Source organism: Antechinus flavipes, chromosome 1, assembly GCF_016432865.1.
Source record: "Antechinus flavipes isolate AdamAnt ecotype Samford, QLD, Australia chromosome 1, AdamAnt_v2, whole genome shotgun sequence".
Taxonomy (NCBI): Eukaryota; Metazoa; Chordata; class Mammalia; order Dasyuromorphia; family Dasyuridae; genus Antechinus; species Antechinus flavipes.
The window spans coordinates 523,876,921-524,165,278 of NC_067398.1; the positions used below are offsets into that span (position 1 = coordinate 523,876,921).

The 288,358-nt window shown below is 32.7% G+C and overlaps 1 protein-coding gene across 1 annotated transcript; it reads right to left on the reverse strand.

The window, feature by feature from the left end:
- Window positions 1-450: 450 nt before the first annotated feature.
- RTTN (rotatin) lies at window positions 451-235,897 on the reverse strand. Its single transcript, XM_051973949.1, has 49 exons — window positions 235,654-235,897; window positions 235,303-235,490; window positions 232,864-233,065; window positions 229,775-229,864; window positions 227,228-227,318; window positions 224,062-224,176; window positions 220,321-220,471; window positions 217,212-217,377; window positions 211,798-211,967; window positions 206,075-206,190; window positions 197,850-198,023; window positions 195,286-195,498; window positions 193,996-194,108; window positions 191,343-191,469; window positions 186,468-186,593; window positions 185,812-185,928; window positions 180,472-180,611; window positions 175,639-175,810; window positions 173,317-173,416; window positions 170,264-170,352; window positions 169,801-169,918; window positions 165,153-165,249; window positions 161,480-161,548; window positions 156,269-156,457; window positions 155,449-155,688; window positions 148,361-148,505; window positions 137,041-137,195; window positions 119,203-119,422; window positions 116,642-116,770; window positions 116,070-116,168; window positions 111,774-111,932; window positions 106,396-106,467; window positions 103,403-103,592; window positions 91,591-91,682; window positions 72,711-72,807; window positions 67,671-67,863; window positions 66,528-66,618; window positions 49,048-49,201; window positions 47,438-47,575; window positions 40,777-40,988; window positions 27,153-27,258; window positions 23,901-23,998; window positions 22,188-22,265; window positions 18,272-18,398; window positions 12,883-13,085; window positions 10,933-11,200; window positions 8,417-8,520; window positions 3,887-3,956; window positions 451-868 (listed from the first exon to the last, which is right to left on the reverse strand). Exons 1-49 carry the CDS (start codon window positions 235,895-235,897, stop codon window positions 783-785), a joined length of 6,903 nt encoding a protein of 2,300 aa, XP_051829909.1. The 3' UTR covers window positions 451-782.
- Window positions 235,898-288,358: the final 52,461 nt, after the last annotated feature.

The following is a 288,358-nucleotide window of genomic DNA, read 5'->3' on the forward strand; positions in this document are numbered from 1 at the left end:
TTTTGAATTTCTAACCATCCTTCAGAGTTCAACTCAAATGCTAATTTCTCCATAAAACTTAAACTACCCAATCAGAAAATCTACTTCAACTCTCATACATTTTGTTTTTTATCTCTCAAATCAAGTATATATGTGTTTGCATAGTATTGCTCTACCTTGCTGTTATACATATAAATGTATATATATACATGCACATATATCTAATTTCTACCACTAGATTACAGATCCTAATCGATAGGAGCAACTAACTCTTACTACCTAGCTTAAGGCCAGGGACAGGATCTAAAATGCCATAAATAAAACATATATAAAATATTGAATTACTATAGATTGAAAGATAAATTTTAAGTTTTATATTAATGCCAAGTCAAGGAAAATATTATAAAATTATTTCATTTCTTATCATTTACAAGTGAGAAATCTAACAAAAGACAATTATTATTACTTCGATCAGTTTAGAATTTCTCCAATATTTTATTTTGATAAATAGGTAATAAATATGATTTTTATTTTACATAAAATTTTACATAAAAAAATATTCCAGGTTTTTTTACGTTTTTATTTTCTATCATCTTGTCAGGTGCTATTTGTGGGCTCATCGTATTATAGTAGAGTTCTGACAATCATCAGCTCTGCTTCTTGGATGACTTTAGTCTCTTCCAAAAGGCTTTGTTTGTTTTGGATAAAATGTGTACAGGAACCTGAAAGTGCACAATATTTCTTTGAACCAAGCCTTTCTAATCATGTAAGTATCTAAATCAAAATGGAACAGTTCAGGAAATTCACGTGCAGAGAAGGAGTTGCATCAGATTCTCCAGACATTTTAAATAATAGGCATTCAATGAGTCTGCATCATGGTCTGAGATAGCTGTAAAAGACAAATGAGGGAAAAAAAAAATCTGTTGAAATTAATAATATATGTGAAACGTTTAAAAGTATACCTTAACATTTATTTGGATTTTAAAGTAAAATAACAATAAAGGAAATAAATGTTTTGCCTATAAATACTGTAATATATATTTATACATATATTCTTTAATTTTCTATCTCTTAAAGGAAGACCTGTGAAGATTTTGATATCCTTTGCCTACTAAGGAAAATAGAATAAAACAACTAATTATCCCTTTTTTTTTTTTTTTTAAATAACTTTTTATTGATAGAACGCATGCCAGGGTAATTTTTTACAGCATTATCCCTTGCATTCACTTCTGTTCCGATTTTTCCCCTCCCTCCCTCCACCCCTTCCCCCAGATGGCAAGCAATCCTTTACATGTTGAATGGGTTGCAGTATATCCTAGATACAATATATGTTTGCAGAACCGAACAGTTTTCTTGTTGCACAGGGAGAATTGAATTCAGAAGGTATAAATAACCCGGGAAGAAAAACAAAAATGCAAGCAGTTTCTATTCATTTCCCAGTGTTCTTTCTCTGGGTGTAGCTGCTTCTGTCCATCTTTGATCAATTAAGGCTCTCTTTATCGAAGAGATCCACTTCCATCAGAATACATCCTCAAACAGTATCGCTGTTGAGGTATATAATGATCTCCTGATTCTGCTCATTTTACTCAGCATTAGTTCATGTAAGTCTCGCCAGTCCTCTCTGTATTCATCCTGCTGGTCATTCCTTACAGAACAATAATATTCCATAACATTCATATGCCACAATTTACTCAACCATTCTCCAATTGATGGACATCCTTTCATTTTCCAGCTTCTAGCCACTATAAACAGGGCTGCCACAAACATTTTGGCACATACAGGTCCCTTTCCTTTCTTTAGTATCTCTTTGGGATATAAGCCCAGTAGAAACACTACTGGATCAAAGGGTATGCACAGTTTGATAACTTTTTGAGCATAGTTCCAAATTGCTCTCCAGAATGGCTGGATGTGTTCACAATTCCACCAACAATGTATCAGTGTCCCTGTTTTCCCACATCCCCTCCAACATTCCCCATTATCTTTCCCTGTCATTCTAGCCAATCTGACAAGTGTGTAGTGGTATCTCAGAGTTGTCTTAATTTGCATTTCTCTGATTAATAATGATTTAGAGCATATTTTCATATGTCTATAAATAGTTTCAATTTCTTCGTCTGAGAATTGTCTGTTCATATCCTTTGACCATTTATCAATTGGAGAATGGTTTGATTTCTTATAGATTAGAATCAATTCTCTATCTATTTTGGAAATGAGGCCTTTATCAGAACCTTTGATTGTAAAAATGTTTTCCCAATTTATTGTTTCCCTTCTAATCTTGTTTGCATTTGTTTTGTTTGTACAAAAACTTTTCAATTTGATATAATCAAAATTTTCTATGTTGTGGTCAATAGTGATCTCTAGTTCTTCTTTGGTCATAAATTCCTCCCTCTTCCACAGGTCTGCGAGGTAAACTATCCTATGCTCTTCCAATTTATTTATCATCTCTTTCTTTATGCCTAGGTCATGAACCCATTTTGACCTTATCTTGGTGTACGGTGTTAAGTGTGGGTCAATGCCTAGTTTCTGCCATACTGATTTCCAATTTTCCCAGCAATTTTTGTCAAATAATGCATTCTTATCCCAGAAACTGGTGTCTTTGGGTTTGTCAAACACTATATTATTAAAGTTATTGGCTGTTTTGTCCTTTGAACCTAACCTATTCCATTGATCAACTAGTCTATTTCTTAGCCAATACCAGATGGTTTTAGTAACTGCTGCTTTATAATATAATTTTAGATCTGGTACAGCTAGGCCACCTTCATTTGATTTTTTTTTCATTAATTCCCTTGAAATTCTTGACCTTTTGTTTTTCCATATAAACTTTGTTGTTATTTTTTCTAATTCATCAAAGTAGTTTTTTGGGAGTCTGATTGGTATAGCGCTAAATAAGTAGATTAATTTAGGTAGTATTGTCATCTTTATTATATTTGCTCGCCCAATCCAAGAGCATTTAATATTTTTCCAGTTGGTTAGATCAGACTTAATTTGTGTGGAAAGTGTTTTGTAGTTTTGCTCATAAAGTTTCTGATTTTCCCTTGGCAGACAGATTCCTAAATATTTTATATAATCAGTAGTTACTTTAAATGGAATTTCTTTTTGTAACTCTAACTGTTGGGTTTTGTTAGTGATATATAAGAATGCTGATGACTTATGTGGGTTTATTTTATATCCTGTAATTATCCCTTTTGAACAAATCACAAAATATAGCCTCAAATGCATACACTTCCTCCAAGAACACTCTCTTCAACATTATGGTATTATATATCTAACCAGCTCTAAAATGTATGTTCATTGTTTGAATGATGCTTTTGAGTTCAACCACAAAAAAACAACAACAAATAAATGGGGTTCTGGAAAAGCTAAATTCGGGGTCCATGACTTAGTATAGAAAGTTGAACTAAGGATCTGAGAAAAGTTATGATTCTAGAAAAAATTTTAAAAGGCTAAGTCATGGTAAGCCCGTATCTCATAGCATGATCACACTGACAAGATGACATAATAGATACAGAAGTAATGGTCTCTTCTTGTCATAATATAATTTAATAAACTGATGTCAGATCGGAGTTTGCTATTCAAGGTCAATCGTAATTGGGCAGTAGTTCTTATCACACAAATATATCTCCTTAGCACATTTGCAAAAGAAAGAGGGTAAGAAAAAATTGACAGAGAAGAATCATAGCCAAATTTTAAGAAATGATGACATTGTAAACATTTGCCAGCAGATTTTATTGCTAAAAACTTAATGTTTAAAAGGATAGACAACCAATAATACTTATACATTTGCAAAACATCATTTTAGCAAACTGACATTTTGCTGTGCCCTACACAAAGGCATATTTACTCAGATGTCAGCATCAATGCTTACCATCTTTCAAACTATAGATAGAAATTTTTAAAGAGAGAAACTTACTTTTTTTTGCTGAAGCATAGGCTTTATCTACTTTTCTTATTATTGATGGAATTTTCAAAGTTGCTTTTGCCTGTAAAAAATACAGAGTACTCCAATAACTACATTTATTCCCACATTATGAGGTTCAAAGTATCAAGGGATACCTTCTGTCAATAATGACATATTATCAAATAAGAAGCAGATTATAATAATGCAATTAGAGATTTATGTACCATACTACAGTGTCATATTCTCTTGTTCGCTTTTCATATATCTCTCTACATTATCTCATTCCTACATTTCATAATAGTCATTTAATAAATACTTATTACCCTCTCTCTTTTTCCTCTGCTACTCTGCATTGGTTTCAGATTTTTCCAACCTATCATCATCATCATTATTATTTCATCAGAAAATCTTAAGAAGTTTTTCAACCAGCTGTCTAGGTATATTGCTATGTAATTTAAGCCACAGTAGGATTGCATAGAAATGCATGTAGAAATATAGAAATTTCTACTCGCAGAAATTAGGATGGAGACAATGAAATGTAAAACTTCAATACTATTTTATATAACATAACAAAAATAAATTGATAATGATTTCAGAATTCTTGTAGCAAAAATCACTGGGAAATTACACCATAATCATTTTGCTTCATAATCAATCCCTTTAAAAACTGCATTGTTAAGAGATGTGTGTGTGTGTGTCTCACATACATACAAACACAGAGTGCAAAATTATCCCAACCCTGCATACTTCAGCATCTTATAGTAGACTAAGGAGATTATAGGAAAATCTGCAAATAAAATTATGCAAGATGAAAATCTAAACCATGGGGTATAAAGGGGTTGTGGCTGTGGCTTAAAAAACATGGGTCAAGGCAAGGTTATAGAGATACAGGTTGAAAGACAAGCCAATCTATAATCTATCTTCTGTCACAGTGAAATAAGACAAAGATAAAATTAGTGCAAAATGAGACTAGATCTTGGACAGCCCTTGGCTGAATCTATCAGTATAAAGGTGGACCATGACCATATTCATTTGTGAAAGAAGAAGAGAGTTTTAAGTGATTCACAGACTTGAAAGGTCTGTGAGCACACCATTTTTGAGTTTGTGAAATAGAAGAGAGGGTCTAGAAATAGATTTTTTAGAGTAGAATCCAAAGAATTGAAACTCCTATAGGTTAAAATTTATTGGGCAAATTGATTCAAGAAGGATAAGATTCTTTCAATTGCTTATGACAAAAATTATTGTGATAAGGAAGAATTATTTAAGGGAATGATATGTAATCCAATAATCAACAAAACATGTAGGAGATGGACATGAAGGAAAATGACTGAGGAAGAATACAAAAAGGGATACATTACCATAAGAATTATGTCAGAAAAGCTGAAAAACAGAATGATCTAATGTTTTCTATAAAGACAGAAAGACAAAAAGCATTGACTATTTCATTTAGTTTATTTAAAACTATGCTTGGGGAAAGAAAAAGAACAAAAAGAGAAAAAGATTATGGTCTAGACAGAACTAGTGGATAAGATAAGATGATAAGACACTGGTGAGATATCTGAGCCAAAGTACGCAATTGTGTCCCAATTTATGAAAATTAAAGGAGATAATTTCTTCAAATTTTCAAGCAGTGAGTTCTATTTTGAATTCCGGCAAAAAAAAAAAAAAAAAAAAGCAGTGTACTAATAAAGAATAATTTGAAAACATTTAAAAAGAAAAACAATGATTGTTTAAGTACATTCATTAAAAACAATCTTGTCAACTAATTTTATTTTTATTTCTGATTACACAAATTAACATAGACTGGTAAATCAGGGGAATGACAAAAATAGGGCAAACATGAATTTCACTGAAACATTTGGCAAAGCCTTTCTGGATACTTTTTTTGGAGATATTGAAAAAATGTGAGCATGAACTAACCTTAAAGAGTAGTCGTTGATAATAATAACCTAGATGAAGGACTCTACTAGAATGCCTCAAAGAAATATATATCCTTAACTATATTTTCTTCAATATCTTATAAATACTTTGAATGAAGTCATACATGGCATGCTTATCAAACCAAAAGGTTAAAAAAAAATAACATGGTGGAGGAATTCTGGAAAAATTGTGACATTAATGCATTGTTGGTGGAGTTTGTGAACTGATCCAACTAGTTAAAACACAAAAGGTTTTAAACTCTACATATCTCTTTGTCCCAGGAAAATCACTTTGTAGCCCAAAGAAATTTAAAAAAAAAGTAAAAAGACCTATACATACAAAAATATTTATTGCAGCTCTTTTGGTGATGGCAAAGAATGGCAAATTGAGGGAATACCTATCAATCAGGGAATGGGTGAACAAGTTGTGATAAATGATTTTGATGGAATACTATTTTGCTGTAAAAAATGATTTATGGTGAAAACTGCTATCCACATCCATAAAAAAATTTGATGGACTCTGAATGCAGATTGAAGCACACTTTTTAAACTTTATTTTTCTTGGTTTAAAAAAAATGACTAATATAAAAATATATCTTGTATAACTTCATATATATAATTTATATCAAATTGTCTTCTCAATCGAGGTTGAGAAAGGCAGGGAGAGAGAGAATTTGGAATTAAAATTTTAAAAAATCAATGTTAAAAAATTTTTACATGTGATTGAGAAAATAAAATTGTAAAAATTAAGAGTTACATGAAACTTGGAGGAACAACTAACAAGATGGATAATAGAATCAAGAAAATCCAAGATAATAGAATCCAAGAAAATAAAAAATACAGTTTGCATAATGAGCTAAATGTAATAAAGTAGCATTTAAAAGGAATAAATGTAAAGTCCTATATTTGGTTTTAAAAATCAATTATACTGGTATATGAAAGAGAAGGAAGGACTAGCCAATAAGTAATATTGGTTAGATGGGACACAGAGTACCAGGACTACAGTTGGGAAGATCTGAGTTCAAATTTGGCCTCAGACATTAGAAGCTATGTGAACCTAAGCAAGTCACTTAACCTGTTTGATTCAGGTTTTAACTGTAATTTGAGGATAATTATAATATCTGTCTCATAGAATTGTGAGGATCCAACGAGATAACATTTGCAAAAGAAGGATCTGGCACATAGTAGGGGCTATATATGACAATAATATCTAATATTATGATATATATCATATAAATATATGATAATTTGATAATAAATGATCAGAAGAAGACATGGCTATTTCAGTAGGCTGAAAATTCAATGAATTAAGGATGTGACAATGCAGTCAAAAGATACTGTGATCCATCTCTTGGCTTCACTCAAGTACAGGCTAAAATCTCACTTTCTACAAGAAGCTTTTCCTAATTCCCCTTAAATCTAGGTTTTGCCTCTGTGGTTATTTTCTAGATATAGCTTATTTGTATATAATTGTTTTTATTTGTTTGTGAATTCCTTACCTTTCTTTTTGTATCCCTAGCACTCAGCATGGTGCACATATTAAGACATATAAAATGCTAGAATAGGAGATGGAATATATAGGCTAGGGGAGACAACAGATTTTTATGGATAATAATATAACAACCTAAAAAATGTTTGTTGACTTCTGAGGTCCCTTCCAAATATAAGACTCAATAATTCTATAAAAATACAAAATGACTAATTCCTTAAAATAGACTCTTTAACTTCCTTTAATAACTCCCAAATCATTACCATCCATATGATTCTGTTATTATCTTACATGGCCTTCATAAATATATTCTATCTCCCATTTTCAGGCACTTTAACTGGCTATCCTTCAATGAATAGAATACTTTCCTCATCTCCATCTTGTGGATTCCCTACCTTCATTTTTCATTCAAGAATCAGCTAAAATCTCACCTTCTCTAGGAAAGTGTCTTCTAATAATTACTTTGTAGTTAACCAGTATATAGCTTACTTCGATTATATTTGTTTTCATGTTGTCTCTCCCATTAAATTATAGGTTCCTTGAGGGCAGGGATTATCTTTTTTGCCTCTTTTTATATTCCTAGAGCTTAACACAGTGCCAGGCATATAGTTAGTGATTCATAAATGTTCATTGATTTACTATAATGAAAGACTAAATGTAAAGGAAACAACTTACATTAGGTACCCAATGCCTTAAAAATGGAAAATAGGATTTATTATTAAATTTGGATATGAAACTTAGTATTTTCCTAAATTGGATCAACTTCTACTACTATGCATTGTTTTACATTCTTAAAAAACTTTTAGAAAACACACTAATGTGAAAATATTTGCAAACAGTTGTTAGTTAAATGTTTGTTGAATTGAATTGTATTGTAACAATATTGCCTATAATTTACACTAACTAGGTAAACAAACTAAAAAAAGCATTATTCGAGAATAAAACACTTATTTAGTTATCAAATTTTGTTGATTTCATTTGATGTGGCTGCACTATATTAACTTTATGATCATATACAAATGATATGACTAACTTATTTCTAGGTCTTTAGTAATTCTGTATGCACTTTAGGAGCCTTGACTTCCTTTTTTTTCAAAACCCTGGTTAAATGGTTAAAAGTCATCAAAAACTAACCTTGTGATTATTGTAGATAAGAGCCCAAAGTGCAGCTGCTCCAATTCTCTGAACATTTCGGTTGTCATTTTCCAGACAAGAAGACAGCAATGAAATAACTTTATCTAATGAGGAAATAAAATTTTGTTACTACAAATACTTCATATACATCCCATTTTGTCTTTTCTGTGATTTTGGATTATATTATGATTAACACTAAAATAACAATATTAAGATATATAATAGTCTTTACATGGTCTATTGGAAAAAACTTCAAGAAAATAGACCATTAAAAAGTACATGTTCAAGGCTGGAAAGACTTACAGGAACTGATGCTAAGTGAGCAGACCAAAAATGTACACAGTAACAAGAAAATTATGTGATGATCAATTGTGATGGATTTGGCTCTTTTAAACAATGAGATGATTCAAGGCAATTCCAACAGACTTTTGATGGAAAGTGCTATCCATATCCAGAGAGAGAATATGGAGACTGAATGTGGCTCAAAATACACAATATTTTCATTTTTTCCTTTCTTGTGTTTTTTCCTTTTTAATCTGATTTTTTTGTGCTTTTTTTGCACAGCATGAAAAATATGGAAATCTGTTTAGAAGAATTGCACATGTTTAACCTATATTGGATTGCTTGCTGGCTTGAGAAGGAAGAGAAGAGAGAGGAGAGGGAAAAAACTTTGGAACACAAAGTTTTGCAAAAGTCAGTGTTGAAAACTGTCTTTGTTGTATTTGGAAAAATAAATTATTTATGAAAAAATTCACATTCACATCCAATTGACTTTTTTTTTTTAACACTTCAGCACTCCATTTTATTAATACTACAAAGAAGGTTTATAAAATGCTTTACATATATTTTCTCATTTGATAATGTGCTCAATATAGGTACAATTGGTTTAAAGAAAACCTGTTGTTCAGAAATGAGCAGAGATGATAAGTTATCTGATAACCACTACTTCCAATGTATTTTACATTTCATTTTATGTAAATTCTAAGGAAAGTATTCATGAATTCTGAATTTTTTCCATCTGCAATTTTTTTTTTTTTAACTATTGGGGAAAACTTTTTTCCAATGTAAGCTACTTCTAAGTTCATATTCTTTTAAAGTCAATGAGTAAATAAAGTCCTACTTAGAGAAACTGGAGTTACAGTCATGTTATTTTAAAAACATTAATTTTGAAAAGTGAAATGTACTTGTATACTGGTACTATAATGGATATCCACTTGAAAGATTAAGAAAATGGCAATGAAGTGTTTGGTATTTTATATGAATTGAAAATAGTAAAAAAATTAAAGTTTCATGTATAACAGACTGAGAAAAAAGTATGGCATAAATATAACCCCTAAAAGGTAATTTCATTAAGGCACTTCTACAATGTTGTCGGGAAGGATATTATTGGAAACTATTCATGTGCTAATAAATCTCTAAATATTTAAAAATAAGATAATGAAAACAAAAGTTTAATTACTAGTTTGCTCAATTGTCTTTCTAGAAACCGCTTCTGAAACTATTATTATAATTTTTTTAATTGTTGTAATTTTAAAAATTCTTCCTAGTATATGTTTCCAAAACAGTTCACTTACAACATGACAGTTATAACTGAACTGATTTTTTTCAATTTTCAATACTGAAGTCAAATTTTATCATAATCAACCTCAGATTATCTAATATAGGATTCTCTAATCAGAAGATGAAGCTTTGTTCTATTGGAAGATATAGATTTGTTGGCAGATCTTCAAAGAAACTGGTTTAGTCAAATTCCATCTTCTCAAGTTTGCTATGGCTCCCAATGAAAAAAATTTCTATTTTTGAAATGCTAGCTTCTCTGCCCCCAATAAAATTGCCTCTATTCAGGAAAATAAATGCAGGAGAACAAGTCTCACCAACATAACAGACTATTCTATGAGAACCAGCTTAAGTTTGAATAAGTTCATCACCAGAAAATTGACCATCATGTCTTGACGGTATTTTTGTTTTTCTTTTATTTTTCATAAAATTCTTCATTAAAGGATGATCAGAAACTGCATTGATAGAAGTATGCAAACTGGTAGAATCATAAAATTTTTTTATTGAAAATTACTAAAAACATCTTATACAGATGTATACGTTGTAAAACATGAAATAGAATCTCAATGATTTTCTATAAGCATATTACATGTTAACCTGTATTTTAATTCTCTTATTTTTCTTGACTAGATTGCATAGTTATGAGGACAGGAATTGTATTATATTTCATCTTTGTATCACCAATTATTAATATAGAAAATTGCAGACAACAATCTTTTATAATGTTTATTGACTTTAATTTTTTTTAAAAAGTGGAAAAAATATTGTAAGACATACCTCTCTCATCCTCTCATATTTCACACTTGCCAAAGATGACACATTTCTCCACTTGTTTCAAAAAATAAGTTACAAAATTCTTTATAAATAGCTGGTCAATAGGTAGATTATTTTAAGTGATACCCAGATAACAATATTTAACAATACCCATGTGACATACGCATACTTACTTGAATACCTACCATGAGCTAGGATCTTGGGTTTATTTGAAGGACTAAAACAGATATTATGAAGAATAAGAAGAGGTAAATGGGGACTGCTTTTGTGTTTATATTTGCTCATTTCAACAAGTAAATCTGAACAGCCACTGAGTTTCAGAATCATTTGTTGCCCATCTTCATCAGAGGAAATATTCAAAAGGAACTTCAACCAAAGAATAGCAAGATCAGGAAGATGTTTATTTTCTCCTTTCGGCAATGTCAGAGATAAAAAGTTCTGTAAGAAATTACTCTGGGGGGAGATAAAGAGAACATTATTTTCTTCGTGAGACTTAACATTTTCTTGATTATCTCACTAGTCCCTTGATGGTTAATTAGCTAGTCTTCTTATATTCTATTCTCCAATATTATTTTTCCCTTTCCACTAATATCCTCTAAGACACAAATCTGCAATATTTCTTAGTAGAAACTACAAAAGAAAATGGAAAAAAAAAACTTTTAAGATCTCACTTTTTACTAATTCTTTTTATAATGGGGAATGAGATGAACTTATTTAAGACTGATATTTTTCATTTGTGATGTGTGATTTTAGGTCCCTTGATTGATCTTCATTTATCTATTTTCTGCATATTTGGCTACTCACTAATAATCATACTATGGAAAGGATAGGAAAAGGAAATAAAATTCTTCTCTGATATCTTGATTATTGGTTAGCTGTCCTGGTTTGGTCTGGGAGCAATCTGATGAATTTATCTATGAATGTACTGCAAAGATAATGTGCCAATATTATATACTTATTCTATCTTTATTTCCTATCTGAAATCAATCAATCAATAAAATAAGCATTTGTTAAATATCTTTATGTGCAAGGCACTAAGGATACCAATCAAAAGTGAAATAATCACTCAAGTAGTTTGCAATCTTGTGGGATTGGGGAACATATTCATGTATTGTGAAGAGCTTTAAATGCAAAACAAGAATTTTTATTTTATCTTAAGGAGAATGAGGAGTCATTGAAATTATTTGAGCAGAGGAACAACAGAGTAATATATATGCTTTGAAATTATCAATTTGGCATGGTATGGAAGATGGATTAGAGAGGAGAATAGGTCACATATAATTTATAGCTGAATATAGTTTTTTCTATTATTCTTAGACTACTTAAATTATTTCTACTCAGACTTCTTTATCTACGAAAGAAAACTAGATAGCAATCCTTTTCTCTGCTTTTACATTAATGATAATAACAAGGTAAATTTAATACTATGGAGCTTCTTAGTATATAAATGAAAGAAAAGTAACAAAGGTCTCCTGATACAATTTACTGATAGAAATAGACATAACAGACTACCCAAGGATCAGTTTTCAAAATCAGGAATCTAACACAGCAGGGGTCAATTCTTTGAATATAACCAAGGTTTAGGATAATACTGTACCAATTTACAGAGTGAAGATTTTGTATTTTCATGAACTATGCAATATTAAATTCGTTTATTTAATCAATTTATAAACTAAATGAGTCCAAAATAAAATGAAAACTTAGAATGTTGGCAATATAACTGCAGCTGCTACATTAAAAACAGGGGGCGATAAGCTTTAAAAGAGGATGTTGAGGAATCCTCTGATTTCAGAAAGCACTCTGTCAATCTAAACTTGTTAACCACTTGGTGAGTTAACAGTTCTGGGATAGAATGTATTACTTTTATGATCCTAAAATATTATAAGAAATTTGTCTTGGAGCTTCACTTTTAAAAGCACAAAAAAAAAGCACAAAAAAAGTATGAAATTTAAAAATAGTTATGATTTCTGTACTCTAGTTCCCAATCATTTCTATATGCCAACTGGCTTTAAAGAAAGTGTACCTTGTTCATTTTATGAATTTCTAAAAATAGAACCCTAAATCATAATTTTGTTCCATATACTCAATCATTGGATATTTTTGTTTATGAAGCATAGTAGAGTTTAAGTGCTTACCTTTTGAATAACTCCTTTACAATCATGAGATAAGGCAACATTTGCAAGGAGTGTAAAAGCCAACTGCTGAATTGTGGGATTCTCAGAAGTCATATGGGAAACCCATTTTAAGATACAAAGCAACAAAGAGTTACTTGGTGTTCCTCTAAATGCAGGCTGACCAGGATACTGTACACAACTTGCCCCACAAAGAGAACTGCAACCTTAAAAAATGACAGTTTATTACAATTTATTCATAAGTTTTACAATCTGGTTATAAACTACTATCCATTAGCCAAAAATAATAAGCAGCAAATTACCACTGTTTGTGTGCATTTTCCTGTTCTGGGTCTAATGGTTTATTAAATTGTCTCCATTAGTGGTTCTACCATATTCTAATCCATATCTATTAAGTAGAAATTCCTTTCTCTTGCTGCCTCTCTCTCACTTTTATCCAACTTAGCTCTATTCTTTTCCAGGTTTATTTTGCCCTTACTATCCCTGTATCAAACATTATCCACTGATTCCAGCAGAACCTGATATACAATGAGCAAACCTACTTAGAAGCTCAGCCTCTTTTCTTTCCTAAATTCTTCTTATATTTTCTGTCTTAAGTAAAATTTGACTTAATCCATAATATGCTTTCCTCATGAAATTTTCAGTGGAGACTATTTCCTTTATACCCACCCTGATATACTAGAAGAAATAGGTTTCTTTTAGTAGGTTCATATCACAAATGTACTTAAGGGCATCTAGATGGCACAGTGAATGGAGTTCTGGGTCTATATAGGAGTTCAAATCAGACTCAGAGACATATTAGCTGTGTGACCCTGGAGTCTGCAAATCCAGGTGAGTACAAGGGTCATTAATTTGAAAAGTGGAGGACATGGTGGATCGGGGAAGCAATGAATTCTGTTTTAGACATATTGGGTTTAAGATGCCTCTAAGACATCAAGTTCCAAAAGGTATTTGGCTATGTGGAATCAGAACTCTGTAAACTGACTAAGACTATATATGTGGAGATTTGGGAATCATCTGAATAAAGATGAAAATTGAATATATATGAGTTAATGAAATCAATAAGTAAAAGAATCAATAGTGGTGAAGTAGGTATATAGGACACTAGATATTGATATTCTCTCAGTCACTTTTAATTGAGTATTTAATAAATATGAAGATTTTCCCCTGCTTTTAGTATCTCTTTAGATGTGTTGTAAAATGATCCCTCACTACCATCATAACTTGGTTTTCTCTAGCACAGAATTCCCTTCTTATATACATATATAAATATATTCTTAATTTTAGTTGCTTTCCCTATTTTTATTCTCTTTAGTAACAATTTTATTTTCTCTGTAAGCAAATCTGGGACTAAAGCCCAGGTATGGACTTTAATGTTTTCAACAGCTAAGAGAAAAAAGCTATAATTTTTTGTGTGATCTTTTCAGTTTTTTATGTTTTGTAAGACTAGATGGAACAGTAGATAGATTAATAGGCCTGGAATCAAGAAAACCTAAGTTCAAATCTTACTCCAGACATTTATTAGCTCTGTGATCTTGGGCAATTTGTGTCTGTGTATCTGTGTCTGTATGTTTACATATAAAATAACATAGAGATATAATTGCTGACCAATATATAAAATCATTTTATAAATAATATATGATATATTGATAAAATTATAATGTAGTAATATATTGCATATATATTATTTTTCTCACAATTACATGTTTAAACAATGTTTAATATATTTTTTCTTTAAGTTTTTGAGTTCCAAATTTTATCCCTTCTTCCTTCCTCTCCCCTCTCCCTAAGATGTTAAGAAATCAGATGTAGGATGTACATGTGCAATCATGTAAAACACTTCTACTAGGCAATTTACTTAACTTCTATTTGCCTCAGTTTCCTTAACTATAAAATGGGGATAATAATAAAAATAGCATGTCTTTCACATTGCTGCTGTGAGGATAAAATGAGACAATATTTTTAAAAAGTATTTAGCATAGTACTGACACATAGTAGGTGTTCTATTAATGCTTATTTCCTTTCCCTTCCTCTTTCAATTTTATCCCTAAAAGCTGTTAGGGTAACTTTTTTTTTTTTTTTAATAAAAGTCTCTTACCAAGTAATTCTTGAAACTGATTTTATCTTCCACTTCTCTCTTTAACAAGAAAATATTGCCCAGAATCTATCATCTTTCTCCATAAAACATCTATCAAATGAGTTCATATTCCAAATAATTATTGCTCTTAGCTGTCATATCTCAGCACTGCACAAGTAAATAAAATATCTGCTGACTAAGGGACTTTGGGTTTTTTTTTTTTTTTGCCTCCTTGTTATGTCATTTGATTTACATCAGCCAAGTTGCCTAAGGGAATCATCAGTCTGTATCTATCCACATATCATTTATTGTTATTAAAACTTGTTTAAAAATATCAGGCGGAAGTCATTTTAATTACACATATCATACCATTTTCTTTTTTATATTCTTTCTCCTAGTTTTGCACTAATATTGATTTTTCTCCAATAAGTCAGTGGTGTACCCGTATCTCCCAGAGTTTATAATGAGGATAAAGTGAAATAATATTTGTAAAGGATTTTTCCATTCTTAAAGTATTATATGAATGTGAATGCTATTCATAACATAACAATGAAATGTTATTATTAAAATAGAATCTATATCATTTTGTGGTGTCATTTGGCACTACATAGTGTTTTCTGATTCATTTGTCAAAGAAAATTTATAAGGCTTGAGTCTTTTGTGTAGTCTTTGACTTCGCATTTCTTATTTTTGATCCATATTTTCAAATACAGTCGTTAAGTATTAAAGTAAATAATAACTTAATTTGGAGGGTCTTATCATGTTCCTTGAAGAATTTCTCTAATTCTTCATTCTCTGTAACAGATGTTGGCACATGGAAATACAATTATTTTTAGTCATCTTTTTGCTAATTCTTATGTTGAGCACTGCAATATAAGAAATCAACATGACCAAGAAAATGCCAGATATAATCCATGTAGACTCAGCAAAATGTCCAAGTCTGTTATATAATTGTCACAGAAAAAAAATGAGAAGACATGGGTTAGACAATATCCAAACCTGTTGATTGGTCAGACTATTAGCAGTCATTACTGATTTAATCACAACTTTACTACTATTTAACATTTTTTGTTACTGACTTAGGAGAAAATATAGATGGCATGCTGATTTAATTTGTATATAACAAAGGGAGAAGGACTAATAGTTAATAGGTTTAAGATGTTCTTAAAAAGTAGAACTTTTTTTAAAAGAAGAAATTTAATAGGGATAAATATTTTACATTTTTTGAATGGGACAGGATTCTTTCAGAAATGTGTTAAATTAGGTGGTCTCTGGTATTTCTTTAACTTTTTTTTTGGTGAAAAATAGATATATTATAAACCCTTTTTAAAAGGAGTTATACTATAATGGGAAGTATTAAAATAAATAACTGACATGAAACAATATGAAAAATATAAAGGAGAAATCATGACAAATTTGAATAGTTCCTTTCCTCCCAAAACTATAGGAAGGAACTCAGCTGGGTAGAGATTGAGAAAGGCTTCATGAAAGAAATGGCTCCTGCTTTCAAATGATGGGAATTCAAGATAGGGAAATAAGGGATAGAATCAATTTCAGATACAAAGGGAGTATGACTGACCAATGACATAGATACAGGAGAAGATAAAAAAAAATAAGGATAAACTTAGACTAGAACTTAGAATACACAAAAATGAGTATGACAAGATCAAGGATTTATTTTCAATAAAATAGAGAATGAGGAACTAGTTTAAATAAAGGAATTATATTTTGTGACAGCAGTACATTTGTAGGAGTATTTAAGAAAAGATATGAAGGACAATTGAAAGGATAGAATGTAGAGGGCAAGTATAACAGTTAACAGATTACTACAATATTCTGGGTGATGGACAATAAAAGCTTGAATTAAGGTGAATGTGGTGAGAATAGCAAAAAAAAAAAGCCAGAAATAACAGATACAGCTGAGATAAAATTGATGGGACTAACTTGTTTGGATGTTGGGATAAGAGAAGACAAAAAACTAAAATAGCTCCATGGTAATGTGACTAAGAAGATAGTAATACCATCAATAGAAATAGAGAAATTGAAATAAGTGGCAATTTGGGGTGAGAATTTCAATTTTTAATTTAATATATTGTTAGAACAATTCAGAGAAGCACTTCAATATTCAAAGTGCTGAATTTGGGTTAAATCATCTGTTCTTCCATTTCTCCTAGTGTGTTCTTGGCAAGACACAATCATTCTGAGCTCCATTTATGATTTTTCTTCCTTCTGTTGTCAAATACAGATCCTCTCCTCTGATGAGACTGGCACCTACCCATATACATACTCATTCTAATTCCTAGCTTTATTCATGCTTATTTCTATTCCTATTCTATTCCTAGAATTTATCCCTTCCCTTCCTTCCATCTTAACCATTCTTCCTTTAATACCCAGTTGAAATCCCAACTCTTCCAAGAAAGCTTCTTTTACTAATCTAGTGTGCTGTGATTCCTCCCTTCTTGAACTTCTATCACACCTACAGTCACTCTCACACTTCAGGACTTGATTTTTCTCCAACTACTTTGTGTGTTAATTTTCTATCCTAAAGAGACAGCTCGATGAGGGGAAGGAACCATGCATCCTTCTCCTCTGTTCCCCTCACAGTACTAAGCACAGTCTTGAACCCTCATAAAACACACAGGAAATGCCTTCTGATTTGATAGATGGAAGAACCATTGTACCTCAAAAAGCATGATTGTAAGCACCAATACAAGAAGCAGGGTGAAAGCATTTGGGAACAAATTAGAGAGGATTTATGATACTTTGGAAAACATTCAATCCTTTTTTTCTTAAAACTGGAATCATTCATTCTCCTATTGCTAAATGGTTAAAGAACATGAACAATTAATTTTCAAAAACAGAAATCAAAGCTATGAATAATATGAAAAAAAATTCTCTAAATCACTGATTATAGAAATGCTAATTAAAACAACTGTGAGGTACTCATGTCTCATATGTTTGTATATGTGTGTATATATTTATATATGTGTATATATATTTCATCCTTTTTCCCTCTGACTAGAAGGTAGAACCATGAACTCCAAAACCTTTATTTAAGGAGTGAGTTAAACTCACACATCCCCTCATTTCTTACCTGGCTTCACTACTTTGCATTTTCCCCACCATGTTCCCCACACCACCCTGAATTGGGTGTTTTCTTTTCTCCCCACTTTGCCTTTTAGCCTTTTTTAATGTGTTGTCTTCCTTCATCTAATTGTAAGATTTTTGAAGGTGGGGAATCTTTGTATTTCTAACACTAAATAGAGTGATTGGCATATAATACGAGTTTAATTACTCTTTAAAGAATATATTTACCAGCTGGATAATTTGCAGTATAGACACAAAGCAACTGCAGGGCCACCTTCATCAGTGAATCATCCAACAGAAACCAAGGCCAAAAAGAATGTATTAGAGGAACAAGATGTGCTTGAAGTGCTGTTGCCTTTTGAAGAAAATAAAAAATGACTTGTGAGATAAATTAATATTATGTTATTATGTTAATAACTAATTATTAAGTGATTCTTCCCTCCTTTTCCTTTGATTTTTGTTAAGATCCCACTTCTGAAAAGATCAATCAGGCTCTGATGATTACCTCTGATGAAGGTAATCTTCTCCCAGCCCTAAGGCAACCTGTGTAGAAACAGGGGAGGTACCTTAATTTTTTGTTTACTCTGTAAACAAATGCCAGCTTCAGTCCAGGAACATATGTCCTGGTCCTAGATCCCCTCCTTTAGAGTTCAGAGCAATCTAGCCAGTAAATGAGAAAACTCTGGAGAGGTCCAGATAGAAATGGCTTCCCCCGCCCAATTTGCTGGAGGCTGCTAAGAGTCATGATCAAACCACACTCTCAGCAAGATGACATGAAAATTTTTAGATAGTTTTCTCATTAATTATCCACCAATCAGGATTCACTTCTGAGAGGAGTTTCTTATCAGAAGTAATACAAAGAGTTTCCATTTGATTTTTTGATTACTGAAACTATTGACCACCAATTTATTGATCACTGGTTAGCCTAATTCATAAATTAATCAGTAATTACCTGGAAATTCTATCTCTTCAAATTTTTCATTCACCACACTTATAGAAGTATAAAATGACTCAGAAAAAAATTATAGAATGAAATAGAATACATGAAAATTAGACAGTGAAGTAACATTGTCAACTTCTTAAAAATATCCTTTCTCTTGTGAAAATTAGCAGCAAGATACAGGAATCCTTACATATATTTCAAAGTAATTCAATATTTCTCTTCAGCAACAATAGGTACCACACTTAACTATCTAACATAGAATATATCTTTGTCAAAAACTTATTTTTGAAAGCACTTGTGATTGTGTGCTCTTTGGATAAGAATGGCTCAGAGGGAAGTTAATGGTCAAGAAGTAGACTAATATAAATAATTATGAATTCCAATTAACATCAAATTATCTTATATAGCAAATAGGGATTTTTATTATATTCTAATTATTCAAAATCAATTAAACACAAATCATACTTCATATTTTTCCTTAATGATTTGGAAACCATTTCAAAATCTTTCAGTATTTCAGATTTATTATAGTGAAAATTAATTATTGTTCATTGCATAATATTTATTTCTCAATAGGAGAATACATGTATTTTAGTCTAAAATTATATATATATGTATATATACATATATATAATTATTAAGTAATGTATCTAATTTTTTAGAAGATCGACACAAGGAAGGTTTCTTTTAATGGAATGAAAATTAAATTACAAAATTAACTCACCAAACTGAACTGATGTAAAACTTAAATTCTGATTATTTTTAAAAGTTATTCAATTTCAAGTATCAGCTTCTTCTAGAAAAATGGATGGCTCAAAAGCCAAAAAATTACTTGAGAAATTTTATAAAGAATATTCAATTATTTAAAAAAAATCCACTGATAACAGAACTGGAATAAGGACTCATTTGTTATAAAAAACAGATTAATCTAATAAATATAACTGTTTGTGACAGTGCTGGTAGAGAAAGAGGAAGAAGCATGATAATGACAACAATGCCAAAAAGATGCTTCCATAACAATGAAACATACCATAATAGAAACTGGAAATATAATATAATGGCTGAAATCCAAAAAAAAAAAAAGGAAAAGAAAAAGAAATCCCAATTAAGTATAATGGAATATTTTGCTTGATTCCTTCATTATTCAATTGTATATGCTTATCTCTCCTAATCATGAAATTTTTGAAAAAACATTTTAAAAATTAGTTTTATTTAATGTATTAACTCATTTCTGATTTGTTCTTAGCTCAAGGAACTTAAAAAGTGTTTCAATAATCTGATTGATGAGTGATTCCATATATGCCTAAATTATATTATGGGTAGTATAATCCAAAAATAATAGTTACATTAAAAAAACTAATTTATCATTATATATTTCTTTGCAGACAGAGCTTATCTAATGAACAAACTACAGTATTTCATGAAAAATACACAGGACCAATTAATAATAATAATAATTTTTAAAAAGAAAAATTTTACTTATTGATGCTTTGATTTAATAATTTTCACACACAATTCATTTCACTATTATAGTAGTGAAATGAATTGTGTGTGAAAATACATTTATGATAAAACTAATGATGTTACTGCCACGCATATAGTAGGTGTATAGTACAAACTGGGTTACAAATGAATAGTTTTAGAGAGTGACAAGAGAAAATATTCATAATCAGCTGACAAGTGGTTTTGAAAAGGATTAAATTACAGACTAATACACAAGCACATTTTCTGATAAAACTACAATACAGGACTAGATGGTGCAGTGGATAGAGTGTAGGCCCTAAAGTCAGGAGTATCTGATTTCAAATCCAGCTTCAGACACTTACCACGTCTTAGCTGTGTGACCCTGGGCAAGTCACTTAACCACAATTATCTCAGCAAAAAAAGCAAAATCAAAAACAAAACCTACAATACAAACTAATGAGATGCCTTACCTCTCCCAATGTTAAGATTTTTCTAAAGTAAGACTGCTATTTAAGGTATTATATGAAAACAAGTCTAAGATATATGATCAGAAATACAGATGAATATTTCTTGGTTCTTAGAAGTTTCAAGTGTTAGATTTTTGACAATAACTTATAATCTACTTCAGATCATATATCCTTGAAACAGTTTTCAAGTATGTTTTCTGAAAGCCATCATAATTCAAGCAATCTTGAATGTCTGCTCACACACCCAAATTGAATATAATGTAATTTTATCATGCACTACAATTCCAATGGTATTATCACATTTCCATGGCAAAGTTAGAAGGCAATATATGCAAGAAATGTTTATGAAATTATCACTCAAATTACTGTTTTTAGTATTCAAATTGAATGTGTTTTTTTTTAAAGTACTCCAAATAAAATTGATAATCAAATGGACATCAATGGCCCAAAACACTAAATCAATTTCATAATTATTTTCTGGTCAAAATAAAGCCCTTCAGGTATCACTACTCTATCTTACTTCATTTTACAGATATTGAAAAGAGAAAAACTGAATCAAATAGCTAAGGCATCAGAATTAAAACTCAAAAACTCTAGTTAAACTTAAAGAAATAATACTTCTCAACAGGCTTTATATATGCCTTTATGTATGGTATTTGAGGGGCAGTTATGTGGTGCTAGGTGGTACAGCTAAGCTTGAAGTTAGGAAGACCTGAGGTAAAATCTAGCCTTGAACACTTACTGCCTGTGTGAAGTCAATTAACCCATTTGCCTCGGTTTCCTCATCCACAAAATGAGCTGAAGAAGGAAAAACCACTAAAACTCCAAAAGAGATCCCCGAAAATCAAACAACTGTTTTTAAACAAACTTTCTCTACTGACAAACAGAAATGCAATTAAAAGATATTCTGATTAAATATCTCATATCTTATTAATATTTAACCTTTCATTCTATCTTATTAACTGTAAAATTTAAATTCCCAGAAAAAAATCAGATGTACATGAATAAGAAGTATAAGTCTGCTTCAGCTGTATGATGCCAACGCTTAAATGACAAATTTAAAGAAAGGCAAGGAAAGTATATACAATTTCGATGGATGAGAATATTTCTGATGAGGTGGATTTATTTATTAGTACTAGATTTATAAATTATTCAATTGTGCCATCTAAAACAATAAAGTTCAAGGAACTTTTTTACTTATACCCTTTATAATAGTTAAATTGCTTAGGATCATTCCTACTATCAGAAGTCTGATGGTAGCTTTACTTACTTTATATTCATTATTTTGAAAAAGGCAGTTTCTTAGCATCTGCATGGCAATGTTTAGTTCCTTCCTAAAACCATTTTCCTGTTTAAATAAAAACAAATGAAAAATACCATAAGAATAGAACACACATATTTTTATGTAGAGAGCCCATTTTTAGTTCATATTATAAAATAAAAGAACTTCAGTCATGCCTGACCACCATAACTTTGAAGATGCTGACAAGCTAACTATCTTTGAAAGATGACCATATCTCAGCAAATTCATTCAACACAAAAAAAGCTATTTCTGTTCCATCAAGCACAGAGGAATTGAGACATATAATAGGCTCCATGTTTCATTTCACTAAAGTGATACAGGTACTGTATGGTTTTCAATCACATCAGTATTGCCTGACATTCTCCATGATGACATAAGGAGTCTTACTTCAAAGAGGCACATGAAAAGAGAGCAAGAAGGACTACGATAAATATGTGTTTAATTGTTACAAATTACTTTTAAAAATAGTTTTAATCTCAATTTATAAAAAAAATTAAAATATAACTGGCCTTGGTTTGAATGTAGCTTATTATTACAATACACTATTTACTATGTCACAGGATTAATAATCACTTGCAAAATATACCAGCCTTGTAGAGTAAAAATTTGAAGAAACAGATTGTTTAGTTTCCCAAAATTCTGGAATAAATTTTATTCTAGGAGATATAAAATGTTTCGCTTGTCTATGTGATTAATGAATAATTAATGAACTTATCATTTTTCAGGCTTACTGCATCAGGAATATGACTAGTCTACAAGAGACACGTAGAGAAGGAACAGTATGGAAAAGTTGTTATTCCAGTGATACTGTTTGGCTATAAATCATAGAATCCTCTATCTTTAAAAAATCCATGGCTTATCCAAAGGGCAAAAAAGAGGTTCTTGTTGGATGTACATAAGCTGAAAACAATGAAATATGGTGCAAGAGTGACATTAGACATATGACTCGGAAAGAAGATGGTTCGATCAGTTGGAAAAAACACTGATTGACTCTTCTACTAGTGACGTAAGTTTAAGTAATGTAGGGAATGGTTTCCAGAACAATAAAAGTCTCCTCTTACTTATAGCTATAGAGAGGATTTATCATTATAGTACAATATAGACAACAGTTGATATTCACCAGATCATATGATTCAGATGGGTTGCAATCACTAGAAGAAATACTGACATCACAGAAATGCAGAACCCATGTTGAATAACAAATATGAAACTAGACATATTTAATAACTAATGTACATGCTGAAGATAATGGAATGCTGATGTATATATATGTATATACGTGAATTTTATGTATTTGCTTTGGATTAAAAACTCAGATTCATACCTCATTTTTTTTTGACTGATTAGATTGGTAGTTTGCACAGTACTATTCATAAGATCAAACATAAATGTCTTTAAATAATAGACATGATCTAAATTCCAATTAAGGGATTCTAAAATTATTATATTAAAATATAATCCCAAATCCTTAAGGCTTTGATAATATCATTTACAAATAATGCAATCTATTACTACATTCATCTCTCATCTGATTACTTATTACATATAACCAGCAAATTAATATTCAATTTATAATAAGCTTGTATTGTGTCATTTCCTAGCAAAAGAAACTAATATTGGAAAATGGACTCCAACTAAACTTATTCTTTATTATAAAAAACTTGTAGATTCTATAGTTACCTTTTTTTTTGGCCCCTTTTTCCTGGGCTTCAGGGAATCTAAGTTCAGTTGTGCATGAATGTGTTTCATCTGTTCTATGCAACTGTCTATAAGGCCAGCTGAAAGACAAAATCTCTAAGATTTTAGAACTAAATTTCCTTGACAAGCGTTAGAACTTTCATTTGAAACTAAGAACACAGAAAAGAATGTTTAGCTTTTTCACCACAGGGCTTATGATTATGAAGAAGAGAAATGGGAGAGAACTTATATGAAAAATCCACTTGTTTCTAAGACACTAAGCTACTTCAAAAATATAAGTATTATGTATTTCTAGGAGATCACAAATTAAAAGCTGAAAGGAACTTTAAAGGTCAACCAGCCTAATCCTATGATTTTATAGATAAGAAATAATAACTATAACACCTATATAATGCTTCCAGGTTTGGGAAGTATCTCACTTTGTATGCACAATAACCCTGGGTGGCAGGACCACAGAGTTGTGACATATCCAAGATTACAATACTTTAAAAAATGACAGAGCTAGGATTTAAACCCAAGTCCTCTTATTTCAAATCTAGCATTGTGTATATTACACTATTCTGCCTCTGTTATTTTACAACAATGTGTTTGTGCATCTCATTATAGCTGAAGTTAGCCCAGATGGAGAATGGGATATGGATTCAATACTTTCATTACTGATGATAACATAAGAATTGAAAGTTCGGTCAAACAAATGAAATATTTATGAAAACAGAGAAAGTTAGAAGAAAAGGTCATAAAAACTGTATGTTCACAATAATATCTGATATTTATCATTAAGTGGCTAAATTAGCTAAATTATTTCATTTAAGCTCAATACAATTGTGAGTACATACTATAGATTTTATCTTCACTTCAAAAAAAAGAAAATAGGTTCAAAGCGCTTAAGTAATTTGTCTAGAATCAATCACACATTTGGTAAATCTCGGAGGTGGGATCTGAATTTCGAGTTCTTGACTTCCAAAGCCAGCCTTTTACTTACTACATTATGGTTTTTCTCATAGTTTACTTAGGGGAATTTAAAAAAGAATGATCGTGCCGTGTAAACATCAGAAATGAATGAAATTTAAGTATAAAAAAAATGTTGTTCGCCATAAAGTGGGTAAAAGATACTTAGAAGTTTAAAGTTTAACTTTAGGAAAAAGCTCTCAAATGATAAATCCTATCTGGTATTTGTGAAGCAAAGCAAAAGAGGCAAACTGGTAGAACATTTAAAATGAACCTGCAGAGGTCAATAAAAAGTAAAAAAAACAAAAAAAAAACAAAAAACAGAGTCTGGTTAACTAATGGATATTATATCCATCATCTCTCCTTAAATGGGTTCTCTCCATAGTTTTTCCATTTGTTTGTAGGAATCAAATCTGAAGCTAGTATTTATTTACATATTTTTCTTTACTGCATATTTTTCACCTCAAAATTGGGACCCAAATTAATTTTCAGAAGGAAATATGTGCAGCTTTTCTTTGCAACATTCCTTCCCCAACTGAAGAAACATGAATGAAACCTGCTTAATGAAAAGACCATGTTTACTGACTAAAAGTAAAGTAGTTACTCTTTTTAATATATCATTTTTAGATTTGGTATATATATATATTTATCTGTTAAGATCCTTCTTTAAAAAAAAAAAGGAAGTTAAAGATAATGATAAAATGTTTAATTATTCATTTTCCTCCATTTTCATTTATTTCTCCTTCAGACAATAAATACTATGTTGAAAGAATGATGAAAAAGAACTGTAGATATAAGCTGAAAGCCCATTATCTGCAAGAATGAATATATGAAAATATACCAAGGGGAGATTTTTTTAACTAGTAGAGAGATGAACCTAATGACTTTGTAAAGTTATTTCTCTTCATTTCTTTAATTTAAATCATTTAAATCATTAAACAATACATGGTATTGGGTTATCTATCATACAGCAGATATTAAATGAAACATTAAATATCAGCATGTTAGGTCATGTCAAAGTAAATAAAGTTCATAAGAGAATCACTAATCAATAATTTATAGACAAGAATTATCCCAGTAAATAATTTTCATTTATCTCTACATACATTGTTAAAGAGCAGAATTTTGGTATTTAGTAAATATTTGTTGAATTGAATTGAGAGATAGCTACAGATTTTTTTTGGCAGAAAATCAAAATGATTTGGGTTTATTTATCCTAAAGAAGAAAGGACAAAGAAATGATGACTCTTTGCTAGTGCATAAATGGTTACTGTTAGGGCAGCTAAGTGGCACAGTGGATAGAGCACTAGCCCTAGGAACTGAATTCAAATTTGATCTCATACACTACACACTAAACTAATTGTGTGCATCTGGGCAAGTCACTTAACCCCAATGCCTTGCTTTGTACCCTCAAAAAAGTTAGTATTCTAAACATGATACTGATATGCTATTTTCCAATATTTCTTTAAAGAAAAAACCTAAAGAAAATAAATTTGATTAGAAGAAAGTTGGAATAATCCTTAAAGTTTATCTAGTCAAACCTCTTCATTTTATAGATGAGGTCCAGATACAGGTATGTCATAAATCCATATCCAATGGCTTCAAAATTGAGTATTTTTCTAAAATACATTTCATTGAGAATGAAAGACTACACATGGACAGGTTCAGTATACTGCTCACAATGATATATTACAATATTAAAACAAAAATAAGAAGTTCTTGAGCACACTGAACTGGTTTTCTATTCAGGACCTGTAGCAAGATATGGAAAAGAAGCACACAAGATGAAGAAGCAAGGAAAGCTTCCAAACTGCATCAGAAGAGTTACATACATCCACTAAAATAATTAAATATTAGAATTCTGCTTTCAGAGATCTTTAAAAGAAGGACAGAAAACAATCTTGGAAGCTTAACAAGCAATTGTACTTCAAGGTATAAGATAGACAACATGACACCAATATATCACTTTCCATAAATTTCTACACAATGAATGATGTTTAAATGTCAAATAAACAACATAAGGAGAATCCTCTAAATACTAGTATAGCATAACTTAATATCACTTATTACTTAGGACAAAGCTTGTTTATTTCAGGCAGGCACTATGTTCTGATAAATATTTAGGAAACTATAGATGCTCATAATAAATACTTTAGAATTTAGCTGAATTACAAATTTAAATTATATGTATTACTTTTAGTCTTCCAATTACACTAACATATATAATTCTCTCAAAATAACTTCCATAACACTTTGATTTGCAGTTTTCATATATTTTAAGCTTACCATTCCAGGCATATTTCTGAGCTCTTTTACTGACAGCAAGAAGTGACACCAAAACACTTATGGAAAACCTTTTCAATACATCTTTGGAGGATTGTTTTTCATAGCTCTACAAAAAATAAAAATAAATATATATTAACACAATATAATACACCACATATACACAATTACCTATCTCAGAAGGCTACAAATTCTGAAGAAAAATGATTTTTGCAATAGACTTATAACACTTGAAGTTTTAACATGGCAGTAAGATATCAACTAATTACTAAAATCAAAAGCATCATACTGTTTGATTATATAAGTGGTCTCTATGGATGGCATTACATAAAGAATTTAGAAAGTGTGAAAAATATAATACCTATACTCAAGAAGTTCTTCATCTAAAGGAGACAAGATAAATATTTAGAACTAATAAATAATACAGTACTCAGGTTACTCATGCTTCTCCACTGTGACATTCCTCCTTGGCTGTGATTTATGTCCTAGATCTTTCTCTTCTCAAGATCAAAACTTACAAAATCTGTATGAAATTCCCTTACAACTTTGGTAAGTGACTGGTTAGTTAATTTGATGAATTAATTCTTGCTTAGGTATTAATGATAAATAACTGATTCAATATATTAACTCAAGAGGAAATGGTAATGAAGGCTTTTTAAGCCAGGCAGAACCAATTAGGGAGTTATTTTCATACGGGAGATATTTTGGATTGTCAAGTCATATCACATATATTTCCATTTTCCCTACATGCATGATAAAAGGAGATAACATTTGTGAAAATACTTTGAAATCGATAAAATTAATAAGACATTATGAAATATATAAATTACCACTATGGAAAAATGGCACTTCTTTAAATGTCTAGTTGGAAGAATTAAAAAAAAAAAAACTTAATGAAGATAACACCTAAAATAAAACTTTAAAGGAATGAAAAAAGTGTTAGAAATAGGAAAGAATTAGTTAAGAACCCAACTAGAATGAAGACTGCATAAAGGGGAACAACAGGGTAGGATGGATCAATCAATAGTCTTAAAAGTCTAGGAATATAATTTTGATAGAGTAGAGACTGAAGTCACTAATTTAAGGTCTTCAATTAGCTTCAATTCAAGGATTCTTTCAAAAATAATTATTATATGCAAAGTAATATACTGTGTGTTAGAGATACAAAGAAAAAACTTAGTGTTTTCCAAAAGAAACTTTCTCAAGGATAGGGACCATGTCTTACAGTTCTTCCCCATATTACCTATGACAGTACCTTGCAATATAGCACATGCTCAAAGGCCACTTTATTGATTTGACTAACAATGATGGCTTTTGTTGTCTCAAAGAATGGAGGCTAAATAAATGCTTCAACAGTGGGAATTATATGGAATGCCTTTGTTTTCTGTAATGTTACAGAAAAAAAGAAAAGTGACTCAAGTTTGTTGATGATAATAAGTAGAAAACAAAGAATATGCAAGGTTATATATGCCATTGACTTAATCTTCTCAAATATGGTACGAGGAAAGAATTAAAGACCTGAGAATCTGTACTTAATTCCTAGGTTTGCCTCTTGGAACTGTGGGATATAGTGGAGTCAGGAGATAACATGGATTGAATGGTTGAATGAAGGATGAACTGGCGCTTAGAGAGACCTGAAGAAGGCAGACCTATCAGCAGGGTGTTGTAACTAGTCAAATTGTGAATTGACAAGTTCTTACATTAGGACAGTGGCAATATCAGATGAGAGATATAGGTATATTTGAGAGATATTGCAAAAGCAAAATCAATAATATTGGCAACAGACTGGATATGGGGAGTTTGAAATTGGTTTAAGTGATCTGCCTAAGGTCATATAAGTTCTAAGTGTCAGATGAAAGACTTGGACACAAATCTTCCTAATCTGAATAACCCCAGGTCTCTATCCAATACACAATGCACTCTCTCGCTCTTGCTCTCCACACACACAGACACACACACATACATACATACAAAGACATACACACACACACACCACAGTTATCTTTATTTTATCTCTAGATAAAATTAAATTTTATTTAGATTTTATCTTTATCTTTTAGATAGAATAGCAGATAGTATGTTGGACTTGGATTTGAAAAGATCTGAGTTTAAATTTTGCATCAGATGTAATAACTATGTGATCTTGACACAATCTCTCTGACTCATTTTCTCAAAAATGGTATAATAAAAATAGCACCTACCTCATTGGGTATTCCTCCAGTCTGCCTCAGTTGCACACAAAGCTAGTCATACCCCTTAAATTTACCATCACTCACTAATGTACCACTTTCATGTTCAAAAACTCTGAAATATTTTCTGACCATAATCAATTGACTTTTCACCTCTCCCTCTGCATTTCCTTATAAGCCACCTCAAATATCTTGATCTTTCAACTCTGTCCCGGGCCATCTCCCCTATACTTTTCCTGCTCTCATCTTGATCCCTTAGTGAACAAATTTACATTGACCTCTCTTGAGTTCCTAACCTCTTTAACATTATCATCAATTTCATCTCATGCTAGGATCATTCCCTGTCATTTGCTGTCTTTTTTTCTTACACATGGTATATCACTACCAAGATTCCTACACATGGTAGAGAAAATCATGTATGTTCTGATGGGGTCCACTACAAATTTATGTTACACAATTTCAAAAGATGTCTCATCATTACATCTTTATCAATCACTATACCACTCTTTAAAGCAACTCTTCCAACCTATGCCATTGCTCCTCAGACCTTCCATGATTCTTCCCTACCCCACCTCTATCTCTTAACGGAGAACCTGACCTCATATTTTACAGGTAAAAAAATGAGGCTATTTGCCATTCTTCCTCATTTCCTATCACTTAGGACCCTTCTGCCATTATCTCCACTTCCTCTTGTGTCTTAAATGATGAAATATCTTTATTTCTTATCAAGACTAGCCTTTCTACATGTTAAAAGGATCCAATTCCATCCTATTTCCCCTAAGAGACTATCACATCTGCCATCTCTATTATATTTTTAACCTCCCTATCTACTGGCTTGTTCCCTTTTGCCTATAAACATGTCCACATCTCTCTATCCTCAAAAACTTATCTTTTGATCCTTTTATGCCTGCTAATCATCCTATATATTCTCTGCCTTTTGTAGCTAAATTCTTTGAAAAGTCCATCTCTAATAATTGCTTCCATTTCCTCTCTTCTCACTCTCTTCTTAAGCCACCATAATCTAGCTTTTGTCCTTTTTACTAGAGCCTTATTACTGCTATTACCAACTGGTGAATCTGTCTGTCTCAAGTCGCTCCTCATTCCAATCTATCCTCTATTTGTCTCCAAAGTATGATAATGGGGTACAAGAAAAAGGCAAAAAAAAAATATTCCCTAATCTCAAGGAGTTCATAGTCTAATAGGGGAGAAAATATGTGAACAACTATATATAAACAAGATATATAGAGAAGAAACCGGCATTGTGTCAGAGGGAAAGCATTAGTATGAAGGAGGATGAGGAAAGGCTTCATGAGGAAGTTAGAACTTTAGCTGAGACCTGAAAGAACAGAGTAGAAGGTAGAGATGAGGAAGAACATTCTAAGTATAGAAAGAGGCCAAGGATTATATTCAAAAAAGAGTAAGGAGGATCCAACAAAGGAGAGAGAGATGTGGTGAAATAGGAAGAAAACGGGATATATATATAATAGTGTCACAAAAATATAGAGAAGATAATATCAATTGAGAGGAGGATCATTAACAACATCAAAGGTTGTAGAAAGACCAAGAAGGGTGAGAACTGAGAAAAGGACATTCATTAGATTTGGCAATTAAAAGGGTGTTAGTAACTTTAAAAAGTGCAGTTTCAGTTGAGGAATGAAGTCATAAACCAGAATACAAGTGGTTAAAAAGGATGTATAAGCATTGATAGTGGTGGGATTTTTGGTTTTTTGTGAGGCAATGGGATTAAGTGACTTGCCCAGGGTTATATAAGTAGTAAGTGTCAAGTGACTGAGGCTAAACCTTAAATCAGGTCCTCCTGACTGCAGGGCCAGTGCTCTATGCATTGTACTACCTAGCTATCCCTATAGGAATTGGTTGTAAATAATCTTCTCAAGAAGTTTAATCATAAATTGGAGAATAGATTTGGACTTATAGCAGGAATGGATAGATCAAGTGAGTTTTTTGAAGATGGGGAAGATATGGATATGTTTATAAATAGATAGCAGGGAAGCAATCAGCAGACAGGGAGATAATGAATAGAGAAATAATTCATTTAGATCCCTATTCTATTCCAATCAATATTAATCAATTTGATAGAATCATATCAAAGTTCTGTATATTAGACCCTAGAGCTTTAAGTTGCAGATTATAAATTCACTTGTGTAACTAAAGAAAGTTAACTAGAGGCCCTCCACCCTTGTTTTGCCTTGTGATGGTGACCAAGATCAGCAGGGCAAAGATGGAAAGTATATAGAAAATCCCACAAAATATTTTTGTACCTCCAGACCAATTACTTGTCCAGTAGGAGCACATAATTTTCTTATGACCACTTAGGTCACTGACTATGATAGCTTGCACCATTTCCTCCTGTCCAAATTAAGGACAAGCCTATCCATCTTATGTGAAGATATTCTTTCACCTAACTTGTGACCCTGCTGACAAATTGATTATTTTAGCTTATGTATCACATATCAATCAATGGATATTAGTTGTTCTAGATTATTCTAGAATGACTGGACATTTAGCCCTATAAAAATAGGGCTTTGAAGGAAGAGAGATCTCAGATCATGACAAAAATCTCAAGTTCACATGGATCTTTAATACCATGCCATTGTTTCTAACTTCTGCCTCAGTCTCTCTTATTGTAGGTAGGATAATTTTAATCTTCACATTAGACAAGGGATGATAAAGAAAACAATTCACTGGAGAAAAAAGATATAGAAGAGGATGATTTATACATGTAGAGAATTTTTCCTTGACAAGGAAAAGAAATTCTTTCACGCACTCCTGGGGAGAAAGGAGGAAATAGTAACAGAAGATATCTGAACTGGGAGGAAGATTCTGGGAAGACAGTGAAGTGGGTCAGATAATTTTAAGCTCTCCAGATTTCCCCCACAAATAGAATAAAATTGCTCTACAGGATGAACATAGACCAGTAAAAATTACATAAAACTTGGGACAGAACAGGGGCCCTATTGGGACAAACCGATCCAAAGAAAGATCCCAATGACCAGGGTTTAAGAGATGTGAAATAAAACTTCTTCAGGCTAACTCCTCAGAAACAATAAGGGGATGGGGGAAGTCCTGAGGCTAGCTGAGTTCTGAGGTAGCTTCAGCCATAATCACAGAAACTTTCACCTCCCAAACAGCAAGAGAACAGGGTCTGAGTCCTGGAAGATTGAGGGAATCAAGGGAACCTGACTGGGAACATCAGGCCCACCTGTGTAGCTGACTAGTCCTGGGAGAGAAGGAACTAGGAAACTGCTTCTGAGTGCAGAAACAATGAGGCAGGGACACAGCTGGCAACAGGCACTTGCAGGAGGGTGGGGTTCTAGGTCAGAGGGGAGAGCTCAAGTGAAGCACCATCTTCCCCCAATCCCAAGCTCAAAGATGCTTACACTAATAGTTCTTATTTAAAAAAAAAAGAAGAAGAAGAAGAAGAAGAAGAAGAAAAGGCAAAGAAGAAAAATCCAACTACAGAAACTTGCTAGTTTCTTATTTTTCAAGAAATAAGTAAGATCAGGCTTTATCTTCAGAGGACAATGAAGTTTTTAATAAATAGCCTCTTCTATCCCAAAGATAATGTTAAATGACTCCTTGCCTAGAAAGAATTTATAGAAAAATTCAAAACAAACCTGAAAAACTCAAATGAGAATTGAAGAAAAACAAAAATAAGAACTATTGAAGACAAACAAGAAGATGAAGAAAAGAATGGTTAATCAATTATAAAACGAGATACAGAGTCTTAAAGAAGAAAAGAATTCTTGAAAAGTATATTTGGGCAAGGGGAAGCCAGTGAAGTTAAAAAAGACCAAGAAATAACAAAACAAAATATAAAGAATGAAAATGCAGAAGAGAATGTGAAACCTCTTATAACAAAAAGAATAAATCTGGAAAAAAGAAGAATAATGTTATGTCACAGTTTCTTTGAACTGTTCTACTTCAGTTTTCCTGCACTAGTTTCCCTAATTGTCCTGAGTGAGTTTCCCTAAATTCTACCTCAATTTCCTTAACTGTTCTGTTTCAATCCCCTTAGTTGTAAAAACTCCCCTCTGGTTCATTAAGACTGAGGAACATTTGCTCTAAGGTTATAAATTGTCAATGTGAGATTCAAGATGAGGGGAAGATCAGACTTCCTGGCTCTTAACTCCTTCTGCCCTCAAGAATTTATGACACTATCCCCTTTGAAATATTCCAAAAGATAAGACTATTGCAGATACCTCATTGACAACTTTACTTCTGTTTATTCAGACATCCTGACTCTGGCTTTTAGTAAGAAATTTATAGCCTTCCCCATCTTGACAGAACCCAATGATTCTGTAAAGAAACTTCCTGCTCTTTTCTTTCTTTATTCGAAAAAAGATATAAAAAGACTTGGGCTGCTCCCATTCGGCACTGGATACTTTGAGATGAGAGTCCTGTCCAGTCAATTATATTCTCCAATTAATAAAATATTAAAAACTCTCTAATCTCTATCTTGCCTCAATTTCTCTGGCATTACAATAAGAGAAAATATAAGAAGACAATGACTACCTGAAAGTTGTGACCAAAAACCAAAACAAAATCTTGACACAATAATGCAAAAAAAAAAAAAAAAAAAAAAATCAAAGAAAATTGTCCTGTAGCGATAGAACAAAAGAGAAAGTAGAAATAGAAACAATCTACTGATCACCACCTCAAAAAGATCCTGCATAGAAAAAGTGCAAGAATATTATTGCCAGATTTCGAAACTCCCACATCAAAAAGAAAATCCTATAAGAAACAATAACAAAAACAAACAAATAAAGAACAAAACAATTCAAATGTGCTGGAGCTACAATTAGAATTGTATAGGATTTATCCACAGCTACAACAGACGACTACAGGTCCTGGAATAATATATATCAATAATCTAAAGAAGTAGGCCTGCAGCCAAAAAAGTATCATATCCAGAAAAACTAACCATAATATTGATTGAAAAAAAGGACATTCAATAAACTTGCAGATTTTCAGGACTTTGTCTCAACCAAACCTGAATCTAATAGAAAATTTAACATATAAGAACCAACATCAAACATTTATTTCAAGGGACTCAACAACTGTTGATGTTTTTTTCATGTAAATTTATGTTCCTTACATGTTTAAATTTGACATTAGTAATTGGGTAGCTCAAAAGAAAGACTGGGGGAGAGCTGAGTATGATCTGACTCTAAAAAGCAAAACTATGTAGGAAAAGGTAAAAATAACAATTATGCTATATGAATGAGGTGCAGAGGAAGAACCAACAGAAGCATTAGAGGGGGAAGGCGGCCTGGTAGTTCTGAAAACCTACTCTCATTGGGAATGGGTTAAATAGGGAACACTATACATATAAATCACAAAGAGTAGAAGCAACCTCCAAAATCTATAAAGAAATAAATGGAGAGAAAATAGGAAAGGAAGTATAGAAGGGTGTCTAGATTTATGGCAGTAGAACATAGTTTGTAGATTAATGGGAAAGGGATAGAGAAGAGAAAAGGGAGGCATAGGATATACTGTGGTTCAGAAGAGTGCTTAGATTAATGGGAGTGAGATAAAGTATGTAAATTAATCAAAATGGAATAAAAAGGGAAGAAAATGGAAGGGGAGAAGATAAGGGAGCAATCTATGGAGAGAGGTTAAGTAATAACAAGGCAAGTGGCAAGTTAAGATGTAGAATTAAAGTAGAAGAGTTAGTAGGGATAGATAGATATACACAAATACTATAAGGATGAGGAGTAGAGTGTATTAGGGAAAAAAAGTAGGACTAGTTATCATGGATCTCAGACAAAGTCAACTTAAAGATTAAAGCAAGAGAGAAATCTACATTGTCAGCCATATTAAAATTGTTTTAGATACATGTTTACAGATGTATAAAAGCATATGTATATATATACATACTCATGTAGATATATATGTATATATATAGATATATTTATCTGTAGATGAATATACATAGACAGAAATATAGAGAGAGAGACAGATATAGATTAACTGTAGCCTGGTTGGATGAGATGGGGAGATGAAAAGGGAAAAAAATGAATAAAGTAAAAAATGAACACAGAACAAGAGAATAACCTACAAGGAAGCAAAGATATGAATCTTCTGTGATGTTCTGCTGGGCACATGACAATTTTTTTTAATTTTTAATTATAAATTAATGTTTTATTAATATTTAAATAATAATAAATATTTTAAAAATAAGACATTTGAACTATTTGAGAAAAGTCAAGGGGCAAGATAGAGATTTCTGTGAATGGCTTAAATTTCTTTAGAAATATGAAGCAAGGTTCTTAGCTTAAAAGATAAAAAGAGACAGCTGTGGGAGATTTGATGTAGAATGAAAGGGTTTGGAAAAGCTGCTTTGGTGAGCAGGATAAATAATTGATTAGGTAGATATAAAGGGATTGTCTTGCTGCAGTTAGAGGCCAATTGACATTATATAATGTAAACTTATGGTGGTACCAATCAACACAGTTTCATCATTTTGCTCAGCTTCATTTACAGTAGGATGGTGGAAATAATCCAAGGCTGGTGTTTGGAAGGGCAATATCTTCTACAGAAGAAAAAAGGCAAGGGACTGAAGAGAAGTGTAAAGTGTAAAGATGAATTAGTTCACCAAAGAGAAGGAAGAGAATATAGTCAGTGTAGTGGTGAATGCCTGAGAAAGAATTGAAAGGTGTTGGAACTGGGAGGTGGGGATGGGCTAGGATTCATAGCAAAGATAAGCAAGTTTGGAATTACAAAGCAGAGGGAGAATTGGAAAAACAACAGAGTATTGTGGTGTTCTCTTCATAATGGTTCTCTGGGAGAGCAGGTTTCTTGGGGAGGTTTTCTGGAGGCAGCCTTAGTTTCAGTTCTAAGTAATAATCACTCCAAACACAGCCAAGAGTTAAAATCCAGTCCTTTATTGTGTTCTTCAAAGTCTTGAGCTTCAGCTCCTACCTCCCTCCAAATGAAGGGAATATGGTGGAATATGCAATGAATCTGTCTCCGCCTCCGAGAGTGGGCTTCTGTGTCTCTGTTTGGCCCTGAGAACTTCTTGCTTATATGCAGTACACTGAGTACACACCAATCATTATATCACTGGGAAACCATTATTTGTTGTAGGACTAAATCAATTCTAAACTAGATTTAAACATTGTCTCCTCAATTCCACTTAGTACCTTGTTTCAAGTTCTGGCCCATAACATCTCCTTGTAGGATCAGATCAATCATACTGAACCATGCTAAATTAAATAATTATTGTCCCTATCAATTCTAATGACTTAAAACTTTTTAAGGATTCCAACAGATTATGATCAGATAAAGGAATTTCATAGTTTGAAAACATTAATATAGAATATCTGTGGGTAATAGTAAAGGCATGACTGTTTTTATGGTAAATTAGAAGAGCAGATTATGGAAAATGAGTAAATTAAGGTTATTTGAGGTTTTATTTGAAAAAGTGTGTGTGTGTGTGTGTGTGTGTGTGTGTGTATCTGTATGCAAATATTAAAATCTCCTAGTGTGAATGTAAGAGTTGGGGAAGAAAGAAAAATTGTGAGTCAGGCACTGAACTGATTGAGGAACTAAGGAGAATGTGAGAATGTCCTGGAGGTCCATAGACACAATTACCAGAATCTTAAGTGGGTACTAAATATGGATTGAATGAACCTCAGTGAAGGAGAAGGTACTGAACAATGATGGCAGAGAGAGAGCCTTCTAAAAATGGCAGTGCAAATCAAGGAGTAATTCGATTCCATGACTAGAAAATCTGGATGGATGAATTAAAAGCACAACCAATATTCGAAAGGGCAATTAGAAAAATGGTTTCATCAGGAAGGAAGACTCAATGAGTTCCAGAAAAGAAAAAGTTTTAAGATGAAATCCAGTCTGTTTCCCTTTGAGAAGGCATTCCAGTGAGAAGAATGAAGAGTTTGGATAACTTTAGAAGATTGGTGAGATTAGGTTAAGGGGGATGGAAATAAGGAAGTTATCAGTGGGGAGAGAGTTTGAATAGAGTTTGAGTAGTAACTGGGTATTTAAATTTCTCAGTTGAGATGTGTTTCACAGAATAGGAATGTGTTAATCACTGAGTAATAAATCTGGGAAAATTATCAATGTGCAGAGGGATTCATCCTTCAATAGGGAGGTCCCTAAGGCTTTTTTTTTTTTTGATTGGGGAAGAGCTTTGTGTGGAACAAGTCTAAGCACAGACAAGGTAAATCCTAGAGAAGTATAAGTGGCTACAGATAGTATATGCCAGGAGATAGATGAAAGGAAGGCTAATTTTTCTTCAAAAAATTATCATTGCATAGATTACTTTTCTAGTTCTGTTCATTCACTCTGTATTAGTTCTTAGTAGTCTTTTCAATTTACTCTGAAATTATACATACATTCCTTATGCCACAATAGTATTCCACTACATACCTTTCATTATCCTTTCAACTTCTCTAAAATCATATTTTGATAGTCTGATTGGTAAGACACTTACAAAGTAAATTATATAACTAGTATTTTAATTTTTATTACATTAACTCAACCTTCTATTAAGCATTAATATTTCTCCAATTATTTAGGTCATATGATCATTTATAATGGATTATTCTGCTTTGGACAAGAATTATGTCATATCCTCTGACAACTTCTTAACTGGAAAATGGCTTATATTCACACCAGTTCTTCACATATGTTTGTCTATTAATCATATAATAAAACATTATTTGCCACAGGAACTGGAAAACTGAGTATCAGATGCCCATCAGGTGAAGAATAGCTGAATAAAATATGGTATATAAATGTTATGGAATATTATTGTTCTATAAGAAATGATCAGCAGGATGATTTCAGAAAGGCCTAAAGAGACTTAAATGAACTGATGCTAAGTGAAGTGAGTAGAACAAAGAGAATATTATACACGGTAACAAAAAGATGATAAAATGATCTATTCTGATGGATGTGGTTCTTTTCAACAGCAAGGTGGTTTAAGCCAATGCCAATGGTCTTGTGATGGAACAAACCATCTACACCCAGTCCAGAGAAGGATTGTAGTGACTGAGTGTGGGATCACAACACAGTATTTTCTTTTTTGTTGTTGTTGTCTGTTCTCATTTTGTTTTCTTTCTGATTTTTCCTCTTTTTGATCTGATTTTTCTTGAGCAGCGTGATAATTGTGGAAATATGTATAGAAGAATTAATTGCACATATTTAACATATATTGAATTACTTGCCACCTAGGGAGAGAGTAAAAAATTTGGGACACAAGGTTTTGCAAAAGTGAATGTTGAAAACTATGCATACGTTTTGAAAATAAAAAGCTTTTAAAAAATGATTATTTGCTACTCTACTTCCTCTCATATATCCACTGATTTTATTCATGCAAATTCATTTAAATTTTGTAGCAGAAATCGCCTACTTTTGTATTTTGCATTCTTCCTTATCACTTATTTGATTAAGAATTTCCCCCCTCTACTCATAATTGAGAAAGATCTGATCTCATTCACTTCTAATTTTTTAAAAATGTATGACTTTTTAGATTTAGGCTATATAGCCACTTTAATTTTGTTGTAGTATATTATATAAGATGTTGATCTAAATCTATTTCCTATCAAAATTTTTCCTGGCAGGTTTTTCTAAAAGAAAATGTTTTCCCCTCTAATTTACGCTCTCATGTTATCAAATGCTGAATTACCTTTCTTTATGGCTTTTTTTCCCCTTGTTTATCTAGTATAATTAATAATTAAACCCATGAGAGCTCATGAGATCACCAAAAATAATTGAGTAAAGAGAGAAAAGGGCCTATGAGAAAAGAGCAATGAGGCAAGACATGCACAAATATTCTTCAAAGGAAACAGAGGGAAGAAAAGACCTGTGTCATGGAAACCTATGGAAGAAACAAGCAGGAAAAAGGGATGATCAGAGGTGTCAAAAGCTGCAAAAAAAAAAAAAAAAAAGAAAGAAAGAAAGAAAGATGAAGACTGAGAAAAGGCCATTAGATTTGGCATTTATGATTGTTGGTAATTTTACAGAGGGTCCTCAAACTTTTTAAATAGGGGGCCAGTTCATTGTCCCTCAGACTGTTGGAGGGCCGGACTATAGTAAAAACAAAAACTTTGTTTTGTAGGCCTTTAAATAAAGAAACTTCATAGCCCTGGGTGAGGGGGATAAACGTCCTCAGCTGCCGCATCTGGCCCATGAGCCATAGTTTGGGACCACTGCTAGAATATAGTTTCAGTGGAATGATGAAATTGGAAGCCATATAGAAAGGAATTGCATGAGAAGACTGAGCTACTATAACCCAGTAGTCTTAAGCCTTTTGTCCCATAACACCACCCCATAGAAACAATTAGCATTTTATTTTATGGGGAGCAAAATCCTACCATCTATTATTCTCTCCACGCATGTATTATATAAACTCTGATTACTTAGGTATAAATAATCTCCAACATTCCTTCTTTCATTCTCATCTTCTTCAACCTAACTCCACCTATGTGTCACTCCAATCCTGTCTACTTCTTCCACTGTCCTCTCTGCAATTTCTATTTCATAATATACAAGCTTCCCTTTATTTTGAAGACACCCTAGAGGAGACAGGAGAGAATTATGCAAAGATAAATAATCAAATAACTTAAACAAATACCATCTCAAACCTCCCTTCAGAATCCAGTGGAGGCACATCAAGGCTCTATCCAAAAGCCACTAGAGACACAGTGTTCTTCAGGTCATCTTCCCTGCTTCCTGGCCCCCAAAGTCATCATCCAAAAGTAACAATTTTGGCAGAGAATGAAAATGAATCACCATGATAATCATAGATAGGCAGGTAAATTCAAAAGATCCGGGAATAGGACCCCATCACAACTACCACCACAAATGGCCCTGCTTCTAGTCTCATACTACAGCTATAGTCTAGGGAAGCAATCCTGCAACAAATGTGACCTGGCAATTACCTCTGTATTGCCTTCCCCCATCTCCTCAGCAGCCACAGCAACAGAACCCAGAAAAGAAATCGCTTGTTATTAAAGTTCTTGGTACTGCACAATAGTTCTGCTGTTATATTCTAAAGACCACTAGACTTTGCCATCTGACTTATAGTTGAAATCTATATGTATGTATTGTCTTATAACACTGTTTATTTCTAATAAAAACAATGATCATGCCTGTCATACATTTCAGTGATGATGAATGCACTTCAAAAATGATATATGATGAATAAAATTTGACCTTAATGGTTTAAGGGAGCAATGTACACAGGTAAGATCAAAACAGCAAGCTGGCCTTAAGCCCATTTATACACAGAAGTACCAAATCCATGTCTCTATGCACATGTACACATACATTTGTGAATTACATGCCAAGTTCAAAGATATTTCTGTATTTTTCTTATACTAACAACACTTAAAACATAAATACAGTAAAGATAACTGTTTCATGGAGTAATTAAAAACAATTAAAATATATACCTCAAGAATAACTTTAAAAAGTCGTTCTACAGATTCCTTATTTCCATCATCTGCATCAAGAAGTGTAGCCAATGTTGGACTATGACTTGAATTTTGTTTCTCTGATAGACATCTCTTCCCTTCTTCAGTCAGGAGAATGGAAAGGAATTGCATGCAGGCAGCATAGAGGTTAGGGTATGTGGTAGAAAAACCCACACATTTGCAAACCGTATCTAAAAGGTAAAGGAGGTAAGTTGTAAATTTTTAGATTCTCCCCAAATTGAAACAGTAAAATGAGCAAATTGATTAGGGAATTAAAAATAGTACAATGTAATATTTCTAAGGAGAGAAAAGAGAGAAAAAATTTTATAGTACATATGTTACATATGTAACTTTTAGTGATAGGAAAAAATATTATTAAATCAAGTTTATAAAAATAAATAGCAAAACCATCAAATCTTTAAAACCTATAGAATTCTCTTTAGGTGCCTATATATGTATTTGTATTAAACAGTGCCTGGCAGACTAATAAGCACATAGTATAGTGGGTATTCAATTTTTTAAAAAATTTACACAAATAGTTATATATGCCTTGTTATTTATAATGAAGAATTAGAATAAATAAAAACTAATCATACTAGTATTAATAATGATAGTTTATAAATTCTATTTAAAAATTTACAAAGTAGCTTTCTCATAAAAATCCTGTTAAGAAGCAATGAAGAATTATGCCTATTATTTATTATTATCCCTATTTATTTAAGAGGTTAAGCAACTTGTCTAAATTCACACAGCTAAGTATTAAAGTTAGAAATCAAAAGTCATCTGATTCTATGTATTGTCCTTCTCAACGTATCACATTGCTTCTAAAATATGTATTTCAGAAAATAGTTTGATATTTACAAATCATTAATTTGCCCAGGTTGCCCAATTCCATCATCCTCCAGACATTATCTACAGATTACAAAGCCTAACTGCCTTTCCCTATTACATACTACCCAAAGTATTCTCACTGGTCACCTCCAGATCCCTAGGGCTTGCTTTGCCCCTGCACATGGAACCTGACCCTCCATCTCAATCTCTCTCTCTTTCTAGACACAAACAATTGCCTGACACCATAGGACAAACACCTATAAATGAAAGAACCTCTGTAGGCAATGAAAATCTATGAGGAAAAGGACCCACACAAGCAAAAATGTTTGTAGTAATTGTTTTTGTGGTGGCAAAGAATTGGAAATTGGGGGATGCCCATCAATTAGAGAATGGTTGAAGAAATTGTGGTATATGAATGTAATGTAATACTATTCTTTATAAGAAATGATGAATAGATTTCAGAAAAAAACATGGAAAGATTTACATGAACTGATGCTGAATGAAGTAAGCAAGACCAGGAGAAGACTATATACAGTAACAGCAACATTATGTGATGATGAACTATGATAGACTTATCTCTTCTCAGCAATACAGTGACCCAAAACAATTCCAATAAATTTGTAAAAAAAAATGCCATCCACATTCAGAAAAAGAATTATGAAGACTGAATGTAGGTCAAAGCATACTATTTTCACTTTTCTTTCACATGATATTTCCCTTTTGTTCTGATTTTTCTTTCACATGACCAATATGGAAATATGTAAAATTATTATATATGTGCATATCTATATATCTACATATGACCTATATCAGGATTCTTGCTATCTTGGGAAGGATAGGAGGGGAAAAAATTTGGAACTTAAAATTTAACAACAACGAATACTGAAAACTATCTTTACATGTATTTGGAAAAAATAAAATAATTTTAAAAATTTAAAAGAAGAGAAAATACATGTGAACTCAGTCGTCAGTGACCAACATACTTCTTTTCAGTTCATTCTATATATATCTTGTTTACATATGGTTGTTTACCCATTGTCTTTCCTATTAGACTGTGAGCTCTTTAAGAGTAAATAAAGTTTTTTGCCTTTCTTTGTATTCCCAATGTTTAATATAGTAATTAGCACATAAAAGGTACTTAATAAATGCTAGCTGACCTGACTTAAATATCTACAAGCTATATCATATCTATGTATACATACTATGATTGAGAGAGGCAGAAAGGTGCCAGAGTAGACAATATGATGAAGTTGGAAGTCCCGAGTTCAAATTTTGCTTCAGATACTAGCTGTGTAATTCTGGGTCAGTCATTTAATCTCTCTTAGTCTCAGTTTCCTCATATGTAAAATGGGTATAATAATAATAATAATAATAATATCTATCTTACAGGGCTGATCTGAAGACCAAATGATATAACATATGCAAAGCATTTCATTCACCTTAAAATACTAAAGAAATGTTATTATTGTTGTTATTATCGTTAATAAACACCAGTTAATAATATATACATCAAGGAAGATGAAAGAGAGATAGAACAAAGGATAGACCACTGGAATAGGAATCAAAAAGGCCTGAGTTCAAATTTGATCGCAGACAATTATTAACTGTATGACCCTGGGCAAGTCAGTCTATCGTTGTCTGCCTTAGATTCTTCATTTTTAAATGGGATAATAATAGCACTTACTCTACTGAGTTGGAGTTTGGTTGTGAGAACCAAATTAAATAATATTTGTAAAGCACTTTGTAAACCTTACAGTACTATATTAAAGCTATTTATTATCATATTATTATTAAGGAATAGCAATCAACATATACATGATTCTGTTTCTATTTATAAGTGTATTATTGAAAGTACTTACTTAAGAAGTTCTGCTACATTGCCACCAATAACAAAGGAAAGTTGGGGTTTCACAAATATATTGTAAATTTCATACAGTTTGCATATGACTATAGATAACCATCACAGTCAATATTTCATATAACAGTGCTAATAAAGTCAAACATAAAGTCTTAAGTAAAATCAATTCATTCTAAAAAAAAAAAAACTATAGGTTACGATTTAGTCATTTATTTTTGAGCATTTCATATTCAAATATGTTTTATGCTCTGCCTAGTTCAAAAAAGAACTTATTATTATAGTCTTATTTTAAAATAATTCAAACTATTCAAACAATAAGCATTTATGAATTATTATGTGCTAGATAGTGTGCCTAAGCACAAGAGATACAGAGACATGAATGAAAGTATCTGCTTGTATTGAACATTCTAGTCATCTGTATTGAACATTCTAGTCATCTGTTGAAGTAACTTCTCATTTATTCATCATATACAAAGTTCCATCATTCACCTTTGTGCCTTTGTATCAGTTTGTATCAGACTTTTCCTGATAACTTCCTGACTTCAAGACTCAGTTCAAATTTTACTTTCTATATGGCGCCTTTCTCCATCATCCAACTGCTATTACCTCCCCCTTTCAAAGCTACCTTCCATCTATTCTGTATTCAATGTATTGATACACACACATACACACACACACACACACGTATGTTATCTCCCCCTTTAGAATGCAAGCTCCTTGAGGAAGCTGATTTTTCTTAGGATTTCCAGAACATTTCCCTTAGTTTCGTTTTCCTCATTTGCAAAATAGGTATTATAATAATAATATCTACAGTCTATAGCAAATAGTAAATATTTCATAAATGTTTGATTGACTGATCAACATTTTTACATAGTAATACTTTTCATTATGGTACAGAGGTTTCTTTAGGTTATATTCTATAAGAGAATTATTATAAACAAAATTTTAATTAATGAATCTGCTTATTGTTCTAAATAGTGACTATTTAGATAAATACCTAAATATAATCAAAAAACTCAAAGTCTACATCAATCACAATAAGTAATAAAATGTATTAAAGAAATTATTGTGATCTGGTTAGATGCCACACAGGAATTTAAGGTTCCACATTTTAACAGAAACATTGACAAAGTGGAGTACATCCATCATGTCATAGTCTTGATGGTAAGGAGTTTTTGAAATTATGCCATTTAAACATCAGCTGAGGAATGTGAATATTGGGCCTGGAGAAAAGGCTATATGATATTTATCTATAATAATAAGAAGAAGCACTGACATTTGTAGAGTGCTTTAAGGTTCATGAAACACTTCACAAACATTATCTCAATTGATTTTCAACAGTATCTCATGAGGTAGAAAGTGTAGAAATTATTATCCCCCTTCGAAAAAAAGGCAAAAAGAGGCAAACTGACTTGCCAAAGATCAATGAATCCTATTATTGTTGCTCCAAATCCAAGGTCTTTTCATTAAACCATTTGTTATTGTTGTTCAGTTGTTAATCATGTTAAACTTCTTGTGACCTTGTGGACCAAAGCATGCCAGATCTTCTGTCTCCACTTTGTTCCAAAGTCTGTCCAGACTAATGTTTATTGCTTCCACAATACTCTCTTTATCTCATCTTCTGCCATCCCCTTCTCCTTTTGCCTTCAATCTTTCCTAGTATCAGTCTTTTCCAATGAGTCCAGTCTTCTCATTATATGGCCAGAGTTTTTAACCTTCAGCTTAAGTATTTTTCCTTCCAATAAGTAGTCAAGTTAATTATTTTTAATTACTGACTGATTTGATAGTCCAAGGAACTCTCAAAAGTTCCTTGACAAAACCACAGTTTAAAAGCATCAGTTCTACAGTGCTTAGTTTTCCTTATAGTCCAACTCTAACAACCATATATTACTACAGGAAAAACATAGCTTTGTCCATATAAACTTTTGTTGGCAAGGTCATATCTTTGCTTTTTTAGTATGTTGTCCAATTTGCCATAGCTATCCTTCCAAAGAGCAAGCATCTTTTAATTTCATGGCTGCAGTTGCTGTCTGCAGTAATCTTTTTTTCCCCTCTGTATTTGCCAAGAAGTAATGGGACTATGTGCCATCATCAGTAAATTACAACTACCTTTAAATATTTCAAGGATTATCATGTAGAACATGAGTGGAACTTATTCTATTTGTCTGATTCCCTTTAATGTCAGTGCCTTCCCTCTAAGATATTTCTGGTTAATCAAATATAAATTTTGTTAATATATAGTTGTTTGCAACTCCCCTTTTCAAAGATAAGTTTCTTGAAATCAGGGCCTATTTTTGCTTTTCTTTATATCCCAGAACTTAACACAATACTTGATATATGGTAAGACTTGACTTGTCCCATAGGACAGAATTAAGAATAAGGGGCAGGCATTATAGAAGAGAGATTTCAATTAAAAATAAAGAAACTTCCTAAGAATTGGAGTTTTCCAAAACTAAACAAGAATTTTTAACATTTTTTGCATGATTCAATTGGCATTCTAGTGAAGATTTGGAAACCTTTCTCAAATTAATGTTTTTAAATGCATAACAAATAAAATCATAAAGGAAATCAACTTCCTGAAATAGAGTTATAAAAGGTTAGAAACCATAAGATAGAAAGCACTCATAAAGGAAATCAACTTCCTGAAATAGAGTTATAAAAGGTTAGAAGATAGAAGGCATTAAATCTTTTTCCTTCCTCTATCAATGAAAGTGTTTAAACTATCTGTCCAAGAAGTTGTAGATGAGGATCACATTTTGAATAGAGGTTAGGTTAGATAACCTATGAGTTTTCCCCAATACTTTAATTCTCTGATTGTGCTTTTATGTGTAAGTAAATTAAACTTAGGCAAAAGATAAATTAACTAGGAAACTAGGGAAAAATAGGCCAGTTATACAGATTAGTTTTAATTATTAAAATTGATTCTGTATTGTATGTTTGGAAGGTTTATAAATTTCCAAACATACAATTTTCTAACAGAAGCAACAGGGTAAGACACCTTTTAGTAGACCAACAGGTAATTTAGCAGCTCCTATTATCATCTACCTGAAATGACTGAAGAAAGAGAAGTTTGTTTGTCTTATATGAATAGATGGAATAACTGGTCTACATTAGAAGCCCAACTTAATATCACTGTTGTCATAGGAAGCATACTAGATTTTTCTAATATGTACAAGAAAGTTAAAGATTTTCAATGGCATAACTATCAAACAACAGGAATTCCATATGGAGGTTCAATTATAAATATACCAATAACAAGAATGTCAATAATTTTATTTCTTGTTCTCTCCCTTAATTCTGGCCCTAAGTACACTACAATATCACCATCAGATGTACAAAAGCTATGTCATGAGAACAACAAAATAACTGATTGAAATTTGAAAACAAATAATTAGTCAAAAGGATCACTAGTTATCAGAGAAATAAAAAAGCTATTACTTTTTAAATGATTCAATATATTTTGTCTTGAAATATCATTCCATTTTAACAATTTACAGTAACATACTTATTGTATTAAAATCTACTCAAAAGTTAAAAGCAAATAATATTACCAATTAAAGATGAAAATTATGAGAGTCAAACGCAGCATTCATTTTACTTTGTCATCTAAGTACTTTTGCACTCGGGTATTATTATAAGAGAATTCAAATAAAATTCCAGCAACATGGAACAGGAATACTTAAATTTGCTATTGTCTTACAAGTTCATATGGTTATGTTTGTCTTGTTAAGTTAGACTGCAAACCCCTCTAGAAAGGCATCCTTTCTCAGCTATGTTTTTATACCCATAACAGAAGTTTAAAATGCATATTGTGAACTCAATATGTATACATGTATGTGACTGTGAATGTGTAAACTATTTGACAGTGGATTACTTCTTCTCAAGTATTCAATAAAAAATACCCTTATCTATTGTTAGAAAAGTTCTAAATCATTTAAAAGTTGGAGTTACCAATGATAACGGTCCAATCCTTTGTCAGAGCTTCTGTTACAAATGGAAGGGAAGACTGACTGGTTTTTTTCAGTAAAGTAGTCAGGAAGTTAAATATATTAGTCCACGACAGATAAAATGCAAATCTTAATTCAGTATCTGTAAAATCAAATTCAGAAATTTCAATCAAATAGTATTCTGAATATGTCACATGATCATAAAAACCTTATTAAACTTTAAATAAAAGATTATGTTCTTATCATTTGGAGAAAAATGTAAATCAGTTCAATTTCAAAAGCATTTCAATCAGCTTTTCCTTTGTATTTCTGCTTTGAATAAAAGGAAAGCAAAAGAATACTTTTTTCAGGAATTCTGAAAGCACTGAAACATACATTGTTGCTATACATAAATTAGTGAAAATAAAGAGCAGCATGAAAATATAAATAAGACAAATATGCCTTTAGCTGTAAGGAGAAAAAAAGTTACAACTGAGAATTTCCTCTGTACAATATATTATAAAGATTTACCTTAGTTCTTTATTGTGCTTCTACTAATGTGCTAAAAAAAAAAAAATCTAAATTATGAAAAATATAAAGACAGGTTGAAGACGAGAAACAAGTCTTACTCTGAAGAGACCAGTTTCCTTCCTCATCCCTCAGATAATGCTAATTCTGGAGTGTGGTGGCAGTAATCTTTACTTTATATCTGCAAACAGGGAAGCCCCTTTATTAAGTATTTAAGTAAGCAGAGTCTGGCTAAGTAGCAACAATTATACTCCTGGCAAGGAGAAAGGAAATTATCACCTTTCATTGTCTTTCTCCAAGTGTTTATTTTTAAATTTATTTTTGATCCCACCCAGACTTGGAATTTCACTGATAAAGGCAATTCCAGGTAAGAAAACTTTCTCCCAACAATGATAGCTACTCTTCTATAATTTATGATTTTCCAGAGTTTTCTGAGGGTACTGAGAGATTATGTGACTTGCTTAGGATCACAGAGACAACATGGGTCCTAAGTCTTTCAGACTAAGAAATTTTTTTTCTGTATCTCAGACACTTTCCTCTTTTCCTAAAAGACTTAAAAAAAAAAAAAAATGAACATCATGTAAATTCCAAAGAAACAGGGAAGGAATTAACATAAAGGTTTTAGTTGTATAACATTACAATCAACTATCTTCACAAAATAAATATATTTCTGTTATTCAATATGTTTAAATTTTTTAAATCATGGCTTCTCTAATCTCAAAGAACATGGATGTTGTTGATAAAGAGTCATGAACAATTTTAATTAGATTACTTGTCTCCAGTATATGAGAAGTTTCTTTACCTGATGATTGTCCCAGGCCCTGAGAAAACATATCCCTATAAATTGTAGAAATCATGATATACTCTAAAAGTCAATAATACATGCTTGTTCCTATTGACACTATGTTTGCTTACTTCCCTTATTCAATTATAAAATAACATTGACTTCCTTTGAATTCTCACTTTCCTAGATCTTCTTAATTTCAGCAAGATGACTAAACAAAAATAAATAAATAGAGAACTATTTAGCACAAAACACATTTGAGTTAATTTTCTCTCTCAAGACGATTTCTCTTTCTAGACTAAAAAACAAAAATATGATGTTACCAAAGTCATCTTTAGGGCACATGGTAAGGACTATGAAGATCTTTTCCAGCAAAGGTTTTAGTAGCTCATCCTGGTTTATAGGACTGGGATCTATTAGTAAACATGACATGAGAAGTCTAGACAGAGAGCAGAAATACTCCAGTAGGAATGAAACCTGTTAAATGAAATAAGCAAAAACCAAAATTAATCATAGAATTTAATTGGAAAAGACATCAAAGATTTTCTACCTCAACTCTTTCTTTTTTATATTTGAGGAAACTGAGACTAAGATTAGCTAAGTGATATCACATATGCAAAAAGTAAAAAAGCCAGAATTCAAACCTAGGTCTTCTGACTAAAATTTTAATATTTCTACCCAAAGTAGGACATTTTAAAACATATCTAAATGAGAAATATTTTTCATTTAGTAAGTAAGACCATATCATCTCTTAGTAAAGTGAGATACATGGAACAATCCTAATTTATAAAAATAAAGGAACTCAGGCAATCATTATCCTTCAGTACATGAAAGGCAGAAAACACTGCAGATTTGATGTATTGCTAGAACGACATCAATAGCAATATTAAGATAATGGTTAATTTATTTGTGACAGCAAGTACTCAAATATGTTTTCATTGCTATCATTTAATGAAAACATAAATCTTTCTGAGATATCAGCACTTTAACAAAAAAGGAACTCTAAGTTATAGGGCTAAATTCAAATCAACTAATATTATCAATTAATGAATTTGCATTCTTCCAATATCATAAATTATATGAATGACATATATTATGGCATTGTCACAATTTGGCCTACTGTTTGGTATTGCAATTCTTAAACTTTATAGTTTATTTTTCCTTTCTCATGAATTTATTTATAGTAACATTCACATCTTCCGTTTATATTTCATGAGATTCATATTTTGAAGCTTCATTGTGCTATGCAAGTTATTATTCTGAGGTTGGTATTAGGCTCATAGTTATATAGGGAACACAAGTTATGATGTATCCTAGTAAGTTAGAAAGGTTTTGGGGTACAAACTTAGCAGTGGACTAGATGTATAATGTCTTAGGATGAGTCTAGTTAAGTTTGGACAGAGTCATCACCAGAGAACTGCCTATTAGATGTTGAACTTTTAAAGTTAGTCAAATTTATAAAGATTACTACTAAATTGTTGAGAGAAAGCCTTGTGATCCGCACTGGTAAAAAAGAATCCATACAGGTGAAATAAAAGATCCCTGAATTGGTGAAATAAAGTAATACTTATCTAAAAGTCAGATTTTTGATAATCTCAACCATCTACAACACAGATATGTAAATGAAAAAAGTATCTCAAGGATAATTATTTTTACCAAATTCAGAATTTTTCTTTCTTTCTTTTTTTTTATTAAAGTTTTTTATTTACAAAACATATGCATGGGTAATTTTTCAACACTGATCCTCGCAAAACCTTCTATTCCAAACTTTTTCTCCCTCCCTCCCACCCCCTCCCTTAAGAGGGCAGTTAGTTTAATACATATTAAATATGATAAAATATATGTTAAATCTAATATATGTATACATATTTGTAAGTTAGTATCTTGTGGCACAAGAAAAATCGGATCAAGAAGGGAAAAAAAAAACCTGAGAAAGAAAACAAAAAGCAATTAAATATCAACAGAAAGAGTGAAAATGCTATGTTGTGGTCCACACTCAGTTCCCTCAGTCTTCTGAGTGTATATGGCTCTCTTCATCACTGAACAAATGGAATTGGTTTGAATCACTTCATTGTTGAAGAGAGCCACATCCATCAGAACTGATCATCATATATTCTTCTTCTTGCCCTGTATAATGATCGCCTGGTTCTGCTCATTTCACTTAACATCAGGTCATGTAAGTCTGTCCAGGCCTCTCTGAAATTATCCTGTATATATTTTGGAAATGAGGCCTTTATCAGAACCTTTGACTGTAAAAATGTTTTCCCAGTTTATTGTTTCCCTTCAAATCTTGTCTGGGTTTGTTTTGTTTGTACAAAAACTTTTCAATTTGATATAATCAAAATTTTCTATTTTGTGGTCAAGAGTGATCTCTACTTCTTCTTTAGTCATAAATTCCTCCCTCTTCCACAGGTCTGAGAGGTAAACTATCCTATGCTCTTCCAGTTTATTTATAATCTCATTCTTTATGCCTACGTCATGAATACATTTTGACCTTATCTTGGTGTACGGTGTTAAGTGTGGGTCAATGCCTAGTTTCTGCCAGAGTTTGCCAGTTTGATAATTTTATGAGCATAGTTCCAAATTGCTCTCCAGAATGGTTGGATCTGTTCACAGTTCCACCAATAATGTATCAGTATCCCAGTTTTCCCACATTCCCTCCAGCGTTCCTCATTATCTTTTTCCTGTCATCTTAACCAACCTAACAGGTGTGTAGTGGTATCTCAGAATTGTCTTAATTTGCATTTCTCTGATCAATAGCAATTTGGAACACCCTTTCATATGAGTAGAAATAGTTTCAATTTCTTCATCTGAAAATTGTCTGTTCAAATTCTTTGACCATTTATCAATTGGGGAATGGCTTGAATTTTTATAAATTTGAGTTGATTCTCTATATATTTTAGAAATGAGGATTTTATCAGAACCTTTGAATGTAAAAATGTTTTCCCAGTTTATTGCTTCCCTTCTAATCTTGTCTGCATTAGTTTTGTTTATGCAAAACCTTTTTATTTAATAAAATCAAAATTTTTTATTTTGTGATCAGTAATGATCTCTAGTTCTTCTTTGATCATAAATTCCTTCCTCTTCCACAGGTCTGAGAGGTAAACTATACTGTGTTCCTCTAATTTATTTATAATCTCATTCTTTATGCTTAGGTCATGAACCCATTTGGACCTTATCTTTGTGTGCGGTATTAAGTGTGGGTCAATGCCTAGTTTCTGCCATACTAATTTCCAATTTTCCCAGCAGTTTTTGTCAAATAGTGAATTCTTATCTCAAAAGCTGGGGTCTTTGGGTTTGTCAAACACTAGATTAATATAGTCATTAACTATTTTGTCCTGTGAACCTAAACTATTCCACTGATCAACTAGTCTACTTAATAGCCAGTACCAACTGGTTTTGATGACTGATGCTTTAGAATATAGTTTTAGATTTGATACAGCTAGGCCACCTTTATTTTTTTTCCATTAATTCCCTTGAAATTCTTGACCTTTTGTTCCTTCAGATGAATTTTGTTATTCTTTCTAGTCAGTAAAATAGTTTCTTGGGAGTTTGATTGGCATAGCACTAAATAAATAGATTTGTTAGTCGTGTAATTTTTATTATATTCATTCAACCTATCCAAGAGCACTTAATATTTTTCCAATTGTTTAGATTTCACTTTATTTATTATATTATTATGGAAAGTGTTTTGTAGTTTTGCTCATATAGTTCCTGACTTTCCCTTGGCAGATAGATTCCCAAATATTTTCTACTATCGACAGTTATTTTAAAGGAATTTCTCTTTGTATTTCTTGCTGTTAGATTTTGTTAGTGATGTATAAAAATGTTAATGATTTATGTGGATTTATTTTGTAACCTGTAACTTAGCTAAAGTTGTGGATTATTTCTAATAGTTTTTTAGTTGATTTTCTAGGGTTCTCTAAGTATACTATCATATCATCTGCAAATAATGATAATTTGGTTACCTCATTACCTAATTTGGTTACATCATTACCTAATTCTTTTAATCTTTTTTTCTTGAATAGTAATAGTGATAGTGGGCAATTTTATTTCACCCCTGATCTTACTGGGAATGGTTACAGTTTAACCCTATTACATATGATGGTTGCTGATAGTTTTAAATAGATGCTACTGACTCTTTTAAGGAAAAGTCCATTTATTCCTATACTCCTTAGTATTTTTAATAGGAATGGATGTTGGATTTTATCAAATGCTTTTTCTGTATCTATTGAGATGATTATATGGTTTTTGTTAATTTGGTCATTGATACAGTCAATTATGCTAATAGTTTTCCTAATATTGAACCAGCCCTGCATTCCTGGTATAAATCCTACTTGGTCATGGTGTACTATCCAGGAGATGATTTTTTGTAGTCTCTTTGCTAATAAATATGTCAAGATTTTTGCATCAATATTCATTAGAGAGATTGGTCCATCATTTTCTTTCTCTGTTTCTGTCCTACCTAGTTTAGGCATCAGTACAATGTCTGTGTCATAAAAGGAATTTGGTAGGAGTCCTTCAGAATGTTTATTTCTTAGAAAGAACATTCAAATACTCAACCAGACAACTGTAGTAAGGGAACAGATATATTACACAGAACTTAATAAAATAAGAAGTAAAACAAACAAGAAACATAAAAATATAAAAGAATAGAAAGGGCATTGTACTGAGAGTCAACAGATAAACCCTTCCACAACTAAGATTCTAAAACTATCACAAATTATAGGACAAGATTCTGAGTAACTTCCCACAGGAACAAACAACCTCATATATACAGAAACATCAATAAGCTGTAAGATTCTTATAACTTCTCACTCTATATATAGTGCCCTTCAGCAAAATTCTGCTCTGATAGAGGCCACAAATATTGAGCTAGATGGGACTCAATAGTTATCTATCCCAGATTCCTTATTTGTAGATAAGGAATCTGAGACCAAAAATAGTTAAATGACTCATCAGAATCTACACAATAATAACAGATTTGAACCCATGCCCTTTGACTCCAACTCTAACATCCTTTCCATCACTCTGTCCTTCCATTCCGACAAGTTCTAACAACGGAGTACAAGTATCCTTCTACCTAGAAATAAAAATTTGATTTTGCGCCTCATTTGAGGTTCTGGTCTAGCTAAGTTTGGGTGGCCAGCAGGTTGGCCACCAAAGTGTTCACTCTGGCTGTAGCAATTCATGACACTCTTGAGATATATGTCAAGAGGTTACATTCTTATTGATGTGTACAATGCTGTAATAACTGAAGTTCATAATGTTGATCTTTAATTATCAAGAATAATTATGTTCAAAATGTTCTATTAATACTTCTATGACTTGTAAACATATTTTTTGCAAGATTTCCACTAAAAAAAGTTAAATTAAAAAAAAAAAAAAAAAAGCTTTGGGCCTAAAGGTAGAAGAATGGAAAATGTGCTCTGATGAGATGCTGATTGTTGCTCCCAGGCCACTCCAGTCCAAATCTGCCCTGAGCCCCACAGAAATCATTAATCATGGGTCTAACTAGAACAATGAGCAGGCCAGCATATTCTGTAACAACATTACCAAGTTATTACATGACAATTACCACAAAAAATAACAAAGAAATCAGGCAGTATACCAAGATTATGCAGAACAGGGCAAACTTCAATAAATCTTTTCCTCAACATGGTACCTAAACAGTTACCATCGTTTGCTGTTCGTGGGTGAATCTATACTAGATATTGTTGAGGAGTGAGGATACCTTAACTTTTGATGGGGGTCCCCAGAGCAGTGCTGCAGGTTTTGTGAAAGAAAATTTGCAGTCCCCATCTCTAAGGGAGGTCTTTGGCAGAAATGGGTTTATTATCACTAAGAAATCCCTCAGTGGGCTAGTTCCTGATTAGGAATTAGCAAAGATTGGGATATAGCGCTGAATTGTAGATGGGGATTATTGTGGGAGTTTCCCTAGAAATCAAGTAGTAGGGTAGGGATGCTTCCAACAGCCAGGAGGGGATGAGATTCAGGGTTTTTCCAACCCAAGTCCAACCCCCACCCCCTGAAAGATCAGAGATACAGTTCCTAATACATCACTATGATATCATTGTCATACATTAATGATCCCTTACATGAGCTTTTCTGTATGCATTTTGGGTAACCACATGTTCAGTTTCACTAAGTTTTTAGCTACTCCCTATGTTAGCAAACTTTTCCTTTAACCTCAATATTTACATATCTTGTGATCTAATCAAGATCATTTACTCTATAAAAATCCTTGTCTTCCTTTGTTAGGATGCTTACTCCTTCATGGAACTTGTCCCACCTACTGGGTGCTTAAATCTCATTAAAATTCCTTTGCCTAGTTTAGAAACCATGAGCCTGATTTCTTTCAAAGGCAAATCCACAATATTTAACTGATACCTCAACACTTGTATAAATTATCTAATTTTCTATTAATTGTCTAAAAATGAAGAATCATTACATTATTATTTCTTGTTCAAAGCAACACCAAAGAGATAACTTTTAATTATTTTCTTTTCCCAATAAGCATTTATTGCTTGTAATAAGCACAAAGTAACATATCACATATGCAAATACTGGTTACTTTAAACAACATCAAATGGCATACTGAATTCAGGAGAACTGGAGTTCAAATCTGGCCTTAGATACTTAACAAATGTTAAGGAAATCCTAGCTGTGTGACCCTGAGCAAGTCACTTAACCTCAATTGCCTCAGGGGAAAAAAAAAACAGAACAAAAGGCATAGTGATGGAAGAGATATAAAAACCATATGTATTTTAAATTAGTAGCAATAGATGAGTCATTAGTTTAGAGTGGTTTAATTTTAGCTGTCCACTTTTTAAGAATATTTTGTTTCCTATCCCCACCTTAACCATGTTTTCCCACCAATAAACTGCAGCTGTTCATAAATATTATATCTTATGAATGTCTCTTACATCAGGATATTGATTCCATTGTTTAACTACTTGTGAACCACTTTAACTACTTCATTAAAATGATAATTGAAATTTGACACCAAAAATAGACTACTGTACTTGATGTTATCCCAAATAAAAAGGTACAGAGTATTAATGTTGCCATTAAGATCATTCTAATAATATTTCAAAATATTATTTTTGTCCACTAAATATTAAAGTTAAAGAACTAAAGCAGCTGATTAATTTTTATAATCCTTTATGAAGCAACAGTAAAATTATAAATTGGAGTTAAATATTTATAAACATTTCCCATATCATAATTATTGTTCTTTTGAAGTTCCACACTTCTTTGTATATTAAAGCAGCTTTGGAACAACTTTGAACAATTTATCAGCCACTTACATATTCACCAGCATTTACAATATTGGTAAGCCTATTAAGGGCTGTTCATTTTGGATGATGTCAGGAAGTATTAGTCCAGCTGTGATTAACAGATTTGTTATTATATTCATAATAACTTCCAATATCCTGGATATGACACACCTAATACTCAGTAGGTCAGTGGGAAAAGAGACAAAGTAAACTGTAGTAAACTAAATAGTATTACACATATAGGTTGTAAAAGAGTAAAAACTTTTTATGGCTTTTCTTTTTGGATTATTTGTGAAATAAATGCTTATTAAAGAGTAATTAAATGTTTGAATAAAGAAATTTATTAAGCACTGATCAATGTGAGGCTAAGGGTTGTGATAAAAATACAAAAGACAAACTTTTCCCTAGTTATGGGGAAGCTGGGAAGATGGGAGGAACTAGAATATTTGAAGGTATGGTTAAGATATCCAGTAAATAAGGAGGAAAATAAAGTATGGCTGGTAACTGATTGAAATAGTGGATCATATAAGGGAGTAGTGAGTCCTCAAGACCAAACTTCCAGTGTTAACTTACTTGTAGATATTAACTTTATAGATTTAAAGAATACACACAGAGAAGAAAACAATTAGATAAAGTACAAAAACAATTTTTAAAAACACATTTAAAAGCTTGCACTTATTAACTTTTGAAAATAAACATAGAGAAAAAAATTCTGAGAAGACTGGTGGAATAAATCAGAAAACTCTGGGCTCTCCAAATGTTCCCCACAGAAGGACCTAAGACTTGAGGCATTATTCCCCATATCTTGAGATTAGAACTTGATCATACTAATAGCTGCTAAAAAATAAAACAAAAAATAAAAAAATAAAAAATAAAAATGAGCAAGGAAAGATGAAAGAACCCAATCATAGACAGGAATAGAGAAGAACAGGGTTCATACTTGAAGGAAGATAATGGAGCTAAAAAAGCCACTATTTTTCAAGAAAAAACATCAAATGATCCCAAGCAAAAAAAGATGTCTTAGAATAACTTAAAGAAAGACTTTAAAAATCAAATAAGAGAACTGAGGAAAAATTGGGGGGGAGGGGAGGTAGGAGGGAACATGTAGGCAATTCCAAAAAATTAAGATAATTATGAAAAGAAAGTCAATCAACTTGAAATAGAGAATTAAAAACTTAAGTAATTCTTTGAAAACTAGAATTGGGTAAAGAAAAGCTAAGGAAATTCTAATACACAAAGAAATAATAAAACAAAATCAAAAGAATGAAATAACAGAAAGGAATATAAAACCTCTCATTAGAAGAACAACTTATCTGGAAAATAGATCAAAGAGATATGATATAAGAATAATAAGATTGCCTGAAAATTATAGAAAAAAAAAAAAGGAATCATGATAAAGTATTACAAGAAATTACTCAGGAAAATTATCCTTAAGAACAAGAAGCCAAAGCAGAAATAGAAGTATTCACGAATCATCACCTGAAAGAGAACCCAGGAAGAAACCTTATAGGAAGAACACAGTCAAGTTTTAAAGCTCCTATGTTAAGCATAAAATACTGGGAACAATAGGAAAAAAAACAATTTAAATATAGCAGAGCTAAAGTAAGGATTACACAAGACTTAGTAGCTACTATGTCAAAGGTAATAATACTGTATTTCTTAAAGCATAAGATTTGGGGTTAGATGCAAGGGGGATAACTTACCCATCAAAGTTAAATATAATATTGAATGGGAAAAAAATAAACATTTAAGAAACTGAAAGACTTTCAGGTATTTGTGACAAACCAGGAGAACTTAGGGGAAAATTCAACATATAACATCTAGGAGAAATATATATATTAAGAACCAATTATAAGGGTCTGAATGAGGACAAATCATTTATTTCTTATACAAGAAAGTTGTACCAGTTTTTTTATGACTATCATTTTTATTTAGTTTGAAAAAAATAATAAACTGTCCTGAGTATGATGAGGTGCTTCTAAAAAAACAAAATAAAACTGTGTAGACAGAGACAAAAGGAGTAGTTATCTCATACAACTGAGGCAACAAAGGAAAAATGGCTACAGAAGATGTTAGTAGGGGAGAAGCCAGATTGTGCTGAAACCTTACTCTCAAAGGGAATGGATTAAAGAGGGAACAACATATATATCCAGAAGGATGTAAAATTCTTCTAAATTCAGAAAGAAATAAGAAGGCAAGGGAAGGGGATGATAATGGTGAGATTTTTGAAGGGATGAATAGATTAAGAAAAAAGAAGGCAAGGTAGTGAGCAAAAATAAAACAGAAAAGTGAAGAGGAATGGAGTAAATAGGGTGAGAAAGATAGTGAGGAAAAAACAAGAAGTATATTATATATTTTATATAGAGAATGTGAATGGGATGAATTTGCCTACATTTTATAGGCAATATGTGTATTTATTATACAGATTTTCTTCAAATGGAACTTTATTGTTTTATATTGAATCCTCTCTTGTGTTCTTCTATGTACCATGGCATTTTTTTTTCTTTTCTTATTTTGTAGTTAAATTTAAAATAAATTTAAATACTTTTTTTTTTTTTTTTTTTTTTTGCTGAGGCAATTGGGGTTAAGTGACTTATCCAGGGTCACGCAGCTAGGATGCGTTTAGTGATTGAGATCAGATCTGTACTCAGGTCCTCCTGACTTCAGGACTGGTGTTCTATCCACTGTGCCATCTAGCTACCCCTTAATTTAAATACTTTTTAAAAAGCAGGAGTAATAATCATAATCTCAGGCAAATTTAAAATAGATTTAATCAAAAGAGAAAAATTAGGAAACTATACTGTTGGAATCTTTACAAATTGTTAAGTCATTAGAGTTGATAGAGACAATAATTATCTAATTTAGCATGGTTCAGTATCATTGAGCTAATCCTACAAGGAGATGTTTTGGGCCAGAACCTGAAACAAGGTACTAAGTAAAACTAACTGATACAATGCTTGTGTTCACACCTTTAGAGAGCTCATATAAGCAAGAAGTATTTAAGTACTCATTGGAGTTCACAAGTATGGGAGATTCACAAGGTAAACTTTGTAACTTTGTGAATTCACCCTCCCTCGAAGCTCTTAAGGCCAGAGAGCACTCTGGGAGAAAATCTATAATCCCATTCTCTCAGAAGAGTCATATTTATAAACCCAGTCAAGAGAGTTCAGCGGAATTAGATTGGGGAGGAGCAAAAAAAGCTCTCTGGGAGAGCCAAAAGCCCTCCCTCGGAGGCAAGAAAGATTCATTACAACTTTTACCTTGGTGCTGGCTGGAGGCAGAGGCAGAAGCAAAGGACAAAGCTTCAAGAGCTCTTAGAATCAAGGAGAGAGGGGGGGCTCTAAGAAAAACTAACTGGGCTATATTGAAGGACACAATAAAAGATTTGAACTTTTAGCACCTGGCTGCATTTGGGTGATTATTACTTTCAACTGCAACTAAGGCTGCCTCCAGAAAACCTCTCCAAGAAACCTGCTTTCTCTCAGAGAGAACTATTATTTTAAAGAAGAAAAACACCACACTATACCATATATCAGATGCTAATCAATATTGTTTAGATTATTTAAAATAACTAGATAATTTAAAATAACTAGGTTAGAATATTGTTGTGGGATATGAGCTGGTGGATTTAGAAAAATATGGAAAGACTTGGACTTATAAAGGAAGGTGCGCTCCACCTTCAGAGAAACAGAGGACAACTAAAAATAAGCATAATGCTGTATTAAATATATGCATGCGAATAACTGTATGTCTATATGTATATTATATGTATATATTGTACATATGTAAATACATACATACCTATGTTTAACTGTAACCTACTTGGGGGGAGGGAGAGTTGAATAAAAGGCGAAAAAAATAAAGTTAAAAAGTAAATAGCAGAAAACAAAAGAAAATCTACAAAGAAGCAAAGAAAAGATGGACAACTATGAACACAATGTATATTTATTATACAGACTATTCTGAATTGGAAATTTATTGTTTTACATCATGTATTCTCTCTTATATTCTGCTGTGCACATGTCAATGTGATTTTTTTTTCCCTGTTCTTATTTTGTATTTAATTGTTTTTTTAAAAGAAACAATTGTTATCTATAGACAGTGACCAAATTATGTTCATAAAAACCCCAGCAAATCAGCAACTAAGATGCTCAGTCCTGACTCAGGAAAGGGCAGCACTCCAGTCCCAAATCAGAAGGTAAACTCTGGGAAACCAGGCTGTTTCTGAGAAAGAGCAGGGCAAGGCTATACCCACAAATACAAGGGACCCATGTGCTCAAAGCCAAGGCTCATAGCTGCACAGGAAGCATGGGACATCATCCCCTTACATTAGGAACAGAGCTTGACCATAAAAGTAAAAAAAAGGAGAAATACCAAAAGAAAAGGAAAGAAAAAGAGTAAGAAACAGAAAAGAACTTTGACCATAGAAACCTACTAGGGTGACAGGGCAGACCAAAACACAAATTCAGAGTAGGACAGAATGTCCACAGAAGAAATCTCAAAGAGTGAGATATATTAGTCTCAAGCCAAAAGATGCTTCTTGGAAATGCTCATAAAATACTTCAAAAGGCAAAGGAGAGAGGTAGAAGTAAAAATGGAAAAAGAAATGAGAGGTATGCAAGAGAGAGTCAACAGCTTGGAAAAGTATAGGGAAAAAAAATGACTTGAGAAAATAACTTCTTAAAAAATACAATTGGCCAAATGCAAAAAAAAAAAAATTAAATAAATCCACTAAAAAAACACTTTTAAAAGTAGAATTAATCAAATGGGAAAAGAGATTCAAAAGTTAAGTGAAGAAAATCATTCATTAAAAATTAGAATGGAATGAAAACTAATGATTATGAAACAGCAAGAATCAGTCAAACAAACTAGAAAGAATGAAAAATAGGAAAAAAAATTATGAAATAACCTCATTGGAAAAACAGCTGACCAGGGAAATGGATGCAGAAAAGAAAAATTTTAAATTATTGGTCTACTTTGAAGGCCATGACCCCCCCAAAAAAAGACCCCAGATAGCATTCTTCAAAAAATCATTAAGGAAAACTACCTTGATATTCTAGAAACAAAGGGGGAAATAAATATTCATTGAAAAAATATCTCCATCACTCTCAAAAAGAGATCCCCAAAAGAAAATCCCAATGACCAATGTAGTGAAATTCCAGAACTACAATCTCAAGGGAAAAATACTTCAAGCTACCAGACAAAAACAATTCAAATATCAAAAAGCAACAATCAGGATTACGCAGGATCTGGCAGCTTCTACAATAAAGGATCAGATGGCCTGGAATACTATATTCCCAGAAGGCAAAGGCCCTGGGATTACAACCATAAATTAACTGCCCTGAGAGACTAACCATCAACTTTCGGAGGAGGTGATGAAACTTCAGTAAAGTAAGGGACTTTTAATCATTTCAACTGAAAAAATCAGAACTAAACAGAAAATTTACTCTACAAAGATAGCACTCAAGAGAAGCACTGAAAGGTAAACAGGGTAAAAATATATATTATTTAAAGGTCAAACTATTTACATTCCTAAATGGGAAAATGATATCAGTAACTCTTGAGAACTGTATCTGAGACTTGGGCAGACATACAGAGGGGTATCAAATGGACTGAGGGTGTGATTGTTAATGGACTGTGATGTGATGACATTAAAAAAAAAAAAAAAGACATGAAAGAGTGGGAAAGATGTGTACCAGAAAATGCGGAACAGGGAGGTATAATGGGATAAATTAGATCACATGATGAAATGTAAAAGAAGGAAAGGCAATGAGCATTGTCTGAAGTTTGATCTCATCATTTTGGGTTCTCAGAATTATCTTAACCATTCAGTTCTGTATAGAAATTTATTCAGCCTTATAAAGAAGTAGGAAGAGAAAGAGAAAAGAAAAAGGAGGAGCAGGATAGAAGGGAGGGCAAAAACACTAAGGGAAAAGGTAAGAAAAGGGGGGAAGGAGTAATAGAAGATAAGGTAAGGTAAGTAAAAAAAAAAAAAAACTACTAAGTACAGGATGAAAAGAGTAAACAAACGTATATACAGAGGTGAAAATAGGATGGAAAGAAATACAGAGCTGGTAATCATGACTGAGAATGTAGATGGTATGAACTCTTCCATAAAATGAAAGCAATAGCAGAATGGATTAAAAAAACAGACTCTTACAATGTGTTGTTTACAAGAAACACGTTTGACACAGAAAGACACACACATACAGAGTAAAGCTAAAAGTCTGGAATAGCTTCAGCTGAAGTTAAAATAAAAAGCAGAGGTCGCTATTCAAATCTTAGATGAAGCAAAAGTAATAACAGATCTTATTAAAAGAGATAAGGAAGGAAAGTACATTTTTATAAAAGGTATCTTAACAATGAAGTAGTAACAAGAGTAAATTTATATCACTAAGTGATAGAGCAGCCAAATTCCTAGAGATTTTAAGTTAAAGATGGAAATAGACAATAAACCATAGTTTTTTGGAGGAACTCAACATTCTCCTCTCAGAATCAGACAACTCTAACCACAACATAAACAAGAAAGAAACCAAAGAGGTTTTAATAGAATCCTAGAAAAGCTAGATATGACAAACCTGTGAAAAAAATTGAACAGAAAGAAATACAACTTTTTCTCAGCAGTATATGGCACCTACACAAAAAGTGACCATATATTAGGGCATAAAAACCTCAAAATCAAATGCATAAGGCAGAAACAGTAAATGCTTCCTTTTCAGACAATGCAAGAAAAATTATATTCAATGAAGAAGCAGGGAAAGATGGACTAAAAATCAACTGAAAATAAAATACTCTCACTCTAAAAAGAGATCCAAAAACAATCCATAATTTCATACAAAAGAATGATGACAATAGTGAGACAACATACCAAAACCTATGGAATGAAGCCAAAGTAGTTCTTAGGGGAAATTTCATCTCTAAATAGTTACATGAATAAAATAGAGAAAGAAGAGATCATTGAATTGGATATGCAACTTAAAAAGATGGAAGAACAAATTAAAAACCCCAATTAAATACCAAATTAGAAATTCTGAAACTCAAAGGACATTAATAAAATTGAAACTAAGAAAACTATTGAACTAATAAATAAAACTAAAAGTTGGTTTTATGAAAAAAAACCAACAAAATAGCTAAACCTTTGGTTAATTTGATTAGAAAAAGGAAAGGAAAAAAATCACTAGCATCAAAACTGAAAAGGATAAACTTACCATCAATGAAAAACAAATTAAAAGCAATAACAAGGAGCTATTTTGCCCAATTGTATGGAAGCAAATCCGATAAATTGAAATAGATGAATATTTACAAAAATATAAATTGCTCAGATTAACAGAGGAGGAAATAGATTACTTAAATAGTCCCATTTTAGAAAAAGAAATTGAACAGCTCATTAATGAAGTCGCTAAGAAAAAAATCTCTGGGCTAGATGGATTCACAAGTAAATTCTATCACACATTTAAAGAACAATTAATGCCAATACTATGCAAACTATTTGAAAAAACAGGGAAAGGAAAAATAAATTAAAGGAATTAGAATAGGCAATGAGGAAATAAAATTATCACTCTTTGCAGATGATATGATGATATGCTTAAAGAATCCTAGCAAACCATCCAAAAACCTACTGGAAATAAGTAACATCTTTAGCAAAGTTGCAGAATATAAAATAAACCCACATCAACCCACATAACATAGAAATAAAAATCTAAACAATTAGAAAAATATCAATAGCTCACCGTTAGGCTGAGCTAATACAATAAAAATGACAATTCTGCCTAAATCATACCAATGAAAATGTCAAAAAAATTATTTTAGAGAACTAATAAAAATAATAACAAAATTCATCTGGAACAACAAAAGGTGAAAAATATGGAGGAGTAGCTTAACAGTACCAAAACTAAAACTATATTTTAAAGGAGAAGTCATCAAAATTATTTACCACTGGCTAATAAACAAAGTGGTAGATCAGTGGAATAGATTAGATACATATGACATAATTATTCAGGCCTATAGTACTCTAAGCCAAATTCCAGCTTCTGGAAAAAGAGCTCACTATTTGATAAAAATTGCTGACTGGAGAATGATATGTCAGAAACTTGGCACATACATAACAAAATAAGATCAAAATGGGTAACTGATTTAGGCAAAAATAATAATACCATAAACAAATTAGGAGAGCAAGGAATAATTTATCTATCAGATCTTGGTGAAGGGAGAAATTTTTGACCAAAGAAAAACTAGAGAACATTATGAATGGCAAAATGAACAACTTGGATTACATTAAACTAAAAAGTTTTTATACAAACAAAACTGACAGAAATAAGATTAAAAGGGAAATACAAAGCTGGGGAAAAGTCTGTAAAGTCAGTGTTTCTTATAAAGAATTGCCAAATTTGTAAGAATCAAGTCATGGTCAAAGGCTATGAGCTATGAAGAGGCAATTTTCAAATGAAGAAATTAAAGCAATCTCTAAATGCAAATTAAAACAACTCCAAGGTATCATCTCACACTTCTCATGTTGGCTAAAATGTCAGGAAAAGATAATGACAAATGTTGGAGGGTATGTGGGAAAACTGGGACACTAAGGCATTGTTGATGGAGTTGTGAACTGACCCAACCATTTTGGAGAGCAATCTGGAACTAAACCTAAAGGACTATAAAATTGTGCATACTCTTTGACTCAGAAGTACCACCACTAGATCTGTGTCCCAAGGAAATCATAAAGAAGAAAAAGGACCCACATGTGCAAAAATGTTTGTAGCAGCTTTTTTTTGTGGTAGCAAAAAAATGGAAAAGGAGTAGTTGCCCATCAATTAGGGAATGGTTGAATAAGTTGTGGTATATGCAGATAATGGAATATTATTGTTCAATAAAAAATGACAAATGAGCTGATTTGAGAAAGGCCTGGAAAGAGTTTCATGAATTGATGCTGAGTGAAACAAGCAGAACAAGGAATACACTGAACACAATGACAGCAAGAATATGCAATGATCAATTATGAAAGACTTGATTCTTCTCAGTGATTCAGTGATCTAAAGCAATTCCAATAGACTTTGGACTAAAAATACCTTCTGCACCCAGAAAAAGAATTATGAAGACTGAATGTAAATCAACATATGCTAAGTTCACTTCTTTTTTCTGTTTTTTTTTTCTCCCATGGTTTTTCCCTTTTGCTCTGATTTTTCTCTCCCAACATGATTCATAAAGCAATGTGTATTAAAAAAAATTTTTAAATAAAATCATATTACTCAAAAAAGAATTACAAAAGGGCATTAAGTGGCCATTTTATCAGATTATAATTGTTTTTAGCCACAATTCATAAAAATTAATTGTGATGGTATGGAGAACTTGTGACCTGCATCAGCAAAAAAAAAAAAAAAAAAAAATCTATCTATCTATCTATACACACACACACATACGAAATCTTCTGAAGTGTTAAGGAAGAATAGCAAATACAAAGATGATAGTAATTGGTTTCTGAATTTCATTACATTTTGCCATCATTTTAATATGACCAAAAAATATATAAAAAATTCAGTTAACCAAAATTTTAATATACTCCATTTACATGAAAATATAAAAAAAAAAAATCTACAGAACTGACATAGTCCAAATGACTTATTTTTAAATGAGGAAACAGAATTCTAAAGAGGTTAGGGTACTTTGCCTAACATCATATATGGGTAGGTATTGCTGGACTAGAAATCCAGGTCTTTTTAATAGTTGTTCGGTCAGGTGTGACACATGATAGCCTGGTTGTTCAGGATCAATATTAGAACAAAATGTGACTATTATAGACCTGTAACTTTTAACCAAATAAAGTTTCCTCAAAAAATGACATATAAAGGATACTCAGAAAAGATTTAGTATTGGTTCTGTCCCAAAATTATACTGACTTATGCCACAATGGAAAGTCCATCAAGTCCAAAGAACCCTTAGTTTTTATATTTTAGGACACTGGGAAGCAAGGTCAATGGTCTGAGCTTTAGTATCCTGACCAATAAATACTAAGGATTGTTTCATTACCTTCTTTTTTGTTTATTTTTTGTTTTTGTTGAGGCAATTGGGATTAAATGACTTATCCAGAGTCACACAGTTATGAAGTGTTAAGTGTCAGGTCCTCCTGGCTTCAGGGCTGGTGCTCTATCCACTGAGCCACCTAGCTGCTCCTTCATTACCTTCTTAAATAGAAATTATCCCAGGCAGCAGAACCTTCCTTATCTTAGGTCATGTATACTTAATACTAGCTGTCCAAAAAACTACAGCCAAGTATTCCAACCAGATTAGTAGTAGACATTGTTCCCACTACACTATTCCATTACTATTTTCATTATAATAACCATGATGCTTTCTATTTAAGCTAAAACTCTAAGTCTAAAATTCCAATTAGATTTTACATAATGATAAATTTACTATGAGAAGCACTGTTACACTCCAAACCATAATGTTAGCATTTTCTTAATCATGATACTTAATTTTTATTTGTAGTACTTAATTTCAAAAAATAAAGTAAGCATAAAACAACTAACCTGAGCTTTAGCATGTTCAATCGTATTTGAATAAGACAAAGGGATGCTGAGCTCTTGATTGCATTTCTCCAACAAAGTAACATTCAAAGCACTGAATATGATAGAAAAAAGAAGCATTGATACAGTTTTTGCAAAATAACAACAATTCACAATTTAAAAGTATAAAGAAACAAGGGAAGAACAAACAATAATTCAAAAGGAATTATACAAATACTATGGAAAGAAACCATGAGATGAATATATAAGGCAAAGTATTCCAAATGAGTCCTATATCCCTTAAGAAAAGATTAAAGACAGGTAGAATTCTAACCCTCATATAAAATGGAAAAGAAAGAAAAGAGACAATCTAGTGGTTGCTAAAGTAAGAATCATACATTAGATAAATCAATCATTCAATCAGCATTTACTGCTATCTGACAGGTAACATAAAAGAAATTGAGAACACAAAAAAGAAATGTGACACAGCATAAATTGGGGGAGAGCGGAGATTAGAAGAGATTTTTATTCAATGACAAGTAAAAAAGGCTATAAACAAAATAAATATTCAGTAGTAAGAAGGCAGTGAAAATAGGAGAAATCAGGATGTGTTCAGGATCCTTTTAAAGGATGTGGCATAAGCTGTGCTTCAAAGGCAACAAGAAGTTCCAAGAGGCAGAGATAAGGGACAGAAGGGAATAAGAGAAAGCAGCAGTAGTACGAGGGGTAGTTTTCTTTTTATTTTCAGGTCTCCATTTCCCCTTAGCTTAAGAAGGCCAAGGTCTCTCATTTTACCCAGGACCAAATTCAGTCCTCTTAATCTATATTTTGCCACTGAACCCAGATGGTTCTGGAGGAGAAAGTGAGGCAGGCAACCTTACACAGTCCTCCCTCACTTAAACCCAATTCACTTGAATTTCATGACATCTCTCCCTGATGACATAGTCTTCTCAAGAATGAAGGACAAACAATAAATAGGCACTTAACTGCCTATTTTAAGTAGGCTTGTTGACATGACTAAAGCTTATGAATTATCTAACTGAAAGCCATCTAATAATTTCAAATGGATTCTGAATAGAAGCATGAAGCAAGAGTAAGGAAAAAATTAATCTAGTTCCTTTATACCAGCAAACTCTATTTTTTAAGCATATAATTTTAATCTCATACCCACAGAAAGCCTTTAGGATATTGGTTTTATTGAATGCAGTTATAGTGTTCTTTGGAACAACTATCAGTAGGTTGTCCAAAAGGCTGCACATTGCTGAAAGGAGAGGAGGAGTTACAATGTACTGTTTTGACAAAGAAGCAGAAAAGGGAGAATCTTGATGACTTGAAGGTGATGTTGTGGTGTCACTCTGACCTATCACAAAAAAGGAAAAAATAAACAGAAAAATGAGGTTAAGTTTAATTTCATTTTTGATCATTTAAAATATATCTCATTTTCAGAGGGTATTAGGTGGCACAATGAATAGAATACTGCATTTGAAGTCAGAACGCCCCCAAATTCAAAATCATACCATGAATGTGTATATGTGTGACCTTGAGCAAGTGACATAATTTTTCTCTGTTTCAGTTTCCTCATCTATAAAATGAAAATAGTAAGAACACCAATCTCACAGAGCTGTTGTAATGATACACTGAGCTAATATTTGAAAAGCACTTTGCAAACCTTAAAGAGCTTTGTAATGCTACTTATTATTGGAAGCAGTATTGATCATTTTTATAACATATAACTATGTTTCATAGTATAATTTACTTATAAAGTACAAGAATAACAAACCACCTATTCACATTTTCAAAAATATGGAAACAAATTTATTTACTCAACTTAGCAATATGAAGCCATGTTGGAGGTGGAAAATGTGATCTATATAATCAATTACTTGCATTTTGAAAAAGACTCTTTCCCATAATAATCTAATAAGCTGGGAGAAAATTTTAATGTTTTGAATATTTTTTAAAGAAAAAATACAATTCAAAAATTTTAATTAATCAGAAAAAGTAATTCCCACGGATAAATTAAAATATATACTGATTAAGCAGCTTGATATATTGAAAAGAATCCTAACTTTAAAGCTGAGAAGCATGGAATCAAATCCTGCCTGGAATTTATTACCTGTGTGACAATGTGTAAATAATTTAATTTCTTTGGGTCTTGGTTTCCTCATGATAAACTGTGGGGATTGTTATCAGATAGTTACTAAGATCTCTTGTAGCTTTAAATAGATTATATATGTATATATAATTTATAATATACACAATTATATATATATGACTATATATAAACATATATACATATATATTCTTGCTACTTTAATGGACTGGAATTACCCTAATTATTTATGAGGGTCTCAATTTGATAAGAAATTGATATACTTTCTTATGTGTTAACACTTTAATCTTAAAAATTATTTTTATGTGGAAGTTAGCTGGAAGTTATTGTTATCTATATTTACTTTAGTTTGCTTTTCAGTTTCTAAATTGGCATAAAGGATTCTAGCCAGCATGAAAAATAAAACAATGATTTGTAGTTTAAAAATAAAAATATTAACAAGAAAACAATATATTGTTAGGTAACTTTTACCAAATCTCATGAAAAAAATATCGTTAATTAGATAACTTTTACCAAATATCATATATTAAAAGTATTTCATCTTGTCTAACTGCTGAATGTATATAAACTCTTCAAGTACCACACATAACAAAAGAACCATTACGTGAAATAATGAGTTTATAAGATGCCATATTCTAGTAATTCCTCTGTTAATTCTACTTCTTTACATATTTGGCTTTTTTGCATGCTATTTTCTGTAAAACTCAAGTAATTATATATTTTTATATTCTTCCTTCTTTGAACCAATTTTTAAATATTTATTTAAGACTAAATATAAAATAAGAAAAAAAATCACAGCAGAAAAAGAAAGAAAGGAAAATAAAAAACAAAACAAAATGTTGCCATATGCCCAGCCGAACATCAGGGAGGATTAAAAATATATAACAAAAAATTTCCACTTCAAAAAAGCATATATAATATAAGAAATTATATGCACGACTGTCTATCTTTTCTTTGCTTCCTTGTAGGTTATTCTTTTGTTCTCTGCTGTGCACTTTTTACTTTATCCTTTTTTCCCCCCTTTCATCTCCCCTACAATTAAATATTCATAAAGTATACATATATACATTTACATCCACACCCAAACATACATGTCTAAAAATACACATATACCCATATGCATTTACAAATATGTGGATATGCATCTAAAACAACATTAATATTGCTGACATATATAGTACATTTTTCCTCCTGTTTGAATCTTTAAGTTTAACATTATCTGAGATCAATGATTACTAGTCCTCCTTCTTTTCCTAATACATCCTACTCCTGATTCATGTAGTGTTTGTGTCTATCTCTTATTTCTATCCCTGCTAATTCTTCTATTTTAATTCTGCTCCTTAACTTCCTTGTTATTAATCTTTCTCCACTCTTGTATTCTTCCTTTATCTTCTTCCACACCCTTTCTCTCCCTCTTTATCCACTCATTAATCCACATACCCTATCCCATTACCATTAATTTAAGCACCCTTTGGTACCCCACCTTATCCTCTGTCACCATTTCCCTCTTGATAACTTTCCCATTAATCTACATAATTTGTTCCCCTGTCAGGAATCTACACATTCTTCTATACCCTACCTTATCCTATTCTCTTGCCTCTTATTTTTTTATAGATTTTGGAGGGGATTCCCTATGGTGTGTGTGTGTGTGTGTGTGTGTGTGTGTGTGTGTGTGTGTGTATTTATGTATACACACAGATGCAGTGTTCCCTATTTAATCCATCCCCAATGTGAGTAGGTTTTCAAAACTACCAGGCCTCCTTCTAATACCTCTGTATCAGTTCTTCCACTGCACCACATTTATATAGCATAACTATTTTTACTTTTTCCTAGATAGCTTTTTAGAGTCAAATCATACTCAGCTTTGCCCCAACTTTTCTTTTGAACTATTCAATTACTGATGTCAATCTTAAATGTATGGTATATATTTATAAATAGTTTGTCCTTATTGAGTTCCTTGAAAAAAATCTTTGATACTGGTTTTATATGTTAAATTTTCTATTGAGATCAGGTTTAGTTGTTCTGAAAATCTATATAAGTTCATAGAATTTCCATTTTTTTTTCATTTAATATTGTGGTTCATTTTGCTGGATATATTTTTGGTCACAGGTCTATTATATATTATATATTTACTGGTATATATAATTCTTTTATTGCAGCTGCTGATAAATCATGTACAATTCTAATTGTAGTTCCAACATACTTGAATAGGTGTTTTTTTGTTGTTTCTTATAGAATTTTCTCTTTAAGTTGGGAATTTCCTATTTTAGCAATAATATTCTTTGAAGTAGGGATGGATGAATTTTTTCTATTTCTACTTTCCCCTTGTTTTATCACTCCAGGACAATTTTCTTTGATTACTTCTTGCATTATTATGTCAAGCTTCTTTTTTGGTCACAGATTTCATGTAGTCCAATTATTTTTATGGCTTCTCTTCTTAATCTCTTCTCCAGTCTGTTGTTTTTCTTATATTTCATATTCTTTCCTATTCTTTTCTTGTAGTTTTATAGATTCATTGGCCTCCCTTTATCCAATTCTAGTTTTCTTTCCCCTTTTTGTGCATTCATTTATTTATCTTCTTCCCCAGGTACATGTAAAACAAATTTTTTTACATTTGTTTTAAAATGTTGAGTTCCAGATGTTTCCCTTTCTTCTTAATACTTCTTCCATGAAAGTCATGTTGCAAAAGAAAACATAAATCTCCCCCCCCAAAAAAAAAATCCTTTAAAAAAAAAGTATGCTTCAGTTTGTATTCAAACATAATCAGTTCTTTCTCTGGGTATGAGTAACATTTTTTAACAGAATCCCTTCAGAGTAGTCTTATATCATTGTATTGCTGAGAATAGCAAAGTCATCAACAGATCATCCTACAACTTTAATATTACTATGTATAAAGTACATTTTACTTTGCATGCGTTCATGGAGGACTTTCCAGGACTTTTTCTGATAGCATCCTGTTCATTATATCATAGAATAATAATATTCCTTCATAATCCTATACCACAATTTACTCAGCCGTTCCTCAATTGATAGGTATATCCTCAATTTACAATTCTTTCCTCTGAGAAGAGCTGCTATAAATACTTTATACATGTTTTTTTTTTCCTTTTTTTTTTTTTTTAAATCTCTGTTGGAATTTATGCCAAGTAGTGATATAATTAGGCCAAAAGATATGCATGATTTTATAGCCCTTTGGCATAGTCCATATCTTTTGATCATTTATCAATTGGGGAATGTAGCTTATCTTTTATAAATTTGACTCAGTTCATATTTGAAAAATGAGGCCTTCAGAGAAACTGCTTCAAAATTCTTTTCATAATTACTATTGCTAATTGCCCCCCATTTACTCTATTCTCTCTCTCTGTTCCCCTTGACCTTCCTCAAAAGTGTTTTCTTTCTGACTATTCCCTCCCCAATATGCCCTCTCTGCTCTCATTATTCCTGCTTCTCCTTTTTACTTCCCCTCCTACTTTTATACAGGATAAGGAACATTTTCTAGGTTGGAGGATGTATTGTCCCAAGCTTCAGGGTTTTGTGCAACTGTTTTCAGAGATCCTTTTAGGAAACTGTACTATGAGCCAGCACTGTTACTCTGATCTGAGAGAGCAAAGCAACAGAATGCTGAGACAGTCCAAAGGAAGAAGATTCTTTAATCTCCCTCAGATCAGCTATCCAGTTCCCCCTACCTGTGGGCTGAGATCTCTGGAGGTCTCTGCTGTCGCTACCATGTTTTGTGCTGCTATTCATTCAATGGCTACCAAATCCTGATCTCTCACACTCTAGTGCACTAAACTTTTTCTGCTGAATTGATTAAAATATTAATTATTGGTACCCTGATATAAAACTTTTTTTTTTCTAGTAATAAAATATTTCTGTTACTAAAAACCATTTTGGGAATTAGAATCTTAAAGGTAGATTTCTAATTCTTATTTATTTTTCAAAAGACTTATCTGACATTTGTTGTTATTATTATTATTATTATTATTATTATTATTATTACATTCCTTGCCTGAAATTAACATTTAAATATTTGTCTTGTTTAATCTGTAATTTAAAAAAAATTAGCCATTCAAATCTATACCCAAGAATGTTACCTTGAGCCATAAGACGATCTTTCAATTCAGGAATGTCTGTTGCTATCATATGTGGCAGAACATCAGCACTTTCCAATGAAGACGGCACTAGTGGAACCTAAAAACCCATAAAGAAAAATATACTTTATTATTCTTCAATGACAGGATAGGGATAATAAAACATTCATTTGATACTTCTTTATAAGAGATTTTCAAATACTTGAAAACATCATTATGTCCTTCTTAGTCTTCTATTATTTAAGCTAAATATCTCCAGTTTTTTCAATGGATCTTTGTTTGCACATTGTCTCATTAATCATCTTGTGGTACTTGTCATTCTTTTCAACTTGTCTTTTTTGAAGGGTCCAGTACATGGTTCAGGGAAGAACAGAGCAGAACTAATAGTTCATGCCTACATCATCCTGTATTTATGATATTGATATTTAAAACTCCAGTACAAAATTTCAAATTTAGTCTTAATTGATTTTATCTTACCCTTTGATTTAGATAAATGATCAAAAGATATGGACTATGTCAAAGGGCTATAAAATCATGCATATCTTTTGGCCTAATTATATCACTACTTGGCAAAATCTTTTTAGCTCTAGATTTTGTCATGCAGTGTTTTAGTTATAATTTCATGATAAATATCAAATATAAATTTTGAGAGATATATGTGCCTTTATCTAAGCCATTAATAAAAATGATCAAAGGCCAAAGAAAGATCCCTATGAAATTTCTATAAAGATCTTTTTTCTAATTTGATTTTGACCCTTTAATGATTTTTCTTTACTTTTGATCATTCAATCAGATCCCAAATTCACCTAACAATACTGTTCTATTTCTTAATCATAAATAGAAAAGGAACTCTTTTGTTAAATATTTTGCTACAATCTAAGTACACTAATGTCTACTATCCTCCTGATCTACCAACCTAGTTGTACAATCAAAGAAATAAATGAGATTAGCTGGTATATTCTGTTATTAATAAAGTCATCCTGACTTTTAGTAATCATGATTTTTCCCTTTTAGCCTTCACATGCTATTACCTTTTGTTCATTTACAGAAAAAGTGAATGACAATGTTTTTTGTCCCAAGTGACCAATCTACTAATATTCTACACTGAAGGCTGTAACAGATCCCCTGCATTCATAACCATGGTTTATGAAACATGTTATTAGAATATAGTTTCCAATCACAAGGGAGGAAAGGCTCCTGAGAGACAGGATTAAATTGCAATCCCACTATTCTTAATTGCATTATCTAATTTTAAGTCTAACATTAATTATTACACAGTAATTAATAATAAAATTATCATTATCTCAAAGTATCAGGGGTTTTTTCTGGGGAAAGGCTAGAGTGCAGGCCAAGAAAGCAATGACCATACCTCTCCCCAGATCACAATATCTTGGAAACTGAAAATTTCCAAATCCCCAGAACTTACTCTGAAAATCAGTGTCAAAAAGCTTGAAGCTTTAGAATGTCCATCCTCCTACTCCACCATTCCAAGACTATAGCCCAGAATTCACATAAAATTTCAGAACAAGAAATAAGGTAAAAAAAATAACCAAAAAACAAAAAAATCTGACCATAGAAAATGACCATGGTGATTGGTAAGATCAAGACTAATTCAAAGAAGACAATGAAGTCAAAATACCTAAAAGTAAAGCCTCAAAGAAAAAAATGAGAATTAAATGTGAATCTAACAAGAATTCTTAGAAAAGCAAAGTTGTATAAGGCAAGTGGAAGCCAATAGCTCAAAACATCAAGAAAGAACAGAATAAGAATAACAAGACATCAAGAAAGAACAGAAGTAAAAGAATTTAAAAAAAAAAAAAAAGAAAGAAAATGTGAAACATCTCATTGGAAAAATAACTGACCTCAAAAATAGATCAAGGAGAGATAAATGAAAAATTATTGGAGTACCTTAAAGTCAATATCAAAGACAGCTGCTAGACATTATTTTTTTCAAAAAATTATCAAGGAAAGTTGCCTTTAACAGACTTTAGAGGAAGATGTGGGGATGTGAGAGAGACAGAGAGAGAGAGAGAGAGCAACAGAAGAAAATAGGATAAAAGAAAATATAGTTCGTAATCATAAGTGTGAATGTGAATGAGGTGAACCATTTTCAGGAAATCCTGAAAACAGAATAAAAAAAACCAAAATGAAATAGAAACCATAATTCAACAATATGTTGTTTATAAGAAACACACTTGAAAAAGAAACACACACTGAGTTAAAATAAATGTCTGAAGAAGAATCTACTATTCTTTAGCTGAACTAAAAAAAAAAAAAAAAAGACAAAAGGTAGCTAAAATAGAAGTGATTAAAGGTGATAAATAATAAAATTATTCCTTGCTGAAAGGTACCACAATGAAGTAATATTAATAGAAAACAAATTCACCAATGAACAGCAACCAAATTCTTAAAGGAAAAGTTAATTATAGGAGGATATAGGAAAACTATTCTAGTAGGGCACCTCAACTCTCTTCCCTTTGAGCAAAATTTAACCATAACACATGAGAGGTAAGGAAATGAAAAGAATCTTAGAAAAGTTAGATACGATAGCTTAGTGGGAAAAAAAAAAAAATGAATGGGAATGGAAATGAATAGACCTTTTTTTTTTCAACTGTATATAACACCTTCACAAAAATTGATCATGTATTGAGTATAAAATTCTTACTACCAAATGTAAAAATAATAATAATAATAAGTACATACTTTTAAAGACCATATGCAAATAAAAATTATATTTAATAAGTGGCCATGGAAGGATAGTTACATTTAAAGAAATCAAATAATCCAAACCTAAAGAATGAGTGCATCAAAAAAGAAATCATAGAAACAATCATTAAACAGAATGACAATGATGACCAACATTTCAAAATGTAGCCAAAGCAGTACTTAGGGGAAATTTTATATCTCTAAATGCATATAAAAGTAAAAGACAGAAAAAGTAGATGAATGAACTGGGCATTCAATTTAAATAAAAGGGCAAATTTTTTAAAATCCTCTATTTAACATCAAATTGAAAATCCTGAAAATAAAAGGAGAGTTTAATAAAATTGGAACTAAAAAAAAAAAATTAGCTAATAAATAAAACTAGGGGCTAGTTTTATGAAAAGACCAATAAAATAGATAAATTTTATTTTTTAAAAAGAAAAAACAATTACTAGTATCAAAAATGAAAAGGGTAAATAGATAACCAATCAACATGAATTCAAAGCAATTATTAAATTATTTTTGCCAATAAAACTGATAATCTTAAGTAAAATGGATGAATATTTACAAAAATATAAACTGCCCAGATTAAAAAGAAATAAACAATTTAGAAAAAGAAATTTAGGGGCAGCTAGTAGGCGCAGTGGATAAAGCACTGGCCCTGAATTCAGGAGGACTTAAGTTCAAATCTAGCCTCAGATACTTAATAGTTACTAATTGTGTGACCCTGGACAAAAGAATGAGAGAAAGAAAGAGAAATTGAACAAGCCATCAATGAGCTCCCTAAAAAACATTCTCCAGGACAAGATGGATTCTACCAAACATTTAAGGAATCATTCATCTTAAATACTATATAAACTATTTGAAAATATAGGCAAAAGAATACTACCAAATTCTTTTGATGACACAAATGTGGTTTTGATACTTAAATCAGAGAGAGCAAAAGCAGAGAAAGAAAATTACAAACCAATTTCCTTAATTAATATTGATACACAAATTTTGAATAAAACATTAACAAGGAAATTAAAGCAATATATCACAAAGATTATACACTACAACCAGGCAAAATTTATGCCAAGAATGAAAGGCTGGTCAAACATTAGGAAAACTATCAGCATAATTGACAAAATAATAACAAAAAAGTCATTTGATACTATTAATAGATACAGAAAAAACCTTTGATAAAACATAATAGTCATTTCTATTAAAAAACCAAAACACCAGAAAGTGCAAGAATCAGTGGAACCTTTTTTAAAAAGATAAGTAATAAACTATCTGTGTAATCAGGTAGCGGACTGAGTTTGGAATCAGGAAGACTTAACTTCATTAATTCAGTGCCTCAAATACTTAATAGCTGTGTGACACTGGGCATGTCATTTGACCCTGTCTACATCATTCCTCATCTGTAAAAGTGAGCTGGAGAAAGAAATGACAAACAATTCTGCCTTTGAAAAGAAAACCCTAAAATGGTTCCCAAAGATTTAGACATGAGTGAAACAACTGAATAAAATATCTATCTAAAACCAAAAGCAATCATTATTCTGCAACAAAAATAAACTTGAAGCTTTTTTCCAGAGTGAAGTGAGGACATCTATAATCATTACTATTATTCAGTATTTTACTAAAATTGGTAGCTATAGAAATACGACAAGAAAAAAGAATTGGAGAAATTAAAATAGGCATTGAAGAAAAAATGCAACAAAATTGGAGGGAAAAAAGAAAACTGGGAAGAAATTTTTACAGCAAGATTCTCTGATAAAGGCTCATTTCTCAAATATATAGGAAACTGAGCCAAATTTTAAAAAAATATGAGCTATTGCACAGTTGATAAATTGTCAAAGAATATGGGTGGATTTCCAAAGAAGAAATCAAAGCTATCATTAGTCACATTAAAAAAATGTTTTAAATCACACTGATTATAGAGATGCAAATTAAAGTAATCCTAAAATATGACATCACACCTATCAAATTAGCTAACATGACAAAAAAGGAAAATGACAAATACTGGAAGGGATGTGGAAAAACTCAAACACTAATGCACTATTGGTAGATCTGTGAACTAGCCTAATCTTTCTGGAGAACAATTTAGAAGTATGTTCAAAGGCTTGTAAAAGTAATACAAACCTAGTAGTCCAAAGAGGTCAAAGGAAAAGGAAAAGGACCTACTTGAACAAAAATATTGATAGCAGCTCTTTTTGTGATGACAAAGATTTGAAAGTTGAGAGGATGTCTATAAATTGGAAAATGGCTGAAGCTGTGCTTTTTGATTGTGATAGAATACTATTGTACTATGAGAAATGACAAACAGGACAGTTTCAGGAAAACATGGGAAGATTTAAATTAGTTAGTGCAAATTGACATGAGTAGAATTAGAAGGATATTGTACACAGTGATAGAAATATTGTAATGATGATCAACTATGAAAAATTTAGCTACTCTGACAAATAACACTGATCTAAGACAATTTCAAAAACCACATTATGAAAAATGCTATCTACCACCTGAAAGACAATTGATAAACCTTCTAAATGAAGGCTGAAATTAACGAATAATTTTTTTTGCTTTGTTTGCATTATCTTTTATAAAATGGTTTATATGGAAATTTATTTTGCATGACTCCAAATGTACAACTGATTATCTAATTATCTGTTTTCTCAAGGAGGGAAGAAGGGTGAAAGGGAGGGAGAGAATTGGAAGTGAACATTTTGGTTTTAAAAGGAGCTTTTTTTAAATTACATTTAGTTGGAAATTATTTAATGAAGTAAATAAAAATAATTGGAAAAAAAGATGCCACGAAGGGAAAGACAAGAACAGTGATTAGTGAAACAGGTTACTGCAGAGTATCAAAAGAATGTAGGCTGTTTAAAGGGAGGTTTGAATCCTTTCTTTCTTTCTTTTTGATGTTGAGGCAATTGGGATTAAGTGACTTGTCCAAGGACACATCCAGGAAGTGTTGAGTATAAGACCAAATTTGAACTCAAGTCTTCCTGACTTCAGGGCTGGTAGTCTATCCACTACACCAACTAGTTTCTCCAGGGATGATTGAATTCTAAAGAAAAGCTAAAGACAGGTTTTAAAATTGTCCTTGTGTCTGAATAAAGACATTATACTACTGAGAATTAGCTTAAAGGAGGGCTGTAAGAGGTAATGTTTTTATAAATTAATTTGTGCTTTCAAGACAGTATCTTGAAAAGGAAGTAATACTTATGAGAAAGAACTATATCTTGAAATTTTCAGAACTTTTATTTTCATATGATCAATTTCTAATTGAAATGGTAATTAAATAGATTTAAGTAAATAAAAATGGGAGAGAGAAGAGAAACAAATTATCTTTTGCCATCCATTTATGTGATGAAGTTCAATTTGGGTTTAGAGCAGCCACTCTGTTTCTGCTTTCTGTGTACCAGCTGAATATAATCCTTGTTTATTCCCAAGTTGTCAAAAGGACTATACTATATTGCTTTCAGCTATGCTTCAATGTGTTTCTAAAATATCTTTTCCATAAGCCTCCCATTTATTAACTGCACTAAAATAGTTTCTTATGCTAAATATGGAAAATATTATTTTTAATAGTGTTAGGGACCAGAAATCATTAACATAAGTGCAGTGCACTATACTGTACATCTTCCAAATAGCACTACATCCTGCCAAAAGAAAGGACTGGAATGAGCTAAGCTCATTCTAAGTTCTATTACTGTATTTAAAAGTACATGTTATTTTTCAATGCAGAAACCTAATTTAAAATTTTTTAAAAAGTGAACAAAATCGCATAAAGAATTTCTCTCTATGGAAGAAAAGACTAAGTTTGATCTCCCAGTTTAAGACAACCTAAGATGATATCTTATCTACACATATTTCATTTGAGTAAATCAGAAGGGGAAGGGGTGGGGGTGGGGGGAGGACATCAATTTATTTTCTTTGAAACTATTGTCTTCCTGAATACTGGATCATATCCACTTCTGGGCAGAACCACAGTTTAAACTGCCAACACACCTCAAACTCTATGCTCAATTTCACACCAAATTTTTCTATAGCTCATAATTTTACAACTACCTATGATCAAAATCCTTCTAAAGGAGGAGATAGCTATTCTACTTTTCTAATTCATTAAGACATTCTTCATAAATTAATTCAGGCAAAAAAATTTTTTTCAATCTAGTAGCCAATTTAATCTGAACTTACCTAGGAATTAAAATGGAACGTTAGTGGAAGATGAACAAAATAGTTAAGTTTCTTTTCAGATAATACATAGGGGGCATTCTTTACTAGAATGAACTCAGAAAAAAAAAAAATGTTTACTCTCCCTGACCCCAGAAAATCTTCCTACCAACAAGCAAAAACATACCTATTGCTCATCTCTCCTGATTTTAAATACAATCATGGTGAAATTTTTAGGAAATTGGAAATACACTAATTGAAAAACACTTTAGCCACTACATACAGATTTTGGAACTACGATAGAAAGATACAATCCAATGTCACCCTCAAAATAAAAATAGGAGCCACTAAATCACATATAAGGCTTCCTGACAAATACATATTAACTTAGAAAAACACATATTAACATTATCTATTTTATTGTATTTTTATTTATTTTGCTAAATATTTCCCAATTATATTTTAATCTGGTTCAGATCACACTGTAGCCCTGTAGCATATTTGACACTTCTGATGTAGAAAAAAGAATGGAAAGGAGAGAGATTTAAGTCAATTAAACCAATTAGAAGACTACCATTAGTCCAGGCATAAGGGAAGAATCTGAACTGGAGTATTCATGATGTAAAAGAAAAGAGGATAAATGTAAGAAATAATATAAAAGTAGAACTGGAAAGACTGATGCTGATTACATATAAATGGTTCAGTCCCTTTTGAATTATTATGAATTTTGTTGAGGAATAGGATTCAGGAGTTTACTTCAGTTAACACAAATGTGACATCAGTATTAAATGAAAGTAAAACCTTGTTGAATAGTATCTGAAAAAATGAGAATCTGTAAAACTTTGTCACCAAGAAAATATTTCTTCAGTTCTCAAAATAATATGCTTCTTGTGATAAATAATTACTAATCATTTAAATGACAACAAATAACAATGAAGCAATTGATATTTTTAAAAAGGAATTTTTCAAATCCTTAGTATCTAGTAAGTAGAAAGTAGAAGTGACATTTGAACTGAATAGGATTTTAGCAGATGAATATAGAGAAGAGCATTCCATACAGAAGGAACAATGTTCTTCTTAGAAGATAGATAGCGGACTATAGGTACAAAATTTTGTATAACAGACATAAGTGTTATATGCATTTGCTTGGCTTACCTATTATCTTCTCATTCAAAGAAAAAGATCTATGGAATGGTTAGGTATGATAAGAGTAATGAGCTAATAACAATAACAAAAATTAATAAAACTTTTTTACTAATTTTTTTTTGGTGTGTTTTTTTAATGGCAGAAAACAGCTTTAAATCATTAAAGTTTAGGATAGAGGAGAGAAAAATCAAACCATGTAAATTTTTATTAAGTTTTTTTGAAAGCATTCAGAGAAAGACTGGTAGGGTCCCAGGAATTAAAAACTCTATAGAGAAAGTCAATCTAAGAGAGATGGGAAGCTTTCAAACATGAAATAATGAATAAACAAAAAAGAAACAATTCCAAGGAAAGGGGAGAAATTGTCTGAAGTCAACAGATATGGACACAAAATTCTTCAATCAACATGCTGTAAAAAGAAATAGAGAAGAGACAGAAGTAGTGGCAGATATAAAATTAAGAACAGCTACAAAAGCATGGCACAGTAGTTTTAAGACTGCTTAAGATTAAAATGGGTTGTAACTAGCAATAAAAACTAAGCTTTAAAAAGTCAGTTGCTCTTTGTTGTTGTTTCTTTTAACCTATAATAAAAGAAGAATCAATCAATAAGAATTTATTAAGAATTTACCTTATTTTAGGGACTGTGCTAAGAGCTGGGCATAAAAAGACAAAAAAAAAACAATCCTCAATTCAAGGAATTTACATTTTTTAGATGCATAAAAAGGCACAAGGCAGTTATGGAAGGTTTAGAGATGATACTGGAGACTGGTGGAATCAGGAAAAGCAGAACTTGGTGGTCAAGCTACGTCTTACACGAATCCAGGCATTCTAAAAGGAGAAGGTGAGGAGGGTAAAAGCATTGCAAGTGTGGGCAACAATCAGTGCAAAGTCATAATAATCAAATGGGTGAGAAACACAAAAGAATGATATGACCAGACCAATGGGTAGACAAAAAGAGTCATATAATGAGGCTGGAAAGATAGTTATTGGCTTATGTTGTAAAGAGTTTTAGTAGAAAATCAAAGAAGGATTAAGTCTACTGTTTGAAATAAATAGAACAGTGATACAGGTGGTAGAGAGAAGATACGACTAACAATTCAATATTCTTACTTTCCTTCTGTTTTCTCTGAAAGGTAGACGGATTATAAATGGCAGAATAAAGATGAATAATAAATACGTAATACTAAGATCAGAAGAGATATAGAAGAGAACACTTAGCTATCCTTGCTAAGATCAAGCCCCTAAATCCAGATAAAAAAACATTCTGGGTTATTGAAAAAGTTGCTAGATATGAGTCATTATGATTTTTGTCACCTCATCATTTTAACAAATAGATTTTACTGCCATCTTTTATTTCACATCATCTACGTTTTTCAAAGAATACATCTGCTCTTCTCTAAATTCCACCCTATTGTATAAAAAAGTATAAAAGGGGGATAATGGGGAACCCTATTAAACAAAAATAACCAACACATCAAAAAAAAAAAAAGTCCAGCATTTTGGGCAATGTTCGATAATCATATTTCTCCACTTCTGCAAAGAAGCATATTATAACTTCAATTTTTAGAGAATTGAAGGCATTTCAAAACTTAAGAAGTTCATATTTCTTTCACAAAAGGGAATAAAAGAGAGTCTACAATTGACACATCAGTGAGCTCGACATATTATTTGTATTATACACAAAAGTCACAAAAGCTAAAAACATAGGGCCAAGCAATATCACTTAAGCAATTTTGACTTGAAAGAAGAACAATTTTGTGATCTGCATAGCAGGTATAATGTTTGGCTTTCTAGAGCGAAAGAACAATAAAGAGCCTGAGACTATCTCTCCATTTTTCAAATTATCAGAGAAAACAATATGTTCCTAAAAGAGGGCTTCTTCAAAAGAAAAAAATAATATGAAAAAGTATAAAAGAATGCTATCCGATGTCTGGATGGTGGAAGGTGGAAGAATTTGATTCTATTTATCAAACATTACTAAGTTCCTACTTTGTTTTCATCATGTTTTTGCTCATGCTTATTCAAGTACCCCAAAACAAAAAGACCAAATGCACTATGAAATCATATTTATTTCTGCTCAATAAAATCAGTTCCTTTTTTTGCTCCCAATTGAGACACTATGAGACATCTTTTCATCTTTTTTTTTTAATCTTCTGATTTTATTTATAGTGAAAATGTCAATATTTATGTGGTTCAGTTCCTCTCTTAGAGTATCAAGTTATTGGGCAAAGATCTTACAGAGTACAACAATTGATTTATGTGTATAAATGTTATAAAAACTTTGTGATGCTTAGCACCTTTTGCTCCCTTTTTCACAAAATTAGAATTATCACTGTGGGCAACTCAGGGCTAAGGATCACTTTTTAACTTTTATCAATTTCATGGGTTTTCCTTTTTGGACTACTGTAACAGTTTGTTCATACTGGGCTGCCAGCCATTAAGTCTCTCCCCACTGCAGTTCATCCTCCACTCAGCTATCTAAGTGATTTTCTTAACATGAAGGTTCAACCATGTAATACCCTTCCCCCTATTCCATAAATTTTGGTGGCATTCTGTCACCTCTAAGGTTAAATATAAAATTCTGTTTGGCATTCCGAGTTCTTCACTGACTAGAACCTCCTGTCCCCATATGCCCCATAAAGATACACCCTTCTGCCCCATTCCCACATATTCTTCAAACCAATGATACTGGCTTCCTTGCTTTTCCTTGAACAAGACATCTTCCATCTTCCAACAGTCAAATAGACTTTGGGAAACTTGGTGAGAGGGTCTTAATCACAGCAAATCACCAACTTAGACCCGCAATCCTGGCTTAGTAGAGTAGTACAGCAGGGGGGCAACTTTCAGTCCCAGCTCAGAAGATAAACTCTGAGAAACCAGGCTATTTCCTGAAAAGAGCAGGCAAAACTACCCCCTGAAAATTATTGGACTTCTGAGCTCAAAGACCACAGAAAGCTATTATGGTGATAGGGCAGACTAAAACACCAACTCAGATGAGGACAAAATTTCCACAGAAGCAATCTCAAAGGAAGGAAAAAAATTGTCTGAAGAAAAACTTCTTTAAAAAGTAGAATTAAACAAATGGAAAAAGAGATACAAAAGAATGATATGACCAGACCAATGGGTAGACAAAAAGAGTCATATAATGAGGCTGGAAAGATAGTTATTGGCTTATGTTGTAAAGAGTTTTAGTAGAAAATCAAAGAAGGATTAAGTCTACTGTTTGAAATAAATAGAACAGTGATACAGGTGGTAGAGAGAAGATACGACTAACAATTCAATATTCTTACTTTCCTTCTGTTTTCTCTGAAAGGTAGACGGATTATAAATGGCAGAATAAAGATGAATAATAAATACGTAATACTAAGATCAGAAGAGATATAGAAGAGAACACTTAGCTATCCTTGCTAAGATCAAGCCCCTAAATCTAGATAAAAAAACATTCTGGGTTATTGAAAAAGTTGCTAGATATGAGTCATTATGATTTTTGTCACCTCATCATTTTAACAAATAGATTTTACTGCCATCTTTTATTTCACATCATCTACGTTTTTCAAAGAATACATCTGCTCTTCTCTAAATTCCACCCTATTGTATAAAAAAGTATAAAAGGGGGATAATGGGGAACCCTATTAAACAAAAATAACCAACACATCAAAAAAAAAAAAAAGTCCAGCATTTTGGGCAATGTTCGATAATCATATTTCTCCACTTCTGCAAAGAAGCATATTATAACTTCAATTTTTAGAGAATTGAAGGCATTTCAAAACTTAAGAAGTTCATATTTCTTTCACAAAAGGGAATAAAAGAGAGTCTACAATTGACACATCAGTGAGCTCGACATATTATTTGTATTATACACAAAAGTCACAAAAGCTAAAAACATAGGGCCAAGCAATATCACTTAAGCAATTTTGACTTGAAAGAAGAACAATTTTGTGATCTGCATAGCAGGTATAATGTTTGGCTTTCTAGAGCGAAAGAACAATAAAGAGCCTGAGACTATCTCTCCATTTTTCAAATTATCAGAGAAAACAATATGTTCCTAAAAGAGGGCTTCTTCAAGAAAAAAATAATATGAAAAAGTATAAAAGAATGCTATCCGATGTCTGGATGGTGGAAGGTGGAAGAATTTGATTCTATTTATCAAACATTACTAAGTTCCTACTTTGTTTTCATCATGTTTTTGCTCATGCTTATTCAAGTACCCCAAAACAAAAAGACCAAATGCACTATGAAATCATATTTATTTCTGCTCAATAAAATCAGTTCCTTTATTTTGCTCCCAATTGAGACACTATGAGACATCTTTTCATCTTTTTTTTTAATCTTCTGATTTTATTTATAGTGAAAATGTCAATATTTATGTGGTTCAGTTCCTCTCTTAGAGTATCAAGTTATTGGGCAAAGATCTTACAGAGTACAACAATTGATTTATGTGTATAAATGTTATAAAAACTTTGTGATGCTTAGCACCTTTTGCTCCCTTTTTCACAAAATTAGAATTATCACTGTGGGCAACTCAGGGCTAAGGATCACTTTTTAACTTTTATCAATTTCATGGGTTTTCCTTTTTGGACTACTGTAACAGTTTGTTCATACTGGGCTGCCAGCCATTAAGTCTCTCCCCACTGCAGTTCATCCTCCACTCAGCTATCTAAGTGATTTTCTTAACATGAAGGTTCAACCATGTAATACCCTTCCCCCTATTCCATAAATTTTGGTGGCATTCTGTCACCTCTAAGGTTAAATATAAAATTCTGTTTGGCATTCCGAGTTCTTCACTGACTAGAACCTCCTGTCCCCATATGCCCCATAAAGATACACCCTTCTGCCCCATTCCCACATATTCTTCAAACCAATGATACTGGCTTCCTTGCTTTTCCTTGAACAAGACATCTTCCATCTTCCAACAGTCAAATAGACTTTGGGAAACTTGGTGAGAGGGTCTTAATCACAGCAAATCACCAACTTAGACCCGCAATCCTGGCTTAGTAGAGTAGTACAGCAGGGGGGCAACTTTCAGTCCCAGCTCAGAAGATAAACTCTGAGAAACCAGGCTATTTCCTGAAAAGAGCAGGCAAAACTACCCCCTGAAAATTATTGGACTTCTGAGCTCAAAGACCACAGAAAGCTATTATGGTGATAGGGCAGACTAAAACACCAACTCAGATGAGGACAAAATTTCCACAGAAGCAATCTCAAAGGAAGGAAAAAAATTGTCTGAAGAAAAACTTCTTTAAAAAGTAGAATTAAACAAATGGAAAAAGAGATACAAAAGCTAATAGAAGAAAATCACACATTAAAAACTAGAATGGAACAAATGGAAGCTAATGATTCTGTGAGATAGCAAGAATCGGTCAAACTAAAAAAAATGAAAAAAATGGAAGAAAATGTGAAATACTTCATTAGAAAAACAGCTGCCTTGGAAAATAAATCCAGAAGAGAATATATAAAAATTATTGTCCTACTTGAAGATCATAATCAAAAATAGAGCCTGCATAGCATTCTTCGAAAGATCATTAAGGAAAACTGCCCTAATATTTTAGAAACAGAGGGAAATATTCATTGAAAGAATCCATTGATCATCTTCAGAAAGAGATCCCAAAGGAAAGCCCCAAGGAACATTGTTACAAAACTCCAGAAGAACAAGCTCAAGGAAAAAATACTGCAAGCTGCCAGACAAAAAACAATTCAAATATCAACAGTCAGAATTACCCAGAATCTGGCAGCCTCTACAACAGAGGATCAGAGGGCCTGGAATACTATATTCTAGAAATTAAAGGGACCTAAGGTTATAACTATTAACTACCCAGAAAGACTCAGCATCAACTTTCAGGGGAGGTAATGAAGCTTCAGCGAAATAGGAGACTTTCAATCATGTCTATTGAAAAAACAGAACTAAACAGAAAATTCAATCTATAAACACAGGACTTAAGAGAAGCACTGAAAAGCAAATAGGATAAACATCATCATGATACACTAGAATTTGAAGAGAACTTGAAGATACATCCTTCAAGAATGGCTCGTAAGATATGCATCAAAACAGAATTTAAACTCAAAGGCTAGAAGCTCTTTAGACATAGAAAGGAACTTAGCACACATTTGGTCCAACTCGAAAATTTTACAGATGAGGAAAACTGAATATCATAAAGAACACATGACTTGCCCAGGGTCACAAAAAAATTAATTAATAAACAAGACTAAAAAGCCTATCTCTTAACTTCTAGTATTATATTAATTATATTAAGGGGCCTTACTTGAATATTTCAAAACTATACCACTATGAGATATGAAAAGGAGATGAGGATAACCAAAGAAAGAGAACTTTTCATTTTCATTTTCCACTAAATAACAAGTCAACTCTAAGATGAATAAGATTCCTAAAGAGCCAGAAAGATTTTATAAATAATAGGTTTATAAAGAACAGACTAACCTTAAAGTTTAATTATACTGGCAGATCAAAGCAAATTTGTAAGTACACTTTGCCTAGCTAACATTTGTTGAAAGTTTTTCTTGTTATTTTGGTGGGCACTATGTAGTAATCTAGCTAATAATACAATAAAATGGATTCAGAAATAATTGAATTACCAAACCCAAAGAGGTGACATTAATGATTTGATGTCACCTTGAAAGATTAATTAATATGACTGTGGGATCTAGTTTGGCCTTATAATACTGAATGTTTTATCAGTGACCTGGATAAAGTCATATTTTGTGAATCTGCAGATGGCCCCCAACTAGGAAGGATTACAAGAATCAGAATTCAAAAAATCTTGAGAGATTACACTGTAAGAATTCTCATCTAAAAATAAGAAATTGAAGTTGTATCTATGATTTCACTGGTATGGCAAGATAAGAATAAGCACTTATCATTACCAACAATGTGCTAATGATAACACTTAGTGCTTTATAATTATTACTTCATTTGATCCTCACAATAACCCTGAGAGACAGGTATTATTATTCCCATTTTACAATTGAGGAAAATGAGACAAGGTTATATGTCTTGTACAGCATTAGACAGATAATAAGTGTCTGAGATCATCTGGAATGCTCTACCACAGGTTAGGCAGTCCATGTGAACATAGGGGATAGATTCTTTGAGTTTGCACAACTCACAACCTTTCTATGATACAGGAAACTCCCTCTAGAAATATGGATTAGTACCTTCTCTGCCTCAGGAAATCACCTAGAACACTGAGAGATTAAGTGGCTTGTACAGGGTCACAAAACTAATATATGTCAGAGATGTGATTTTAACTCAGATTCAAATCTTCCTAAATTCAAGGCTAACTTTCTATCCATATATCAAAGGATTTCTCATATGTTCTAATAGTACATAATTGAATAGAGATCAACATGAAGCCTTATATTTAGATTCAAAGTCATGTTTCTGGCATGTACTAGGCATATTACAATGATGGGTTATTTAACCTCTCAGTCCCCTAGGGTAACTCTTTAAGACAATAAATTACAGATGATCAGAATCAAGACAGTTTCCACACCAGGAGTTCCCACAGTGATAAAATTATAGGTCTGGATCACCTACTACAGGTTTATTGTAGTAAAGTACTACATAGCAAATTTTATTTACAGAAAAAAAAAAAAAAAAAAAACCTAATTTAACAATATTAAAGTTATTCAAAATGACAAAAACACTTCCACACCAGATTGCTCAAAATTTTCTAAAATAACTTTAGCCATTTCATTAGAAATTAAAGTTTGTATTTGTTCTGATTATGTCACAAAAGAACTAATGCTCTAATTATTACCTGAAATGCTTTTCCTATAAAGAAGAATCATAGCAACATTCTCTGGGAAAGTGGTGAAAGTACGACATCTAGTGGATTGAGTATAACTTACTTTTCTGAGTAAAGATTCACATCTTTTAAAAATTCTAACTGAACCGATTAACTTTTAATTAATTGTAATAAGTACTTTTTTAAATGAAACTCTACCTTTGTAAAGAAATACCAAAAATCTCCAAATAATTGATGTTTGTAAACATCAATCAAGAAATTACTACTAGAAAGTAAATTGTTCCTTACCTATATAGTGAGATGTATAAATATCATGCTAATCTCCATTTTGATTAATTTCTGATAAATGTGATTTTCAGCAGATAAATGGACTAAAATGCCATATGTTAGCATTCCTACAAATAACTTTAAAAAGTGATTACCATATACTTTCTAAAATTTTATAACATGCCAACTGAACAAAGTCTCCTCTGATGCTGGTTAATCTACTCTTAAAAAAAAAAAAAAATCAGTGTGGAAATGTGTTTGGAAGGAAGGCATATATTTAGCCTATATCAGATTGTTCACTGTCCTGGGGAGGAGGGAAGTGAAGAGAGAGAAAAAGGGTTTGGAATACAAAGTTTTACAGAAACAGATCATGAAGGATGTCTTTGTATGTATTTGGAGAGATGAAATACAAAGAATAATTCTAAAAAGAAGTATATACATGAATGTAAGATCTTTTTGACAAATTTTCTATTCTGTACTACTCAATGCAATATGCAATATCATGCATAATGATTATGTATAAAATATCCCTAAAAGAATTTTGATCTTCTGATCAAGGAACAAACTAATTACATATTACCTAGGAGAGAAAATTTTTAAGATCAAATTTCTGCTTAAAATCAATTGATTGTGTGTGTGTGTGTGTGTGTGTGTGTGTGTGTGTGTAAGAGTAAATCAATTAATGTCCAAAGGGATATAAAACTGTGCATACCCTTTGATCTAGCAGTGTCACTAATGAGTCTATGTCCCAAAGGTCATAAAAGAGGTAAAAGGACCTATGTGTGCAAAAATGCTTGTAGTAGGCTCTTTTTATAGTGACAATTTTTATAGTGGAAATTGAATGAATACCCATCAATTGGGGAATGACTGAATAAGCCATATATGAATACAAAGAAATATTATTGTTCTATAAGAAATGATGAGCAGGCTGATTTCAGAAAAGCCTGAAAAGACTTACATGAGTTTTTGTTGAATGATGTTAAGCAGAACCAGGAAAACACTGTATAAGCAACAGCAAGATTAAGTGAAAATCAACTATGACAGACTTAGATCTTCTTAGCAATGCAATGATCAAGATAATTCCAATGGACTTGGGATGGAAAATGCTATCTTTAGCGAAAGAGAGAACTACAGAGATAGAATGTAGATCAAAACATTGTTTTTTCACTTTTTTTGTTTGCTTGCTTATTCTTTCTCATGGATTTTCCCCTTTTGCTTTGATTTTTCTTGTACAACATGAAAATATGGAAAAATGTTTAAAAGTATTGTACATGTATGACCTATGTCATATTGCTAGCTATCTTGGGAAGGGAGAAAGTAGGATGGATAGAAAAAAAAATTTGGAACATGAAATCATAAAAATGTTGAAAACTATCTTTACATGTATTTAGAAAAATAAAATATTAAGAAAAAAAGAGTAAATTAGTTAAATATGTTATCCTCATCAGCATGCTCATCTCTAATTGCAAATATTATTTGTGGTCTATACAACTCATTTACTGTCTTAATCACTTATTTTATATTTTTATTTGATTACATCAATCAATCATTCATCAATTATTTCCCAACTATATTTTAAAATTTCTTTACTGCCATCTGGCTTGCCTTACTTCCTTCAAGTCTCAGATAAAATACAATCATCTTGAAGAAGCCTTTCTCAATCCTTTTTGATTCTATTGCCATCCTTCTGAGATTAACTCCAATATATACCAAATTTTATTTGTATATGGTTGTTTGCATATTTTATTTGCAAATTATCTCTTCCATTAGACTGGGAGCTCTTTGATGAAGGGATTGTTTTTTGCTTTTCTTCTTTCACATATAGTGCCAATACTTTTTCTTTCCAGTATAATGCTGACAAAGTTACTGCTACAATGTGGAATATCTGATACATTTTAATAATACTTGTTGAAATGAATATTTTTACCTTGAAATTAATTTTTTTAAGTGTAGCGAATAATATGATAGGTCAGTATTCCCCAACCCCCAATTTCAAAGTTAGTTTAGGAAAGGAATATCAAAATTCATATTGATAGTACAGATCATAGAACTATAAAGAGTTGAAAAAGATCTTAGAGAGAATCTTTACAGGTCAACTGCCTTCCGGATTTTTATAGATAAGTAAACTGAGGCCCATGATTGTACTATTAAGAAAAAAAAAAAAAAAAACCCAGCACCTTTGGAAGTCAGAATATCTCAGTTCATATTCCTCCCATGAAATTTGCTTATATATGTGACCTTGAGGAATTCAAAATCTCCATGGATCTCAAATTTCTCCTCTAGAAAATGAAGGAGCTGGTCTATATGACTTTAGAGGTCCCTTCCAATACAGAAATGTTATTCATCAATAAGCACCCCACATCACAGAGCAAGACAAAGCTGGGGCTCAAACAAGTCTGGGTCTCTACCTTTCCTTTCCAGTATAGAAATCTTTTTTTTTTTTTTTTTAAATATACAGATCATTTTGATTTTTCCTAAAAATGATTTCAATAGAATAGATCCTGTTTTCAATGGATCTACATGCAGCAATTTTAGGGATGTGCTGAATTCCAGAGATTGAACTCCTCAGTTATATAATAAGAGAGTGTGTGTGTGTGTGTGTGTGTGTGTGTGTGTGTTTCAAAAGCAGTTGCTTTTGTCTCTTTTTTTTTCCTTTCTTGTAACTATTTTGACATTTCTTAACTGCCTTGACGTAGGAAATCAAATTTGGAATTTGTGACTAAAATTAGACATTTTTGCTTGCAATTTCCCTTGTCTCCCCTACCCAAATATGAAAAAGTAGAGTCATCTGCAATTTCTTTATATGTTAAAAAAGGGGGGGAGGGCATTTATGAGTTCTTATAACTTACCACTGTCTCTACTGTTGAAGGAGAACTTGGACCTTGACTTTGGTTGGCTGGACTGCGCTGCCCCCTTCCAAAATGGACTGAGTCATCAAAATCTGTAGGAAATGTAAAATTATTATTAGTTCTATTTGTATTTTATGATATCTTGAAAATAAATAATTTATGTGGAATTTTTGAAGATACCAGAAAATATTTTCCTATAATTTTCAACTAATTTGTTTAAATTCAAGACTCATTGTATCTCTAGAAAAATCAAAGTAGTCAAAATTGGTTCTAGGCTCTGAGAATAAAATGTATTTAGGAAGGGACAATATTTCTTCTCTCACCTCTTAATTCTTTCCTTATGGAAAAAAAATGTTTACATGTGAATAACAACAATAAAAATGCAATCAAATTTATGGGAACAAAGAGCTAATCAGGATAGTTATGTTAACTAATATATCAAGAGGAAAGAATTAACTAATTTTGTTTACTTCAAGGTAGCTGGCAACAAATTATTGGATTAAATATGACATATACAAGGATGACTCATTCATCTTAAATTTATCATTCTGTATTGTTTATGTGATGACCAAAACTACCTATAAATCATAAAAGCTATGAGTAGGAAAGCATCATTTTATATATATATATATATGCATGTATGCACATATATATAAAATATTTTTATATAAAAGATGTATATATATATATGTATTTTCTTTAAATTCAAAATTAAAGACTGATGTAGCTTCTAAATTAATCTAAGAAATTTATTCAACTGTCAGAAGTTTTGTTTTGCTTTTAAAGCATGAAAGAAGTTTAGTAAAATGGCAAGAAAGTAGGAAATAATAATTAACTCTACTAAATTACAGATTAAGCTATACTTTACCTCAAAAATGATGCCAATTCACCATATCAAACACAAAATAACAAATTCCACAGAATTCATATCATGTATTTTAATATGAACATGAAAACTAATGGCACAGAGCAAACTAATTAATAGAAAAGCTTCCTAATCTTCTTTGTAAAAGATTACTTTCTATAACAAAATACAATTAAATTCATCTTTCATTTCAATATCAACTTTTCTTCCTTCTCCCAACCCCTTTTTATGATCCTAAACCCAGCTTTCTGATAAAACCCTAAGAAAAGAATTTCTTCTTTTTTCCTTCATTTAATAACACGATAAAAATTAAAAGACAAGAAATCAGAGGATCTTGTTTCTGATCTAGCTCCACTATTCACTACCTGGATGACCTTAGGTAAGTCACTTGATCTCTGAGTCTGAACTGCTTCATATGTAAAGTGCCTGAAAATCAAATGAGATAGTACAAAGAAAAACATTTTGTAAACTGCAAAGTATAACATATCATGCAATGTTATTTTGCTTCAGTGGTCACTCTCTTGTGCTTGGCTCTATGCTATGTGCATCAATTTTCTCAGGATGTAAGCTAGCAATATGACCTTTCTTTGAATAGTTTTTATATAGAAGCACATTAAAAGATGTTATGCACATAAGAAAGCAATTGCTATTAGCAGTTTGGAATAATACATATAAGTAACACTGAGATTCTGCATTATAAACTGCTGGAATGAATACAACAAATAGGAAAAAAAACAATCACTAAAATTAAGAGGTGGAATGTACTTCAGAGGCCAAAACTTATTTGTATATGATAGAGAATGTCCTTTACTATTAGGCCTAACATAAAGGGGAACCATCTACTTCCCAAGAAAGCAACATTCCACTTTTGTAAAGCTCTAATTGTTAAACAAATTTTCTCAGCATCAAAACAAAACTGTCTCTCTGCAAATAGTACTCATTACTACTAATGTTGCCACAAGAGGTCAAGTGGAACAAGCCTTTTTACTTTTTGGCATGATATGATACTCTTTCAAAAATTCCAAAGTAGCTTCCAAATATATGATGCTTTACACTAAATATATCAAGTTCCTTCAACTCATGGCAGTCTTAAGGTCCTTCATTATCATAATATTCTGAATATCTCTAACTTATCAATGTCCTTCCAAAAGACAGCATTCAAAGATGATCATAATACTTCAGATACGGTTTAACTAGAGCAACATTTAACAATTATCACTCACCTTGACATTATGCCTCTCTTACCCTGAGACTTCATTAGCTTTTTTAGATTTCAATCTGCTTTGTGGCTTATGTGAAATTTGCAGTTCAATAGAACATACAAATTCCTTAAGTATAAATTTATCTAGAAACGTCTCCCTAGTCTCTTACCTGTGAAATTCATTTTTAAATCAAGTTTAAGAGTATATTTGTCTTTATTAAATGTCAAAATTGAGGCCAACATTGAATTATCCAATACCTTAGTTCTTTCTTACTATATAGTACATTCTATCAATTTGATAAACATGTTAAACTATGCTTTTATACAAATCACTGAATATAAACCAACATAAAACCAAATAGATCCTTAGGAAACTTCACTAGATACTTTCTTCTATATTGACATCAATCTATTAAAAACAAATATTAATTCTTCTAATTGTACTTTTGTCTATTCTGTCCATAAAGAAAACATGAGAAACATTCTAAAATGCATTGGTAAAATTTAGGCAAACTGTATTATAATAACATTGCCTTAATTTACCAGTCTAGTAACAATGTCAAAAGTTAATCTCTGTGTGATCATTATCTGTGAAAAATCACAGATTCCTTGGAGCCAAATGATTTGGATTCAAATACTAATTTTGCTGCTTTTTATCTATGTAATGAAAGAACCATTTATATATCCTAGAGAATTTTCTATACCTTCTGGACTATTTTCCCTTCTAGAATCTTAATCCACATAATCCTGTTTTTTCCTGTCTTTGAACCCTCAGAAATTTGATCTCCCAATTACACTATGATCAACTCATTCTCAGTCACAAATTCTAAAGTGAAGTTATTTCTTTCTTGTCCTCAAGTTCACATCCTTTCCACATCAGAAATTTGTTGCTTTTGTCAGAATTAAAGCATGAATTGTCTCCTTCATTTCACTTTTGGATAATAAATTTATTATTAAGAGAAGCCAGAAAGTTATTAGTTGCTTTCTTTCCTGCAGAGTAAGAGAACTCCAAGAGAAAATATTATTATGTCATGCCTCTATGTCAGGTACATGATCTCTTTCACAATCTCCTGATCTATTCTTTTTTGTTCACGTAGCTTGTAGTACATTCTGCATGTCTCTGGGAAGGCAGTAGATTTCTCTATTTTTATAATTTTTTTATTTCTCTATTATAAATGACAGTTAAATAAATATTTTTTCTTATTACTACTCAGCAAGGAGTCAACAACAGGAGTCACCTCTTTCCTTTGACCTTACTGGATTTGTATCCTTTTTAGTATCAACTATAGAACCATTTAACTCCTTTTGCCACAATCAGCTACTTTAATCCAGAAAATGTCCATCTCTCTTCTCTTTATAAGTATTATATCTACTTCTTTACTACAAGTGCTCAATCATCCTCCCCTTTCTCTCATGTCTTATTCTTCTAAATCTTTAACTTCCTAATCTATGTGCCTTAAAGCTCTGTTGAAGATTGTCTTCTTGAACTGGAGATCATTATTAATCACAAAATAGATAATTTTGATTATATTAAGTTAAAATTTGTGTTCAAAAATCTGTGTTCAGAATTTGTGACTGAGAATGAGTTGATCATAGTGTAATTGGGAGATCAAATTTCTGAGGGTTCAAAGACAGGAAAAAACAGGATTATGTGGATTAAGATTCTAGAAGGGAAAATAGTCCAGAAGGTATAGAAAATTCTCTAGGATATATAAATGGTTCTTTCATTACATAGATAGAAAGCAGCAAAATTAGTATTTGAATCCAAATCATTTGGCTCCAAGGAATCTGTGATTTTTCACAGATAATGATCACACAGAGATTAACTTTTGACATTGTTACTAGACTGGTAAATTAAGGCAATGTTATTATAATACAGTTTGCCTAAATTTTACCAATGCATTTTAGAATGTTTCTCATGTTTTCTTTATGGACAGAATAGACAAAAGTACAATTAGAAGAATTAATATTTGTTTTTAATAGATTGATGTCAATATAGAAGAAGGTATCTAGTGAAGTTTCCTAAGGATCTATTTGGTTTTATGTTGGTTTATATTCAGTGATTTGTACTGCATTAAGTTAAAATGCAGACAAGATTAAAAGGGAAGCAATAAACTGTGGTGATCTTCTTCCCAAAACGCAGCCAGGTGATAAAAGTTCAGATCTTTTATTATCTCCAATATAGCCCGGTTAGCTTAGAGGTCTATCTTTCTGCTTGGTTCCAAGAGCTCCCTCCGAATGTCACCAAATCCAAAGGTTTTGTCCTTTAGCCTCTGCCTCTGCTTTCTTCAGCCTCCAGCCAGCTCCACTCTTCATGTCATTTCGGTGAAATCTGACCGAGAGCCTCTGTCTGTTTCTTTTATTGTGGGATATGAGAGAGAGGGATTATGGGTTTTCTCCCATAGTGCTCTCTGGCTCAAAGAGCTTCAAGGGAGGTGTGAACTCATAAAGGTACAAAGTTTACTTTGTGAAGCTGGCATACTTGTGAACTCCGATGAGTAAAGGTGCGAACACAAGCCTTGTATTAATTAGTTCTACTTAGTACCTTGTTTCAGGTTCTGGCCCAAAACATCTTCTTGTAAGATTAGATCAACTCTAATTAGTTAGCAGTTTGTAAGGATTCCAACAATAAACTGGGAAAATCATTTTTGCATTCAAGAGTTCTGATAAAGGACTCATTTCTAACATATATAATTGACCCAAATTTATAAAAATTCAATTTTTATGAATGTGGAATGAGGAAGCTAGGAAGAGGGTTCCAGAGGAAAGATAATGAATTTTTTTTTTGATATTCTCCGATTGATAAATGGTCAAAGGATATGAACAATTTTCAGATGAAGAAATTGAAACCATTTCTAGTCATATGAAAAGGTGCTTTAAATCATTTTTGATCAGAGAAATGCAAATTAAGACAACTCTGAGATACCACTATACATCTCTCAAATTGGCTGAAATGACAGGAAAAGATGATGAATGTTGGACGGATTGAGGGAAAACTGGGTTACTAATACATTGTTGGTGGAATTGTGAATGGATCCAACCATTCTGGAGAGCAATTTGGAACTATGCCCAAAGAGTTATCTAACTGTACATAACCTTTGACTCAGCAGTGTCTCTATTGGGCTTATATCCCAAAGAGATCTTAAAGGAGGAAAAGGGACCCACATGTGCCAAAATGCTCGTGGCAGCTCTTTTTGTAGTGGCAAGAAATTGGAGACTGAGTAGATGCCCATCAGTTGGATATTGGCTGAATAAATTATGGTATATCAATGCTATGGAATATTATTGTTCTATAACAAACGATCAGCAGGATGATTTCAGAGAAGCTTGGAGAGACTTGCATGAATTGATGCTAAGTGAAATGAGCAGAATCAGGAGCTCTTTGTACATGATCAATTCTGATGTATGTGACTCTTCAACAATGAGATGAATTCAGACAAGTTCCAATAGTCTTGTGATCAAAAGAGCAATCTACACCCAGAGAGAGGACTGTGGGAAGTGAGTGTGATTCACCTGTGGTATTCTCTTCTTTTGTATAATATGATCGTTCTCTGGGAAGCACGTTTTTTGGGGAGGTTTTCGGGGGGCAGCCTTAGTTTCAGTTCAGATTAATAATCACCTCAAATACAGCCAGGAGTTAAAATCCAATCTTTTATTGTCTCTTCCAAAACAGCACAATTAGCCTTCTTAGAGGCCTATCTCCCTCCTTGGTTCCAAGAGCTATTGCAGCTTGTCTGCCAGCTTCAGCCTCCAGGTCTCTCTGAATCTTGATTCTCCTCCCAACTGATTCCAGGAGCTCCTTTTATGCTCTTTTAGAGGTGTAAACTCAAAGGTTGACTCCTCCTCCAGGAGTGGGATTATAGGAGGTATAAACTTGCATATCTCCTGACTTGAGAACTCCAATGTGTGAGCCAATGTGTAAACTCTCTTAAATGTGTGAGCTCTAATGTGTGAATTCTCCCAAAGGTGTGAACTCAAGCATTGTTTCTATCAATTCCAGTGAGTTATCACCTTGTTTCAAGTTCTAACATTCATCAACATAGCAATTTCACTTTTTTTATTATTGTTTGCTTACATTTTATTTTCTTTATCATTTTCTTTTCTGGTTTGATTTGATTTTTTCTGTACAGCAAGATAATTGTATAAATATGTATGCACATATGGGATTTGTTAGAATTCTTACAAGGTGCTAAGTCAGTGGAGTTGATAGAGACAATGATTGTTTAGCAGGATGCTTAAAAGTTCTCTAGATGTACTTAGTACTTATTACAGTTCACACTTTTAAGAGAGCATATAAAAGCTAGGAGCCTTAACCAGGATGCACTTCGGGAGATTCACAAGTCAGGATTCAGTCGAAGAGATTCACAAGCCAGAAACGGCAGTCGGGCAGAAGAAAGGAAGACAGAGAAGTGGTGGCAGTATGTCCTGTGAAGAACACTGAAACCAAGATCTGGAAGGCCTCCAGAAAACTAGCCAAGCCCCAAGTGAAGGGGATAAGATTTTGGAAGAGACAATAAAGGATTTGGACTTTAACTCCTGGCTGCATTTGAGGTGATTATTACACTAAACTGAAATGAAGACTGCTTCCAGAAGTCCCCCAAGAAATCTGCTCCCAGAGAACATTATATTTTAGAGAAGAACATTACAAGGATTTAACATATATTTCTACCATGTTTAACATACATTGGATTACTTGCCACCTAGGGGAAGGGGGTGGGACAAGGGGAAGAAAAACTTGAACACAAGGTTTTGCAAGGGCTAATGTTGCAGAATTATCTATGCATATGTTTTGAAAAATAAAAAGCTTTAATAAAATACAATTCTTCTCTATAGATACCTTCTCTCTCAGTAATCTTTTCATTTCCATAGATTTGATTAACAAATCTAGATCGCAGATCTATACATCCAGTCCTAGTGTCTTCTGCAAATGAACATTGCCAAGTGCTTATATTCCAAATGATTATTTCCAAAGCATCTCAAATGTAACATGTCCAAAAGAAAATTCATTATATTTCCTCTTGAACCCTCTTCCTAGCTTCCTCATTTCACATTCAGCATCCTTCCAATCACTCAGACTCACCAACTTCAAAGTCATTCTTGACTATATCCCCTCTCTCATTCCACCATATCCAACTAATTGCTAAGTTTTGTTAACTCCACCTCCACATCTTTCAAATCTGTCCTTATTTCTCCATGCCATATGCAATATTTATCTAGCACATATAGTTTATCTAGTACATTAGTCCCCTTCTTCCTCTAAATAGGATAAATGTTGGGGCAGCTAGGTGGCGCAGTGGATAGAGCACCAACTCTGAAGTCAGGAGGACCTGAGTTCAAATCTGGTCTCAGACACTGTCTAGCTGTGTGACCCTGGGCAAGTCACTTAACCCCAATTGCCTCAGCAAAAAAATAAAAAAATAAATAAAAATAAAAAAAAATAAAAAAAAATTAAATAGGATAAATGTTCCTTAAGCCTAAGGATAGTATACTAGAAATCTCTAAGTTCTCCTCATCATTTCTGGGATGGCAACTAGCCTATATTCTGGGCCCATAAAGAAAATATTTGGCTTCAGTAAATAGACATTATGTACATTAGCTTTTATATTTGTTAGAAGCAAAATCCTCTGTCCTCCATTGTTATTTTGGTGGATTTTGGGCAAGACATGTACTAAAATGCTGTGACAAACTCTAACAACTGGAATAATAGCTACTCGGAGCTGAATTTGTTTACTGAATGGAAGATAGAATTCTAACTTTTCTATGTAAAGTTAAATACTTAGAGTTACAATATCTTTTATACTGAATTACTGTTTCCTTAGAAGAGAACAAAAATAAATTAAAATGTCTCAAAATAAACTTTATAGCTCTATCACTCAAAAAAACTATATGAATACAGAAAACAGAAAAGCTGTTCACTACAGAAACCTGTAAAATCTATTAGGAGAAAGATGGTTTTGCAGCATTAAAATTTTGACTTAAAAACTCAGAGAATTCATTTAGCTATAAGATAGCAATTTCTATTCTTGAAGCTTGTTTCTAGCATATTAATCATTATGTTTTTCTTAAAGTATATAAAATAGAAAATACCTTATAATAATACTCAGCTATTCCTAAGAACTCCCTCTGTTTCTATTATTTATGAAATGCACTTTAAAATCTGTACTTGTAGGCACACTCCATACTTTTCAAAAAATGATACATTTCAAATTTCTTTACTCCAACAGCTATAATTTTTCAGAAACATCTGAGGTATTTCCTTGTTCAAAAAATATGCAACAAATACATTTGTTCTTGTGTTGTAAATCTAAAGATGGCTTTCAGATTTAGGAAGATGAATTTTATTCAATAGTTGAAAACAAGATTCAAAAAGAAGCTTATATATTAATTAAAAGCATTCATGAACTGGATGGAAATCATTCTTATGAAAAGTGAGAAATATATTTTACAATAGCTTCTGGCAAAAAGATACATAGACATACCTTCTGACTTGACAATATTATGGCTAAGATTTCTCTAGTTTTTAAGTTTTCAATATGCTTAAGTATAATAAAACTAAATGCTTTTAGGATATATAGTTAAAAACAATAACCCCAAAGAGGATGAGTTATTAGCTTAATATTATTCTATTAAAATTGGATAAAAGATTCTTACCATTTATATTCTTTCTTGCTGTGATGTTGTTAGCTGCATAATAATTCAAATCAAACATATATCGCCCCAAGTAACAATGTTTCACCATCCGATTCATATTTTCGTAAAACAGCACAATTAGCCTTCTTAGAGGCCTATCTCCCTCCTTGGTTCCAAGAGCTATTGCAGCTTGTCTGCCAGCTTCAGCCTCCAGGTCTCTCTGAATCTTGATTCTCCTCCCAACTGATTCCAGGAGCTCCTTTTATGCTCTTTTAGAGGTGTAAACTCAAAGGTTGACTCCTCCTCCAGGAGTGGGATTATAGGAGGTATAAACTTGCATATCTCCTGACTTGAGAACTCCAATGTGTGAGCCAATGTGTAAACTCTCTTAAATGTGTGAGCTCTAATGTGTGAATTCTCCCAAAGGTGTGAACTCAAGCATTGTTTCTATCAATTCCAGTGAGTTATCACCTTGTTTCAAGTTCTAACATTCATCAACATAGCAATTTCACTTTTTTTATTATTGTTTGCTTACATTTTATTTTCTTTATCATTTTCTTTTCTGGTTTGATTTGATTTTTTCTGTACAGCAAGATAATTGTATAAATATGTATGCACATATGGGATTTGTTAGAATTCTTACAAGGTGCTAAGTCAGTGGAGTTGATAGAGACAATGATTGTTTAGCAGGATGCTTAAAAGTTCTCTAGATGTACTTAGTACTTATTACAGTTCACACTTTTAAGAGAGCATATAAAAGCTAGGAGCCTTAACCAGGATGCACTTCGGGAGATTCACAAGTCAGGATTCAGTCGAAGAGATTCACAAGCCAGAAACGGCAGTCGGGCAGAAGAAAGGAAGACAGAGAAGTGGTGGCAGTATGTCCTGTGAAGAACACTGAAACCAAGATCTGGAAGGCCTCCAGAAAACTAGCCAAGCCCCAAGTGAAGGGGATAAGATTTTGGAAGAGACAATAAAGGATTTGGACTTTAACTCCTGGCTGCATTTGAGGTGATTATTACACTAAACTGAAATGAAGACTGCTTCCAGAAGTCCCCCAAGAAATCTGCTCCCAGAGAACATTATATTTTAGAGAAGAACATTACAAGGATTTAACATATATTTCTACCATGTTTAACATACATTGGATTACTTGCCACCTAGGGGAAGGGGGTGGGACAAGGGGAAGAAAAACTTGAACACAAGGTTTTGCAAGGGCTAATGTTGCAGAATTATCTATGCATATGTTTTGAAAAATAAAAAGCTTTAATAAAAAACAATTCTTCTCTATAGATACCTTCTCTCTCAGTAATCTTTTCATTTCCCATAGATTTGATTAACAAATCTAGATCGCAGATCTATACATCCAGTCCTAGTGTCTTCTGCAAATGAACATTGCCAAGTGCTTATATTCCAAATGATTATTTCCAAAGCATCTCAAATGTAACATGTCCAAAAGAAAATTCATTATATTTCCTCTTGAACCCTCTTCCTAGCTTCCTCATTTCACATTCAGCATCCTTCCAATCACTCAGACTCACCAACTTCAAAGTCATTCTTGACTATATCCCCTCTCTCATTCCACCATATCCAACTAATTGCTAAGTTTTGTTAACTCCACCTCCACATCTTTCAAATCTGTCCTTATTTCTCCATGCCATATGCAATATTTATCTAGCACATATAGTTTATCTAGTACATTAGTCCCCTTCTTCCTCTAAATAGGATAAATGTTGGGGCAGCTAGGTGGCGCAGTGGATAGAGCACCAACTCTGAAGTCAGGAGGACCTGAGTTCAAATCTGGTCTCAGACACTGTCTAGCTGTGTGACCCTGGGCAAGTCACTTAACCCCAATTGCCTCAGCAAAAAAATAAAAAAATAAATAAAAATAAAAAAAAATTAAAAAAAAAATTAAATAGGATAAATGTTCCTTAAGCCTAAGGATAGTATACTAGAAATCTCTAAGTTCTCCTCATCATTTCTGGGATGGCAACTAGCCTATATTCTGGGCCCATAAAGAAAATATTTGGCTTCAGTAAATAGACATTATGTACATTAGCTTTTATATTTGTTAGAAGCAAAATCCTCTGTCCTCCATTGTTATTTTGGTGGATTTTGTGGGCAAGACATGTACTAAAATGCTGTGACAAACTCTAACAACTGGAATAATAGCTACTCGGAGCTGAATTTGTTTACTGAATGGAAGATAGAATTCTAACTTTTCTATGTAAAGTTAAATACTTAGAGTTACAATATCTTTTATACTGAATTACTGTTTCCTTAGAAGAGAACAAAAATAAATTAAAATGTCTCAAAATAAACTTTATAGCTCTATCACTCAAAAAAACTATATGAATACAGAAAACAGAAAAGCTGTTCACTACAGAAACCTGTAAAATCTATTAGGAGAAAGATGGTTTTGCAGCACTAAAATTTTGACTTAAAAACTCAGAGAATTCATTTAGCTATAAGATAGCAATTTCTATTCTTGAAGCTTGTTTCTAGCATATTAATCATTATGTTTTTCTTAAAGTATATAAAATAGAAAATACCTTATAATAATACTCAGCTATTCCTAAGAACTCCCTCTGTTTCTATTATTTATGAAATGCACTTTAAAATCTGTACTTGTAGGCACACTCCATACTTTTCAAAAAATGATACATTTCAAATTTCTTTACTCCAACAGCTATAATTTTTCAGAAACATCTGAGGTATTTCCTTGTTCAAAAAAATATGCAACAAATACATTTGTTCTTTGTTGTAAATCTAAAGATGGCTTTCAGATTTAGGAAGATGAATTTTATTCAATAGTTGAAAACAAGATTCAAAAAGAAGCTTATATATTAATTAAAAGCATTCATGAACTGGATGGAAATCATTCTTATGAAAAGTGAGAAATATATTTTACAATAGCTTCTGGCAAAAAGATACATAGACATACCTTCTGACTTGACAATATTATGGCTAAGATTTCTCTAGTTTTTAAGTTTTCAATATGCTTAAGTATAATAAAACTAAATGCTTTTAGGATATATAGTTAAAAACAATAACCCCAAAGAGGATGAGTTATTAGCTTAATATTATTCTATTAAAATTGGATAAAAGATTCTTACCATTTATATTCTTTCTTGCTGTGATGTTGTTAGCTGCATAATAATTCAAATCAAACATATATCGCCCCAAGTAACAATGTTTCACCATCCGATTCATATTTTCGTAAAAATTGCTATGATATAAAAGGGCTTGGAGGGCAGGTTTACCTATCAGAGATAGGCCATACTCCACATCATGTACAGAGGGACCCTAAGAGAATATATCAGAATATGTTATTTCTCACCTGTATTATATTCCATCATATACCGAATCTGAATGCATACTTCAATCATTATTTAAAAGTATTTAATTGATCTTAATTAGGCTTTGTATATTTTAAAATTTTATCAGTAAAGCTTCTTTATTAAATTTTATGGTCCAGAAGTATCTCATTACTGAGACTAAATCACTCAATTGGCCAGTTACAACCGGGTCAGAATTTTTGGTATGGTTGGCAGAAATTGTTTATAATTGTTTACAATGTCATCATGATTAATTTTTAAAAGTGATTATAATGTCTTTACTGGGGAAAGGGAGGTGAGGAAGAAAGTGAGACTTAAGATAACTGGATGGCCAGATGCATAACCATGGTATATTCTCTGGCTAATAGAGGTATATAAAGGAGTTCTTTCAATAAGTTAGAGACATCTTTGATTAACCTCCTTCCCCAAGATGATATGAAAAATGGATATGAAAGAAGCTTAAAAAAGAAAATAGAAATATAGCAAAATATCCCCTGGCTCTTATTAATGGTTTTTAAAAAGCCAATATGAGGAATATCAAGGTGAATTATCCTTCCATATTTAGCAATTTGAACCAGTAATGAAGTTTTGGTCTTTAAGGATCTTGCCTCAAAAGTAGAAGAAAAACACATTTAATAACTGTGTGTAGAGAAAAGAACAATGATTATAGAGGCAGCTAGGTGGCATAGTGGATAAAGTACCAGACTTGAGTTCAAATCTGGCCTTAGATACCAACAAATTTTGTAACCCTGGACAGGCCACTTAAACCTAGCTTCCTCAGTTTCCTCATCTGTAAAAGGAGACAGAGAAGAAAATGGCAAATTGCTTCAGTATTTTTTTCACAAAAACCTTAAATATGATCACAAGAGTCAGATATAATTGAAAAACAACTCAACAATAATGCAAAACATACTAGATGTTCCAAAAGCCTTAGTGCAGTTTTTGGCTTTAAAACCTTAGAACTATTTTAAGTTTTAAAAGCTTAAAATTATTCTAAGACTTTTGGGATACTCTCTATATTTTGTATGCCACATATAAGCTATACTCCCCCTACTCCCATCCATTTTGTATAAAATTTGATTGTGATTTTTGTCATTTCTTTTCTTTAAAAAAAGAGTATGATCTAGCCAAGTTAAGTGTAATCCTGACTTTTAAAAAAAAGGGGACATTTTAACCAAAATACTTGCAGATATTTGTGACAAAAACACCAGAACTTTAGGGAAAATTTGTCATATAACATTCAAGAGAAAAAATAAACATTAAGGACCAATTATAAGGCACTTAGTACAATCAAAACATTTACTTTTTATACATGAAAATATTACAAGTTCTTTTATAACTATCAATTTTTATTTTGGCAGTCTGAAAAAAAGGCTGAGTATGATAAAGTCATTCTAAAGAAAGAATATATATTCACATAGATATGTGTGTGTATGTATATGTACATATATGTGTGCGTGTGTGTGTTTAAAAGGAGTACAGTTTATAATAAATTTAAATAGGAATAACAAACATGGATATATCATAAATAAAATAATATGTAATAATAATATACATTACTACATATTACATTATATAACATAATATGCAATATACAATAAAATGCAATAAATTTTAAAAGGAGTACAGTTTATATTCAGATCAATATGGTATATATTTATTTCCTAAAATAGTTTCATTAACTATGACATGGCTGACATGACAGTTGAGTTTAGGTAAAACTAGGTGGCACAGTGGACAAAGTGCCAGGTCTGGAGTCAGAAAGACTTGAGTTCAAATCCTGTTTCAGACTCTTCCCAGCTGAGTAACCCTATGTTAACCCTGTTTGATTCAGTTTCCTCATGTGTAAAATGAGCTGGGAAAAAAAAAATGGCAAACCATTCCAGTATCTTTGCCAAGAAAACCCTAAAAAAAGGATCATGAAGAGTCACAACTAAAAAGTATGCACCACAAAGTATATTTGCTTAATTCATCACAATAACTCTTGTCTTTGTACATTCTCACATGCCATCTATGGTAGTAATGCAGTTTCTTATCTTCTTTCAAGATTCAGCTGAGGTTCTCTGTTTTCAGGGAAGACTTCCTTGATCCCCCTATTACCTCTCTAAATTCTCCTGTACTATCTGTTAATTATGATCATATTATATCCTCACAGTAGAAGGCAAGCTTGCTGGAATTGTTTCTTTTGTGTCAGTATTTCCAATAGTTGGCAAAAAAAATGAACAGAAAAAGATGAAGCTAAGACTGAGATGTCTTTGAAGGATAATTACCTTTTGAACAGATAAAAGGACAGAAATATAGTTTGCTATCTCCCAATAAGGTTAGAGAGGGCATGATCTTTACATTATTTTTGGTTTTTATCAGTAAAAAAATACCTAGCAGTGTTAAGCACTACATTAAGCTGAATTAAAATCTAGACCACAAACTAACCAATCTAATGGGGACCCAACATCAAACTATTCTACTCATAAAAAGGAGTACAAACAAATTTATTAGCAATATACATTTCATTAAAAGCAAAATTATTTTGAATTTTTTCTTTTATTTGTTAGGTATTTTAAAGAGAATAATTTTAAAATCTTGTTTATCAAAGAGCTAGAATATTATCTGTAGTAGCTGAAGTAAGTAGTTCATTATTAACGTATCTAAATCTGTTTTTTTGAAAGTCTTCATAATAACAAACATTTTAAATTTATTTTACAATGAGCAAATGCTATTAAAAACTTTTCACCTATCAGAACCACATTAATATGATTTTAACAATTACTTACATGCCAAGAATAATCGTGGTTGTTATCTGTAGGCAATGGAATCACTAATAAGTTCTGAAGAATAAATGCAGCCTAAAAAAGTGAAGAGGGCATCAATACTGCTATCTTGCTGTTATATCAAAAGTTACCAATGTAAATTAATTTAGTAGCCTAGTATATCTTAGATCAGTTGTAAAACAAGTTTATGACTATGGTTCATGGGCATCATGAACACTGATAATCACATCATTTTTATAGATAAGATGGTGACCTTAAAAAAAAGTACACAATTACTTTGCTCAGTGAATTTCCTTTTACTCTTTTAATATCTAGTGTTTTCAAGACAATAAATGAAAAATATGAATTATCTCTACTAAGAATCATTTAGTTACTATATGTCAACTTTGTAAAATCAAAATACCTAAGCATGCATGAAAATGTCCTCTCAATAAATACTTTACTTGAAATATGGAACATGAAAGAAAAAATTAATATAATTCATATTAACTTACTGAAAGTTAAATTAAAATAGCATTTTATCATTTCCCATTAGTTGATGTAAATTACTTTTAATATTTATCACAGAAAAAGAATAATTAAGACAGTAACTCTGAAGCTAAAAATATATATATATATATAAAGGTAAAACCTAATAAAAATTTCTATAACATCAATCCCCAAATACAGAAATTGCCTATTATTACCACAAGTATCTTTAGACACATTGAATTTATTTTCAAATGAATGTGTGCATTCACCACTCTTTAAAAATAATGTATATTTCACATAGGTAGGTAGTTAAGAAAGAAGGAAGGAAGGAAGGAACAAAGGAAGAAAAAAGGGAGGAAAAAAAGAAGAGAGAAATAAAGAAAAAGAGAAGGAAGGGAGTGGGTACAGAATGGACAAAATTTCTAAAAAATTAACCAGATCTACAAGAGAAATGGAATCTTTTCTCAAATGGAATTTAGTGAAATATGCCTGGTTTTAGGGGAATATCAGCTAGATTTAGAATCAGAAGAAATAGCTTTGAATATGAGCTGACATTTCCTACATGGAGAAGTAACTTGATGTATTGGAAAGATTGTTGCTCGATTTGGGATCAGGTGTCTTAGATTCAAATACCTGCTCCTATGTGAGCTTGAACAAGCCAATTAACTAACTTTTCAGGGATTAAGTGTTGTCAACTATGTAATAAGACAGTCAGTAATCTCTAAGGCCTCAATTTTAGATCCTGTGATGATTCTGTGATCCCAACTATATTTAAGCCTATATCCAATCAGTCAATTAATTAGTACTTATTAAGTTCATACTGAATGCCAGGAAGAGGCAACTAGACATTTAGGTGACTTCTGTATCTGAAGTCAGGGAGACTTGAGTTCAAATCCAGCCTGAAACACTGATTAGCTCTGTGACCCTGAACATGTCACTTAACGTGTTTACCTTAATCCACTGGAGAAGGAAATGGAAAACTACTCCAGTGTTTTTACCAAGAAAACTTTGTACTCTACTATGAAGAATTAGATCATTGATTAAAAAAAAAAAGTCTCCAAAGACACCAAAATATTTGTAGCAATATTTTTTGTTGTAGAAAAATACTAGAAACAGCAGATTTGATTTTGTTGATTTTCTTTTCATCTTCTCCTGCTTTTTAAATATTTTTTAATTAAAAAGGATGACTCTCTGAGAAGGAAAAGGTAGAGAAATATAGGCAAAAATGTAGAAAATGTAAAAATAAAATCCCAATAAAGCCCTTTTTTTACAAAAAAGTATATGCCTTTTTCAAAAAATATAAAATCTTCAAAGAAATATGATTAATAAAAATGCTAAATAGATTATTCTCCATAAAATTGAGATGGATGTTTTAGAGACAAATTAATATAAACACTGAGTACATATCAGCTTAGTCTTCTGTAGCCTCTTGCTTCAGTCATATCCAATTTTTCTTTGTGATTCCACAACAATTTACCGCCCTCTATCTTTCACAATGTCTCAAAATTTGTCCAAGTTTGTTGTTTTCATGACACTGTCTATCCATTTCAACCTCTGACTTCCTGCTTCCTCTTACCTTCTTGTCTTCTCATTTTGTAACCAAAGTATTTAAGCGTCAGCTTCAATATTTGACCGTTCAATGTATATTCTGAACTTGATCTTACTGTCCAAAAAACTCTCAAAAATCTTCTTAAGCACTACAATTCATGTTTATTTTGTGGAGTTCACTTTTCTTTATAGTCCAACTCTTATAGCATACATTGCTATTGGAAAAACCAAAGCTTTGACTATAGGAATCTTTGTCATCAAGGTGATGTGTCTATTTTTTAGTATGCTGCCCAGATTTACCATAGTTTCCCTTCCAATGAGGAAGTGTCTTTTAATTTCATACCTGCAATTGCTGTCTTCAAGGATCTTTGAGCACAGAAATCTAAAGTCTTACACTGCTTCCATTTCTAGCCCCTCTATCTGCCAGAAAATAATAACAGTTCCTAAGACCTTAGGTTTTTTTGATGTTAAGCTTCAAATCAGTTTTTATACTCTCCTTTATCATCCTCATCAAGAGGCCTCAACTCCTCTTTGCTTTCTGCCATTAGAGTGGTATCATCTGCATATATGAAATTGCTGATATTTCTCTTGGCAATCTTAATTCTAGCTTACTATTCATCAAGCCAGGCATTTTGCATGATGTACTCTATAAGTTAAATAAATAAGGTGACAATATACTTCTTTTCCAATCTTAAACTGATCAGTTGTTGCAATGTTTGGCTCTAACTATTATTGCTTCTTGATCTCATATATATTCCTAGGAAATAAGCAAGATGGTCTGATGATCCCATCTCTTTTAGAACATGCTACATTTTGCTGTGATCTCCACAATCAAAAGCTTTAGCATAGTCAGCAAAGCAGATGTAGATGTTTTCCTAGAACTCCCTTGCCTTCTTTACAATCCAGTGAATTTTGGCAATTTGGTCTCTACATTCTCCGACTGAAAAATACTCTGCTCTTCTGCTAATTCTTGGTTCATGTAATGCTGAAGCCTCCCTTAAAGAATCTTAAGCATAAATATGCTGCATATGAAATGGACACAACTATTCAGTAATTTAAACATTCCTTGGCATTGCCTTTTTTTAGGCCTGGGACATACACTGATCTTTTTCAATTTAATGGCCACTGTTTTGTTTTCCAAATTTGCTGGCATATTGAGTATAGCACTTTAATGCATTATCTTTTAGGGTTTATAACAGCTCACTTGGAATTCCATCACTTCCTCTAGCCTAATCGTTAGTAAAGCTTCCCATTTGATTTCATTTTCCAAGATGCCTGGCTCTAGATCAATAACTACAGTACCATGGTTATTGGTAATATTAAGAACTTCCTTTTATAATTCTTTGGTCTATTCTTGCCACCTCATCTTAATTTCTTCTCTTTCTGTTAGGCCCTACAATTTTTGTTTTTAAAAGTGTCCATTTTTGCATGAAAATGTCTGTTGACATTCTCTAATTTTTTAAAAAAAGATTTGCCTTTACCTTTCTATTACTTTCTATTTCTTTTCACTAAATATTTAAGAAAACCTTTCTTCTTGCTATTCTCTGGAATTTTGCATTCAGTTAGGTGTATATATATCTTTTCCATTCTCCTTTAACTTTCACTTTCCTTCTTTCCTCAGTTATTTGTAAAGCCTCATCAGATAATCATTTTCCTTTCTTGCTCTTTTGTTCCTTTGGAATGTTTTTTGCTGCTGCTTCCTGAACAATATTGCAAAGTTCTGCCCCTAGTTCTTCAGGTACTCTATCTACCAGATCTAATCATTTAAATCTATTTATCACATTCACTTCACATTTGTAAGAGATGCTGTTTAGGTCATATCTCTATGGTCTGATGGTTTTCCCTATTTTCTTCAATTTAAGTCTGAATTTTGCAAGAAGTTGTTCATAATCTGAGTCACAGTTAGCTCCAAATCTTGTTTTAATGGACTGTATAGAATTAATGCAACTTTAGTTGCAAAGTATGTGATCAGTCTTTCATTAACTATATGGTGATATCTATGTGCTAAGATGCCTTTTGGGTTGTTGAAAAAAAAAGTTTCCTATTACCAGAGTGCTATCTTGACAAAATTCCATTAGTCTCATCTATGCTTCATTTTGTTCTCTAAATCTTGTTATTCCAATTATCTGCTGGTTTTCTGTTTTAGCATTTGATGAATGTGATCTTTTTGAGAGATATTATTTCCCAAAGATGCTACATGTCTTCATCAAACTGATCAATTTTGGTGTCTTTGGTTATCAGTGGCTAGAGTACAGACCTATATTACTGTGATGTAGAACACTTTGTCTTGGAATCAAAGAGATAACATTCTGTCATTTTTTAGATTATATCTCAGTACTACATTTTTCATCTTTATTAACTATGAGGGTTACTCCATTTCTTTTAAGGGATTATTACCCACAGTAGTATATATAATAATCACCTGCATTAAATTCATCTACTCTCATCATCCATTTGAATACACTGATACCTAACATGTCAATATTTAATCTTTCCTTCTCCAATTTGACCACATTCAGCAAAAGAGATGACATCAGAAGATGAGCCCCTCTGGTCAGAAGGTGCCCATGTGCTACTGGAAAAGAGTGCATATTAACTACAAGTATCTCTGATACTAATGAAGTGGCTTGGCCAAAGTCAAAACGAAACTCAACTGTGGATATGCCTGATGATAAAAGGAAGATCTAATGCTGTAAATATCAATATTTCAATGTAAGATCTATGTCATCTCTTTATTCCTTGGTATATGAAATAGACACAATTGTTCAGTAATTTAAACATTCCTAGACAATGCATTTCTTTAAGCCTGGAAACATACACTGATCTTTTCCCAGTGGCCATTGTTGTGTTTTCTAAATTTGCTAGCATATTAAGTGTAGCACTTTAATGCTTTATCTTTCAAGGTTTAAAATAGCTCAGCTGGAATTCCATCACTTCCTCTAACTTAATCTCTTTGTCTATGGGGATTTCCTGACAAAGATACTGGAGTGATTTGCTATCTTCTTCTCCAATGAATCCCTTTTTGCAAGAATTCTAATTCTGACTTGTCTATCTTGGGTAACTCTGCATAGCATAAGTCATAGTTTCATTTAGCTCCATAAGCTTCTTTATCACAATAAGATAGTGATCCATCAGAGATCAGTAGTCTCTAAAGCACATCAAATAGCAGTTATTACAGCATCAGAAAATGTTACACCTATTGTGAACTATATAATGTACAAAGCACTAAGGATTATACCATCTATGAACAAATTTTAACTATTTCAAAAAGAAAAAGTCAAACATTTCCACTTTTGTGAGTTGTATATGAGATTAGATTATTGAATTAATACACTTTCAAATGAATAAAATAGGTGACGTACCTCTCTGCGAACCATACTACATTCTGAATGATCCAGAAGAATGTTCACCACCATAGCCCAAAGTCCACCAGAAATGTTTTGACAACTCTCAGCTAAGGCAATACATCCATCTTTATCAGAAGTTAGACTTGCTCCAATTGCCAGGGAAGTGAATCTTACCTAGTAAATAAAATTAAAATATGTTAAACTAAACTTTTTTACTGATTTCTACAGGTTTTAGGATATTTCAAATAGAACTTAACTTGATTCAAGTAGTCTAACATAATTAAAAGCTGCTCGTTAGGATCCCTTTAATCACCACCCCTTTAAGGAATTTTTCATCCTGCAAGACCATATCAGTCTTGATATTCATACCTCATCAGTACCATCTACTCTTGGTTCCCCTCTAAGTGGAGGACAAAGTGAAGAGTTTCTCTAAAAGCCTCCATTTAAGGTAGGTGCATAGACTCAGCATCTGTGTAGTTCCCATATGGATGTACTCTTTGAATACATAATTCTAAATGATTACTAGGGTATTGGCTACATAGACAAAAATAAATAAAAATAACTTTCACAAACTGACTGATGATTTATATTTTTACAAGAATCATAAAGGAGTCTACTACTTTTTAAGGTATCCTCAGGGATAGTGAGCAATATATATTCTTAACCTACTTAGTGGGAATGAATTGGACAATCTTTCTACCACATAAGTACATATTATACTGAATAGCACCTAAGAAAATGAAGCAAAAAAATAGAAAAATTCATGCTACATGTCATAATTTTAAGGAAACTCTGGCATTTTTAAAAATGCTTCAACATCCTTGAAAATAATTAACACAACTCTATTTATTTAAAAGTCCCAAACTATACTATGTGATGACATAAAGAAAGATCATTTGACAAAATCCAACACTTATTTACACCAGAAACTCTATGAAGCATGACCAAGAAATCTTTTTAAAAATATGCATATCTAAAATCAAAAAGTAGCATCATTAGAAATGGATAAATATTAGAACTTTCCCAAGAAATAAAGGGATAATAGCAAGATTGCTTTTTTTTTTCACCACTATTATATAACATTGTTTTAGATGCTATCAACATCAGTAAACTAACCAACAGAAATTAAAACCACAAATATAAGGAAACAAAACTTTCCTATTTGGATACAAGGGTTTATAAAAATCACCTTAGTGAGATTTATATTGATCCTTATCATTTTTTTATTGATCCTATTTACAATTAATTGATTTTATCCAGTAATTTCTTAAGTCATGATCCTTTGTCTCTAATCAGTTGGTCTGTAATGGGAATAAGCTTAAAAAATCCAGTTCTTCTGCCAATCATTTCTTGCCTCAAGGTATTCAACTGATCATAAAGGATGTGGGTGAAAACAATAGAGCTGAGTCTAACATCTTTACATCATGTTATCCTTCAAGGATATCTGGTCTACTGTCCAAAAATATCTAGTCCATGATCTCTAAACATTGCAAATGTACTAAAATAATGAGCCCATCTTAGTCTCATGAAATAAGAGAATGTGGGAGTAGGTTCGTTGCTAGGCCTATTATCAAACTTCCAACCAATCATGTCATTTCCTGTGCTTCATCTTTGTAACCAATTGCGCCTAGTCCCATATCTTCAACTCTGTTCTGATATTTGTTCTGTCCTCTCTAAAACCTGTAGAAGGTGAGCTATCCTTCTGTTCATACTCTTTGGAATAAATGGAAGAAAGCCATTGACCCGGTTTTTGAGAAGCATCAGGACTCCTATAAATAAATGTTATCTTGCTAAGAGAATTGCTTCAGTTTCCCATTTCATTAAGTTTCTTTCTTTTTCTTTCCTTTTTTTTTTTTTTTTTTTTTTTGCTGAGGCAATTGAGGTTAAATGATTTGCCCAGGGTCACACAACTAGGAAGTGTTAAGTGTCTGAGGCCAGATTTGAACTCAGGTCTTCCTGACTTCAGGGACGGTGCCCTATCCATTGCACAACCTACTTTCATTATGAAACTTTCATTAAGTTTCAATCAGGACATTAATAAATGAACAAAGAATCAAACAGAAATAACTAAAAGATTCCATAAAATATGACATAAAAGCAAGCCCCCAAAACAATATTTCTTTGTAGTAATAACAAAAACAAAGAAGGAATAATAGAAAGGAAAATACCATTCAAAATTACTACAAAATGTATTCAATATTTGGGATCTAATCTTACCACAATATTTTTAAGGCTCATATAATTATAATTTGGAAAACTGAAATAATTGAAAGAAAAATTGTTGCTTATAGTTAGGCTATGCCAATATAATAAAAGGACATTACTATATAAATAATTTATGATGCACTGCAATACTTAAACTACAATTATGAAATTTATTTCAAACAGGAAGAGGTTGCTTGAATTTCAAGGCAAATAAGAAAACAGATAAGTACGATGGGGAAATAGTACTTAATGATCTCAATTTGTACTATAAAGCAATCATCAAAAAACTATTAGGTAATAGTTAAAACATAGTAAAGTAGAGCAATGAAATATAACAGATAATCAAGAATTAGAAATAATCAAATTCAATTACCTGATGTTTGATAAACCAAGGAATATAACTACTTGAGTGAAAGACTACCTATTTGACAAAAAGTACTAGGGAAAAATGGAAAGAAGTTTAGCAAAAATCAGATTTAGACCAGCATATTACACCTTATACCACAATCATTCTAAATGGATTTATGACCCAAATATAAACATTCATATCACTTAACAGAAAAATGGATGGAGATACCTTTCAGAACTATGGGGGTTGGGTGGAATTCTTAAGCAAAGACTATAAGTTACAAAAGATAAAACAGAAAATATCAATTACATAAAACTGAAAAGCTTTTGCACCAATAAGAATGAATCCTAGTTTCCAATTAATGAAGGTATAAGTTTTCACAATGAAATAATGTTAAAAGTGATAAATTATAATACTATACCATAAAATATTTTAAATGATAAACAGCATATCCCCAAATAATGTTGAAAGAAAATTTGCATTATTAAAAAGAGTACTCAAGATGTTTTTTAAAAAAAATTTTAAGTACAATTTAGGTGCTTTGATTTTTAAATTTAGATATTATCTTTTCTTGTAAAATTGAAAAAAAAATTCCTTATTCCTTTATTTTTATATTACATTAAAATATGATTATGCATCCCTCTCATTTTCCCTAACAAATCAGCCTTCCCTTGTGACAAAGATTTTTTAAAATAATAATAATAAAATTCAGTAAAAGCAGCTGACTCATCAAATGTATTAAACAGTATATGCAACATTCCACTAGTGAATGAGAGATAAATTTTCTCAAGTCTCTTCAAGAGCCAAGGTTTGTACATTTTGAGATTTTATGATGTCACAGATGCTCTGTTTAACTGTTTCTTTTCATTTACATTGCTGTCATTGTAGAAGCTGTTTTCCTTGCTTAGCATCTCTACATCAAATCACATGTTTTTCTGTGTTTCTTTGATTTCCTTTCATAAGGTGCAATAACATTCCTTCACATTTATTTATTATAATTTGCTTATCAATTCTCTCTTTAGTCAGCACTTTTTACTGTGAATAATTTTTATGGAATAATTTAATGGAGTAATATTTATAGGAACTTTCTATCTTTTACCTTCTTAAGGTCAAAGTAGAACAGATATCTCTGGAACAAACTGATATTTTAGTCACTTTTTTCTCACAATTCCCAGATGTTTTTCAGAAAGGCTGGAATAATTCACAACTTCATCAACAGGGGATTGGTATGCCAGTCTTCCTATTACCCTCCAACACAGACTAGGACTCCTACACAAACCAGAGCAGCAGGAACAGACATCCTAGGAAGGAGAAGGCAGTAGGAAGAAATATTCTGGGAAAAGAACTAGGGAAAGAGGGAAAATAGTCTCACAGAATAGCAAAACTGAGAAACAACAGTACTGAAAGCAGTAGGAATAGAATGACAGTAACTTCAGTATAAGGATGAGTCTCCATATAGAGAAAAGGTTTATTATAACTAAGGAATATTATAAAATAGGTCACATATTGGGGTTTCCATCTCTTTAGTTTAATATATGTATAGGTATAGGTATGTATGTAAGTGTGTATAGAAATATGTAAAGTATGTGTACATGTGTGTATAAGTATATATAAATATATATATATATATATACACATATATATGTATTATTTAAATAAAGCCACTGATATGTTTCTGCATTTGAAATGTTTTTATTTTATACCTTCACACATAATTAAAAATAACATAAAAGTTGAGATCCCAATTTTATACTGACCTCTGGATCCCTATCAACCCATAATGGAATCAACCAAGCCAGTCCCTGTTGATTAAGATTGTTACTGTCATAAGGCAAGGACCACATTGAAATCCAATCCTACATTAAAGAAAGAAAAATTAAATTTAATAAATTAATTTTAAAAGTATCAAACACTGAAGTAAATAGATTGTAGATTAATTCTACTTTTAAAAATAACAAAAAAGGCAATAAACAATATTTAGCACTGCTTTTAAAAAGTTATTTAAATGAAACGTTTCTAAAAATCAGGCACTGAAATTTGTAATTAAAATTATAAGCATATTTTTCTAAATATGATTACTTAAAATTGAGTTATTCTATTGAATGCAGTCATTACTTTTAAAAAATACAATTTAAATGAAGCCCATATTAATTTAAACATCTTAAAATTCTAAATAATATCTTAACTGATTATCACTTTGCTTTATAAAAGGGAAATGAAAAGAGATATATTTTCATTTAAGAACCCACTTCCAGAACTCTTAACAGCAGTTTGTTTTTTAAACAAACTATACAGATGACAAATCAAGGGCAGCTTTGAGGTCTCTCACCAAGATTTTGGCTTGATTCATCATCTCATGGGACAAATGTAACAAGCAAAGAACTGTGCTCTTTGTGACACCTTTTCCCATGAAAGACATAGCCGTTCCTCCTCGCTCCACATAGAAGGAAGAAATAACCTGAAAATCAAATATAAAACAAATGCAAAGTAGCTTTACTAAGAGTAGCATAAAAGAAGAAAAGAAAATTCTACTGATGTCAATGAACTGAATTCTGACCACATAAAAAGATAACCTTCTTTTGAAATGTATTTTTCCTTTAGAATTTGGATAAAAGATATATGGTATGCTCCTCTAACAGAATCTTAGCAAAATTAATGACGTGATTTAAAATATATTGTCACATTGCTTAACTTTCATACCCACAACTTGATTCTTATTTAAGTTAAAATAATGTAACATTAAATTAGTTATTTAAACAAATGGATATTTAATTGAATATCTATTAAATGCCATTTGGCTATTAGAAAAAATAAATGAAATATGGTTGAAAGAATATTGATCTTAAGTCAGGAGACAAAGTTTCAAATGTTGGCTTTTCCACTTACTAGCCTTATGATCTTAAATAAGTGACTTCATCTCTCTGACAGTCTCCTCAACTGATCAAATAATACTTGTATTACCCACATCATAATGTTGTTGTAAGGAAAGTGTTTTGCCAAATGTAAAGTAACACATAACATGAACTATCATTATAATTTTTAGCAAGGTGAAGAAGTCCAAAGAGCACTGGATCGAAAATCAAGAAATATATTTAAAGATAAGCTAGAACAATTCTAGTTCTTTGACCCTGGGCATATCATGGAAACAAAGACTTTTAGAGTTTGAAGAGATCTTGGAAATTATCTAATAATATTAACTAGTGCTTATAGCTTTAAGGATTTCAAATCATTTTCAAATATCATCTCATTTTATTCTCAAAAAAATCCTGAGAGGTGGGTGTTATTATCTGTTTTATAGATGAGGAAACTGAGATACAGAATAACACAGCCCCAGGTAACACAACCATACGTGTACTGAGGTTGAATTTGAACTCAGACCTTCCTGACACAGTATCCTCTGTGCCACCCAAGCTATCTAGTCCAAAATTTTTATTTTCCTGATGAATCACTAAGGACTGGAAAAGTTAAAGTAAAATGTTAAAGATTACAAATGGAGAAAGGCTGCTGGTAAGCCAGATAAAAGAAGATTAAATCTAACTGTCCACATTGATGTGTCAATACTTATAACTATGTGTGACCTAAGGAAAAACATATAACAAGACCAGTCTCATCATCTCTAAAACAGAATGATATTTATAGTATATAACTTAAATGATTTTTATGAGGAAAAGCTCTGTATAAACTTTAAAGTGCAATATAAATAGAAATGTGAATTTTCTTCTTTTAAAAAGATATATAAGATCTTTTGACTGTAACTAATCCCACTAGATTCCTCAGAACTCTGTCACAATCCACTTTTCATTTGAAATGCTATGCTGAATATCCTATAATCACAGCATATCACATTTAAGACTCTAAGTAACAAGATTACATTTTTTTTCCCCTTTATTCAGAGTACTTATCAACTTGGTATCTCCATTTCTGTCAGAAATTATCTCAATGAATTTGGAATATATCTTAATAAGAAATACATTTGAACTTCAAATTGAACCCCAAAGTGATTTGGAAATCCTTCTATTTACTTTTAATATTCTTCCTTAAGCATTTCTAACTATTCAATCAAAACTTAAATCTATTCTAGTCAAGCTGTTTTAGGGACTATTTTTGTTGATTAGTACAGGATAACTAAGGGTTAATTTGTCAGTTACTAAAAAAAGTCTGGAAAAAAATAGAACATTTTTGATGTATTAAAGAAATAACAAAAACATTATTAAGTTTAAGAGCAAAATATAGCAGGCTAGACTTTAAATGAAAACATATAACAACATAATACAAACTTGAAACCACAGCAATGATCAAATTCTTCTTTCTCCTTCACTTTAAATTATATTCTGTTATGTTAAGCTAAAGGCTGAATATCTATTCAAATGTCAATATTTATACTATTACTTATTTAAAAAGGCAGCTAATTATTCATTAAACAGTATGTTAAAAATTAGTAAAAGACCCCTAAATTTAAATTTGTTTTTTTCTAAATAGGGGAGATATAGACTATTTCTATATGCATTAATTAAATTGGGTTATGATTATTATTGATGTTTGTTCTTATTCTCATCTGCAACTAGTTAATGTAGAATCCTAAATGAGAAAACTAAATTCAAAATCTTAGTTTCAAATATGTAGCGATTGTTTTGTTTTGTTTTGGCTGACAATTGAGTTTAATTGACTTGTCCTGAGGCACACAGCAAGTAAGTATTAAGTGTCTCAGGCTAGATTTGAACTCAGGTCTTCCTGACTTCAAAATCAGAATTTATTCACTGTACCACCTAGCTTCCCCTTAAATGTAGCTATTGTGAATGTTTTCAAAAATTAATAAACCCATAACAAATATCAAAAATAGATTTAATGATACCAAATAATAATTACAATAGCAATAGAAAGTATATCTACCTCAAGAAGGCCTGACAAGTATTTTGTACAAACTGAGAATGGCTCAGTTACAGTGGAATGAGAACTCCAACCTGGGACTGCTGTGATATGAACCATTACTTGTAATGTTCTCTCCAGGGAGGGTAGTCCATAAAAATGAGGTGCATCTGTTACTCTCAGGCATTGTAGCAGTTTCAGAGCCAGCTGTGTCTTGAAAACGTAAATAAATTCCAAAGACTTCCTATGTATAGAAGAAGGGAAAAAAATAATTATAGCACAGATGTAAGTCAATTTAATGGTCCATTTTATTACATGTATGGAATGACTTGTTACTTATTGTTATCATACAAGTATAAAAGACATGTCAAAAAATATTCCTTTCATAAAGTAAATATCCTTATGTAAAACAGTAAACTATAATTAGAGGATATTACATATAGCTTAAAAAATTATGTTGGAAAAATAGTAATCAGTGTAACTACTAAATAAAGATGAACCAATAATTGTGCCTTGGACTTTAAAAACTTGAACTTTATAGATTAAAAAGAGCCCTCCCCCGCCCAAATCATGTTATTTATCTTAAAAATTATCTCTATTTAATTTAAATATATAGTGATTTATATACATTTAGTTGAATATATGGTGATGTCTTCCTAGAAAAACAAAATTTTAAATAGTGCTTTAGTAAAAATTAATACCATTATAAGCAACCTACTAGTACAAAATAAAATCACTGAAGTTGTAAACTACTAAGAAGATGGCAGAGTAAATAAAAAGTAACCAAGAAAAGTAAGTCAACTATCCCAAATATCAAGAACAATTAAATTCAACAGTTCAAAAAGAAAAAAATGAAAGAAATCATTACAAAGCAAATTTTACAGGAAAAATAAACAAACTAAATACCATCTCATCAGTCTACCAGTTTTACTGTTCTTACCGTTATTTCAACCCCCTCTTCCAAAGCTTATGAATGCACCAAATGATGATGCTTAATGAAATTTTAGACATGAAAATTTTGAATCGACTTTGGAATTGCTGAGGATGTCATCCTCAAGTTTTCACATTCTCTTATCCTCCTCTTTCCATATATAGTCAATATCTGTTGATTTCACATTTGCAACATCTCTCTAATATATTCTCTTTTATAATTCTGCCACCATCCATGCAGATCCTCAACTCCTCCTGCTTAAATTATTACAAAAGCCTACTAAGTTCTTCTTTTAAGTCTGTCCTCACTCTAGTACACCTTCTATTCAGCCATAAAAGTGACTTTCCTAAATCTCAGGCCTGACTATATCACCCAAAATACACACACACTCTCTCTGTCTCTCTCTCCCTCTGCCTTGCTCCCTCCCTCCTCTTTCTTTGTCTCTCTCTCAACTCCAGTATCTCCCCATCACTCTTATCATTTCTAGGATAAATTATAAAATTATATTTTATCAATCTGGCATTCAAAACCCTTCATAACCTATCCCCCCTCCTCCATTTTTCTAGTCTTTTTATACCTTCCCTTCCCTTCCTCTCAAGCCCCCAAATTCTTCAATACAGTAATACTGGCTCACTGGCTATTCTTCACAGAAGATATTATTTTTCAATTTCAGGCATTTTAACTGGCTATGCTCAAGCCTAGAATGCTCTTCTTCCATATTTCATTCTCCTGGATACCCTGACTTCTTTCAAGTTCCAACATAAATCCCACCTTCTACAGGAAACTCTTCCTGACACTTCTTGATTCTAATACCTTCACTCTGTTGCTTATTTCTGATTTATTCTGGGTCTGACTTGTTTGTAAATTGTCTCTCCCATTGAGTTGTGAATTCCTTAAAGAAAGTGTGTGGCTTATCTTTCTATGTATCCCCATTACTTAGCACAGTGCCAGACACAAAACAGATGCTTTATAACTGACTTTGGGGAAATCTCTTTACTTGTCTGAGTTTCAGTTCCTCAATCTGTCAAATAAAGGAATTGGAATATTGGCCTCTACTCCTGTCAGAACTAAATCTATGTTACTATGATTATATGATAACCTCCTGTTTATATCAGGAAAGGATAAAAGAAAAAAATCCAAGAATAAAATTTATACCTTCAAAAGAGATTTATTAAAGGATATTCTTTACCACCAATCTGAGATTTATAGGACAATGCAGAATGACATGCTTCAGATATCCAAGTCTGTATCCAAATTGGGAAAATAATGAAAGTTCTTCAAATTCTTCATTCTCCTTCTCTTCTTCCCTTTCTCCCTCTTTTTTTCTTCTCCTGCTTTAGAGAAACTTTCCAGCTTTCTCTCTTTTTTACAAGAAAAGTATTCAATGTCTGATGATGTTCTCCTTTTGGGAGAGTTTCAGTATAATGATTGTTGGATAAAAGAATGCTATTACTTCTACCTCCAAATCTATACTTTGGGGTCTTTAAGAATAATAACTGGTCAAGGAGCATAAGGGTATGAAATTGGAATATTTTCTAATTTATTCAAGGTCAGTCAACAAGGTGGTGTTAGCTATGATACCAGGTTCTGTGAAGTGCTAGGCCATATGTATGTATACATTTAACTATGAAGCTACTATTGAGGGAAAAAAGAGGGAGATTTTCTCAACTTCTTTTAGAAACAAAAGTTAAAAAAAAAATTTAAGAAATAATTGTCATTTACAAGAGTCAATTAATATGGGAAGCAATCTTCCAAGGAATTCTTTTTAAATTACTGGCAAGGGCCAGTACTGACCTCGGATTGTTCACTTAGAATAATGATCCAAAGACTTAAGGATTCCTGACACTATTCTTATGAGAGAATGCTACTTTTTTGTATTCATCCTCAATCATTCGAATTTTTTTCCAAATTTTTAGACAGATCTTTTCAAAAATATGAATTTCTCAAAGCCCCTCTGCAACATACATGTTGCTTTCAGCAGCTTTCCACATCATAATTTCTTGTTGTTTAGAATCAAATCCACAACAGTAGTTCCCTCTTCCCTCATAGCTTCTTCTACTTTATGAAAGACGTAATTACCATTCTACTTTTGACCGAAAAAGTTACAGTAAGTATCTAGATAAAGTAAGGCCCCAAATGGTACAGTATCAGAAAGTCATAAGTTCCAAGTAGTCTTACAGCATACATCTTTCAAAATATCTCTTCTCAATGATCATTACCCAAATGTTCTCCATCAAGTTTCTCTACTATAGCTCCTAGATTTCTTATATATCTCTTAATATACTATGTTACTAACCTATCTCTTACCCTTATTTTTATATATTCTGTTCTTTCTGATTAAGATATATCTTTCATGAGCTATAGTCTAGTCAGGAGAGCTATATATATATTGCACTATTTTCCTCTTAGTATTAAGTCCTCTAGTATACTGTTAATTACATACAAATTATGTATTTTTGTAAAGATATCTAAAACTATGGATTCTATCTCTCTTTAATATCGTCTCCCAAGAGTTACTAAACATTTCTGTTACTTCTCTTTCTATATTATACTTGGTAATCATTACAGTACCAGACTTGTAAGAACTATGCAGGCCATTTTATATGTACAGCTAGCTCTCTATTTTCAATTTAAAGACTTCTTTATTACATTTTCAAGATACTAAGCAAACCCATGTTTAAGAACTTTTATTATGTATACTCAATCTCATACTCTCAGAGTCCATCATTACTATATATGAAGCTATGATCCAAAATTTCAAATGATGTTGGCTCAGATATAATTTTTAGTACAAAACACTGGGTTACTAATGCACTGTTGGTGGAGTTGTGAACTAATTCAATCATTCTGTAAAGCTATGCCCAAAGGCCTATAAAACCATTCATACCCTTTGATGTAGCAATGCCACTATTGGGTTTCTATCTCCAAAGAAATAAAAAATAAAAAGGACCTTTATATATAAGAAATATCTGTGGTGGCTCTTTTCTGGTGGCAAAGAATTGGAAATTAAAGGGATGTCCACCAAGTAGAGGATGGCTAAATAGGCTGTGATATGTAATTGTGTTAGAATACTATTGTGCTATAAGAAATGATAAACAGGATGTTCTCAGAAAAAACCTGGAAAGAATTCCATAAGCTAATGAAAAGAGAAATATACTATCTACAAAGTAACATCAATATTACAAGAAGAGCAGCTGTGAAGGACTTAACTATTCTCAGCAATATAATGATCCAATTCCAAAAAACTGTTGATGAAAAATGCTATCCATACCCAAGGAAAGAACTGATGATATCTGAATACAAATTAAAGCGTATTTTTTTTTACTTTATTTTTCTTGAAGGTTTTTTTTTTTTTTGTCTATGTTTTCTTTCACGACATGACTATAATAGAAATGTATGACTATGTGTTGCTTGCATTTGCAGTGGGGATGGGAGTGATAAGAAGGGACATGAGGAAGAAGAAAGAGAAAGAATCTGGAATTCAAAGTTTTTAAAATGAATGTTAAAAATTGTTTTTACATGTAACTGGGAAAAATAAAATACTAGATTAAAGCCCAACAAAACATTGTTGTATACATCTTCCAAATCTGCCTAATTCTTCTGAATCCCTTTCTTCCATTCAGTAGTTGTAGCAATCATCTAACCATTAATGGGTGATTTTTTTATCTGATTGTATCTAAGAATTTACATCACTATTCATAGGAGTATAAAAATCTGCAACCTGCAAAGATGAAATTTACTCAAAGAAGAACCTCATATTATCAAATAAATCCAATGTTCAAGTATTCTCCTGTGTCATATTTGTTCACTTTCAAGACATAAGTAAGAACTCTCTTGTCCTCTTGGACAAGAGGTTTGGCCTCTCGGGCAAAAGGTTGTGTTTGGCAGGAGTTAAGGAACTGCTCTAGGTTTCTTGAAATGGCAAGGGGCGTGTCCTGTTACTAGATCTCCTTCTGGTACACAGCACTAACTCCAGAAGCCTCCTTTCTGAGGGCTCTGCCTATGCAGTTCTGAGTGGGCTGGGCACAGGCAATCCTGGAGGGGAGGCAGCTCTCTCTTTCTTGCGCTCCTGCCCTCTTGTTCTCTTGCTTCCTGCTACCCACACTGAGAGAATGACTGAATAAAGACAAAATGATTGCACTTCTTGATCAGTCTGTCTCTGTGAGATCCAGGTTGGACTCCGAAGGCAAGTGACCTGGCCTAGTTGTGGCCACCAAGAGGTGGGCAGATAGAGTAGCCTTAAGGGATGCTACAAGTGGCGCTCAAACTGGGACCATGCAGCTAGGACCTCATCTTATAGCAGGTTTACAGGGTGAGAAGGGAGACAGAACTCTGCTCTAGTTAATGGAACATTTGGTATGGGATAAACTATAGTGTGGGTCCCAGACCAGGAGGTGTTAGAGAAAGAAGTTTATAGAATAGTAAAGCAAGCAGGATTGGAAATTGATTTTAAAAAGTGGGAGGTAGTAGGTAATCATATGGCTTCCTATGATAAGGAAACACTGGGAGCCATCCCAGAATGGCATCACATCATTTATCAAGTGATCAGAAGTACTTTAAGAGGTGCAAGCCGCAATCCATTAAAAGTAGATAATGAAGTGAAAATGGAGAGTCATAAAACAAATGAGGGTCATAAAACAAATGAGGATTGTAAACCAGCACTCACTAGGACTAGCCTCTCCCATAAAATGGAGCAGACAGAAGTTAGGTATGGGAAAGAATCAGGAAGTAAACAAGAAGATAAGGAGGTGGATTGGATGAAAAAGGAAGAGGTAGTGAGGAAGAAGCAAGAAGCAAGAAATGGATATGACAGGAGGAGGCAGGGGATAAGATGAGGAATGAGGAATTAAACAGAGGGACATATGACCTTGAGAACAAAGATGGTGATAAGGCAAGGGAGGAAAAAATGAACAGTGAGAAGGTCACCTCTGTCTCTAAGGCATGGCCTTCTCCTCCATTCCCTACCCTCCCTGAGTAGATATGTCTCCCATCCGCTCCCTCTGTGCCCCCTTGTGGAGGCTTTGACGATTTCCAGACAAGTTTAGGACAAATAATACAGAAAGCTGGAAGGTATGAAAGAAATGAAAGAAATGAGGGTCAAATGCAATATGATGCAGCAGTAGATGCAGCTATGTCCCAGTGTGCCCAACAAGAATTTAGCAAAATTCAAGCTTCTGAAAAGCAGAGGCCCTCAATGACTAAAATTAAACAGGGCCCAGATGAACCTTTTCCTGATTTTGTGGCCCGCTTACAGGTGGCTGTTGAGAGCTCAGTGAATTGAGCTCACTCAGTGAGTGAGAGCTCAGAATTATTACCAGAATTCTTATACAGGAATTGGCATGGGATAATGCTAATACTAACTACCAGAAGGCCATGCTCACTGTAGATGAGGAGGCTGGCCTGGAAGAGATGAGAAAGAGATGTGAGAATGTCGGCTCCAGTGCCTTTCAAATGGATGCCCTTGCAACTGCTATATCTAAAGGGGTTGCAGCAGAAGATCTGCCCTGGCAGTTTGCAGACAAACAGGGGATATTCCAACCCATGGTAGTCACAGGTCTCAGATACAATCTATGGGACAGGGACATATTGAAGGCTTGTCGGTCCTCAGTTTATATATCACCTCCAGAGGATTTTTAATTGGGATCATTAGATATCGGGTATAACCTTTCATATCATGCCCACACCATTAACATGGAAATTTAACACCCTGGTTTGGATACCCCAATGTCCTTTCTCAGTGGACAAAGCCCAACCCTTATGGAAAATTTGTGCAACAACAGTTAAAGGCTAGACATATAGAACCGAAATCCATCCTATGGAATTCCTATGGAATACCCCTGTATTTATCATAAAGAAAAAATCTGGGAAATTCAGAATGCCAGTGGACCTTAGGGTCATTAATGCTACTATTGAAACTATGGGAGCCCTATAGCCTGGCATACCATCTCCTAATCTAGTACCCACTGGCTGGCCAGTTACAGTAATAGACATACAAGATTGTTTCTTCTCCATTCCTCTGGCCCCAGAGGATAAGAAAATATTTGCTTTTACCATTCCCTCTATAAACAATGCAGGACCTGATCTATGCTACCAATGAAAAGTTCTCCCCCCAAGGGATGTGTTTTAGCCCCACATTGTGTCAGATGTACATAGTGCAAGTGCTAGAGCCAATTAGGAAGGCATGGCTTCATGCCACGATACTGCATTATATGGGTGATATACTGTTATCAACGAGCAGTGGGAAAGATCTCTCTATTCTGCTTAAAGACACCATAAGGTTTCTCACTCAACATGGACTGGTGGTAGCTCCAGAAACGATCCAACATAACTATCCCATCATTTACCTGGGGCTTGGCATGAGGACTTCTACAGTTACTAATCAGATACCTAACTTACAATTAGCAAGGTGAATACTCTGAACTTATTTCAGAAACTAGTTGGACAAATTCAATGGTTAAGGGCTCATGCCCCTATTCCTATTTCTTTGATGCAGCCTTTATACGACATCTTGAAAGGAGAGTCTGATCTAAACTCCCCTTGTAAATGAACCTCCTCTGTGAAGGATGAAATTTATAAGATCATTGCTCTTGCTTCTAAATCTGAAACAGTGAGAGAAACCACCTCCTGTAGAGGTCTCTTTAGCAGACCAAAAGTCCTTTCACGGTATTACATCAAGGTAGTAAAATTTTAGAATATGTGTATGTGACAAGACCATACAAGATATTACCAAACCATATTGAAATGCTGGGAGAACTTGCTCTTGAGGCAGTAAAAGTAGCTTCTCATCTAACAGTGAAAAGACCTTTACTGTATTTACCCTTTGAACTGAGAACTAGAGAAGTCATGATACAAACTTATTGGCCATGGGTATATTGCGCTACTCTAAGCCCCCATTCTACATGCTTACTCCTTCCCTTGCTGTCCCATATTATGGTACAGCCCCTCGTAAGACAATTGTTGATGAGCCTGTATGAGGCGCAAACATCGTTACTGATGCTACTAAGAACCGCAAGGCCTCAATTTATCATGAGCGCTCAAAAGAGATTCTGGTGTTAGAGACTCCTTATGAATCCACCAAAAAAATTAGCTTTTCACTATTCTCCAGACCTGTAAAAGATACCCTCAGCCCATTAACATCATATCAGATAGTATATATGTTGTCCAAGTGTTCAGAGGCATTGAGGATGCTGTCCTACAACCTCAGAATTCTTCAATTGCTAACCTTCTTGCTGAATTGCTGCTGATTTTACAGACTAGGAAACATCCCATTTCCATCTTGCATGTGTACCCTCACTAATGCTATACAGGAGGCATATTTGCTGGCAATAAAGTGGCAGACTATACTTTACAATGCTCCCTTCTCATGATCACTACACCCCCTGAACGTGCCTATGAATTTCTCCACTTACCCACTAATTCTCTATGTCACCTTTATGGCCTCACCTGGGAACATGCCCAACAGATAATGAAACGGTGTTCAGTGTGTTCCATTTCTCCTAGTAATGGAGTTACTAGTAAAGAAGTTAATCCCAGGAATTTATTCCCCAATGATTTGTGGCAAATGGATGTGACACAAATAGGCCGTGTGGCCATCCAGGTTTGTATTGATACCTTTTCTAAATTCCTTTGGACCACAGTGGCCTCCCATGAGAACATTCCTTCAATCATTAAATGTTTGTATAGTTGCTTCTCCTCTCACAGAGTTCCTAATACCATAAAGACCAACAATGGGCCAGATTGTATCTCAAAGCAAATGGCCACCTTCCTTGCCACGTTTGTCATTAAACATGTTACAGGGATTTTCTATAATCCACAGGATCAGGCCCTAGTAGAACGGGCCCATCACACATTGATGGCCACCCTTGTTAAACAGAAAGGGGGAGGAAGGAGACAGAATCCCCGATGGCCCACACAGGCAGATGCGTATAAAGCCTTATATATCTACAATATTTTTGTTCCTGGACAGGGATACTGGCCACTCCAAGAATGATACATTTGGCACAATCTTATTGACAAGACAGAAAACTAGGCCCCATGAAAACAATGCTTCAAGCACCAGAGAACATTCAAAAGGTCCTTTGGAAGGACGAGGAAGGACACTGGCAAGGTCCATCCTTAGTACTTTGGAGAGGGCCGGGATATTTATGTCATGTAGATCCTGATGAGGAAAGCTGCTAGATTCCAGAAAGAACAAGCAAAGTTGTCCCTATTAAAACAGGGGTCAAAGAAGAAGAGAAGAAGAGGACCTAGGAAACACCTGAAACAGCGCAATAGCAGGGAGATGACTAACCTTGACAGACTGGCTTAGTGATTGGAACTAACATACTTCCTTTCTCATCCCCTTCTATAATATCACATGGGCTCTATGTAGCCATTTTTGTATTGTTGCTTCTTTTGCTTTTGCCTACTTTGCTAGGATGCTTTATATGTATTCTTAAAAATTCTATAGAGGTGCTTAGGGAAGAGCTTCTCATTTGTCAACATAAGAACATTTAGTCTTATCAATAAAAAAGGGAGAGTTGTTAGGGGTAATGAAGTATTGCTCTCTCTTTGAGATGTGCCACAGAGCCTGTGCCACATCAGTTTGTAGGGCGACTGCAAGACATAAAAAGGGGGTTAGCCTATGAGGCAGGAGTTTGTGTTTGGCATGAGTTAAGGAAGCCCTATAGGTTTCTTGAGATGGAAAGGGGCATGTCCTCTTCCTAGATCTCCTCCTGGGATACAGCACTAACTCCAGAAGCCTTCCTTCTGAGGGCTCCTCCTATGCAGTTCTGAGTGGGCTGGGCATAGGCAATCCCAGAGAGGCAGCATAAATGGACAGCTTTAAGCAGAATTTGCTCTCTTATGCTCTTCACTCTTGCTTCCTGCTATCCCCACTGAGAGGATGACTGAATAAAGACAGAATGTTTGCACCTCCTGGTCAGCCTGTCTCTGTGCGATCTGGGTTGGAGCCTGAAAGCAGAAGGCCTAGTCGTGGCCACTAAGGGATGGGCAGTTAGAGTAGCCTTAAGGGACGCTACATCCTTTATAAAAATAAAGTCCTTTGGCTTCTTTACATTTAACTTCTTTAGCTAATCCACATGGTAGACTGCTGAGGCAAACCTGCCTATTTGTGAAGCAGATGTCAGCCTAATGAGATCTATGAATATTTTAACTGTTCATAAGCCCCCAATTATCTATATCTTCTACTTCAACAGAAACTAGGATTTTTAAATCTTCTGTGAAGACAAGATTTAATTTATTTAACATTCAAAACACAAGAATACAGATGAAATGCAATTTATTAAATAAGGTCTACTCATCTCATTTTACCTTGTCATTGATCACTGCATATTACTTCTATTCTTCTCAAGAGGCTATAACTCTCACAAAAACCACCATACTCTATACATTACCATTTCTTCCTTCCTATAGAAAACAAAATCCCCCAACAATTCTTAACAGCTAAATCTGGAAAAGAAAACAAGGGTTCTAATTGTTATTTAAACATTTGATAAATGCTAACTAACACTATACTCCTGGTTGAATAAACAAAACAGAAGTTCATGATACTTCCGGCCAAGATGGCGGAGAGGAAATACACTTCTGTGTAATCTCCGTGTTTTTCTCTCACTATTCATTTCATTTCATGCCTCTGAATTAATGCTCGACTGAAAAAAAAAACCATACAATTACTTACCAAGAGAAACCATCCTTGAGACTCGTCAAGAAAGGTCTGTTTTTGCGCGAGGGCGGGGACGGTATTTGGAAGCAGTCTGCGGGTAGCAGCAGCTGCAACCAGAGCACAGATAGCAGCTCAGAACCGGGTGGAGCGGAGAGGGGGTAGGACCGCAGCCGTCTCTGCGGTGAGAGCTTTGCTATAGGAGCAAGTCAGCAGCCCAGCAGAGAAGCTAAAAACACCGGGGGTGAAGAATACAATCCCAAACAGCTGGAGTTTCTCGGGACCTGGCCACCCCTCCCCCACAGTGTCTTAGCCCGCTCGGATCTCAGAGCGCTCGGATCTCAGTGCGCAGGCGCCATAGCACAGTAGGACCTGTGCCTCACGAATACCCTGCCCCTCCCCCAAAGAAAGCAGCCTCCATTCAAGGGTTTTTTTTCCTTCTGTTTCTTTGATAGTTTGTCTTTGATAAATAGACAGAATGAGCAAGAAACTGAAAAAGAATTTAACCCTGGACAGCTTTTATACAGATAAAGAGCAGACTCCAAACCCTGAGGAGACTAAAAACAAACAGTCCCCAGGTGAATCCCCGAAGGAGGAGACCTTATATCCCTCAGCACAGATGAATCTCATGGAGGAAATTAAAAAGGCTCTCACAAGGGAGCTAGAAGAAAAATGGGAAAAGGAGAGGGAGGCTCTGCAAAAGGAGAGGGAGGCTTGGCAAAAGAGCCTGGAGAAGTCAGTTAAAGAGAGAGTGGATAAAGAAACCAAATCCTTGAAAAATAGGATTAGTGAACTGGAAACAGAAAACAGCTCTCTAAAAAACAAAATTGGCGAAATGGAAAAAAATTCCACAGAACAAAAGAACTCAATTGGACAATTAGAAAAAGATCTTAAAAAAGTGAGTGAAGAAAATACCTCACTGAAAATCAGGGTCGAACAATTGGAATTGAATGACTCGAGGAGACAAGAAGAATCAGTCAAGCAAATCCAAAAAAATCAAACAATGGAAAAGGATGTGAAATACCTTCTGGGGAAGACAACAGACCTGGAAAACAGATCCAGGAGAGACAACCTGAGAATCATCGGACTTCCAGAAAAGTATGATGAAAAAAAAAGCCTGAACACTATCTTCCAGGAAATTATCAAAGAGAACTGCCCAGAAGTCATAGAAACAGAAGGTAAAATAGACATTGAAAGAATTCATCGATCCCCTACTGAAAGGGATCCTAAAATCAAAACACCAAGGAATATAGTGGCCAAATGCCAGAACCCTCAGGCAAAGGAAAAAATACTGCAAGCGGCTAGAAAAACCCAATTCAAGTATCAAGGAGCCACAATAAGGATCACCCAGGATCTGGCAGCATCCACATTAAAGGATCGAAGGGCCTGGAATATGATATTCCGAAAGGCTAAGGAACTTGGTATGCAACCAAAAATAACTTACCCAGCGAGATTGAGCATCTTTTTCCAGGGAAGAAGATGGTCATTCAACGAAATAAGCGAATTTCATCTATTTCTGATGAAAAAGCCAGAACTTAACAAAAAATTTGATCTACAAGCACAGAACTCAAGAGAAATCTAAAAAGGTAAAGATTAATCTTGGGAACTATATTTCGGCTGTAAAGATGTATAAAAAATACATGTATACCTTGTTCTAGAAACTAGTTGAGGAAAGGACATTGTACTAGAAAAAAGGGAAAGTGGGGGTACTACATTTCATGAAGAGGCAAAGAAAACCTAGTATATCTGAGAGAAAGAATGGAGAGGAATGAAAATAGTGAGTATTTTACTGCTTTCAGAATTGGCAGTAAGAGAAGAATTTTAGACATATTCAATCTATGGTGAAACTTCTCCCACCTCATTGAAAAGTGAGAAGGGAAAAGTGAAAAAGGAAGGAATAAGCTAAGTGGAAGGGAATACGGGAACTGGGAGGGAAAGGGGTAAGTTGGGGGGGGGGAACTCTAAGGGGAGGGGAGGGATACTGAAAAAGGGAGGGCTGTGAGAAGCAAGGGGAGCTCACAAGCTTAATACTGGGAAGGGGGGTAAGGGAGGGGGTAAGGGAGTAAGAAGGGAGAAAAGCATAAACCGGGGTCAACAAGATGGCAAGTAATACAGAATTGGTCATTTTAACCATAAATGTGAACGGGGTAAACTCCTCTATAAAGAGGAAGCGGTTAGCAGAATGGATTAAAAGCCAGAATCCTACAATATGTTGTATACAGGAAACACACCTGAAGCGGGGTGATACATGCAGGTTAAAGGTAAAAGGTTGGAGCAAAATCTACTATGCTTCAGGTGAAGCCAAAAAAGCAGGGGTAGCCATCCTGATCTCAGATCAAGCTAAAGCAAAAATTGATCTAATCAAAAGAGATAAGGAAGGGCACTATATCTTGCTAAAGGGTAGAATGAATAATGAAGAAGTATCTATATTAAATATATATGCACCAAGTAGTGTAGCATCTAAATTCCTAAAAGAGAAATTAAGAGAGCTGCAAGAAGAAATAGACAGTAAAACTATAATAGTGGGAGATCTCAACCTTGCACTCTCAGAATTAGATAAATCAATCCACAAAATAAATAAGAAAGAAGTCAAAGAGATAAATAGAATACTAGAAAAATTAGATATGATAGATCTCTGGAGAAAATGTAATGGGGACAGAAAGGAGTACACCTTCTTTTCAGCAGTTCATGGAACTTATACAAAAATTGATCATATATTAGGACATAAAAACCTCAAACTCAAATGCAGTAAGGCAGAAATAGTGAATGCATCCTTTTCAGACCATGATGCATTGAAAATTACATTCAATAAAAAGCCACAGGAAAGTAGACCAAAAAATAATTGGAAACTAAATAATCTCATACTAAAGAATGATTGGGTGAAACAGCAAATTATAGACATAATTAATAACTTCATCCAAGAAAATGATAATAATGAGACATCATACCAAAATGTATGGGATGCAGCCAAAGCGGTAATAAGGGGAAATCTCATATCTCTAGAGGCCTATTTGTATAAAATAGAGAAAGAGAAGGTCAATGAATTGGGCTTGCAACTAAAAATGCTAGAAAAGGAACAAATTAAAAACCCCCAATCAAACACTAAACTTGAAATTCAAAAAATAAAAGGAGAGATCAATAAAATTGAAAGTAAAAAAACTATTGAATTGATTAATAAAACTAAGAGTTGGTTCTATGAAAAAACCAACAAAATAGACAAACCCTTAGTAAATCTGATTAAAAAAAGGAAAGAGGAAAATCAAATTGTTAGTCTTAAAAATGAAAAGGGAGAACTCACCACTAACGAAGAGGAAATTAGAGCAATAATTAGGAGTTACTTTGCCCAACTTTACGCCAATAAATTCGACAACTTAAATGAAATAGAAGAATACCTCCAAAAATATAGCTTACCTAAACTAACAGAGGAAGAAGTAAATATCCTAAACACTCCTATCTCAGAAAAAGAAATAGAACAAACTATCAATCAACTCCCTAAGAAAAAAACCCCAGGACCAGATGGATTTACATCTGAATTCTATCAAACATTTAAAGATCAATTAACTCCAATGCTAAATAAACTATTTGAAGAAGTAGGGATTGAAGGAGTCCTACCAAACTCCTTTTATGACACAGATATGGTACTGATACCTAAACCAGGTAGGCTGAAAACAGAGAAAGAAAATTATAGACCAATCTCCCTAATGAATATTGATGCTAAAATCTTAAATAAAATATTAGCAAAAAGATTACAGAAAATCATCCCCAGGATAATACACTATGACCAAGTAGGATTTATACCAGGAATGCAGGGCTGGTTCAATATTAGGAAAACTATTAACATAATTGACTACATCAACAACCAACCAAACAAAAACCATATGATCATTTCAATAGATGCAGAAAAAGCATTTGATAAAATCCAACAGCCATTCCTAATAAAAACACTTGAGAGCATAGGAATAAAAGGACTTTTCCTTAAAATAGTTAGGAGCATATATTTTAAACCTTCAGTAAGCATCATATGCAATGGGGAAAAACTGGAACCTTTCCCGGTAAGATCTGGAGTGAAGCAAGGTTGCCCACTATCACCATTATTATTCAATATTGTATTAGAAACACTGGCCTCTGCAATAAGAGTCGAGAAAGAGATTAAAGGAATTAGAGTAGGCAATGAGGAAACCAAACTATCACTCTTTGCAGATGATATGATGGTATACCTAGAAAACCCCAGAGATTCTACTAAAAAGCTATTAGAAATAATTCATAATTTTAGCAAAGTAGCAGGATACAAAATAAATCCCCATAAATCCTCAGCATTCTTATACACCACCAACAAAATCCAAGAGCAAGAGATACAAAGAGAAATTCCATTCAAAATAACTGTTGATAGCATAAAATATTTGGGAATCTACCTACCAAAGGAAAGTCAGGAATTATATGAGCAAAATTACAAAAAAGTTTTCACACAAATAAAGTCAGACTTAAATAATTGGAAAAATATTAAGTGCTCTTGGATAGGCCGAGCAAATATAATAAAGATGACAATACTCCCTAAACTAATCTATTTATTTAGTGCTATACCAATCAGACTTCCAAGAAAATATTTTAATGATTTAGAAAAAATAACAACAAAATTCATATGGAACAATAAAAAGTCGAGAATCTCAAGGGAATTAATGAAAAAAAAATCAAATGAAGGTGGTCTAGCTGTACCTGATCTAAAATTATATTATAAAGCAGCAGTCACCAAAACCATCTGGTATTGGCTTAGAAATAGATTAGTTGATCAGTGGAAAAGGTTAGGTTCACAAGACAGAATAGTCAACTATAGCAATCTAGTGTTTGACAAACCCAAAGATTCTAAATTTTGGGATAAGATTTCATTATTTGATAAAAACTGCTGGATAACTGGAAATTAGTATGGCAGAAATTAGGCAAGGACCCACACTTAACACCACATACCAAGATAAGATCAAAATGGGTCCATGACCTAGGCATAAAGAACGAGATTATAAATAAATTAGAAGAACATAGGATAGTTTATCTCTCAGACTTGTGGAGGAGAAAGAAATTTGTGACCAAAGATGAACTAGAGACCATTACCAATCACAAAATAGAAAATTTTGATTATATCAAATTAAAAAGCCTTTGTACAAACAGAACGAATGCAAACAAGATTAGTAGGGAAGTAACTAACTGGGAAAACATCTTTACAATTAAAGGTTCTGATAAAGGCCTCATTTCCAAAATATATAGAGAACTGACTCAAATTTATAAAAAATCAAGCCATTCTCCAATTGATAAATGGTCAAAGGATATGAACAGACAATTTTCAGAAGAAGAAATTGAAACTATTACCACTCACATGAAAGAGTGTTCCAAATCACTATTGATCAGAGAAATGCAAATTAAGACAACTCTGAGATATCACTACACTCCTGTCAGATTGGCTAAGATGACAGGAAAAAACAATGATGAATGTTGGAGGGGATGCGGGAAAACGGGGACATTGATGCATTGTTGGTGGAGTTGTGAACGAATCCAGCCATTCTGGAGAGCGATCTGGAATTATGCCCAAAAAGTTATCAAACTGTGCATACCCTTTGATCCAACAGTGTTTCTATTGGGCTTATACCCCAAAGAGATACTAAAAAAGGGAAGGGGACCTGTATGTGCCAAAATGTTTGTAGCAGCCCTGTTTGTAGTGGCTAGAAACTGGAAAATGAGTGGATGCCCATCAATTGGAGAATGGCTGGGTAAATTGTGGTATATGAACGTTATGGAATATTATTGCTCTGTAAGGAATGACCAGCAGGATGAATACAGAGAGGCTTGGAGAGACCTACATGGACTGATGCTAAGTGAGATGAGCAGAACCAGGAGATCATTATACACTTCGACAACGATATTGTATGAGGATGTATTCTGATGGAAGTGGATTTCTCTGACAAAGAGACTTAACTGAGTTTCATTGGAGAAATGATGGACAGAAACAGCTACACCCAAAGAAGGAATACTGGGAAATGAATGTGAACTATTTGCAATTTTGATTTTCTTCCCGAGTTATTTTTACCTTCTGAATCCAATTCTCCCTGTGCAACAAGAGAACTGTTTGGTTCTGCAAATATGTATTGTATCTAGGATATACTGCAACATGTTTAGCATATATAGGACTGCTTGCTATCCTGGGGGGGGGGGGGGAGGAGGGAGGGAGGGGAAAAAACGAAACATAAGTGATTGCAAGGGATAATGTCGTGTAGAAATTATCCTGGCATGGATTCTGTCAATGCGAAGTTATTATTAAATAAAATAAAATTTATTAAAAAAAAAAAAAAAAAAACAAAACAGAAGTTCATGACGAAATATATAGGTTCATTTCCTTTGCTATAACCATGTAACTATTCATGGTGTTTATTCAACTGTGAAGTCAAGTGATTAGTTGTTGTCCTTTGTTCTCAAAGAGGACCAAAATGGGATTATAATGTTAGGATCAAGATATATGTCTGAGTGTGGCTGATCAGAACAATATGAGCTTGAGAGGCTCTATCACAATTCAGTCACAAATAGTACATATGAATTTTTGGGAGGAAGATATCTCTAAAAGTATGGAAAAATGGAAAAATAGTATGAATGATGTCTTTTTTTATTAGATTTAAATGAGATAGAGTTATTTAGTTGGTGGTCTCACTCTCTCTTCCAGAGTCATCAGATTCTAGTAGTAAAACAAAAGTCAAGATGACATGTAAGATGTAATAGATGTCCTTCAAATCTTGAGTGTTTAACCAAACAACATTCTCCGCAGAACCTGCTTCAGCTGTCTTCAAGGCCATTGGAACAAACTGTTCTCATCTGCCCATTCTGCCAGGGTAACTCTTCACATACCAGGGGTAGATATCCCCCTAACTTACCAAATATTTTGAGTTCCTTCAGTGACTCTTAACCTGGTTTAGCTCATGCATGGAAATGATGAAGCCACAAACAACTTGAATTGAGATATAAATAGAGATTTCAGCATTTTAGGAAAATCTAAAACAATCTCCTAAAATAAGAATTTTGGACTGATGATTTGGAAGTTTTCATTTAGCCCTAAGTTTACATTACGAATTATTTTCATACCATCTCTTTGCCATATATGACCAAAATAACCATACCAATGCAATAAAATATTAGGCCACAAACTTATTTTTCCTCAAATTGAAAACATAATTCCTTAAGTAAAAAATTGCTAAAGCTCTAAAGATATGAATGTATCTTTATATATAGCACCTACCTATCTGTTACATCCATGAATATGAGTAGCAAGTTATTAAAGAAAGTCATCAGTTCCTTTCGCAATCGTTGTCTGATAGTGTTCTGGGTGTCAGCTGCTTCTTCTTGCTCTTGTGTTTCTGATGGCCCAAGGAGCTCTAAGAGTGGATTTGGATTCTAAAATTCAAATTTTGAAAAAGACATGTAAAATGATAATTATATACTCAAGTTACTCTTCATGTATGTAAAATTAAATTACACACAAAGACTTTTACTGCAAAATAGCTACAAATTTTATGACAAAAGTGTTTTTAATTTAAATGCTGCTTAAAATTTCCCTTTTCTATGAAACTAATACTAAATACTAAAATTGTCTAAACAATTTAATAGATTTACCAACATTTTGGTGTTTTTAAGTACTATTAATTATTAATTAATAAAATAAAATAAAAAAAATAAAAACAAGATATTAAACATGCTATGACACCTCAATATGTTATATGATGACCTGAATAAATGAATAGAGAGACAGATGGCATTTTTTAATTTGGTCTAAATAGATAGACAGAAATATGCATGTAGCTGTTCTATTATTTTTCAATCATGTCTAACACCTCATGGCCACATTTAGGATATTCTTGGCAAAGGTACTGGAATAGTTTGCTATTTCCTTCTCCAGCTCACTTTACAGATAAGGAAAGTGAGGCGAATGGGGCTAAATGACTTGCCCAGGGCCACATAGCTAGTAAGTGTCGTAGACCACATTTGAACAGATAAAACTAATTCTTTTTGACCTCAAACCTGACATTCTATCTACTGTACCACCTACCTACCCTTGTATATCACTAAAAGGTAATATGTAGCAATATGCTAGGAATGTGAAATACTGAAAAACATTGGTGTCAGTGTTATAAGATCTTGGTTCACTCCCAGTTCTACTGGGACAACAGCCAAATGAATTACCCTCTTTGGGCCCCAGTTTCATTTGTTTTAAAAAGGGGGAGAGGGAATTTGGACAAGATGAACTCTAAGGTTACCTTCACCTCCAAAATTTTTAAATTTTTTGAATATATGAAATCATTTTTGTAATGAGATAACATTTTTGAGGTTTACTTTAAGAAAAGAGTGGGAATGGAAGAAGGAAAAGTTCTAGCTCATTTCTAATATTTCTGCTAAATATACTATGATTTCTTTGGTATAGGGAATTCCCAATGAACAACTGCACCTGTTATGAAATTTAGTTTGGGGCTCAAAGTAGTTAGTAACTTGTTCAAGATCACACATCATGTATCAAAAGTAAGACATAAAACTAATCTTCCTGACTTCAAAGTTGGCTCTGTGTCTACTTAATATTAATAATATTTCTACAATTTTTGATGCTAAAAAGGCCAAATTCCTAAAAGAGACAGAAAAATATGGAATTAAGGACACAAGGAGAGAGAGAGGCTAGTCTTGATAAAGAGAAGGGTCCATTTTCTTCTAAAATAGTAATGAAAGGTAGGGAATGAAAACATAATAGACAATACTGAAAGCACTTGGGTTGTCTAATGGAGAGAAACCAGAGTTCAAGACAGGCTTCTATTTTCTTGAACATGAGGCAGTCTGATTAGGAAGAAGACTGCATTATGTAGGTGGTCTGAAAAAAGAAGAAAAATTTTTAAATAGGTTGGGAAGTACAAGAGAGAATCAACAGGCAAAAGTAAAAATACTCAATCTCAATGCACTTATGAGAGATCATCTGAGATAAGATGACATAAATTTGTAGAAGATTTTGTCAATACTGTTGTATGACTCCCCGCAATGGTATAAAGCAGCATACATGTAAAGGCTGATGATTTGGCTAACTCAGGGTTTGAGGTTTGAAAGATATTTTCCTATTGCAACATAAAAAGGATTACAGGGATTAAAGGATAGAGGAAAGTTGAATTGATATGATCACTAATATGACCTTAGAATATACTAAGAGAAGAAGAATGACTAGAAGAAAGGTTCTAATCTTTCTGTACTCTGCCCCAGTCAGACCACTTTCATATTCAATTTTGGACCATATCTAATAAGTATACACAAGAGAGCAATTAGGATGGTAAAAGACCTCAAAATCATATATTATAAGGATTTATTATAGCATTTATCTTTGAGAAAAGAAAATATGTGATATATGTAATAGCTATCTTCAAATATTTTAAGGGCTAACAATGGAAGAAAGATTAGACTAGTTCTGCTTGATCTCAGAGGACAGGGGAAAAAAAAAATAGTGGGAGGTCTTTCTATCCTCAACACCAGTAAGATTTATTTACTAAGTAAGGTTTGTTGATCAAATGAGAATATAAGGAAATATCTCAACATGTTAGGAAAATCTTCATAATAATCATTATTCAAAAGTGAAATAGATTGCCATGGCAGATTTCTCCTCCAATAGCGATTTAACCAACAGTTGAGTAGCACTGTAAAGAATATTTTTCTTTTGGATTTTGATAGCTGTGTTTTGGATTAAGATAGCATTTGATAGTGCTTTCAATTCTGGGATTTTCTTGACATGTATTACAATTATTCTGATGGCAAGAATGTGAAGAGGAATTAAAAAGCTCTTGATAAAGGTGACAGAGGAGAGTGCAAAAGCTGGCTTCAAGCTTAACATTAAAAAAAAAAAAAAAAACAAAGATCACTGCATGACAACTATAGTCATGAAATTAAAAGACACAAAGCTATGGTAAATCTAGAGAGCATATTAAAAAACAGAAATATCACTTTGTTGAAAATGATCTGTATAGTCAATGCCATGGTTTTTCCAGTAGCAATGTATGGCTATCAGTTGGATTATATGGTAAACTGAGTCCCATAGAATTAATGCTTTTGAACGATGATAAACTGAGTTAATGCTTTTGAACTGTGGTGCTAAGAAAGACTTTTGTGAGTCCCCTGGACAGCAAGGAGGTTAAGCCAATTAATACTTAAGAAAATTAATTCAGGCTATTCACCGGAAAATCAAATAATGATGATAAAGCTTAAGTATTTTGGCCACATGATGAAAAGATGGGACTCACTGGAAAAGACCCTAATGTCAGGAAAGATTGAAGGCAAAAGGAAAAGGGGACAAGAAAATAAGATAGATAAATTTTATAGTGGCATTCAGCCAATAAGATTATACTTTAAAATGTTTATTGCTTATGCTGTGTACCTAGAAAGACCATTTTTAAAATTAAGTATTTTAGTCTTTAACATAGCTAAAATTTGTATATTAAAATTCAGATTAAATTAACCTTAGGTGTAGTAAGTCTTTTATCTTTTCTTAGGTACAAAGCAAAGGAAGAAACAGATTAATCTAACTGGTGCCCAGTGATCACAAGCATTTATTCAATCCTGAAGTCTTTGCCTTTGAACATTAATATTCAATCCTAATTTAAACCATCCATTTGAGTCATTATTTTTTCACTGATGACCTCAAAAATAGTGATTTCAATAATCATGGCACATTATCTTTATGCACACATTATTTATTCTCTTTATATCCAATTTCACACTCATCAATGAACAAGAGAATTTTAGAAGGTTCTCTTTCAGAGAACTCTGAGTAAAAATGAAGTCTAAAAAAAGTCTAGAATTAATTATTTTGCAATTCTATGTAATCTCAAAAAAATAACATTTTTACAATTAAAATATTTAGAACAATTTTGAACAGTCATTTAATATACTACAATGAGATTCAAAATGTTCAGTTATTGTTAAATATGATATCCATCCATATAAATTTAAGTAAAATAGGTAAATTCTAAATAAATCTGTTAAACATGTTGTATACATATACTAATATTTCTTTGAAATAAATGTATAGCAATCAAAGGTTCTGATAAAGGTCTCATTTCCAAAATATATAGAGAATTGATTCTAATTTATAAGAAATCAAACCATTCTCTAATTGATAAATGGTCAAAGGATATGAACAGACAATTCTCAGACGAAGAAATTGAAACTATTTATAGACATATGAAAATATGCTCCAAATCATTATTAATCAGAGAAATGCAAAATAAGACAACTCTGAGATACCATTACACACCTGTCAGATTGGCTAGAGTGACAGGGAAAGATAACGTGGAATGTTGGAGGGGATGTGGGAAAACAGGGACACTGATACATTGTTGGTAGAATTGTGAACACATCCAGCTACTCTGGAGAGCAATTTGGAACTATGCTCAAAAAGTTATCAAACTGTGCATACCCTTTGATCCAGCAGTGTTTCTACTGGGCTTATACCCCAAAGAGATACTAAAGAAGGGAAAGGGACCTGTATGTGCCAAAATGTTTGTGGCAGCCCTGTTTGTAATGGCTAGAAGCTGGAAAATGAATGGATGCCTATCAACTGGAGAATGGTTGAGTAAATTATGGTATATGAACGTTATAGAATATTATTGTTCTGTAAGGAATGACCAGCAGGATGAATACGGAGAGGACTGGCGAGACTTACATGAACTGATGCTAAGTGAAATGAGCAGAACCAGAAGATCATTATATACCTCAACAACGATATTGTTTGAGGATGTATTCTGATGGAAGTGGATCTTTTTGTTAAAGAGAGATAATTCAGTTTCAATTGATCAAGGATGGACAGAAGCAGCTACACCCAAAGAAAGAACACTGGGAAATGAATATAAACTGCTTGCATTTTTGTTTTTCTTCCCAGATTATTTATACCTTCTGAATCCAATTCTCCCTGTGCAACAAGAAAACTGTTCGGTTCTACACACATATATTGTATCTAGGATATACTGTAACCTATTCAACATGTAAAGGACTGCTTGCCATGTGGGGGAGGGGGTGAAGGGAGGGAGGGGAAAAATCAGAACAGAAGTGAGTGCAAGGAATAATACTATAAAAAATTACCCTGGCATGGGTTCTATCAATAAAGTTATTTTAAAAAAAAGAAAAGAAATACATGTATAGGAAAGTGGAATACAAGAGTTTATGTTATTCCTTCTCTCCTCTATCTCATTATTTTTCTTCAGGTTTTATCACTCAATCAGTAATGTTCTAATGTTGCCATTAAATATGCCTGAGGTCATCTTTTGCTACTCTAACATTTATAGGATTTTTTTTTAATATGTAGCATTGTTGAAACAATCCTCCTGATTGTACTACTTCCGTGACTATTTTAAATCTCTTCTTTCTCATTTTGGTCTTTCCAAATGATTTAGAAAAGATATAGAGATATTTTAATAAAATTTTCATAAGCTTTCCTCTTGCCCAAGTATATTATCTGCTTTCTTTTGTTTGTGTCATCTTGATCCATTTACTAATTGTAAAATCACTTGGCATTTCCTAATATTACTACACTGGTTCTCAAATTCATTATTATTCCTAACATCGTAAGAGTTGCTTTAGGAATGAACTAAAAGTATACAGAAGTCCTTGACATTATACAAATTAAAATAAACAAAACATTACTAAATACTACTTTAAGAAGTTATAAACAAAAAAAAAAACAACAACAGAAATCTAAAGAATTTGGTGAAAATATTATTGTAGAGTACCTTTAACCAATATGATTATGCTTACAAATAAAAAATTATATTGTGAAATATAGTACTTATACTTCAACATGTTATCAGCCCCACTGTGTACACACACATACACACACACACACACACACACACACACACAATAATAATAATATGACATAAAATACAAAATATACTAATAGTATATATAGCATATTTACACATATATACATATATGCAATATAATTTTGCTCTTACTATTTCTTTGATTTTCATCAAATTAGTATTTCTTAGATAATATTCTTAACTCTATTTCTCTTCAATAATTTCTTGTAATATACTGTAATCTACACAAATCCAGAATGTGTCTCTTCATGTTCTCTTTTTTTTTTTTAATTTAATTTTATTTAATAATAACTTTGTATTGACAGAATCCATGCCAGGATAATTTTTACACAACATTATCCCTTGCAATCACTTATGTTTCGTTTTTTCCCCTCCCTCCCTCCTCTCCCCCCCCAAGATGGCAAGCAGTCCTATATATGTCAAATATGTTGCAGTATATCCTAGATACAATCCATATTTGCAAAACCGAACAGTTCTCCCGCTGCACAGGGAGAATTGGATTCAGAAGGTAAAAATAACTCGGGAAGAAAATCAAAAATCAAATAGTTCACATTCATTTCCCAGTATCCCTTCTTTGGGTGCAGCTGTTTCTGTCCATCATTTATCCAATGAAACTCAGTTAAGTCTCTTTGTCAGAGAAATCCACTTCCATCAGAATACATCCTCATACAATATCGTTATCGAAGTGTATAATGATCTCCTGGTTCTGCTCATCTCACTTAGCATCAGTCCATGTAGGTCTCTCCAAGCCTCTCTGTATTCATCCTGCTGGTCATTCCTTACAGAGCAATAATATTCCATAACATTCATATACCACAATTTACCCAGCCATTCTCCAATTGATGGGCATCCATTCATTTTCCAGTTTCTAGCCACTACAAACAGGGCTGCTACAAACATTTTGGCACATACAGGTCCCTTTCCCTTTTTTAGTATCTCTTTGGGGTATAAGCCCAATAGAAACACTGCTGGATCAAAGGGTATGCACAGTTTGATAACTTTTTGGGCATAATTCCAGATTGCTCTCCAGAATGGCTGGATTCGTTCACAACTCCACCAACAATGCATCAGTGTCCCCGTTTTCCCGCATCCCCTCCAACATTCATCATTATTTTTTCCTGTCATCTTAGCCAATCTGACAGGTGTGTAGTGATATCTCAGAGTTGTCTTAATTTGCATTTCTCTGATCAATAGTGATTTGGAACACTCTTTCATGTGAGTGGTAATAGTTTCAATTTCTTCATCTGAAAATTGTCTGTTCATATCCTTTGCTCATGTCCTCTTAATGATTTTCAATTTCAGTTCTTCAGAGACTTCAGTCTCACATCATGGTATTTAAAAAACAGGCTATTGTTTCTGGCAAATTCTTGAAGATATTACTCAAGCTTGCTCTTCTATTTAATTTTGGGGCCAACTTAATTCCCATTTATTAAAATTTAATTATATAAATATATAAACTCATGTACACATTATATATGTGTGTCAGCATATACACACATATACATACATACACACACACACAGGCTATCTCAAGAAGTATTCTAAAGAACAGCATTATTCTGTCCACTTGGTTTTTGTGTCATTATCACAAACATCAAAATTCACATGGATCTTTTAGGTAATTCTGCAATGCTATGAACTTTGATAAATCAAGCATGACATCACCTACAAACAGAAATATGTGAAAAATCTCACTGTCTCTTATAAATAAAAATCTATGATCCTACAATGTAATGTTCTCTCTAAAATGTAATGTTCTATGTTGAGGTTTTCCTGGGGTCTCTGGGAGCAGCCTTCGTTTCAGTTCAGTAATCGCCACAAGTGCAGCTAGGTGTTAAAAGTCCAAATCCTTTATTGTCTCTTTCAAAGTCCTATCTTCACTTGGGGCTCGGCTAGTTTTCTGGAGACCTTCCAGGGTCTTGGTTTCAGTGGAGAAGTGAAGGAGGAGAGTCTGCCACCAAGGTACTGTGAGATAGGATGAATCTGTCTGAGTTGAAGGGCTTGGACTTGTGCTCCAGCCTTCAGCCTCCAGCATTCTGTCCGCTTGTCTCTGAATCTCTGAAGACTGGCTGAGTCTTCTAGCTTATATGCTACACACTGAGTACAAACCAATCATTTTTTGTTGTAGGATTAAATTAATGCTAAACTAGATTTATAATGCTGAAAAATTACCCATGCATATATCTTGTAAATAAAAAGCTATTTTAATAAATAAATAAACAAACTAGATTTAACCATTGTCTCCTCAATTCCACTTAGTACCTTATTTCAAGTTCTAGCCCATATCATCTCCTTGTAGGATTAAATCAATCATAATTAACCATGCTAAATTAGATAACTATTGTCTCTATCAATTCCACTGACTTAGTACCTTGTAAGAATCCTTTGTTTCAAGTTTAGAGTTCTGGCCCATAACACTACAACTTATATCAGAAGGTTCTATTCAACTTGTACCTAGATCTCCCCCATGACAGTGAAGAACATATTTGGCAAGCATATTTTTAATCCCTCACCTAATGCTTATTAATAGGTATAAAGTTATTCAAGTATTCAATTAAGTATCTATTAAGCACCTCTGATATTAACATAAGGGGGGAAGGAAAAACAGGCTGATCATGTGACAAAATCAAGAGAAATAACTTTGGACAGTTCATATGTTGTACAGACATCCCTTCAAAAATCAAAAAAACTGCTACCTTTTTGAGTGAATTGGTAAATTTATGGGAAGACATAAGAGTAGCACAGGATGAACAGGTAAAGCAGTAATGATGTAATCATCATTAGTGGATAAAATGCCCACATTAATGAGATTGTAGGTCTATTTAACTATTTATATGAATGAAATACAGGACTTGAACCTAGAATGTCCTTGCTTCTAGGCCAGTTCCCCTAAGGTGCCCCTGCAACAATAGCTTGATTAAATGCATCAAGTTGGAAATGTTTTAAAAGTGTTGATTTTGATTTTTTTAACAATTTGATGATCTGACTATATAGTTAGCTGATTCAAGAATGACATGTATCAGTAGTTAGGGGTTTTCTCTGTTAAATGTCAAAAATATCATTTGTGTCTGCTGATTAATTTATTTTCCTAAAGCAAAGGGTGGATCATGTCACCCTGTAATGTTCGGGCTAGCTTTCTGGAGGACCTCTGGACAGGTCTTGGTCTCAGCAGAATAGTCACCATGAGGATATTCAGGAATAGAGTCTTTATTCTTGAGTCTCGAGTCTGAGATCCAGCTAGAGCACACACTCTCTCACACACTCTCCTTTATTCAGTCTCTCCTCCATAGTCTGTCTGCTTCAGAGTCTGTTCACTCTGACTGACTCACTCTTGATCTTAATGGAGGAGTGCAAGAGGCAGGAGAGCCACTAGGAGGATGGACAAAAATAGAATGTCTCATTTCCAGTTCTTCTTAGACCTTATATACCTTACTGTAATTATATCATTACAATATACTGATTATGTGTGAACTAGAGAACCATTACATCACCATGCTAAGTACTAAGTACATGTATACTAAAGAACCATCATCTCATCAATTTCACTGAATGAACACCTTGTTGTAAGTATCCTTGTTTCAAGTATACTTCTCCAGAGTTCTGGCCCTCTATATCTCCCACTTTAATTTTCAAAAAATTAATTTTTGTAACATATTTTGTCTCTGATTGTTCTTGTACTTGAATTTGCTCACAAACTCCTTCCATTTCTTTCTTATGTGTGTATATGTATGTTATATGGGTGTGTGTGTGTGTGTGTGTATAAAAGCATATATGGCAGATATAAAATTAACATTTTTATGTAGATAAGATACAGTTTTAAACATAAACTACCCAAATCACTTATTAAATTATTTTTAAATGGAAATTACCTCTTCAAAAAATAAAAGCAGACTACAGGAGGAAAAGGAAACATTATTTTCTTAAAATTGTGTTTTTCTACACATGATATTTTTGAAAGGATAGTAGTTCCTTAGGAACTGCTATTTATTAGGTCGATAGGTTTTTTATGGTTTATTTTATTTATTTGGTTTTTTTTTTTTTTGCAGGCTCTTTAATATATGAATCTTAGGGTTATAGAGTCATAAATTTAGAGCTGGAAAGAACTTTGAAGTACTTAAAGTTGAAATGTTTATGAGGGCAAATGTTATCTCTGTATTAATTCGATTGTCTATAATAAGAACTGAAACCTAAGTTCCTATCCTAATCTCCCTCTGAACTATTTCCCTAACCCTTCTGCTCCTCTACTCTTATCTAATTCTATATACATCTCAGTGAGATATCAGCATATAAATATGCTAAACAGTTTTATAATTAATAATAGCTACTAACATTTATACAGTACTTTTACATCCTTCAAAATACTTCATATACATTGCTGTATTCATTTGGCTCATCATAGGCTTTCCAAGTAACTACAGATTTCAGTATTCCCATTTTCAAAGATTTTGTGACCCTGGACCAGTCAGTTAACTTCAATCTATCTCATTTGCCTCACCTGTAAAATCAAGATTATTTTCTATTATTAGATGTATTATTATAGCGCTTAACTTTCCAGGATTGTTAAGGATAAAATGAGATAATTGTGAAATTCATTAAAAACCTTAAAGCACTATATAAATGCTATTGCTATTATTAGGAGTATTAAGTGTCAGAGGTGGGATACAACTTATGTTTCTCCTAACTGTAAACAACTCATTATGCTTCTTCCTAATTCATAAACATGGAGACTAGTACATAGAGAATCCTAAAGAATCTATTTATTCAAATTAAGGAGTAAAAGAGGAATGTATTAAGAGAAAGGGAAAAGAAGAGGCAGAATGAGACAAATTTTCTTACATAAAAGAAGAAAAAGCTTTTACAATGGAGGGGAAGATTGGAAAGGGGATGGTGATAAGTGAACCTTACTCTCATCAGAACTGGTTCAAAAAGGGAATAATAAACACATTCCATTGGGTATAAAAATTTGTTTTATACTACAGGAAAGTAGGAGCAGAAGAGAATAACAGAAATATAGGGGAGAAAGGAAGTAATGAGAGAAGGGAGGGCAAACTGGGGAGGTAGTCAGAAGCAAAACACTTTTGAGGAAGGAATGGTGAAAGGAGAGAATGAATAAACAGGTTAGAGTCGGGTAAAAGGAGGAAGATAGGAGAAAATATAATTAGCAAAAGTAATTGTAAAAAATATTTTGAAGCAAGTTTCTCTGATACAGGCCTCATTTCTCAAACAAAGAAAACTGAATCAAATTTATGAAAACAAGAGACATTGCCAAACTGATAAATGATCAAAAGATATGAACAGTTTACAGCTGAAGTAATACAAGCTGGCCATGGCCATATGAAAGAATGGTCTAATTTACTACAGACTGGAGAAATGCAAATTAAAACAATTCCAAACAATTCCTTATACTTATTATACTGGCTAATGGGACAAAAGATGATAAATGTAAGAGGGGAGGACAAATAAGAGTTTAGTGCACTGTCAGTAGAACTGTGAACAGAGTCAACCATTCTATAGAACAATTCAGAATTATGCTCAAGCATTATAAAACCATGCTTACCCTTTAACCTAGCAAAATCACTACCAGGTCTGTATTAACTAGACTACAGAAGATAAATTCATTAAGCAAAATTCCATAAATTATTCATTTTCCAGTAATAGCAGTAATTTTTAGAGATTACATCAAACCTAAAAAAAAGAAATATCTCATATACAAAATCTTACCTGTTTAAGGATTATTTTCAGAATCCAATCTAGAAATTCTATAACTGGAGAATTCCTATGTTCCCTCATTAACTTATTTATAAAACACATGATATCAGCCAGAAGCTTCTCATCTTCAGGACAAGCAGGAAGTACTTGTAGAAACCTGTAATGCAAACTATAACATAAGTTTCATTTGCTTTCTCTTTAAATATTGAAAAAGCACCAAATCTATGAAAAACACAAATGGCATTCTAATGGTACAAAATACTAAAGTAATTGAATTATAAATGATTAGCTATTTTCTGTACATAAAATGTAATCTCAGAATTATGATACATTTTTAAACTCAAAATAATGAAAAATATTCTAAAATCAAAATGGGGAATTTTGGAATTGGGAAATAATAACTATAAAAATAATACAAATATCTAAAATTTATTATATAAAAATTCCAATAAATACAGGAATAAAGCAAAAATTTCCCTTTTCCTTGTCACTATCTGATAGAGTTTTAGATGTCAAAAATGGCTATAAAACAAGAGAAATTTAAGCACCTATAGAACCAGGGATATATGGTAAAAGAGAGAAATTTAAGCACCTACAGAACCAGGGATATATGGTAAAGGATAAGACCAACTTACCTGTTGACGTCCTACCCTGATATAACCAACCAATGTTTCACATATTTGTTTGTAAATTCTGATAGTCCTTTATCTAATAATTATCTTTTATCATTCTATCTTTCCTTATGCTTTATAACCACAAATTGTGACCAAATTTTTCCTGTGACCTCCATTCCCTTCATCACTCAATTTCTTCCCTAGCTATCACCCCTAAACTTTCTACATGCTTCCTTTCCCTTATTTAAGTCCTTCATAAACCAATACAACTCCATGCTAAAACTCCATTTCCCTCTTTAATTATCTTCAATCATGGCTTGCCAAAACAAAATTCAGGATTAAACTGGAAGAAATCACAAAAGTATTACAAATTTAAGTTATCTAATCTCAACAAATACTCACTGCAACAAAGTAAACATCCAACTCCTTCCCTAAACATTTTCTATGCCACTCTCTATTGAAGCTATTCCAAATATTCTTGTATCTATTACTGCATCCCATTCTACTTTCACTCAAAGCATTTTTTTCCCCTTCCCTTCTAAACTGAAGACATCACCTTATAATTCACTGAAAAAATTAAGACCATTCATCAATCTTTCTCCCTCTCATCTTACACCATTCATTTATCTTGCAGTATTAGCTAAGAGTCAACCCATGTTGCCAAGGCAAAATCCTCTTTATGAGGCCTTGATGTCATGGCCTTCCCTTTTATTCTCCCCATTTCAATTTTAAATTATAGCTATACTAATTATAAATATGCAATACATATGCAAATCTCCTTCACTCTTTAGGGAAAAAAAAGTCTTCTTTGATCCTATCTCCCCTGCCATCTATACTACATATTTTCCCCCCCTTTCATGGCTGAATTCCTTGAAAATTTCAGTGCTTCCACTTCTCTTATCACAGTCTTTTAAAGTGTCTGCAGGCTGGCTTCCAAACTCATCATACAATAGCAACTAAAGTTATCAAGTCTTTATCTTGAGTCTACTTTTCTTTTCAATCTATACTACTGCACTTGATGTTTATATCAATTCCCATGAGTTCAGATATGATCTCTATGAACATGATTTCCAGGTTTATATGGTCATTCTTAATCTCTCTTCTGAGCTATAATTATATACCACCAATGGCCTCTTGGGACACCTTGACCTAGATATCTCATAGGGATCTCAAATGTAATATGTCAAAACAGAACTCATTATCTTTTCGCCAAAACTCTCTCATCTTCCCAGCTTTTCTAATACTTTTGAGGGTACAATTATCCTCTCAATCACTAACATCACAAACTCTATGTAATTCTAAACTCAATATTGTCTTCCCCATTAAAATGCATGCTTCTTGAGAGTAGAGATGGTGTTTGTCTTTTTTATAACTCCTAGCTCTTTTAAAAGTACCAAGAAAATAGTAAGTCATTAATAAAGACTTGCTGATTAACTAAAGAGGACAAAACTATACCTATTTGTGAATGATATTATTGTTTATTTGGAAAATACTAGAGAATAAACAAAAAAATTGAGACAAGTGTGAGTAAACAGTATGACACATATACATATATACTCACATACATATATTTGCACATAAGAATATGTATGTATATATGTGTATTATGTGTTCATAGTAAAAAAAGAAAAAAAGAACTATGATGAAGTACTTAGTACACATGTCTAGGCAGAACAAATATAAGAAAAATAATATTAGCAAATTATTTCATTGACTTAGTGCCTTATCAATCTAGCCACTAAGGAGCTACTTTGCAGAACTGTAATAGTAGTATAGTAACAAAATCATGAGCAAGGAAAAAAGGTCCTAGAATCACACGTAATAAATGAAAGAAAAAATATTAAGGGGAAAGGAAGGAATAGAATAAAAAATAATAAATGAAAGAAAAAATGGAAAGGGGAAAGGAAGGAATAGAAAGGATAAGACCTAAAATTATCTTCTAAAGTTGTTATCAAAATTATGTGGTATGATTTTAAAAATTTAAGAAGTAAATCATTGGAAAGATTTCATAAAAGAAGAACTAGAAATAAATGAATTCAAATATTTGATAAACATGACAGTATGAATGACTTGGTGAAGAACTTCCTACTAGACAAAAAAGTTTTTTGACAAATTAAGTTTAGATAAGTATCTTACATCATATGTTACCATATATCCAAATGGAAATGACCTAAATATCAAAGATCAAAACATTTTCTTAAAAAATTAGATGTATCAGAGCTATGGAAATAAGCTTGTTAAGTTTTGAATTTTCTTTAAGTGTGTAAATTGTGGATTATGTCTTTACATTTCTCCCTTTGGTTCTAGTAGTTCTGGGCAGTTTTCTTTTAAAATTTCATAAAACAATTTTCATGGAGGCCAATAAATCTTTTAGAAACCTAATCAATTTTTTTATTCAAAAGGAGTTTTCAATTACCCATACTTTCTAATATATCTTTATTTCTTATTCTCTTAGAGAGCCATCTCTTATCATATAGAATAACATGGAAAGAAATTAGATAAAAATAACTAATCAACAATAACAAGTCTATACATATAAATTAAAAATTCCCAATGTTTAGGATAAAAGAAAAAAACATTGCAAGCCAAGAAGAAATTAATAAATCAACAACGATTTATTAAGCATGTGTTATATGACAGAAACTGACTTTATTAGATACTGAGGAGGAAAAAAAAAAAAGCAATTCTTGCCTTAAAGAACTTAACATATTCTCTCAGAAGGCTATATTTAAATTTATAGATATATATGTAAGATAAAAACAAGGCAATAAGTAAAAATATGTTTGAGACCACTTGGGAATCCTCCCAGTGATTTGCTAATTACATTTTGGTAACTGTTGCTTTAAGATGATAATTTTAACACTTCTGTGATATTAAAATAGGAAGAAAATGGGAAAGTACATTCAACATACAGTAATGGATTTTACTCTTTAAAATTTTCCTTGGAAATGGTAATATTTTAAGTTTATGTAAGAACCTGAGCATATTTTAACCATATACATTTAACAGCCTAACTAGAAATCCAAGATATTGAAAAATCCAAGAAGCTGAAGGATGAACAGTTATCCATAAAAAACCTTAACATTCTTCGTCCTAATATTCTGCTAAACAATTTGGAACTATGCTCCCAAAGTTACTAAACTGTACTTATGTCCTTTTGATTCAATGATACCACAATTAGGTCTATACTACAAAGAGACAGAAGAAAGAGGAAAAGCACTAAAGTATTCATAAAAGTTCTTTTTTGTAATGGCAAAGATTTGGAATTTTTTGTTGGGAAAATAAAGGAATGAACATCATTTGGTGAATGGCCTAACAAATTACAGTATATAGATATAATAGAATATTATTGCACTGTAAGAAAAATTGAAAGTAATTTTTTTAGGAAAATCATGGAAGACTTCTATGAGCTAATGAGAAGGGAAGTGAGCAGATCCAAAAGTACAATTTGTAATAAAAACATTATAAATAAAAAAAATCTGAAAGACCTGAGAACTCAGTGCCATGACCAATGATTCCAAAGAATTTAAAATGAAGCATACAACCCATTTCTAGGCAGATAGGTGATGGATTCAAAGTGAAGAATAAGATATATTTTATAAACATGGTCAGTGTGAAAATTTGTTTTGCTTGACTATGTATATTTTTGTAAGGGTTTTGTTTTTCTTTATTTTTTTCCAGGGTAATGGGAGAGAGTTTTGAGTTTTGAGAAAAGGGAACTATTGGGAAAGAGAAAATTGAATTGAAAGAAAATGTTTGTTAATTAAAAATTTTAATTTAATATTTTAAAAAATATTCTTAAATTTCAATACTTAGGATAATTGATTTCAAGCAAATAGACCTGAGATTTCATTTAGTACAACCTCTTCCTTTTGTAGATATGGAAACTAATGCCCAGAGAAGTTAAGTGACTTAACTAAAATTATAATAAGTGGAATAGTAGAATTTGAATTTAGATCTTCTAAATCTAAATGCATTTTTTAAAATTTTAATTTAACATGGACATTTTTAAAAACTGTTTATCATATGTACTTATAGAGCAGATAAGGAATAAAAGTTTCTTACTAGACTTTTTAAACTAAAAAATTTAAGGTTTACCTTCTGTATCAGAGGGGATCTAATTCCAATTCTAATCATTTCATAGAATTAAGACTAGTAAAAAAAAATATTTTTTATGAATAATTTTGTGAAACAGACCTGTTAGCATAATATATACCTTGTATTTTTTCATCCTATTAATATGACATAGAGGATACTGAAATTTATTCACATATTGATAACAAAATACTATTATTAAATGTTAGATTAAAGAAGAAGAAATGAACAAAATTATCAGAAACTAATAGTTTTTATAAAAGTTCAACAATATCACAAAATTACAAAACTTCTAAATTTAAAAGGACCATAGTGGCTATCTAATCTAACACTTAACTGAAACATACTTACAAAGTTACCTAACAAGTGATTACACAGCTTTTGTTTGAAAACCTATAGTGAAGAGAAGTTAACTAATTCAGCCCATTCCTATTTAGCTGTAATGCTGATCGTCCTTTCATCACATCTAAAATTGCTTCTTTGTTCCTACTTCGGCCTCTATTGTGCCAAGTCAAAGAAATCTTATCCATATTCTGTACCATAATCCCCCCAAAATACTTGAAGGAACCTATAACAATACCCTACTTAAATATTTATTTCCTTCTCAAGAGTAAATATATCCAATATACTCCAATAATATTTATAAGGTTCAAATTCATGAACTTGAGATCTTTCAACACCTTAGGATACTTTCCTGTTTACTGAAATCCTTCTTTAAATAAAATATCCAGAAATAAATTCTATACATTAGCTGGAATCTGACCAAGGCAGAGTGCAATGAAAATATAAGTACTTTATTCCAGGATACATTGCTTCTCCTAAACATTCTACATTTACTTTTTGAGAGGTACACCACAGCATACCACTAACCAACACAGAACTAAAACTATTAAATTTCTTCCAGATGAATTATTCTTTAACCAAATCTCCCAAAATTTGTCATAATAGTAAGAGCTATCATTTATATAGCACTAAGATTGCAAAGTATTTTACAATAATCTCATAAAAGAGCAACAATCCTCTGAAGTAAGTTCCTATTATTATCCCCCATTTTACAGGTGAGGAAACTTTTATCTTACTCCAAATGCACATATGATACAATGTGGTTGTAAGTAGTTTTCATAATAAATTAAAAATTTTTGTATTTGGTATTTGGAGACCTAAACTCAAATCCCATTCTTATACTTACTATAATATTGGGCAAGTCATTTAATATCTATGGACCTCAATTTCTCAGCTGAGAAAAACTGCTTGTTCAAGGTCACAAAGTTATTAAGTGTTTTAAATAGTCCTGAATCCAAGTACTATTCTCTATCTCTTCATCAGAAATCTTTGAAATCAGCTGTCCCAAAACCTAGGGTACATGTCCAATTATTCTAGCTTTCTTCAATTCCAAAGGCTCATTTCTTCACAAAGTTCCCTTTTATGTCCAAGGCAATCCCAATAGACTTTGGATAAAAAATGTCATCTGTATCCTGAAAAAGAACTATGGAGATTGAATGTAAATCAACACATGCTATAATCACTTCTTTTTTCTGTTGTTTTTTTTTTCCTCTTATCTCCCAACACGATTCATAAAGCAATAAATAATAAATTAATGGATACAGATAGATAGCGATCATAGATGACAGATAGATAGATAGATAGATAGATAGATACAGAGAAAGGACGATTCTGGCAAGAGAAAAAAAGTTTCCTTTCCCATCTTAGTAGCCAGTTTCATTCTAGTTGTAGAAAATTAGATTTACCTTTATTGGTTCCTTCACATTCTGAAGAATGAAATTTTCATTAAAGCTCTGGGCAAAGAGAATACTAGCAGACATCTAAATCACTGAAGTCTCTCATTTCTCCTATATGTGGCTCAGTACCTGGATTATGATCTGTTTCTCAGACTCATTTATTTCCTTTGTGTCTAGATAATTTACAGCAGTATCTAATAACAACACCACCTCTATTTCTAACTCCACTGACTACATCTAAATGCTTTTCACAAAGCTTGTCCTTCTCTGGTTGCCAGATTATCGCATAAGTATATCTTCAGATCAGACACAACTGAAGACATCTGAACAATGAAACATTTTTACATGTAACTTTATCCTCCTCCTCTTTATCTATAGCCTCTGAATTTGGAATTTCATAGCTATATTTAAGTCAAGTCCCAGTGATTTCTATGGGGTCAAACAGCCAACCAATTTAAATTAGTTTACTACTGCTTAACACAAACTTTCACCTTGATTTATTTATTTTTTGTTACTTTTTAAATAACAGTGAAAAAGATTCTTTTTTTGAGATATACAGTGAAATAACAAAATATTTTCTTCAAAGATTCACTGCTAAAGATAAAAATAATCTGCTATGCCTTTATAACTAGAAGTCTTGACATTAACTGACCTGTTTAGTTCTTGATGCCAAGCAGAAGTCTTTAAGACAGCACCACAAGGGCCATCAACACCCTTGGAAGAAAATCTGTCATTTAAAAGGTATAAGCTCATTCTAGTGACAGCAGCCTTGACTCCCTCATGGCCTTCAGCTTGAATAATAGAAGAGCGACAATCTTCCAATCCACTATACGTGTGTGTAATCTTTAGAGTAAGGATGTCCTCTGAAGATAACTTCAATGAGGTTAAAACGCTGAAAAAAGAAAATCCATACAGAAAATTAACTGACCATTTATTTTCCCCCCAACACTAAGAAAGAAAATTCAAATTTTCTTATACATGTAACATCTGTAATCATGAGCCTTGTTAATTTTCTTCATTTAAAAGTCTAGCACCTAAGGAAAGGCAAAATAATAGCTGTGTACAAAGTTCAGGGCTATACACTAGCACTTATTTATCATACCTTATCCTTTCTCACAATAGCACATGATAAAGTGATATTCCTTTGACTGAATAATGCTTTAAAAATAAACATCTATTTGCTTTTATTAAGGAGATCTAGACATTTATCAACACTACTCAATTTTAGATAATCTGTGCATTTATATTTTTTATTTAAATTTGCTAGCATTTCAGGAAGAGCAACAACACATAAAAATCAAGTTTTAAAATAAAGAGGAATATCTAATCCCTTGAAACCAAGTGAAAATTAGGAACTTCTATTGAAAATACTCAACCTTGAATAACTGAATTAAAAAAAAATCTAGAAGGAAAAAAATAATCATAACTCATTAAAATATGAATTGTTTTTTAAACAAATGACAATAGCTTACTCCTGGGTTTCACTTTCAGAGTTTAGCTCTTTCAGCAGATTATCAATTCCATGGCACCGAGACAAATTCCAGGCTATTCTCAACATATCTGTCACAGGCTTCAAAGACAAGCAATCAGTAGATAATGGCAAAACCACATAGTGAGGACTGACAGCATGGTGACCAGAGAGATGAACTGGAAGATGGTACCTAAAGAAAATGTATATAAAAACTTAATCCATTTTCCATTACTTTCTTCATGCCCCTATTCAAATATTTTTAAAAACTGACATACCACAAAAAGGGATTCAATCACTTCAATTCAATTCAAAAATACTCCTCTGTACCAAGTTAATCAAAAGTACATTTTTTAAAAGAGTCCCCCAAAACATCTGAACCCAACTCAAAATATATGATTCAATGAAATACTGTTACTGAAAAAATACAAATCTATTAACTACTTCCCAAGTCATATTTCAAGGAAAAACAAAGAACAAGACTATTCTTCACACATTTTCTGACTTTCAGGAGTAATTATACACATATTAAACCTCATAATACAAATGTCAAAGGATAATTAATTTTACTATTTTAGAGATGATTCTTTTTCAGAGACATGTTAAACCAATGAGGCTTTGAGATTCTAGATTTGGTGATATATCTAAAAATGGGGAGGAGTCTTAAGTGATTTCTACACTATGAAGAAGCACTACAATTCCATCAAACAAAGTATCTCCCCTATAAAAAATATAAAAAATATAACCATCTCAGAAGGCAGTGTGTCTGAGACTTAGGGAAGTCCAAAGGAGTTGTCACAGCAAAAAAGGAACATAAGCAATTTTTCCAAGATCACAAAGAGAGAAAGTAGAAGACATAGGATTGGAACATAGGTTTTCCTAACTCAAATTCCATATTGTATATAATACAGCAAATTATTATTACATGGTTCTTATAGCCATGCAATAATTCAAGCAGAGAATAAACATGAGAACCTAACTTTTTGAAATCTGGACAAGCCATTTATTTACAACATGGTTCAATCAATTATTCAGAGGCTATTAATTTTGAAAACTGATTATTTGTTTAGAAATTGCCTAAGTCTTCTCACTCTATTACCTTTTTTTTTTTTGACTATCTCATTCTCCATTAACATTTCTATCAGAAGATAAGCAATCAGTTTTGCCACTTCTCTTAATTTTTCACATACTGAGAATAAAAACTGGCTTGGATAAAATTTTGAAATCATCTGTGAATTTTAATTTATATATGCTTTTGTTGCCTCTGAAAAGCTGAAAGAATTTATATTTCAACTTGAGGTTAAGAAATTGTGTTGAAAGTATATTTAATTCTCAAGAACTTCCTATTTGAGAAAAACTGAGACAAAATCATCTCACAGAAATGAAGTTTAGGCATATATCTTGAATCTCATAAATTCAAAACAGATATACAACATGAGTATGCTGGGGAAATTCTCAGCCTTGGTTCCTGAAAAGCCCAAGGGAGAACTCATCAAGTAGATCTATGGACTTGAGTAGCAAAACTGAAAAAAAAAAATTATTAGCATGTTAATATGTTTTTTTGCTGACAACACCTTCAACTTCCCAGCATTCAGATTTGTTTCTTTTACGTGTTCAAGCCTTCTTAGAGTCCCCATCCAATTAGAAGCATGCTGCACTTACACTCAACTCTCTGGATTTCCTCTCCTTATTACTAGCCACTTTTCCATCTATTGTCATTTACTCTGGTTTCCTAACTTGCCAATAAATGCTATCTTATTCCATTAGAATAGAAGCTCCTTGATAGTAGGCATTATCTTGCTTGCTTGTATTTATATCTCCAAAGATTAGCCCACATTGTCCAACATATAATAAGAACTTAGTAAAGGTTTTATCTAAAATCCATCTCTATGTACATTTGTATATATGGGAATCATCAGTAAAAACTTTCACAACCACCAGTAAAAATCTTCACAGTCTATCTTTCCAAACTTACTATGTATTACTTCTCTTCATATACTCTTCAGTCTAGTCAAATGCCCTTCTTCTATAAACCAAGTACAATATTCCAAATTCAATGCCTTTGCACCTATGGTCTCCCTTGCAAGGAATACACTCTTTCACCACTTTGCCTCTCAGAATTGCTACCTTCCTCCAAAGCAAATACCATATAGCATGAAGTCTCTCCTGATGTTCCAAGCTGATAGTACCTTGTCAGCACTAATATTACTTTTTATCTGAACAAATATTTTTAAATTATCTTTTATATTTTATTTATATTCCACAGAACATGATTCCTCATACCAATCACTTCTTGGTATCAATCCCCTCTGCCTTCCAGCTAGTATGCTATCTTTCCCTCATTACACTGAAAGCTCTCTTAAGAAATGACTGCCTTTCTTTTTCTTATTTGTATTCCTAAAATTTTGCACAGTACGTGGCACAAGCAAGCTCTTTAAAAAATATTTATTGAATTGCATTAGCTACTTTGCAAATACCTACATATGTACATGCTGTCTCCTAGGATAGAATCTCAACCAAAGAAACTTCTGTTTTGATTCTTTCATGTGTAGAACAATGACTGGCACACAGTGTTTAATACATACATACTGATTCTTTGATGTAGTACTTAAATAGGAATTCCCTCTAAAATATCCCATCAAATGGCACATAGTCTTTGTTCTACTAATAAGGAATTCATTACTTTTTAAAATAGCACATTCCACTTTTTACTTCTTAGAACTTGGAACTTTTGCTAAAAAAGGTCCTCCTGAAGTCTCCATTTTGTGGAGAGATCCAAGTTGGACTTCCTTTATCTCCCAGACCTATTCCTAGCTTCAAAACTTCAACATTATGCCATCACTCCTAGAATTTCCTTTAATGCCTGGTACTTCTTCAACCTGGAATACCCTTGTGGCCTTTTCAACCTAAACCTTTAAAAGCACAACCCTTCTCCCATTGATGAATTTCTTCTGAAGCCTTCATTTTGTGGAATAACCCAGGCTACTCTATCCCCTTCCAGTTCCTGGCTTCAGAACCCCCTCCTACACCTGTTTTTCTATGCCTTTTATGTATTTGTTTTCCTCCAATAAAATATAAACTCTTTAAGGGTAGGGACTCTCTTTTTTGCTTGTACTTGTATCACCAGATACAAATATAAGCTTAAAACTGCCTTTCTACAATTTTCAATCAATACTCCAAATTTTGTTGCTCTGTGGCCAAATCTAATTCTTATTCTACAGAATAGCTTTTCAAATACTTAAATAAAGCTACCATCTCTAAGAATTTTCTTCTCTAAGCTAAATATCTCTAATTTCTTCAACTAATTCTCACATGCTATGAATGTCATTCTTTAGACTATCTTGATTAACCCCTTGAGCAGGTATCCCACGTTATGGATATACAAACATACCCAACTCCTCTATTCTTTATCTCAAGTCAAAAATGAATTGACTTGGTATTTTACACCAGAGAACACTCAACTATTACAAGTAATTTCTTTTCTCCCTTTGATCATTATTTCTTTATTGAAAGTACTCATAAATCCACATCATTATTCCTTAGGGTAAAAAGGAGCTGCTTTCTCCATTTTCCCTCTCCATGAAAAAATTCTCTTACTTAATCCCTAACTTTAGATGTTCAGTGGTCCTCCTTTCCTTGTTCCTCCACAATTTATCCTCTGGAATAGATTTATGATTTTACTTACCTCTTCAAACCTTTCCCTTCAAAGAACGTATTTCATTCCTTCAGGAAACATTTCATTCTCCCTAGATGTTATTTTGCACTAGAAAAATCCAAATCACTGTGTAATCTTTATAAGTCACTATAAAATTCCCTAGTCTTACAAAAAACTAGATGGCAAGGGAATGCCTATCACTTGGGGAATGGATGAACAAATTAGAGTTTATGGATATTAGAGTTTATGGATATGATGAAATTCTATATGCTTCTGGAAATAATGTAAATTGGAATTTCAGAGGGAAAAAAAGCTAGTTTGATGTAGATTTTAAAAAAAACAGTGAAGTCAATAGTACAATTCATACAATAACAGTATTATAAAGACAAAAAAAATTGAGACTTAAGAACTTTGATTGATTCAATGACCAATCATGATTATGGAGAACCAAGATGAAAAAGCTAACCACTTTCAGAGAGAGGTAAAGTAGTGTAAGTAATCTTGCTAAAGTAAAAATCAATATAACTTGCAATTAAGTGGATGTGGCTAAGAAGGCAGAGAGGAAAATCAGAGATGACTTTATAAGCCTGGCTACCTGGAAGACTGTCAATTTTTTTTTTCCTATATCCAATTCCCAGACTTTGAATGTTGTCCTTCAATTTAGAAAGAAAACTGGCAATAGGAAGGGAATCCAGGGAGGATGACAAGAATGATGAAAGGTCTAATGATCATATGACATTAAGATTGCCTGAAGGAAATGGGTATGTCTAGCCAGGAAAAGAGAAGGAATGATAGCTGTCTCCAAGTATTTGAAGAACTGTCTGTCTTCTTCATTCTAAAGAGCAAATATAGAAGCAATGGTTGCTATAGTTTGTCCTTTGTTTTCAAAGAGGACCATGACATCACGGAGGTGATGTCCTGTTTGCAAGTGGATTTAAGGGAGGGTAGTTATGCAAAGTTATCAGTTTCACTTTCTCCTCCAATGTCATCTGGGTCTAGTAGCTAGATATAGATCAGGACAACTGGAGATGGCCCTGGATAGCTAAGGCTAGGTAAGAAATGAAGCAAATTTTACTTATTTTACTTAGTAAAAATAAATAAAAATCAATCTGGGAGAGGAAGAACCCTTAGGAGGAATGAACAAAGCTGTAGGGATAGATTTTGGCTCAATATTACAGTTAAAACTATGCAAAAGTATAATGGATTGTCTCAAAAAGTATTGGACTCTCCCTCCTCAGAAGCATTCAAGCGAAGACTAGAGGTCCACTGCTTTGTAATGTTATAATTTGGGTTCTGCTTCAGGTATTGATAGAACTAGATAGCCACTAAGCTACCTTTTATCTCTGAGATTCTTTGATTCTTTGAACTTCTTTCCCCTTTTCACAGCCTATATTTAGTGCCGTTTCCTCCATAAAAGTTGTTTTATGCTGAAAGTGATTTCTCCCACACCAAACTTTTCATCAAAGTAAAGAATTGTTAAGAAAACATTCTTACTCTATTTTATCCTAATAACATCATGTTATATCCTTAAAAAAAAAAAAAAAAAGTAAAAGTCCTTACCGCCTAATCACTGACACTGGCAAGATAAAGACTGGAGTTAGAGCTGATTTACTGGATACATTATCAGACCTGTTTCATAAGAAAGAAATGAAAAGTAAAAGAAAAGCTAAATACATTGTTTTATAATATTTTTTTCAATGTTTCATTAACACAAGTTACACAATCTCAAGAAAAACTATTTGAATATTTTATGATTTGGGGAAATAGAACAACAGGGTTTAGAATTATAAAGTCATAAAGGGTCAAATTATGTTTCCCTAAAATAAATGCAAGCAGTAAAAACCTGCTAAAACATAGTCAAAATCAATACCAGCTGACCACACTTAGTGTACTACTGAAATTATAACCTTACCATCAGACTAAACATCTTTTGAAACATTTTAACACGAACATTTAAATTTTAAAAATCACACATAAAAAAAGAATACCCAACTACAAGTGGAATGAATAACTGTATCAATTTTCTTTTTTACAAATAAAAAGTAACAATAATACTGCTATCATGGCTAAAATTATTTCATATTTGAGCAGTCCTTTTCTATTTAATTGTACAACTTTAAAAAGCAGGCAAGACACATTTCCCTGATAGATGAGTAAACAAACACTCATAAATGTTAAGTGACTTGCCCAGGTCACATTCTAGTAATGAAAAAAGTTAGATCAAGGACTTAAGTGTTCTTATTCTAGTAATGAATGCTCTTTTTATAATGCCACACTTCCTCATAATTCCTGTATTGCCAGCTAAATAATACTCTTTGTATTGTCCATCAACACAAGGATTCAAATAAAGACCTTTTTTCTTTTATCCATTAGCACCAAAATTTTCACATTGTGAAGGATGACTTAAATCTAGATCAATGATGCATAAGCTTTGAAAAATTTAAGTAAGACATGCTAAGTTTTTTAGACCAGTTCCAGTGATAGGTTATGTGTCTTTTGACTAAGGACCAGGCTAGCTAAGGACAGAGAGGTTCATCATTAAATAAGCTGCAGGGTGATGCATTTTTGATGATGATAATAATAATAAAAAAGGGATAAGATCTGTGTCAGTGAAGGAAGTATTTGTACTAGTGAGATCACCAGGTCAGACTAAATCTTGTCTTGTCTATAAACTGTAAAACTACATGTGAAAAAACCATCTTAAGAATTGACCATTTTTTTTAAAAACTATGTTCAATAGCAAGAGAACAGTCTTGCTGACAATAAATACTCATTGGTATTGGCTAAGAATGAATTCTTTCAAGTTATCCAAAACTAATTAATTGCTCCTCAGAAATAGTAATATATTCTCCTAGTGGCTTGAAAGTGCTAACATATTTCCCAGCATGATCGTAATAATGATCTGAGCAAGGATTTTTAATACGAACAGTCCCACTTAATAGCAACAGTCAACAAATATTTATTGAGCATCTGCCATGTTCAAGACCATGTTCACTGTGGTCTAAACAAAGTGAATAACACATGAGAGTTTAATTTTGCTAATTAATCATTCATTATTCTAAGACAATAGCCTCAAGCAAAATTTACTTTACTCATAAAACCACATTTAGAGAAAGAGGGAAAAAAGCGCATCAGTTTTGAAATTGTTAATGATTTATTTTAAATAATCTCAGGAGAAAATATTTTTTAAATGAGAGGGATAATTTATGGGTGATAATGGCTAATATGCAATATCAAACAAATGAAAAGACCAAACTAAACTTAAAATAAACAAAAAATATTATTACTTACAAAATTCAAATTGATTACCTAATGACAAGAGGTGACAGGCAGATATGAGCCTGAACTTGTTGAAATATATATTTTCCTTGCTTTCTAGTCGATTTTAAAGTATAATACAAGGAGTCAAAAAACCCTGTATTTTAGTTTCTTAATACTTATACTAATTAAATGTATGACTTTGGGCAAGTCATTTAATTCTGGGCTTCTGTTTCTTTGTCTATTAAATAAAAGTTTTAGACTAAACAATCTGTAAAGTTCCTTCTAAATTTAACATTCTATAATGTAATTTCAAGACTGAATCATACAAAGCACAAGTCAGCATAGTAATTTAAACAATTTTGCTGATATGCATACTAGAGAATGCAATGAGAATTAAAAAACAGACACAAGTCATATAATCTCAATATAATAAACAAAATAAAATGTTCTACGCCACGCATTTAATTGAGCAGATATTTATTTTCATCTGCAAAGTATGTTTCTTGGTAAAAATGTCTCCCCACACAAAAAGTGATTTAATTCTCTATTCAGGGGAAATTATACTGCTTAAATGGTTATAGTCTCTTTCCTCCTCAGTGTTGATGAGAAAATAAATTTATCTATCCTTATAAGTTCCCAATAAATAGAAACTTTCTAGCAAAAAGCTACATTATCCAAAAAGCTATATTAGAATGAATTATACATTGTTCTTTATGAAAAATCTAATACCTGTTAAGATCTAAACAATAATATCTATATAGTACTGTACAGTTTGCAAATCTCTTCCTTCACAACAATACTAAGGAATACATAGTGTTAGCATTATTTCCATTTTACAAATGCATAAACTTAAGCTAAGAGTGATTAAATAATTTACCCATAATCAAAAGACTAGCGTATAGAAGAATTAAAGTTGAAACCAAGGCCTTCAATCTGCAAAATCAGTGCTATTCAATTTAATTCAACTCAATTTAACATTATATAAATACAATGACACAGAAGACATGACAGGCTGGGGATCAGGAAGTTTGAGCTTGGCAAAAAAAACTTCTCACTGCCCCAGATAATATTTTAACGTGAGGTGGAGATATACATTAGCAAGTAGAGGAAATTTACATACCAGAATTTCATTGAACTGATGAAATTACAGATCCATCTCAGAAAAAAATGCTGCTATTTGTAAAAAGTTAGTTAAGTCTAATTATTATTTTTTAGAAATGTGCAAATCCAGGTAAATGGAGTTTGTTGGTCAAATGGACTGTACATCTCTTGAAGCAACATGGTGATTTGAAAATGTTCTCAATATTCTTACCTCACAAATTCCTATACCTAAATTAACATATTCTTCAAAACACAATCATATTAAGTATAGTAAGTATTAAATAATACTAACCCATTCCCCATTCTCTGGGGTTTTGTTCTCTTAACATACGATAAATTAAAATGTTATGTTTATAGGTGCTGTTGTTCTTTCTGTGACCTCTTTGGGTTTTCTTGACAAAGATAGAGAAGTGCTTTGGCATTTCTTTCTCCAGTTCATTTTACAGCCGAAAAAAATGAGGCAAATCATGTTAAGTGACTCGCCATGGGTCACATAGCTATTAAGTTTCTGAGGTCATATTTGAACTCAGGAAAATGAGTCTTCCTAACTCCAGGCCTGGCACTCTACCCACTATACCACTTCTATATAGTTATATACTTACATATTAAATCTAGGAACTTGTGGATACTAATTCAAAAGGACTGACTAATAATGAGAATTTCAAGAATTATAGCAAATCAATAGAGGAGAAAATTAAGGAAAAGTAGAGCCTTTCAGAACTTCTCATGTGAAACAAAAATCACAAATGATTAAGGTTGCTATAAGAACTAATCCTATAGTCATAATTGCTCAAATTACAAATATTGACATTCTTTTACAATAAGGTTACAGAAGAAATCACAGATAAACAGTTGGTGTTTTATAGCATACCATACATCCATTCTTGATACTTCATCAAACAAAAGAAGACAGAATAATGCTGCTACTTCAGTCACAATGGCAGAATCCTTCTGGAATATCAAGGCAACTGAAGAGCCAAGATGCAAAAATGATCTATTAGTTATTTTTTAATTATAAGAGAAAGTTTTACAAATACATACAAACCTTTAAATCTGAAAAGAAGATACATACTATAAATTATATAACTGATCAATTTTTTAAAGTTCAGGAAATATGAAAATGAAAAAAAATTGTATAATTATAAACATATTTAAATGTCTAAACTTTGATCTGATCAACTAAACTAGCCTCTTGGCTATTCCACATATATATAATTTCATCTCCTATTTCTCTCACTTTGTAAGGGTGCTCCCTCTGTCCTGGAATATTCTCCTTTCTCATCTGCAATCCTTGGAATTCCTGACTCCTTGAAAGGCTCAATTGAAGGACCAAATTCAACAAAAGGACCTTCTTCTCCCTAGAGTACTCCTTAATACCAAAACCAAAAAAAAAGTAGTACTTGCTTGGTTTTTTGTGGTATTTTCTTAACTACATATATGCCATAGCTATTTCATTTTTATATTTGTATTCTCAAGGCCTCATGTAGCATCTGGCACATAAGTTCTTATTAAATGCTTGTCAAATGAATCCTAAGGGTACAGAAACAGTTTGAAAGATGAAAGGAATCTTAAAGGTCATTCAGTCCAATCCTCTTACTTTATAGAGGAGAAAACTGTGTCCTTGAAAAGTCAAGTGATTTATCCAAGCATTGAAATATCAGGTTAAGTGTCATAGTGTCATCTCTGAAAGAATTCAGGCTCAGATAGTCTACAATCCAAGTAAAGGCATTTTAATGAGGTTTACATTCTCAGTGCACAGGCCAAGTTCCCTGAGGGAGTCAGCAGCCTAGCAAAGCAAAACAAGGATTTTTATCCAGTAAACGATGCTGATCATATAACAAAATTTGTCAATTCTCAGGTTATAAGAATTTGTTAACATGGGGAGATCTTAAAGCCTTAGTGGAACTGCATGTGTGGTTATCCAGAATGCATATAGAAAAGCCCATTCAGTACAGTATTAATTTAATATTATAGCTAGTATAAGTTCACCTAAGGCAGAGATGGGGAACATCTGGCCCATGAAATCATTTGATCTGGCCCTGCCAAGGCAACCATAGAGGACAGTAAGCTGAAAGCTAGGTACAACAATCTCCCATTACTTGAATTTTTAAGTTGATAATGTTGTGTAGCTCACAAACAATGTGATAAATATCCAAATGACCTTGACAGAAAAAAGATCCCTCACTTATGACCTAAGAACAGTAAAGAAGGAGAACTACACAAGTGCCACGTTAGGAGAAATGCTTATTGAAGTTTGCAATCCAATGATTTGTTGTGCATGTTAATGATGCTATTCTCTTATTGACTGACTTCTATATCATATTCTATGGTAACCGTCATGTGGTAAACTGGCAATATGATTACAGAATATGCTGGCCTGCTCATTGTTCTAGTGAGAGCCATGATTAATGATTTCTGTGGCCTTTAAGACTAGGGGCAGGTTTCATCAATTGGAGAATGGTTGAGAAAATTGTGGTATATGAACGTTATGGAATATTATTGTTCTGTAAGGAATGACCAATGGGATGAATACAGAGAGGACTGGCGAGACTTATATGAACTGATGCTAAGTGAAATGAGCAGAACCAGGAGATCATTATATACCTCAACAACGATACTGTTTGAGGATGTATTCTGATGGAAGTGGATCTCTTCGATAAAGAGAGCTAATTCAGTTTCAACTGATCAAAGTTGGACAGAAGCAACTACACCCAAAAAAAGAACACTGGGAAATGAATATAAACTGCTTGCATTTTTGTTTTTCTTCCCAGGTTATTTCTACCTTCTGAATTCAATTCTCCCTGTGCAACAAGAAAACTGTTCAGTTCTGCATACATATATTATATCTAGGACATACTGTAACCTATTCAACATGTAAAGGACTGCTTGCCATCTGGGGGAGGGGGTGGAGGAAGGGAGGGAAAAAAATCGGAACAGAAGTGAATGCAAGGGATAATGCTGCAAAAAAATTACCCTGGCATGGGTTCTATCAATAAAAAGTTATTAAAAAAAAAAAAAAAAAGACTAGGGGCAGGTTTGAACCGGGGTGGCCTGGGGGCAACAATTAGAATCCCTTCACAAGGTCATAATAAAAGTAAGTGACAAAGCAAAACTAGATAGATTTCAGTTATTAATGACATGATTACTCATCCATCATCAGGATTTTGAGAAATCAATTAAATTCTAAGTATTTTTTTTCTCTTTGAAATTCTCATTTCACTGAATATAAATATTCTACATACACATGCATACACACATGTACACACACTCTACAGATTTTGAGGAAAGTGTGGCAAACATTCTGACCACAATATCTATAGAAGTAGTTTTGTAGCTTTACCAATCACAGTATAGCTGTGCTTGCTTTCCTATTTACTATTTTAAATGGAAATGAAGACGTCCAGTTCTAACAGTGGCAGTAACTCCAACCTAACTGGTATTGATAGCCAGTTTGTTGATCAGTAGTGTCCAATCCCTATTTGGGATATTCTTGGTATAATTACTAAAGTGGTTTGCCATTTCTTCATACAGCTTATTTTATAGATTAGCAAACTATGGCAAACAGGGTTAAATGACTTACCCAATCAACTACTAAATGTCTGAAGTCAGATTTGATCTCAAAAAGATCAATCTTCCTTACTTGAGGTCCAGCAATCTACACACCACACCACCTAACTACCCTACACTGATAATAAGGCAGAGGCAATGAAACAATACAGTAAATAGGTGTCACCCACATAGGATCAACAATTGGAATTTGTGGTAGAGAAGAGAAGAGGCTTCAAGATCAGAAAAATATTAATCAGTATCCCCATACTGAAAGAAAAAATCTACCATATTTGAAGTCATAAGGCCCAGGATGAAAATCTTAATTCTATTACTTACTACTCTAATAATGTTGGGCAAGTCACTTCATATCTCTAGGTCTCAGTTTCCTCATCGATAAAAATTAGAGGGTTGGACTAAATATCCTCAAAGGTTCTTTCCAATTCTAAATCTATGATCCTATTATTTATATCTCAAAGTTCAAAAGAAAAAAAATTGTCTAGAACTCAAAAAGTCTTTAGAGATAGACTTCCAGTTTTCCTATTTATCTAGTTGACTCTGAATGCAATCTTACATTAGAAATGATTCTAGCAAAAAGAAAGGAACCACTAAATGTTCAATAGGGAAATTTTAGGCCACATAAAAAGCAACTGAGATCAATCCAAATGCCCAAATTAGCAAAGGTCCACAAACCCAGGGATTAAAAGAAATTTAAAATGACATAAAAGAAATCAGTTATGAATGAGCTAAGAATAAGAAAAATTCCAAGATTTATATAATGTTATCATTATAGTACTTTAGGCTATTGTCATTAGATAGTAATGTAATTTCATTCCATAAAATCTAATGTATTCATCATTGTGTAAAGGACTACTGAAAATGTCAATTTAGTCTCAATCTCATGAGCCTATATATATTTTTACCTATTTGTAAGAATGATTTGCTTGTACCAAAAGTATTTAGAAAAACCTGGGTCTTTTCTTCCTAAATACAGAAAACAATAGACCTAGAGTTTAAGAATAAAATCTGAAAACACCTTTTTGGATTGAATTGTATTTTATCCTTATCAAATACCTAGAAACTGATAAGCCTAAGAATATTAAAGTTTGTAATCTGAACACCTCTTGTTTAGATGAGGATCAAACAAAATATATTGATCTAATCCAGTAGGGGAAAAAAAAGAATACTATAAAAGGCTTGAGGTGAATAAATTGCCAGCTAAAGATGTCAAACTAACTATTCAAAGCTGACTGCATAGATTTCATTCTTATGATAAATGATAAAAGCAGAAGCTATAGGACTTGTCAAGCATTTTAATACAGATTAGTTAATTTCCACTAATAATTCTGAAAGACAATTTTACAGGTGGTGATATGTGATACTAATGCTTATCTAATGAGATAATAAGCCAACAGAGGATACAGGATATGGTGACAGAAACAAAGCAAACAATGAATAAGGGGTTACAGGAGAAACTGAAGTAACAGCAGCTGCAGTGGTGATTTTTCTATATGCATGGTCTCTCCTTAAATGTCAAAACACCAGATGGTGCACGTACAAGAGGTACAGAGCATCCTCATGGGTTACAGCTTTTAACAGATCAAAGGTCAACACACTAAAAGTGCTCAATTTAATAATGGGATTAGAAGAGAAAAAAATCATGAAGGACAATATGTCATTTCTCATTTCTAAAATGTACTGATGTCTCTTAAAGCTTTTTAGAAAATCAAGCATTTCATATCCTCAGAAGTTCAAAGTTGCCCTAGCAGTGTCAGATTTTAACAATTTTTTTAAATACACACAACATGCACAGATATATATATAGTCATAATTCACATATGTATATTAATCAATAAGTGTTTATGTGTATTATATGTACATGCATACATATGTAGATATGTGTAAAAAGGAAAATAGTTATTAAATTCAAAATAAATAAATCTCTCTAACCAGTAACATAAGTTATTAATCACCTCTGAATAACAGGAACAAGACAGAAGACTCCTCTGAAAGAGACAGGCGTTTAGCTGAATCAGCAGTCAAAAATTTCCTTAATATTGTAAGGCATGATAATATCATACATTCTATCTCCTAGTCAAAAATAAAAAGAAGAGTAATTTTATTTTCATATATTCTAGTAAGAGTAAATAAAGTATTTCAGTATAGAAGCTTTTTCATCAAAATTAAGAGTAAGGAAAATGTAAATTTTTGTGTGTGTGTAAATTATTTTTCAACTGAGGACTACATAATCATTTCATTATTTCTGTGTAGGTTTGCTCTCAGATTCAAAGAAAGCTAAATGAGGAAAAACATTTAGTTGCATTAGTAAATCTAATTAATAAAATAAACATTACCTTTAAGAAATACTATTTTGTTGTGTTTTTTATGGCTTGGGGTTTGGGAAAAAGGAGGAATAAAGTTTAGAGGGAAACTTACCTCACCATCTTTTCTTACACATTTATTTAAAACAGAAAATATATTATCAATTAAATCCATTTTATTCACCACATTATGCATTTTGATATCTACAAAAGAAAGAAAATTATAAAAATTCAGCAAGCTATTAAAAATTACAGAAAGTCCAAAATATTTTATTCAGAATTTATTAAATCATAAAATCCTTATTTAACTTTAATTTAAAGTTCTAAAGGTTTATTATAGCATTTTTCACAGGAATAAAAATTGAGGCAGCAAGACAGCACAATGAATAAAGCACCGGCTCTGAAGTCAGGGAACCTGAGTTCAAATTCTGCCTTTAACACTTACTAGCTATGTGATTCTAGGCAAGTTATTCAACCCTTATTGCCTTGGGGAAAAAAAAAAAAAGGTAGGCAGATTTGGCCTTGGCAGTCATGGGAAAAAAAAAAAATGAAATGTAAGGCTAGTGAGTAATATGAAAACACATTTCTAGCTACTTAAAAATTAAAGTAAAATGTTAATATCTTACCTAAAAATAATTTTCATATAGGAATGCTGAGTTCTTATTTAAAGTTTCAAATGTTTCTATCATAAATTAACTATGCTTTTTATAGAAAAGAAATATATGTAATTTTTTCAATAGATGATTTTGCTATTTTTCCATATTTCTCATATATTTCATCTATATAATGAAATATTTCACTGCTCTCCACACTCTTTGCTAGTCCTAAAAATCTTTTATTTCAAATGAAGTGTCCTCAGCTCATCATTATCAGATACAACTTAAGATGCAATTGGTAATAAGGCTTAAACTCATAAAGATATTCAAAATGTATGCTTTTATAATGCTGTAGAGGCCAGTCTCAGTCAATATTTTCACAAAACGACAGCAGTCTTTGCTACTAATTCCTGGCTTCTTTGGGATTACAAAATTGACTAAAAGTTGCCATAAGCCATAAAGTATAACTAAGGTGTTATGGGTTCTAACCCAAGAATTAAGTTAGGCTCCGGAGTTGGGAATATGTCTAGATAATGGGTTCTTTACTTTTCTTTTCCTGTCATTTTTTTGACCGTCTAATGAAGCCTAAGAATCCCACCTTAGAAGAATGTTTTTCAATGCAAAAATACTTAGGAATAAAGAAAATCAGTTATACTGAAGTACAGCTTTCAAAATATTAAAAAGAACAAGTTCACAGACTCTAGGTGAAGCACATCTATATGAAGAATTTACTAAAGAAGTAAATTGAAATTATGGCACTAATTTATATATGAAATATAAATTAGTACCATAATTTCAATTTACTTCTTTAACATGCCAAATCAAGTCTTTCATGTATTGTTTGGTATTGAGTTGTACTTCTCAGGAACATTCTATGTCTTCCCCACCTCTTTGCCTCTTAACTTCTCCCAAAAATGCAAATCCATAAATCCTTTTTTATTATTTTGGTTTTGTTAAATGTTTCCCAAGTACACTTGAAAAAAGTTATAACAATCATTTTTGGAAATTCCAAGTTCCAGACTCACTCCCTCACGGTAACCTCCTTGTGAATGCAAGCAATTTGATTTTGATTATATATGTATGCAAAACATACTTCCATATAAACCATATTGTATATTGGTAAAAAAAAAAAAAAAAACAATAAAGATAAAGAAATTTTTTTTCCTGGATATTTTACAAATCTCCTATGTGCTCTGACTTTATTTGTAGATCTCTAAGACAAGCAATTTTGTCTTCTTTGAATATAACAATGAATTGTATTGTATGCAAACAATAAAACAATTTCTGATTTTCTGATGACCTATATAAATAAAGGCATGATTGTTCATTTAGTAATTGAATGATAATTTCAAGATTGGTTACTTGATTGATACCTGCGGAAGTCATTCTAACTTAGTTTTGTGTAAATAACATATATTTGATTATAATATTTAATATCTAAAGATATCTACCTTACATTAAATTATGGTATTTAAACATTTTGTTTATGGTCATAATAGAAAAGGTTTTTCTTTGTCTTTGTGATTTTTTGGTATGCTAAATAAAGCTATTTTTAAAACTAAAAAATAAATAAATAAAAAATAAAGTATGCTTCAACCTACATTTAGAATTAAATAATTCTCTTTATGGAGATAAACATCCATAAAGTTTAAGGCTTACATGAGAATTCAGATTTTTGGCAAAATTTCAAAAAATATATATTCAGAGGCAATGATTTGTCCACTATCAGGCCATAGGAAAAAAAAACAGAAAAGAAAAACTAGGAATTAGATAACAATCATGAATAAGCAAAAAGTTACATTCTGAATACTATATTCTGAATATTGAGCACTTTAATGAAAAATTAACAAGTATTGAACTAGGGAAATAGTGTGGGATAGTACAAAGAGCATTGGCTCTGAAACTGGAAGGCCTGGGTTCAAATCTGCCCTCTGATGCTTATAACTTGTGTGACCTTAGTCAAATAATTTAATGTCCTTGGGACTCAGTTTCCTTATTGGTAAAGTGAGAGGGTTGGACTAGATGGCTTTTGAGGTTCCCTCCCAACTCTAGATCTACAATACAAATGAACAGATAGAATTTCAGAATTTCATAGTTATCTTTAGTTGCAGGAAGCAATTTATGTCTGGGATTAGAATCTTCCTTAGAAACACTTAGAAACTTTTAACAGTACTGAAGAATTATTTGGTAGAGGTAGGAGTAATATAAATACAAAGTAAGCAATAAGAGTTAATATAAAGGAAAACAGCATAAGGTTATATAATAATAATACTTCAACTAAACAAAAGAAAAAGCATATTACTAGCTGTGTTAAAATCAATTCATAAAAATGTACAACACATCAACCACTATATTTCCTATCTGAATATACTTTGGAATAGACAATTTAATGGCAAAATGGCAATGATATGTATCAACTAAGTTGACACAGTAGCCAAATGACATTACAATTTTAGAAGAAAAAAGATTCATTAAAAGATTTTTAAAAGTAGAAAGAATTCTATTCCAGACAACAGCAATATAAAACTAACTCACCAGAGTTTTATGATCATTTTCCCCAAGATTTAGTTACCTTGAAAAATTATAGCTAATTGCTCTAATGCCGACTTTCTCAAAGGTAGGTCAACAATATCTGAAGTAAAGACTTCATACAATTTTTCAACAGCCTCCACCTAAGAAAAAAACTTATTAACATTTTTATGCACACTGAAAATTCTAAAATACAACTTTAGTAATTGTTCTACAAGCAAAAATTTTTCACAATTTACTTTCCTTTTGAGTCATTCAATTTCATATTTTTTTATAATGTCATACTTTTTTTTTTCATCAAACACTACACTATTAGATACAGAAATGATACAGCAATGTAGGGTCTCCAGCTTTGATTTCTCTACCACAAGATAGGAGGAGACTACCTGAGCCAAAAAAGAGACCATGGACTTCCCATTCTTATAAGTTTTCCCTAGAAGACTGAACTCAGTTTATCTAAGTAGCCTTAGTATGATGATAAGAATAATAACATTATATTTTTCCAAGTTTTTGTAGAAAGCATGAGTTTTAAGTATTAGAAGGACATAGGATGCCTGAAGAACTTACCAACAAAAAAAAAAAAAAAGGGAAGACAACCTGCAAACTTGTAAAGTTTTATCTACCCTCATTATCCTAAACTGAAAACAGCATATAAAAGCTGAATTTACAGATATTTCTGTATGCACCTTTAAATGCAGAAAACTCTAGAAAAGCATAATTTATTAGAATTTTTTTCTTTAATTGATTTTAATGAATTTTTTAAACAGCCTACTTCCTTATAAAGTTTAATTCGCATATGTGTACATATACACATAATGTGTGTCTACATTTTATGTAAAGCTATCTATGAATATATGGGGGGAAGGAGAGAGAAGAGAAAGAGAGGAAAGGAGAAAGAAAGAGGGAGGGAAGGGGGGAGAGAGACAGGCAGACAGAAAGACAAGGGAGGAAAGAAGAGAAAGAGAGAGTGAGAGAGTGAGAGAGAGAGAGAAGAGAGAGAGAGAGAGAGAGAGAGAAGGGAGGCAGGAGAGAGATGGGGGGAGGGGGAAGGAGAGAGAAGAGAGAGATAGGGAAGTAGAGAAAAAGAGAAATAAGGAGGAAGAGAAGGGGAAAGAGAGAACAAAAAAGGGAGGGAGGAAAGGAGAAAGGGAAGGGAAAGGAGAGAAAGAGAGAGAGAGAGAGAGAGAGAGAGAGAGAGATTCATTCCTAATCTCTCATTTGACCTCGAGGATTCTGTCACTCACTGACTACTTGGACATTTCAAACTGGATATCCTAAAGGCATCATCTCAAACTCAGCCTGTACAAAACAGAATTCATATTATGTTTCCCTCCATTCTTTCAAACTTCTTTATAATTAGCATTTTCATCTTGTCAAACATAACTTGATCTCGTTAGAACGATTCTCTATCCAAAATAACTAGCTGAGAAAAAGATAAGAAATTACATGGAGTTAAAATGAAACCAAATATATTCAGGCAATTTTAAAGGACAAAATTTTATTTATATCAATGTCTCACAAAAATCAAAATAATTATCCCCTTATATGTTTAAACTAACTTTACAATGCTAAATCTTAATGGTTAAGTTTTTTCATTGAGTCTATTCAAAAATGGAACCTATATTTGGATTCTGGTTTTCAAATACTAATTTAAAAGAAAGCTAGCATGAATGTAAAGCACTGACTATTTTATTAACATTATTAACCTATCAGTATAATAGGAAATGAGTGATTAACTATTCTTCATTCATAAAGAGTAAAAAGTGAAATGACATAAATTGGAACAATTAACTCAGCATTTTAAAAAGTTTTAGTCCACAGGATAATACTATCTATATAGAATATCAAAACATGAATAGTATTATAAAATACAATCAGATAAAATATGGAAATAACAATTACAAATTTATTACCTTATTTTTGTGTGCATCTTCACTTATTATATCTTAGTCTGAATGACAACCTGCTGCTACTATTTCTTAATCAGGGCAAATAAGCATCTAGAATAAGGATCAGAATTCCCTCAGATTCTCTAGATTAACTCCACATTTTATTCATCTTGGTGTCCCTAGCACACTATCCACTGGTCTGATTTAGTGGTCTATAACTTATCTGCCAATAATTTACACAAAGTAGAAACACTGTACATATACAGTACATTTATACAAATTCCTGTGCTTTAAGGTATAGAATTCCAAGATTAATTTGGGCATAAAAAAGTGAAGACCCATAGAAAGGCAAGACAAAGTATGATCTGATTAGATTACAATTTAAAATGCATCTTGCATAACTTTCTTCCAACATACATAAACAAAAACTAATAACATAACACAAAGAGATGCCATCAAAATGATATTTAATTCACCTTAATAATGGGGTGTCTTGTGTCATCCAATTTGAGATCAATAGGTTTTTCCACAATAAATAAGTTGTTGACTTTAGAAAGAAGATTAGCATCTATGAAAGGACGTTTTGTGTTTCTCCCTTCTTCATTTAGCAGTAGAAATGCTAAGAGTTTTAATGCTTTGTCCCGTACCCTAAAGACAAGATATTATTATAAAATATTATTATAAACATGTGTTTTCTACCCCTAGATACTAAACATACAACATCACAATTACAAAGGATTATAACATGCATAAAGGTGCCTATTTTCCAGATTATAACATGCAGTTAGAAGACATTCAGTATATTTATCTTGAATAGGGACTATTAAATTACAACTGTGTCAGGTTTGTGGTTTCTACGACCCTTCTTATTATGCACATGAGGATATATTTGCTTCTCAGAATTGTAATTACAAATGCCATCCTTCCCCAGGTGAATGTAAATGAATTGTTATCGCTTATTAGGAAATATGTAGGTGCGTACAAACATTATGCATAACTATATTAAAAATTAAGGCCTTTCTTTCTCCCACTGTTAGGATCTTTGTATATTGGAAATTTATTGTTTCCTTCAATAAAGAATCTAAGTTAGCATTCTTATAAAGCCTTAAACACCTCTGTAGCAAGGTCTATAGTCTTCACTAAACAGACCAATCTAAGAACATCTTTTCCCAGGTGGCCTAGGCAAATTAAAATTGGCCATCTACCAATGCAAACTTTCTGATTTCTTTTTCATTTCACTCTTAAATCTAAATAAGCTTTAGCCCTTTTTCTCCAACTCTACAGATTAGCTCCAAATTAGGCTTAAATGGATCTATCATACCTGAGTTCATAAAAAAGCTCTACTACATTCATCTTATTGGCAATTTGAGTAAATGAGGAAACTTTCTACTTTCTAAACCCACAATCTCAAATCCTTCAAGTAATTAATGTTCAAAGATCTCAAATCATAGTTCAAAAAATAGCAGTAATAGATAGCACTTAGCTCCCTACTATCCCAGAACCTTCCCCAAAGCAAAAAGTATCTCTAACACACATCAGAGAAGATACTATTCCCACACAAAAAGGGAATGCTGTTAAGCACTCTCGAAGGGGCTGCCCCTCCATCACCCTAAATTGGATACATATGTGGATGAATATGGCACACCTTTTTATTTCCACTTGGTTCTAATAAATTTCCTCACTCCCAAAAGCAATTGGGGTTAAGTGACTTGCCTAGGGTCACACAGCTAGGCAGTGTTAAGTGTCTGAGGCTACATTTGAACTCAGGTCCTCCTGACTTCAGGTCTGGTGCTCTTATCTACTGCGCCACCTAGCTGCCCCTTAATAAATATTCTTTAATAAATTGTTTTTGTGCCCAAGTTTTATGCATAGGCCTTTTCCTATTCCTGTGCAGATGCTATGTTACCACATATTCACTCCTTTGGAAAGGCATTTACTACCAAATGAAGGAATTAAGATGGATAGAAGAAACTGATCAAGTTCTTGAAATTTACACATTGCAATTGCTGTAGTGAATAGCCTTAATTCTTTCAGGTACCACACATAGACAATTGAGTTGAAATCAAAATTCTGATCAAACTCAAATGTCTTTAGAAACTATCTAGTACTTTTAAAGATCACTAGCAGTTTCCTGACACATACAAAAAAGTGATTTTTAAACTTTTTCTGGCTAAAAATCATTGAAAATCATATATTGTATATAAAGTGTGTGTACAAAATAAAATTGTCAACAAAACAAAGAATGGAAAAACACACAATTGTTTAAGAAGACCATATATAGGGGCAGCTATGTGGCGCAGTGGATAAGATAACCAGCCCTGAAGTCAGGAGGACCTGAGTTCAAATCTGTCCTTAGACACTTAACACTTCCTAGGCAAGTCACTTAACCCCTATTGCCTCAGGAAAAAATAAAAAGACTATAAGAAATGACAGAGACACATATTTGGGAAATGAATGATTATTAAAAGAGTGAGGCTGAATATAGCAAGAGCAAGAGATGAGAATGGCAATACTAACAACAGCTAGGAAATAAATATATTTGGGAAAAATATATATTTAAAAGAAATAAAGTTAACCTAAACTTTGTTTATATAACCTGAGCTGAATTTTGTGCTATTTCTTTGTGATCACTGCTTCCTTTCCAGATTTTTACTAATTGGAACTTTGTCTAGAATCAAAATTACTCTTAATGGATACAATCTTCAAACTTTATTTTCTTCCCCTCTCTGAAAAGTAGGATTATCTTTTTCAATTTTCCAATCATGCAGTTCTTCTCCTAATCTTCATAATCTTTTAAAGATTATTTATAGTAGATTGGCAATCAGTTTGCCAATTGTTTCAATGAACAAATACGTGATTTGTCTGGAAAAGCAATGAAGTTACCAAGGGCCTCTGTATGTACTATGCCATCTAGATACTTTGACTCCATATTTTGTCCACATCTTAAAAATAAAAATTTAATAACAGTTTTTAATTTTCAAAATACATGCAAAAATAGTTTTCAATATTCACCCTTGCAAAACCTTGTGTTCTAAAATTTTCTTCTTCCCTTTCCCCTACTCCACTCCCTTGAGAGAGTCCAATTACTTGGATAGCAAGTAATCCAATATAGGTTAAACATGTGCAATTCTTCCAAACAGGTCTTTTAAAAATACAAATTTGTTGATAAGTGTCTTATACATCACTATTAGTATTTTCAAACAATTCACCTTTTTCCTCTTAATCAGAATTGCTTCTCTTTGTGTCTCCAGAATTTGTTTTCAGAATTTCCCATTCTTTTGAGGCTGACTTCATGAAAGAAACATAATTCTTGTGATCCTACCTAACCTTCCTCAGAATATTTTAAAATCTGCTTTCCTAAAATTCAAGGTCCATATTAGACTATTTCCATCTTTTCCCTTCTTTCTCACAAACTCCAAGTTGGCATGGTCATTTCCTTCAATAGCCCCATAATTTCTACCTTTTTGGTTAAAACCAGATGCAGAATACAATGTCTTCCACATTTTTGAAGGCTGAAACTACTATTTTTGTTAGTGTACTAACGACAGTACAACTTCTAGCAGTAATGCTGAGGTCCCCTGACTTTAAAATGCTATTGTTCTAACAGTCTGTCAATGATTCTAAAATCTTCTGGCCTTAGGATAGTTCTACAAACATTGCTCACTGTTTCAGATAGATAATCTGCTAGTCAGTGATAATCAGGTTCCTGAGACAATAGTGAATAAAACACCCCTCAAATCTACCTGTAAACCATAAATTTAGCAAATAGTAACATGAAGCTCTGGTCTCTCTAATTTTGTACTAGAAATTTATCTTCTTTCTCCTAGTTCTTTGCTAAAATCCTTTTGGAACTTAGCCCACTTCAATTGATGTTATTACAATTACAATAAACTTTGCCCCTTGACTTGAAGATGAGTTCGAGCCTGCAAATTCTTATGATATACCTCACGACTCTTGGAGATTCCTTTTGAACCTCAACACTAACAGGTGTACAGATAATTGATTCATGTGCATGTGGATTCATGTGTACACACACATACACACACACACACACGCACACACGCACGCACACACGCACGCACACGTACTACGACATGCCTCTGATCCAATTCTCTTCCTAGCCTCTCCATCTACCTTATTTTTTTGACCAGTCTGAAATATATTCCTGTAATAATATCATTATTGTCACCTTCAGTGATCAAAATTTTCAATGCTCTTCCTAAACTAGTATGCTCAGAACTAAACATTCTAGTCCAAATGTTCCATGACTATAATTTTTTTTTTTCAAATATGGTTCTCTGTGATCAACAGGCTCTATAGCCTTATAGTTCAGCTATGCCTTTTAGGTTCCCAAAATCTTAAATTTGATAGTATCTGTGAATTCATCCCAAGTCACTAATAAAAATGTATGTATAACCTTACATTAATCCTGTAAAGAGAAAATAAATTGGACATAGAACTAAGTAAGAAGGGAAACCAAGCTAGATTCTATCAAGGAATCCACATAATTCTTCTAATGATCCCAAAATAGTCATTGCTACAAAAGTCTATCTTTTCATCACCAATATGTGAACAAACACCTTGGAAGAATAAATGTAACAAATGACCCAAAGGTTAATGGAAAGAGGTTTGTTTTTGAGGTTATAAGATGATTGTAATATGATACCAATGATGGCTTGCTCACACAACAATAATATAAAATAAACATGCAAGGTTATGAAAGACTAGATGAATCACACAATCAAGATGAGAAATAACAAAGGGATGAAGTATAGCAATGGTAACTCCAATATACTAAAAAGATGATAGCCCTTTAATAGGATGCTTTCAAAGTATCTGTAGCAAATAAAAATAACACACAAACACAAACAAAACACATAAAATTCTGAAAACATTAAAGTTTTGCATAAATGCAATTTCTTATTATTGTCAGGTGTTCTGTTCTCATTAATGTTTCTAGGTGCTCATCAACAAAACCATTTGTTTCTTAAAAAACCAAACAGTAATGTTTTCAATATTATAAAATAAAATATTTTTAAAGGTATAGCTGTAACTAAAGATAACAGGGAAACATACGTGAACCATGACCCACAAAATCATTAAAAAGAACGTCATCTTATTATCAAAGTTCTTCTTTGGATATAATGAAGCAAACTTCTCCTTTATTTTTCTTTGGCTCTTAATTTAGTTAGAAAAATAGTTATAAACTATTTATATCTTAAACTGATAAAGTCAGTGTCATTCCATGAGGAGATTAATCAGATTTTGTTAGAAAAGTACATTTTCCATGTTTAAACAGCTTTACTTACGATTGCTTTTTCAATAGCAAGAGTCGAAATATAGACTTTAATCTATAAGTTTCTGGGAGAATTCCACCTCCTCCCTCAGGATTTGTTTCACTCAGAATGAGGATGCAGTTTCCCAAGGTATCTTCTGTGTCTGCATAACCCTAAAACAAAATTTTAAAAATATGAATTTTTATAGTTTAAAAAGTCATAAAACCAAATTCTCCCAAAAACTGTTATTTAAAAATTTAATTATATTAGTGTACATTGAAAATAAGAATCAATTTGCTTTTTAAATAGCTTATAAATAAATCTGTACAGAATACTGTGGTGAAAAAAAAAAGTAGACTTTTCATTTTCCCCTAACATCTCACAAGATCTAGAGGTCCTCACTAAATTTATATTTAAAATATGTGAAATATACAAAATATATAAAAGCTGATTTTTTTAAAGCAGATTGCAAATGGCTCAATTTGGGGGGAAGCATCAATATATCTAAGTCTATTAGGTTATTATAAAATACTGAAAAAACAACTTAAATATGTGAGCACTAGTCATAATTCATACTATATTTGCTGATGCAACAATCATTCCTTCTGCCACAGGTTTATCTGAATAACACAGAAAGAGTATGTCTTGATAACATATGCAGAATTATATATGGCCACTTGAAACAGAATCTTTTCAGCAATTTCTTTTTCAGTATATTAGGGTAGAAAGCTAAAACACTTCTCAAGATATATTCATTATCTATTTGGATCCAAGATTGTTTTTAAACTAACATTTCTGCCTGTCCTTTACCACTATCCAAAGCACAGAACTTTACAAAGAGTAAAAGAAAAAAACAGATATAAAGGAGAAAAGATGATATAGGCATTACCTGAAGTAAATCCAAATTCTGGATTGAGAAAATAGGCATACACACACACAAAAAAAAAAAAAAAAAAATCATTGTCTTTAGCTATTTCAAGGTATTTCATTTGGAAGGAGGATTTGATTTACCTAGATTGGCCCCATATAATCTTAAAGGAAATTATAGAAAGGCAGCATTTGATTTGACAAAAAGAATTTTTTTAAAAAAACAAAACTGCAAAAATGGAATAAAATGGACTGTCATTTGAGGTAGAGAATGATTTAGGTACAGAATGAAATATGGCTTTCCTCTGAAGTGTGATGAAAGAGTTTGTGGTCCTAGTTACAGAGGATGTTGAAGCTGGTTGGTCAATTTAGTTTAGGAGTTATGTGTTAGAGTATAACTGATGCCAGTCTTAGCAATTTGCAAGCAAGTCAAACCACCACTATCATCTCACCACAGACTCCAATGGGCATAATTCAGGGCTTTGAACTGTAGAATCTTAAGAATAATGTGTACCACAAACCATCCAGCCTAGCTTCCTCAGCCATCAATGAAGGAAGAATAGATGCAGAGGAACAAGTCATGAGTGGCAAAAAAAAAAAAAAAAAAAGATTTTATGTTTGATCCTAAAAGTCAAATGTTCCTAGAGGGGTCCACTGGAGTTTACTGAATGGGGTAGAAGAGAGTGATAATAATATTAGACTTGTACTTTAAGATGATTACTTTGAAACCTAAGAGGAAGATGAACTGGATGAAGAAACTTTTGTCAGAGAAACCAACCAGAAGACTACTGCAACAGTAGAGGTATGGCTGATGAGGCCCTTCACCAAAGAGGTAGGAGTGTCAGAGGAGTGAAGGGGTCATATGAGAGACACGATATGAAGGTAAAATTCACACTCCTTGGCAATAAAATGGACATAGGAAAAAAGAATGCGGAGTCAATGCTGACAGCTAGATTATGAGCTCGGGTGACTGGAAGATATGATACCTTCTATATTTAGGAAGAGAAGAAAATTTGGAAGAAAAAACAAGTTCAGCTTTGGACATATTGAGTTTAAGATGTCCAGCTTGAGAAGTCCAAAAGACAGCTGGAGATGCAAGATAGTAGGTGTTCCCCAAGACTCTGTACTAGGCCTTCTTCTATTTTTCTATGCTGTTTTGAAGATTCTCTACTTTTTCATTCCTAAACTCTTTCTTGAACTCCAGTCCCACATCTTCAACTGCCTATTGGATACCTTCAACTACATGTCCCACAAATATGTTCAAAACTAAATTCATTATCTTTTCCCAAAATCCTCCCTCCCCTTTTCCCAACTTCCTTGCTTTCCAGGGTATCACTATATTTCAAATCAATGAGGCTTACAACTATCAGCTTTGATTTCTTACTCTCATATTCAACCTGTTGCCAACTCCTGTCATTTTTGCCATCACAATATTTTTTGAATATACACCCTTCTCACTTGAGACACTAACACCAAACTGATGAAAGTTCTCATCACCTCCTGCTTAGAATAATGCAATAAGCTTGATTTCCTTGCTTTAAGTCTCTCCCCCACTCCAGTCCATTTTCTATTCAACTTTCAAATTAATCGTCCTAAAGTGAAGATCTGATCATTACACATAGTCATACATATATACACACACACAGAGATACACACCATTTATTAAACTCTAGTGGTTCTTTATCACCTCTAGGAACAAATGTAAAATTCTCTGTTTAGCACTCAAAACCTTTCACAACCTGGCCTCTTTTACCTTTCCAGTTTCCTCACACTTACCTCCCTCGCACATATCCTCTGATTCAGTGACACTGGTCTTCTACCTATTTTTGGAACATCACACTCCATTTTCTAGCTCCGTGCTTTTTCAATGGCTTGTACTGTATGCCTATAATGCTCTTCCCTTCCTTTAAGACTCAACCCAGCTTATTTATTACAGCTCTTCTCAGTCCTTTCACTGCTAATGCCTTCTCTCTAAAATTATTTTTCATCTATTTTGTATATATTTTGTGTAGTACATAAGTATTTACTTGTTGATTCCCTCCTTAGAATAATAGTTCTTTGAAGGCACAAATAATGTTTTACATTTCTTTATATTCCCAGTGCTTAACAGTGTCTGGCACATAGTAGGTGCTTAATAAGGAAAGGGAAAGGGATTAAGTATTTGCATAGTATAGTGTATGTATTGTGTACATAGTACATCAAATGGGACACCATTTGAGCCTCATAATAACCCAATTATCCCCATTTTACAATTGAGGAAACTAAATCAAATAGTTAGTGGCTTGCCCAAGGTCAAACAACTATTAAATATCTGAAGCCAAGTTTGAACTTAGATCTCTGCTTCCAGGCCCACCACATTATGTATTATATCACCAGATTTCTCTAAAAAATGTTCTAATAGGAAGAGCTGAAGCAAAATGGTGAAGAAAAGTCAGGGATTCACCTGAGCTTTCCCAAATTCCCCTCCTAACAACATTAAAATAATGCCTCAATATTTATAGCAGAACTAACAAAAGAACAGAGTAAAAAAAACTTTCCAGCTCAAAATAAGAAGACAACAAATTAAAAGTTAGAAGACAAGTTTCCTTCTGATCTATCTCACACTGAAAGTAGAGCATAATCAAGAGCGGGTCTTGCTTGGGCAAACCTGCAGGAAGCCTTGAGGGCAACTGAATCAGCAGCAGTGGCTTCTAGAGTTCTAAACCCATAGATAATTAGTCAGAAGGAGTTTAATGGAACCTTTTACTGGATTCTGGTAGAGGACTCTGTTGTACTGTCTATATATTTAGTCTCCAGTACAAGGAAAAGCACTAGCTGAAGTGGCAACCTTGGTCATAATTCCAGGACAGAAAAGAGTGTTTGTGGTCATTCACAAATAAGAGCACAGGCCAAAAGATGTGGTCACACACCTCTCCTTAAATCATACTACCTTGAAGAACTGAAAACTTACAGATTACCAGAATTATCTCTGAAAAGAGTAGCACAAAAATCATGAAGTTTGGGACAGTTCTCTTCTCAATCCTTAGAGGAGAGTCTAACTTTAAAATGAAGTTAAAAGTCAAGAAATAGGCTGAAACAAAAAAAGAATCTGACTGCACAAAGTTATTATGGCAACATGAAGATCAAAACATAAACTCAAAAGACAACAGTGTCAAAAGCTTCTCTAACTGTCCCCTTCTTCTTATTCTCCCCCACCCCCCAAAAAAAGGAATTCCTGAAAGATCTCAAAAATAGTAGTAGTAAAGGGAAAAACTAGAGCAGGGGAAGGAGGGAATGTGAGTGATGCAATAAAATTATTTTTAAAAGAGTCAAAACTTAGTAAGGGAGGCACAACAGGTATTCTAAATTTGTTGAATGGTTTAGATTAGAAAACACTGAGTTGTAATATATATTATGTTTGATATTTAAACCATTTCTGTAGCTAACTGCTTCATTTAGGAAGTAAACAGCTTCATTTATGTAATTCAGACTCTCAAAATTTTTTCTATTAGGAAGATTCCCAGGACTCAACATGTCATCAATACTACATGTTACTAGAGCACTTATATATATATTCAATAAATAAAAATTAACATTGAATTAAAGTTTCTAAGAGTTATCATATTTATAAATATGAGGAAAATGTGACAAAGCATTTACAGCACAATAATATGCCCAGTCCTGTCACCAATTTTTATGAATTTAGGCTTACCCATTTATCAAATCCATATATTTATACAGCTAAACAGGCCATTCAACATAAGTAATATAATATTATTTCTATTAATGGAAGTATATGTTCTAATGGCAAATTTTGATAAGTTTGTTAAGACAGAAATAAAAATAGTATGTAAGACACAGTGCTTTCCGCCCCTAACCCTCAAGCTAAGATAGAATACTCTCCCCAAGTTTTTGAGGCCTCTAGGCAAATAAATCCATCTTGTGACATAGAAATCACAGATGGACACAGATGGTGCCTCTCCATTGCCAAGTGACTGAATTGCCTATCTCTTATATTAAATAAGAGAAATAATGACATCAGGAAGACTTGAATCCAAATCTCATCTCAGAAACTTACTAGCTATGTAACCCAGGGCAAATCACCTTATTTTTTTTAGCCTAAAGTATCCTCATCTGTAAAATAATGAGTTTTGGATTCAATAATCTCTAAGGTCTTTCAAAGCTCTAAGTCTATGAGTTTAGCATTTTATTAATTGTTTAATTGATAAATTTTTAAACCACTCTAAGCAACTTAGGTGGATTAACTGATGTTAAAATCTCAAATATTACCAAGCTTACTCTTTCACCTACCGCCTGAATATACAGATTGTGTACAAATTAGCTATTTTTTTACGCTTCTGCTAGAAACAAGATTTATTGGCACATTTCCTATTCTTAGATACTGACTTTTGGCCTTTTCAAAATTTCTATTAAAATGTGACATTTTTTTTCTGCATGAATGCTTTAAAAATCAATTATACTCAGTCCAAGATAATAATACCTTAAAAGCAGAAAAGCACAAAGTACCTGTAGAATTGGAACAACAGGACAAAGAGATTCAATAAACCTGTTCCAGGTCACTGTTGTCATAATCAATTGTCCCTGAAGCAAATACATCAGAATATTCTTGACAACAGAGTTCACCTGATCAAAACAAAAATGAAACAATTTAATAAAATATGAGATGAAATACTGACAAGATAAGCTAGGTATATCCACATCAGATTAATAAAGAAAATTCAAATATGTAAGAACGTGTCTAAAAAATTATTTCAATTTCAATAATATGATATATTCTTACATTGCATTATTAATTAAATCTTTCCTTAACCAATTCTATTCTTGAGCTTAACAGTCTGAGGTTTTTCTTTCCCCTTTATATGAAGAAATCAGTTGTCCTTAAGAATCTGGTATACCTATATTTTTACTCTTCTGAATAAAAATTCTAAGAGGGAAAAAAACACAACTGACCTGAATTCTCACAAGTTTTTTTTTTTTTTTTTAATGTTACAGTTGTCACATGCTCCAAATATTTCCCACCACATTTACTGAGCCTATTCAAAAGGCAGTTTCTTTTGAGCTTAAAATAAAATACTCAGCTATTATTAGAAACTAAAGGTTTTTCCTTCAATTCAAAAACTGCAGAATCAAAGAATTCTTTTCAGCTTAGTGTTAATACATACCTCATCTTTGGATTCTTGAAGACCAAATGTACACATTTCATATAGCACTTTTGGATGAAGTAGAAAATTAACTTCATCACAGATTGAATGCCCCGAGACTGCCACAGTCTTGATACCTAAACAATGCTTTAAAAGAATTGTTAAAATATTAAAAGGGTAAGATTAACAACATTGAACTACCAGGGAAATTCCCACTTTCTTCTATTTATATTTTAAGAAGTCCAGTACTTTTTTGTTTGTTTAATAAGAAATTTAATTGAAAACTTTTTGCAAAATAATTTGAAAGTTCAATATAATGGGAACAGGCCATAGAAAACTGTTCCAAAGACACAAACTCATTGCTCACAGTTATAATTTTTACTACTTTGTAAGCATAAAGGAATATAGGAACTGTAATGAGAATTGAGAATATTTTGTTTAAGAGATGAGATAAAAGCAAAAATAAATAAAGCACATTCATTTCATAATACAAAATATACTGCTTATTTAGAGGCATAGTGCACAGAAGCCAGCTCAAATAGAAACAGGAGCCTCTATATCATTCTTGTACTTGATCCAATATACAGTATAAATATTTTTTAAAATGTAAAGTTATCTAATTTTTACTGTATTTTTATTAAGGCTTGTCCATCAGGAGTTTTTCTGAAATAGACAGTATAAAATGCAGTTGAACAATGAACTGAGTTCAGAACTGAACAAAAGAAGACCCAGCTCAATTTCTTTTCTACAAAGCTCTTTTAAATTATCCCACACTTCCTAGAAAAACAAAGGCCCGTCATTTTAATATCAATATTTTACCATAACTGTTATATGGCAGTAAGTCAAGGAATAAGATTGCCTCCAAAAATATTAAGTAAATTATGAGCATCAAGGACAATAGGGAAAAGAATGTTGGCTGTTAAAAACCTACAGAATCTATGAGGAATAAAAAAAAAAAAAAAAAGATAAAAGATGTTATTGAGGAACTACATAATAAGAAGAAAAGACAGATTGGTCACATGACCAAGAGCTGATCACTTGACAAGGGTGAATAGCCAAGATTGTTTCATTGATATCTTAGAAATATCAAGAGAAAGCATAAAGAATCTCCAACATATTGTGTGAAACCTCTGAGAAGAATATATAGGAGTACCAAAAACAAGAGTTGGAAAGGTAGAAAATAATTTATGGGTTACAATCTGCATTGTTTCAAGGAATTTCAATAAATTATATAAATCAATTTGAGCATTAGCTATTAAATATTATTAGTAATCTGTGTATAGTAAAATATATTCTCTAACACATAAAATATTATTAAAAATCACTTTAGGGATCTATTATGTACCAGACACTGAAGACACAAAGACAAAATGAATCAGTCTCCATTTTCAAAGAGCTTATATCCTACTGGAAATGTAACATGTACAACACAAGTATATATAAAATAAATACAAGGCAATTTCAGCAGGGGAAGGTACTAACAGTTGGATAAATCAGGAAGGGCTTCATATATGATGTAGCATTTTAAATGAATTTTGAAGGAAATTAAAAATTCTGAGTAGTGGAGGTGTAGAAAAAGACCTCTAAGCATGCAGTTGAATAGTCTGTACAAAGTCTCATACAAAGGAGATAGAAGTCTTGTGAAGGAATGTCAAGATTTATGTAATTTCACCCTGAAGTGTATCAAAGGAATTAATATATGACTAGCCCAAAAAGATAAGTTAAAGTCAGTTTTTGTAATCCTAGTCTTGGCTCGGTTTTAAGTGTTACAGGAGAAAAAAGTCATAGAATCACAAGAACTCCATATTGTAAGGGATCTGAGATATCATCATACTTGAGTAAAAATTTCCTCTACAACATACCTAAAAAGACTCATTCAGCAAGGAAGTACCAATTATCTTCCAGGGTAACTGACTCCAATTTTGGATAATTTTATTCAGAAGTTTTTTCTTTATGTCAGATCTAAATCTGCCTTTTTACATCTTCTATCCATTGCTTCTGATTATTCCTTCTGGGGATAGCAAAGCAAATCTAAAGTCTATTCCACTTGGCATCCTTTCATATATTGAACACAGCCATGGGGTGTCTCTTCCTCCAAGGCCTCTATTCTCCAAATCTATCATATGATATTATATCAAGGTTTTTAATCACCCTTATTACCCTTCTCTAGAGTCTTTCTAGTTTACTAAAGTCTTTACTAAAATGTTTTTTCCCAAAACTGAATTCAGTTGTGATCTGACTAAGGATATAATGAAGATTGTCACCTTCATAGTTCTAGACATTATGATCCATGAATACAGCCTAAAAATGAATTAGTTTTCTTCACTGACATATCATAGAATTGAGAAATCCAGATGAATTACGATCTAGTCATACCTCTTATTGAAGTCTATTTCTAAACATAAGAGTCTACATTTATCCCTATTAAAATTCATTTTATTAAATTCACTCCAACATTTTTGCTTGTCAAGATCTTTTTGAATTCTGGCTATCATCCAATATGTGAGTTATCTCTCCCATCTTTCTATCATATGCAAATTTAATAAGCATGTCATCAATTCTCTTATTCAAGTGACTAATAAAAATGTTAACTATCTCAGGGCCCAGAACAGAGTCTTAGTATATTGCCTCAGAAACCTACTTACTAAATCACTTACTTTCTCCAGACTTTATTTTTCTCCTATGTAATATCATGGCAATAGATGATCTCTAAGCTTTCTTTTTGTTTTAACATTTCAGTTCTATAACTCTTAATCTCAAAATTTTTATTTTACCTCCAGGAATAAACCAAAAAATGAAGTCAGTTCTTAAAAAGCTACTAAAATGAAAGATTGGTCAAGAGTTTGACAAATTTTAAAAATGTTTGCATATAGTAATCTTTTTTAGACATGTATAACAAGGTAGCACCTAGAGTCCAAAGGCAATTACAGTTAAATTAGCTTAATTCAATTTAACTCCACAGACATTTATTAAGTATCTATTGTGTACAAAGAATTGAACTGAAAATATAAAGAAAAAAATGGTCCCAGCCCTAAAGAAGCTTACAGTATATAGCACATGCAGGGATAAGTAAATATCAAAGAAATCTGATATAATGGATGGGAAAATAAGGGACACAAGTCAGTAAGGTTTTCCAGAAGAGGTGACACTCAAGTTAAGCTTTAAATAAATATAAGGATTCTAAAAGACAGAGATAAGAAAGGAGGAAATTTCAGAAATGAAGTTAGCCTGCAAAATACATAGAAGTAGGAACCAGTAATGTAGTCCATCTAGGGTATGGAGTACATTAAGTGAAAGAATATGAACTAAGATTGCCTTAATGAAATGATGGATTAAGGCCAATCCTAACATTTGACAATACGTAATTATTTTCTTTATTTAAAAAACAAAAGATTAAAAACTAAGGTCAGAGGAGCCAAAAATATAAAACTCAAGTCAATGGTAAATCAGTTTTGTAGAATTCAACTTTTTCTAAGTAATAGTAATGTTTACTAATTTAATGATAGAGCAAATATTTTACATAGTAGAAACTTTTTTTTTAATAATAACTTTTTATTGACAGTACATATGCATGAATAATTTTTTACATTATCTCTTGCACTCACTTCTGTTCCAAATTTTCCCTTCCCTCCCTCCACTCCTTCCCCTAGATGGCAAGCGGTCTTATACATGTTAAATATGTTATAGTATATCCTCGATACAATATATGTGTGCACACAGTAGAAACTTTAATAAAATGGTTTAACCACTAAATGTAAAATTACATTAATAAAATTCTTATATGTTAACTGAATTAGTTCTTAAAAATTCAAGGAAGTTTAAGAAATTTATTAAACCAATTTCATAAAATCAAGAGAAAACAAAATCAAATTAAAATCTCCCTGCTTACATGACTTCCACTAAAGTTCAAGCATTCAATATCAGTTACTCTCCTGGAGTATTACAATGGTCCCGTTTCCAGTGTCTCTCCTCTCCAATCCATCCCATATCACACCCTGGATTCTTAACTGCCTAGGACAGCTCTTCTAAAATATAAATTGATTAGCTTGGCAATCCTGAAAAATCTGACTCCAAAGTAATATTTCAAATGAAAATTTTAACTACTTTCCTTCATATAGTCTACATTCTAGACAAAATGGCCAATTAAACAGTCCTTGAATTCAGTATTCCTTCTACTATACTAGTATGCTATCTCAAGTGCCAAAAATTTTTCTCACATTGGTTTTTGGTCTTAAGAAGAAACCTTGGGTCTTTTGATACTTAATATCACTTGGGCTTTTTGAGTCTTTATTTTCTTATCTGTAAAATGGGAATAATAATATTTAAAGTATCTATCTCTCAAAAATATCATTAGGCCCAAATGAGACAAAGTATAGAAATTACTTATAAACCTTAAAGTATTATGCTAATGTCAGATATAATTATTAGAATCCTTTTAAAAAAAAAAAGTTCCTGGTGAGATAGCTGGTTGGCACAGTTAATAGAACGCCAGCCCTGAAGCTGAAGTCAGGGGGACCTAAGTTCAAATTTGACCTCAGACATGTACCACATTCTAACTGTGTGACCCTGAACAAATCACTTAACTCTAATTGCCTACCCCAAAAATTTAAAATAAAAAAATAGAATGCTTAACAGTTTTCTAGACTTCTCTAAGGTTTATCTTCTTAAACAATCCATTTCCCTCTTTTCCTAGTTGTCTCACCTAACTCACTGTCTATACTTTACTTATGTGCATGTTGTATGTCCCTGTAAAATATAATCCCTAAATCTCAAGACGTAGCATAGTGCTTCCCACATATTACGCACACTTAATAAATATTTAATTCAACTGAAATTAATAAGATGTGTTAAAAAAAGAAAACTTTTATTTTAAAAAAAAAAAGATTTCATTCCAACCTGAACAATTTCCAGGCAGCAGCGATAACTTTCAGCTTTCACAGGCAGCAAAGGATATGACAACAGACGTAGGAACACCTTTTGAATTTCTTCCTGTAGTAATGGATTAATCTGTTCAGATTTCCATCTGGAAATGAGTTGGAATAAACTAATTAGTAGTAGACACAAAATTATGAGATGGATTTATCTAAGTGACACTTATGGAAATAAGCAATGACGACTAGAATCACTGGAAAGGCAAGAATCTTGGAGAAAAAAGAAAAAATGACTAATAAAATATGTGCAGAAGAGCATGGCAAAAAAAAGGTAAATACATACAGAACAAACAGACAGATGGATGGATAGAAAGAAAAATCTAATAACCTCTCAATGCATTCTTGTTAGAGGCTGCCCATTACTTTTTAGATAGATTTTATACATCTGTGTCCTCACATATACATACAGACAGATAGATATAAAGAAAGAGAGTGCAAAAGTCTTGACAAGATGTGTTTTACAAACCATAAATATTATTAAATCAGATTGTATTAGATGAGTGACTGAGAGGGAATATGTAAAAGATAATCTGATCTAGTTCAAAAAACTTTTATATGACATTCCAGAAGATTTAGTTGAGTAAAGTTATCACCCTAACTCAGTTTAAAATTATGATGAAACAAATTTAGAAGTATGAGGAAACAAAAAAAGGCTGAAAAATGTCATAGCTTCCCACCTCCTTTTCCCGCATAAATACAATTTCAGAAAATTCTATAATTTAATCCATCCAACACATTCAGTGGACCCTTAAGTATTTATTGAACACCTAAATATGATTCCATAAAAAGCAATCACTTGTTCTTAAAGGGATTTTGGTTGCAAAATTCATTGACTTCTTTAGTAATTCATTCATACCTGATTGTATCTCTACATGTCTAAAATAAATCTTTTGCTAAATTAACTCCTGCTCTATCTGCAGTGGAAATAGAAAATAGTAACCACTGCTCATTTAGCACCTTCTAAATTTTATTTTCTAGGACAGATGGATCTTGTTTGTTTTTAGTCTTTCATCATATAGAATGCTCCTAATTCCTCAATTGCTTTCATTATTATTTGTGGGACCTTCTTGAAGGCCTCCATATTCTTTAATTCTTTAGTCTTCTATTCTTTAATTAATTTAATTTAAATCTTTAATTCTTTATTCTTCATGTCTAAAACAAGTTATGGTTATAGTAAAGATTCCATACTCTGGTATTCAATCCATGAAAATTTATTTTGGATTTATGATAAGTAATGATAACTAATAAGTAATTAAACCTAAAAAATATATTTTGTTTTATTCTTAGCTTAGCATAGCTGAAAAATAAACAAAATAAAAGCCACAGGAGTGACTTTATGGATTTTCCATTTTGCCAATTAATGGAAATAACCTGACTCCTGAAAAAAAAAAAAATCCACTCCTAAATAAAACAATTAGCTATTATCTTTGATAACTGCACATAAAGATGCTCAAGATTCTTAATACGAATCCTTAATAATGATTTGTTACAGAATTAGTGAATTTAGAGGATACAGAACAAAAAACATGGTGTAGAATGTAATGTTATACTAATTTTTCTTTCTTTTTAATTTTTTGTTGTAATTAATAGATCCAAAGAAGAAAGTAGAGAAGAGACAAATTAGGAAATGAATGTTGTAAAAAAAAATTCTTTTTAAAGTAAGGAACTAATACTTTTAAGTTATAGAGTAAGTGCCAATGATTTCCTCATTGGGAGTTTCCTATACCAAAACATTCTGGTTCAGTCCAAAAAAAAAAAAATATATGCACACACACACACACACAAATATAATCCACTATTTTTTCAGAAGTGCATTATAGAAAAAGTTAAATCAGGGATTAAGCTGATAATTTCTAAATAATTAATGGAATTCATTAGGGAAAACTCTCTGGGGGAGATGACTTTGTGCTAGTGATAAGGAAAAGGAGTTACTTTTTTTAAAATTTCTTTAAGATAATTGCAGACATCATAAGGATTATGCTGGAACCCCATCATTTTTATATATCTGATTTGGTCACTTGAAATTATTGTTCCATGCCTGAGCTTATCCCCACATTTAACTCAAATTTCCTGCAATAAGAAACTACTCTCTCTATCAGCTCTACAATTTCCTGTTTTTGTTTGGACAGAAAAAAGGGTCTTCATCTGTAGTCAAATCTAATTTCTAGCATTGCCAGGAAGGTACAATTGGACTCCAATCAAATAAGAATCCCACTATAAAAGTCAGTCAAATCCAGGCCTTCAAAACCACCACACTATCTTTAAGTGTTCACTATAAATTCCAGTCTGCTGGTAAAGCAAATGAAGGCCTTTTAAGAGCACAGATTATTTTGTTTTGTATTTCTTTTTTTAGTAAACATTTAATGGAAAAATGGACTTAAATTCAACTGAACCATGTTTTTAGGCTAATATCAAAACAAGTGAGTAAAAATTTGATGTATGGTATGGGTTCATACCTATAGCTGTGAACATTTAAAAAGTTTTCTTCTATAGATTACATAGAAATTTATAGAGCAACATCATTTAAAAGACCCCCCCATAATCTATAAGAAATATCAAATTCTAAACAAATAATCTCATCATATATGACGTAACCACTGTAAGAAGGGAATTATTACATGTTTGAACACAAACAGATGATCTTCTTTATTAGCGGGAAGTTCTGATGATAAGAAAGGCTAAATATAGCTTGGTTTGCCATCTCCACTAACTCAACGAGATCCTTCTCTCCCTGGAAAAGATGTAGAATGCAATAGAAAAATGTCAGATTCATATATTATGTAATCCTCAGCAGGCAAGTAATTTCTAATAATTAGAACATTCTTAGACCCTGAGGCCATTACTCATTCTGCTAAGTACACTTTTGCATAGAAACACTAAGCATTTTAGCTCTATGGAACTGGAATGAGAAAAAATAAAAAAAAATCATTATACAAACAGCATATACTCACTCTACCTACAAACTGTGATAATTAAATTTAGAAATGCAATGGAGTCAAGAATCTGTGTTTAATTCTTTTAACTATTTTAAGTCTTGTACTCTTGGCTAGATTGCCAACTCTTCAAAGATAATGAAGATGTCTTCTACTTATTGTGTAGTCCTTAAAGGGAAGTGGTGGGAAAATAATAATCATCCAATAAATAAGTACCTGATGGTGATTAACTGACCTATTCACTCATTAAATAAATATGTATTAAGAATTTATTACATTAGGCACTATGCTATAAAAGAATTATCAATAAATCAATAAACATTTATAGTTCCCACTATGGCAGACAGAGTGTGAGGGACTATGGTCACAAATAAAAGAATGCAATGACCCCTAATCTCAAAGATCTGAGACTATGAAAACATCCAAAGCAGAAACACTTATACCTAGTCTCGGTTAAAACCACTGGCATATCAGAGTATCGTCTTTACTCATAAAGTAATAATAGCTAGTAAACAAGCTACATTGGGAGGGGAAACAAACTAGTACAACTAGAACTAGAATTCAAGTGCTACATCCTTTGTGATCTTTAGTATCTTAGTACTTAGTAGGTTTTCAGGTCAAAAGTCAAGTGAGATTAGTCTTTCCAGTGATTAAATACATTAGTTTTATGTTATTATCTTAGCAATTAAAAGGCACATTAATTCTTCCCAATCATTAAAGTATACAACCAGCAAATATATATTAACAAATATTTGTCAGTAAGCACTAAAATATCATTTCATTTAATAAGTATTGCTATTTCAGATATTTTAAACATTACTTTTTTGATTTTATCCTATTAATGCTATCAGTAATTTTTTAATTATACCTATAACTGGCAAGGTTTTTGTCCTTCTTTCTGGTTAAACATTACAACTTAAACTGTGTAAAGACTTTGTCAAAACAGGTTTTACATTAGATATAAAAGTTTTCTACCTCCTTTACAATATCAATCATGAAGTTATAGCAGCAATCAAGTGAATAAACTATTTTTGCAGTTCCTTTATAAATAGTGTAGTTTTCAGAATTCAGCTGTTCCAAATAGGCAATAACAGCCTCATGAATATTTGGATATTGCAAGGACAAAGGAATTTCCAAAGAAATATGAAACAATGCGGTCATCAAGCTTTCTGGCAAAAACTGGCTTGCCTGTAATGGAATTTAAAAGAATTAATTTTAATGCAAACACACATATGCAAATATACATATATGTCCTTATCAGCACAATGTTTAAAATGAAGAGGGAAAAAAAAAAAGCAAAGCTAATTGTTACTTCAGAAGAGATATTAAGCTTAAAGTTAAGGAGAAGCAAATTATAACATCCAAATTCATGATCAATATAAAGGACTAACATGCTACTAAATATATAATTATAATAGAAAGGACATTGTTAAACTGTCCAGAAGAAGCATCAGGATGTGGAAGAGCTTCAAGTTCATACCAAATGGGATTGTTTGAAGGAAATTATAGATGTTTAATCTGGAGAAGGAAAAAAAAAAAAAAAACATAGATAAAAAAAAAAAAGCAGCTGCCTTAAAATATTTGAAAGGCTATAAAGTTAAAGAATAATGAGGCTTTACTTGACACTAGAGTAGAACTAGGAACAATAGTTGAAAGTTGCAAAGAAGCAAATTTAAGCTTTATAAAATAAGGAAAAACTTCCAAAGTAGAAAAAAGTGGCCTTCACTAGAGGTATTTAAGTAAAGTCCTGATGACCTCTTATTTGGTAAATTGCAGAGAAGATTCTTTTTTCAGGTTCAGTTTAGAATACATGACCAGTAAAGGCCTTTCCAATTCTGATTCCATATTTTATATTTTTTTAAAATTACTTCTACTTTCCTGGTAAAATTTCATTAATCAATTAGGAAAGGAAAGACAATTTAAACTTTCAAAACACAAGATGAAGTAACAAAGCTCATTATTGCAACTAAACGTTTGCCTTTAATGAGGGAATATTATGACTGTTCCTTATTTATGGAAATCACATAATGTGATTTTTTTTTTTTTTTACGGTGTGAAAAACCAATTTCAAAAGCTAAACTAGTTGAAAATGCAAAGACTTTTAATGAAAGGAAATGTGAAGAATATACATTTAAAAAAGCACCAAGAATGAAATTTTCAAACTAAAACAATAGATGAGAAACTTTTAGGAAGAGAACAAATACAGGAGCCTTTTAAAAGCATTAGAAAAATCAAAGGATACTTCATTTTTCAGTATCAGCAAATAGGACTTTTATGGTCAAAATGAGGTTTCTGTTGGAAGAGGGACAATCTCATTTGTCCCCTTTGATACCTATAACAATACAATGACTATACCAGATTCAGAGAATCATGTAATTGAGGCAAAAGTCATGGGTTCGTTGTTCTGGACAAGTTAGCTTTCTTCTGTTCCATGACAATAGACTGCATTCCAAACCCTAGTCAAAAATATTTGGGGAGCAGGAGGGGTTTAAAAGAGGAAATAATGCTCTCTTTTGTTTTCCACACTCTGTGCAGAACACAATTGAGTGAGCAAGCAACAGACAGAGGACAGCATAATCTCATATAACACAAATCTAAGAGTTAAAAATTAAGCACAGTAAAGTTATAGTTTTATCTATGTTTTCTTCAAAATTTCTATTTTGGATAAAGGAATAAGGATAATGAGATATTACTAATAACAAGAGGGACAATTCAATAACTACTCAGTTCATCTAACACTGATATTTTCTAGGCAACCATTTGCTATAATTTATTCATAAGGATTCACAAGGATATAAATAAAGATAAAAAGTTTGACTAATAAAAATATAACTGCCTTGGAATTATTTTTTTATTTTATTTTTTTTCTCAACTCTTTTTTTTTTTTATTTAAAATAACTTTTTATTGACAGAACCCAAGCCAGGGTAATTTTTAACAGCATTATCCCTTACAATCACTTCTGTTCCGATTTTTCCCTTCCCTTCCTCTACCCCCTCCCCCAGATGACTGCCTTGGAATTAATAGCCTTTGGAATTTCTCTGTAATACTGTAGTAATCCCTCTAGGGACTTCCAAAACTCAGAAATCAAACCAATTTATGAATATTATATTTCAACTACTTTGTGATTTAATGCTGGAAGGTAAATCAGAGGTCTTCTAGTCTGATTCTCCCATTTTAGAATTGAGGAAACCAAGGTCAAAGTACTTTAAATAAACTTAAATAACTTTTCTAAGGTCATGCAGTCATAAGTATGAGAGGCAGGAATATAACCCAGATCTTTTGACTACAAAGCCAGTCCTCTTTCCACAACATAAAGTAAATTTAAGACAATCGTTTTAAATGTAATTTTACCTGGAATTATGGAAAGACTTTACACTAAAATTGTGCGATTGTTTACACAATGTAGTCATATAAATTCTGTCCATTTGACTGAACAAAAGCAAAATACTTTTTCTTTTCCTGTCAAAAGATATTTTTCATTCAAAACCTTGACATTATCTAATAAGCTACAAGTAAAAACAAAAAGTTTCTTTCATACCTTTTCTACAGGAAGAAGTGTTTGCAACAATCTAACAGTAAAAAGTGAGATGCTGATAAAAGACATTTTATGGTGCACTAACATCATTGTATCTGACCCTTCGGAATTGACACTGTTTTTGTGGTAGAAGATAGTTTCTCCCAGTGAATCCATGACTACAAACAGCTTTAGCTTCTGAAAATACACAATAAGAGAATAAATACACAAAAAGTATAAATAACAGTTGCAAGGAAATAATACAGAGCCATTTTTGAGTAATCAATAAAGAACAAAGTATCAAAAGTTATCCTGCTATGAAAGAGCTACCAAAACCTCATACCAAAAAATCGTTCTGGAAAGCCTAAAGAAGAGATCTTAATTTCATGTAAGATTTCAAATCCCACCATAATCAGATTGCTAGCAGTATCATCAAAAATATATAAATCTCTGATTAGTCTATCATCACTCTAAGTGTGTTTTTGTATCTTTTATATATCTTGCACATGTTAATCAATAAGTATAAATATATCTTACATATATTAATAATTATTTACTGAATCTGCTATGTGTCCAGTAACTATAAATAACTAAGGGCATATAAAAGTATGCTTATAGATATTAAATACCCATTAGAACCAGATACCCAAAACAATCAAAGAATAATTGTGTCAAACTGTGAAAATTTGATAAAATTTTAAATTCCTCCACAAAATAAGTTAGAAAATTTCCCAAGTGAAAACAAAAATTAAGTACCTGAAAAAGTCAAGTTCTTTACAGAAAAAAAGTTACTTTCATTAATCTCAATGCAATACCATCACTTTTAGTTTTCTTTTACAAATGAATGCAAGATACACTAAGGCTTTATTGGTAAAAGTGTGAATCAATACAACCTTCTTGGAAAGCAATTTTGAATTATGCAAATAAAGTGAGTAAAATGTCCATAATCTTTGTCATAGGGATTCAATTACTAGGTTTATACACCAATGAAGGCATGGAGAAGAAGAAAATCTTCATATACACCAATATATAGCAGAGACACAGACAGTCAGACAGACAGACAAAAAGAAATAGATATAGATAGATATCTAAGGATTTTGGGGGATAGCAAAGAATTTCAAACAAAGGAAATACCTATCGACTAATGACTGGTAACAAATTGTAATACATGGACAAACATAATGGAATATCACCAGTCTGCAAGAATTGACAAATATGATAAATATCAAGAAGCAAGGAAATAATTATAATAACTGATGCACAATGAAATAAGCAGAGCCAAGAAAAAAATATATAAGCACAATGTAAAAGGGAAATCAAAAGTGAATATTGCAAAATTACAAAGAACAAGAACACAAGGAAAGGATAAGAGAATATGTCCTCACCCCATCCCTTTGAAAAGGGAGGAAGCACATTAGTATGCTACTTTAAACATATTTTTCAGACTTTTTAAATGTACTGATCAATTTTGCTGACTTTCTTTTTCTGTGTTTAAAAAAATATTTGGGGGGTAGGGAGGAGCCAAGATGGCGGAGAGTTCACACGCTTCTTTCTAATCTCCCTGAACCCTCAACTAATTACCAAATTCAGCCTCTGAATTAGTTAAAGTTTTTAACTTTAAAGTTAAAAAAAAATTTAAAAATACTATTTGTTATATAAAATGGCTCTGTGTGAGGAGGAAAAAGAAGGATTCTAGGAATAACTGATTATGTAAGAAACAAAAGACATTAATAAAAAAATTTTTTTTAATGAAATGAGGAATGTGATAGTTTCAGAGAAACTGAGGAACACTTGTATGAATTGATATAAAGTGAATAAAATCTGGAACCTAATTTTTACAATAACAATAATATCATAATGATAAATAACTTTTGACAGATTTAGGAACTCTTCTCGATACAATGACTAGCCACAGTTCCAGAAGCATGAAGAAATATATGATTAATTTCCATATAGAGTACAGATTACAGTATAGCTTTTTTTTTTTAAAGCAGCTAATGTAGGAATTTTTTTTTTACTTGAAAATACATGTTTACAACAGTTTTTGTTTTTTAGTTTTCTCAACTGAGAGAGAGAGAATTGAAAATAAAAGTGAATTTTAAACAAAAGTTAAAGATACAGTTTCTTGTAAGTTATTTCAGCAGATCTATTTAGATGATTCTGATGCTATAAACCTGACATGAACAAGTCATTAACAGAAACTAGAGACAGTTTTTAATATTAATAATAGCTAACATTTACAAAGTACTTTAAGGTTTACAAAGCACTTTATGAATATTATCAAATGTTATTCTTAAACTACCCTGGGATAATAGACACTATTATCCTCTCCATTTTACAGATGAGGAAAACAAGGGTGACAGGGTTAAGTGCCCTAAGTCACAAAGTCAGTAAGTGTCTGAGGTTTCATTTGAACTCTGGTCTTCCTGACTACACCTTTAGTCCTCTATCTACTGTGCCACTTAGCTTCCCCAACTGCTGTAAGTAAAAAGAAAGTAATATTAATCTTCCTAATAAGAATTAGAAAAGATTCTCTATAAATCAATTTGATACCAATATATCACTAATTATCCATTGCATTCTGGGAGTAGAGCAATGAATACTACAATGGAAGATAATATCTTCCTCTTTTCTGTGCTTTACAATTTGCTTTGCCTATAGATATTCTAAGCTATGAATCAAGAATGAAGTTCACATTTTATCACTTCTGACATCCGGTGATGCAAATGTACTTTAGTTCAAGAGCCATTTTCAACTAGCTAGAGTAGTTCTATTACTTGTATCAGGAAGTAGGAATCTTTACCCAAATATTAAGAACTGTTGATTTTTGTTGCAAGGTATTGTCTTAATTTATTAGTTAGGCTACTTTAGAAAAACATAGATTTTTTTCCACTTAAATGTTAAATTGCCACCTTTCAGACTGATTTTGAATGAATTAATAAAAAATTCATATTTTCTTTGAAAATATGAATCAACAAAATGTATGCCGTTTATATAACAACTGAAAATAATGGGCTATAAAACAGGGCAATCTGTTTATTAAAGTAACAATGGAAGAAAATATATATCAAGATAAAATCCAGAAACATAAAAAAGTAGAAAACTATGTCCTCATCTAAATTAAAATGCAAGTTCTAATCAAGAAGATATAAAAATCACTAAAACAGACAAAAATCTAAAAGATTTGAGAGGTAAGATAGTATAGAATAAAAATCACCTGACCTGGAATCAAAGAACTAGGAATCATGTCATTACAAAATAGAAGCTCTCTAAGAACAGAGGTTTCATTTTTTTCCTTTGTATTCCCAGTCCTTTGCACAGAAGGCACTTAACAAATGTTGAACCGAACTGAAATATTAATATATAATTACTCTAAAAGCGAATGACAAAAAATAAATGTTAAGCAATCTTTTGACTCTTATTCTTTACCCACTCTCAAAGCAGAATCACAGATTTAGAGCTAAAAGAGATCTTAGAAGTCATGAAAGCTAAATTCTATTTTACATTTGAAGGAAATGAGGCCCAAAGAGGTTAAGCAATTTAGAATGAGAAAAGTAGGAGAGTGAAAGGAAAAGAAGGAAAGAGACAGAAACAAGAGACAGAAGGATAGTAGATGAAATATACATTAGTTCTTAGTAGACAAAATCCAAGAAAAGAAATCCTCCCAGAAACCCACAGCTTCAAATATCTAAATACAGGGTATCCCAAGTTATAGGCAAGTCACAGTTGCTTTTTGTTTTGTTTTGTTTTTTTAACAACTACAACTTCATTAAGATTTTTGGAATACCCTGTACAAATGCACAACACTTAAGTCAGCAAGCAAGATGAATTAAATGTTCAAAATAAGGCTGCATATTTGACTTAATTATCACCCAGATTTAGGAGGATGAAATCTACAACTAAATATATGGCTCTGAATGAATAAACCTTCCCAAAAGAAGATATATTTGAAGGGTATGTTTTAACATTATATATTAATAAGGTAAACATGTATGTAACAAACTTTAGAAATCACAGAAAAGGATTAAGAGAACATTAATGGAGCAAAAAAACAAATAAATTTTTTAAAGTATATTGGGGAAAAGAGGAGGATCAATGAAAAGTTAGAACTACTGTTTAATGTGAATGGGACAATAACTAATGGCTGAGAAAAAATAGAGCTGTTCAATTTTTGCTTTGTTTTCTCTTCCAAGGAAAATGACTTTTATATTGGATAGAAAAGTGCAAAAGCAGCTAATAAAGGAGACAGTAATCAAGTATCTTGCTTCACTGATAATTTCAACTAACCTAACCCAGAAAACTACATTGTTGGGTATTGAAAGGAATGCCTGTTGGGGCTGATGAACTACTGTCAGTAATATCTAAAAGATTAAAGAAAATAGCATAAACAAGACCCAACTTAAAAAAAAAAAAAAAAAGGAAATCTGTAAACAATGAGTAGCTCTGATACATGGCAAAATTCTCAAACACATTTGGAAAAAGATAGTTGAGGAATATCTAGAAAGTACAGAGGTCATCACAAAGACTCATCATGGCTTTATCAATAAGATATAATACGCTAGTCTAACCTTATTTCCTATGTTGTCAGGTTTATTAAAGTTATTGAATGACCTGCCTCAAGAGGGAATGGATTTTCTTTTACTGGAAGTCTTAGATGACTACTGTTGGATAACTGTAGTGGAAAGTCCATTTGAGTTTGTTAAAATAAATTGCTATAGAAATCCCTTCCAAAATGAAATTCATTGATTATTATTAAGATATTATTAATGACATTTAGAAAAGACCATTAGCAGCCCTCTTTGTAGTGGCCAGAAACTGGAGATTGAGTGGATGCCCATCAATTGGAGAATGGCTGAATAAATTGTGGTATATGAATATTATAGAATATTATTGTTCTGTAAGAAATGACCAGCAGGATGATTTCAGAAAGGCCTGGGGAGACTTACATGAACTGATGCTGAGTGAAATGAGCAGGACGAGAAGATCATCATATACTTCAACAACAATAGCATATGATGATCAATTCTGATGGACATGGCCCTCTTCAACAATGAAAATGAACCAAATCAGTTCCAAAAGAGCAGTAATGAACTGAACCAGCTACACCCAGGGAAAGAACTCTGGGAGATGACTATAAATCATTACATAGAATTCCCAATCCTTCTATTTTTGTCTGCCTACATTTTTTATTTCCTTCACAGGCTAATTGTATACTATTTCAAAGTCTGACTCTTTTTATACAGCAAATTAACTGTTTGGACATATATACATATACTGTATTTAATTTATACTTTAACATATTTAACATGTATCGGTCAACCTGCCATCTAGGGGAGGGAATAGGGGGAAGGAGGGGAAAAGTTGGAACAAAAGGATTTGCAACTGTCAATGCTGAAAAATTACCTATGCATATGTCTTGTAAATAAAAAGCTATAATAAAAATAAATAAATAAAGTCAGATCTAAACCAAAAAAAAAAAAAAAAAAAAAAAAGGAAAAGAAAAAATCATTAGAAAAGAAACAAAAAGTAGGAAAAAAAAGACCCAGTGGTAAGAGGGTGAAGCAGTCCTGATTCATTTAGTACAGAAAACAAACATTTTTGTATATAACTCTTACAGTAATCAGTGTATAATGCCTTAAAGAAAATATTTAACATGTATGATATTTTCTGTTTAAGACAAGGAAGTTCACAATATATTTGTAAAGGTCCCCAACAAAAATGTTTTTGAGAATAGTGCATTTTTGGGAGGCAAAATTTAAATTATCTAGAAAAATTTAATTATGAGGAAAATCTCATTCCCTAATGGTAGCTTGTTAGCAATGTATTTGGATAATCAAGGTAAAACAAGCATTATATTACATTAACAGAAGAAAAAAAATCTAGGCAAACTAATACTGTTGCCAGTGTTTAAGGCATGTCAATTAGTCATATCAAATATGCCAATTAATGTTTCCCAAATTCATGTTAATGAAAGAATTTAGTAAATTCTAACTGGCCTCTAAAGCACTGCTTATTAAAAGAAAAATTTTCAGTTCTTAAAATACATAATTCTTAGAAAAATTTTTGTACTATTTCTACTTATTCCAAGTAGTTTTATTTGACTTAATAATTCTAATCCAAGAGCTAGAACTTCAAGTAACAGATTTAACCTTTAAAATAAAAGTAATTTGCTACAATAAAAAAGAACAGCATCCAGAAGTAATTTACAGATTAAAGTCTTATGACCAAAAACTTTCAAGTTAATTTTAGTCACAAGTGATAATATATTCTTTACACTTCAAAGAAAAAATTCATTAAATGAATTTTTTTTAATATAAGAAAACCTCCAAAGAATATTATACCAGTATGCCTTTGATTTAACAACTTCAAAAATATTATACAAAATCTTATGCTCTTAATTGCCCCAACTTTATAGATGAAGAAAGTAAGGTACTTAGGCCTTAAAATACTACATTAATTATAAAAAACTATAAGAGGACTTTAAATGCCAGGATCATAAGTATTTTATCATATTAGTAATATGAAGTAACAGAGAGATACAGAGCAAAGGAATGACAAAATCATACTAGGATTCATATTGGGAAAATTGTACATGTAAGAAGATGGATAATTATGTTGGCAGATTTGTAAAGAACAGACTGAAGTCAGGTTATAAGCAGAAGGAACAGTTACAAAAGTTAATGTAACAGTATAGAAAAAATTCTATACTCTGAATTAATAGTTCTGTAAATAGATATTAAAGAGACATCTAAGATATCAGAGAGAAAAAAATTAATAGGATGTGAAGAAGTGAAGGATAGGTAAGAATAAATCAATTAACAAGCATGTATTAAATTCCCCTTGGTTTCTAAGTCCCATGCTAGCTTCCAGGGATATAAAGACAAAAAGAGAAAAATTCTAGTTCTCATAACCATGGAGTTGTCTAAAGATAGGCACATTACTATATTATTGGCAGAATTGTAATGTGGTATAAAAATTTTGGAAAGCAATTAGGAATTATGCAAATAAAGTGATAAAAATTTCTATATCCTATGCACTTTAGGCATATAATATCAAAGAAGTCATCAATAAGAAAGAAGTCCCCATATACTTCAAAACATTTATTGCAGCATTTTTTATGCGATACTTTGTAATGAATAAAGAAAATGATGGAAAGATCCCTATGAATCTTAGATGCTAGAGTGAAGTAAATAGAGCCAAGAAAACAATATTCACAGTAACTATAATAATGTAAATGGAAAGAACAATTATACACCAAAAAAAAAAAAAATCAAAAGTAAATTAATATTATAAAAAACAAAGAAAGTCAAATGAAGAGATATGGGAAGACATCCCTAATCTATCCTTTTATGGAAATGGGAAGTTCACAAATATCACACCTTGCATAGATTATTGGACTTATTCAAGTCAGCATTTATGCTGACTTTTTTTTTTCCTCTTTAAATAAATACTATTTGTCATATGAGATGGTTCTCAGGAAGAAAAAAGAGGAAAGAACCATGGGCTCATATGCTATGGTTAAAAACAGAGAATATCAACTAAAGCTTACTTAAAAAATAATAATCTGTAGACAGACGTTTTAGTGGATTATGGATTTTAAAAATCAGATCAAAAACAGCTGAAGAATAGACAATGAGAAAGCAGCCCGAGTAAACATAAGGATGTAACAGGCTCAGGGTTAGAGAAACAGATTTCTTTTAGGCGATAGTGAAATCCATCCACATTTATAAGCAGAGTTTGTTATCTAAGTCAACAGAATTATTCATGATATCGCTGCAATGTCCACTCATTTAATCACAACACTAAAAAGATTTTTCTTTCTCAGACATAGAATATAAGTATGGTATATATAAATGTTATCACTAACACTTCAAAAACTTTTATTGTCAAATAGAGATCCACACGTCAAAAGAAAATGTATGGTTGTATAAGTAGATTTCAATATACTTCCAACAATGACAAGCATACCAAAAAATGACACAAAAGATGCTACAGAGATATATGACAAGGAAACAAGGCAGTATAAGCAAAGGATCTCAGATGCATAACTCTTGTATTTGCACCATTATCCAAAGAACATTAAAAGACCCAGTAAAAAGCCTTTGTCTTATTATGATCTTCTAAAAAGTGTCTAAGAACAAAGACTTAAGATCATGGAATGAAAGGCATCAGTGAGTTAAGATCTGGATCAATAAAAATTACATACACTAAAAAGATCATGAATCCTTAATAGAATTACTAAGTCTTACCAAATCTAAAGCAAAAAGGCTGTTGTCATCCCAGATATCTTCAGATAATGAATTTCTAATAAGTACCACAACTTCTGCAAGCAATTCCAGAACTTGTACTGTTATTTGTATATTATCTGCAAATTTAAATAGGAAGAAACAAATTAATTTTTTAAAATATTCCATAAATCCACTTCATTAAATTTCAGTGAAAACCTTTTTTAGCCAGCAAGAGATATAACTAAAAACACCAAAGGTCTAGTTTCAATCTAGCAATGCTAGAAAATTCATGTTGTTGTTTGTCCTTCATTTTCAAAGAGGATCTAAATAATATCACAGAGTGATGTTTTGACTTGAATATGAATTAGATTTCAGTGAGGCAGAGTTGTGCGAAGTTTCAAACTCACTATTTCTTCCAAAGTCATCTCAGTGGCAAGACAAAAAGTAAGATGACTGGTGATGTCACCATATATTGGTGACAGCATATGACCTTGGTATTTTCAATACCTTAATCAATCTAAGTGTTCCACAGAGTTTGCTTCAGTACCTTCATGGCCAGTGAAACAAACTATTCTCCACTCATTCTGCCAGGAAAAGCCTTGATATGTTTGGAGTAAAACCTCTCCTTAGCTCACTGCCAGGTTTGAGGACCTCAATCTGGTTTTGCCCATCTGCCAAGACAGTTTATTGGGGTGTGGTCACTGCAAATATTACAGTTTCTTGGAGTCACAAATGGAAGTTGGGTAAAAGATAGACACCAAAAATAAATCCTGAAAAGGTTACCCTCATAGTCATGTCATGGAGTCTATTGTGAACACAAGTTTCTTTCCCTAGAATCTACAATACAAGAGTTTCTTAAATTTCAAAAGACGCCTCCTTACTCACAAATACAATTGTCCATATGAAAAAGAGACAATGACTCTCTTCAACACTGAGATGATTCAAACGTGTTCCACTTGTGCAGTGATGAAAAGAGCCATCTACACCCAGAAAGAGAACCATGGGAACAGAGTGTGGAATACAACATAGCATTCTCACTCTCGCTGTTGTTATTTGCTTGTTATTTGTGTTTTCTTTATCAGTTTTCCTTTCTCTTCTTTTTGATCTGATTCTTCTTGCACAACAAGATAATTGTATAAATATGTATACACATGTTGGATCTAACATGTATTTCAACAATTTAACATGTATTTGGACTACCTGTCAGCTAGGGGAGAGAGTGGGGAGAAGGGGAAAATTTGGAATAAAAGGTTATGCAAGGGTCAATGCAGAAAAAAGTACCCATGCATATGCTTTGTAAATAAAAAGCTTTAATTTAAAAAAAAGGGAAAAAAAAAAACAACCCCAAGGAAGAAAAATTACAGCAAGTCAACTCGGGTAGAAAGAAGGACTCTTCGTATTGGTTTAACTACAAGTTGAGGTCTATAATTGACAGTTTTGAATAAATCTATTTTAGTACTTTAAAAGATTAAAAAATAAAGGCATAATTTAACAGAAAAGGTCTTGATGTTTTTGTGTTTTAATCTACACATGAGGGATTGAGTTTATTCTACATTTCAATTTAATCACACCTCTTTCCATGAATCCTTCCTAAACTACTCTTGCTAAAAACTATCTCTTCCTGTTAAAACACATATTGTCTACTATCATTCAAACTAGTCCATGATCATTAACTGTCATTTCTATTTCCATCTTGGTTTACTAGCTTAAGTTTTTGGAATTTAAAAAAAAAAGGAAAATGGAGATGTTGCTGATTAATAACACTAAGATCTTGGTTCTGATCCTGTAAACTTAGTTTTAAAGCACAAATAATCAGATGAGGATAAATATATATTCAAGTCAGGTGCCATACAAAGTACAATTATAGTCCTTCAGAAAAATATGCCCCCCAAAGTAAAAATATCCTAAATGTTTCACACTAATTCACATAAACTAATTCATATTTCAGGACAACCCACTTTTATTTCCAGAGTCAAAGCTGAGAAAGCACAAGATGCCTTCAATTGAGGAAATTGATAGCTTTATATATTGGTTAAATGAATTTAATCCTTAAAAGAATTTATAATAGTCATAGGCATTTCCCATGCAAGGACTTCAATTAATTAAGTCTAGGAATGGTCTATGGACTTAGAGCTATTACCAAGGAAGGATTGGTATGCCAGATATGATCACCTATTCTAAGGAAAGAATATAATTTTATGCTAGTCCCAGAATAAAGTTATCCTCAACTTATACCAAAGGCAGAATAATATAGGAGGGGAAAAGCAATAGAATGTGAGGGGGGAAAGAGTTACAAAGCTTAGAAACTAAGTATGTAATATTGGTACATCACTTAATTCATCATACTCTGTTTTTCATCTGTAAAATGACTAAAGTAGATGATCTTTCAAAGTGTCTTCTGAGTATAAAATTCCATTTTAATAAAGGAATTCCAAATATATACATATATTCACATTTCAAATATGTCCAATAATCTACTAAAGGCAAAGAGTAGATTTCTAGGTAATAAAAGTAAAACAAACTAATACATAAAAGGCTTCTGTAACTTCAAAAGGAGACATAATGAAGCATCTTATAAATCATTCTTACTAAGCAACATTCACAAATTACACAAGATCCTAACAAAAAAAAAGGAACAAGAGAAATTTTAGAATATTAACTTACCAAGAAATACCAAGACAATTAATTAATTTGACTTTTTGCTTTGAATTAAAAGGTTAAAAGCAAAAGTATAACATATAAAAGTATTTTAAAACTATAAAACTACAAAAATAAGAATTAAGATCAAGAATAATATTATACACTAATAACTAATGCTTATGATGTCAAAATTAAAAATCTTCATTAAATATATTCCTAACACTAATATAATCCTTATCCTTGGTAGTAAAGTATTAATATTTAGGCAATATAGTAGTAAATTGGGCAAAAATAAGTAAATAAATACTTTTTTTTTTTTTTAAACTAAAGAAGAGCAGTTTTCTAAGAGAAAAAAGTAACGTAAAGGTCTGAAGATCAGCAGACTATACTTCCCTAAAACATAGCCTCTTTTCCCACTTCTGGAAAGCATTCCTTAAAGACCTGTCTATATGAAATTCTCCAAATATGAACTTTTAAAAACATAAACTCATTTATTTTGTATTTACATCTTGATAGGTTTGTGAGCCAGAAAAGAGAATGACTTTTTTAAAGAAAAGTAATGCAGTTTTCCAAGCTTTTTTCCTTATTACTTAATGACTAAGAGTGACTAATCAGAATATTATAATTACTAAATATAACTGCATAAAAAAAATCAGATAATTTTATTAATTAATATTAACATTGCTAATAATAATACTGTTAATATAAACAAGCAAAAAATGTAATATAGAGAACTTCTATTAAAAATAATTAAAATTTATTTCCAATATGTAACTAAATGGGAAAAAAGAACTGTTAATAACTAAATGGATTTTTCCCCTAAAAATATGCTTTCAAGTTGATTTCAATATGATAGCTTCTCATTAAATATTAATCATGGCAAGAAGAAAAAAATTAATTTAAAATGTATTCATATAAGATATTTTTATATAAAAGTATGGTACAAGACAACCAAGAATATTTGAAGTGAAAAACTCTACAAAAAATTCCTGAAAGACCAAGTATTTTTTTGTTTATCTTTTCAATCTGACCACCTTCTCTGATTTATTCAGGCTGCACTGCTTTCAATGATGTTTAAAATATGCATTTTAAAAAATGGATCATCATATAGTCTTTAAGACAGAATAAAAGGGAGCAAAAGAGAGTTAAAAAGCTCTGGCTTCCAAGTCAAGAAAGATCCAAGTTTGGACTTTTTCTGATTCTGTTTTCTTATCTGACGCATATTAAGAGTTATATCACATATCTCACAATGAAGTTGTGAAGAAACTCCCTCAAAAACTCGATAACACTAAATGTACCTGAGCTGTTGCTGCTGCTACTACTACTACTACTGTTAGAGTTCAGATGTTGGAGTTTGTTCTTCTCAGGGCACAGCCGGTTTAGAGGCTTAGAGCCCTTCGGATGTCTCCAAATCCAAAGGTTCTGTCCTTCAGCCTCTGCCTCTGTTTTCTTCTGCCTCCAACAGAGATGGAAGATCTCTCTTATCTCCTTCTGGGGAGCCCAGCCACACTTGCCGCGGAGAGAGGGCTTCTGGCGTAGCTCCACTGAAGTCCGTCAAAAGTGTTCTCTGCAGCAGAGTTGTTTCTCTCGAGTCTAGCGCGATCAGCCAGCCAAGAGGAAAAAAGTGTATTCTGGAATGGCTGTCTCGCCTTATATCTGAACCTTCTGAGAGAATGGGATTATGGGTTTTCTCCCATAGTGCTCTCTGGCCCAAAGAGCTTTAAGGTGTGGACTTTGAGTAAAGGTGGGAACACAAGCCTTGTCTTGATTAGTTCTACTTAGTACCTTGTTTCAGGTTCTGGCCAAAACAACTTCTTGTAAGATTAGATCAACTCTAATTACTTAGCAGTTAGTAAGGATTCCAACATCTCCCCCTTTCTTTTGTTTTAAAACATAGGGGGTTTCTGAGGGGGTACACATAAATCCATCAATATGGGCCAGAACTTTGTAACAGATATACATGGTATACATAAATCCATCAATATGGGAGGCATTATACATAATTTACATGAGCACATAGCAATATAACACAGGCTAGTAGTAATGTAACAAATAACAAGAATCAATCTGAAAATTTACACATGTCCATAAGTCCTAGAAACAGTCCAATAGGATTCCATTGTCCATTAGTTCATGTGCCAGGAATCTAATAATTCTTATGAGCACAATCAGCAACAGAACCACCCGATATTTCTTGGGTCTTCTCCTTTGTTTCAAGGGTCTGCTCCATCTTTCTGCGATGGACAAGGCGAATGCGGCTCGTAGGCACCCATCTGATTCCTTCTCCACCTGTAGAGATGCAAGCAAATCCTCTCCCCCAAGCAGTTAGTCTATCTGGTCCCTTCCATTCACCACTTTCTGGGTCTCTCCACATCACCTGGCGATTATCTAAAGATAGTGGAGCTGCTCGCACTGGACACTGCTCTTCTGGTGGGTTATAAAACCTGTCTGCTGGAGCCAGTGCATCTTTATCAAAGATTAAAAAATTAATGGTATAGAGAACTAAATTTAGAAGTTCTCTAGGGTTACCCGTGGCTCCTCCTTTCTTTTGTTTTTGGAGGAGTGTCTTAATGTCTCTGTTTCTTCTTTCTACTATTGCTTGACCTTGAGGATTGAAGGGTATGCCAGTAGTGTGTAGAATCTTATATTGTGCACAAAAGTGTTCAAAATGTTTGGAGGTATATGCCGGTCCATAGGCTGGAGAGGAACAGATTTCACCTCTCCAGGGGGTATCTCAGTAGTCCCAGCTGCATACAGCTCTATTCTCCCCAATTGTAATTCCCTTCTGCCATCAGGTTGCTTCCTGGCTGGTTGACTGTGTAATCAGTAGTAGTAGTATTACTACTACTACTACTACTGTCTATATACTCTCTTTGTGTGGAAGAGCTTGGTGACATGGCATTCTTTATAGCTACCTGTATTTTTATTCAACCTCTATTTTCTATTTTCTGACACCTGTCCAAGGAAAATATATTATCTCAGAGAGACTGAATGCCCTTTTGTGGTCACTTTAATAAGGAAAGAAAAAGATGTAAAACTCCTAGAAAACACCACAAATATTAATATAAAATGACCCCAAGAAGTAAATGTTCAAATAAACTCACTTGTTCTTAAGAGAGGGACTGCTGATTCCAAGACAAAGATGCAGAATTGGGGAAGACTAAGTTGCTTGAATTGTAGTTCCAATGTGTCCTCAATTTCTAGCTCTCGCAGATCACTCAGTACCATATCCAAAGGCGAATGGATGGAAGGTCTAGGAACTGAACTACTTTCACTGTAGAGCCAATAATAAAGACCAAAAATGAACTTCAGCAATTCAGCTGATAGATATTCATTATGTGCCTACTATGAGGCACTATCCTAGGCACTAGGAATTCAATGATAAAATAAGATAGAGTTGTTGCAATTTAATAGAAGAGGATAAAAAACAAATAGCTAAAAGGAAGAAAATGATCAAATGGGGATTAAAAGGGGAGACTGAGGATAATTAAAAGTTGGAGGAGAGAGATATTCCTCGCAATTAGTAGGCACTGTTAGGGTAAGGGAATCAGAGAGGTATTTGAGAAAGAGAAGGTTTTCATCATGTGATTCTGTAGAGGAGTCTATTCTATTCATAGATGGCACCATGGATACAGAAGAAGGTAAAACAAAAAAAGAACAGAATAATCTAGCATAGCTAGAATAAAACACAAGAGGGATTATGTAAAGGTTAGAAAAATAAAAATGAAGCTACATTACTAGGGCCTTGAATGTCAAGAAAAACATTTACACCTAGTTTAAAAAGCAGGGGAAATCACCAAAAGTTTTTGAATAGAAGTAATATGATCAAAATGATACATCAGAAAAACAATCTAGAAAGCAAGGAAGAATGGACAGAAAGAAGACAAATGAGGATCAGAAAAACAGTAAAAAGTTCATTATAATAAACTAGGCAAAAGGTGATAAGTCCTGAACTAAGGAGGCAGAGAAAGAGTAAAAATGAGGAAACAGATGGGAAATACTGTGAAAGCTCCTCTTTGTACAGTGATGAGGGTCTACTACAGGAGAATGTTGTATTACACTGTCAGATGCTGTAACTGGGTCTGATATTTGCTTAACTATTTTTCTTTGTCACAGTTTGGAAGGGGTACACAAAGGGGATATGTTCTATAAATAACCATGATATAAAACTGAAAGTCTTTTTCAAGTAGAAGGGAGGAGACAGATATAGGGGGAAATCTAGTGACATTAAAAACACAAAAGATAGGAATAAGAATCCATTTTTTTAAATGCCCTGAAAATAGAATTGACAGAATTGGTAATCAACTGCAGGTGACAGAGTGAAGAAGAAGGAAGGCAAAAATTATGCATCTGGGTAATAAGACATCAGTGATATAATAGTTCCTGTGTTCACGCTCAGTTTTAAGTATGTTCAGTATGAAGTGCCAGTCCAACATCTAGATGGCTATTTATGGCAGGCAAAAGGAAATATGAAACCACATCTATAAGGAGAATTTGGAGATAGAAATATATCCTTATTCCTCAGAAGAAATTTACTATATCTTTATAATTTTGCTTAAAAGGAAGCTTCATATTGCCCACATTTAGATTATTTTCACTGCCAAAATCCTAAGCAAAATAAGTTGTCGATCCCTAAACAAATACATATAATTAAATTCTACAAAAATGGTTCAAAATTCTAACCAAACCAAAAAAAAAAAAAAAAAAAAACATATATTTTGCTTTTCCAGATTTGGAACCATATCACACATTTAAGCAATGCTAGAAACTCTTAACATTGATCATATGAGTCAATTCTATAGAAAAACAAACCAAAAGATCTAAAGTATAATTGTGCAATTAAATTAGAAATTTCAGAAATGATAAGACACAGGGCAACTACAACTCGGTGATATAGTGGAGTCAGAAGAACCTGAGTTTAAATCCAGCCTTAGTCACTTACTAGTTATGTGACTCTGGCAAAGACAATGAACCTCAATTGCCTACAAAACAAAACAAAACAAAACAAAAAAGGATATGTCATATAATCTAGTAGTCTTTCAGTGATTCTTACAGTTTCCAATATTGCTTTATTTTCTCACATGACTTCAATTTTTTTTCAACTACAACTTCTCCAATTCTAACTGGAAAAGAATGATCACAAAGGAAAAGAGCAGAGACAATATAATTAATATATTTAACACAAAATAAATTTTATTAAACCTTATAAAGTGCCACCATTGCAAAGAAATCAACAAGCTCTGCTCATTAAATACTTAATAGAATAGGCCTTCTTCACAACAGAAAGAAGCCTTAAGATACCTGTGAGGTTTTCCTGTGAGGAGGGAAAATATCAATAAACATTTAGCATAAAGAATTCGAAAGAAGGAACTACATGTTAGGAGAATAAAAAAGAGGGAAAAAATACCTAATTGAAATTTTCTCCGTTTCACATTAAAAAAAAAAATTCACATCCCTGGTTGATGATCATAATCACCATCTGATATACGGTAATGACTACATGAGGATATGATATAATTTATATAGAAAGTGTAAGGACTGAATCTGTTTCCTTGGTATGGAGAACTCCCAAATGAGAAAATTCTTCCTACCAATGTAGATCAATACTTTCTTATAATTTATAGATATACAAAGCTGCCGAATACAAGAGGTTAAGTGATTTGTCAGTATGTATCAGAAGTGGGACTTAAATTTAGGTCTTTATGTCTCTTAGCCTCTCTATCTACTATGCTATGCTGCCTCTCATGTACATAAATTAACATAAAATGTTTTCAAAATGCTTCTGGATTAAGGATAAGGAACATATCAATACCATTGCATATCTACATTAAATTTGTTTTTAAACAAATTCAACAAAAGAAAAATATTAAATTATAAAATAATTCAAGCTAATCCACTTTTAAAATATTATTTTTGATTTATGATAGAATTCATAAAGATATTTAAAATAATATATTTCTTCAATGCATTAAAATGTTGGCATTTACAAAACTAAGACACTTTTCACAAACATATCTAAAATTGAAAGTTAGTTTTACATGTGTATACTGCTTCAAAGAGAAAATGACAGAAATTCTTCTTTCCTAACACATAAACAGAAACACAGAGGCATTGAGAAATAGTAGTCAGAGAGGCAGCTAAGTGTCACAGTGGTTAGAGTACCAACCCTGAAGTCAAGAGGACCTGAGTTCACGCTCAGTTTTAAGTATGTTCAGTATGAAGTGCCAGTCCAACATCTAGATGGCTATTTATGGCAGGCAAAAGGAAATATGAAACCACATCTATAAGGAGAATTTGGAGATAGAAATATATCCTTATTCCTCAGAAGAAATTTACTATATCTTTATAATTTTGCTTAAAAGGAAGCTTCATATTGCCCACATTTAGATTATTTTCACTGCCAAAATCCTAAGCAAAATAAGTTGTCGATCCCTAAACAAATACATATAATTAAATTCTACAAAAATGGTTCAAAATTCTAACCAAACCAAAAAAAAAAAAAAAAACATATATTTTGCTTTTCCAGATTTGGAACCATATCACACATTTAAGCAATGCTAGAAACTCTTAACATTGATCATATGAGTCAATTCTATAGAAAAACAAACCAAAAGATCTAAAGTATAATTGTGCAATTAAATTAGAAATTTCAGAAATGATAAGACACAGGGCAACTACAACTCGGTGATATAGTGGAGTCAGAAGAACCTGACTTAAATCCAGCCTTAGTCACTTACTAGTTATGTGACTCTGGCAAAGACATTGAACCTCAATTGCCTACAAAACAAAACAAAACAAAACAAAAAAGGATATGTCATATAATCTAGTAGTCTTTCAGTGATTCTTACAGTTTCCAATATTGCTTTATTTTCTCACATGACTTCAATTTTTTTTCAACTACAACTTCTCCAATTCTAACTGGAAAAGAATGATCACAAAGGAAAAGAGCAGAGACAATATAATTAATATATTTAACACAAAATAAATTTTATTAAACCTTATAAAGTGCCACCATTGCAAAGAAATCAACAAGCTCTGCTCATTAAATACTTAATAGAATAGGCCTTCTTCACAACAGAAAGAAGCCTTAAGATACCTGTGAGGTTTTCCTGTGAGGAGGGAAAATATCAATAAACATTTAGCATAAAGAATTCGAAAGAAGGAACTACATGTTAGGAGAATAAAAAAGAGGGAAAAAATACCTAATTGAAATTTTCTCCGTTTCACATTAAAAAAAAAAAATTCACATCCCTGGTTGATGATCATAATCACCATCTGATATACGGTAATGACTACATGAGGATATGATATAATTTATATAGAAAGTGTAAGGACTGAATCTGTTTCCTTGGTATGGAGAACTCCCAAATGAGAAAATTCTTCCTACCAATGCAGATCAATACTTTCTTATAATTTATAGATATACAAAGCTGCCGAATACAAGAGGTTAAGTGATTTGTCAGTATGTATCAGAAGTGGGACTTAAATTTAGGTCTTTATGTCTCTTAGCCTCTCTATCTACTATGCTATGCTGCCTCTCATGTACATAAATTAACATAAAATGTTTTCAAAATGCTTCTGGATTAAGGATAAGGAACATATCAATACCATTGCATATCTACATTAAATTTGTTTTTAAGCAAATTCAACAAAAGAAAAATATTAAATTATAAAATAATTCAAGCTAATCCACTTTTAAAATATTATTTTTGATTTATGATAGAATTCATAAAGATATTTAAAATAATATATTTCTTCAATGCATTAAAATGTTGGCATTTACAAAACTAAGACACTTTTCACAAACATATCTAAAATTGAAAGTTAGTTTTACATGTGTATACTGCTTCAAAGAGAAAATGACAGAAATTCTTCTTTCCTAACACATAAACAGAAACACAGAGGCATTGAGAAATAGTAGTCAGAGAGGCAGCTAAGTGTCACAGTGGTTAGAGTACCAACCCTGAAGTCAAGAGGACCTGAGTTCAAATCTGGTCTCAGACACTTAATATTTCCTAGCTGTGTGACCCTGGGGAAGTCACTTAACCCCAACTGCCTCAGCAAAAAAAAAAAGGAAAAGAAACAGTGGTCAGAATATTGCTGCTATAATTAAGAAATCTAAAATCCAAATCCAATCTCAGATGTTTCTCAACTAGATGATCATCAGTAAATTACTTAGCCCCTATGTGCTTCAGCTTACTTCCTAGAACTTATCAAATGAGTTCAAAAGGGTTAAAATCAGTTTTGGGAAAGGAAGTTCCCATTTTAGAAACTTTCTACACTAAAATGAAAGTTTCTTGAAAGTATGGATTGTTCTTTTCATCTTTTTATACTTGTTTCCCCAGTGACTAGCAGTGTCTAGTACATAGCAAGTGCTTCATAAAAATGTATTAATTGGCTGATAAAAATCACAGATCCTTTATATAATCCCATTATGATATTAACAAGATGAAAAAAACAAGAGATATTCTAATTGTTAAGATAATTTCACTAATCTAACCACTTTCATTTAGGTCACCTGGAAGATACTGTATCCCAATCTTGGCCATCTCCTCTGGGTCGCAAGCCTATATGTCCAACCACTGAAGGCCGTGGGCTACTGCTTTCCGGAGAAGTATTTTGGGAATGATGAGCAGCTCTTGCTTCACGACTATAGTTCAAGGAAGAATTCTGGGAAAATGTGTCTGATAAAATAAAAAAATAATTATTAGTAATGTATAAATTAGCCATACACATTAGAAAAATATATATATAATTTTTCCAAAGACTTGAAATTAAAATTTTTGTTTTTTTTTTTTTTTTTTTTGTGCTTCCTGTATACAGAGTAACTGGCTGAGGTAACAGGATGTGGTATAAAGAGCAATGGACTTAGAACATGTAAAAATCTGTATTCAAATGCCAACCCCAAGACTTACTAGTTTTATGATTATGGGCAAATTATTTGACTTCTAAACCTCAAATTCTTCATCTGTAAAAAAGCCTATGCTATTTAGAGCACCAACCTCAAAAGACTGTTGAGAGGAAAAAGTAAGTAATGCAATGAAGCATTTTGTAAATCTGAAATAAAGTATGATACAAATGTCAGCTATCACATAAAGATTTGGAAGCTGGAAAAAACCTAAAAGAGAAACTGATGCCCAGCAGAGTTAAAATGCTAATGTCACAAATACAAGTATTAACAGGGTAGAGAAGATCAAAGCCCTAGTCCCATGATTCTAAAACTACTATCTCATGATAGCTCTATTAATTTGGCATAGAATTAGAGTTATGCCCAGCAAAGAAACAATTTTCATACTGAATATCTTAAAAATGAGTATTTGAAATTCTACAGTCAATATAATTCACCTTCATTATTAACTACATAGGCTACTATAGGAGCAGTGCAAAAATATATTCAGAGTTATCTGCTGACTTGGTCAAAACTATAAATATTTTCTTAATGGGATACATGATACTCAGAAATTTCTAGTTATCAAGCAATCATTTATTGTCAGTGATAGTAATAGTAAATTTCAGAACTACAAATCAAGGACTACTTAAACCTTCTGAGTTGTCTGAAAAAGCAACTTCTGGTGACTTTTCCATTTAGTGAATCCTTCTGACTATAAAGAAGAAATCTCTCTAAAGAGAAATGACACAGCAACTGTGAGGTGTCATGACAAAGTGACAGCAATTTATTATCATATTCTGCTTTCAACTAATGTTTCAAAATTTCTGTAATCCAGAAATCAAAAGTCACAAATATTATTTTGATATCCTATTGACAGTTATTCTATTTTTATCACTTGATGGTGCTTAGAAATAAGCAAATGAATACGGATAGATTTTAATCCTTGGCTAAAATTCCTTTCAAATATAAGCAAATATGCATTCTTCCCTAAAGTTATACTCATATTCTCTTACCCAAAATTTTCCCTTATACAAAGTATACACACAATTAATTATGAAGAAATACTATGCTAAAACATACAAGAGCAATATTAGAAATTAGTAAAATAGTCCACAACTCAATTCTTCACAGAAATCTTAGAAATAATTTAGTACAATACTGTCTTCTCACAGAAGAGTTAAAGAAAGCCCAAAGTGGTGAGAAAATGTTTACTCTAAGAAGTAACAAAATATGTAGGCTCTATGAAAGTAATTGATATTTCCTCAGTAATCATGAATTTCTATAGTAATGCTCTATAGTAGATTTCTACATGTGGTAGTTTCTACTCTGCTTTATCCTACTAAGATTCTCAACCTTCTTTTGAAGGACCACATCAATGTTTCTACTGTTACTCAAGTAATAATCACCTGCTTTTCCCAATTGCTATAATCTTAACAACCAGGTAAGATCTTTCTATCAATATCTCCTGTCTCAAATCAAGCTGAACTTATTAAACTGACTGAAAATATAGTTGACAGGATTTTTTCCTTCCCACTTCATATTTTCTGGTATATGCAGTAAACTTTTAGCCAAGGCCAAGATGATACTCCTCCTAGGAATTTTATTGTTTAAAAAAACTCCAAGTTTGTCCTTCAAATTCTTAGATAATGTGCCTAAAATTAATGAAAGTTTCTCAAAATGTATATCAACACGCATTATACATAATTTTTTACTTATTGAAATCAATGTTTTTCCTATGATAACATCTTTGAAATCATAATGGAAAGTCACTGAGAAAATGTCAGTATAAAACTATTCAATATGCTCTCAAAAGCAGTCAATTCATCATTCATCAGGGAGAGAAATCTTATAGGCAAATGCTCTAATGTAGTGGTCCTCAAAATGTAGTCCAAAGAATGGTTAGGGTCTCTGAAACCCTTTCAGAGGGTCTACAAATTCAAAATCATTTTTTATTTCTAATATAGTAAATAGCTATAAATATAACCCATGTGAACAAAAACTCTTTAAACAAACAGATCCTCAATAGTTTTTTAACAACATGAAGACACTCGATAGTTTTTTAACAACATCAAGATACTAAGAATAAAAGTTTGAGAACCACTGCTCTAATGTTTTTATTTAAAAAAAAAAAAAAAAGGCATCAGTAAAACTTCTTTTAAAGGATACTAAGCTAGATGACCCCTAACATCCTTCTAAAATCTGAAACCCTAAAATTCCATAATATAAATCCAGTTAAAAGCACAAACTTCTTACTTCTAAGTCAGGTGTATTAATTTTTTTCATACTACTAAACACTTAACATACTATTTTAAAAAAACTAAATAAAAGGTTGGTGAGCAAGGAAATTAAAATGAGCATATTATTCCCTTCTAACCAATAATATTAAGTCATTGTTTCATCAGCATATAAAGCAGATGAAAAAAAAATAAAAATAAAAAGGTGATAGTAACTAGAAACAAAATTAAGGCCACTAGCTCCCAAGAACACCTTGGTTACATTATCATCATCAGTATAAGATTGGAAAAATGTAAATACTTGGAGAAAAAGAAATCTGGAATAGTTCTATTATTTATATATAATCTCTGCTTTTTAAATATATGAATCTTTGTGGAGAAAAAATGGGTTTTGTACTGCTAAGTTTGACAAGCTCTATTCTATAGCATTACATGCTGTGAATTTTTTCCGTTGTAGCTGCACATATAGCCAGAATCTAAAGAAAATAAATAAATAAAAAGACCTTGCTTTAAAGAGAAAAATCCTGGATCTCTGTGAAAGTTAAGTCTGTTTCTCAAATACATGCACAATTGTTGCAGACATGACATTGCTTTTAATGCTAAGTGTGGTTGCTCATCTCTTCCAAATGCCAGATTCAACAGGGATAATAGATTCTGAAAGAAATAACAATAAAAATTATTATGAGAACATAGCTGGGTTGTCTACAAATAAATTACAGAAGCTAAATGTATGCAGTTTTTCTTATGTTGAGTGAAGCCCTTTTATGAAGAGAAATAATTAAATTTATAAATATTATCCAGGAACATGAACCAAAAGGTCAAAAATTATTTAGAACAGAAATATTATTCTAATAATAAGAAATAATAAGAAATAAATTATAGCCTTCAAAGTGCTATCCTCACATCATCTCTGTAAGACATGTCATGCAAATGTTAGTATCCCCTATTTGAAAAATGAGAAAGTTAAAACTTACAAACATTAAGTGACTTGAATAAAGTAACATAGTCATCAGCAGAGGTGACATTTGAACCTGTCTTCTCAATTCCAAGTTCTAAATTGTTTCCACTGCACTAGAGTATAGAAGTGAATCAAAAATAAGAAAAGAATTGAAAAAAAGAGAATCAAAGTTTGCTAATAGTGGGAACTATATATATAAAAAAAGGATTAAGAAGGAAAAAATTGAAGATTTCCCAAAACAGAATATTTCAATTAGACTTATAAAGTCTTCATCTTCTAAGGAATTAGTAAGCCTTTCCTCCATCTCTATTTCTGCATTGTTGAATTGTCCTGGCTTTCCTATATTAAAAGAATTCACTATCAAATCATTTTTCATTATCCTTCAATTACCAATAGTGAAAAACTGAACATGAAGCATTTCATTTCATTTCAATCTCAGAGAATATACTATATAAGATCTTTCAATAAGGTGATCATGTAGTATTAACTGATGAGTCTCAAACTAAATACTATAGCATTTCTGGATGCACATGAAAATGTAAATGGATTGTACAGGCCATTATTTCCTGCCCAATGTCCTTTATCCTTAAAGATATAGTGGAAGTAATTTAAAGAGGCAATTCAATTCAAAAAGCATTCATTAAGGTCCTACTACATTCAAGGAGTAGCTAGGTAGCACAGTGAATAGAGCACTGGGTTTGGAAACAGAAGACTCATCTTCATGAGTTAAAATTCAGCCTCTGACACTTAACAAGCTATGTGATCCTAAGCAAGCCACTTTACTCTCTTAACTTCACTTTCTCACCTGCAAAATGAGTTGGAAAAGGAAATGGCATACTACCCCAGTATCAATGCTAAGAAAAACCATAAATGGGGTCATGAAGAGTCCAACAAGATTGAAACGATTTACAACATACATGGGACTAATCTAACTAGGGTTTCAAACATAAAAATTTAAAAATGGTTCTGGCCCACAAGGAGTTTTATACTGCAAGAAACAACAGGAAAATATATAAGTAACTACAAGGGATATGAGGAGAGTATACTAAATGCTAGGAGGATCAAGAAATATCTTGCATGGAACCTGAATGCTAAGGATTTGGAGAGGAAATTCATGACAGCAATGGAATTTATTTTATCTCCAGATTATACAAAAGTCAAGATGTAAAACCAAGTTCAAAGAATATAAAGTCTAATTTGGATAGAATCTGGCTTATGTCAAGAGTGGTCATTTGAGGTAAATTTAGGAGAGTTAGGCTGAAATTAGATTGTGAAGGGCAACATAAGGATTGTGCATTTCAATCTAGAGGTCACTGAACTTCACTGAATAGAGGAATAATATAGTCAGAAGTGAGCTTTAAGGATACTCTTTGATCAGGTGTATAGAAGACCATTTGAAGAAACAAAAGGCTGAAAGCATAAAGGCTATTAGAATAGTCCAGACAAGAAGGGAGCCCCTAAACAAAAATGATGCACATACGAGTACAGAAAAAGGAATAGGCAGCAGAAAGAAATATTGTAGAGATAGACTACTGCCCAAGATCCCTTCTGTTCCAGACATACACGGTAAATTTAAGGAGTTCAAATCATTTTTCACATGGTAACCATGAACTGAGCTCCCACACAGAAGGCTGCCACTAACCAATTTTTTAAAATGAATGTCCTTGGAATATGTAACAATCTGTACTTTATTTTTTTTTTATTTTTTATTTAATAATTACTTTATATTGACACTCGTTTCTGTTCCGATTTTTTTTCCCCTCCCTCCCTCCACCCCCCTCCCCTAGATGGCAAGCAGTCCTTTATATGTTGGATATGTTGCAGTATATCCTAGATACAATATATGTTTGCAAAACCGAACAGTTCTCTTGTTGCATAGGGAGAATTGGATTCAGAAGGTATAAATAACCCGGAAGAAAAACAAAAATGCAGATAGTTCACATTCGTTTCCCAGTGTTCTTTCTTTGGGTGTAGCTGCTTTTGTCCGTCATTTATCAATTGAAACTCAGGTCTCTTTGTCAAAGAAATCCACTTCCATCAAAATATGTCCTCATACAATATCGTTGTTGAAGTGTATAATGATCTCCTGGTTCTGCTCATTTCACTTAGCATCAGTTCATGTAAGTCTCGCCAGTCCTCTCTGTATTCATCCTGCTGGTCATTTCTTACAGAACAATAATATTCCATAACATTCATATACCACAATTTACCCAGCCATTCTCCAATTGATGGGTATCCATTCATTTTCCAGTTTCTGGCCACTACAAACAGGGCTGCTACAAACATTTTGGCACATACAGGTCCCTTTCCCTTCTTTAGTATTTCTTTGGGATATAAGCCCAATAGAAACACTGCTGGATCAAAGGGTATGCACAGTTTGATAATTTTTGGGGCATAATTCCAGATTGCTCTCCAGAATGGTTGGATTCGTTCACAACTCCACCAACAATGCATTAGTGTCCCAGTTTTCCCGCATCCCCTCCAACATTCATCATTATTTTTTCCTGTCATCTTAGCCAATCTGACAGGTGTGTAGTGGTATCTCAGAGTTGTCTTAATTTGCATTTCTCTGATCAATAATGATTTGGAACACTCTTTCATATGAGTGGTAATAGTTTCAATTTCATCCTCTGAAAATTGTCTGTTCATATCCTTTGACCATTTATCAATTGGAGAATGGCTTGATTTCTTATAAATTTGAGTCAGTTCTCTATATATTTTGGAAATGAGGCCTTTATCAGAACCTTTAACTGTGAAAATGTTTTCCCAGTTTGTTGCTTCCCTTCTAATCTTGTTTGCATTAGTTTTATTTGTACAAAGGCTTTTTAATTTGATGTAATCGAAATTTTCTATTTTGTGATCAGTAATGGTCTCTAGTTCATCTTTGGTCACAAATTTCTTTCTCCTCCACAAGTCTGAGAGATAAACTATTCTATGTTCCTCTAATTTATTTATAATCTCGTTCTTTATGCCTAGGTCATGGACCCATTTTGATCTTATCTTGGTATATGGTGTTAAGTGTGGGTCCATGCCTAATTTCTGCCATACTAATTTCCAATTATCCCAGCAGTTTTTATCAAATAATGAGTTCTTTTCCCAGAAGTTAGGGGCTTTGGGTTGTACTTTATTTTAAAATATAAAAGTTTACTATTATTATCACTATTTATAAAATTCTCTTCAGAGATCCTCATTTTGCTTTTGTCTTATTGATAATTGCTCACTAATTTAAAATACAAATTTTACCAAATATTTTAGCAGATATAAAGATGTTACCAAATACTCTTACCTGAATGATCTTAGGCCGATGAAGGAAAATCTCAGGAGGAAAATCTTGCATGATAACATCTTCCAACAGTTCACATGTATTCCAGACTAAAGTGAAGTTACTACTTCTTAAAGAACTAAAATAAATCAAGACATTATTTACAAAACAATCTGCTTCCACATTAAAAATCATCAAATACTTTTCACAACTCTATTAAAGGGCACATTTCAACCACACATTTCATTATAGGAAATTTCATTGCTAGAGGTAGAAATGTGTTAAGAGACAAAGGAAGGAACATGTTCCATAAGACTGAGTCTTTCCATGCCATAACTCAGCCTTACAAAGGCACTCTTGACACCTTGTAAGAGGGTTAGGGTGGAATGTATAAGGCTTCAGCTGATATTAAAAAAGTTGTAGTAGCAATCATAATCTCAGACAAAGTTATGGCTAACTTGGAGGGCACAGAAAAGGAAAGGATCCTAACTGAGATACAGATATTCACCTTTTTTAGTTTTATATTAAACTATATTAAATATGTATTAAACTATATTAAACTAAATTTTAAAACATTAATATTAAAAGTATCCTTTTCAGATCACAATGCTAAGTATTAGAAATAGAAGGATAAAAGCAAAACTGACCCTGCCTTCAAGGAGCTTATGCTCTACTAAGAAAAACAATATGGACACACAGATGTACGGTCAATTTTCAAAACAAATTAGGAGACAAGCAATAATTTATCTATCAGATCTTTGGAGAAGGGAGGAATTTATGATGAAAGAAGAACATTATGAACAAAGAGAACATTATGAAGGGCAAAATAGACAATTATGATTACATTAAATTAAAAAATTTCTGCACAAACAAAACCAACAGAAACAAGGTTAAAAGAGAAGTAAAAAGCTGGGGGAAAATCTTTACAGCCAATATTTCTAATGAAGATTTCATTTCTAAAATATGTAAAGCACTGTGTACAATTTGTAAGAATATAAATCATTCCCCAATTGATAAATGGTCAAAGGATATGAACAGATAATTTTCAGATGATAAAATTAAAGCTATCTATAGTCATATGAAAAAATGCTCTAAATTACTACTCATATTAATTAGAGAAATGCTTATTAAAACAACTCTGAGACACCCCCTCACACCTCTGTGATTAAGATGACAGGAAAAGATAATGAGAAATGTTGAAAAGATGTGAGAAAAACTGCAACATTAATGCATTGTTGGTGGAGTTATGAAATGATCCATTTTCCAGAACCATTCTGGAGAGCAATATGGAATTATGCACAAAAGACTATCAAACTGTGCATACCCTTTGACCTAGCAGTGTCACTACTGAGTCTGTAATCCCAAGGAAATCACAAAGGAGGGAAAAGGACCTAAATACACAAAAAATGTTTGTAGTGGCTCTTTCTGTAGTAGCAAAGAATTGGAAAAGGAATGGCTGCCCATCAGTTGGGGAATGGCTGAACAAGTTGTGATATAGAAGGTAATGGAATATTAATGTTCTATAAAAAAATAATCAACAAGCTGATTTTAGAAAGACCTAGAAAGATTTACATGAATTGATGCTGAGTGAAACAAGCTAAAGCAGGAATACATTATACATAAGAACAGCAAGAAAGTGTGATGATCAACTAAGAAAGATTTGGCTCTTCTCAGTGGTTCAGTGATCTAAAACAGTCCCAATAGACTTTGGACAGAAAATGCCATCTGCATTCAGAAAAAGAACTAAAGAGACCTAATATAAATCAACACTTGCTATATTCATTTTTTTTTTCTAATTTTTTTATCTCTTTCATGGTTTTTCTCTTTTGCTCTGATTTTTCTCTCCCAACATGATTTATATGTATTAAAGCAACGTATATTAAAAATAAATTTATTAGAAAAAAACTAAAATAATGGTTCTTCTAGTATTTTTCATATAAATTTTAATCCCATAGATCCCAATAGATTATTAGTAATTTGACAGTTATCAAGCTAAATTGTTTTCTCAGTCTTTCTTTTTAAAGTTATGTATTATATAAATAAAACACACACATATATATATGTGTGTACATACATATACACATTATTTTCAATTAATGGACTTATATAAGCATTTTAAAAACAGTATAATAAAAAAGGTGATGCACATGAAACTACAAATCTATCATATATACAACTTGCTATTCATTTTAAATATAATAAAGTTATCATGTTTAAAAAAAAAAAAAGACATGCACGTGATACATAAATGAGTGAAGAGTATTGAATGTCTAGTTAAATTTATGTTTTCTCCAAGATATATCTACAGAGATTTCTTCACAGGATGTGTTTTGGTTGTTTTATGGATGATGGAGTAAAGACAAAAGAGATCAGCTGGCCAAAAAAAAAACAACTCAGAGACTATTATTGATCATTCAGACTAAATTAAAATCATCTACAATACTGTCCTTGCAACATTTTTTTGGATGTAGTTTAAAAATAACAAGATCAAAATTATAAATTTCAACTCTGCAGTGGTCAATCAACTTTAATTTCTTTCACAATCACAAAGTAGAAATCTACTCTAAACAAATCATCTGCTGGATACAATTTATTACAAGGGACATAAATGTCCCTTTTGGATGTGAGACTGTATCACTACTATTATCAATACAATTCAGAGGTAAGTCTTATTATAGTGGGTTAATAGTTGTACTTGTAGAAATAAAAAATGCAATTTTTTTTAAATCACCAAAAAAATGAAATTCTATTCCAAAATCTATTTAATCAAACTTTTTTGCCATTGGATAACTCTTTGAGGTTTATTTCAAGCAAGTCATTATTAGTTTTATTCAGTCTAGAGTTAACAACCACTTCATTTTGGAAAATAATTCATAAAACTAAGAATTTCAAAATGAAATAAGTTTTAAAAATGTAAAAAAAAATTTTATATAACTAATCAGTCCTAGAAAATATAATAGTCTTTGACTCCTGAGGCAACATTATTATTCCTAATCAGGTAACATATATTACATAAGGAACTTTAGACATACAGATTCATATGATAAAAATTTAGTGAACATAAACTGATTTCAATATATTCACTTCACTGAATTTAGACACAGTTTAAAAATTAATAAGCTATTATTATATAGGACACTGAACAGAACCATCTAAAATAAAAATAATTTAAATGTTTCAGCTACTATACCTTTCATTAGAACAAAGAACATGTCTATCTGTTGCAGTGAGTGGCAGCCAAGGAAATGTGGAAAACTTCAAACATTTCACAGTGTGATTTACTGTTAATAAAATACAAAACAAAATTATTAGCACAGAATCACATAAGTGCCGCATTAGAAATATTCTCAGAGGCTCTCAATTTCAATCCATATTCAATAGGATTCCCCATTATAATATAAACAAAAAAGTCGGTACCTAGCCTCTACTCGAAGGAAAACTACATCTACAGTATTCGCCTGATCTGTAGGCTTAATAAATCTGTCAAAAAATAAAACAAGATTAGCCTTGCAGGGCCTGTTCCTAATGAAGTCATACTGGCTATTTGTCAGCACTGTTTCCTTTTTCAGATGTTCACAATAGAGCTATTTTTACAAACATCAAACTTCAGAATAATTTTCCCTCTTTCATTAATAACAAAATGACAAGTAAAACAAACTGAGTTCTATCTTACATCAAAGATATGGCAAAATACCTATAACTGCAGTCAAGCAAATATTTCATAAGACTTAATAACAGGATAGTTTGATGGCAAAGGCCCCCAGAATGACATTTTTTCCACAGCTTATTTTTCAGGTCTGTATTATCATCTTCAATGGGATCTTTTTCCCATCAAATATGTGTTTACATACTATTAAATAGATTACAGAAGTTAATTCAGTAAGAAACATTTGTCATGAACAAAGATGAATAATCATACTAGTTCCCACAGAAATTTCCATTTTGTCACCAAATCTCTAGTGTTTAGCTGAAAAGTAATTTAACTGATATTGTTGTGGAGTCATTTCAGTCTTGTTTGACTCTCTGTTACCCCATTTGAGGTTTTCTTGGCAAAGATACTATAATGGTTTGCCATTTCCTTCTTCAACTTAGATAAGGAAATGAGGCTGTGGGTTAAATGACTTGCCCACCAGAATCATACAGCTTCTAAGTGCCTGAAGCTACATTCAAACTCAGGCCTTCCTGACTCCCAAGGCTCCATCCCTGTGTCACCTAGCTACTTCTTAACTGGTAAGAGACTAAATTCTGTAAGAAAAGAGAGAAGACTAGTTTGACTACATTGCAGAATAAGGAAAAGAGTAATTATCAAGCAGAGATAACTTTAGATATTAACAATAATAGGCATATCATTAAAAACTAAAGTTAAATATCAATGAGAAAAACTTTTTTCAAATTTTCACAATAATATATGCTAAAGATTAAAAGTTAAAGAGAAAAAATTTAGACAATTCAAAAATTATGGCAACATATTTGGAATTAGAGCTCACATAATGTTACTTTTCAGTAAGATCATGGCAGTTAGCAGGAAGTTTAACAATACCAAAGATAATTAAAAGCTACAGAATTCACAAATGGTATTTTCCAAATACCTTTATCACTCCAAAAGTTAAAGTAGCAGCATTGAAATACAGTTTCTCCATATTTCCTTTCAAGTGTCAAAGGCCATTGTGTAAATAAAGACAATGGACAGGCAAAATTTTCAATAAGTTAAAAGAACAGTTATAGAAAGACAAGTACTCTTAGAACAAAAAAAAAAAAGTTTATTTCAGAAGTACAATCAGAGAATAAGATACTTTGATTATTATTTCTTTTTTAAGTAAGGTAAAAAAAAGTAAGTGGGAATTTCAGCTTGCATGCTGAGCTCATAAGACTTTTATTAGATATTTTATTAGATAAAAGTCTAAAACATTAAACTAAAGAATTCTTTTAAGACAGTATTTTAACAAAGTCAGACTTTTTTTAATTCTTCAAGCTCTCTGAAAGGAAGATAGAGAAGAGATGCTGAGAAATGTAGATGATATAAAAACAAGATATCAGTAAAGATTTAAGTCTTTTCTTCAATTCAGTTTTGAAATAAAATTCAGAAATCAAAAGATCTCTAACAATTCATCAGTTCTTCTCAAAAATGAATCGTTATCCCTTTGACAATCACACCTTCAATTGTTCCCTACCTTAGTATAGCATTCAGTTCAGTGACTCAATATTAAAGATTTGCCTGCCTTTTTCTGTGAACTAATGATATGAAACACGACTATTCACAATAATTACTGAGAATCTATTCTGTTGTCTCAAAAACAAAGCTAAAGGAAAACCTAACAAAAAGTTTAGACAGATGAAAAGTACACAAACTTTTTAAAACACATTATATTACATATAAATACATAAATCCATTTAATTAAAAAAATTAAAAATCGTATCTAAACCTCTACAAATTCATAACTTTCCACCAGTTATTCTATATCCTCATTTAACTTTCATTCTATTTTCTCTAAGGAAAAGCATGCTTGAATTCAGAGGCAGCCACGAAAAACAGTTTTCATATTGGATTTGCCCTTAAAATTCAAGTCCACTGATTTTCTAGCTATAGATTTAATTGCCTCAAATGAAAGGATGAGTCCTCTCCATACCCTAAATTTTACATTAGGTACTGCAACATTATAACAATAATAAATTCTGACCAAAGAGGATACTTAAATTTAACAGAGAATACAGAAATGATCATCATAAATATACATACTCAGTGATTGTGAATAGTCTTCCATCTGTTGGAGATTATTTATGTCCTGAGGAAAATATCCAGGTCTAATTTCATTTTCTTCTGGTAAAGCTGAAAAAGAAGGGGAAAGTTACTAAAATTGTATTGCTTTGTTCTTTCTTATTTGCTCCATGAAAATAAAAGTCATTTTTAATTTAATAATTTTTAATTTCTATCTTAGATTTTGTAAGTTTTTTAACATTTAAAAAAAAAGTCTAGAAGGGCATTTTTTAGGCTTGTTTTTTTTCTGAAACAAGTCTACTATTCCCTAGAGAAAAAGTTACTTAATGCTACATTAGATAGGTATATTTTTTAAATACCATCAATTTCAACTTTAAAAAATTCTTCCCCCAAATAATCAGCCCATGACTTTCCTATTAAACAAGCTCAATTATTTTAATTCAAATGAAAATATTTAAACCTTTGGATCAACATAATGGACTAGCTGAAGGTTTTGTTTCCAGAATATTTATTTCACCTTCTCACTCAAGATTTATCCAAACAATCAGAAGAGATTTATTGATAAGGGCCAGGCACTTTAGTAGGCACTGGGAATATAAATACAAAAAAAAAAAAAAAAAAAAAAGAAACAATCTCAGTTCACAAGAAGCTTATATTCTAATGAGGAAAACAACTACATACAAAATGCATACATGATAAATATAAAATTAGTACTCAGTAATTAGGAAAGGAGATCACTCATTAGAAGTTGGGATATTAAAAAAGACATCACACAGAAACTGATAGTTAAAGGGAAAAAAAGGATTATGTAAAATACGAATTGAGGAGGGAATGAATTCCAGAAATGGAGAATGGCCAATATTAAGTCATGAAACAGAAGATCAAATGGTGTGGTCAAGGAACAGAGAGGCCAGTTTGGCTGCATCACAGAGTACAAAAGATGTAGTTATGTTCTTTGAGGCTTAAACAATAGGATGGGGACAGAATATGAAAGGTTTTTTTAAAGCTATCTAGATGAGTTCATATTTTATCCTAGAAATAACAGGAAATCACTAGAATTCAATAAATAAAATAGTACATGGTCAAATCAACACTTTGGCAGTTGTAGAAGATAAATTAGAATGGGAGAGACTTGAGCTGAGAGATCAATTAGCAAGCCATTGCAATAGTTTAAAAATGGGCAAAGAATGTGTGAATATAGAGAAGGGGGTTGTATAAGCTATTTTGGAGATATAAATGGCAAGCTACTGATTATCTCTAGGACATCCAATTTGAATTGTTTAATAGGTAGTTAGTAATGCAGGATAGAAACTCAGAGGAAAGATCAGTGCTAAAGAGATGAACCTGGAAATCATAGGTATAAAGAAGATTAGTAAACTCAAGGAAACTAATAAAATAACCAAGACAATTATAGGTATAAAGAAGATCAGTATAAAATAACCAAGACAAAGTAAGAGAAAGGCAAAAAGAGGGCCTGGGACCTATGCCTTTGCACGGCTTTGGAGTATTTTATTCTTCAATGGAACTTTTACTAGTCCACAGTTACCAACAATAAGGTAATTCAATATTATGTATCTAGTAACTTGGCTACAGAAGAGGTTAAAACTAATGAATGAAAATAAGTTTCTGATTATTCGTAATATTAATTATCCATGCTTTCTCTGGTATAATTGAAAGTACACTTTCTGGTATTTAGAAGAATATTATTATATTCAGTTTTTGAAAGAGAAAAATAAAACCTAGAGAATAATAAAAGTTGCAAGTTAGTAAAAATTTGATTAGTAAAAAGTTGAAAGTTAATAAAAGTTAAATTGGAAGAGCCCAAAATTTGTCACTTAGCCTAATCCTTAAATGAAGTCTGAATTCTTTCTACAATATTCTTAGCAAGTAATTATCCAGCCTCTACTTTCATCATATCTGCATTGTTGAAGAATTCAGTATCTTGTAAAATAATGTATTCCACTTTTACAATGATCAAATTTTTAGGAAGTTTGTTCTTATATTGATCTGAAATCTGCTTCCTTACAACTTCCATCAATTGCTCCTTGTTCTGTTCTACAAAATCAAAAAGAACATACCTTCTTCAAAATGAAAATATTTCAAATGTTTGAAAAACATAGTTGTATGCTTCCAAGTCTTTGTTTCCAGCCTAAATATCCTTTCAAATCATCTCACTATCCTGGTTCATAAGTAGTTCATTTCAACACCTCTCCCCCCAAATACCCCAAAGGAAAATAAATAATTCAAAGTGTTATTTTACATATGAATCCATGTTTTACAGAAATACAATACAGGAAACTAAAAATTTATGCTCAAGTAAACTGTACATTTTAGAATTGTAAAATCTTTATTTTCTCAATTTGATTCAAGTTTTAAATGAAATAAGCCAATAGATACTTAAATTTGTAATATGTTGACAATTTTTTTTCTTTTCACTTTGACGCTATAGACCTTCTTGTGTCTTCTTGTTGCTACATAGAAATGAATTCAAATTTATTTCAAATCACATGTCACTAAATTCGATCATCAAGAATTTAAGTACCGACTTCAGCATTGTAAAAAGTATGAACTGAAGAGTAAAAATGGTCTCTGTCCTCAGAATGCTAATAATTATGTATAATTAAACACCAAATCTGACTAAAATCAAATAGCTTAAGACTTAAAGGAAAAACTCTATGTGGAGGAACTATATTTTAATTGTAGAACAAACTCTGCCTCACAGTTTGAGTTTGAGTCACAATTGTTAAATGTCTCAAAAAAAAAAAAAAAAAAAAAAAAGAAAGAACCTGTCTTTATAAATGTCAAGAAAGAAAGCATTCAAAGGAATAGCTACAAGCAATTGTTCCAAACTCCTATTCCAATATAGTGCTAACTTATAAATTCAACCTTTGGACAGCAATAGTTGTCCAAAAACTTAAAAGAAATAAATTTAAAACAGCAACACAACAATTAAAGTTTTCAGTATCAAGAATTGAACCTCTACTATAAAAAATCCACAAAGGTACTTCATCAAGATGAGTATAAAGTCTATTTTTTTAAAATGCATCAACAGTTAGCGTGAGGAAAATAAGAATTTTTTAAAAGAATATATCATATCAATTTTAGGTTACCAGTTTTGGGTCCACATATAAATGGCTTGGTTTGGAAAAATGTAGAATGATGATATGGAGAAGAATCATCTGAAGGAAGAATAAATAGGCCATCCATAATACCATCAATCTCAGCCTGCAAATCTGGATCCACATTAGGACGAAGCATGGAGAAGAACTCATATGCACCAATATCAAACAAATGTTGGACTGCTGATGGATGCTAAAATGAAAAGACAATCTTTTGAAAATATCCATAAACAAAAACAATTACAATTTATGCAGGCAAAGATAAAACACTGAACATCATCCCCACCTCCTCCTCAAAGAAATCTTGGACTCCAGCCCAGGAATAACATGGGTTCTTCTGTTAGGCCATCACATTACTTCTCACTTATCAGCTCCATGACCTCTTTCAGACCTCCTACATCAACAGGAATTGCACTACTGCCTGACTCCTAGGATAATTTAATTTCCAGACTTCTCTTCAATGGACAATAATAGACTATCTGAAACCATTCTTCAATATTTTAACATACTCTCAACCCATGACTCCTTTCCCAGTCTGGTGATTTTGTATTCACAATTATTATTGGGACCTGTTCTTGATCCCCCACTGACTGCAACTTTATTCCCATTTCCCTTAATACAATCCTAACAATATTCCACTCTAAAGCTTTCCACACCTTCCACTCTGCTCTCTGGAATATTTGCTCCTTAGGTAACAAATTAACTTTCATCTTAAAATGTTTCCTTTTTCATTCTCTCCATCTACTTGTAGTCAGACACCTGGCTCTCTCCTAATAACACAACTTTCTTGGCCACATTTTCTTGCACTAGTTAAAATTTCCTATTTCAATAAATGCTTAACTTCATTCAAAGCACAGCAAGAGTTCACTTATTATAAGAGATATATCTTTTTTACTTTCAAGTATCAACAAATTGCCCCTTTTGAAATTACTGTTTAATATTGCATATATATTTTATGCATACTTGCTGTATCTTCCAGTAGAACATAAACTCCTTACAAGCATGGGCTGTTTTATTTTGGTCTTTAAATCTCCAACACAGAGCCTTGAAAATAGCAAATACTTAATATATTTAGTGAATTGAACTGAACTCTTATTCAACTAACCAATTTTCCCTTAATTTTTACTATTCAAAAATATATACCACTAGTCACAAAGGAAAACATATGCTCTATTGTAAGCAGCATCGCTTTTATATATGTTTCTTCTTCTTATAATTACTTCAAGGAATAGAAACACTGATGCAAATCACAAGCCACTCTATAACTTAGTGAATGCTCCTCATGGGTTGCTCTAATCAAAATAGAAACATCACCACTCAGTGGTCAACCTTCTACTGGCATGCCTCTGCAAATTTATTTAGGCCAGCCCTCCAAAAACTGAGATCTATCTACATATGCAACTTATCCACATCCCACACCATCCCACCTCCAACTCTACACAAAAAAACTTAAGTTTGTAGCAATTATATCATTTTTCATTTTTATGGCACCATCCAAATCTAATGACATCCTAAAACAGGAACAACATTTTATTTTTTCATTTTTTGGTACTCAACTTAATTCAAAGCTTCATAGTGACCCAGAAGTGACTTTGGTTTTAGAATGATATGCCAAAGGAACACAAACACTAGAGCTTATGCCACCTTGAAACTTCAAATATGCCTGGTGAGAATCCACGTTTTATTCTATGTTGTTGTGGTGGTAGTGGTGAGTAGTTGATCATGTCTGACTCTTCATAGCCCCATTTAGAGTTTTCTTGGCAAAGATACTGAAGTGGTTTGATATAGCCTGCTCCAGCTTGTTTTACAGATAAGGAAAATAAGGCAGAGTTAAGTAACTTGCCCAGGGTCACATAGCTAGGATGTGTCTGAAGCAGAATTTGAATTTGGGTCTTCCTAACTCTAGGTCCAACTGCACTTAGAGTCAAGAAGCCTTAAATTCAAATCCTGCCTCAAACCTGACTAGGCATATGACCCTGGATAAGTACTTATATTCTCTGGACCTGTTTCTTCATCTGTAAAATAAGGGATTGGCCTCCATTATTTCCAAGATCCCTTCTGGCTCTAAAATTATAACCATGTGAAAGAACCCACACTTCCCAAACCAAAGATAATATAAATAAAGGTTAATTGTTAGGACTTTAAAGACACTGAATATTCTGAGCCCCAGTTTGCTCATTTGGATGGTGCAGAATATTCAGTGCCTTGCCCAAAGTCTCACAAGTAGTAAGTGATTAAGGTGGGATTCAAACTGTGATCCTATGATTTCGGATCCAGCACTCTTTCTACACTGTACCAAAATCCCTGAAGAAATGTCCCCAAAGTTTAAGGTATTGTCTTGCATTTCATTTATAACGCCCTTCATAAATGTATGTTGTGGCTGAATTAAATTATTTGATGAAATTCTTTAATATTCCAGGATGCTCTTACCTTAACCAAATTGCTGAGTAAGTTCAGAACCTCTTCTTTCATGGGAACAGTAGGAAAATTGAACCATTCCAGTAAATAAATAAAAAGAAGTTTCTCTTGTACAAGTTCAACACAAGAAATCAAATTGTGTTCCACCTTGCAGAGAATACTCTTGAGCGCCCTCTCCCTTATCTCTGCCAAAGGATGACCTGTCAAGAAATGACAATACAAACCTCATTCAGGAATCAAATACAAGGAATCCTCTAGTGCTGTTTAAGCACCAAGGTACTAAGGCAGGTCAATCCTCCAGATGGCAGGAAGGAGGGAGGAGCGGGGAGGTTGGCATAATTTGTCTTTTAGGAAGTCGATCACAATTAACAGCTCGGTTTCTTAGGGCTGGGAACAAGCTGTTTGTCGCAAAGCCATTTCTGTGAGACTCAGGTGTCCCTCGGCCATCGGGGCGACGGTGCTCCGGCCTCAGAAAGGAAGGAAAGAAGAAAAGGGAAAGAAGGCAAGAAGGTGGAGAGGACCGAAAAGGGCTCAGGATACGGCCAGAGAACGCTTGGGGGGTCGACAGCAAGTTACCCAGTTTCCTGATCAGCCCCAACAAAGCCATTTCGTGCCCCCTAAAACTCGCAGCCAAAGCTTCGGGCAGCTCAGCATTCAACCTCCGCGCCACAGAGTGTGTCCGGCCACAATTGTTGTCCCCGCGGAAACCGCGACGCCCCAGGTGACGGAATGAGCTCCGAGAAAAGGAACGGGCACCGAAGACCCCTAGCAAGGCTCTGGAAGAGGACGCTTGGCGTAGCTACAGAGATGCGAACAATGTTGTACAGGGGAAGGAAGGATAAGAAAAGTACAGGAGGAAGGAACCCCTTTCAGCCGCGATGCACTTCGGGAGTTGTAGGCTTTTTATGAAAACGTCTTTTTGAGTCCTAATTGGCCGAGAAACTAAGCAACACACTGTTCAGGATTCGTCCCTTTCTCCAGGAGACTGTAGTATCTTGGGCGGTGCTTCACGGAAAGCGGGTTCTCGGCGGGATCGAAGATGGGGGCGGAGCTTGAGGTCCCGCCTGCTGTGGCTCCGCCCCTTTTGCTCTCGCTGTTTAACTTGAGGAAACAGCGGGCCCCTTCCTGAGTTCGGCTAGAAGTCCTGCGTGGAATGCACTTGTTTTAATGTTTGGAGTAATACCAAGGTTAAATATAGCTTTTGAATGCCATTGACTAAGTGAAACGATTAAAGGAGAGATCTCATATATATATATATATATATATATAAGCAAAATATTAATGAAATCTTACCTAGAAAGAAAAAATAATGAAAGAAAAATGCATAATAATTTGAATATGGCTAAAAAAAAACTGCCAAATATGAATACTATATTATAAATGGTCAATACATGACGGCATACGATGAGTTAAGTAAAAAAAAAAAAATTCGAGGGTATGCACACACTAAATTATAACTAAGAATTACTGTCAACTGTGATTGATAAAGAAAGTGCAATGAAATACTTTAATTTCATTTGTTTCTTTCTAAGATTGCTTAAACTAATTAATAGATAATAATTAAAAAGTTTTTTTAAAACTTTATGCAGTTGTATAATGTGCAGAAAATGCCACTTAAAATAGGCAAAATGGTAAATGGTTACTAGTTACAAGTATTAACATTACAACACTTGAAGTGGAAGAGATCTTAGAGGAAACCTAATCTGATAGCCTTATTTTATATATGAAAAGCTTGAACCTAATATAGCAAAATACTTAAAGAACTAATAAATGGTGTTCTCTTCACTATGTCATGAGTAGCTTTTGCTATTTAAATGCAGCCCAATCAATTCCAATAGACTTGTGATGGAGAGAGCCATCTGCATTCAGAAAGAGGAATGTGGGGATTGAATGTGGACCACAATATAGTATTTTCACTTTTTTGTTGTTGTTTGCTTGCTTTTTTTTTCTCATTTTTTTTTCTTTTTTGATCTGATTTTTCTTGTGCAGCATGATAAATGTGGAAATACATACAGCATATGATTGACATATATCGGATTACTTGTTCTCTAAGGTAGGAAGGAGGGGGAAAGGAAGGAGAAAAAATTGTAACACAAACTTTTGTTCTAGTTAATGTTGAAAACTATCTTTGCATAGATATTGAAAATAAAAAGCTATTATTAAATACTACCCAAACTCCCAAAGTCTCTAGAAATATCTTATGTATTTAAAGTCTTTCACCAAGGCAAGACAAGGGAGCCTTAACATAAAAATATATTTTATAGAAAGAAAGCTCAATAATAAAATTTTGATAGAATAAACAAAAGCAACTTCAGTTTGGAATAAGAGAAGTGATCTCAAGAAACTAATACATAAGCATAGGAACGTACTTGTTAAATTAGGGTTTTTTTTTGTTTTTGGGGTTTTTTTTTTTTTTTTGCCAAACATAGTAGAAATATATGTTAAATCCAATATGTACATACATATTTATACAATTATCTTGCTATACTAGAAAAATAAAATCAAACCAGAAAGAAAAAAAGAGAAAGAAAACAAAATGCAAGCAAACAACAACAAAAAGAATGAAAATGCTATGTTGTGAACCACACTCAGTTCCACAGTTCTCTCTCTGGAAATAAATGGCTTTCTTCATCCCAAGATCATTGGAACTAGTCTGAATCATCTCATTGTTAAAGAGAACCACATCCATCAGAATTGAACATCATATAATCTTGTTGTTGTTGTGTATATGATCTGCTTCTGCTCATTAAATTTGATTTTTAAAAGATATATACAGAAAATGATGACAGAAAGGTCAAATAACTAAAAATTAATCAAAAAAACTAATCTGTAAAAATATCAGGAGCAGAATAAGCTGAAGTTGATACTGAATGCTAAGAACAAGGAATTTTTCTTACCAATATTAGAAGCAGGGACTGAAAAGAAAAACACTGAGTGGATATAATGAAAACAAGTGACAGGGAAAGCAGAAGTCTATTCATACTTTGCTTCTATATGTTATAACAAAGAAAACAATCTTCAGATTGGGAGGAATGAAACAAAAAACTGAAAGCCAAGATAAATGAGGACATGTTAAGAGAACATCTAACTATCCCTAGTAAATTTAAGTCGTCAAATTCAAATAAAAATTTTAAATGGTAGATGTGCTTGCTGTGACCCAGTGGATCAAGATATTTAAAAGTCATGCATAGGGGCAGCTAGATTAGAGCACCAGCCCTGTAGTCAGGAGAACCTGAGTTCAAATTCAACCTCAGACACTTAACACTTCCTAGCTGTATGACCTTGGGCAAGTAACTAAGGGAATCGACAAACTGGAAGTCTGATGAGTGCAATGTAGAATATTGCCTGTAAAACACACCTCCTACAAGATGTTATAGAATCTATGTACAAAATAAGAACTGTGTGGTGTTCTCTTCTTTTATATAATATGATGTTTCTCTGGGAGCAGGTTTCTTGGGGAGGTTTTCTGGAGGTAGCCTTAGATTTAGTTCCAAGTAATAATCACTCCAAATGCAGCCAGGAGTTAAAATCCAGTCCTTTATTGTGTTCTTTAAAGTCCTTGGGCTTCAGCCCCTAGCTCCCAAATGTTTCCAGTCAGCACAAAGGTAGAATATGGAATGAATCTGGACCACAATATAGTATTTTCACTTTTTTGTTGTTGTTTGCTTGCTTTTTTTTTCTCATTTTTTTTTCTTTTTTGATCTGATTTTTCTTGTGCAGCATGATAAATGTGGAAATACATACAGCATATGATTGACATATATCGGATTACTTGTTCTCTAAGGTAGGAAGGAGGGGGAAAGGAAGGAGAAAAAATTGTAACACAAACTTTTGTTCCAGTTAATGTTGAAAACTATCTTTGCATAGATATTGAAAATAAAAAGCTATTATTAAATACTACCCAAACTCCCAAAGTCTCTAGAAATATCTTATGTATTTAAAGTCTTTCACCAAGGCAAGACAAGGGAGCCTTAACATAAAAATATATTTTATAGAAAGAAAGCTCAATAATAAAATTTTGATAGAATAAACAAAAGCAACTTCAGTTTGGAATAAGAGAAGTGATCTCAAGAAACTAATACATAAGCATAGGAACGTACTTGTTAAATTAGGGTTTTTTTTTGTTTTTGGGGTTTTTTTTTTTTTTTTGCCAAACATAGTAGAAATATATGTTAAATCCAATATGTACATACATATTTATACAATTATCTTGCTATACTAGAAAAATAAAATCAAACCAGAAAGAAAAAAAGAGAAAGAAAACAAAATGCAAGCAAACAACAACAAAAAGAATGAAAATGCTATGTTGTGAACCACACTCAGTTCCACAGTTCTCTCTCTGGAAATAAATGGCTTTCTTCATCCCAAGATCATTGGAACTAGTCTGAATCATCTCATTGTTAAAGAGAACCACATCCATCAGAATTGAACATCATATAATCTTGTTGTTGTTGTGTATATGATCTGCTTCTGCTCATTAAATTTGATTTTTAAAAGATATATACAGAAAATGATGACAGAAAGGTCAAATAACTAAAAATTAATCAAAAAAACTAATCTGTAAAAATATCAGGAGCAGAATAAGCTGAAGTTGATACTGAATGCTAAGAACAAGGAATTTTTCTTACCAATATTAGAAGCAGGGACTGAAAAGAAAAACACTGAGTGGATATAATGAAAACAAGTGACAGGGAAAGCAGAAGTCTATTCATACTTTGCTTCTATATGTTATAACAAAGAAAACAATCTTCAGATTGGGAGGAATGAAACAAAAAACTGAAAGCCAAGATAAATGAGGACATGTTAAGAGAACATCTAACTATCCCTAGTAAATTTAAGTCGTCAAATTCAAATAAAAATTTTAAATGGTAGATGTGCTTGCTGTGACCCAGTGGATCAAGATATTTAAAAGTCATGCATAGGGGCAGCTAGATTAGAGCACCAGCCCTGTAGTCAGGAGAACCTGAGTTCAAATTCAACCTCAGACACTTAACACTTCCTAGCTGTATGACCTTGGGCAAGTAACTAAGGGAATCGACAAACTGGAAGTCTGATGAGTGCAATGTAGAATATTGCCTGTAAAACACACCTCCTACAAGATGTTATAGAATCTATGTACAAAATAAGAACTGTGTGGTGTTCTCTTCTTTTATATAATATGATGTTTCTCTGGGAGCAGGTTTCTTGGGGAGGTTTTCTGGAGGTAGCCTTAGATTTAGTTCCAAGTAATAATCACTCCAAATGCAGCCAGGAGTTAAAATCCAGTCCTTTATTGTGTTCTTTAAAGTCCTTGGGCTTCAGCCCCTAGCTCCCAAATGTTTCCAGTCAGCACAAAGGTAGAATATGGAATGAATCTGTCTCCGCCTCCAAGAGTGGGCTTCGAAGTGGGCTTCTGTGTTCCTGTGTCTGACCCTGATAGCTTCTTGCGTATATGCTGTACACTGAGTACACACCAATCATTATATTAATGGGAAACCATTATTTGTTGTAGGATTAAATCAATTCTAAATGAGATTTAAACATTGTCTCCTCGATTCCACTTAGTACCTTGTTTCAAGTTTTGGCCCATAACATCTCCTTGTAGGATCAGATCAATCATATTGAACTGTGCTAAATTAGATAATTATTGTCTCTATCAATTGTAATGACAACACTTTGTAAGGATTCCAACAGAACTGTACTGTCAAATACGGCAGATGCATCATTTTGTTTTGCTTAATTATGCTTATTTGTTACAATGGAGGGGCAAATTGGGTCAGGGGAAGGGATTATTGAGAAGTGACAGCAATGTAAAAATATCAATAAAGCATATATTTAAAAGAAATCGTGCAGAAAAGGAAAGGAGTCATATGACTAAAAATAGGCAAGTTTTCTAAATTTCAGAAAGAAAAAATTGTAGATCCTCTTAAAAAAAAAAAATAGGCCAGAAAGGTTGATTTTATTATATAGAAAATTGTTAGAATGTTCTATTAAGGAATGGTTTGAAAACATTTTTTTAAACTGAAGTAATGATCATTAAAATCCAATGGGAATCATCAAAAATAATTCATATCATATTAATATAATTTTCTTTCTCTTTTTCAATTTTTTTCCACTTAGTATTTTATTTTTGCCAATTACATGTGAAGATAGTTTTTGACATTCGTTTTTATATGATTTTGAATACCAAATTTGTTTTCCTTTCTTTCCTTTCTTATTCTTCCTCCTTTGGGGAGATGGGAGCATCTCCCCAAAACAGCAAATAATCTGATGTAGAACACATATACATACACATTTTCTTTTTTTACAGGGCTAGTGAACTGACATCACAGAAATGTATAAACCCAACACATGGATTTCAACAAGGTACCTGACAGTCATTCAAGATATTTCCAAGACAAAATGGAAAGATGTGATAGAGTTAGATTAATAAGAGAATTAAAGTTAGAATCAGAGAGAGAATAACAGGGTTCAGTTGATGTGGAAACGGTTGAAAGACTAGATTGAGATATGACTACATAGATGTCACTATGGAGAAGTGTCTCAAATGGAGTTCTATAGGCATTTAGGTGGTATATTGTTCAGCATTTTTATCATTTATTTGAATGAAAGTGTAGCAGTCCCTTTGGGCTACCTTCCGGAAGAGTAGATATTACTCTTATAAATTCAAACTTTATTTTTTTGGATTCCCCAGAGGCCTCCACCTGTATGCTTTCCAATAATAATCAGACAACAAGCCCAAAAAGTTCTTAACAAAAGTCATACAGTAATATGGTATGGTGAAAATGATAGATATAAATTATTCTGCCCCAGAAGCTTAGGACTCTTTCACCCATTAATATACATAGAGGAAAGAGTGGCTTCAAACAGGGCACAAAGATATATATATGGGAACATGTGGCTAACACTAGTCATTCCTTGAGGAGATCTCTAGCAAGAGAGTAGATAGAACTCTGGGCCTAGATTCAGAAAGAATTGAATTCAAATCCAATCTCAGACACTCCACTAACTGTGTGACCCTGGAAAATTTACCTAATAGCTGTTTACCTCAGTTTCCTCAAGTATAAAATGAAGATAATAGCACCTACCCTACAAGATTGTGAGGACCAAATGAGAGATTCATAAAAAGTCTAGCATATTTTAGGTACCATATAATCATTTTTTTCCATTCTCTTCCAGTACTGCTAAACTTTGGAAGGCCTTTCTTTTCTTGTAGAGATCTCATTACGTTCCTCCTGGGCAAATAATCTCTTCTGGATAGTTTACTCAGAGTCTGCAGAGAACTCAATGCCAGGGCTAGTCCTTTCTTGTTTCCAAATCAGATATTACCAGAAATCCTCTTCCTTGAAGCAGCCCTTATCCTAGAGTTATTGCCTCTCTGTATCTCTATCTAGAGTATGCACCTTCCTATGTTCAAATAGCTCTACTGATAAATATCATAGTTGATTGGGGAAGCATAAGAACATTCCCTCTTTGCCCCAAGAGGTGAAGAACTAAGATCTTTGCCAACTATTATTCCTAGCATATTCAGCTTGTGATTGTCCCCAGAGCTTAAGGTCATATAGGTGATGGCAAAGAATTGGAATCAAGGAGATGCTATCAATCGGGGAATGGCTAAACAAGTTATGGTATATCATTGTGATGGAATACTATTGTCCTTTAAGAAATTATAAAGAGGCAGATTTCCATAAAATGTGAATTTATAGGAACTGATGCAAAGTGAAATGAACAGAACCAGAATAGTTTACACAATAACAGCAATCACGTATGATGATAAACTGTGGATGACTTAGTCTCAGCAATACAGTGTTCCAAGACAATTCCAAAGGATTCATGGTAAAAAATGTTATCCACCTCCAGAGAAAGAATTGTTGGAATCTGAAAAAAAATATTGAAGCATTTTAACTATTATTGTGCCACAATTCTCGTTTATTGTCCTGCTTCAGTTTCCCTAAATTATCCTGCCTCAGTTTCCCCAAATGTTCTACCTCAATCCCTTTGGTTGCAACCTCCCTTTTCTGCTCATTAGAACTGAAATAATGAGGGTTATGGAGATCTGACATTCCAGAAGATAAGACTCCAGATGTCCTACTTCAAATACCTAATTGGCATTGTCTATGTCTCTAAGTCTCAGACTTCCTGGCTCTAGTTGGATACCTCCTAAATACTCCCAATTTGTAAGAATTTATGGTCCTACCATCAACCTTTCAGAACCGAATTGATGGTCCCTGTCTGGAGATTCCCACACACCAGAGTTTAAACTCCACCCTTCTCTCCTCTACCCCTTCTTCCCCACTCCCCTCCTCCACCTCTGTTTAGCTACCTGAGCTTAAAGACATATATATGTGTATATGATGTATATGTCATTGAGAAGTCACATTTGCTGCTGTCAGCCCTGGGGGCAACATGCCCCTAGCAAAATCTCTCCCTCTCAAATAAAATATTAAAAACTCTCTAATCTCTATCTTGCCTCAGTTTCTCCAGCATTACATTTATAGGCTTCCCAGAGAGAAGAATTAAAGATTGGAGACCTTCGGGTCTCCTTCTTGGGCCTTGGATCGGCTGAGATCTGGACTCTTTGTTAGGAAAAGGCTAGCCCTCTGGATTTCTCCAGAGTCTCCTAAAAGGGAACAATTTCTCAGCCAAGACAAGACTTACTGTGGATGCCTCCATTTAGCCAAAGGAGGGTCTGTTTTAAAATCTCTGCAGGATAGGTGGTTTTCTATCTGTCTGTTCTGTCTGTGATAGCTTCAGTTCCCCAGATATTAGATTGACAAATTGTAAAATTCTGGTTGGTACTGTTGGACGCAGCTGTTGGTACCACCAGGTTATGGTTCTGTTTCTGGTTATTTGATTCTGAGTATCTTTTTGGCACTATCTGACCTGGCTGCCTTGGGCACTATCTAGTTGTCTCTGGGCATTCTCTGTAAAGGCAGAGAAATGCAACAACTGGGATTTAGAAGCTTAGAACACCTCTGTTTGGATTCTGAGGGGAAAGAACCTCCAGCTGAAACAAACTTGCCTCAGGGGCTATTCCTGGGGAAAAGCCCTTACTTAGTCTCTGTGTTAAATGTTTTGTTTAATGTTTTGTGCAGTCTATTTCTGTGTGATTTGTGTTCTGTGTTACTTGTCTATTTTGTTGGTTAAAAAGCTCTGTTAAAGTTTTCAGAACAATGATTAAGAATTGGTCATATCAATGTTGCAACTGTGCTTAGTATAAAAATTGCTTGTGATTTTAAACTTTTTAATCTGTTGTACTAATTTGTAAGTAAAAAGAACAGGAAAAAAAAAAACTTGGCTATTTTAAGACTGGCAGAAAAGTTTTTCCCTCAAAAAAAAAAAAAAAAAAAAAAAAAAAAAAAAGCAGCCTGCTAGTTAGAGAGGAGGGAAAAAGCAATAAAATCCAAGCTTGGCTTGGTCTGGGCAATAAAACTCTACAGATAAACAAGATGCTAATTGCTGTGAGAACACTCAGGCAGAAGAAAGAAAAAAACTTTTTTTAAAAACTGTATTCAATAGATTCAGTTTATGTTATCTTCTGAAACATTGGGTAATTTGTTAACATTGTAAGTTTTGGGTAACTTGCAAGTGTTATAAGTTATGGTGTATGGAGTTATTTAGCTATTCACTGTATTGTGAATCTTAAAAGTTTTGAAGGGAAAGGATAGGAGAATGAAGGTGATTTAAGAGAGAAGGGGAGGGAAAGTATTGGGAAGATATTTGGGAGGAAATAGAGGTTAGGTGGGGAAGGGAGAAATAGGAGAGGAAGATGAAACTCACCTTCTTCTCCCCACCACCACCACCTTCTGCTGCTTTAGCAATGGAGCATCTAGTTAGAAAGGTTGTTGGTTTGGGAATTGTTTAAAGTGTATAGCAAGAGGGAAGGAGGAAAGTTTTTAATGGATGGATGGAGAATGGGAGGGAATTTTTTTGTCTAGGGGTGCAGTCTAAGTGGAGTCAAGGAAGGGCAACCACATAAAATTGCCTTTCCCCAATTAAGCCTGATACAGAAAGGTGACCACGTGGATCTCTTCGATAAAGAGAGCTAATTCAGTTTCAATAGATCAAAGATGGAGAGAAGCAGCTACATCCAAAGAAAGAACACTAGGAAATGAATATAAACTGCTTGCATTTTTGTTTTTCTTCTTGGGTTATTTATACCTTCTGAATCCAATTCTCCCTGTGCAACAAGAAAACTGTTCGGTTCTGCACACATATATTGTATCTAGGGTATACTGTAACCTATTCAACATGTAAAGGACTGCTTGCCATCTGGGGGAGGAGGTGGAAGGAGGGAGGGGAAAAATCGGAACAGAAGTGAGTGCAAGGGATAATGCTGTAAAAAAATTACCCTGGCATGCATTCTATCAATAAAAAGTTATTAAAAAAAAGAAAAGAAAAGAAAAGAAAATGTTTCTGTTATGGACAATATGCAATTTGGAATTTTTCTATGTATTGGGCATTTTAAAGCAAAATGATTTGTATAATGTTCAACTTATACAACTATGTACTTGGATATGGAAGATAGTTGTGTGAACTTACTGGAACAAATTTCTTACTGTTATCAATATAAGGTCATGGTAAATACCTGTTTGGGATTTATGTGAAGCTTTGGTTAATGGGATTTGTTATTGGAGGTAAAATTTTTTGGGCTTGTAGTTAATACTATTTGGGAGTTTTAAAGTGCCACCCTCTGACAGTTATTGGGACAGTTAACTGGATTAAAACTGAGTTCAGGCTATTTTGTCCTGTATGTGCTAAAGGATCAGTTTTTATATTGCTATAGTCATATCCCTGCATTTTTTCTTCCTGTAACTGATCAGAGCTAATGATCAATAGAAACTATTTATGCAATTCAATTATGTAATACTATGCTGTTTCCAACTTAGTTATATGTAATCATTGTATGCTAAATACTTGGACAAATGAGTATTTAGCCTGGTCATCTATCTGTTACTGGACATTGTGTCTATGGATATTCAGGTTTTTAAAAGTTTCTAATTAATGAGAGGACAATTAGCACAGTTGTCAGTGAGACCTAACAGCTGTTTTATTTATTGGGACTATAGCTAACAGCTGTTTTCCTGTCCTGTGAGACAAGCATGTCTTTTTACATGGGAAGCTGCTGGCCATACTGACCTTTTCACATTTTGTAGCAGACTATTCTAATCTTCATTTGTTAGGTTTGGGTTTTTGTTCTAGATTTTGGTCAAATTACAATATTGAACTGTTTCTGGCACCGGGATCAGCCCATTGGAAGCTTTGATCATTGATCAGCCCACCACACCCATCACCCTGTTTGGACTGAGAGTTTCCACCCCTTATCAGCTAAAGCAGTTTTTGAATGAGAAGCTTCGACCCTGCCCTGATGGACTTTGTGATGGGGAATTTGGGAATGGTTAATAAATGACTGTTAAACACTGGGTTATCTATTACTATGTATTTTAAGATTTGGAATGGAATTGTATTACTGTGCATTTAAAATTTGGGTTGGAAATTGTTACAATTGTCTAACTATTGCTGTTATGTTTGTGGAATTTTTAGGAAACTTCTGTACTAGTCTGTTTTACTCCCAGAATTTATACGTGGGATAGTTATTTGATAATTTATTTGCTTTTCTTTGGATGATTCCATTTGCTAAACAAAAAGGGAAGGAAGAGATATAGGGAATTAGGGAAACTGGTGGACTTTTCTCAAAAATATCTGAAAGAATGGAAACCCCTAGTTTTCTGTTCACTTTGCCTCAGTACTTCTGCCCCACCCCCTTTCTCATTAATTCAGATTGAATTGGAAATCTTTTAAGCAGTCCTTTTTACTCCTTGTTTGGTTAATTATTTTAAACTTACTAGACTGGACTTGCTGATTATAACTTTGAACCCCTTATTCTGTTGGAATTGCTCTGGCGTCTGCCAGAGGGTTACTAGGTTTCGTTTCCATGGAACCCATATATTAACATTGTAATTGTAATTGTCTCCTGTGACTAGTGTGTATGCGGGACTGGGGGAAAGAATGTTCAATCCACTCACCTGTTTTTGGGACTATTTTTTTAGGAAATCTCCAAGATACAGACACCTGTCTTGGGACTGGCAGTCCTCTGATCTGTTTCTCCAGTCTAGTAACCCTAGTTCCTTAATTAGTATTTCAGCATTCTCAAAGGACATTGCAGTTTTGATATTAGGGCTCTAAAAGTTCGAGGTTTGCCTGCCTTAATGGTCTAACTTTGCGTACTCTGCTTAGAAAGCTGGATCCTTTCTGTATGCTAATAGCAGCTCCTGTTCTTCTAAGCGGGGACAGGTGGAGCTACTCCAGGCCCCACTCTTTCCCCTCCTGGAACTTCTGACAGACATGTGTTGCCCCTCTTAGGATGGGCAGCACGACTGTCTTGAGCCCTGCTATTCCCTCTATAAGCAAAGGCTGCGTTAAGTGCACAAATGGCTACAGACCTAACTAATTCACAGTGAATTGTCCATCTCAAACTGGATTCTCTGGCTGAGATGATGCTCAACTACAGAGGACCTAATATGCTAGTAACAGGGAGCCTTTATACTGCTGTTAACTCTGGGGTTGTCAGGGAGAGACTTGTCCTTGCCATAAATCCTTGCATTTTTCTAGGTTTATTTTCTTCACATAGGGTTAATCAAAATTATGGTGCTGAGACCTTCCAGGTGTCTAGAGGAAGGTAATTCAATGATTTGAATATTCAGGAGAAAGATGTGGAATGTTGTGCCACAGTTCCCTTTCATTGTTCTGCTTCAGTTTCCCTAAATTGTTCTGCCTCAGTTCCTTGAATTTTCTCCGGCATTACACTATATATATTTTTTCATGATTTTTTTCCTATGGGTTGATGTCTTCTTTTACAGCATGACTAATATGGTAATATGCTTTGCATAATTGAATATGTATAACATATCTAATTGTTAACTGTCTCAGGGAGGGAGAGAGAAAATTTGGAACTCAAAAAAATTTTTACAATGAGTGTTTAAAATTGTCTTTACATGCAAATGAGGAAAAAGTAAATGATATGGACAGTATCCATATTATATCCTTTCACCTCCATCAGAAAAAAGTGTTCTAATTTGTAAAGACCTAATGATATATTAACATTGTAATTGTCTCCTGTGACTAGTGTGTATGTGGGACTGGGGGAAAGAATGTTCATTCCACTCACCTTCCCCCTACCTCATATTTACAAATGGATTGATGGAAACTTCATCACATTTTAAACCAACATAATAAATAATGATGATATTGTGCTTTAAAATTTCAAAAAAGTGCTTTTACATACATTATATCATTTGAGTTCATAACAGCCTTTTAAGACAGTTACTATTGCTATTATTATTCTTATTTTGCTTTAACTTTGGCATATAAGCACATAAGCACATAAGCAGTTTAAGTATCTGCAACATATCCAACATATAAAGGACTGCTTGCCATCTAGGGGAGGGGGTGGAGGGAGGGAGGGGAAAAAATCGGAACAGAAACAAGTGCAAGGGATAATGTTGTAAAAGAAAATTACCCTTGCATGGATTCTGTCAATATAAAGTAATTATTAAATAAAAATTAAAAAAAAAAAGCAGTTTAAGTATCAAAAGAAGGATTTGAACTTAGATTGCCCTGACTCCCAAACCAGCACTATATTCATTATCTATATTGCCTTTCTATCACTATTTCTATATCATTGGAAACTTGTATCTCCAAATTTAAAAAAAAATAAAAAATAAAAAAAAAACCTTTTGATTGTGTCTAATGAAATGAAGTGTAATGAAGATAAATGTAAAGTTTGTCTTAAAAAATATTTTCATGACAAATAAGTGATTCAATATATTGCAAGGTTCAAATGAATCAGCAGAGTAACATAACTCCTAAAATGCTTTCCAACTTTGATTTTCAGAGGCATGGCAATAAAAATAACTAATATAATCTTTCTTTAATGGTTTCAAAGGAATCACTTTCTTCCTCCCCTACTCCACTGAAGAATGAAGGAACTTAAAAGAAGTTGACTCCTCACACCAGAGAAGTCTAGCTATGGATTAAAGGGCTTCCAATAATCATGAGTCATGAATTTATCCTTTGTCTACATGTATTTTCTCCTGGATGTGTGACCCTGAGGAACATGTCCCTTACTATGCTACTGTTGTTCAGTCCTTTTCAGTCATATCCAACTCTTCATTATCCCCTTTGGAGTTTTCTTGGCAAAGATACTGGAGTGGTTTACTATTTCCTTCTCCAGCTCATTTTACAGATGAAGAGACTGAGGCAAATAGGGTTAAGTAACTTACCCTTAGTTCATACAGTTTGTAAGTGTCTAAAGTCAAATTTGAATTCAGGTCTTCCTGACTCTAGGACCAGTGCTCTATCCACAATAACATCCAGCTGACCTGTAACATATAATAATCATATTTTAAGTTTGTGCACTACTCTTCCCAAAGATCCTATATATATTTATGGGAAGTCCCCTCACTCCAGTTTTTTGTAGGCTATGTTTTGTGCTGTTTTTTACTATGCCTTAGTAAGTAATCTTTTTAAAAAGCTAATCAACTGATTTTCCTTGTACAGCATGATAAATGTGGAAATATGTATAGAAAAACTGCACATTTAACATGTATTGGATTACTTGCTCTCTAGGGGAGGAGGTAGGGGAAAGGAGGAAGAAAAATTGGAACACGAGGTTTTTCAAGGATGAATATGGAAAACTATTTTTGCATGTATTTTGAAAGTAAAAAGTTATTAAAATAAAAATATTTTTTGAAGTTAATCAAAGTCTGGTTGACTGATGTTAATCAGAAGTACATTGCTGAGGGCTTGTGAGGAACAGTGAAAAAAGCAGATTGTAGAGGGCCAGTACTCTGGAGACATATACTTGAAACAAGGTGTTAACTCAGTGGAATTGATGAGATAATGGTTCTCTAGTTCACATATATCTAGTATGATACAATGATATCACTCTAGATTGGCTCAGTACACTGTAACAATGTAATTCTAATAGGATATTTAAGGGCTGAGAGAACTGAGAACAAAGTTCAAGCTCAGACTGAGACTGGTTGAAACTGGCATTCTCCTGGAGGAGACTGGTTCAGACTGAAACTGAGTCAGACTATGACAGACACAGACTATGAAGAAGACAATAAAGACTTTGGACTCTATTCTTGTCCATCCTCAGGGTGACTAGCTTGCTGAGACCAAGGCCCTTCCTGGAGGACCTCCAGAAAGCTAGTCCTAACATTACAACAGACTTTCAGAGTTACCCTTGCAATCCCTGAGTAAGGTAGTTAATAGAACTATGGGAACTCTAAACATAACTATGTGTGCCCAAATGGCTGAGCTACAATGAAATCCCTTTCCACTCTGAAATTCAGGAAGCAAATGAAGATAAAATGATAAAGAGGAGAAAGAAAGGAAGTAGATGAGTTAGAAATTGAGTGGGCCCATCAGTTGGAGAATGGCTGAATAAGTTATAGTATATGAATATTATGTATAAGAAATGATCAGCAGGATGATTTCAGAGAGGCCTGGAGAGATTTACATGAATTGATGCTAAGTGAATTGAGTAAACCCAGGAAAACATTGTGCACAGCAAAATCAAGATTATGCAATGATCAATTCTGATGCACACAGATTTTTTCAACAGCAAAGTGATTCAGGTCAATTCCAATGGTTTGTGATATGAAGAGAGCCATATGCACCCAGAGAGAGGATTGTGGAGACTGAGTGTGAATCAAAACATAGTATTTTCACTTTTTTGTTGTTGTTTCTTGCATTTTGTTTTATTTTTCATTTTTTCCTTTTTGATTTGATATTCTTGCTCAGCATGTAATTGTGGAAATATGTATAGAAGAAGTAAATATATTTTAATATTGGATTACTTGCTGTCTAAGGTAGGAGGTGGGGGAGGGAGGGAAAAATTTGAACACAAGGTTTTGCAAAGATGAATGTTGAAATTTATATATATATGTATTTTTTAAATTTAAAAATGTAACAAAAAAAAATTTTTAAATGAAAGACCACCATTATAACAACAAGCTCTGAATTAGAGTATGAAGCTCTCCATTCTTTGGAGCTCTGGTTCTTCCAGTTACTAGCTCTATGTACTTGAACAAGTTATTTTACTTCTAGTCAACAAGTCAACCTATAAACATTTATTAAGAGCTAGCTATGTGCCATGAAATATGTTAAGTGCTGTATTAAATTTTTTCATCTGTCACATTAAGGAAGAGGGGAGATTGAACTAGAATGTCCCCCACTATCCCTGTCAACCCTAATCCTTGGTGAATCTGTAAAACATATGATAATGGTATAGTTCTGAGATGCTACTAAATATTTAATATAAAGAAAATGTAAGATTAATTAAAGAAATCTGGGAAAATCACAGAAAAGAACTGCATCTGATGTGGATTTATCTCATAGGCCAGGATCAAATTAATTCCATCTAGAATTTTGACCCCCGTATATGTAATTTACCAATCTCTCTAAAATATTACTGAAGGTTACTGTGGTTGACTAAAGAGCTCCTACTAAGACTTATATGAATATTTTTATTTCACTAATTTTTTTTTTTTTTTAGTGAGTCATTTTCCTTTTCCAATTCGCAAACTCTGTTTCCCTGCACTTCTTGGGAGTTTTTTACCTTTTCCAATTCACATTTCAAGAAGTTGTTTTCTTTTTCCACTTTATCAAATTTTTCTTTTAGTGAGTTATGTGTCTTTCCCCATTTCTCTTCTAGCTCTCTTTTAAGGTTTTTAATAGTCTCTTCTAGGAGAGCCTTTTGTATTGGAGACCAACAATCATCTGGAGACTGTTTGCTATTAGTCTCTTCAGGGTTGAAAAGCTGTTCTCTTTCTGTGTAGAAACTATCAATCGTTCTTTTGATTTTTTTACTCATTTTGTTAAAGCCTGTAAGGTCTGCCTTCAGAGCCAGGAGGTTACCAGCTTCCTCTGCAGAGCAGTGAAAGGTATATGGACGGTAGCTGTCCTGCCAACCGGCTACAAAAAGCAGCGAGGTACTGGAGTGCTCTGGGAAAGAGTTCCCCACCCGAAAGTAACTCAGGCCTGCAGGGCCGGGCTGGGAAAGTGTATTTCAAAGAACCTCAGCTGTGTGAGATAACGACTGCCCTGGGGCTAGACACTTAGCAGTGAGTTTCACTGCCCCAAGCCAAACCCTGCCCTAGAGCTATGGGTATTAGCAGCTGAGCAGTGAATGGATTTGCAGGGACTGGAAGTGTCTGCCCGGGAAGCACAGTCAGCTGGGGAGGTTCTATTGCCCCAGGCCGAGTCCCCCACTCTGCGGATCAGAGGCTGCCCAGGCTGTGCCCCCATTCCGTGCAGATTAGTAACTGCCCCCGCAAAAGCCCTAAACTGCCAGATGTGGCCGCAGGGCTGCAGTAAAGTCTGCCTGAGTCACTTCCGGGTTTGAGGGGTTACAGCCAGATCTCGTTAGGTTCTGGCATTTTTTAGAGGACCCTCTGTTTTAGGCTTTAACTTTTCTGCCAGTTTAGTGCTTTGTAATCAAGGCAGAGCAGTTAGCCTATAGCAGAGTGGTCCCTATAACTTCTCTAGCCACAGAGATCACCCCCACCCCTGGTCTGCTCAGGATGCTAGCCTCTTGCTGCCTGTGCTAGTCTGTTCCTGGCCCCTCAGGACAAACCTTTCCTGGCGATCTTCCAGATCGACTGGTAAATTGTAGTGCTTCTTATCTTCATGAATTTAAGCAGTGAAGAGTTATTTTTGAGGCTGGATTAAATAGTTGGTTATGAGGGTAATGAGAGGAGCTTAGAGAGTCGTGTGTGCCTGCTCCGCCATCTTGGCTCCGCCCCGGAAGAATATATGAATATTTTTATACTTAAATTTAAGAATGATATTTAGCTACTGTCCTATAAAGCTGCAGTTCCATCTGCTGAAAAGTATTCTAGGCAGGGTGAAAAAATTTTCTTTATTTTTAAATTTTCACACATTTTCACGTTTCTTCATTTTTTTGATAGAGGTTACAGTCTATGGAGTTATATGTAATAGGCCTGCCTCATATGTTGGACTATTTTTTTTTTTTTGTCCTGCTGAGAAATATTTTTATTAACTTAAAATATCTGAATTTTCAGCCACATTTAAAAAATAGTCATCTTTTGCATTTTCTTAGAGATATAATAAAATTCTAGTTCATCCTTACTATATGCACCTTGGGAAGCTAATATTTATGTTTATCTGTTTTAAAACTAAAGCTTGGAGAATTGAGTTTACCTTTCAAAGAGCAAAGTAAGAACATTGATTGGGATTTACTACCTTTGCAGCAAACTCACTTCCTTTCAGTGGCAAAGGAAGATTAAATTGGAGGATTTGTGCCTGAGTGACTGCTCCCAAGTTTCCCCTCAAAAATTTAAACCCTTCACTTAAAGACCCAAGAGTATTTACGTAAAGATTTTAGCTCTTTTTGGCTGCATAGTATATGGATACTAATGTCATCCATCTCTTTCCAATCTGTTTTTCCACACAGAATTGGTTCTAATTATGCAATTTATAATTTATTGATAATCCCAAATCCTTGTAAAAATCAAACATATGGCTAAAACACCTAAGTGCCAAGTTTATTTGTAGGCAGTACACTAAACAACCCACTTAACAGTTTCAAAAGAAAGTCTGGCATGGAAAACACTCTTCTATATTCCATTTGCTAAACACTCTGTCATGTTAACTGTCCATTTGTAGAAAGTGGTAGCTGTGTGACCACAAATGTGAGAAATGATAGTTTTAAAGATACAAATCTCTTAAAATGTCTCCTGAAACTGCAGTTGTCTGTATACATTATTCCTTCCTTTCCTCCACTACCATCAAAGGTACATACCTAGAGGTTAACTATTACCTTAAGATTTAAAGGGCTTTGTCCTCTGGGGCTACCCTTCTAAAACTACAGCTCACAAGCTCTCATTCTTATGTTTCCCATGAACAATTCTCAATATATACCATTAGCTCTTGGCAAAAACATATATGAAAATGACAGAAAAAAATAATATCTATAAAACATTTCTCTTCATAAATGCACAGTGTATTCTCCCCACAAATACACATAATGCCTAGAGAAAGAGTGGGCAGAAATACATAGTAAATGGTAATAGATCATATACATAGGGAATATCTGTGGCCAAAGAGACTCACAACTTCTAGAACTTCAGAGTTTGAAGTCTTTTTTCTCTTTGTAGTGTCTTCACAAAGTTTCCTTTAGGGTAGAAGGAGAAACATCTCTGCTGGTTGGATTGCTCAGTTGATCTGTTCTTAGATATGCCTTGATTCAATAAGGGTTTTTGGGGGGAGGGTGATAAGTGTGGAAGCAGTTCAGGGTGGAAGAGAAGGGGTGGGGATAAGCATTTATATAATTTCTACTATTTACAAATACTCTATGATCCTCACAGAAGTCATGATAAATACTATTATTATCCCCACTTTATTAAGGAAATTGAGGCAGACAGAGATCAGGTAACTTGCACAGGATCACACAGCTAGTGAGTATCTGAGGCTAAATTTGAATGTAGATCTTCCTGCTTCTAGGCCTAATGTTCTACCCACTGTGCCACCTAGGCAGTTAGTGCCACCTAACTGATAGAAGATGGCTCTCTTAGGTTCATAGCTGGCTCTCTTCTCTGCTACTAAAGATCTCATTCATTGAACTTGCTTCCTCCTTCAAACTGGTGTCTTTCTGTGTCTATGTCTGTCTGGATAGAGAGAGCTCAGGTTCATTTCCTCAAATGTGACCTGAACTCTCTCAAATTAATGCATGAGTCATCTCTCTCTGGGCAAGTCATTGTTAAATGCTATGACAAATGGGGGAGAGAGGAAAAGAGAAAAATCTCTTCTTCCCCATGTCCCTCCACAAAGCTACCAAGCTGGTACATTTTTTCAGGACTCCAAGGCTTAAAATCTATTCATAGCTACTAAGAATGTGGTGAATGTATTTGTTCAATCTATTTCATCGTTCTCTTCTGACTCAAAGGTGTTCATATTTTTAAAAGATTCTCTGGGTATGGCCACAACTTTACAGTTAATTTATTAATATTTATTTCATTAAAACCTCAGCATCCATGATTAAATCATGTGACTACATCAATTAAATTAGGGGTGAGGGAAAGAATTATATTCTTCCTCATCCCTCACATGTTTATTATGCATAATTCAGCTACTATAATATGGGAGACTAGAACTCCCATGAAGTTTTTTTTGTTTGTTTTTTTTTTTTTCCTGAAGCAATTGGGATTAAGTGACTTGTCCAGGGTCACACAACCAGGAAGCATTAAGTGTCTGAGACCAGATTTGAACTTAGGTCCTCCTCACTTCAGAGCTTATGCCCTATCTACTGCACCACCTGGATGCCCCTGAAATACTTCTTTTTTTTTTTTTTTTTTAAATTCCTATCATTTTTGGAGTCCATTGCCATATACCTCAAAGAACCATTGTTTTATTTCCTTTGGGGGAGGAGAGGGTCTTAAAGACATTTCAATGCTATCTCCGTGAGTCCTCCCAACTGGAAACAATATCTTATCCCATATCACAAGATTTTATAATTTTTATTATTTACTACTCTTAATCTAACATATTATTATACTTACCTGTATACATACCTTATCATCACTATTGAATACAACCTCTTTAGTTAGGAACTTTGTCTTATTTATAGTGAATATTATTTAATGCTTGCTAATACATAGGCAGATAAATCCTTAAATTTCTTTCTTTCTTCTGATCTTTTCCTCCAACCTTCATTGAAAGTGTTCTCACTGTTCTAAAGCTAGCCCTCAACTTGTAAGAAATGTGACCTTTTACTGCCTATCTCCCCCATTTATTTTTACCTCCTTTGGGACCTTCAACCTTCATTTAGATTTCCTATCTCTCTAATATCTTCAAAATGGGTAGTTAGATGGTACAGAGGATAGTGTTTACCCTAAAAACAGGGAAATACCTCAATCACATGTCATCCTGGGGCAAGAGTCAAAGCCTCTACTCCATTTAATACAATTGACCAGCTTTATCTCTTCGATACTCTTGCTTTGGATTTCCCTGACACTAAGTCCTGACTCTCCTATCTACTCGTTAGTCTGTTGTGATGGCTCATGCTCCATATCATGTCCTTTAATGACTGTTTCTCAAGGCTCTGACCTGGACTTTCTTCTCCTCTCACCCTATAGTCTCACTTAGTCTCCTTATAGGTTTAATAATCATCCCTATACAAATATTCTTTCCAAATCTATATATCCAGCCTTCAGTTTCTCTCTTGGGCTTCAGTTCTATATTACTAATTACTCATTAACATTTCAAAGAATTCCCTCAAACATCCTAAAATCAACATGTCATTTTCTTTCTTATAAAACCCATTGCACCAACATTTTTCTGATCTCCCAAGTTTGTGGTCTCAGTGTTATCCTCCACTTCTCTCTTACTTTTCATACCTCATGTATCAATTTCTAGGAAAGAGGCCTCTTGCCTAGACAACCACAATTTACTCGTAAATCTCTCCCTGATTCAAACAATCAATCAACCAATCAATAAATATTTTTTAAGTGCTAAGCATAGGGGACAAAGTTCAAGAAAGGAAAAAAAAAATGATTCATTTCTCCTCATTCAAATCTGTTCTCCACCCAGCTACCCAAGTAATTTTCTTAAAGCATAGGTCTCACCATGTAACTCCCTAACTCCATAAATTCCAGTAGTTCCCTATCACTCCTAAGATAAAATATAAGCTTCTCTATTTGGGTTTTTATAATTTGGCTCTAACCTATCTTTCCAGTCTGAGTACTCCTCTTCCTGAATAAACAATCTAACTCTCTTGTTTTTCAAACTCTTATTCACATACAACACTTCACCTCTAATCTTCATTATTCTACACTTGCCATCCATCATGCTAGGAAGGTGCTCTCCCTAACCTCCACATCACAGAATCCATCAATCTTCATTCAAAATTCAGCTCGTACACAACAATGCCCTTTCTGATGTCTGGGCCCACAGTTGCCAGTAAGTAACCTGCTTTCCTATCTTGTATATGATCAACCATGCTATATATATACACATATAAACAAGTATACATACATACATATATCTTTGTGCATGTATTTTGTATGTATATGTGTGTATATCTTTTTTTGACATTGTTTTTCAGTTATATCCAATTCTTCATGACCCTATTACGAATTTTCTTGGCAAAGATTCTGGAATGGTTTCCCATTTTCTTTTTTTAGCTTATTTTATAGCTACAATATGACTAAAAACAATTCAACAACAACAACATAAAATATGTATTCGCTCATATAGTATGTCCATTTTTCACATATATTTGAATTTATTACATAAAATATATTATACATATATAATAAATGTGCACACATTTATTCTGTATTTTCACATATATGTATACATATAAACATCTCTCCTGATATTATAGGAATTATTTCATGGAGCATGAGAAGTAGTATTTATGCAGTGCTTTAAGGTTTGCAAAGACTTATAGCTATGTTTTTTCATTTGATCCTCAAAATAATCCAGTGGGTAAAATGCTATTATTATCCCTATTTTACAGGTGGAGAAACTGAGACTAAGAAGCTAAATGATTAGTTTTGGGGTCATACATCTAATAAGTGTCCTTTGTTCTTAGTGGTTCAGTGATTCAAAGCAATCTCAATAGATTTTGGATGGAAAATGCCATCTACATCAAGAAAACGAACCAAGGAGACAGAATATAAATGAATACATGCTATGTTCACTTTTTTCTGGGTTTTTTTTTTTAAATTTCTCCCATGTTTTTTGTTGGAATTCACAGGAGCTGATGGAATACACCTGACAGTGGCTGCTGGAGATCCAACTCAGACCTGCAGAATGGATCTCCTCTTGTGAGAGGATGATACAAGGAGACTGAGAGGCAGTTGCTATTCTTTGACCTCTCTGACTGGGAGACCGTTGCATTGTTTGACCTCTCTCCTCTTCCCTCTGCCTCCAATTTATTTCATTCCCAGTGTACCACATCTGTGTCAGCAAAGGCTGCCTCGCAACTTCTTCAGATGCTATGATCCACAGCTATGGAGGCTCTTGGAGAATTGGCATGTCCCTTAACAGTTTTTCCTCTTTGCTCTGGTTTTTCTTTCCCAACATGATTCATAAAGCAATGTGCATTGCAAAATAAATAAATAAATAGATTTTTAAGAAGAGAGGGAGAATGAATTAGCCCAGATGAGAAGTTGTTGGAGGTTCCTACCTGCAACAGACTGAGAAAAGCAGTCCCAATGAGAACTATCTGTGCCCAAGTCTATGTTCCCATGCTGGAGAAGACAAAAGAGGTCCAGAGTTCCCAAATCTTCATCAGATTTTCTCATCGAGATGATGCATGAGTCAGCCATCAAATCGAAACTGCTGAATATCTGTTACTCCTTTTCCTGCTCCTAAGGGAAAACTAAACCTCATCTTTTCATTTCATGGAACCTCTGGATTTGAATCAGTTTATGCATTGTGTGGACCTGCCAGAGTGTGAGAGTAACTGTGGACACACAATAACTCAGTTGATGGTTTATTGTTTATTCCTTTTATTATTCCCCCCAAATGGCTTTAATGTTCTATGAACACACAATTCTATTATGCCAAAGTTATATGAATAACACTCAATAAAATAATCCAGCTTAAGGGGATTAGATTTATCAATGATAGGATACTCAGAACTCTTCTGATTGGGTAAATCCATAATAATCCACATTTTCTAGATAATAAATCAGCATCATCCCCAAAGAGAGAGATGGAATTCTGAGAACCAGAGAGAGCTTGGGACTTCCTCAGCATTTTTGTCTCTCGGGTTGTCCATAGACAACTATTGAAATGTTCAGGGAAAGCCAAACTTGAGAGAGGCAGCCAAACACTGATTTGAATGAAGAAGCCTTGAGTTCAAAGATAGCAATAGATGCTTACTAGCTATGTGATCTTGGGGGAGTCACTTAATCCCTTTGCAATTTCCTAAAGTGTAAAATAGGAATAAATATTGAATCTACATTGTTGGGCAGTTGTGAGGATCAAGTGAGATTTTGAAAAGGCTGAGCACAGTTTCTCATACAGAGTACAAATAGATATAAATCCTTTAGAATAGAATCATACCTAATATTAATAGGCAGTACATATATTTGTATTGTTACAGATTGCTTGCATCTATCATGTATCCTTCCACTGTCTTTCCATGATTCTCAATTTCAGTTCTTCAGAAACTGTAGCATTCTTTGTCTTGCAACAATAAATTACTGGAGTCTTAGTATTTTTAAAAATGGAACTTTGTTTGAGGGAAATGCATGGAGTCCGTTTTCCAAAGGTAATCCAGACTGCTTTCTGGCTTTTCAATTCTGCACTCAACATATTGTCATTTTGTAATGTTTGCTTAAGGTATGTTTAGTGATGGACAGATTTTAAAGTTCTCTATTCAATTGCTCACCAAGTCTCAACAATGGAAATTCTTTATTTATTTGTTTTTTTTTTCAATGTGGACAATCAGGTCAAACTTTTTTGCTTTGCATTCATTATGCATGCATTAAAAAGCTATATATATAGAGCTATAGGGGTTGAAGCATCCAGCACTATTATCCACAAGCAGGAGCATTAGGAGGTTCTTACCAGACAGAGGAAATTCCTCTTTGAAGTGGACTTACTTAGCTTCAGTAAGTGTATAGTCTGTGTTTTTTTATTAATTGTTCTTTTCTGGTTATACATGTATATTCATAAAGTCCCTAACTTGCCCATCTCCAGTCATCCTAATCTAGGTCTTGTCATGCAACCCTCTAGCTTTGGAGGAGTAAAAGATCAGTTATTTTGCACAGCCTTCCCTCACTTAAATCCAATTTACTTGCAAGTCATAGCATCACTTGATCTCTTTGAGAATGAAAGAAAAACAACAATATATGCTTGGCTTGATATTAATCAACAGAGGGAATTGAATAAGATTTTCTTTTTTATTAAATTTTTAAAGAATCACAAATAATTGTTTACACACATAAAGGGAAACCCTAATTAGAGGAGAAACCTTAAGGCATTTTTTTCTCTATCATATCAAGTTTTGTTGTTGTTTTATAATCAGCAAACAATAAGCATATCAGGAAAAGGTTTTTTCTACTTAGAAACAGGAAAAGAGCCTCGATCTGTCATTTCACTAGTAAAATGAATTCCACTTTATTGATTCAGGTAAGGATTTTCTTTGCAACATATAATCTTAGACAATTGCTTAAAGCACTGAGAAATTAAGTTACTTGCCCAGGAGCACACATTCAGTAACATCAGAGACACTAATTGAACTTAGGTTGGATCACTATCTATACAATGCTGCTTCCCATTTTTATTTCCATCAATTGTGTGATCTTAAATACATTCTGCTATAAAATATCCCTTGAAAAACCCTTCCTATTCCATTTTAATGAATACTTCAAGGATTCCTTTAATGCTTTTTTACATAGTTCCAATATTTTTTTCCTACAATTCTGTTAACTTCTTTATTGTATGAGTTATCACAGGAATCAGTCCCATGTCTTCAAAATTGTGTCATCTCAGCAGTATAGATATCATCTCTTATACTTCGTGCTATCTAAATGCTTTCCCCATCTTTGTCTTAATATAATGTCAAACTCAAAATATCCCTAACTTAATTTATCATTTTTTATTAATTTGCTAATCAAGCCATAAATAAAATGAAGATTTTCCACATAAATGAAAATTTTCTAAGGACTATTTCATCTTACTTGCACTTTCCTTTAATTTCCTGGTGAAAGTCCAGAAACCCAGTATTGCTGAGCCTAGAAATGTCCTAGGAACCATTTCTTTTTCCTCTCCCTAATTCAACAGCCCCCCCCCCCAAAAAAATTTTTTTAACGTTATTTCTACTAGGACTATGATCTTAATTGGCTCAAGGAATAAACCTTGTGATTACATTATAAAAGCCACCAAGAAGACAAAAACAAAGTTGACTGAGGTTGGAAGGGAAAGGCTTACCTATGACTCCCTACAGTCATTTCATTTAATTTTTTAAAATTTCAATTTAGTTAAAATTCAATGAAATTTAAAAAAAAATTACTAAGATGTGAAAGAGGATAGGTTTGCTTGAAATTTTGAATTCATCAACCCCAAATAATCTCTAAACCATGGTATGTATTAATGTTTTTTTTAAATTTTGTCCAAATTCTCTCCTTCCCACCTTTCCCTTTTTGAGAAGGCAAGCAGTTTGATCTAGATTATACATGTATAGTCATGTAAAATATATTTCCATGTTAGTCATGTTACCAAAGACAAAAACCAGATCAAAAATCCCCCAGAAAAATAAAGAAAATTTTAAGAGAATGTTTCCAACTACACTCAGTTTCCACCAGTTCTTTCTCTGGGGATAAATAGTAATTTTCATCAGAAATCCTTCAGAATCATCTTGAATTATTGTATTGCTGAGAATAGCTAAGTCATTCATATTTGATTATCCTTACAATCTTGTCATTACTGTGCATACTGGTTCTACTCATTTCACTTTATTAATTCATGTTTTTCTGAAACCATACTGATGGTCATTTCTTATAACATAATGGAATTCCAGCACAATCATGTACCACAACTTGTTTTATGATTCTTCAGTTGATGAGCATCCCCTCAATTGCCCATTCTTAGCTGTCACAAAAGAGGTACTATAAATATTTCTATATAAGTAAATTCTTTCCCTCTTTTTAAAATCTCTTTGAGATGTGGAAGTGGCAGTGGTATTGCTAGATCAAAGGGTATATACAGTTTGATTGCCTTTTGGGCTTTTTCCAAATTGCTCTCCAGAATGGTTTGATCAGATCACAATTCTAACAGTGCCTTAGTGTTCCTATTTTTTCCACATCCCATCCAATATTTGTCATTTTCCTTTTCTGTCATATTAACCAATCATCATAGATATGAGGTGGTACTGCAGAATTGTTTTAACTTGCATTTTTCTAGTCAATAGTGATGTAGAACATTTTTTCAAATGACAATATATAGCTTTGATTTCTTTTTTCTGAAAACTGCCTATTTATATCCTTTGACTATTTATAAATTGGTGAATGACTTGTATTCTTAAAGATTTGACTCAGTTCTCTATATTTGAGAATATATAGCGTAGAAAATATATGAGTATCAGAGAAACTTGCTAATTTTCCCCCCAGTTTCCACCTTTTCTTCTACTCTTGGCTGCATTGATTTTATTTGTGTTTTTAATTTAATAGAATCAAAATTATCCATTTTACATCCCATAATGCTCTCTCTCTCTTGTTTGATCACAAATCCTTCCTTCATGCATAGATCTGACTAGTAGGTATTTGAAGCCACTTCATATCTATTTCATTTCTATAGCTCAATGGAATCATTGAAAAAAAAAATATGATTATAAAAAAGTGTTAGAAAATCAAACATGAACCCCAAAATGGGATTATCTGCTGTGTAAGCACCAAATGAGTGCTACATTAAATTCTGAGAGTAGGAACTAGTATTGAATTCTTTTTTTTATTCTTCTAACATCAAGATCTCAGTGTCTACTATTGTTGTGTGCAAATGTTCAATTAAATTTTTCTGAGCATTTTTTTTTCATGTCTTGTGGAGAAAGAATTATAGTAACTATGCCATGAATGAGTATTCTCAAATGTGAAGTGAATGAAGGAAAGGTTATTTGACAGGATTAGATAGAGGCATAAAATAACAAGTGGTCAAGTAGGGAAGTCTTAAGTTTAGGGTTCTTCTGGAATAAGTTAAGCCATTTTTGAAACTCACTAACATTTACACTGAATCCATGAAACATTTTATGAAAGATAGTAAGTAGTTGTTTAATCTTAGACGGTTAAAAAAGAAAATAAGCCTTATAAAATCAGCTTCTTTGTAAAGGACAATTAGATGCTAAGAGAAATTGCTGAAAAAAAGATTTGCACAGCCTCTTTTCCTGGAGATCTTTAAGAATCGGATTTATCATTCATCTGGCAGCATTTAAAAACAATGCTGTCTGGCCTATGATACAGAGATAGAGTAGTTGACCTTTGAATTCAGAGCCATAATAGCTCAGGTCTCATTTGTTTCCAGGTCTCTAGGGTAATTCATGCACAATGTAAAATTTTCTGCATTCCTTTGGATATTTTGACCTAGTCTCTCTGTATGCTCTAGGGCACTTGCTTCTTGCTTCTTGCTGCACACCCATGGGTAAAGGAGAGCATGTACTTTCACTTCTAGACTTGTGAGATCTAATTAGCTAATGTTGGCAAAGTACTTTAAAGTCCTTGGATGAAAAGTGCTATGTAAGTAGGAAGCAATGTTGTTATTATGTTTAGATGTTATTCCGATAAGTAAAACCACATATTCTCATTATTCCAGTTAGATATATCACTGTGTGGCAGGCACAACTTCCAGGAAAAAGAGCACAATGATAACACCCATGCCTTCAGAGGTGGAACATGGACACATAATTTTTCTGTGATCTTCAAAGCACTCCCATGTGACTAGTCCTTCTGAACCCATCTTTAATAATAAATGCCCTCCATTTGTGCCACAGCTCAATGCTATATCTTTAATTAAAGTTAAAAAATCGTTCTGACTTTCAACCTTACCATTTTTTAAATTAAGCTTGTAAAAATGGGTGAGGCTCTCCAATCTCATGTCCTGTAACTGGTGACATACCTAAACATACCAAGAAGATTGGAGTTATTGGTAAAAGTAAAATGTATTATGAATCATCCCTTACAAAAATAATGAAGACAACTGACATAAGCTAGCACACCAAGTATACTGGCTCTTTCCTCAATAAGACCCAGTTGAAGAGATAAACAGTGGGTATCTAGGATTGTGGATCCCATATGAAAATAGTAGCTAGTGGTGCATGGACATACAATGTCATCTCTGCAGTCACAGTCAAATCTGTCATCAGAAAACTAAAGGAAATGAAAAACAAATAAAACCTTCCCATTATCAATACCTATAGCCCATAGTCTAATAATAAGTGGATTAATTTATGGAATAAAAGAAATACAAAATTAAAATGGAGGTATTTCATTAATAGGCAAAATAAAGGACAGAAAAAATTCCAGGTATAGAGAAAGTGGTAGAGGCAAAGACATGGAGATGGGACAGTACAAAATATTTTATTTGGGAGACAAGAGAGTGATACAGATTGGACAGAGCATAGAAGAGAGATATCAAACATTCATCACACAATGATCCAGACCAGATTAAAATATAATTAAAATATTTTTAAAATAAATAAAAACACAATAAAACATAGATTATATCACATTTTAAAACAAAATCAATTGGCCCATAGGGATCCAATATATTTTCATGGCTCCTATTTATATTTGTTTGACACCACTGGTGTAGACTGTGTTACTAGATCATAAGATCCTATTTTTAAAGTTGAAAGGGATAAAGTTTAAAAGACCTAAGCCTAGAAAAGATAGTTTGAATATAAAAAATTTGATGATTGACACATATGCTTGAGTTTTTCTCAGTAGCAGAAAACCAATGAAAATGTTTTAATAGAGAAGATCTAAATAAAAGGAAGATTTGTCTGGAAGCAACTAAAAGGGTAATTAAACTGCCACTTACATATATATACACATATATATAGATATCTATATATCTATATCTATATATATATTTGAAGGCTAGCATTCATGTAGATCAGGGGTCCTCAAACTTTTTAAGTAGGGGGCCAGTTCACTGTCCCTCAGACTGTTGGAGGGCCAGACTATAATAAAAACAAAAACTTTGTTTTGTCGGCATTTAAATAAAGAAACTTCATAGCCCTGGGTGAGGGGGATAAATGTCCTCAGCTGCTGCATCTGGTCCAAAGGCCATAGATTGAGGACCCCTGAATTGTAGATGATAATGAGGTCCTGATGATGGTGAGAGTGGAAATTAGGAGAAGGGGAAAGAGAGACAATAAAATGTATAATAAATAGAATTTGGTCACTAATTATATATAAAAAAGTGAGATGTAAAAACCAAAGATAATAAAGTTTTAAATGCAGAACATTTGAATGTATGAATATTGGTCCCATTAATAGAAGTTGTAAAGTAAGAAGGAGTAACAGGTGGTAAATAATAAGCTCAGTTTTGGACATATAGAGTTTGAGATGCAGATGAGAACCGTTATCAGCACTTTCAAAGAAATTATTTCTAAATTCATATTAATATGTAGTAGTAATCCAATATCCCAAATACATGAATTGGGCCCTATTATCTTTATTTTTAAAGTTACATTGTAGCCAAAATTTTTTGGAAATGTTTTCTCCAATCTATTTTTAAATTTTGGATCTTTGTTTCATGAAAAACTTCTACTTGTGGCTTTTATGGCATGGAAGTTGTCCTGGACTTTTGAAGGCTATGGCAAGGCAACATATAATCTGAACAGATCTTCCAAGCTAGAGACCTTGTTAACTGGGGCCCGGTAAGTACCTCTGTCTCTTATCTGAGAACCAGCTTGTTTATTTCTGAAAGGCTTATTACCAGGTGGACCACAGATTCATTGGCCATATGATCTAAAGGATGGTCATCTGCTAAATTATATAAGTTTAGTCATTTGTATAATGCAAAGAGTCACCAAGGAAAAAACAAATCCTTGAAGCATTACAGAAAGTGTTTAAACTCACAAATTAGGATTAGTGATGGTCTGGCTCTTAAGATTTTATTTACATATTTCTTTAAAGAACCACTTGGAGGAAACTTATTGTTGGTTTTCTAAATTCATTCATTCAACATCCATTTATTAAACACTATATATATATCAAGAACAAATCAATATATAGCCAGTTCTTGCTTAATATAAATAGATCAGTCTATAGACTTCCCTCTCCTCTTGAAGGGATCTGCATGGCCCTGCTCCCTAAGTAGACTATACCCCCCACAGCTAGAGGGGCTTCAGTGTCTAAAGCCCTAGCAATCATAGCAGCTTCAATGCCTTGAGCAGAAGACTCCAAAGAGTTAAATTTGTGTAATTAGAAATTATGTAGAGCAGGAATAGTCTATGCTAGGATATGAGAGCTACAAAATATATTTAAAATATTTTCTTTCTCTCATTGACCCTATGGTCTAAGAAGGGGATAGAATAATTCATGAATATACAATAAATATTCATAATTGGTATAGAATATAAACTATTGTTATGTGGCATATTACATAATTAAAACATAATTATAAATGTAACCTATATGTGTAATTTTGAATAAAATTATAATTTTATAAATATGAAATAAATTTATAATTACATATTGTTTTAATGTGATTGTATTATATAGTATTGTGCTCTGAATATATAGTATATCTTACTTCTGCCATTTTTAAAATCCAATATGCATGATGAGGAAATAAGTTGTAACACTTAATTAAAGAAACTTTATTAAATTTCTTGAAGAAATTTTATTAGGAAGATGTCACTTCCATTCCAAAACTGCTACTTACTTAAAAAGTACTTTCCAGTCCTCAGGCCCACTGATTCAGGATGACAAATTTATTTGAAAGAAAATATAGAATTCCCTTCCCCCACTCCATGAATCACTTTATTTTTTTAAGATACACAGTAAAAATAGAAACATGGACTTCATTAGATGTCCATGCTTTCTCTTTTAGATAACTACTGGGCATTTATTTGCATTTGTTCACCTTGTATTTATACTGTAAATATTTAAATTTGTACTTGATGTTTTCATCATATGAATATAAATTCCCTGTAAGTGAAAATGATTTCTTTGTATCTCTAAGATCTAGAAAAATCTCCTCAAGTCATTTGACAAGTATGATGTTCTAAAGATTGAGGCAGTAGTGGAGAGAGGGAAAAGATTCCCAAAATTTATTTAGTTCTCAGAGCTTAAAGGATCACTTTCTTCTCCTGAAGTCAAGGTGGACCAATATCATTTTGCGGCATTAAAGCCCTTATCCAACTCCTGTTTTGAAGCAGTAATTTAGATGTTTGAGGGGTCAAACATAGGTTTTAAAACCAGACTCATATCTGTTCTCTGAATGAATTTCTGTCCTGAATCAGCCTGAGAAAAAACTGAAGAAACTCTTTCATGTTATTTCCTCTTCTTCTTCCTCCTCCTCCTCCTCCTCTTCCTCCCCACATCTAGTGCTTTTTTGTATTTTTATTGTTTTAATTTTTTAAATTCTAAAATTAATAAATACCAAATACAATAAGCATTTCCACATATAAATAGAACATAAAAAGAGGACTGTATATGAAAATATGAATTTGTGTTATGGATGGTTTGTTTTTTCTTTTAAATATACTTATATATATATGTATTCATTTTGACATAATTTTCAAAGTTTTACATATTTCCTTCTGATCTTTCTTCTATTCTATCAACTTAAAAAAACCTGCTTCAGTGACCCTTCTTTCTCTTTTTTTTGGGTAGAAGAACAATCCTATAACTTTTCTGCCTCCGCCTTCCAGCTTTTTAATTTCCCATCCCAAAACATAAAGACAAAAACTTTATAGGAAAAAAAAAATCCCAGTCAAGCAAAACAAATCCCCATTTTAGTACTGTGTAAAAATGCACTTCTGATTTTGCTCCTTTAGTCTTTTACCTCTCCATCAAGAATTGTATTTGCTCCACTGGAATTATATTCTGAATATTTTTTGATGTCCTAGAATATCCCCATGTCTTTATTACCTAAAGGCATTCAAGGGGAAAGGAAACATTTTTTCCTTAAAGCAGAATCCAAGAAGTAAGGAACATATTCTTAGGTCTATGGCTTTTCCACTTAATTTCTACAATATCCTCTATACAGTCAGTTTCATTATAGTCAACCATACAGAGAATTATAATTATTTTACTACTGCATGAAGTTCTGGTGCTACAAACTTTGTGCAAAATGATCCCTATAGGAATAATGTGATTACTTTAGTTTGACACAGGGCAATGTTGAGGTTGGGAAGGGCACCCTTGGGGTCATTAATCATTGTCAAGAGGTGTCTCAAAATAATTTGCAGGCTTGAATTTGTTTCCTGGTCAAGGGGCAAAGTTTTATTGTAATTATAAAACCATTACAAGAGTTATTCCAAGAGAATTTAGCAAAATCCTAAAAGAGAGGAGACAGCTTTAGCCAACTTTCTATCACTGACATGCTAATTTTTATGGCTCAGAGGTAAGGCCAAGGCCAGAGATTGGTCTCCCAATTTTGGTTCTTGCTGACCAGATTATTAGTCAGCCATGAATTGAGGAGTAGTCTATTCAGAATCAGATAGATTGGGAGTGTAGGAAGTTCCTGAGGTAGATTCCATAGCCAGGAGATTTAGGATTACTGACTTATTATTAGAACAGAAGCACCCCTTAAAATCAGGGGACCTCAAAATCATTGCTATATTACATCAGTAACAACAATCAGGCTTTTAGTAATTGTAAATCAAGAAATACTTATTAAATTCCTACTTGATACAAAATACTATGCCATATCCTGTGAAAGAAAATATGGAAATCTTTAAAACAGCACTCTTACCAAAAAGGAACTTTTAAAAATCTATTTGGAAAGAAAAGGATTTATGGTAGAAAACTCAAGTTTTCCACCATTAGATTATAAACTTCTGGAGGACAGAACTTTTTGTTTGGCACAGGACCTGGTATACAGTAGATGCTTAATAAATGTTTATTGCTGGAACCAACTTTTTCACCGTTATGTTTACCTTCAGTGAAATGCAATAAAACTTATATATCTCCCTTGTGGTTTTCCACTACCCTTATAGATATTTGGGGATGTCTAGTCTCTGCCACTGGCTCAAACCACCACTGATGATTGTGTTCTCCTGATTTTAGGGGGTTCTTTGTAACTTAGTTCCATTCTAACACTTAATAGTCAGTTTGGTTTTTACATAGGAATGTAAATATTTAATATACATAAATATTAAATATTTAAAGGTAACAAAAACAAACATATAAATACTGTCACCACCACTAGGAAGCATAATATCACCTTACTCTATTTCAGTCTATGAGGAAAGAAAGATTCATTTTACTAATATAGTATAGTCCCAACAAGTTTCAAGTTTTGAGTCCCCATTGATTTGAATTCCAACAGCTTCTTAAGTCTTTTTTTGCAGGGCTTGGAATACTGTCTCCAAGTCCACCATGGTTTGAGCTCTTGGGTCTGAGGATTCTACTGCCTAGGCATAGAACTACAAAGAACAAATTAAACTAAGAAGGCTTAAAAAGGAGAGGAGGAAGGACATTTAGTGCATGGTGCACATGCTTCCAGCAAACAGGACCTTCCCCACTTATATAGAACCAAAAAGTATGGTAGTTTTAAAAATGCAGCTTTTTCCAGCTATACCATCAATGAAAGAAATGCTGTTCCCATCAGTTTGATAGAAGACTGCTCAATGTCTTCTCCCAAAGCAAGACCCTGCTGTCTCCTATGTGAATGTATCCATTTTGGGTAATCTGGGCATGTATAATGCCCTATCCCATTTGAATGAAAAAAATTAGTTTCATTATAAAAATCATATTTTTCCAATCTTGAATACTCTGATATTTTGCTGATTTTGCTTCCCTCCTTCCTTTTTCTTAATAGCCATAATCATCAGCTGTTTTTAAAACTGGCTTTGTCACTTTTTTTCCAATTTCAAGAAGCCTACCTCATACTGTTGAGAAAACCCTTAACAATGTTCAGTGGCCAGATCCTTCTGAAAGTTTTTCTTTGCTTCCTAAGAATTAATTGGCTACAATTTGCCAATTGTTGATATTTATTTTGCTTTGATTTCAATAGCAATTTTTTTGCACTTCAGTGTTGATTGATCCTATTTCATTTTGGTCTGAATGATCCTTTAAATATTTGGCTTGCTCATACCAAAAACTACTTCAATATATCTTACGGTCATTAAAGTATGATTTTTAAGAGCTATAGTTCTTGCACATTTCCTTGGAGCAATATACATGCTTTATATTGGGCTGGCTCTTAGTCCAACACAATCACAGATTTTAAAAATATAACAAAAGGGAACAATCTGATATGTTTATGACATAAAATTCAATTCTCAACAAAGAACTAATTAAAGGTAGGGAAATCAGCTCAATCTGGTTTCATGTGGTCAAGACCAGAATTTCTAAATTAGTCTAGTTTTTACGAAAAAAAACACAAACTTAACCACTAATGTCATATGAAAATTGTTGCTTGTCTCAACTAATCATACTCTACTACACCTTCTAAACTCATTTTCTCTAAAAAACAGTCCCCTTGATGTAACTACAGAACCAAAACCATTTGATATTGGATTCTCTCTTTACTGGTGAAAATCAATGCCTTGTTTTTATCTGATTGGGGAAGAGTAGATGAGAATGGGAATGGGAGAGATGTGCCAGTCTCCTCAAGTCTTTAGACCTACTTTGAATCTCTTTCAGGCTCTGCAATTTTGTTTTTATTGGGGAGGCGGGGGGTGGCTTTTTTTTTTTTTTTTTTTAGCAGTTCTGTCTTCCACTTTCAAGAAAGAAGAGGGAAGATACCAACATTTAAATTGCTGAAGGAAGACTGTGAAAAAGCTCTCCTGAAAAGAGTTGGTGAAAAGAGTTGGTGGTTTTCATCTTGGCTTTAACTCCAGCTTGTTACACTAAAAACTTCAGTGAACTTCTCCTTGAATGAGATCTAGGATTCCTTCTCTCAGATGAACTAAATTATCTTGTTCCAAATAGGAGAGATTTTTTTTTCCAGGAAGACTCTTTTTTAAAAAGTTCTTTATGTTCTTTTAAAATTTTTTATTTTTTTAAACAAATGCAAAATAGGAAAATAAAAAAAATTGTCAGGTGTGCTAACAGAACATGAGAGGATTCAAAGTATAAATCAATAAATTTCCATTTCTAGAAAACATTTGTAACAAATATTACACACTAGTCAGAGCTGTCCATATTTTCTTTAATAGGAAAAGATCTTTCACTCTATATTGTGTGGTATATTTTTTACTAAGTATACTTTCTTTGGTTTCTGTTTTGCTATGATTTGGATAAATGGGTTTATCTGCTACCAACTATGTGTGTTCTCATTGTAAAACTGGTATTTGGTGGGGATGGATTCAAGTCTTGGATATAGAACTTGGGTACTTCCTGTTTCCTCCATTAATGAGAGAGATGAGAAATTAACTTGAACCTGAAAGCCATATCCCAAAGCTAAATGATATTTAAGAGAACAGTGAGATATAATTCTAGCCAGCTATACCCCTTTATCTGAACACATCCCAATAGCCAAGCTTCTGGCCTCAATCTTCTGCATCCCCTCCTGGCAGGAACTAAAGTCTCCTTTGGTAAGGGTCTGAGGACAAAAGACTAGCAATGGCTCTTCTGCCAGTCATACAATATCACCCCCCAAGCTGCTACACATGAGAGAGAACTCTAGAAATACTTAAGTCTTTACCTTTCTCTGTCTTTTTCCTTTCCTCTTCTCTGCTATTTTTTCTCATCCAGCTACTGTTATTTCACTTTAAACCCCTTTTTTCCAGGCCTTCATTACTTCTACCACCCTACTCTCCACATTACCTCAACTGATTAGAAATCACCTAATGTCTTCTCTTAGTATAAACATCAGCAAATTAAAAACTCAATTCTACTTTGTTTCAAGGTACGTGTGCTCAATTTTCATTATACTTTATATTTGGAAAGAAGGAAGTTTTTGTAATATTTTGTAATATATTGTTCCTAGTTCTCAGGATCTGAAAAATTAATTCACTATCCTTATAGTAAAATGATTGTGTTGGACTAAGAGCCAGCCCAATGCTGCAATTCTCCTCATTATTAAGATATGTTAAATTTTAGTGATTTCTCATCCACTGGCACAGTTAATCTATTAGATTAATCTGACTTAGAAGTGAAACAGAGCTGAGACTAAGGACAGCATATGATCCTTTAATAGGAAGAACTCCCACCCAAATCCATCCTTATTGGATGCAAAAACTATAACTCCAGATTTTCACTATTCTTCTCTTGTACACAGAACTATATTAAGGGAGGCAGTAGGTGAGGATGAAGACAGTTTTCTTCTAGCAAGTACTAAAAAAAAAAAAAAATGACCTCAGACTGTTCACCATCAGTTTATAACACAGATCCACAATTAAGCCAAAGAAAATGAAATTGTCTCTTTTACTTTCAGCAAACATCTCTGAGGCTTTGCTTTTAGTACTTCTTTTCATCCTTCAAAGCTTTCGACATTATTGCAACTATGTTAAAATATGGAGTTAATCTACACATTGGTTTTCTCAGAGAATCTAAGCATTACATCCTAAAGAGATGGCTCTGGGTCTGCTCCTCTTTATCCCACTTATCTCTCACTACTCATCCCTTTCCACTTTAATACAGACACTTCAAAGTCAGTCCTTTTCAATCCAGACAGGAAATGGATATGTGAGACCCATATTTGTCATTTGGAGCTAGAGGTAAAGACGGAATATAGTAAGGAACTCCAAAAATTTGAGCAGAGTATTCATCTGTAGAACACCCCTAAAACAAAAGATTCAGGAATATATAAATGTATATATGTTAATAGGATGTATAAATGGCTTGAAGTTGAGGAAATTACAGTTTGTCAATTCAATTCAAAGCTGTCTAAATGAGTATTGAGCTATCAATATTGCTGAAAACTTCCAATCAAACAAGAGAATACGATAACTTCTACTTTACAATGAAATTAAATCTGAGGTTGTTCTGAAATAGTTCAAACAGCTAGGAAATACTGCCAGGGAGGCTCTGTATGCTGTTAAATGGCTGTTTCCATCTTATAGATAGGTGTTGTGTCACAACCTTCAAAAAAAGTGATAATTTAATTAGTTGTGTTAGGATTATCAGATAATTAAATCGTAGGAGGACACAGTCCTGCTAACAATATCTGCAGTCAATAAACTCTTTGAGGAAAACCCTCTCATTAGTTAAGAGGTAATTATGTTAGCTTGGCTAGTGGAAGCCTCCATTCTCCCCTCCTCCCTTAACTGTATCTAATAGAGGTTTCCTTCTATAGCTGTTCAGTATACTTAGTGTCAATTTTATGGATAGCACAAGTTTTATGGATAGCAGAATATTCGTGTAATAAATCATTTCTACAGATAACTATAAATCAGCCTCCTTCAGGCCATATAGATATGAGTGTAGCAGATCCTAGATTGTTCTTTCTTATGTCCTTAAATTAGAAGTTTGAAAGAATGAAGAATTCTAAATAATCATTCTTCTAATGACATATATTTGAAGTATTTACCAAGTAAAAAACAAAAAGCAACTTTCTATGCTGGGAAAAAAAAGCATAGAAAGTTGCTGGGAAAAAAACCTGTACTTCTTATTTAGACTAAAAATAAAACAAATGATAATACAATAGTAATGTGAAACTGCATTTTCCAACATAGGATTTTTTTTTTAATTTTCATTTGGTAAGCAGTTCATATATTCAATGAAAAAAATGAAATTTAACAAGACCAATTATAATCCCATGTGCTTTCCAACACTCAATTTCAGGAGAAAAGAAAGAACAAGGGAAAATTTGTAATATAACCCACTAATTATATGGCATCTCCATAATATTAATTATATTTTTGTAATGTAGTCATGTTTCTGTAAGATACAAATTTTACCTTGTATATGTTAATAATATATATTTGTGTATATGACTCCATTAGTCAAATAAATAATAAATATAACAGATATTATAATTACCCAGCATTCATGCATCATACCTAATACTAATAAAAACTAGAAGGAAAGCTATATATCTTTATTTAATAAGCATCATGCACTTTACTACTGATGTTGCTTTTAAATGATGATTTTAGAATCACAGCTGCATTGACTATTATAATAGCCGATTTTTAAAAAACTTACATAATAATCAATCATCACTCTTAATGAATGTGTAATGAGATCAGCAAAGAGCCCTATTTTAACTATTAAAATAGGTATTAATAAGACTAGATTTGACTGTCTCTGATATGATTAATTGCTCAGTGTTAGACCTATTATACAGATATTTTTGTTTTATGCAAATATGCCTTCAGTTCAGAAAGGTTGATAGAGTTTATAGTAAGAAATCAAACTCAGGCTAGAAACGTTTTCTTTTTCCTTTTGATGAGAAACTGTATGGCTACTGATAAAAATAGATAAAAATGAAGACAAAGAATAAAATTATTCTCACCTATAATTATCAAAAAGTGTCTGGACATTTTAACCATAAACAAGCTTTTGATGAGTCTCTATATAAAGCACCATGTATATATGAAAATTAGAAAAAAGCATAGAACATGATCTCTACAATCAATAAATTTATAATTTAGTTGTGAGACCAAGATGTGAGCATAAAAAGATAGATAAAAATTGAAATTCAGTCAGTAGTGAGAACTTTTTTTATTTTAAGACAATAGTGTTTGTCAATAACTTTATCATGTGATAACTGACTCCATAACTTACAACATTATCAGTAGCTTATGTAATAAATTGCCAATCAGATAATATGGTAAACAAAAAGGAATACCCATAGTTAAAAACTATAAGAAGCCCACTGCAGACTCTAGTCTATAGGCAGGTTCCTCTGTTTTATAGGCCGAACCATATATTCACTTGAAAACAGTGCTGATAGATGAAGATCAGATGACTACTTTGGTGGGAGATACATAGCCTTCAACTGGGTGAAGGGATAATACTGAAATGAGTACCAGTATATAAGAACTTCTAAGACGCAGGTAGATGATTTATTCTTAGAAGAGGCTGTTTTAGTTATTCCTCTAAATTGGGGATCAAAATCCTTCCCCTATATTTACTATCCTTACAGCACGTTAGCCTCTAGAGAGATGAAAGGCATTAGATTCATAGTTTAGGTTACTAGAGTAGAGCACCAGGTCCAAATCCCACCTTGGGCTTGAGTCCCAGGCAGCCTGACTTCTCAGATTCCATTGTGGGCGGTCAGGCTAGACTCTTCTATCTACAATCCTGGCTGCAAAGTCACCATGGCTGCAACTCCCAGATCTCAAAAGAGTAAATTCTAGCACCTCAAAGAGAGAAGAACAGATACAAACACCCTTAGGGTCATTTCATGGAGCCTGCATAAAAGAGAAGAAGCAACCTAGTTTAGTTCATGATGTATGCTATGAATGAATTATAATCTTCATCCTTTGGATGAAACAGATAAGAGTTCCAAAAAAGCATTCTCATTCTCTCCAGTTATAAAAATGCAAGCAGCTAATCAAAGGAGATTACCCCTGTCTAAAAGAGAAGGAGACAATATTCTCAAAAGGGCCTTCAAATTCCTCTACATGTTAGGCAAGCATCTATATTTGCCCAGGTTACACATATATTGATTAATAAAGTTTGATTTAATGCATAAAACGTAAGCTCAATTGGTATTTCTGTCACACTACTTTGTATGACATATGTTGTCATAAATTGGCCCCCAGTGCGCATCGCATGTCAAATAAGTAGTAACTGCTGTGAAGATTCAGAGGATGGAAAACTATGGCCTAAGATAATTAAAGAAAGTGTCAGAAAGGAGGTACAACTTTCAGCTCTTGATTGAAATATAAAATTAACAAAAAATAAAAAAAGAAAGACATGTAGAAGACTTTTGAGGGAGGAAGGATAGTGTGGGCAAAGGCAGAATGAACAAATAGCTTATCATTAGTTACTTTTAGCAGGTTAGATTTTTGGTCATCACAACTTTTCAGCCCTTGACAATTTTCATTTTTTTATGAATTTTTGACTAATAAATGTAAAAAACCCATATCATTTTTAGTTATTACAGTATCAGTTGTATAATTCTAGACTTATCTCCATGTACACTTCTCTATTCTAAACTGAAATAACCTAAAAAAGTTACTCTTGCTTAAACACCTATTAAATTGCAGCATGTGAATATTTCCTAGTGATAATTCCCCTAAAGAAACAAAGTTAGTTACCATCTTAAATACTAAATGCTTTTTTTCATTTCCATGTATGATATAAAGATCCATTTCTTAAAGAATAAAAAAAAATCTTCTCAGAAAGGCATGAATTTTTATATGCATAAATTATAATTTTAAAAAATTTTACATTTTCAATGAATGACACCCTCTATATATCCAAAATATTTAATAAGCTTTCTACTCACATTGGGCAGGTAGGTGGCACAGTGGTTACAGTGCCAGGCTTGGAATCAAGAAGACCTCAGTTCAAATGTACCCTCAGACTCTTTTAAGGTGTGTGATCTTAGCCAAGTCACTTAACCATGTTTACCTCACTTTCTTCATATGTAAAATGAGGTGAAGAAAGAAATGACAAAACACCCCAGTATCTTTGCCAAGAAAACCCCAAAAGGTTACAAAGAGTTAGACAAAACTGAACAACAACAATGATTCTATTTATATTAATACAAACCATGTATAATCAGCAAAAGGCAATGCAGTAAAATGAATAAAGAGGAGATATCATGTGTTAAAAGTCCTATTATGATGATCATAACTAGCGTTTCTATAATATCCTAAAGTTTGAAAAGCATCTTATAAATGTTATCTCCTTTGATCCTAAAAATCATTCCAGTCAGATAATATTATCATATGTGCTTAGAAGATGAAGAAACTGAGGCTCAAAGAGATTAAGTGATTTGTCCAGGTTCATACAACTAGTAAGTGGCTGAGGTAAGATTTGAATTGAGAAAAATGACAAATTTCGTAGGGGATGTGACTTTTGGGGTCTGTTTTCCCAACCTCAACAGATAGATGGATGGATGGATAGGGGGAGGAAGGGAGGGAGGGAGAGAGAGACAGATACAGAGACAGAGACAGAGACAGAAGACAGAGAGAGACAGACAGAAAAAGAGAGAGAGGGAGAGGAAGAGAGAGAAAAGGAGAGAGAGAGGGAGAGGGAGAGAGAGAGGGAGGTGACAGCAGGGAAAACCTCCCATGGACATGCTCTGAATACCAATAATTTAACAGAACCCAGGGAATTTCCTGTTCTTTTTGGTACGGTAAGCTGAGAAAACCAGATCATAGACTCCCTTTACTCTCTCATAACAGACAAATTCCAAATTCCTTGAACCAGGGAATCTGTTTCACCAATGCAAACATATGAAACTCCTCCCTTATTGTGAAGAGAAATTTAATTTCCAGGGAGTTACAACTCACATAAAGGAATGGAGCCTCCAATTTATCAAAGAGTATAGAAGATCCTTTTGTCTTATCCATGCTACAATTTACTGAACTATAAATCTGCTTCACTATAACTAAGTGGACTAGAATAATGACCCTCAGAATCAGAGCTTACTCTGGAACAGCTTTAAGTAGCCCTGCTGCTACAGCTGATTAATGCTAAGCAGTGATTAAATAAAAATTCATGTTTCCTATATTCTCCCCCTCCCAACAATGATCAACTATACTCTGATATTCTACTGATAGGGGAACCCTGAAACTGTCTTTCTTTCTTTCTGATTTTGGAGGGAATGCTTGAGAAACACCTTGAACCCTTGGAGAAGCTCTCCCCTGAGAAAGACTTACCCTAGGAAATCAAGATAAGTCGTTTCATTCTATTACCCTGGAGGACACCAGCACACCCCACATTGATAACACTCACTACTGATTACACCCTTTATTGAGTTGGAGATTAGTCTAGGACTACTCATTCAATTGGAAAATTTCTATTCAGTTTACAAAGATTTTGGTCTGATTTCAACTCAAACTATCCCTAGCCCCTACCTAAAGTTTCAAATTATAAAAAGGGGCAATTTGGGGCACTTCTTTGCAGAGGGCCCAAAGCAGGACATGCCATACCAAGGAACCTCTCCCTCTCCCCTTGACATGCTGCCTTCAAGGGCCCTCTGACTGCTGGGAAGACATTTTCTTTTCAGCATTACCTCTTTTTACCTCTCTGCCAGGACTCCTCTGCTAGACCTTTGCTTCTCTGTTGGGACCTTGCCACTGAGGAAGTCAGCCTCCTAGCAAAAGCTGACTTCCAGTGCCAATAACTTCTTTTTGCCAGTCTAACTTTTTGGGTTCATAAATTCTTTTATGAAGGACCTGTACCAACCAAAAGGGGTTCCCACAACTTTCTGCCTTGCACCAAACCTCATCACTACTTCTCATTGTATATAAAAATTCTATTCCATAACTTGTCAACCCCACCTTCCTTGTTGATTTGCCCTGGAGAGAATGCTTTGCAGAAATCAATGATTGGCCCTAAGGTGTATCACTTTTTTTTTTTTGCTGCTGTGAAGATTATGTTTAATGTCCCTTGGGCCATAATTTGGGGATTATTTCTTTTTCCACTGTGCATTTCTTCTTTCTTCCAGATTGATGAACATTCCTCTTCATCATTATGTAAAACAAAGAACCTCTATTGAGCAGGTGCCTGTTTGTAGTTTTTCTCTCTGTTATAGAAAACAATAGTTAGCTAACTAGCATTTGTATAGTATTTTAGGTTTTGCTAAGAATTTTTAGCCTAGATCTCTATAGAATTCATACAAACTTGTTTGTCAAATCATATTGAATTTCTGTCTCTTCCTCTCCCTATTTAGATCACACTTAAGAAATGGTGGAATGGAAAAGGTATTGAAACTTATCTTTGTGATCACAAGCAAATAATTTCTGTTTATTGCTGCTTTCAGTGTCATATGTGATGTTTGATCATGTTGTGATCTAAATAGTCATTAAGGCATTAGAAATACCAAAAACATTTGAAAAATGAAAATATTATAACTTTTATTTTTCAGAGCACTTAGCCATAAGTAGATGAGTATTTCAGCTATAGCTCTTGGTCTGATTACTACTTAATACTTTCAAATAACACCAGAATGGCGTATATATATATAGAAAATTTCTTTTCAGTTGTTCTGTGCTGAATATTGAAACTTTTAATTTAATATAAGTGATTTTTCTACAGAACTAGATTACTAAATTAAAGGGCATCTTTTTTTGGCTCCCATTGAAAAGAAAGGTTGGCAACAATGCTATAAATAAACACATCATATCACCAAGTCATGCACATGTGATGTACCTGTGATATATATGCACAACACTAGGCAAGAGAGAAATTCTTTCCTGTCTCTGATTATAACTAAAAGGCTGAGGAGCCAGGGCAGCTGGAGAGTCCTCTGACCCTCTTTCCTAGCCCTGCCTGCTTCCTCAGGGTCCAGCAAATGTGGTAGGAAAAGGTAAGGACTATTCTAGACTTCTTCCAGGATCCCAGTTCAAGGTCTCAAAAAGACTAGGGTAATAAAGTTCCTCCTCTCTAATCCACCCAGTAGGCACAATGAACCAAACTATGGTCAAGACCAAAATCAAATTTAAAATCTCAGGTTGGTGATAATACACCTTCAGGAATTCAAGAGGGAGAGTCAGAGAACTAGATGATCTGCCCCAGGCAAACCAGGTACCAGACCTATCTAAAGATATGCCAATTGAGACAATGGGAGAAAGCTAACTTCCTTTGGTTAACAGAGTTTACAACTGTATTAATTTATGGTAATAAGACAATTTGGGAAGGTTAGGTTCCATCAAGGTAGTCTCAAAGGTTGTTATGAATGTCTTTAAAGATGCTAACTAGATTGGAGACAGGATAGATGAATTAACAATAGACTCTGACTTCACATTATTCTACAAGAACAGGATTTGGCAGTTCATATCAGCAACATGATGGTGATGTGTGTGGTGATGAGAAATGGGGAGTGTCAAGTGTCCAATTATTGCCTAGGTCCATTTTGAACCAGGTCTTGGGGTGAAAAATTCTGAATGAAAGAGATTCTGGGCTAAAAAAAAAAAAGGTATCCTTGTTTTTGAGGGGTGGGTAGGGCTTTTCTGGAAAGTCCCAAATTAGTCTCAGGAAGGTAGGAGATGATAGGAGTGGCTGATACTTGGTCTCAGGTTCTTGTGAACTGGTAGGTGGAGATCTCCACTGCAGAGATCTGATCCCAGAATCATGGCAGCCTGTGGGTTGACTCACAGGCCCTGAATGCTAGGGCCTGAGTCACAATCTAACATATAAGGCAAACTCCAAGTATCTGTATCAGAGTTCAGGTGTACCTCTACAGGTTGGAATACAGGCTTTGGGGTCATTGTTAGCAGGTGCTTGGAGCTGTGAACTTCTGAGAATTTTGCTAGGGTCAGGCTCAGTATTTACATGAGGCTAGAAGGATCTAGCTCAGGTTTCTCAGGTAAGACCCTCCAACAAGCCATTGTGGAGATCTGAGAGTGGGACCATGATACATAAATAAAAGAATGCTTTGATATATAAGAGGAATGGTGTTGCCTTCTATGCAAGTAAACTAGTTTGTTAGAGACAGGAGTTTTGAGACTTATGGAAACAATTTGATTATGAGTATACTGAATTTGAGATGTCCTCAGGACATCTGATTTGAAATATTCAATTGGCTTTTGGTGACTAGAGCTCAAAAGAGCAATTGGAGCTACATGGAAAAATCTGGAAGTCATCTTTATATAGTTGACAATTAACACATAGAAATTGATGAAGTCACCAAGAGATAAATGATCTATGGCAGAATTTTAGTTAACAATCACAGTCAGAGGGACAAGGTACTCTCAATACCTTGGTGCAGGTCCTCCTTATCTCACCAGAATATTGTTGGACTCTTCTGAATGGTCTCCCTGTTTCAAGTCTCTCCCTACTCCACTCCATCCTCCACTGAGTTGTTAAATCCATCTTCCTAAAGCATAAGTCTGACCATATCCCTATTCAATAGACTCCAGTAATTGTCTATTACCTCTAGATATATATATATACATACATACATACATACATATATATATATATATATATATATATATATATATATATATATATATATCTGTTTGACTTTTAAAATCTTTCATAACCTGGCCCCTAACTACCATTACAATTTTCTTACCTTACTCCCTTCCACTTATTCTTTAAACCAACGAGACTAGTTTTCTAGTATGATGTTCCTCTTACAGTGCTTGCTATCTCCCAAATTCTGAGCATTTTCACTGGATGCCTCACCATGCTTAGAACTCTTTTTTTTCTCATCATCTCTACTTTCTTGCTTCAAGTTCTACTTAAAGTCTCACATTCTGGACTTGTGATGGAGAAAGCCATCTGTATCTAGAGAGAGGACTATGGGGGACTGAATGTAGATCACAACATAGTATTTTCATCTTTTTGTTGTTATTTGTTTGCTTTTATCTCATTTTTTTTCCTTTTTGATCTGATTTTTCTTATGCAGCATGATAAATGTGGGAATGTTTAGAAGAATTGCACATGTTTAACCTATATTAGATTACTTGCTGTCTAGGAAGGGGGGGAAGAAGGGAAAAAATATGGAAAACAAGGTTTTGCAAAGGTGAATATTGAGAACTGGTTTTGCATGTTTTGAAAATAAAAATAATCAATTTTTTTAAAAAAGGAAAAAAAGAAAAAAGTACCACCTTTTGCAAAAAATTTTTCCTAGTCCTCCTTAATTTTAATATCTACCCTCTGAGACCACCTTTCCCTCTTTATTTGGTATATATCTTGTTTTATATATTTGTTTGTACAATGTATGTCCTTTTAGACTGTGAGCTTCTTGACAGCATGACTGTTGCCATTCTTTGCACAATGCCTAGAACATAATCGGTATTTAGCAAATTTTTGTTGATTTGTTTACTTGATTTGACTTAATTAATGTCAGGTTAATTCATATAGGAGAGAAAATTTAGAAAGAGAAGATGGTCAACACTATTAAAAGCATCAGTGAGATCAAGAAAAGTGAGAACTGAGAAAAAAGCAGCATATTTGACAATTTTGAGATAATTAGTAATTTTGGAAAAAGTTGTTTCAGTTGAGTGATGATGTCAAAAGGCAAATTTCAAAGGATTAAAGAGTGATAGAAGATGGAAGTGAGATAAGCAGTATGTATGGTTCTGACAGTTTTTTTTTCCTAGTAGTTTGACTGAGAAAGGGAAGATAAATATGGGATATTACCTTGAAGCAATGCCAGAGACCGTTGATAGATGGCTAACAATAAATATATGGATCTGGCAAAAAAAAAATAGTGAAAAATAGCTATTCTTACTGAGATCTCTATATACTATTAGTTGGAAATGCCTTCTCTGAATAGAAATGCTCAGCTTAACTATCAGAAGGATAGTGTCAATGTCATAAATCATTAATGTACAGCATAGTTTTTTGAATAGCAATAAAACTTTAAGATTATAGCTTTAATAATTAATCAGAGCTCATGCATCACTAATGAAATGCAATATATACTGCATCACAATTTCATAACCTAGTATGTGCATAGAAACAGTAAGCATTGTGCCTAAGTAATTATGTTGAATTAATAGAGGTATCTGTTCATTAGAAGAAATGTCTTTTTTTTTTTTACTCATAATTTAGTTACAAACTGAGATTCTTTTTAAAATCTGAATCCTAAGTGCTTCGCAAAGTTTTTGGCACAATATAAGCATTTACTTTTTCATTCATTTATTCATTCTTAATGACTTTCCAAAATCTCAGGCCTAAATCATGTTATGGTGGAACTCTTAGGTACTCAAAGGCTATGCTACCAAATTCTACCATTAATGGAAAAGCTTTGAATATAGTCCTAGCAACAGACTTTATTTTCTATACATAAGCCTAGCTAAGTGTAGAGAGGTTTATCAATGATGAATTATTTGACCATAAAAAAAAAAAAAAGGAAAATCAAAGTGTCCTTCAGTTCTCTGTTCTCTTATTCTCTTTCACTTATTATGACACAGTACCTAAAAGAGAGCAGAGGTTTACACGAATCAATGTTTTGAGACTATCCATATACATTCATTTCATTATTGCTATTTCTCATGTGATTTCCTTGTTTAGTAATCAATGAGTTAAGGAACTAAATTTTATCAATCTTGACATTCTCATTATAAACAAAATTAGACAAGAAAGGGGAGTTGAAGTTAAGTAAAAGCACATTTCATAGTTTCTCCTTAGAGAAGAAAATAAAGAAGTTGATAGAGTTGGTTTAATTGTGCATTCAAAGGCATTAAGAAATATGGAACACATAGTCATCTTGTTGTGCTCCTGATAAATATTTATAAAAATATCACTTTGAAATAAAGTGTACTTATATCTCAATAGTTGTTGCAGAAGATGAAGAGACAGAAGATATTTTATGCTGAATATTTTATCTGTTATTCTCTGCAAGTCAACATATATTTAAATACTAAGTGACTTCATCATAAAGGTATCTATTAAAAATAGCAAAAAAAATTGAAAAATATAGTATAAGAGTAAGAAATGAGAGGGGCCAAAGTTTTGTAAATTATAGAAAGGCATAAAGTTTATGTCATGAATACTTTGAAAACAGAATCAGAAAGTGCTGGTGAACATGGAAAATACTAAATCACACACACACACACACTGAAATTGACTATATTTTACAAAAAAAATATAGCAACTCTGTTTATGGATAGAAATAATTTGTAAATCAGATGTATAGTCAAATTTTCCTGCTTATTAGAAAAAAGGGACAAAATCAAGAAAAAGGAGTAAAATGAGAAGAAATGCAATGGAGAGAACTCCAACTTGATATACTTATTGCTATTGATAATAAATAAATATTTTTAAAAATAAAAATAAATAAATAAATAAGATGTTGAAAAATCAGAGATTGAAACACATTGATAATTTTCTAAGAAAATTTAATTAAGATTGGTCAATTGGCATATATCAATAAGACATTATGAAAAAAAGATAAGAATTCTGAAAGGTGAGAATGAAAATTAGCTTTTTTAGGAAATAATTCTGAGCATTTTGTTACTTATTCTCTAGGGAAAATTTGCTTGGAGTTGCATACAAACTAGGTTAATCACCTAGATCAAAGTATTCATGTTCTTTTCCAACATGCAATAGCATGAAAAACCATTTCTTGATCCTCTGAAGTAATGGCTCAAAAAGGCAAAATTTGAAAGAAAATATATGTTGAGTACTTCATAAAGAGAATGTTAAGTTATTAGTGTTTGAGAAAAAAATCTCCATAAGGAGAATAAAAGATCCTAATTCTCCCTCAGTCATAAAATTCTTGATCTCCATGCAAAGGATAAAGAGATCTCAGGCATATTGGTGATATGATAATTAGAGTATTGAACTTGGAGTCAGGAAGAACTGAATTTGAATCCTACCTCACTAACTTCCTAATTGTATAATGCTGAGAAAATCACTAATCTCTCAGAGCTTCAGTTTTCTCATCTGTAAAATGAGAGGATTGAATCTGATGGCCTCTAATTTATCTTCCTTTTCCGAATTTATTATACAATGAGATCATTGCAAAGGCTAACATGGGATAAAAGAATAAACTTGTTTGTCATATCATACATAGTAGGATGGCAGAAGATTATGAACAGTATCACCTCATAAAATAACAAGAAACAAAAAAAGTACCTTAATACAATAACTGTTTGTTCATAATACCCACAAAATTCACATGATTCCCTCCTATTCAATTTTAGGGGATTTATTTCAGACAAAAATTTAATTTCAAAGTATCATATGAAAACATACCATGGCAAATTACTATAAAAAGTATCAAAAATCAACCTAGAATTATTGGTTAATAGAATAATTCTTCCATGGTAAAAATTTAATATGAGAGCTCTCTAATCCTATGATTCTGTTTTGTTTTGTTTTTTAATAAATGCTTGTCAATTAACTGGTCAATGATAGCTGAGTCATCATATTTGTACTCTAACACAAGTCTTTCATGTACTTCATGAGGAAATGTATCTAACACTTTAAACAAAAAAAGGAACATCAACTGGGCTAGCCCAGGTATATATAGAGAACATCCATTCTGGAAATGAAACAATTTTGAGGACATGATGAATCAATCTTCAAGATATCTGAAAGAACATATTGTTATAAGAGTTTCAAAATAATATTTGGCCTTTATTGTTGTCCAGAAAGGTGGCTTACAGACTACTGATATCTATTGCCTTACATGTTTTTTGAAACACTATCAATTAATTTTTAAATAAGTATAATCTGTATATACAATCCGCAGTTTGAGAAAGGAACAGGAAGGCTTTTATAAATTGTATTCCAAAGTAGACCACTTCTTATCATCACAAAAATGACTAAAAAGGTGCAGAGAATACAATATCCTATTGTCTTTTTTTTTTTTTGCTTATTATTTGATTCAAGAAAGAAAAGTACCACTTTAACAACTCTTCTTCAATAAAGTATTTCCTATTCATTTATCTAAATCATACAATATTTCTTGAAAAATATAACAAATGTAACTTTGTTTAACTGCCTATCATTGTAGTCAGATATAAAACAGGGAGACATGGCATTCCTTAAGGTATTTATTTGCCACTGGAATGAAAGATTTCTGATAAAGAATCAAAATTGAAGAAAGTTTTTGTAGAGGTAGTGAGGTCCTTCAAATACTCTGATTTGCTCCTATTTATCATTACATGACATTCTAATGATTTCATCAAATCCTGGAACATTGAAGAACTTCAAATATAAATCATAATCACTCCAGAGTTTAGCTTAGTTTTATATATATATACACATTGAAAAAAACAGATCAATGAAAAATTTTAATTGTCCAGAATATAATATATAATTGGATGGATAATACATAAAGTTGGTTTGATGTTATAAATATACACAGATACACACACACACACACACACACACACACACATCCATTGTCTACTCTTTGGAACAGCTCTCATATATGGAATCTCTGTTCAGCAAAGATATTATCAATGAGGTCAACAAATAAGCTGGATAAGCAAGCAGGATGATGAGAAGACTTAGCGAAGCCATTTAAAGATCATTTAAGAGAATAGGTTCTTTTTAACCTTAATAGGCATATGATAATTATTTTCAAACATTTGAATAGTTATCATTTGAAAAGGGATTATAGAAGGGGCCTTAGAAGTCATACTGTTCAACTCATCCCTAAGCAATCATCCCTTTTATAACATCCTCAACAAAGGGATCATATAGCTTTTAGTCAAAATTCTCTAATAAGGCAGAACTCACTATCTCCTAAACAAGTCTATTCCATTTTAGCATAATTCTAATTAGGAATGGAGTCAAAATTTGCTTCAATGTAATTCCCACAAATTGTTTCCAGTTCTGTTCTCTAGGAGCAGACCAAAATGTAATCATTAATTAGATTAATTAATTAATTAGATCATAGATCTAATTCTACTGACACAAAGCACCTCTTCAAATATTTGAAGGCAGCTTTCTAAGCCCTCATACCACATTCTTCCCTACAAGTGTTTTCTATTTAAACATTGTTGGTTCTAGAAGCATAACCTCCATGTCTCTCACCATTCTGGGCCATCTCTTCTGAATTCTCTCTAAGTTATCAATATCCTAACTAAAATGTGATATCTAGAACTGATCTGAATGCAACAATAGACATGTGGTCTCATCAGGGAGGACTACAGGAGAATGTCAACTTTCTTCTTTTGGGCACTGACACATTTCAATATTCAAAATCACATTAGTCTTGATGCCTCCAATGTCATACTTCTAAGTAGAAGCTGACTATAACTCTTAGAACTTCTATGAGAGCTATTCCAAAAAAGAAATAGTGAAATTTTCACCATTTATCAGCATACACCAAAATAAGATAAAAATGGATTCATGATCTACATATAAAGAATGATATTATAAATAAGTTAGAAGAACATAGCATAGTTTTAAGCTTTTTGAAGGCAGAAATTTTTTTTTGTTTCATCTTTGCATAATCAGTGCTTAACAGTACATTGCAAATAGTAAATACTGAACAATAGTTGAATTGAATCAAGATAAACAGATGCTTTTCTTTCCTAGTCTTATTTCTATGATGAACATATTTTATTTTTTATTTTTTATTATAGCTTTTTATTGACAAAACATATACATGGGTAATTTTAAAACACTAACCCTTGCAAAAACTTCTGTTCCAACTTTTCCCCTCCTTCCCTCCACTCCTTCCCCTAGATGACAAGTAGTCCCATACATGTTAAATATGTTAAAGTATATGTTAAATACAATATATGTATATATAATTATACAGTTACCTTGCTGCACAAGAAAAATCGGATTTAGGAAGAAGGTAAAAATAACCTGGGAAGAAAAACAAAAATGCAAAAAAAAAAAAAAATAGTGTAAATGCTATGTTGTGATCTACACTCATTTCCCAGTATTTTTTTGCTGGGTGTAGCTGGTTCTGTTCATTTCTAATCAGTTGGAACTGACTTGGATCCTCTCATTGTTGAAGATAGCCACTTCCATCAGAATTGATCCTCAGATAGTATTGTTGTTGAAGTGTATAATGATCTCCTGGTTCTGCTCATTTCACTTAGCATGAGTTCATGTAAGACTCTCCAAGCCTCTCTGTACTCATCCTGATGGTCATTTCTTACAGAACAATAATATTCCATAACATTCATATACCACTACTTACTCAGCCATTCTCCAATTGATGGGCATCCATTCAATTTCAATTGAATAGCCACTATGAAAAGGGCTACCACAAACATTTTTGCACATATGGGTCCTTTTTCCTTCTTTAAGATTTCTTTGGGATATAAGCCTAGTAGAAACACTGCTGGATCAAAGGGTATGCACAGTTTGATAACTTTTTGAGCATAGTTCCAAATTTCTCTCCAGAATGGCTGGATGTGTTCACAATTGCACTAACAATGTATCAGTTTCCCAATTTTCTCACATCCCCTCCAACATGCATCATCATCTTTTCCTGTCATCCTAGCCAATCTGAGAGGTATGTGTAGTGGTATCTCAGAGTTTCTTAATTTGCATTTCTCTGATCAATAATGATTTGGAACACTTTTTCATATAAGTAGAAATAGTTTCAATTTCATCATCTGAAAATTGTTCATATCCTTTGACCATGTATCAATTGGAGAATGGCTTGATTTCTTATAAATTAGAGTCAATTCTCTATATATTTTGGAAATGAGGCCTTTATCAGAACCTTTAACTGTAAAAATGTTTTCCCAGGTTATTGCTTCCCTTCTAATCTTGTCTGCATTAGTTTTATTTGTACAAAAGCTTTTTAGCTTGATATAATCAAAATTTTCTATTTTGTGATCAATAATGATCTCTAGTTCTTCTTTGGTCACAAATTCCTTCCTCCTCCACAGGTCTAAGAGCTAAACTATGCTATGTTCTTCAAATTT

Excerpts from the sequence above, each read along its gene's own strand:
- RTTN (XM_051973949.1), bottom strand. The coding sequence starts at position 235,897 with ATGGCTTTGTTGGGGCTGATCAGGAAACTGGGTAACTTGCTGTCGACC. Across the intron at positions 116,169-116,641 it reads TGAATCAAGCCAAAATCTTG|GATTGGATTTCAATGTGGTC; the intron begins GTGAGAGACCTC and ends TCTTTAATGTAG. Across the intron at positions 67,864-72,710 it reads AGATCGTCTTATGGCTCAAG|GTCAGAGTGACACCACAACA; the intron begins GTAACATTCTTG and ends TTTTTGTGATAG.